The 288,358-nt window shown below is 42.2% G+C and overlaps 7 protein-coding genes, 1 long non-coding RNA gene, 1 other non-coding gene and 1 pseudogene across 12 annotated transcripts; 8 read left to right on the top strand and 2 right to left on the bottom strand.

The window, feature by feature from the left end:
* Positions 1–42,052: 42,052 nt before the first annotated feature.
* Positions 42,053–46,271, top strand: LOC114083616 (SWI/SNF complex subunit SMARCC2-like). Its single transcript, XM_071603028.1, is given in 5 exon segments — positions 42,053–42,181; positions 42,184–42,365; positions 42,367–45,061; positions 45,064–45,156; positions 45,499–46,271. Coding segments are annotated over 5 exon segments (3,153 nt in total). The 5' UTR covers positions 42,053–42,075; the 3' UTR covers positions 45,576–46,271.
* A 31,321-nt stretch (positions 46,272–77,592) lies between these two features.
* Positions 77,593–82,366, top strand: LOC114082950 (axin interactor, dorsalization-associated protein-like). The gene is made up of 4 exons (XM_071603370.1): positions 77,593–77,695; positions 79,379–79,501; positions 80,321–80,438; positions 80,583–82,366. Exons 1-4 carry the CDS (start codon positions 77,608–77,610, stop codon positions 80,677–80,679), a joined length of 426 nt encoding a protein of 141 aa, XP_071459471.1. The 5' UTR covers positions 77,593–77,607; the 3' UTR covers positions 80,680–82,366.
* Positions 82,367–84,465: 2,099 nt separating this feature from the next.
* On the bottom strand, positions 84,466–160,523 carry LOC114082949 (transport and Golgi organization protein 1 homolog). Of its 4 annotated transcripts, none has more exons than XM_071603735.1 (25): positions 160,254–160,523; positions 159,581–159,796; positions 157,786–157,835; positions 144,202–144,330; positions 130,338–130,471; positions 127,368–127,454; positions 124,587–125,535; positions 120,997–121,148; positions 104,270–104,401; positions 101,931–102,002; positions 101,647–101,751; positions 100,881–101,003; positions 100,713–100,782; positions 99,633–99,688; positions 99,457–99,544; positions 99,147–99,285; positions 90,858–90,959; positions 89,950–90,010; positions 89,799–89,834; positions 89,655–89,722; positions 89,440–89,540; positions 89,122–89,259; positions 88,071–88,147; positions 86,301–86,463; positions 84,466–85,286 (listed from the first exon to the last, which is right to left on the bottom strand). In XM_071603735.1, the coding sequence occupies exons 5-25, from the start codon at positions 130,464–130,466 to the stop codon at positions 84,973–84,975; spliced, it is 3,162 nt and encodes a 1,053-aa protein (XP_071459836.1). In that variant the 5' UTR covers positions 130,467–130,471; positions 144,202–144,330; positions 157,786–157,835; positions 159,581–159,796; positions 160,254–160,523; the 3' UTR covers positions 84,466–84,972. The 4 variants fall into 4 exon arrangements, with proteins under 4 accessions (XP_071459836.1, XP_071459837.1, XP_071459835.1 ...); XM_071603736.1 differs by having other exon boundaries at positions 160,352–160,523; XM_071603734.1 differs by lacking the exon at positions 160,254–160,523 and adding an exon at positions 160,003–160,132.
* LOC139702565 (U6 spliceosomal RNA) lies at positions 117,856–117,963 on the top strand. The gene has a single exon (XR_011705182.1). It is a non-coding gene; the product is annotated as a U6 spliceosomal RNA (small nuclear RNA).
* A 58-nt stretch (positions 160,524–160,581) lies between the features above and the next one.
* Positions 160,582–167,503, top strand: LOC139702424 (proline-rich protein 36-like). Its single transcript, XM_071603514.1, has 7 exons — positions 160,582–161,057; positions 161,157–162,302; positions 162,357–163,481; positions 163,556–164,236; positions 164,590–165,363; positions 165,571–166,241; positions 166,794–167,503. Exons 1-7 carry the CDS (start codon positions 160,582–160,584, stop codon positions 167,501–167,503), a joined length of 5,583 nt encoding a protein of 1,860 aa, XP_071459615.1.
* Positions 167,504–169,883: 2,380 nt separating this feature from the next.
* On the top strand, positions 169,884–186,571 carry LOC139702423 (serine/threonine-protein kinase Chk2-like). Its single transcript, XM_071603513.1, has 9 exons — positions 169,884–170,243; positions 171,933–171,994; positions 174,043–174,142; positions 177,002–177,088; positions 177,816–177,979; positions 178,203–178,318; positions 179,470–179,555; positions 183,619–183,699; positions 185,996–186,571. Exons 1-9 carry the CDS (start codon positions 169,884–169,886, stop codon positions 186,083–186,085), a joined length of 1,146 nt encoding a protein of 381 aa, XP_071459614.1. The 3' UTR covers positions 186,086–186,571.
* A 4,732-nt stretch (positions 186,572–191,303) lies between these two features.
* On the top strand, positions 191,304–207,831 carry LOC139702373 (uncharacterized). Its single transcript, XR_011705006.1, has 2 exons — positions 191,304–191,521; positions 207,446–207,831. It is a non-coding gene; the product is annotated as an uncharacterized lncRNA (long non-coding RNA).
* A 30,464-nt stretch (positions 207,832–238,295) lies between these two features.
* On the top strand, positions 238,296–255,785 carry LOC139702372 (complex I assembly factor ACAD9, mitochondrial-like). Its single transcript, XM_071603378.1, has 11 exons — positions 238,296–238,369; positions 241,676–241,754; positions 245,435–245,508; positions 249,450–249,567; positions 250,593–250,721; positions 251,896–251,975; positions 252,572–252,669; positions 252,881–252,960; positions 253,572–253,697; positions 254,345–254,417; positions 255,272–255,785. The coding sequence occupies exons 2-11, from the start codon at positions 241,710–241,712 to the stop codon at positions 255,370–255,372; spliced, it is 924 nt and encodes a 307-aa protein (XP_071459479.1). The 5' UTR covers positions 238,296–238,369; positions 241,676–241,709; the 3' UTR covers positions 255,373–255,785.
* A 9,797-nt stretch (positions 255,786–265,582) lies between these two features.
* Positions 265,583–266,486, bottom strand: LOC114079712 (uncharacterized protein FLJ43738-like). The gene is given in 2 exon segments (XM_027921060.2): positions 265,583–265,982; positions 265,984–266,486. Coding segments are annotated over 2 exon segments (903 nt in total).
* On the top strand, positions 265,901–272,811 carry LOC117794596 (EF-hand and coiled-coil domain-containing protein 1-like; annotated as a pseudogene).
* Positions 272,812–288,358: the final 15,547 nt, after the last annotated feature.

Below are 288,358 nucleotides of genomic sequence, written 5' to 3'. Positions count from 1 at the left end.
CAATTAGAAATTATTTTGAAACCCTATATTCCAATAAAATAGAAGATAGTGAAGACATCAATAAATTTCTTAAGTCATATGATTTGCCCAGACTGAATCAGAAGGATACACACAATTTGAACAGACCAATATCAATGGATGAAATAGAAGAAGCAATCAAAGAACTACCAACCAAGAAAAGCCCAGGACCGGATGGGTATAGAGCAGAGTTTTACAAAACCTTTAAAGAAGAATTAAAACCAATACTTTTCAAGTTATTTCAGGAAATAGAAAAAGAGGGAGCCCTTCCAAATTCATTCTATGAGGCCAACATCACCCTGATTCCGAAACCAGACAAATACATCTCAAAGAAAGAAAACTACAGACCATTATCTCTAATGAACCTAGATGCAAAAATCCTCAATAAAATTCTGGCGAATCCGATACAAAAACACATCAAAAAAATTGTGCACCATGATCAAGAGGATTCATCCCTGGGATGCAAGGCTGGTTCAATATACAGAAATCAATAAATGTTATTCACCACATCAATAGACTCAAAGATAGGAACCATAAGATCATCTCGATAGACACAGAAAAAGCATTCGACAAAGTACAGCATCCCTTTATGTTCAAAACACTAGAAAAACTAGGGATAACAGGAACTTACCTCAACATTGTAAAAGCTATCTATGCTAAGCCTCAGGCTAGCATCATTCTGAATGGAGAAAAATTGAAGGCATTCCCTCTAAAATCTGGACCAAGACAGGGATGCACTCTATCACCACTTCTATTCAATATAGTTCTCGAAACACTGTCCAGAGCAATTAGACAGACGAAAGAAATTAAAGGCATACAAATAGGAAAAGAAGAACTTAAATTATCACTATTTGCGAATGACATGATTCTATACCTAGAAGACCCAAAAGGGTCTACAAAGAAACTACTAGAATTAATAAATGAATTCAGCAAAGTGGCAGGATATAAAATCAACACGCATAAATCAAAGGCATTCCTGTATATCAGCAACAAAACTTCTGAAATGGAAATGAGGAAAAACACCCCATTCACAATATCCTCAAAAAAATAAAATAAAATACTTGGGAATCAACCTAACAAAAGAGGTGAAAGACTTATACAATGAAAACTACAAAACCCTAAAGAGAGAAATAGAAGAAGATCTTAGAAGATGGAAAAATATACCCTGTTCATGGATAGGCAGAACTAACATCATCAAAATGGCGATATTACCAAAAGTTCTCTATAGGTTCATTGCAATGCCAATCAAAATCCCAATGACATTTCTTGTAGAAATAGATAAAGCAATCATGAAATTCATATGGAAAAATAAAAGACCCAGAATAGCAAAAGCAACTCTAAGCAGGAAGTGTGAATCAGGCAGTATAGCGATACCAGATTTTAAATTATACTACAGAGCAATAGTAACAAAAATAGCATGGTACTGGTACCAAAACAGGCGGGTAGACCAATGGTACAGAATAGAGGACACAGAGATTAATCCACAAAGTTACAACTATCTTATATTTGATAAAGGGGCTAAAAGCATGCAATGGAGGAAGGATAGCATCTTCACAAATGGTGCTGGGAAAACTGGAAATCCATACACAACAAAATGAAACTGAATCCCTTTCTCTCGCCATGCACAAAAGTGAATTCAAAATGGATCAAGGAGCTTGATATCAAATCAGAGACACGCCGTCTGATAGAAGAAAAAGTTGGCTCCGATCTACATACTGTGGGGTCAGGCTCCAAATTTCTTAATAGGACACCCATAGCACAAGAGTTAATAACAAGAATCAACAAATGGGACTTACTTAAACTAAAAAGTTTTTTCTCAGCAAGAGAAAGAATAAGAGAGGTAAATAGGGAGCCTACATCCTGGGAACAAATCTTTACTCCTCACACTTCAGATAGAGCCCTAATATCCAGAGTATACAAAGAACTCAAAAAATTAAACAATAAGATAACAAATAACTCAATCAAAAAATGGGCCAAGGACCTGAACAGACACTTCTCAGAGGAGGACATACAATCAATCAACAAATACATGAAAAAATGCTCACCATCTCTAGCAGTTACAGAAATGCAAATCAAAACCACCCTAAGATACCATCTCACTCCAGTGAGATTGGCAGCCATTATGAAGTCAAACAACAACAAGTGCTGGCGAGGATGTGGGGAAAAGGGTACACTTGTACATTGCTGGTGGGACTGCAAATTGGTGCGGCCAATTTGGAAAGCAGTATGGAGATTCCTTGGAAAGCTGGGAATGGATCCACCATTTGACCCAGCTATTCCCCTTCTTGGACTATTCCCTAAAGACCTTAAAAGAGTGTGCTATAGTGACACAGCTACAACAATGTTCATAGCAGCACAATTCACAATAGCTAGACTGTGGAACCAACCTAGATGCCCTTCAATAGATGAATGGATAAAAAAAAAATGTGGCATTTATACACAATGGAGTATTACTCTGCACTAAAAAATGACAAAATCATGGAATTTGCAGGGAATTGGATGGCACTAGAGCAGATTATGCTAAGTGAAGTTAGCCAATCCCTAAAAAATAAATGTCAAATGTCTTCTTTGATATAAGGAGAGCAACTAAGAACAGAATAGAGAGGAAGAGCATGAGAAGATCACCACTAAACAGGGAGGAGAGGGGGGAGGGAAAGAGAGAGAGAAGGGAAATTGCATGGTAAAGGAAGGAGACCCTCATTGTTACACAAAATTACATATAAGAGGAAGTGAGTGGAAAGGGGAGAAAAACAAGAGAGAGAAATGAATTACAGTAGATGGGGTAGGGAGAGAAGATGGGAAGGGAGGGGAGGGGAGGGGGGATAGTAGAGGTTAGGAAAGGCAGCAGAATAAAACATACACTAGTTTGGCAGTAGGTAAAAACGTGGATTGTAACCGATGTGAATCTGCATTATGTATATAGGGTAAAAATGGGAGTTCATAATCCGCTTGAATCAAATGTATGAAATATGACATGTCACGAACTTTGTAATGTTTTGAACAACTAATAAAAAACATATTTACAAAATAAAAAAAGAAACACTTTGAGAACTTTATATCATAGCATGCTATAGATGTTAGACCTTCTTCAACTGTGCATTTGCTTGTAAACATAGTCAAAAGTCAAACAGCCGCTCACCTGTTACTTAGTCAGAGCTATAGCTATAATAGTTTTAGAAAATTTAATAATTTTAGAAAATAGGCTGCAAGCTAGGAACTGGATTTGGAACACTGTGGCCTGCATATGTTTGGGTGAACCCAACTCTCTACAACATTTCCTCTAAAACATTTGGGAACAGGAATACCACTGATTGAAGCAAAATTTATATGGACTTACAGTTTCTAGATGAATGCTAGAAAATGGAATGGGAGCCTCTTCAATAATAAGTGAATTAATTGTTTTTAATGGCTGCAAATATTGAAAATGCCATATGTTCAAAATCCAAACTAATCTCAACAATTGGTCAAAGAAAAATGATTAGGAGATTTTAAAATAACAATCCATCTAAGTTTTAAAATATCTGTTTTTCAGAATATAGAGGAAATCACAGATCTGGACCTTTTCATAGTCTCACTTTAAACTCTGCCATTGGACTTTGGTAATTCTAACTCCTTTAAGTCCTTGACAAATTCTGCTTACCCGTATGACCCAGCTCTAAAATGTCCTCATTTGTGAATCTCCCCAGCTTACCCACTGTTCTCTCTTTCCCCGTTAGAGTTAACTCTTCCCTGCTGTCCCCTGAGTTTCTTTCCTGCTGGGATGTGAGCACCTAGGGAGGAGCCGCTGGCTTTTAAATCTCAGAATCCTCAGGATGTACAGTCCCTGGCATTTAAGAGACACTCGATATTTGCTAAACAATAAACAACAGCATAGGACAAGCATGCTCATGCCAGTGACAATCAGGTCAAAGGGGGAACTCCAAGGAGAGAGGCCGAAACTCATTCATGTTTCTAAAAGGAAACATGGCGACTCTTCACTGTCTCACACATTCTTTTTAGAATGAAGCTTTATTAGAACTCAAAGCTTCTTGTTAGTGTTTTCCCCCATTGTCTGAGAGGCAGATATTTTCTCTTTCTTGTTATGACTTTGGATAAATCCTGAAGGATGTTCTGTCCTTTCCAGCCTTCTACAGGTCACAATGCAGACCAAGGGGCAGCCATTACCAAGACCACTCCTCCGTGTCTCCACCTAGCTCTCTCTCTACCACTTTCGTCCTTTGAGTCTCTGTGTCTCAAGGATAACATTTCCCTCTCCTGATGTCACCCTCCAACTTTTCTTGGGGGCCCTTGAGTCCTGCCGGTCAGCCAGTTAGATTTCTAAATGCTCTTTTCTTGCTTTACCATTTTTCCTTAATCTCTGGGCGTCCTCTGAGAGAAGGAGATGAAGGGCACATTGTACATTTCCTTCAATATTTTTTTTAAATGAAAATTTCTATTTTTTTTATTTGTGAGCCTTAATCAGTGGTATTTAATTGATGCATTAAGAAGAGGGATAAGATCAAAGGAAAAGAATTTCTAACATACCATTGGCAAATGATTCAAAGCCATCAAATTATCAAAACAATAATTAAATACAAACCAAATTTCATCTTCATTATATGAACACCCAGGCAAATGACAGACTGTGTAGCCATCGGGGCTAACACTCATGATCCAGAGATCTGCAGCTGTGGCAGCTTCACGCAGGCTCTTCTCTGCCCAGTTGCCTCCAGCTGTGGCCCAAATTCCTTCCTGAGCTATCGAGCAAACAGTATGAAAAGTTTGGAATAGAAGATAACAGATCCTTGCAGCTTACGAAGAGAAATTAAAATCGTATAGAAACCCTAGCAATGCAAATTTATGGGTAGAAGAAAGAAATTTTTCACATATATGGCAGTTCTTTTGCCAGAAGCAGGGAATTAAAAGAACTGGTTTATTCCCAATTCAGTCACCAAGTGGCCATAATAATCTTGTCCAAGTCTCTTAACCTGTGATATCTTCAGTGATCATAAAAGTCCCTAGTAGCCTAGAATTCAACACTTCTGTTATCCTTTCAGAAGAGTGTACAGAATGTGCAATGCAGAGATGAATGTAGCTTCTGGTTTCTCCCCAGTGGCCACAAGTGAGGAGAAAAATGCTTGTAACTATGTGAAAGCAAAGCAAAAGCAAATGAGGAATGAAAAGAGAAGGGAAACAGAAAATAATAAGCCTAAAGGGAGATTTAACAGTTGATTGAGGGAGTAGCAGGAAAAAAAAATAGAATAGCAAATAGTCAAAATAAGATGTGTGACCATGCTGGGTATCATCACTAAGAGCATAACGGACTGATTGTCAGCAAATAATCACAAGAAAGATTCCAGTTAGCCTGGAGTAACCATCTCTGCCTCATGTTCATAAATATGAACCAGCAGACTATTGCACCAGTATTTTATTTTCCTCTGCTACCATTTACATCTACTTGTATTACCTCTGGTTACTTTGTGATTCTGAGGTTTACCTTAAAAAATATTATTTTTTAATGATAAAAAACCAAGAATTGATATGGGTTAATATTTTTCAAATAGCATTAAGAAGACTTCGGGTGAGTTCAGTGCCTAAATATACAGTGTTTTTGTATTTGTTCATGAAAAGACTAGTTTCTATTTTTAGATTATTAATGTTTAGTTGTTTTACATATTTTCTAATTTTTTATTATGAGAAAATACACATAAAATAACATTTACTATATTAAGCATTGTAAAATGTATAGCAATGGCATTAAGTATATTCACATTGTCACCCTTCCCTCATGACCACCCATCCACAGAACTCTTCTATCCTGCAATCCTGGACTTCTATCCCCATTAAATAATAATATTACATTTCCCTATTCCATACCATTCTACTTTTGGTTTTTATGCTTTTGACTACTCTGAGTACTTCATTTAAATGGAATCAGACAGTATTTTTCCTCTTCTGACTGGCTTATTTCATATAACATAGTATCTTCAAGGTTCACCTATGTTATAGCACATATCAGAATTTCCTTCTAAGACTGAGCATTTTTCTATGGTAGATATACACTATATTTTGTGTATCCATTCATCTGTCAATGGGGACACTTGGGTGTGTTTTAGCTTTTGTGAATAATGCTACCATTTACCTGAATTTATAAATTTCTCTTAAGAGAGCCTATTTTTAATTTGGGGGTTATATTTCCAGATAGATTTTTCTGAATTACATGATAATTTTACTTTTAATTTTTTGAGGGATTTCCATACTGTTTTCCACAGTGGCTGTACTATTTTATATTCCCATAAACAAAGCATAAGGATTCCAACTTGCTTATCTCCTTGCCAACACTATTTCTTGTTGTTTTTTTTTTAACTTTGTGCCAATAATAAAAAGAAGAATGACAGTAGGGGGAAATTAGGTAGCAACATTGGGGGATGAGAAAGAAGTGAATCAAAAGGTTAATAGTAAGAGCAATAAGTGTCTGCATATGCTTATGTTGAGATAGTTTGCCAGTAGATTTAAAAAAAAAAGTTCTGAGAGTTTAACAAGTATGCACTTTTGAGGTAATCTAATCCCAAATCCAGTCATTAAAGCCTAAAGGGTGATGTTTTTAAAATGTAACCGAGCAAGTCATTTAAGTCATGCTTTCTTGTAATGTGTGGTAGTGCCAGATATTATAAACACTAGATAGAAAAATATTTTCCTTTTTTCCTCTTTTCTTTTTCTCTCTTACCCTTTTCTTTTTCTTCCCTTTGCCCCTCCAAAGGCATGCATTAAACATCAGAATTAAAAGCATTTCCCTGCTATACTACCTGATGTTTGCTACTTTTAAATTTCTTAGTCTCATCAGGGTTACTCAGTAACTTTAATTTTTTTCAAATTATCACAGTAGGGGAGAATTTGAAGGTGACTTGCAAAAGAGAATATGGCTAATAAGAAGGAAGACAGTAAAGTTTCTTAATTAGCAATGATTTCTGCATTCTACTATAGTAGAGTTGAGTGAACTAATAAATGGAGAATCATATATTCTGAAAGAAAACTAGGTATGTTCCCAGGAGATTTTTTATGGCTTCTAAATCAAGAATAATTTCATGCCCTTTAGCTGTCACTAGTGGTGTGGTTGAATGAATATGGGAAATATTGACTTTTATCTTTTTAATAGTAAATAATAGCTTTTATTAATGTCAATGGTCTTGATATCAGAATAGTTAGTAGTTGGACCAAACTTGACATCACATGACTTCATTTTCTTCACAGCAAAGAGCAATCATTTATTTTCCAACCCTAATATTAACTGGAAGTTCATTCAATAAACATTTGGGTTCACAGAAGTCATTTGACCCTAGAGTTGCTGTTGTCACCATGTGCTCAAGTTAACCCTGGAAACACCTCATTCTTTTTTTTCACCTCCACTGAGTCATTCATCCAGCAAACATTCATCCAGGATTTATCCTGTGCAGGAGAGATACAGGTTTGTCTAAGAACCTGTGGATTATCTGGGAGCCACAAGAACATTCAGGGTACAATGGGAGCACAGAAAAGCAGCGAGTAATTAGAATAAGCACAGGGGAAAGGGACAGGAGGGTCACAAACAGGATCCAAAAAGTGGTGGGAAAAGAGGGCTGTCAGAACAATGGGGGAAGACTTTGAACCACTGTGTGGTGCCTCCTGAGAATTATAGCCAATGATGGTAAGAGATAGGACCAGAGAGGACTGAGCTAGGGTTTGCTCTGAAATCTTTGGGGGTGACCAAAGGATTTGGAGCAGGAGAGTAATCTGAGTAGGTTTGCATGTAGATATCTGTGTGGAAAAATTTTTGGAGGTGGTCTGTTCTGGAAGAAGGATATTGACACTGCTGTATGCAGTATTCCAGATGAGAAATACTGAACTCCAACTAAAGAAACAGAGATAAGGAGAATATATTTAGATTCTACTAGAAAAGAACTATTAGAGGGAAGATAACTCTGAGTAAGGAAGAAGAAAGAGGCTGAGACACTCAAGTTGGGCAGTTGGGAGGTGCCGTTGATTGGTGATGCTTTTGGACTGGGATGGATTTTAGTGCCCTTCTTCCCTCTGTAGTTTCACATGTATGCTTAAGAAAAAAGGGTAAATGATATATAAGCCATGCTTTAGTAATAATAAGGTAAGCATCCTATACCCCAAAGCAAGCCCAGAGCACAAGACTTAAGCCCAGAAATGTAAGCAGGACTGACCCATAAGAAAAGATGGCTGAATCTGAGAGGAAGGTGCTGGGTTTCTGAACTCAAAGAGACCAGGAGGAATAGGCTGGCTGGCTGTCCCCTTGGCTGAACTCTGCTTAAATGTCCTTTTCCTAGAAGAGCAAGACCTGGGAATAAACAAAATGGCAGGGGTGGAGGGGGGTGGGGGAGTGCCATTCTGTTGCTGTCGAACATTGATCCCACCTATTCTTCAAATTCAACCCAATGAATGTTTCAAGAGCTGATTAGTAAGATTTGTAACTTTTCCTTTGGGGAATAAATCGTGAGGTGGGGTGTGAACTGTGGGGCAGTGACATTATCTCTAATATGCTCATAGGTAGAAGGATAGGGTAGCAAGATTAGTGTGCTCCTTACTGGATAATCACCACCAACACGGCACACAGTGACTCCGATGCGCTGAAACAACCACCAAGAAACAGAAGCAGAGATGCTTGAACTGGAGAGGAAAAACTATTTGGGATTCATCAGAATGTTGGTCGTAGCTAAATGTGTTGGAAGGTGGAGGATATCTTGGAAGAACATTTTGTGAAAGAGAAAAGAAGTGCATTGAACATGGAATATGGGAGACCAATATTTCAGAGACAAACAGAAAAAAAAGAGTTGTCTAGAGAGGGAAGAAAAAAAATCAAGAAAAATATGTGTCCCTAAATCCAAGAGAGGAGAAAAATTGTCAAATAGGAGGGAGCCGCTGACAGGACAAAATGCTACATATACATCAAGCAATTTGTTTCAAAATTGGCCATTGACTTTTTGAAGCCGGGGCCACAGGTAGCTGGTTCAGCATCAGTGGAAGTTGTAGGAAGAGGACAGGTGTATGCACAGAAGGAAAGGCTGAGGGAGAGGTGGAAAATGCAGGAGTCATTGGAGGTGAAGCATGAGCATACTCGAGAAACTGGGAACCAGAGCTCTAGGTGAACCTTCACCTCCAGTACACCAGCATCTTTCCTGTTCAGGGACTATACATTTCTGCTGCTTGGCACTTCCAACTCTTTACCCACCAACCCCTGCTCTGTTGATATGTTACTTTCTTAAGAAACATTCCCCAGAATTCTCAATCCAAATACAGTCTTTCGATTCTATTCTTTCATCATATACTAAACCTATTCTTGCATTTCAGAGCATTAAGTGTATATTTATCTCCATGATTTATTTATCATTTTCTCTTCTATTAGACTGAAAGTCACAGGAGAGCAGGGATCTTGTCTTGTTTTGCTCATTTATCACCAACTACTCACTAGTAGGTAAAGTTCATGAGCTCAGCGGCAATGAGAGAAGGGGAAAAAGCAGGAGTTGCTGACACACCACTTCAAAAACAGTTATCAAAATGTCACTACATTGGCCCCGCACAAAGGGTTGGGGGTCCTTAGATGACTAGTGCACAGCCCCCATTCTCACAAATCTGGTAGGACTTAGGGTTATGGAAACCAAGTAGATGACACAAAAAGATGTCTTTTATCAAAGGAGTAGGACTAATTGCTACTACATCATTCTTTCACTTCAACTTTCTCAAAGATTTTGCCTCAATTACCTGAAAGTCTAAGAAACTCTACTCAGAACACATTTGATTTGGCTTTGACATGTGAAATCAGTACAAATCTTGGAATTTGGTTTCTTGCTTAATAAGAAATTAACTATAGGCATTTATATTTCAGAAACCAAAATGAAAAATCAAACCTAATTAATTGGTAACCAATCAATGCTTTTCTTCTTCCTTCTCTCCATGTATAATGGCAAGTCCATGAAGATACTCTTATTCTGAACAGACTAGAGACCCTTTGGAGACTAGAGGGAACCATTCTAACATTGCACATGGGGAATATGATGTGCACCTTATACTTTGTTAATAATTATGGGAGCTATAGGGCTATCTTTCTCACTGTGCTCCAAATCCTTCTCTACTTGGTGGGTTTCATGTCTTCTGTGTCAGGTACTGGTCTAAAATGTGCAGATCCCTTTTCTTAAGTGGTTGTACACTGGATGGGTTATGATTCTTGCTATCCCTGTTGTTTAAGCTTTAGTTGTTTCAAACATTATGATTACTTAAAATATCCTTTCCACCTACACTCAGTTTTCACCTACTACTCACTGGTAGGTAAAATTCATGAGCTCAGTGGCAATGAAAGAAGGGGAAAAAGCAGGAGTTGGTGACACACCACTTCAAATAGAGTATCAAATGTCACTATGTTGAGCCCCAAGAGTGGAAGAGACCTCAGATAATATAACTGTATTGTATTATCAAGCTAAAAAGGTAGTTTCTGATGGTCTTTGTGAGAGGTGATAATAGTTTTCCTCTAAATCACCACTGTTTCTAGCATCTCCATGATGTGTAAGTCTTCCCAATTTTCTCGAGGAAATGGGAGTAGATTCTATGTGTAGATTGACATTTGGTTTCCTGTGGTTCCCAGGGGCATATCTGTTTGCCTATTACCATGGAATTATTAATGATGGAATTAAGAATACAAGTCACCTTGTGTGGCTGCCCATAACAGTACTACTTATAATAGTACTTCTAGTCAAGTTCAAGGTACCCCCTTAACATGACATCATAAATTAGCATATCATCAACCCAGCACCCCTTTTGGTGATTAACACTTCTCTCCTTTCAACACTTTGATAGAACCACACAAGTTCTTGGAAGTTGTGAAGAAGTGTACTTTGCAAGGGCTAAAGTACTTTTGCAATGAGCTACCAGGAGTGGTCATGATATGATTCCTAAGTCATTGTTAGATCTGCTTCAGGCATGTTTCCAATGGCACATCTTTGCCTCTAGCATGTATTTCAGGTTGAAGAAACTCTCTCCTGATCTAAATTGCCCAAGTTGTAGAGCTTCCTCAGTAAGTATTAGAACCTAGTTTTTATTTCTTCTCATATAGCACACCTTTGCACCACTTCATTATCCCACAGGTTTTGATTTAGGAAAAGCGAGTAAACTTTCAATATTAGCGTGAGTAAAATAGAATTGGAAAAAAAAATGCTCTTGCTGCCAAACACTCCAAAGCCTATTACTTCAATATAAGCCATTAATTTGTGCATAAAGTGTAGTGATGCTTCCTGATGAGATCTTGTGTGTATATTAGATAAGGTAACCTGGCCACTGTACAACAGATATGAGCTGTATATCAACTTGAAAATCTTTAGGACAAAGCACAATAAGAATCAGTTTCTCAATCATATAATGTGTATTCCTGATTAGTGGGTGGCATGAACTAATGATAACTAATCATCCAAATAATGATTAGGAAAGCCAGCTTTCTTTGATCTTGTGACGTTGTCATTTTTGATACAAGGCTTTCACCATTACCATGGAAAGGGAAAGGACATGAAAAGTTGCACATGTTCAAGGGCCAGTCTTAGAAGTGGCACGCATCACTTATGACTTGGCCAGTCACATGCAAGGAAACTGAGACTGGTGTCCAGCTATGTGCTCATGGGGAAGAGGATACAGCTGTGGTCAGTAATTATTCTATCACTGCCAAAATTGTGTTCTTTCTTCCTTTACACCCTCTCTGTGCCTTTCTATTTTTTTTATTTCTATAATGAAATGTTTGGCAGTATAACCTAAGTGTTGAGAATTTAAGAAAGAATCTGAAAATATACAATCTCATCATATTTTATGAATTTTAAGTTATATGAATTTAAAAAGTGTGACTTAAATGTTAGTAACTATTAGTAGAATCTCATTTGATGTGTAAAATTTGAAAAACTGAAATATAAATATGTCTAATTTTAAAATAATCTATATAACTTCAAAGCTGGCAAGCAAAGCAAAATGTAAAGCAGTTATGATTTTGATACTTGGAGCCTTTATTTCAGATGACAACAGAAATATTCACTACTCTTTATGGTTATAACATGAATCATCAAATTCGTTACATGCATCATAATCTTTGGTGAGGATTTTAACGATTGGCGTGCTATCATCTTAATGTTCATGGTTATTCCAATTTAAAGTCTTTTTTATAACCTGAAACAATGCTATATAAGAACTCATGAAGTATGGTGTAAGTGCCAGTGTTGAAAGTGCACCTTCAAAAGTTTGTAATAATAATCAGGAAATAGAGGAGGATGGGAAGAAAAAATAGAATAACATAAAGAAAATAAGGTAAGCTATATTTAGGAGTACCAGACATTGTTCTAAACACTGGATGGTATTGACCCTTTTGTATTGCATGATGTTTTAGATTGTTCTAAGTGTTTGGATTACATTGACTAAGAAGGTTCCTCTATCACTTCTCTTGTATAAATTCAGAAATGTAATACTCTGGGTTGATGGCCATATACCTCCAAATTCTGCCATGCCATGCTATGCCATTCATTTAGGAATGAATACTTTGTATACTCTTAGGGATGTTGAAAAATTAAAAGAAGATTTAAGCAATCTTTTTACTTGGCCCTATTCTAGAATTAATCCTATGGGAGAATTAAGAAGTATGTGTTATGATAATATGATATTATGATTCTACAGGAATAAGTCTCATTCTTGTGATTTCTTCATAGTGCTGTCTTTAGAGCCCTAACTTATTGTCTCTGTTTTCTTACCCCTCCATTGCCTAACAGGTGGGAGAGCCTGTTACCCTCCCACCAATGGAGAAGGATTTAACTTTATTTTTCCTTCCTAAAACCCTTGTTAGATTAGACATTGAGTAATGAGAACAGAAACTGAGAAAGAGAAGAATGAGTGGGATGTACATAGGGAAATGATTGACAAATTCACTAATTAATCTCTTCATTTATCAGACTGTTATCAAGAGACACCAGGCATTTTTATAGGCAAGGGGGGTTCACAAAAGAGGAATCAAGGTCCACTAAGGAAGCCAAGGGTTAAAGAAACAAAAATAAACAAGGAAACAAATGAAGTAGACGACAATGATGTGTCTAAGTTTCCTTGTGAAAAACTTTACAACAGAAGAAATGATGTGGTGTTCTATGTTTCTGGTGTGTTGTCTGTGCTGGAGACGACTACTGCCTTAGCCTTGGGTGATAGGAACTCCTGTCTTGAGTCCAGCTCTTTAGGGGGTGTCACTCTGGTAAGAGGATTATGGGACCAAGGACCTGCCAACCTGAATTCCATGTTCTAGGTCTCCTGGAACATTGTGCTTGGATGACACCCTGGCTCTCTGCTGGCAGTTCTCTTGGCATTTTCCTCGTTACAGTTTCCTGCAGGGTGGAAATGCACAGAGAACAGAAGCATCTTCAATCCCTAAGTGGGGTCAGAGGCCCTTTGCAGGATGTTGTGACTGAGCTCTGATATCAGACAGGGGTGTCCACAGTATTGCCTATAAGACTGGTCACATAGGGAATTCAGGGGTGGAACAAGAGGTGGGTAGGGTGCAGACCCAGAGCACTGAGCCTTCCTTCCCTGTGTCTCTATTTCCCATGTGGGACTCTGGGAATTCTAAGAATCGTAAATTCACTCCTGATCTCCAATTACTTTAAGCAGTTTTGTTTGCTAGGACAGAAAACTGGAGCATACTTAATGCTTTATAAGTTTTATTTGTCAATTTTCATCTTCCTACATAGGATCCATTTCTACTATGGCCCAGGCCACACAACTGTAAAGTGTGGGCTTCATGCAGAAGATGAAGCTAAGGAGATAGGTTGGGTCAAATGATGCAGATCTTGGTGTCTCCTGCCAGTTAGCAACAGGGAGCTCACAGACATATTTTTTTTATTTTTAATTTTTTTATTGTGGGTTGTTCAAAACATTACAAATTTCTTGACATATCATATTCCACAGACATATTTAATTCATGATCAAATGAATTTTTATAAAAGACAACTTCAGGCACTTAGCTGGTTGGAAGCTGTTGCCCTTGATTAGCTCACTGATGATCAGGAACTGACCTAAGTCCGTGGAAGAGATAGGGAAAGTGAAGTTGAGAAGCTGAGGGGGGCCTGGGTTCGAGGGACGTTTATGCACTTTCTTGATTGATTAATAGGTCAGTTAATATGTGCAATGACAGAATGGAAGTTGGGGGAGTTAAAGGAACAGGACTCATCAGAGCAATTGAGAAGGGCTTATTTCATTGTTGGCTGGGAAACTGTAAGAGGTAAATGGCATTGATTGAGATTGGAAGGCAGAGTTTGAAGAGATAATGCCTTCAGTTTCAGGCTCCCTGAGTTGGAGGGAGGTGTCTCTAAGACATCTGCAGTTGTGTAGCTGACCTGGAAAAAAAAGAAGTCAGAGATAGACCCAGATTTTCCCACCTTTGCATCCCAAAGCCACATGCCTGTGTTGTAGCATGCAAGAGTTGATCAACACTGTATACAAAAATGAATGGCCAACAGTAATTATTCCTTGGACTAAATGGACTAATGCTTGAGTCAATTCAATATTTGAAACTTAGATTGTGATAGACTCTACCTTTTAGGTCATTCTTGTATCTCATGTCGCACGAGGCTTCAGGGTGATTAGATTTGCTGCCCAGAAGTATTGCATTAAATATGGAATAAATCTGCATGTTCTTCCTTTGATGTAGCTGATTTGTAATAAAAGACATTTCTATCACAGACTTTTTGCCCTGGTCAATGTCTTCACTCTATATTTTATATATTCTTGATTTAAATCATTTTATGTTGGAGCTGTGTTAGCTTCTATAACTTCTAAAACCATAAAACATAATTATCTCACAGACAGATAATGTTATGAAAGTAACACTGAATCAAAATGACTTTCACTGAGTCATATAAAGAACTCTCATGATTTCTTTCTTCTAATGACTTAAAAAATTATAGGGCAGGTCATGTTCAGAAAAGAATCAAATTATAGGTAAGGGAATTACATTGGATCTGTGCCAAAATTCTTAAGATAGACCATTGCCGACGATCAGAAGGTTTCCACTGGACTTGGAAACATGTCTCCACAATGCAGTGGTTACTCATGCTAAGCCTGAGAATGATTCTGATCCCTTAAGATTCTTCTCTAAGGAACACTGGTATCATGGTAATTTGTAACAATTCCTTCTTAAGGAATTTTGTCAAAAATTCTTATGATAAATAGATGAGCTTTAGAGAGCTAATGGGAAAAAATATCTATTTATTATACTTTAATTATCAATGATGATATAGATAATGATATTCCTATGCTTCCTCATTGCTCTATTGACATATTTTATTCATGTATTTATTCCTAATATTCTCCTATGTTAAGTTATTCTTCCAGGTAACAATTATAGATACTCTAAGGGCCATATTTGGCTATAGAAATTATGTGAGGCTGGCATCTCTTTAAAATAGTAATGAAATCTAAAGTCATGGTATTATTTTTTAAATGTACTATATAAATACAATTACTAGAAAAATACATTAGAATTACTAATATGTTTATTGAATGGTATGACTGTAAAGTCTGTCTTTCTTTATAGATATAGTATCTTCAAAAATATATTATATCTATAAAGAAATATAGAAATTAACCATGATACCAGTGTTTCTTAGAGAAGAATCTTAAAGGGTCAGATTCATTCTCAGGTTCATTTCTCCAATGAACATACCACTCTTTTATTTGGGAAAAAATTAACCTATATATTTTTTTTAAAGAATAAAAATATGCATGAAGAAAATATATGGATGAGGAAGAGGGGTGGTAATGTCCCAAGGGATCATAGGAAGACATGCATGCATGCACACTCACATTCACAGCATGGAAAGAGTAAAGCCAAGAAAAGGGGAGCAGTTATCAATATCTTGCCTCCCTTGTTGCATAGAAAGTAAGTCAAATCACAAAAAGTATTTGTTTTCTGTTGATCTCTGAAAAGTCACCAACTACCAATCAAAACTACAGATGTTTTTCTGGCAAGTAGAGATGACAATTTCTGCATAAGGAATATTTTTATTTTATAGCTGGGTGCAGTCACCCAGGCCTATAATCCCAGTGACTGGGGAGGCTGAGGCAGGAGGAGCACGAGTTCAAAGCCAGCCTCAGCTAAAGGGAGGCACCAAGCAGCTCAGTGAGATCCTGTCTCTAAAAATACAAAATAGGGCTGGGGATGTGGCTCAGTGGTCAAATACCCCTGAGTTCAATCCCCAGTAACCAGTGCCCCCCGCCAAAAAAGAAGGAAATATTTTTATCTTATAATTTGTATAGCTACTATTATCATCTCTTTTTCATATTATTAGAGATTTGAGTACATAGGAAATTAAGGAGAAAAATAAAATAGCCATGTGCCCACAATCCAGCTTTGTCAAACTTTGCACTTCTAGGTGTGCTTCACATATTGTGGTAGTGCTGTTGAGTATAACATTGCTACTTTTGGGGCTGGGGAAGTGGCTCAAGCAGTCGTGCGCTCGCCTGGCATGCGCAGGGTACTGGGTTCGATCCTCAGCACCACATAAAAGTAAAATAAAAGATGTTGTGTCCACTGAAAACTACAAAATAAATATATAAAAAAAAAAACATTGCTACTTTATAGTAGATTAAAAGGGAGAGTCCTGGGGAAGCAGGAAAGGCTAACTATCAGTGGGGCAGTTTATATAATTAGTTAGGGAGGCATATTTGACTTTCCTTGGTTCTAAATTGAGAGTGAGGACAAAAATTAAGGAAGCTGGGAGGTAATAATCAAGTGTTGGCTATTTGGAGCTGATTGTTTGGGGAGGTTTTTTGTTGAGCTTCCTCACCGTCATTGGTGATAGAAATCTGACTTCCTGCAGATTTGAATTCAAGCAGACTGGCTTCCTGAGCTGTTTATTGGAGATAAAGGGGTTGGTTTCCTGGGCAGGTTGCTGCAGGTCCTGGGTCAAAGTACTATTTTTATATATGGTCTGGCTGTTGTTCATTTGTACATTCAGTCTCTCCTGATACCTCAGGTTATTTATGTTAACCCGTTGAATGTTTCATTGTACAACTATACAACATTTTATCCCTTCTCCAATTGATAAACTTGGATCTCAGCTTCTTACCATTAGGAGCAATGCTTCATTGATCTTCACGTCTATTTGTAGAAGATATTTTTATTCAGTACTTCATATCATAAATTTCTTGCCATATGTCAGCTTTTTTTTTTTTTTTTTTTTAATCAGAGAGATGAGTTTTTATAAGTTTTGTCTTTCATTTTGGTCAAACCTAATGTACTATAACTTAAAAGCAGAATTAAATTATCTCTGGACTTAGTACACATTGCCCATGATTTGAAGAATCTGATAGGTCTTATGACAAAAAGGAAAAGAAAAATCATTATTTCTCCTCCTTCTGCAAAAATACAAGTTCATTTTTCTGTGCCTCCTCTGTCTCCTGAAGTTAGTCAGGAATGGAAACTTCATCAATTCAGCAGGATGGGGACCTCTTTAAGCTAGCTATTATAAATAGCCTCCAGCTTTGCTTATTCAGGACATTGTCACATAAAGCTCACTCGGTGTGAATGTTTTTGGTCAAGGCCAGGTGACTTATAGATACTTAACTAGAAGTTAAATTGACCGCAAGTTCTAACATGAACCTTTGGTATTGAATAATTGTCAACATGGTTATTTTATGTTTATCCTCTCCTTTAAAAGTTCTGTGTACTGAATATTAATGTGGTACTCTATCCTGTATATGCTTTCTAGGATTTTCAATGGCTTTTCTCCTTACTCCAGCTAATTATTTACTGCATGTTAACAGAAATACTATTTAGTTTTTTCAAGAAATAATTAAAAATATATATATGGTAGAAAAATGTGAAGTTGTGATCCTTATGTAACCAATGTTTTGTTTTTATTGTATTTATTTAAGGGGTATAATTTATTTTGATGTATTCATGCATAGTGAAATGTAACTCAGAATCCTTCATTTCACAAAGTTACCTTTGTGTGTGTGTGTGTGTGTGTGTGTGTGTGTGTGTGTGTGTGTGGTAACAGCCCCTAAAATATAGTCTCTTAGCAAAATTCCAGTATTTGATACAATATTATTTACTATATTCTTCCTGCTATACATTAGATATCTGGACTTATTCATCTTACATAGCTGCAACTATACACCCTTTGACCAACGGATCCCCATTTCTATGCTGCCCTCACCCTACTTGCCCCTGGAAATCCCACTTTTTTTTTTTTTTTTGCTTCTGTATAACAGCCTTTTTTACATTCTATATTTAAATGAGAACATGTAATATTTTTCTTTCCATATTTGGCTTATATCACTTAGCATAATAGCATTCTCCAGGTTCATCCATGATATCACAAATGGCAGGATTTCATTCTTTTTAAGGCTGAATAATATTCCATTATATTTATATTTCACATTTTCTTAAGTATTTATCCATAAACACTGGTTATTTCTATATCTTGGCTATTGTAGATAATGCTGCAATGAGCCTGGGAGTCTTTTCAATACCAGCCATTCTAACAGGTATGAGGTGATGAATTATTGTAGTTTTGATTTGCATCTCTCTGGTGACTAGTGACTTTGAGCATCATTTCATGTATGTTGGCCATTTTTTGTCATCTTTGGGGAAGAATCTACTGAGGTCCTTCACCCATTTTTAAATAATGCCAGTCGTTTTTTTTTCTTTCCCTTGTGTGTGTTTATTGAGTCATGTGTTTCTTAAAGATATGTTTTGGCTATTAACCCTTTGTAAACATGTGATTCTCTAACACCATCTCCCTAGTGTAAGCTCCCTTTTCGTTTTGCTATTCCCTTGGCTGTGCAGAAGCTTTTTAGTTTAACCTAATCCCACTGGCTTGTTTTGCCTTTCATGTCAGTGTTGAGGTACTTTTGTCCCTGTGCTTTCTTTTGGGAATTTTATGGTTTCAGGCTTGACATTGAGGTATTTGATCCATTTTGAGTTATGTTTTGTAGACAGTGTAAGATGAGTCCATCTTCATTCCTCTCCTGGTGCCTATGTGGTGCCCATGGGGTGCCCTTGCCAAAAGCTGGTTGATCACACATGTATAGGTTGATTTCTAGGTTCTCTCTTCTGTTCCATTGGTCTCAATATCTGTTTTTCTGCAAGTAACATGCTATTTTGATTACTATAGCTTTTAAGTTTAATGTTAAATTAGGAAGTATAATGTCTTCAGCTTTGTTTTTCTTTGTTAAGACTGGAAGTATTTCCTCTACTTTTGTTTTTTGGGAAGAGTTTAAGAAGGTTTAGTATTAATTCTTTGGATATTTGGTAGAATTAATCAATGAAGGTGTCCAGTCCGTTTCCTTTGTCAGGAAGTTTCATTACTTCTGACTCTTCATTTGTTATGGTCTGCTTGGGTTTTCTGTTTCCACCTGTCTCAATCTTGGTGGGTTGCATATTTCTAGGAATTTGCACATTTCCTCTAGGTTATCCAATTCATTGGTGTATAATTATTCATACTATTTACTGAGGGTCCTTTTAATTTTTGAAGAATTGTTTTTGTGTTTCCTCTTTCATTTCCACATTTCATTGTTTGAATCTGCTCATTTTTAAAAAATCTAGCTAAGAGTTTGCTGAGTTTTGTTCATTTTTTTTCTGTTCTTTTCTATCACTGAGCCACATCCCCAGCCCTTTTTATTTTTAATTTTGAGACAGAGTCTCCCTAAATTGCTGAGGGTCTCTCTAAGTTGCCCAGGCAGACCTTGAACTTGCAATTCTCCAGCCTCAGCCTCCCGAGTGGTTGGGATTATTAGTATGTTCCGCCACCCCAGTACTTTTTTCCTGTAGGTTTTCTAGGTTCTGTTCCATTTATTTCCACTCTGGTCTTCATTATTTCTTGACTTCTGCTAAATTGGTTCACATCCTTCTTCTTTTTCTGCTTACGTGAGTTATAATGTTAGAGTGTTTGAGATCTTTCTTCTTTCTACATTAAGGTTTTTATCACCCTAAAATATGCCCTTTAGAACAGCTTGTTCTGCAACCTTTAGCTTTTGATGTGTTGTGTTTTCATTTTCCTTTACCTCAAGGGTAGTTTTTTTTTTTTTTTTGGTTTTTGGTTTTTTGTTTGTTTGTTTGTTTTGTTTTTAAGAGAGAGAGAGGAGAGAGAATTTTTTAGTTTTCGACGGACACAACATCTTTGTATGTGGTGCTGAGGGTCGAACCCGGGCTGCATGCATGCCAGGCGAGCACGCTACCGCTTGAGCCACATCCCCAGCCCAGGGTAGTTTTTCCTTTTTATTTCTTCTTTGACTCATTGGTTCAGAAGCATGTTGCTTAGTTTGCATGTATTTATGAATTTTCCTCCTGTTATTGATTTATAGGTTCATATTATTGTAGTTGAAAAAGATACTTGCTGTGATTAAATCTAAAATTTTTTCAGACTTTCTTTGTGGCCAAACATATGGTCTATCTTGAAGTATGTTCTATGTGTGCTTGAGAAGAATGTATATTACACTGTTCTCTAAATATCTGTTAGGTCTATTTGGTCTAATGTGTCCACTAAGTCCCATGTTTCCCTCTATCCAACGGGATGATCTATCCATTGTTGAAAGTGGGGTATTGAAGCCCCCTATTATTGCATCGCTTACCATCTGCATGGAATATTCTATTACTTCACTTTCTACCTATGGATGCCCTTAAAGGTAAGATGGCTCACTTGCAGGCAACATGTAGTTAGATCTTGTTTATTTAGTCATTCAGCAACTCTATATTTTGTAATTGGAGAATTTAACTCATTTACATTCAAGGTAGTCACAGATGGTAAAGAGTTACTACTGCTATTTTATTCATTGCTTTCTCTTTGTTTGTAAACAAGGAAGAAATTCCTTTCTTCCTCTCTGCTCTCTTCTTTTTGTGAGTAGATGGTTTTCTGTAGGAAGATGCTTTGACTTTCTCTTCCTCTTTTGTGTGTGTATTCCTGGTATTGTTCTGTAATTACCGTAATGCTTATGTGGATAGTTTTTTATTAATCTACTTTAAGCTGATAATTTCTATCACATATTTAAAAATGACTCTACAATTCCTCTTCACCCCCACATTTTGTCTGTGATGTCATAATGCATACCTTTTGATATTGTATATCTCAACAAATTTTTTGTAGTTATAGTTATTTTTCAGTAATTTTGCTGTGGCCATGTTTTAAAAAAAAACAATCTTCTCACTCATGAACCTGGTTCTTTTCGTATATTTAACTGTTTCCACTATTTCTTGCCTGAGTGTTGTTTGTCATTGTTGTTGTTTTAAGACAAATCAAAAAACACCTTTCTAACAAATCTTACTATCTTTGGGCTTACCCTGCCTCGGGGGCTATTCTTCCAATGGTTATCAGAAAAATATTCTAAAATTAAAATCTAATTATTCCCCTGGTTAAAACCCATTAAGACTTTTTACCATCTTTAGGATAAGGTAACGCCTACTTAGACTGACATGAGAAACACGTTGTGACCTGAACACCACCACTCCAAGCTCCTCCTTTGCCACTCTGCAGCACAGACATCTACCAGGCAGCCCAGCCCTGTTCTCCGGCTACACCCAGAGGTTGCCAGATCTGCACAGGGCTCCAGACCATTGGCCTGAAGTACTCCTCCTTCCCTTTCTTGTCTTTCCAACTCATCCTTTAGGATTCAACTATAGAATAATCTGCTCTATAACTCTGTTTCAGAGCTTACTCCCTCACCTACAGAGTCAGGGACGCCCCCTCCTCTCTATGCCCCAGCCCATACATTCCTCCATTCCTCCAACAAGGTGCTTGACATGAGGTTTGTAATTAAGAATCTGTTTGCCTCCTCCCACAAGAGTTCGCAGAGGGACTGTGTCAAATTTTTCATTTTTATAGATTTTAATTTAAATTAAAATATATTTACACACATATATGTGCAAGCACACATACATAAGTACACCTTTCTTTTAGCTCTGTCCTGGCACTTGCTTTCTGAAAGTTGACATGTCAGTTAATCCCAAGCCTTCAATTTCCTTATAAAGAGGTGAGTTTGGGTTTTGGAGGACTCATTAGAAATCTCAACCTAAGATCCGTCAAGAATAAGGCTGTTTGTTCGGGTTCCTTTTTCTATCATCACATCCAGGAAAATGTTTTGTCATTTTGTTGAATAAATTGAAGGAGGAAAGAAATGAATGAGGAGGAATAGTGGGGAGGGAGGGAGAGAAGGAAGACAGGAGAAGGAGAGATCAAAGGAAGGGGCAGAAAGGGATTGTGTAACTCCATGAGGCATTGTTGAAATCGACACAGTGGAGGAGACACCTAAACTATATTAGAATCTGATGGAAAAGAGGAAAAACAATGAAACTAATACTAACAATATTCCTACCAAAAATATTTGGTGATGCTCAAAAAAAAAAAAAAAAAAAAAAAAAACAGACATGAAAACTGCCCTCAAAAGCTGTCTGTCTGATAAAGGAGATTAAAACATGTGTCTATATAAAAGTATGAAGCAAGCAATAAGAATTGGTGCATTAAGCCTTCTGTAAAGATCTATTAAATTAATAAATAAGTGAGCAAACAGAAATATAGATGAAGTTTTTAGGGGGCCATGGAGCAGAAATAAATTCCATCTAACTGAGGGATTATGAGAAGGGAAAAATAATCCTTGACCTAGGACTTGAGGACAGGGAGAATTTGTATAATAAGGATAAGGGGACAGAGATGGAGTTGAGGGGAGGATGGAGAAGGGACATTCCAGATGGACTGAAGAGTGAAGAGGGGTGAAGGGAACCTGAGATTCATGGTTTGACCAAACAGTTCTGTTTCAATGGCTCACAATTAAGATGGCCACGTCTTCATTACTACCTATGCTGACACTTACACACACATTATTTTATTTCTTGGCATTTCCACTATTATGGTAACCCACAAAATACCATTTCTACTTCTCCAAAAGCTTTAAAATCTACTCAGAAGTATCCAAAAGAGCATTAGTTAAAACAGTGATGTGTAACTCTTGTGACCCCAGCCTTGTTCCAGGGCTTAAACATGGAGACTGGGAGGTGAGCTCCTGTGAGCATTGGGGGTGGGTAGTAGCAGAGTTTTCATAGCCTTGTTTCCTAATGAAGGATTGGAAAATCTTTAACCAGAGTAAACCAAAGGCTAAACGAGATGCCAAAGTCCTCAGGGTCAGGAAACCCGAATAGTACAGAGAAATGATAGTGCCTTTGACCACAGAGAATTGCATTTATGCAGTGCTGCTCAGGAACCTAAACTCCTGTAGTGAAAGAGTATTTTTCCAATCATCAAAGGGTAACCTTTAGCGATTGTGACAGCTATCTTCATGTGCTTCTCACAGGTGCTCCATTGAGAAGGTTGAGTGTGACAATAAGAAAGGGAAATCGTGTTTTCTGTTTTACAGACATTTAAAAAATGTTAAAGTTTAATGGCATGATCTTTTTCTTCTAGTAACATTTTAAATTTTAAAATAGATCTTTGAAACTTCTCTTTTTTTGTATTATAAGCAACCCTACAAAAGTAGGAAAAGTGAAAGTTTAATGTATTTTTAAGTATCATAGAAAAAAAAAACAATTTCCTTATCTTTATGAATTATTTCCTGCTTCCAAGCGCTTACCAATCACATTGATTCTCTGAGGTAATTTAAATGCATATACTCCTCAACTTATAGTGGGAATACATCCTGATGAACCTATTAAAAAATGCAAATATTGGGCTGGGGATTTGGCTTAGTGGTAGAGCATTAGCCTGGCATGCATGAGGCTTGGGTTAAAACACACACACACACACACACACACACACACATACACACACAATAAAAGTTGGAAAAATCATAAGTCTAATATGCATCAAATGTGCCTAACCTATCAAGCACCATATCTTACACTCACCTACTTTAATTGTGCTCAAAACATTTACAGTAGAATACAATGGGCATCACAATGGAGTATCATACAGCATGTTGCTAGTCTGGAAAAAGTTCAAAATTCAGAATTTGAAGCATATTTCAAAAGAGGAAGTATAGTTCTAAAAATCGAAGTACAGTTTCTCCTGAGGGCATATTGCTTTTGCACCATTGTAAAGATCAAAATTTGTAAGTTGAACAGTCGTTAAGTTGGGGATCATTTGTCCAGTTTGACAAGTGAAAAAAATCTTTCTGTTTGATTATAGAATGAGAGTCTATGAGATCCTAAGAGACGGTTGTCATTCAACGTTCAATAAATAATGTTCACCTGCTATGTCTGGTACTCGGCTTGGTATTAGGGATAGAAGAGCACAGATATACCCCTGAGAAACAGGAGGAGCAAGCAGGGCCTAGCAATTGTGGGCCTCACACGTGAACACAGAGGCAAGCATGGGGATCTTCTGGGGCTTGAAGGAAGGCTCTTCACCCAGTTTTAAAGGTTAAGAGAAGATCCTAGAAGATAGGGCATAAAGGTAGAATAGGCTTTAAGTCAAAGATAGAGACTTAAACAGAAGAATCAGTATGCTTAGAGGATCAGAGAGAAAAAAAAGCATCACACTCAAGAGATGTTGCAAGAAACGGTGAGAAAACAAAACAAAAATCCAACACGCTACCCAAGCTTCAAATTCAGTGTGCACAGGCATACTGTATGGTAAATGGCCTTTCCTGTCTGATATTTATTCTCTAAATTGATTGGTGAAACAAATAATTGTAAAATCCCCTTATTTCATAGTATATTCTTTAGGACTGACTCATTATTATGCATTATTACTCATTTGTGAAATGGCTGTCATCTTGCATTTAGTGTTTTCATAACTGGTAAACCCTCTTTTACACACAATTAGTTATTGGAGAAACATGAAAATCCATTTCCTTGCAGTTTGTAGATAGCCCCATGAGAGAAACATGGAGTTTCTATACAGGAAGACTTCACAGAATCCACAGGCCTTGGTTCACCAAAGAGGCTATGACATTCCTGATGGCCATTGCCCAAGGTCGCAGAGCTTATTGAGAGTTGAGTTAGATCTCTGGCTCAGGGTTTAAATTCCCATCCACACCAGACACTCAGTCCTGAATTTTGCAACAAAGGCTGCAAAGGGATCCTCTAGTGCTTTTGTCAAGTGTCCACCCTGATATTATTCTTTGCTTTCACTTCCCTCCTCCCCATGTGGAGATTTCAATTAATTTATGAAAGGTCAGGTTGACAAATGATTCACGTTCTGATGGGATTTTGATACGCCTTGTTGAGAGTGATTATGTGTGCACATTTTAGGAAAAAGTAGCTGCCTGACAGTGTTCATTTACATGTCTAATTGCTGTGGGCAGCACATGTCAGCCAGCCCTATTGAGTAGGGGCAAGCCAGGGACAGGGAGAAACCCAAAAGGACATAAGACAAAATATCCACATTATGCTCTTTCATGATTCAAATGCTCAGTGGCACATTTTAGATAAAGCCAAGTGACTCATTATTACTGTTCTCAAGGTCCTTTTACTTGAGGCTTCAGATGGTCATAGAACTCAGTGACCTTGAAAGATGAGCTGCAGGTCATAATGGACAATTTTTGATAAATTTCTTTGCAGCATAAGAGGGTCAATGAACTCTCAAATACCAATAAAAGGCAAAGGTCTCTATAATTCTTAACAAAACTTACTGAGACCACATGTGAAACCTTATTTCCTTTTCTCTGATTGTCAAACACATTTATACGATTTTTTATTTTATTGACTTTTTTCTTGTCTTTTTATTATAATGAACTTAGTTAAGTTATGAATATTAGAGCCTTGTGATTCTTGCCAGCATTGGTGACCTTTGTTTTTAATCTTTGGTGATTCAATTTTTGTATCTTGATTTCTGAAACTGATCACTGGATGCGTAGTCTGGTGTTGTACACAGCACACTAATTATCTGAAAACAGAAACCTGCCATTTCTAAGCTCTTCCTTTTTTTCTGTAGACATAGAGTTCAAAACCTACTATGGATGCAGGCTCTATAATCACACATTCTTGGACTCCTCTCCTAGCTTATACTCCTCTCATCACTTGCCCAGGGTAAGTTTACCTCAACTTTCTAAAACAGATTTCTCACCTGCCCAAAGGGATGATCATGGTATCCACGTTACAGGACATTAATGAAGGTTAAGTGAAAGTAGGTAAAGCCTTTGGCAAGGTGCTTGCCCATCCCAAGAGCTCAGTAAATGCTATTAAAATATAATGTGACTGGTCATGTAGAGTGTTTTCAACTTTCCACATTGTACTTGGTATCTCAGACTTTCATAACTGTGCTGACCCTGAGTTCCATCATGGAGAAATGTCCAACTAGTGTTCTAAGTGCAGAAGCATCTATTTCTTTTCTTTTCTTTTTTTAAAAAAAATTATTTGTTTTAAATGACAGTAGAATGTACTCATATACTTTGATATATCATACAGAGCATGTATTTCTTTATTATTCACTAAGTTGTCAGTAAATGGCCACAAAGTGGTATTTGTAGTGAATGCTATGCAGGAATTTGATTTTGGTGAAAAAAGATCACTTTGAAAGAATAACTGATTTTTCCCCATTGTATTACCAAGTAAAATGAGGGGGAAAGGGCTATTTAGGAGATTCAAAATAGTTTTCTTTCAAGAATTGTGTTAATTTGGTTCATTGATATAGACATTCATAAGCTAATAATAATAAGATTCTTATCACAAATAAGAGTTAAATTTTTAATGCTTCTTTTAAAAACTTCGAATCATGAAAAATTTCAAGACTATACAAAAATAGAAGAATATAATAAGCCTATCACTCAGTCTCAACAATTTACAATAAATTTATGGCCAGTCTTGACATTCCTACTCCCTCCCCTCCTGCCCCATTATACTGGGTTATGTTGAAACAATACCAGACATCATATCATTTCATTCCTAAATAGTTGGAAATGTATCAAAAGAAAATAAGCATCTGTTCATTTTAATAAAACCACAATATCATTATTACCCCTTTAAAAAAATTAAACTCCTTACCAACATCCAATACCCAGTCAGTTCTCCAGCTTCTCCAATTATTTTGTGAACATTTTTTAGAGTTTGAGTATTACTTTTGAATAAAAGAAAATGGAAACATAAATAAGTAGAAAGTAATTTGACTGTGAATTTGGGTCATGTGATATAATAGAACTTTTAGAAATTGCCTCTCAGGGAGTAAATTGATACCACCTGAAATATTGAAAAATATGTCTTTAGTGGTTAAATTTTAAAAGGCAACTGCTGGATGTATCTAGATACCAATGATATTATCAAAGGTTAACATCACATTGGGGATTAGAATTATAGTGGCCAGCTTCTGCAGTACTGTATTATACTTCTGCCGGATAAGAACTGAATCCACACCCCCCTCCCATTATCTAAACACTGGCCTAATGCAGGATAATTTATGTTTTCAATTTTATATTTAGGAAGCCTAATGCAAGACTTTCCTTTGATTTGCAATTTGAGCTACATCTAAACCACATTGTGTCTGGGGAAAATATCAATATCTAGGGAAGGTCAGAGCCACATTACTGTGTCCTATAGTTATGAAGGAAGGCCCTAGCAAAGAGGTAGCTATCAGCAAGAGCAGCCATATATAGTATCTGCAACAAGGAGGGTCATAGAGTGGAGAGGGATCGGGGAAGCCACCAGGTATGGCAGGAGTACTGATCTGTGTAGTACAGGAGGAACATCTTAGGGAAGATATCAGTGACTTACATTTTCTTAGGGTAATGGATAGCAGAGAAACATTCTCACTTATCACTCTAGTTGAACATTATTTTTAAGCTAGAGTAGCCTAGGAAACATGGGTTGTACAATGAACAAACTCCCTAGAATTATTTTTGGAGGCCTTTAAGGATCAACGGATACATAATAATGAAAATGGTAGTGGAGGCTTCTGATTTTCTCCATGACAAAATTTCAGGGAAGACTTTTCTGTTATACATGCATGGATTTATGACAAAAGTTCACTGTCTGTTCAGTTGGCAAATTTTCACACAAAAACAACAGACTCAAATGCAACATTCTTTACCTAAAGAGCAGTTTAAGCTGTCTACTGAGTCAGAAACATCATGACAGAGGGGAGATGCAGCTGCCTGTAGGTGATGGGATATCTTGCCAGCCAAAGGTTTCTCTTGGTATGCATCACCTCTGTGTTCAGCAATATCATACTTTCTTCTTTGATGGGGTCTTCTTATACATTTCATCTTACTTTTTTTCCCTTTTTTAATGAAAGCAGAATGGACTGTCAGAACTGGAATTGCTTCAGGGATACTGTACTCAATTTTCTAATCCCATTTTTGTCTTTTGTTTTACTCATTGAAAAAAGCAAAGATGGGTGAAGTCACAGAGAGAAAATACCAACATAAGCAGGCATGATAAACTGTGCAGAAATAGTACCTTCCCACACTTCCAGATTAGACATTAACTCAAGTGAACAGATCTCTCAAATGCAGGCAGCTCTGGAATGTTTACTCCTCTGTAGGGTATTACATTTTTGTTTTTCCAATTGATCACTTAAGCATCACATGCCTCCTTGGCAGATGTCAGTTTTCTCCATCTTGGGATCAATACCCCTGTTGAATGATCCAAAAATCCCATGGGGTGAAAAGGGGAGGTAGGTGAGGCCTTCCTGATCACCAGCCTCAGAGACCACAGGAGCCCATAAACACAATGATTGATCATTGCCAACCTGTACAATAGAGGGGAGCTGCTGGGGTCTCCAAAACAGGTTGATTCTAGCTGGCCATAGGAATTCACTAGGGATACTTGGGTGAGGATGGGGAACGCTTGTGTTTATACTTTCCAATGACAACTTTTTCTAGGCCTGGACAGCTTTTTCAGGGCTTGTTTCCAGGACACATACTTGATCCTGGGAACCAAAGAAGAGGGTGGGGAAAAGAAACCAGGCCACTAGAATCAAAAACTAAAAAAGGAGAAGCAGTCATATCAAGAATTTGCCAACCTACTATGTGAGTCAGCTTTCCATTACTCTGACAAAATAGTTGAGAGATCCTTAAACTTTTAAGGAAAAAAAAAAGATTGATTTTAGTCATGATTTCAGAGATTTCGGGTCATGGTTGGTTGGCCCTGTTGCTTTGAGCATGGTGGAGAACTCTTCCCCTTATGGTAACTGGGAAGCAGAGTCAAAAAGGGCCCAGAGTCTCAATATCCACTTCAGGGGCATTCCCCCAGTGACCTAACTTCCTCTCGCTAGGCTTCACCTCTTAAAAACATTCTACCACCTCCCAGTATAATTACAGACTGGGGAAAAAGCCTTCAACACACGGGCCTTTGGGGGGCATTTTAGATCCCAACTATAGCACTTACTCTATTTGTACTTTTGTTCATTATCAGAGAGTAGCAGCAGCACCCATTTGAAGGTACCCTTTGTTCTCTTGTCCTCTTTAGTTCTTGGTTCAACTCTAAGAAAGCCTCCAGTATGCCCACCCTAAAATCCAGTGCAAAGTGTAAATATAGTGCCCTTTGCCCAAACATCAAGATGGAAATATAGTGCCCTTTGCCCTTCCAGATACTAAAACACATAGCCTTTTCCTTTTATTCCATGCTTTCTCTCAACTTGTCATGGTGTTTTCCACTTGCTATTTACTGTCTTTCTAAGTTAAAAAAAAGAAAAAAAAAAAAACTAAAAAATTTCAAATCCTTGGCATGAATTTTACTGTTCATCTTTTTATTGTGTAGTGCTGGTTTTAAATGCAAATTGTAAGATAATTTAACCTATCTGTGGAATTACTGAAATGACACAGTTTGTATTTTTCAGCTCATACGTGCCTATGTATTTTATTCATACCACAGAGTAGAAGTGCTTCATAAAACAAAACAAATTCAACTATGCTTACTTCATTTCTGCCAACTGGTGAATAAGGAAAGATTGAATGAAAAGAAACTATGTAACTATGCCTTATCTTTTTCCTTCTATGTCATTATTTTCAGCACTAAATGGCTGGATAATAAATACATAAGTACCCCAGCAAAGGTAAATCAGCAGATGTTTCAGAAAAGAGATGAAATTCATGGTTTTTCTACTTGCCAGGAGGGTTTGCTCTTTGGAATCATCAACACAGATACCTGTTAGCAAGGAAGAGAGAGAGTTTGTGTGTGTGTGTGTGTGTGTGTGTGTATGTGTGTGTTTATGTGTATTGCTCCCATCAAACTCACTCAGAACATTGAAGAGAAGAAATAGTTCTGAATTTATTTAATGAGGCTAGAGTTGCCCTGATACTAAAACCAGAGAAAGCTATTAATAAAGAGTGGGTATTATAAACAATGCCCCTTGTGAATATAGATATAAAAAGTCTATATTAGTCAGGGTTCTCCAGAAGAACAGAGTCAATAGGATGTATTTAGAAATAATAAATACATAACGAGAAATTGGCTCCCATGATTATGGAGGTCAAGGAAACCCACAATTCATCATCTGTAAACTGGCATCCAGAAAAAGCTGGTGGTATACACTAATCCCCAAAGCCAGAGAGCCAGGGGCATTGATGGTATATGTCCTGATCTGAGTCTGAAAGCCTAAGAACTAGAAATCAATGTCCAAGAGCAGAAGAAAATGGACATCCCAGCAAAAACAGAGATAATTCATGCATTCACCACCTTTTTGTTCTGTGTAGGCACTGAATGGATTGGATACCGTCCATCCATATTGGTGACAGCAATCTTCTTTACTCTGTCCACTCATTCAAATGCTTACCTCTTCCCCAAATACTCTCATAGATGCATCTGAAAAACATCTTTACCAGCTATTGGGCAGCCCTTAGCCCAGTCAAGTTGACACATAAAATTAACCACCCCAATTCCACCCCTTCTCAACTTGACATTGGATCATATTTCCTTAAGCCAGACTAAATCTCCAAAGACTATAGGAAGGTCAGAATTCCACCAAACACAATACTATCTTGTATACAACCCCAAATGAACTTAATCCCTTTCCCAGAAGTGGAGGTGAAGTCCTTGAGTAACATTTACTCTTCTCCTGATATAATATAACCTTGATACTATGATGTTAAATTGACAGTGCTTAAATATTGACTCATATAAAGCCAATACCTTTTATACTACATGTTAAAGGAATAAAGCAAATGTATTTGCTTTAATATATGTACATATACACACAAACACATTCATAATAAAATAAGGAGGATGTAGATATTCATGACAATTGGAGTCCTCATTTCTATAACCAGTCACATGGTCATAGCTGGTGCTTAATAATTACTTTGAACTATACCCATTCTATATTCTCTCTGGAAACACATCAGTGGGTTGTGATTTTTTACCTGGAAACTTGAGATGACTTATTTACCTGGGAACTCAGGGTGACTCAGAGCTTCATTCCTGAAGAGGAATTAGTAGTCTTGCCTGGATTGGGTTGTTATAGTTTTCCAATGATCTTTATCACAGAGCATGGTCTGAGAGATGCCCTAAGGGATCACCCATGTTCCAGACATACTGTTCCTCACCCCTATATAGAGTAGTAGTTCAATTCTCCCTTGGCAGTCTAGATAGATCATACATGCCTGTAGATTCATTTCCTTCCTGGCCTGTTGTAGCCATGTGCAGCCAAAAGTAGCCAGGAGGCAGCCTTAATTTCTATTTCAATGGAATAATTGTCATGTTTCCTGATGGAATAATTTTCCCATCTGGAACTAGGAACTTTAGACCAGCAGAGAATAAGGTTGGTAGAAACAAGACACAAAGATTATGTTAATGGGTTACTTAATTCCTAGAGCCTGAATCATGTCTAGGGGAGAAATAGCACTGTATAATCAGCACCAATTCAGAATGTTTACAGCTTCCTAGAAAACCAGGCCCAGCCCTGCAAGGTACTGACACCTACCTGGTGCTGTCACTGAGTCTTTAAAAGGCCATTCCACCATTCTTTTAAACTAGCTTCTTCAGGCTAGTGGAGAACATTAGAACAGTGAATTCCATGAGCATTGGCTCATTGCTACACTTCTTTGACTATGAAATGAACTTCTTGATCAGAAGCAATGCTATATGGAATAATTGGTGGAATATTGGTGGACATGGCATTCTCCAAGTCCGTGGCTGGTAGATTTGGAGGAAGCATTGTATGAGGAGAAGTCAAATCTTACCTACAATTTAAGAAATACAATCAACTTAGTTGATTAGTCCAGTGTAATCAACCTGACACCAGTAACTAACTGGCTAATCACCTCAGGGAATAGTTCCATAATAGGATATCAGTGTTGGTCTCTGCTGCTAGTAGATTTGGCATGCAGCAGTGATCATAAGGTTAGTCTTGGTAAGTGGAAATCACCTCCACTCCTACCACCTTAGCTACTTTATTCAAGGATGGATGGGAGAGGCTTATTTGTGTCCATAGAATGGTTTATCTTATCCACTTCATTATTAAAATCTTGCTTGGGTGAAGTCATCATTTATTGAGCATTTACTAGGGACACAAATATCTTCATGTCCTTTGCCCATTTAGAAAAGACCTAGTAGTAGACCAGGAACTTTCTCCCCAAAAGAAAGTGGCTGTCTGAAGATGATGGCATGCTTTGCTTAAAAATCCTGGGGTCCTATGCTATAATTCAGTCATAAGGACCTGATGAAGGCCCCGAACAGCATCCCTATCTGCTACTGATATTTTGAGACCAATGAATTTGCAGGCATCATATGACCCAAATGGCAGAGCAACTTATATAAATAATAGATACTTTTCTTACTCTAGGCCCCACTCAAAACTAGCAGCTTGGGGCTGGGGTTGTGGTTGAAGTGGTACAATGCTCACCTAGCACATGTGAGGCCCTGGGTTCAATCCTCAGCACCACATAAAGATATTATGTCCATCTAAAACTTAAATAAATAAATAAATAAATAAAAACTAGCAGCTTGGGCCTGGGGTTGTGGCTCAGAGGTAGAGTGCTCACCTACCATGAGTGAGGCATTGGGTTCAATCCTCAGCACCACATAAAAATAAAATAAAGCTATTGTGTCCACTTATAACTAAAAAGTGAATATTTTAAAATAAAAAAAAACTAGCAGCTTTTAGGGTCATTTGGTAAATGAACTAGAGTAATACACCCAAATGGGGACATGTTGCCTTCAAAATCCTAAGAGGGCCACTAAATACTGTACTTCTTTCTTGGTTGTAGAAGGAGCTAGAGGCAAAAATCTTACCCTTCACCTTAGAAGGGATATCTTGTCATGCCATATACCACTGGAACCCAAGAAATGTCATGAGGTAAAAGATACTTGAATTTTAATCAGATTTGTTTCCAACCCCCTGACACATATATGTCTTACCGATAAACCCAGAGTAGGTGACACTTCTTGCCTATTAGATCCATACACCACAGTGTCATCAAGTTAATGGACCATGTTGATCTTGTAGAGAGGAAAGACAATAAAAATCCCCGAAAACTAAATTATGGCAAAGGGTGGAAGTGTTGAGTAGGACAAAGAAAGCGTATTTCTGGCCTTGTCAGCTCAAAGTGAACTGTTTCTGGGTGTCTTTAACAATGTATGGAGGAGGAAAAAAGCATTTGCTAGATCAGTAACTGCATACCAGGGGATGTGTCAAAGCAATAATTGCTTTTATCGCCAAAACAATAAAAACACATCTGGTATGGCAGCTGCAATTAGAGTCAACACTTTGTTAAGTTTATGATGATCCAGTTCTTCTCCCAGATTCATCTGTCTTCTGAACAAACTAAATAAGAAAGTTGAATGGAGATATATTAGGAATCACCATCTCTGTATCTTTCAGGTCTTAGATGGTGGCACTAATCTGTAATCCTTCTGGAATGTGGTTTTGCTTTTGATTTTCTAGTTTTCCAAGTAGAGGCAGTTCTAGTGATTTCTATTTGTCCTTATCTACCATTATAGCCCCTGTTTCATATATGAGGGAACTAGCTTGTGTATTGTGCTAATTGTTGGTATATCTAGACCAATTATTCATTCTGGAACTAAAGAAATGACCACAAGTTGGGTTTGAGAGTTCACTGGACACACTGAGAAAAGGAACTAGATTAAAACTATACTGATCACCTGACCTCCATAAGCCCTTAGTCTGAGTGGTGGGCCCCAGTGATGTTTTAGTGTCAGATCAGAATGAGTGTTACATAGTCCCTGAAACCTCTGATTGCTTCCTCTTCCTCAGTGTGTGGGTACACTGGTAGAATATTGCAGGTCTTTTGGGGGAGGGATAGGAGAAAGATTAATGGTATATATTCTCAGCATTGTTTGAAGATTCTTCCTCAAGAGAACATGGGCTCCTCTCCATTCAAGGAGATTTGGGTATAAAAACTGGACCAATTCTGAGAGTTGATTGAATAGCTCCACATTTATCTAAGGAAAGAAAAGAAATGAATTAAATATTGATTTTATATTCAAAAATCAATCCGTGCATTTCATCATATGAAAATATAAAAAATAAAAATCACACAATTATCCCGATGCACTGAAAGCATGTGATAAGATTTGAATGTACATTTCTGAGATTATGAGTACTCCACTAAAGTAGTAAAAGGACATAAAATGTATTCAGATTGTAAATGAAAAAATAAAACTGTCTACATTCACATATATGATATACATGGTTATTTATATAAAAATATGATGGATTCTTCAAGAAAAGCTATTAGAAATAATAAAATAGTTTTTTCAAAGGTTGTAGTAAAAAAAATTAACATAAACATTTAAACCTACTTAGATATTATAACAGCATACAGTAGAAAACTGAAATTAGTAAAGCAATACTACTTAAATTAGCATAAAACATGAAATATATAGAAGTAACCTTCACAAACTATGTATGAGACCTGAAAATTATAAAACACATGTCAAGAAAAATGAAAGAATAACTAAATAAATGAAGCCCCACACTATTCTCAAGGCTCATAAGACTAATACTGTTAAGATGTCAAGTTTCCCCTAATTTACCCATAGATTTAATGGAATCCTAATAAAAATGTCAACAATTTCTATAAGAAATTGAAAAGTTAATACTAAAATTTGTGTGGAAATGTTTAAATGCCTGCTACAGCCAAAAGTGTTTTGAAAGTTTGGAAAATTAACAATATCTTATTTTTAGGTTTATCACAGAGCTATAATTATTAAGATTTTATGGTTAGCATATCTCATGAAACATAATTAGCATAATTCTAGACAAGTAGATCAATATAACAATATAAAGAATCCAGACACAAAACTACACACGTGGATAAATGATCTTCAACAAAAGATAATTCAATAGGGAAAGGATATAGTTTTCAACAAATGATGATAGAACAAGGAGCTATTCATATTTAATAAGATTGACTTTGATTCTAATTTATACACTCTCAAAAATTTAATTCAAAACTGTATATAGACCTAAATTTATAAAGAAAAATTTTGTGGCTGTGGGCTAGGTGAAGATTTGTTAGATATAATGGCAGAAAGACATTCCATAAAAGAAAAATGTACTTTATTAAAATTAAAATTCAGCTCAGCAGAAGACAAAAACAAAAACAAAAAAAAAAAAAAAAACCAACCACCCAAACAAACAGACAAACAAAACCACAAACCAAACTACAGTCTGAGAGAAAACATTGGTAACAGCCATATCTGATAAAAGGTATATATGCAAACTCACGTACCTATATACATATGTAAACTTAAGACAAATTAATAAGCCCCTCCCAAAAGAAAAACCAATCAAAGTAGACAAACAATTCAAGGAGACATTTCACAAATTAAAATAGATCAACTGACAATAAGCAATGAAAAGAGATACTTAAAATCTCGGTTGGCCATCAGGGTGATGAAAATTCAAATCAGTGAAATGCCATATCTATTAAAAGAACAAAAAACTAGGGGGGCTGACAGTGTTGGAGAGATTGTGAATGAACCAGAACTCTCATCTACTTCTTATAGTGATGTGAAATGATGCCAACTAGAAGACAGTCTGGAGGTTATTTAAATGTTAAGCTACATCTACCATATCTTCTAGCCATTCTACTCCTAGGAATTTACCCAAGAGAAATGAAAGCATATATTTATACAATGACTTATAGACCAAAATTCTAAGCATTTTTATTTATAATTGCTTCAAACTGAAAATAACCCAAGTGTACAGAAATGAAAAAACTAATTATAGTATCTCTAAACAATGGAGTATTATGATCAAGTAAGAAGAAATAACTATTGATAGTATATGCAACAACATGGAAGAATCTCAGAACAGTTCTCCTGAGTGAAGAACACATCCTGGGTGATCCCATTTATATAAAACTTTAAAAAACGCAAATTAATCTCAAGTACCAAAAGCAAATGAATAGTTTTCTGGACATAGCAGGTAGAGAAAGGATTGGTAGTAAGGATAAAGTAAGGGAGCAAATAAAAAGGGGTGACAGGGCCTGGGGATATAACTCAGTGGTGGAATGGTAGATCAGATATTAAAATTTACCCAAGTATACATTTTAATACATGCAGTTTATTGTATGTCAATTACACTTCAATAAACTGTTTCAAAAAACAATCTAGGACCTAAACAAACATACCTACAAGCCAAATATAACCCAGGCTGCCAAGTTTCAATTTCTGACAACAGAATGCTTGAGAAAAAAAAAGACACTTTACAGGTTATTATTCCCCTCACTGTAAGTCAAACCATATGTCCCCAAATGAAAGAAGATGCAGGAAGACTGAATCTAACCAAGGCACACTTTTCCACTCAGTCTGACTTCTTGTCATGTTCTTGGACTTGTTAAACAATGATCCCCTATAAAGTACTCAAACCCTGCTAAATATAAATATTATGTTTAAACTACTTCTAAAAAATTTTTACTGCTTCTTGAGGAAGGAGAAGGAAGGTTCTTATCAATGTGCAGACAGCCCTGCTTGGTCCTCACATGTCCTGAGTTTCCATTCGTTATCTCAGTTTGCACGAGCTCATGCTTCCTTTGGTTTTTCATGTATACTTTGCTTGGTATTTATCATGATATTCTTTTCACACTGTTTCCTAAGAACAGCTAGGTCTGGTATTAGAACTGATTCTTAGTGGCCCTGTACCCCAGCCTCCTCCAGTATAAGGTGATGACAAATTCCTGAGTTGCATACAAAAATGCAATGTGTGAGAGAAGAGCCCCAGTAGTAGAGTAGTGTTGTTTAGTCATTACTTGGATGAGTGAAATACCTGCTGGTTTTCAAATACTGATGTTTAAATTTTTTCATACAAATTTAGAGGGAAAAATAATGAGAACCAGCTTCATCTTAGGAAGACATCAACTGAGTGGTTTCAGATTAGTGAAACTCCTAGGTGAACCATGCACTAAATCCTGACCCATGTTTCTCATCTGACTTGCCAGCAATGCTTGTTCGGTTTGTCTTAGCAACTCCTACCCCAGAGTTCCTGCTCTTTGTTTGGATGGGGCTCTGCTTCATCTTATGAGGATGTGAACCCATTCCCAGCAGAGTGCCAGGGCCTGACACATAGCACATACTTCAAAGCCACTTGCACATAAGCCAGTGAGTGGAGGAGATGCTGATCTTCTCAGGTGGCTCCTTGTTAGCTGCTGCCCTGGTGACCTCTTCCTGCATGCATCCTAGCAGGTAGTTCAGGAACCATGGCAATGAGAGGCAGGCAGGCAGCATGGGTCCACATACTCTCAGAGGCAAAGCTTTTTAGGTTTCCTTTGTACGAGTTTTTAGGATGTGGCTTTGTCTGGTCTCACAGTGGTGCTTCTGCTGATGATATTCATGTCTGAAAGGCCCCTTTGATGTCTCTTACCATGTTCTCATGACTGGCATACAGCCCTGAGTTTGTCATAGATGACACTCTCACCAGAGGGGTATGTTGGTGCTCTTCCCTTTTTTCCTCAAAATGTAGATGAAGAAAGCATAGGAGATCACTGACATGTCATGGGGACACAGACAGTATATCAGGGAGGAGAGGTACAAAGTTCTGCAGCCACGGGATGGGTGGTGTGTGCTTTTTGCACAGGATGCTGTTGCCCCTAACTATTATCTGGCTCTGTGCCATATAGCATCCATTGCAAGTGTCTCTAGAGAGAATGATTTAAGAAACTGAAAAAGGGAGAAGAGTTTTGAGGTGCATACTTGGTTAATTGTGGCAGGAGCCTGATGACTCAATTCATACCTGGAACTCAAAGAATTGACTATGGTAGAAACACAGATACTGGAGGAACCAAACAAAAGCAAACGCTGAGAACAAAAGAAGTGACCCAGAGCAACAATGTTATTGGTTGCCCCAAAGAAGGTATGAGCTATTGGTACCTTTCCATAAGAAAGGAAGGAACCATGAGCTCAGGGTACCAGAGATGATTCTGGCCAGGGACATAAATAAATGGTCATTTTCTTTGCCTTATATTTGCCATTGTCTGATGGATTCAGAGAAAGAAGAGTATACCTGGGGGAAAATATTCCAACTATAACTCATTATACTCAATTACTCTTTATTATCATCTCTTAAATATACATCTCACTTTTGGTGATTCTTCACTCCTTCTTTGCAGGTCCTTCAGGTTCTGATTTGGCTGTAGCTGCTGAGATATTCCATGTCCACTTTTCTCCAATTTGTCCAAGCTAGCAAATCTATCCCCTGGCCTAATGTTAATGTGATGAACTCTTTTCTAGCACATTTTCCATTCTTTGAATAAAAATGTATCCACACCGAGTATGGTGGCACACGCTTGTAATCCCAGTGGCTCAGAAGGCTGAGGCAGGAGGATCATGAGTTCAAAGCCAGCCTCAGCAGTTTAGCAAGGCCCTAAGTAACTCAATGAGATGCTGTCTCTAAATAAAATACAAAAAGGGCTGGGGATGTGGCTCAGTGGTTAAGTGCCCCTGGGTGCAATCTTAGGAATGAAAAATAATATTAATAAAATTAAAAATGTATCCACAAATGTTGATTTTGGGTTGGGGATTGTGGTAAGTGAGGGAGATGAAGATGAATTGGAAACTATCTCTAACCTTGCTGGAGTAAAGTGAAGAAAGGTCTAATGGATATTTAGGGTTATAGACCAACTGTTATGGTTTAGATATATGGTGTTTCCCCCAAAGCTCATGTGTTAGATAATACAAGAATTTTCAGAGGCAGAATGATTGGATTATAAAAACCTTGACCTGATTAGTGGATTAATTCCCTGATATGGATTAAATGGATAGTAAGTAGGCAGGTAGGGTGTGATTGGAAGAGGTAGATCACTGGGGGCATGCTTTTGGGTCTATATTTTATCTCTGGTGAGCAGAGTTCTCTTCTCTGCCTGAATGTCATGTCCTGAGCTGCTTTCCTCCTCAGGAAAGCATCAGGGCTGCTTTGCCTGCCCTGATGCTCTGCCTCATCTTGGGCAAGCTCAGTCCCTGTTTATCTGTGATAGAAAGCAGACAGTTGGGGATGAGGGTGTGGTGTATCATCCTGAATGTCTGACTCCCAGGAACTATGAATGGAGACAAGAGCCGGTTCTAGAAGCAAGTTGCTAAAGAGAATAAGGTCCTCATCATGTCAAGCATTTTGAATATGGATTTGCAAAGCTAAGTGTAGCTGAGGAGAATCAAAATGCAAAATATGCTGTAGCTAGAAATCCAGTACTTCAGGGCAGAAACAAATGACCAACATCATGAATAAGAAGAGTAGAAACCTAATTAATGGGAAGGCAGAATTGGTGGGCCACCCAGCTATTCCATCTTTGTCTTGGAATCAAGACCCAAACCCAGTGCAAACTACCATACTCCTTAAAAATGAGATGGGTTGAGACTTTTTGGATGTCTACATGTAGATTCTCCCTTGCAAATCCTAGGCACATACCCTCTTCCCTCATCCTTCCCTCCCACTATCACTACCATTAGGAAAACAAATACTATATGATATCACTTATATATGAAAACTCCAAAATTTGATCTCAAAGAAGTAGAAAGTAGAGTAGTGATTACCAGAGCCTGGGAAAGGTAAGAGCAAGAAGGGAATGGAGAAAAGATGGTACAGAAGAGCAGTTGGGTAGTTTCGAATATTCTATAGCATAGTAGGCTAACTATGGTCAACAACAACTAATTCTACTACACATCAAAATAGCTAATAGAGGGTTTTGAATGTTTCCAATACAAAGAAAAATAAAATGTTGACAGTGGTGAGTATGCCAGTTACCATAATCTGGTTATTACACATGGTATACATGTGTTAAAATATCACATTATATGCCCAAAGTATATACATGTATTTTGAATCAATCAAAAAAGTAAATTTTAAACAGAATTAGAAAACAAAACATTTTTTTTTAAAATCCAGCGCATATATGATTCCATAAATATTTGTTAAAGGTGTATTTATATATTTTGAATGCTTACAATAGGATATGGAAGGATACATGCTTATGCATCAAACCATTACTAGTTTAAAACATCAGTTATTTAAAAAAAAGAAAAATACAGATCCTCTTAACGCCTGGGATGAGTCATTCATTCTTACCTATTTTGCCTATTCTGAGATTCCACAGATTATAGGATATACAATCTAATTAATAAAGGCATTCGGGAGTGGAATAAGGGCAGGAAGAGAACAGTACACTAAGTATCTGCAACTCAAACAAACAAACTGAAAGTAACATAGTTCCTCTTTTTCTGAGTTTCCTTCTTTTGTCCCACTGGGTTCTCTTCAGTCACCATTATGTACATGAGAATTATTCCTAGGTACACACCCTTTTCCATCACCCTTCCCTCCCACTATCACTACCATTAAGACCCTGGCTCAAAGTCTTTTCTGTTCAAAAAACGGAATGCAGTTGGAGAAAAACAGACCACAAGGGAGAAAGAATTTATTTAAATTTAGGAACACTCACCTCAAGGGAACCCTGGATACTGATCATGACCTTAGTGGGCTCACTGGCTCATCCTCCCTGAAACCATTCTACATAGTTTTGAATCTCCCAAGAACCCCTCCAAACACCTCTGTTCCTCACTCTTCATTTGTATGATGGTTAATTGTATGGGTCAACTAAGGAATCCCCAGATACCAGGCAAAACAGAATTTCAGATTGTGTTTATAAGGGTGCTTCTTGAAGAAGTTAGCATTTGAATTAGTAGAATGAGTAAAGAAGACATACTCTCACCATTATGGGTGCACATCAACCAGTCCATTAAGGGTCTGAATACAACAAAACAACAACAACAAAAGTGGAGGAAGGGCAAATACTTTCTCTATTTAACTGGGTCTTCCATCTTCTTCTATCATTGTACATCAGCATTTCTGGGTCTTGGTCTGTTGCTTTTCTTTTTCAAGTCTTTGGACTGCTACAGAATTATACCATCAGCTTTCCAGTTTGCAAAAGGCAGATCATGGGATTTTTCAGCCTCTATAAATATATGAGTCAATTCCCATGATAAATCAATCTGTGTCTAATCCCCTTCCCCAAAACATAAACATACATAGTCATTCCTCAGTGTTTGAAAGGGGTTGGTTCTCAGACCCCCAAGGATATCATAATCTGTAAACACTTAAGTCCTTGGTGTAGTACTTGCATAGGGCGTAATGCTTTAAATCATCACTAGATTATTTATAATATCTAATACAATGTAAATGACACATAAATGGTTGTTATGCAATTAAATCATTTAGGAAATAATGGGGGGGAGAGAAGTCATATGTTCAGTGAAAACTTGCCTTTTTTTAATCCACAGTTCTTTGAAACCATGAATGTGGAACTCAACGTTAAGAGGTACAACTGGACTCTGTGTGTGTGTGTGTGTGTTGTGTGTGTGTGTGTGTGTATTACTCTGTTCTGTTTCTCTGGAGAACAATGACTAATGTTCCCAATATATTATCTTATTTTTTATCATCATTTTTGTGGAGATTTAAGTATAGGTGCTCTTTAACTAAGGTTGGAGTTATTTCACAATCAATCCATTGTGGCTGGGCCACCGCCGCCGCCGCGCCGGGACTGCCGGCAGGGGGCGCTACGCGGGCCGGGGCCGGCCCAGGCGGCGGGAGGCGGCGGCCGCGGCGGGGAGGCGGCGGGAGGCGGCGGGAGGCGGGCGGAGGAGGAGGCGGAGGAGGCGGGAGCTGAGCGGGGCGGGCGGCGGCGGCGGGGCCCGAGCCCGAGAAGATGGCGGTGCGGAAGAAGGACGGCGGCCCCAACGTGAAGTACTACGAGGCCGCGGACACGGTGACCCAGTTCGACAACGTGCGGCTCTGGCTCGGCAAGAACTACAAGAAGATTTCAAAGCAGGAGGCTCCTTATGCCACATACTTGCAGCTGCCTACAAATTCAAGAGTGACAAGGGATGGCGGCGTTATGATTTCCAGAATCCATCACGCATGGACCGCAATGTAGAAATGTTCATGACCATTGAGAAGTCTTTGGTACAGAATAATTGCCTGTCTCGACCTAACATTTTTTCTGTGCCCAGAAATTGAGCCTAAATTGCTGGGGAAATTAAAGGACATTATCAAGAGACACCAGGGAACAGTCACTGAGGATAAGAACAATGCCTCCCATGTTGTGTATCCCGTCCCAGGGAACCTAGAAGAAGAGGAATGGGTACGACCAGTCATGAAGAGGGATAAGCAGGTTCTTCTGCATTGGGGCTACTATCCTGACAGTTATGACACATGGATCCCAGCCAGTGAAATTGAAGCATCTGTGGAAGATGCCCCAACTCCCGAGAAACCTAGGAAGGTTCATGCTAAATGGATCCTAGACACAGACTCCTTCAATGAATGGATGAATGAGGAAGATTATGAAGTAAATGATGACAAAAACCCTGTCTCTCGCCGGAAGAAAATTTCAGCTAAGACATTGACAGATGAGGTGAATAGCCCAGATTCAGATCGAAGGGACAAGAAAGGAGGGAATTATAAGAAGAGAAAGCGCTCCCCCTCTCCTTCATCAACCCCAGAAGCTAAGAAGAAAAATGCTAAGAAAGGTCCCTCAACACCTTACACTAAGTCAAAGCGTGGCCACAGAGAGGAAGAGCAAGAAGACCTGACAAAGGACATGGATGAGCCCTCTCCAGTCCCCAATGTAGAAGAAGTGACCCTGCCCAAAACAGTCAATACTAAGAAGGACTCGGAGTCAGCCCCAGTCAAAGGAGGCACCATGACTGACCTAGATGAGCAGGAGGATGAAGGCATGGAGACCCCGGGCAAGGATGAGGATGAAAGCAGTACGGGGAACAAGGGGGAGCAGACCAAGAATCCAGACCTGCATGCGGACAATGTGACTGAGCAGACCCACCACATCATCATTCCTAGCTGTGCTGCCTGGTTTGATTACAACAGTGTTCATGCCATTGAGCGGAGGGCTCTCCCTGAGTTCTTTAACGGCAAGAATAAGTCCAAGACTCCAGAGATCTACCTGGCCTATCAAAACTTCATGATTGACACTTACCGACTGAACCCTCAGGAATATCTCACCTCGACTGCCTGCCGTCGGAACTTGGCAGGTGACGTCTGTGCCATCATGAGGGTCCATGCCTTCCTAGAACAATGGGGTCTTATTAACTACCAGGTGGATGCTGAGAGTCGCCCAACCCCAATGGGGCCTCCACCCACTTCTCACTTCCATGTCTTGGCTGACACGCCATCAGGGCTGGTACCTCTGCAGCCCAAAACCCCACAGAGCTCTGCTTCCCAACAAATGCTCAACTTTCCTGACAAAGGCAAAGAGAAACCAACAGACATTCAGAACTTTGGACTGCGCACAGACATGTACACAAAGAAGAATGTTCCCTCCAAGAGCAAAGCTGCAGCCAGTGCTACTCGAGAGTGGACAGAACAGGAAACCCTGCTACTCCTGGAGGCCCTGGAAATGTACAAGGATGACTGGAACAAAGTATCCGAGCATGTGGGAAGCCGTACGCAGGACGAATGTATCTTGCATTTTCTTCGCCTTCCCATTGAAGACCCCTACCTGGAAGACTCAGAGGCCTCCCTGGGCTCCCTGGCCTACCAGCCCATCCCCTTCAGTCAGTCGGGCAACCCTGTTATGAGCACGGTTGCCTTTCTGGCCTCTGTCGTCGATCCCCGAGTCGCTTCTGCAGCTGCAAAGTCAGCCCTAGAAGAGTTTTCCAAAATGAAGGAAGAGGTGCCCACAGCCTTGGTGGAGGCCCATGTTCGGAAAGTGGAAGAAGCAGCCAAAGTGACAGGCAAGGCTGACCCAGCTTTTGGTCTGGAAAGCAGTGGCATTGCAGGAACCACCTCCGATGAGCCTGAGCGCATTGAGGAGAGCGGGACCGATGAGGCACGGGCAGAGGGCCAGGCCACAGATGAAAAGAAGGAGCCCAAGGAACCCCGAGAAGGAGGGGTTGTAGAGGAGGAAGCAAAGGAGAAAACAAGTGAGGCTCCCAAGAAGGATGAAGAGAAAGGAAAAGAAGGCGACAGTGAGAAGGAGTCAGAGAAGAGTGATGGGGACCCGATAGTTGACTCTGAGAAGGAGAAGGAACCAAAGGAAGGACAGGAGGAAATATTAAAGGAAGTGGTGGAGTCAGAGGGGGAAAGGAAGACAAAGGTGGAACGGGATATTGGTGAGGGTAACCTCTCCACTGCTGCCGCTGCTGCTCTGGCTGCCGCTGCAGTGAAGGCCAAGCACTTGGCTGCTGTTGAGGAAAGAAAGATCAAATCTTTGGTGGCCCTGCTGGTGGAGACCCAGATGAAAAAACTGGAGATCAAACTTCGACACTTTGAGGAGCTGGAGACAATAATGGACCGGGAGCGGGAAGCACTGGAGTATCAGAGGCAGCAGCTCCTAGCAGACCGACAAGCCTTCCACATGGAGCAGCTGAAGTATGCGGAGATGAGGGCACGGCAGCAGCACTTCCAGCAGATGCACCAACAGCAGCAGCAGCCACCACCAACCCTGCCTCCAGGCTCCCAGCCCATACCCCCCTCAGGGGCTGCTGGGCCACCCACAATTCATGGCCTAGCTGTGGCTTCAGCCTCTGTGGCCCCTGCTCCTGCTGGCAGTGGGGCCCCTCCTGGAAGCTTGGGCCCTTCTGAACAGATTGGGCAGGCAGGACCAACAGCAGGGCCACAGCAGCCACAACCAACTGGAGCCCCCCAGCCTGGGGCAGTCCCACCAGGGGTACCCCCCCCGGACCCCATGGCCCCTCACCGTTCCCCAACCAACAAACTCCTCCCTCAATGATGCCAGGGGCAGTGCCAGGCAGCGGGCACCCAGGCGTGGCGGGTAATGCTCCTTTGGGTTTGCCTTTTGGCATGCCGCCTCCTCCTCCTCCTGCTCCATCCATCATCCCATTTGGCAGTCTAGCTGACTCCATCAGTATTAACCTTCCCCCTCCTCCTAACCTGCATGGGCATCATCACCATCTCCCGTTCGCCCCGGGCACACTCCCCCCACCTAACCTGCCTGTGTCCATGGCGAACCCTCTACATCCTAACCTGCCGGCGACCACCACCATGCCATCTTCCTTGCCTCTCGGGCCGGGGCTCGGATCCGCCGCAGCCCAGAGCCCTGCCATTGTGGCAGCTGTTCAGGGAAACCTCCTGCCCAGTGCCAGCCCACTGCCAGACCCAGGCACTCCCCTGCCTCCAGACCCCACGGCCCCAAGTCCAGGGACAGTCACCCCTGTACCACCTCCACAGTGAGGATCCAGCCAGACATCTCTCCCCCTTGCCCCCCACGGAGATCACAGTTCCAGGAACAGCCCTTCCCCACTGGGACCCTTCCCCAGCTGGAGAGTTCATCACTACGTAAGGAAAGCTCCTCCTGCCCCTCCACAGCCCCTTCCATGCCCAGCAGAGGCATGTACTTTTATATTGGATTATTCAAGGACTTCTGTTTAAAAGATGTTTCTAATGTCTGGGAGAGAGGATGGGATGGGATTGCTGCCCTCAAAGGAAGGAAGGGCCGGGGAAGGGTGTTTATACAAGGTTCTACTTAACCACTTCTAAGGGTGCACCCCCCTCAAAACTACTGCATTTTTTTACAGATAAAAAAAAAATTAAGCCCTTCAAAAGGAAGATTTTAAAAAGCCACATTGGAGCTCCCTTTAGCTCACTAAAAAACAACCAACTTTTACACTTTTTTGAGGGGGGAGGGTAAGTTTTAAGAAAGGGAAATTATGGTTCTAAGGGGAGCTCTGGGGACGGAGTAAGGTTCCAAACCTTTCGCCCCAAGCCCCTTGGGAATAACTGAGTCAGCTCCCCTCACCCACTGCCTGATCATTCGTACCCATTCTCTCCTGCTTCCTCAGTGTGGCTGATTAGGCCGCCCTAACTCAGCCACTGATCCCTTTCCCTCTGAATGTCAGTTTCGTGTTTGTTTTAAAAGTCACCTGCTTAGTTGAAAAAAAAAAAATCAATCCATTGTAAGTTAAAAATATGATAAGGAAAAAATGTATTTACTATACCTAGTCCCCTGAACTTCCTAGATTAGCACCACAGTGCTCTGTAGCTTTGATTGTTTTCCACATGATCACAGGGCCAACTGGAGCTGCAGCTGCTGCACTATTCAGCATTCTGATAGAGTCTTGTATGGCACATTACTAGTCTGGGAAAAGGTCAAAATTCAAAATTCAGAGTACAGTTTCTACCGCATAGATGTTGCTTTTACACCATCATAAAGTTCAAAAATCATGTCAAATCAGCATAAAGTTCAGGACCATTCATAACTAAAAAGCCTTTTCATCATCTCTCCCATCCTCTCAGCTGACTATCTGTGTGCCTATAAGCCTGCCTTTCACCTTGTTAAAGAGGAACTGGGGCTGGCATTGTGGCTCAGTGGCAGAGCGCTTGCTTACCATGTGTGAAGCACTGGGTTCAATTCTTAGCACCACATACAAATAAATAAATAAATAAGCACATAAATAAATAAAGGTCTATCAACAACTAATAGAATATTTTAAAAAAAAAAAAAAAGGAGGATTAGAGCTCCCTGCTTCTAAGGCCCACCTCTCTCCAACCCAGGGCTTTATTCCTGCAGCTCCCTCTGCTCCACCTCCATCATCACATTTTTCTCTTGTATTAGATTATTATAATGAACAAACCAATATGCTGGAACAGATTTCATCTCCAAGGCCCTCTCAGGTCCCCATTGTCACTGATGTCTTGGTCCTTTCCTCCTTCTTTTCAGAGCCATCCTCCCTGAAAGCACTGCACATGCCTGCTTCCTCCATCCATGTGTCCCCTTCTCCACAGAGCCCTTTCCAGGTAGGCTTCTGACCCCAATACAGCTGCCTTGCCAAGATCAACAGTGTCGTGAACATGGGCAAAGCCAACAGCCATACTTGGTTTCCTCTTTCCACAAAGCCCCTTTTATGACATCAGTTTACAATGATAAAAATATAAAAGATGGCCCCAAGAACAATAGGAGGTAAAAGAAATTATACTAAAAATGTGCAGATTTTATAAAGAGCAAAATAGAATTTTAAGATTTTTTTACATTAAAAATAACATTTTGAAATGTTTAAAAATGATTTAGACATACAGATAAGTTGCAAAAATAGCACAGAAGATTTTTGAGTATGCCTTACCCAGCTTCCTCTAATGTTAATATCTCATATAACAATGGCATCATTATCTAAACCAGGAAATTAACATCAGTACAATGCTATTAATTTAACTGCAGTGTTTATTCACTAATATTGTTTTTCTCTTCTAGGATCCAATCCAGGCTCCACACTGCATTTAGTTATTATGTCAGTATATTCTCCTATACTGGGACAGCTCCTGAGTTCTTTTTAAAACAAAATATCCCTCCATTCAGATATATCTAATGTTTTCTCATAAGTAGAAGAAAGTATTTTGTGCAAGAATATAATACAGTTTCAGCATTCCTAACCTGAAAGTCTGAATTTTTGAGAGCAAAATGACCTCACAAGTGGTAAATTTCACACCATGAAACTGTTTAATGGACAAAATTATTAAAAGTAATATCTAAAGTTACCTTTGTTTCAAGTTTATAAGTGTATATGAAATCTAAATGAGTTTCATGTTTAGACATGGGTCTTGTTCTCAAGATATCTCATTTGGAATATGCAAATGTTCCAATACTGGAAAAAAATTGAAATCTGAAATGCTTCTGGTCCTAATCATTTTGGATAAAGGATATTCAAGCTGTAGAAACTCAACCTTGTAAAGTTTTTTAATCTGTTTACCATGAGACAGATAAGATTCAGGTATTTCTAAAAATATATTGGTTTAACAAACCTTTTAAATCCCTCCAAAAAGTAATACATATTTTTCATTTTACAGATGAAGAAACTGATAAACTAATTAGCTGTCCAACTTCTCACAATTATAAAGGACAAGGTTGAGATGAGAGCCACAGCTCTGACTCAGCAGCCCACATAATTTTTGCGGTGGTGAATATGGGTGCAGTTTGGGTGGGTAAAGGAAGGATGAAGGAAGGAGAAACTTCTGACAAAGCTCTTTAAAGAGGAGCCAAGTTATACTTAGTGTTTGTGATAGTCACAGGGGTAGGGGGTCTTCAAGAACAGGTAAAATACCTCTAGGCAGCTTTCATTTGACCATGTTTGTCAATCATAAAATAAAACTAAAATCCTAAATGACACTGTTTATGCCATCCATCCCTGTTCTTAGGACCCAAATCTCTTTTTTATTTAACCTTGGGTTTCTTTTGTGTTTAATTTTATTTTAAGGTGGGGTGTCAACCTAGAAAGACTCCATTGCATCAGAATTACAAGCTACTAGATAGAAAGTAATGTTAAATAACAAAAACAGGCATGAGAAAAATGAAGAGTCTGTTGTGAAAGTCATTGATTCTGTACTATCCTCAAAAGTGAATCATAATGTGCATGTTATAAATATCTCGTTAGTAAGCCTTAGAACTTTTTAATAAGTAGAGTGCAAAGATTGAGCTATTCAACATTGCTCCCCTGTACAATAATTAATTGCCTCATTTTCTCTTACATGCAAGACATATTAAGGAACCCTCATGGTCCTTTTATTTTACCTAGCAAATGATTTAACATTCTATTAAATATTAATCTATCATTATAACTGTGCTTGTATCTTGGTCATGAAACACCTTTGAACAAGCAACTGTTTCCAGATAGATACATGAAGTCACCAGGGGGGGAACCCATTGTAGGCATCACAGGGGAATTGGCTGGAGGTCTGTACCGAGAGTGGCTATCAGTGATCAGTGATACCTGGAGTAAAAGAACAGGTGTTTCCCCAGTGCCTGGGCCCTGGCCTATTATTGTTTAACAGCTTTATCAATGTACCTGGGTGAGATGGGATGGAAAGCATGCTTCGTGCATTTGCAGCTGAGACAGTCACGTGGGGACAGATAGGGCCCTGGAATAGAGGACTGAAATTCAAATTGACCTTGGTGAACATGGCTCCCATAATTCAGCAACATGCATTGACTAGGTTCTGAGGATAGGGAACAATCTTAATGAAAAGAGAGAATTAAAAAGAAAGTAGAAAATGTTTTCTGTTTTTCATCAGTTTGCCAAATGATGGGAAGAAAAGGCTCAGCTCATAGGTAATGATGTAGCCCCAAAGAACTAGGAATATGTGTGTATGCACAGTGAACAATGAGCTTGACAGTACTCAGAGATCCCTGAAGAAATGGATTGGGTGGAGGGAGATGAAACCAGGTGTGGGTGACCTGACAGTGGGAACCAAGTATCTCAAAGTGAACCTGGGGGAGTTTTGCTTATGTAGCAAGATGATCTGCAACAAGAGGCTTTATCAATACTATGGAAAATAAGTAACAGAATCAAGCAAAAATAAATAAATTGATTCTTTAAGGTCATGGAAAGTACATGCCAATAGAAACAAAAGGCAAATTGTATGGGAAATGTCAAGCTAAATATAAGAAGTAAAAGCTGTGGATAGGAATTATGATTGGAGAGAATCAAGGGTTCTACATTTGGAGATGGAAGAGAAGCAAAAGTGTTGCCATTGCTGGGAGATGTTCTTTATATTACTTGCACTGTATTTCCTTTGAAAGCTGAACAAACAAGAACACACAGAAGTAAATGCATGCATGCCTACATACTTAGGTAAATAAAGTGTGTGTATGTAATGGGATGCTCTTTGTCACTTTTTAAATTGAAATGTAATTCACATGTAAAATTCACCCCCATAAAGTCCTTTGTAACCTATGCAAGAGGTAGCAGAAAACCACCAAAAATAATAAAATAAACTGTTTATCAGTGCTTTAGAAGTGCTTTGATCCAGTACCTGGTGGATAATGTATAATTTTCGAAGTGGAGCAATCGATTTCCTAATGGAACTATGGTTGCTAAAGGAGGTTATGAAGTTTCCCCCCCATAAAAACCTTTGAAATCAAGATCCATTCTGATATTTCTGGCGGTCTGAGCAACATTAAGATCAGCTCTTAAGACTTCAGGGCCATGTGTGTGTCATTCACTTCTGGTGTTCATCAGTTCTCTGTGTTGTGTTGAGATGTGTAAACTAATAGAGATGAACAGTTGAAAAGTGCTAAAACAAACAGTCATTAGCCATTTGGGCCAGTGTGAAATGTAAATGTCTTCTCAGATTCTGACAAAATAACCAAATAAGCAGCTGTGTGTTCTCTACTATTCTTATTGAACAGTGATGCTCCACGTTGGGAGTTTTAAATCAGCCACCATGATGAAACCAGATGGCATAAAATAGTGAAATGTCAATAAAATGTGAAATGTCAATTCTTCTGCCAGTAGGGCCAGAATCAAACAGCTGTCAATCTCAAATAAATAAGATGGATGAAAGAAACTTTGATGATCTCCCTTGCCCACTGTCACAGAGCTTGCAGCCCTGGTGACCCATCCTGCCATCTCTGACTAGGGATATCCTGCCATCCTGCCTTGAAAAGAAAGACCTGTCACTCAGTTGCATGATAACCATCTGAGTATCCCCCTTTTCTCCTACTTTCTATAGAGGGGAAAAGCAAAATGTGGACCGCAGCTGTGAGGAGTATTTCACAGATGGTGCCAACTGATCCACAAAAGCCTTTTGTTTTCAGGTACTCTGCCATCTGACAGGTGTTGATCCAGTGGACTCAGTGATCTGCATGCCGTTGACCATCCTCTGAAAGACATTGCTCATTTGATGGAGGGCTGGGCTCCAACCAGGGGAATTAAGCAGCTGTTCAATTTCCACCTAAGGTAATGGGAGAGGATGTTTCTCCTTTTATCTATTTCACATGTGCAGTTTCTTCCTAATAAGCTCTATCTATTTAGATGGACATACAAAAAGGTGTCAACATGCATTAGACTGACACATGAGCCTTTCAAAACATGCAATTCTCTCGCTATATTTGCAATCATCAACCCTTAAGGTCTCTTCCTCCTGTTTGCTTTTGTGCACCTAGTGAATAGAATGGATACAAGCATCCACCTAGCAGAAATGTGTAAAATTCCCTGTCTAGTGTAGATGCTACTGAAATTACCAAAGGTTAACAAAAATAAAAACAGTTGTTCCCTCACCCCCAGTTAAATGAGAGAACTATTAGAAGAGAGAATCGGGAGGCATTACTCTAGGATTTAGCCTGCTTGTAAAAGAAAGCTGTCTCTAAAATATCAACACTGAGCTTTGGGGCCTGGTGTAGACCTTTCTTCCACAGCTAATATGCTGATATGTTTAACTCACTAAAAAAGTCAATTGTGCTTATTTGGAAATTTCCAAAGAATATTAGTTTATTCCTTTTCAACTTAATATCAGCACTTTAATATACCTTTAATATTTAATATAATGTCTAACCAAATTCTAATAACTGCAGATTGGAAATGGTTGTGTTGTTATTATGACCTCAGCAATAAATTCTCATTAGAGAATTTGCATATGACATTGGGATCCAAGCTGAAATATAATATGATGAAAATATAATCACTGCTCAGTTATCTTGGCCATTTAATATGCTTTTTGCATGTAAAATTCTTTCACTGAATTATTTTAATGACATTGTAATCATTATACCTTTCTTTTAACTTGGAAGGGCATGATCTTATATGTGAGCTTATATACATAGTGTGACTTTAAATAGTTCAAACAAATGTTGAGAATGCTTGCTTCTGATATTGGGGTTTGTGGTGATTTTAATCTTTTAAAAATTTTTGCATTATTTCATTTATATTTCTGGTTTCATATATATTTCTTGTTTTCAAGTACCCTGCCATCTGACAGGTGTGGATCCAGTGGATCAACATAGTGTATATGAAATTAAATTTTTTAATAAAATTAAAGTTATTTTTGAAATTGCTTGAAAATATCAACTAAGATTCAGTCTTCTTCATTTTTCAGTGATGAAAATAAGGTAGCAAATGTGTTACAGGGACATTAGTAAGTTATTAAATTGAGGAAACAAGCAGTTTTCATTCATCTGTTCTTTGGAAGTTTATTTGGTCATTCATGGCATGCCTACTACATGTAGAAAAATAGAATTGTTAGTGGGTATAGTTAGTCAATAATCCAGAACCCCCACATTCAAGATTGTCTGTTAAAATATTAATCTTAAAACAATTGTACAATTGCATATAACTTCCAGAGGGAAACTATTGCTCTGCAAACTAGCCCCTCATCACAAGTAGTGGTTTGTGAATCAGAGGTCTCCACAGAAGCCCCAGTTTCCATCTATAAAATGGGATGATAAAAATGCCAGTGAGGCTGAGGATGTAGCTCAGTGGTGGAGCACTTACCCAGCAGGTGCAAATCCTTGGGTTTAATCCCCTGAGTTGCAAAAATTAAAAAGGACAAGGCAGTCATATGGAATCATTCTAAGCATAATGTTAGTTGTTCATATTAACAATTATGTTGGCATATGAAAGAATCAGCAATTAATACATGCAAAATTCCTTTTAAATATTTGCTTTATGCTAAATGTATCTGCAACAGATATTTTGATTTAGTTCTTATAGCCCGCCAATCAGATGAAACTTTAAATGGCCAGGATAATTTGAAAAATAAAATTGTAATTAAAACTTGGTTATAATGTGCTTTATATGCCTTTACCTGAATTAGTCTATCATATGAATAAGATATTTTCCTGAGAATATTAAGCCCTGAAAAAGCAGGGAATTTAATTCTTTACTATGACAGCAAATGGAAAAATAGAAAAGAAATAATGCAAGTGATTGTCCTTGATCTCCACTAATTTCTGCACCTTCCCTCCTCAGCTCTGGCAATAGATGGAAAGATTTTCCCATCTCAGACCTCACTGATATCTGGACATTTAACTTTTATTTTACATGTGTATTTCTGAATGGGCACAGGTTACAAATTATCTCTCTCTTCCCTTCGATGGGAGGAAATTGGAGAAGATAACAGGACATGGGATCTCTGACTTCTCTGGCCCAAGATATAGTAATTAAACTCCATTCCTCTTTCTCATGTGCAATTTAGGCCCATTTCCAAAGAAAGAGAAATAGATTTGATTGAAGAGAAGTAGTTATTAATTGACTAATAAGTTTACATTGATGAGATAAAACAAGGAGAAAAGATATTCACTATCCTGCTTTTTGCTTCAGCAGTAACTGCTGGGCAACACTTCCTGGTTAGCTGTCTTATAGTCATCAGTGCGCACAGTGAAGCATATTCAGACAGTGGTCTCAAAGTTAGAGATTCCCAAATTGAACTTTCTAGAATACGGAGCACAGAGGCACCCAGAGTGTCTGTGGTCTCTGGATCTGATGTTACCAGGAAACACAATACAGCCTGTCCAGCCGCAGGGCTGATCAGGTTTCAAGTCCACACTGTGATAGCACCTTCCAAATAAGGAAAAGGATAGGCCTGCTGTGCATTGTGAAGGCAGGTGTTGAGTTTCAGTCCACGAGGAAGAACGTATGGGATCCCTGGTGTCGAGTTTGGTTGGCATCCTTCCCTTCCGGAACTCCAGATACTCAGGGGCCTGTACAGCAATTTCTTGTTGCATTAGCGAATCTTTCCCAAGTGTGGAGCAGCCCCATGTCTGGGTGACATGTGTGGAATGTACACTGAGCTCTATTTTATGACTTTATAAATTTAAATCTTGTTTTCTGTATATACTGACTGTACTGATTTAAAGCCAAATGATACAAAAACAAATTGGGCCGCAACTGCCTATAAATTGTGAAAAGGCAAACACAACAGAACGGCATATCCTTTGCTTACCGGCAAAAACACCGGATTTGAAGCTGGAATTCTCCAGATCTGACCCACATCTTGTAATTATCAGGGCTAGAAACTTGGACACATCATTTAAAACTTCTGATGTGACCTTTTGTAATCTGTAAAATAGGGATGATGATAATGAATACCTTACATAATTGCTATGAAGCAGCAATGTTTTGTAGGCTGGAAATTTCCAAACTGATCTAAGGAATCATTGTATGACAAGAAGTGAATTACCTCATGTGCAGTTTAACTGGTAGAGAGAGTCTGAACAGAAAATTCACAGGAATTGTTCCAAGAAGAAATGGAGTACAACTCCAGTGGTATCTGTGCAAATCCTGTATTGTAGGAATATGCAAGTATTTCTCCTTAAGATCATTGACCTTTAGCTATTTTGTCTAAATTCTAAACTGTATGCTAAAATTTCATAGATTACATAGCTTTGGTCTCCAAGGTAAATTGACTTGACCCAATCCCAGAGCTACTTAGTATTGGATTGAAGAGGAAATTGTGGACAATTTATAGTGTATGATTACTATGAGTTGCTCCTAAGTCACACCTTGAGAATTCAGCAAATAAAATCAATAAAAAATGTGAGCCCAAGGGCCTACAGAAGTTGTCCTGAAGGATAGACATGTCTGCATGTACAAAACTCTGGGTCCTGTTAACATCTGTGCAGGAAGATTTAATAGCAGAAGCAGTTCCATGCATGCCCTGTATGGGGGCCTCAGGGTCAGACTTGGTCAAATCTCTCCGGCTTTGTGCAGAGGAGATGGTGTCTGACCTGTAGGCTCGGTGTCAACAGGGGGAAATGGTGGCCTTAAGCTGTGTGAACTCTAACACCTTTGCCTTCAAACTGACTCTGGCTCCGTTTTTCTGGTTATGATATAGGCTTTCATCATAGGACCAAGGAAACTTCCTATTGGATGTGACTAATATCACTTCTTGATATCGATACATCTTGCCATTATTTATTAAGTTGGTACCTGATTTTTGTATCAACCTCTTGTAGTTTTTGGTTAATGGGACTTCTTTAAACAGATCAGTATTGGGCTCACACATACAAGAAAATTTCCCCTTGAAGACTGGTGACAAAGACCCCTGAATCGAGAAGACTTGGCAAGGACAAAAAGAATCTTGAGAGGTCATACACAATTGGCCATATACTCCTCCCTCACAGTCTTCTTTCTAGAACTTCTTTAGAATCATGTCACCTGTTTTCAGTCTTGTCCTTGTGGCAGTACCAGGGAGTACCAGAGGTGGCATCCATTCTCACCCAGCTGTCCCATTGCTCTTGCAGGTTTCATTAATTCATCAAGCCTCACTTTTCTCCTGAGCCTGGAAGTGGCCCACTTCAGCAGCCACTGCTATGAGATGCTCGTGCTTCTCAGTGAGAGTCCCATGGGTTGAGACTGTTTGCCAACCCTACCTCCCTGCTATATATGACCGTGGCCCTGACGGTTCTGAGCTGATTGTGTAGGTGTGGTCACTGAGATTGTACAATTTACACACTGGAGCCCGAAAAGATAGAAAACCAAATAAACATAATATTTACAAGTGGCTTTTCCGTATGACAATGCGATAGTTCCGGTCATTAAGCAGCTTTTCACAGACAATTGGATGACACTGTGTCATTGGATGAGATGTTATTTCTCCAAGTTGTAGCATGTGGGAAACATTAATTGGGATTATTCCACCTGTACTGTGTTAAATAACCATTTTCTGTAATAGATGGAAACTGGCAACATGGGAGGATTTTCTGTCCAAGTTTCCACACTCTCCCTGCTAAGCAGGTTTTACTAAGTTGGAGAAGTTTGACAAAGGCGGCCTTTATCCATCCCTTACTGTAGTTTCAGTATACTGTTGTTCATTTTGGTATCATTGATTTTTGGCCCAAATCCAGTATTTCCGGATTGAATTAAAACTTAGTTTACAAGGTTTCCCAAATGTATCAGATTTATAAAAATTGAGTCAAGTTGTATTGGAGCCACGAATATGAGCCTCAATTTTACTACAAAGAATAAACTCATTAAAAGAAAAACTAATTCATATGAAGAGAGAGGGAGCGAGCAAGCTACCAAAGCACTATTTTTGCTTGTTGTTTCTCCTACTGGTTTGAACTAACTTCTTAATCTCAAAACACTACTGCTTTGTGTTACTTAATTAGATCTCTTTTGGTTTATTAACCCTGTTTATTAATTACTATATATTTAATGAGGCCCTACTATGTTTCAGAAACTTGTCTATGCATTGGGTGCATCATGCTACATTAGAAATGGCTTCTGGGGGCTGGGTTGTGGCTCAGTGGTAGAGTGCTTACCTAGCATATGTGAGGCACTGGGTTCAATTCTCAGCAGCACATAAATAAATAAATAAATAAATAAAGGTCCAGACAACTTAAAAAAATTTAAAAAATAAAAATAAATGGCTTCTGCCTGGTAGAGGCTTCTGATCTCATGACATTTCATGGTTCATCTCTTCAGGGTTCTGTTTTCAATGGAACAGGTCTTGTTCTTCTAATAAAATCTTGGTTTCATTCTATAACTCCCACTGATCATCTAATTAAGCTTTTTTACTTTTTATTTTTATTTTTGTTAGATGTCACACATATTATCAAGTGCACAGTTCTTATAGAGTTTCCTGAGTCTTAAGAAATGTATGTACCTGTGTTCGTACACTGTAAACCCAGATATAGAACAGAGAGCATTTCTAATACTCTGAATGGTTCCTTTGTACCCCTTCCCTATCTGTTCACCAGAGGAACCTATGTATTCCTTTGCGTGTAGTTTCCTCTTGCTGTGGCTTTGTCCATGTAGTTATAGTTCTTTGTACTCTGTACTGCTCTGCAATATTCCATTGTATAAATATATTCCAAATTACTTATCTAGCCTAGTCTTGGTTTGCTTTTGGGTTGACTCTAGTTGTTGACTGTTATAAGTAAAGATGCTAGCCCCATTCTAGTTTGTGTGCTTCAGTGGACATGTACGATTGTTCCCCTTTGTGGTATATCTAGGAATAATAGAGTAGGCATATGTTTAACTTTAGAAACTACTGGTAACTTTCTATAGTGGATGTGTTCCACCAGCAGAGTAGGAGAGATCCAATTGACCCATATTCTTGTCAACACTTGATTTTGTCAGCTGTTTTAATTTTAACCATTATGACTTGTTTTTAGAGGAATCTCTTGGTAGTTTTCATTGCATTTCCTTGATGACTCGTTTTCACCATAAAGGAATAATTGGACATTTTGTTTTCTACATGTGGCTTTGGTAAATTTAGTGAATGTGCATCATTGTCCTTGATCAAATCTGTGGTGGGCTCATAGAAAAAGTGGTGTTTTTATTTGAACTGAGACAATGATAAGAAAATCTCCAGAGACCGCATCACAATTTTTTATTTGTACCAGCACTGTGCTTGGTCAATTGGATATCCACCCTCTCAGCTTACTCCTTTTGTTGTCCAATTTTTTTCAACCCATGTCATCTAGATACTGACCTGTCTTCTGTGTATCCCTATCTCCTCAAAACCTTATCACATAGGCCCCTCTCCTCTATTAAAATTTCTTCATGTAAGAAAAAAAAACATTAAAATATCCTTTGTGAACATTTTCAATGCCCTCTGCCTCTCTTTAATGACACTCTATGCTCCACTAATGGAAACACACTCCTCATGAAGCCAGGCTTTCCTTACCTTCCCCTTGCTGACCTCTCTACTTTGTCCTTTGATGGTGTTTGGTTCAGTAACAGATCCTTACATGGAACCCCCAAATCTCTTTGGCCCTGTTTCCCTCTACATACCTACCCTTACAGGAAAATATCACCTTAGTTCTAGTTTCCATATTTATACTGAAGACTGTTAAATCTGTACCTCCATCTGAAATCCAGGGCTGGTTTTGAATCAGCTTAATTATACAGGATTTAATGTTTTTCCTAAAGCAATTGTGTAAAGTAAGCACATTGTCTCTCCTCAACTGTGATTTCACTTTCTGTACTTGGAGTTTCCTATGGTCAACTGCAGTCTAAAATTATTAAATAGAAAGTTTCAGTAATAAACAATAAGGTATAAATATCTTGTTTTCTAGTGTATTGTTATACTTTTTAAAATATTTTATTAGTAGTTATTTTGGTTAATATTTTACTATGCCTAATTTATAAATTAAACTTTATAATAGGTATGTAAATACAGTTGGCCCTCCATATCTGTGGGTTTTGTAGCCACAAATTCAATCAACCATAGATTGAAAATATTAAATAAAAAATTGCAGGGCTCAGTGGGAGAGCTCTTGCCTAGCACGTGTGAGGTCCTTTCCAACCACCACATACACACATACACAAAATTGTATTGAATACACAATCTTTTTCCTTCTCATTTTTTCCTAAAAATTTAGTTCAACAGCTATTTACATAGTGTTTATATTGCATCAGGTATTATAAGTAATCTAAAGAGGAATTAAGGTATACATGAGGATGTGCTTAGGTTACATGCAAATACTATACAATTTATATGAGGGACTTGAGGATTTATGGATTTTGGTGTCTGAAGGAGTTACTGAAGACAGTCCCCCATGGAAACGAAGGAATGATTGCATAGAAAAAAAACAATACAGAGATAATTTGGTACTCTGAGCTTTCATGCATCTCCTGAGGATTTTGGAACATATTCCCTCCAAATAAAGAGACATTGCTGTATTTTGTGTACTGCATGTCTCTGCCTTGCAGCATGCTGAAACTTTATATTGGGTAAAAGGGACACTTTAGAGATGGTTTCATCAACACCATAGGATTTCAATTTGGTCTGGACATAGTGGAAGTTTGTGGGAAAGTTGGTAAGAAAGGAGAATCTGAGGCTGAGAACAACATGTATACAGTTATGGAGGAATGGTGGCTCGGCTGTGCTTAGAAAACCACATCTCACAGGTGCATGAGGACAGCTCACATTCTTTTTGTGCTTGACACAGAAGCACAGGCCCCTTGACACAGCCCCTTGCAGTCTCTTTTAATGCATTTCAACACATGGAGTGTCTTAGGTCTCCTGACATGGTTCCTTGGGGACTGTGGCTCTCCCATAGTGACTGGGTTCCACTTAGGTCTCTAGTTTCTATTCTTAGAAGTGAGCTGCCACATACTCTTAGAGGTGCAGGCTCAGTCTTAAGCCTCTCCCTTTTGAGGGCTCTTCCCTTACCATGTCCCACCTGCCCCTGTCTCTCCTGTTTCTGACTTCCTTCCTCCTTCTCTTTCTGTCGCTGGTCCTTGGATCTGGCCTGTTGTGTTCTCTTTCCATCAGAAACTTTAGCCTCCTACAGAATGGTTTAGCCATTCAATTCATGTTCTATCCCCAGATGGCTGGGGCAATCCTTTTTCTGGCTCAGTGCAGCCTCAGGTTTACCTAGTCTAGCTTAGTCCCCATAGATGGACTTTCCATCCATGCTGCCTTGACTACACGGGCAGTAAGGGTGCTTAGCAGGATGGTCGGGACCTTACTTGGGGAAGGCAGAAAGTGCTGAAGATGGCTGAGCAGAGTGTTGTCATGATATAGATGGTTTCAGAATCAGTAATAAAGCTTAGTTATCTTATGTGGGATTAGAACAAGACAGATTGATGCTAGTGGGAAGTGAATGGGTTGCAGACATTGGGAAAGAAAAATGAGTTGCCTGTTTATAATCTTGGTGACTGCTACAGAGAACAGCCATGAGGAATCCACAAGGAATTCTGGGATTTACTTTTAAGTACAAGTTTGCGAATATATTGGTTGAGCCATGGCTATGAAATAGAAACTCTGAATTCTTATCTTCATACAGAAAGGGGAACACTTTCTTACTCACTCCCAGCCCCTGATGGTTTGGATTAAGAAATCATGTGTGTTTTTCAAGATTAAAAAATTTTTTAAATTACTTTCATTATCTAGTGGACTTTGTTCTTAGCCATACATCTTATGGACAAAAAAAAAAAAAAACAGTTTGCAAGATGGCACCTTGATGACAGTCACATGGAATACCTGGTGGGGACTTGTGTGGGCTCAGCTCCTTCTTTTTTTTTTTTTTTTTTTTTTTTTTTTTTTTGATTCAGTCTAAGCAGCATTCACCTTTATGGGTTTGTAACTGGGGTTACAGGAAAGATTTTACTTGAATGCAATTTTTTTTCTACTACTAAAAGAAGCTTAAAACAATTAGGCTTGTTTGTTATTACATATACCAAATTTTAAACTCTAGAATGATGATCCTGATGGTTTTAAATTTCCTCTATTTGTTGTCTGATTGACATAGCTACTATAGCACTATTTTTAAACATTTTACTTTATTTGCTGCAATCTTTTTTTTTTGTACCAGAGATTGAACTCAGGGGTGTTTAACCATTGAGCCATATCCTCAACCCTATTTGCTACAAGTTTACCTTTTTCTATACCAAGAAAAAAATACCCAACCACATATTGAAGTGTTTGGGTCTCCTCACCCTGACCCCAGAACTCATGGGAAGTGTCAGTCTCTTTGATTCTTCAAGGGAAAAGCAAACCAATGAAAACTGTTTTTGTCTTATAATATTGCTAGGAACCTTTCAAGGATTTCAGAAAAAGAAGCATTTCTGCCAGTAGAGACTTTGCTTCTATCACTCTGTAGGTGTAAGCACAGGCATTGTGTGCTGAGCACAGAGCCATGTGTTGGATAAAATACATCCTTGATCCATTGCCTGGTTCTCTTCCTTGTTCATGCAGATGCATTCCCACAACCTCATGTCCAAGGTCACTGAGGGAAGAATTGGTATCCAACCAGGATCTGAGACTACTTTTGCCCTCTCCCCCTTTATTACAACCGTAAGGACAGGTGCTTGTAGTTCAGAGGCTGCTTTGGGACATTTTAATTACTACAGAGGCAGGTGAGCAGAGCTGAGCTCTTTGCTACTTGTAGCTTATGGGCAGCATGTCAGGAGCCAAGCAGTCTGGCTGCCAGCAGTTCCCTTCTCAAGGCATTGCTCCTGGCCAGAGATCTTGTATAAATCAACCACTCCCTTATTCTTTTATTTATTTTTTTATGGATAATAAATCACCCTGTAATTGTGAGACTTCCTCCCTCATTTCTCCTGTTCCTCCTTCATGTTTAACCTTTTAATGTATCACACATGGTTAATCATTCCTTCGATGTGGCCTCTGAGGTAAAAATTCTCTTGGACATTTGTTACCTCTGATCATCCTACACGTCCTTTCTAGGAAACTGTAACTAGGTGAAGAGAGTGCCAAGGGTATCAAGGGCCCTTAGTCACACTGTGACTGTGCTCTGCTGTTTCCTGAAGATAAAAGAGCCATGGGTGACCACGATCCTCTAGTATTAACTGATACGTACCTTAACTCATGTAGAAACAGTACAGAACATTTTGCCTACCACTTGAATAAACATAGTAAGTAAATGTTGGGTTGAACTTCAGCAAAGAATGACATTTCTGCTCATTCTGAACATGTCAGCCTTCAAATCTTCCTATTTGGTATGGCCTGACATAAATGTTTTCCACATTGAAGAATGCCAACATCATCAAATGTAGTGTCTTGTACATTCCGTTCTGGGTTAGAACACCTGGCTTTTTGGCCTAACAATCTTCATCATTTTATCAGATTTGTTTAATCCCTTCTTTCAAGACTGTAAAACAGGAGAAAATTAGTTTATATTGCCCTCTAGTGATTAATGATGGCAAACCATCATTAGAGGATGTATAGTATTGTTTCATTCTGCATCTGAAGACCATGCATATTTGTGTTCGAGATATAAGATGTATCTGGGTCTCTCTTCTAAAACTCAAGTGTATTTATCCAAATACCTACTGTGTGATTCCATCTGGGGGTCTTTGTGACTCATCTCAAGCTTGAGTGACTCCAGCAAACTTCTCTGCATAGAGTACTCCTTTCTTCTCTTGTTGTGGCTCAAGACAAAATCCCCAAAGTCATCCTCCACTCCTCCCAGTCTCACACATTCTCCAATTTGTGCTGGTGTCCCTATTTATAAAATAAACGATCCAGAATTGAATCCTTGTCAGACAACACCAGTTCTTTCCTGCTGAGTAGAGAAGCTGTTCTTTCTTGCCTGAATTCTAGCCACAGCCTTTTTTTCTGTTCTCCCTGCTTCCAGACATATGCATTGTGAGTCTATTTCCCCTATGTACTGCATTGAGATCTATTTAAAACACACATGCAATAATGTGCCCTTTCTCTTCAAGTCCTCCTAAAGACTTTTCCTTAGGAAAGGGCCCATGTCCTTGCAATGGCTTTCCAGCCCACAGGATCTGTCCTGGCCTTTTCTCTGAACTCACCTCCTGAAACTCTCCCCCTGGCTCTCTGGTGCACTGTAAATGTTTAACAACTGGGTCCCCTGGTGAGAACACACTATGATTTGTAGTGTTTGCCAATTTCCGAGGTGTAAATACTTCAATAATAGCCAATTTCAAGCTACTGATATGTTGTCAACTTGCACACAGATTTCTTTAAACATTTAATTGCCTGCTCCTGTGAGTCAGGCAAGTAGCCCCTAGCATATGACCAATGTCCATGCCAATAACTAGCATCATCCTCACTGCTCCCCTGGCTCCTCCTGGAACATAGCTGGTAGCTTTCTTTTCAGTGTCTTTGCATTGGATGGTCTACTGCTTGAAATACTTTTTCTTTTTTTCTTTTCTGATAATTCTGTAGCTTATTCCTCTTCTTTCTTCCAGTCACTTTATCAGAGACATTTCTTGCTAGTGTATTTAAAGTTACATTTCCTAATCTAACTTCCTGCCATATTTTTCCTTGATATTCAACATAATTTATTTAACACATTTATTTATTGTTATGGGCTGATTGTGTCTTCACATCCTGACCTCATATGTTGGAAATCCTAATTCACAGTACCTCATAATGTGACTGTATTTGGAGACAGAATTTTTAAAGAGTGAATTAAGTTAAAATTAAGTTGATCACAAGGGTAGGCCCTAATCCAGTATGACTTATGTTCTCCTAAGAAGAAAAAAGAATTGACCCAACAACTACATTTTCAGAATTTGTCTTAAGAAAAAAATAACTAAAATATACAAAAAGTTGCATGTGCAAATACATTCATTATAGTATTATGTACAATAAAAGTTGGAAATAAAGCCAGTGTGAATGTCCAAAATATGAAGGAAATGGTTAAATTGACTTATAATGCTTATAGCATATTTTTATGGTGCAGTTTAAAAACAAAGTTTTTGGAAAACTTTATTGGGAAAAAATGCATGTTAAAAGAATAGATATGTCAAGCACAATATCAAAGAGGTATATAAAAGTAGAAAAAAAACTTTGAAATGAGAAAATTAGGTTATATAAATTAGTTGATATTGGTAAAAATACAGGCAAAATGGATACTTTCATATATTTCTGACAGAAGTAAATAATTGTAAAGTTACTCTGGACATACTTTTAGAAAAATAAACAAAATAAGAAAAGTGAAAAGCAAAAAGAAGAAATCAGGATACAGAGGGATCACTTTGTGAGGACAAAGGAGGAAAGATACCATCTGCAAACCAAGTGGAGTGGCATCATAGAAACAAATCCTACCCCCACCTTGATCTTGGATCTGGGACAACGAAAGAATAAATTTCTCCTGTCAAAGCTACTCAGCATGCGGTACTTTTTCATGGTAGTAACAAACTAAAGGAAAGATCTATGCTTCTCTTTCCCCTACTGAAGATTAGCTACATGAGCCCAAGGGCTTAGTTGATTCAGAATAGTGCTGTGTCCCCAGTACCTAGAACTGATTGACATAGTCACATACTATCCATCAATATTGGTTGAATAAATAATTCGACTGCAACATAAAAGCTAAATATTCCCTATAATACCCACAACCACCACTTGTAGTGTTATTAAAAAGTTACTTATGTTTGTAATTACTATCAAACTGAGACCATAATATATGTCATGATTTTTTTATACTATGTGAAATATCATGTGAAAACTGAGGAAAAAAAACCCACATATTTACAATCCCTCTTTAGTGCCATCTCAAAAAAAAAAAAAAAAAAAAAAAAAAAAAATCACCAGAGATGAAATTACAGGGTCAAAGACTTTTAAAAAACTTAAACCTTTAAAAAATAATGCTTCTTTTTCTGTTGCTAAAAGTAATATCTGACCACACCATTAAAAACTTTATAAAGTATAGACAGGTAAAATACAAAGATGATGTGAAATGAAAACTAACTAAAATATCATTAAGCAGGGTTATTATGGGTCAAGAATCATGAACTTTTTTCTAAAACTGGGGAAAGTAGTTGTCACATGGTTTCTTAAAGGATAGAAGCAGCCAACTATTTCCCTAACTGATTTAAGGTAATTTATGCAGTACCGGTACTGCTATTAAAGAAAAAAAGTTTTGTATTGATATATTAGGATACATTATCCTTACATCATTCTTTGACAACTGGAGAGGGCTTATATTTTTTCTTATGCTTTTATTTAGCATTTTTTGAGCTATTTATGCTACAGGGATCACATCCCACTTGCTGCATGTGTTCAGTCTCCCTAGGAAACTAAAGAGGAAGAGACTGAGAAAGGGAAATTCCTTGTATTCCTTAAATGGGGTGCAACCTTGCACCTGTGGGCTGGGCAACCCTGATTCTTGCTAGAGAACGAATGTGTTTCCTCTCTGAGCAAGTCTAGCTTTTGAGCAGAACAGACATGCAGATGGTGAAGGAGTGCTGTGGCATTATAGGAGGGCCAGAGGAGCAGACTCTAGGCCCAGTAGGCCTCCAGTAGAGCTGGGGGATGTGAGGTGGGGTGGTTATTTGCTATAGAGCCACAGACTCCGTATGGTCAGGAAGATGGGGAGTCCTGCCAGGATTGTGGAGATGAAAAGCTCATTGGTCTGTTTGTCCTCCAAAGCACAACACTGGAGTGGAGACAGAAGGACACTGAGCCTGGGCCTTGTCACTGCAGCTGCTGTGCAGTGTTCATGAAGCCATGAAGCTTCTGACAAGATCCTGACTCCAGGACCCCAAAGGAAGGAGGCAATGTGGACAGCCCCATCCTCAGTTTTGCCTTGCTCATTGCATAAAAGTGCATCAGATTGGAGGAACCTGATTTCCACTCGGAAATCACACTGAAAGAGAGATCTAGAAGTATAGGGCTTGACCATTCCAGCCTCTTCAGTAAGGAAAGGTATTGCTATGCTCAGCAGGTTTGTGCCGCTCTGAAATCAAGATGCTGAAACCTAACATCCAGTGTGAGGGTACTAGGAGGGGGTCCTTTGGGAGGCAATTGGATCATGAAGGTGGAGCTCTCATGAATGGGCTTGGTGCTCTTATAAGAGGACCCTAGAGACATTCCCTAGCTCCTTCCACCATGTGAGGATATAGTAAGAAGATGAACAGCTTTAAAACAGAATATGGGTCCTTATCAGATGCTGAATCCGCTGTTATCTTGATCTTGGATTTCCCAGACTCTAGAATTATGGCACATTTTTGTTGTTTCTAGGCTACTCAGTCTGTGTTTTTTTGTTCATTTTTTAATAATAGCCCAAATAGACTAATGCAGGCATGCTGGAGGACTTGGGGGATGGGCTCTGGAATAGGGCCAAGGTCTGAGGCAAAGACACCAATTGACTCTTAGTGGACATCCCATCCATCCAGCACAGAGGAATTCTTCTGATGAAGAATGTCTAATGTTGCCAGATTATAAAAACCTCCAGTTTGTGTTCACCATCTGAGGCTAGGCTGACCCCTAAATTCCTGCACCATCTCCTTAGTGTGTATGCATGTACAAAATTAAACTTTCAAAGTTCCTCCAACCCCATCTGTCTATGAGGCAATGATGAATACAGGAGGTGACTTCTATACAGGGTCTACTCAACATCTGTCTGTTCTAGCTTCCCGGTCATGTGGTTTCAGAGTCATCTCTAGCACTTGATTAACTAACAATTGTATAATCCCCTTAGCCAAGAACCTAGAAACCTCTTGGACATTATCCCAAATGTTTATGTGTCCCTTTCTGGTGAGACTCCAGAATAACCTAGAGATGCCTTGATTTTTTTTTTTTTTTTTACAATAACCATCTTGAAAACTAACCTCCCAAACATGAGAAAATAATTTATTAGTTCCAAGAGACTTTCCCTGGAGCATTGTGTCAACTGATCAATGAATTCATACTGCCAGTGCTTTTTTGTGGTGAACCTCTGCAACTCACTAGTGAGTGCTGCTGTCTGAGTAGGGTCCTCCACTTTGGTGCCTATTTCTTGGGTCTCCACTGCAGAAATCAATTGAACTTCCTTGTTGGAAATACAATTTTCCCATCATCAGAGGCTATATTATGTTGACAGGTTACTCTGACCCTGACCCAGGGCAGCTGTGGAAAACCCTGAAGCTCATTTCCTGTTGATCAGGTAAGAGCTAATTTTGGAACTTAAGTCTTTCCATTCACTGTTCAGAGTTGGGAGATAGCCAACACTTAGATAATGCTGTGTTCATTTAGTTCCACTCTAGCTGCTTGGTGATTGCTTGTGGGCATCAAGCACCCTCAGCTATTGCAAAGTGTCTGAGGGACTTTGGAGCAAGGAGGCCCACTGGGACCTGCTGTATGAAAAGTGGGCAGCTGTGAGTCTGCTAAACAACTGTGCATGGCTCACTTGCTCATGTGACCCTAGAGTATTCATCTGTTGCTCTAGGGTTCTGAATGCCCTTAGGTTTCATTCCTATTCCCTTTCTCTCTCCATTACAGGCACTATAATAAAATGGTGCTTTTCTTTCTCTCTCTCTCTCTCTCTCTCTCTCTCTCTCTCTCTCTCTCTCTCTCTCTTTATTTCTTTTTTAATTTTGGTACTGGGGATTGAACTTGGGGTCACTTAGCCACAGCCCTCTTTTAATTTTTATTTTGAGAGAGGGTCTTGCTGAATTCTTAAGGCCTCACTAAGTTGCTGAGATTGGTCTTGAATATGCGATCCTCCTGCCTTAGCCTCCCAAGTTGCTGGGATTACAGGTGTGCACCACTGAGCCCTGCAAAAATGGTGCCCTTTGACCATTGTTCAGCCTATTGTTTTCCCAACATCCCCCGATCATTGCATCCTTATACAACAATGTTGCCCTTCATGTGCATGGACTACATAGCCTGTGGATCACTAGTCATCTTTCTGGTATATTTCTGCATTGGATGTGATCCCAACACTCATTATATATTATATAGGGGATGGGCTGTATTGTTGTAATAAAGGAGATAGGATTTTTTTCTAGGCTTAGCGCTCAAGATATGAATTCCTTACTTTATACTATGTGAGTTATTTTAACCTCAATGTTTAGTGCAAATACAAGCAACTATTCTAACTTGCTTTTCAAGGAGAAATGACTTATGAGATCAAATGAGATGGTAAGACATGAAAGTGATGTTGAGAGTGTATTTTAGGCAGGGCTTCTCTCCCCAACTGGGAAGTTGGACTGACAGGAGAGGCTGGCAGAGTGAATATATCTGCATCAGTATAGGTGCTTACAGAAATGCATACTGTCCTGAGAAAGTCATGCTGACTGTTTAGTGACAAAGTTTAACAACACAACAAACTTTCCTGAACCCTTCCATGTATGTGTGGCCCTCCATGAGTCTCTTCATCATCAAGGCTCGTGATGGAGGCTTTCTGAATTCCTGTTTACTTGTCCACCAGATACTAGATGTGGGCAAAATACTGAATTGAGGCTGTCCGCTAGGTACTTGCAAATCAACTACATCTCTGTACTGTGATTCATGACAATATGGTCAGACCACCTCACTTAGTGCTACCATGTTCTTGTATAAGTAGTTTTAACAATTAGTTGTAATAAATTCTATAGGAACAATAGCTTCAACATCCCTGTCATTTTCCTGTATTTCCTGATTTTGATTGGGGTCCTGCTGTGATGAATGAGTCCATGATAACTCTTCTAGGACACTCACTGGGCTCCAAGGGACAGCTGAGAAGTTACTTATTGTAAAGGTTAACTGATTTAAACATTTAAAGCTATTAAAATAGTGTCTTATATATGGTAATGGCTCAATGGATATCATTACTCACCATCATCACTACCATCATAATAACTATTACCATCATGATTGCCACTATCATATCATCACCATCATAATTTTCATCACCATAATCACCACCATCATCATTACCACCCACCATTATTATCACTATCACCAAAACCATCTCCATTGCCAAAACCATATCCATCCCCATCACCATCATGACTATTACTATCATCACCATCATCATCATCATAACTACCATCATCACCATCACCATTATAGATATATTTTATTTATTAGTTGTTCAAAACATTACATAGTTCTTGACATATCATATTTCATACATTTGATTCAAGTGGGTTATGAACTCCCATTTTTACCCCGTATACAGATTGCAGAATCACATTGGTTACACATCCACGTTTTTACATACTGTCATACTAGTGTCTGTTGTATTCTGCTGCCCTTCCTATCCTCTACTATCCCCCTCCCCTCCCCTCCCCTCCAATCTTCTCTCTCTACCCCATCTACTGTAATTCATTTCTCTCTCTTGTTTTTTTTTCCCTTTCCCCTCACTTCCTCTTATGTGTAATTTTGTATAACAATGAGGGTCTCCTTCCATTTCCATGCAATTTCCCTTCTCTCTCCCTTTCCCTCCCACCACTCGCCCTGTTTAATGGTAATCTTCTTCTCATGCTCTTCCTCCCTGCTATGTTCTGAGTTGCCCTCCTTATATCAAAGAAGACATTTGGCATTTATTTTTTAGGGATTGGCTAGCTTCACTTAGCATAATCTGCTCTAATGCCATCCATTTCCCTGCAAATGCCATGATTTTGTCATTTTTTAGTGCAGAGTAATACTCCATTGTGTATAAATGCCACATTTTTTTTATCCATTCATCTATTGAAGGGCATCTAGGTTGGTTCCACAGTCTAGCTATTGTGAATTGTGCTGCTATGAACATCGATGTAGCTGTATCCCTATAGTATGCTCTCTTAAAGTCTTTGGGGAATAATTCAAGAAGGGGAATAGCTGGGTCAAATGGTGGTTCCATTCCCAGATTCCCAGGAATCTCCATACTGCTTTCAAAATGGGCTATACCAATTTGCAGTCCCACCAGCAATGTACAAGTGTATAGGTTTTTTTTTTTATTATTATTGGTTGTTCAAAACATTACAAAGCTCATGATATATCATCTTTCATACATTTGACTCAATTGGGTTATGAACTCCCATTTTTACCCCAAATACAAATTGCAGAATCACATTGATTACACACTCATATTTTTACATAATGGCATATTAGTGACTGTTGTATTCTGCTACTTTTACTATCCCCTACTATCCACCCTCCCCTCCCCTCCCATCTTCGCTCTCTACCTCATCTGATGTTGTTCAATTCTCTCCCTTGTTCCCTCCCCTTTCCCCTCACAACCTCTTATATGTAATTTTGTGTAACATTGAGGGTCTCCTACCATTTCCATATGCTTTCCCTTCTCTCTCCCTTTCTCTCCCCCCACTCATCTTTGTTTAATGTCAATCTTTACCTCATGCTCTTCCTCCCTGTTCTGTTCTTAGTTGCTCTCTTTATATCAAAGAAGACATTTGGCATTTGTTTTTTAAGGATTGGCTAGCTTCACTTAGCATAATCTGCTCTAATGCCATCCATTTCCCTGCAAATTCTATGATTTTGTCATTTTTTAGTGCTGCGTAATACTCCATTGTGTATAGATGCCACATTTTTTTTATCCATTCATCTATTGAAGGGCATCTAGGTTGGTTCCACAGTCTAGCTATTGTGAATTGTGCCGCTATGATCACTGATGTGGCAGTATCCCTATAGTATGCTCTTTTAAGATCCTCAGGGAGTAGTCCGAGAAGGGCGATAGCTGGGTCAAATGGTGGATCCATTCCCAGCTTTCCCAGGAATCTCCATACTGCTTTACAAATTGGACTCACCAATTTGCAGTTCCACCAACAGTGTACAAGTGTACCCCTTTCCCCACATCCTCGCCAGCACTTGTTGTTGTTTGACTTCATAATGGCTGCCAATCTTACTGGAGTGAGATGGTATCTTAGGGTGGTTTTGATTTGCATTTCTCTGACTGCTAGAGATGGTGAGCATTTTTTCATGTACTTGTTGATTGATTGTATGTCCTCCTCTGTGAAGTGTCTGTTCAGGTCCTTGGCCCATTTGTTGATTGGGTTATTTGTTATCTTATTGTTTAATTTTTTGAGTTCTTTGTATATTCTGGATATTAGGGCTCTATCTGAAGTGAGGGGTAAAAATTTGTTCCCAGGATGTAGGCTCTCTATTTACCTCTCTTATTGTTTCTCTTGCTGAGAAAAAAACTTTTTAGTTTAAGTAAGTCCCATTTGTTTATTCTTGTTATTAACTCTTGGGCTATGGGCATCCTCTTAAGGAATTTGGAGCCCAACCCCACAGTATGTAGACCGTAGCCAACTTTTTCTTCTATCAGACGCAGTGTCTCTGATTTGATATCTATCTCCTTGATCCATTTTGAGTTAACTTTTGTGCATGGCGAGAGAAAGGGATTCAGTTTCATTTTGTTGCATATAGATTTCCAATTTTCCCAGCACCATTTGTTGAAGATGCTACCCTTCCTCCATTGCATGTTTTTGGCCCCTTTATCAAATATAAGAAAGTTGTAATTTTGTGGATTGGTTTCTGTGTCCTCTATTCTGTACCATTGGTCCACCCGCCTGTTTTGGTACCATTACCATGCTGTTTTTGTTACTATTGCTTTGTAGTATAGTTTGAACTCTGGTATCGCTATACCTCCAGATTCACACTTCCTGCTTAGAATTGCTTTTGCTATTCTGGGTCTTTTGTTTTTCCATATGAATTTCATGATTGCTTTCTCTATTTCTACAAGAAATGCTTTTGGGATTTTGATTGGCATTGCATTAAACCTATAGAGAACTTTGGGTAATATCGCCATTTTGATGATGTTAGTTCTGCCTATCCATGAACAGGGTACATTTTTCCATCTTCTAAGATCTTCTTCTATCTCTCTCTTTAGGGTTCTGTAGTTTTCATTATATAAATCTTTCACCTCTTTTGTTAGGTTGATTCCCAAGTATCTTATTTTCTTTGAGGATATTGTGAATGGAGTGGTTTTCCTCATTTCCATTTCAGAAGTTTTGTTGCTGATATACAGGAATGCCTTTGATTTATGCGTGTTGATTTTATATTCTGCCACTTTGCTGAATTCATTTATTAACTCCAGCAGTTTCTTTGTAGACCCTTTTGGGTCTGTTAAATATATTATCATGTCATCCGCAAATAGCGATAATTTAAGTTCTTCTTTTCCTATTTTTATGCCTTTAATTTCTTTTGTCTGTCTAATTTCTCTGGCTAGTATTTCAAGAACTAAATTGAATAGAAGTGGTGATAGAGGGCATCCCTGTCTTGTTCCAGATTTTAGAGGGAATGCCTTCAGTTTTTCTCCATTTAGGATGATGCTAGCCTGAGGTTTAGCATATATAGCTTTTACAATGTTGAGGTAAGTTCCTGCTATCCCTAATTTTTCTAGTGTTTTGAACATAAAGGGATGCTGTACTTTGTCGAATGCTTTTTCTGCATCTATCGAGATGATCATATGGTTCTTGTCTTTAAGTCTATTGATGTGGTGAATAGCATTTATTGATTTCCGTATATTGAACCAGCCTTGCATCCCAGGGATGAATCCTACTTGATCATGGTGCACAATTTTTTTAATATGCTTTTGTATTCGATTCACCAGGATTTTATTGAGAATTTTTGCATCCAAGTTCATTAGAGATATTGGTATGTAGTTTTATTTCTTTGAAGTGTCTTTGTCTGGTTTCGGGATCAGGGTGACATTGGCCTCATAGAATGAATTTGGAAGAGCTCCTTCTTTTTCTATTTCTTGAAATAGCTTGAAAAGTATTGGTATTAATTCTTCTTTGAAGGTTTTGTAGAACTCCGCTGTATACCCATCCGGTCCAGGGTTTTTTTAGTTGATAGTCTTTTGATGTCTTCTTCTATTTATTCCTTTGTTATTGGTCTGTTTAAATTGTGTGTGTCTTCCTGACTCAATCTGGGCAGATCGTATGACTTAAGAAATTTATTGATATCTTCACTATCTTGTATTTTATTGGAATATAGGGTTTCAAAATACTTTCTAATTATCTTCTGTATTTCTGTAGTGTCTGTTGTGATATTGCCTTTTTCATCCCATATGTTAGTAATTTGAGTTCTCTCTCTTCTTCTCTTCATTAGCATGGCTAAGGGCCTGTCGATCTTATTTATTTTTTCAAAGAACCAACTTTTAGTTTTATCAATGTTTTTTTTTTGTTTCAATTTTGTTGATTTCTGCTCTAATTTTAATTATTTTTTGTCTTCTACTACATTTGCTGTTGTTTTGCTCTTCCTTTTCTAGGTTTTTGAGGTGTAGTGTGAGTTCATTTATTTGTTGGTTTTTTTCTTTTTTTTGAGGAAAGAACTCCAAGAAATGAATATCCCTCTTAAAACTGCTTTCATTGTGTCCCATAGATTCCGGTATGTTGTGTCTGTATTGTCATTTGTCTCTAAGAATTTTTTTATCTCCTCCTTTATGTCTTCTGTAACCCATTGATCATTCAGTAGCATATTGTTCATTTTCCATGTGATGTAGGATTTTTCCTTCCTTCTTTTATCATTGATTTCCAGTTTCATTCCATTATGATCAGATATGGTGCATGATATTATCTCCACACCTTTATATTTACTGAGAGTAACCCTATGGCATAATATATGGTCTATCTTTGAGTAGGATCCATGTGCTGCTGAGAAGAATGTGTATCCACTTGATGATGGTTGATATATTCTATATATGTCGGTTAAGTCTAGGTTATTGATTGCGTTATTGAGTTTTATAGTTTCTTTGTTCCGCTTTTGTCTAGAGGATCTGTCCAATGGAGAGAGCGGTGTGTTGAAGACCCCCATAATTATTGTGTTGTGGTCTATTTGACTCTTGAACTTGAGGAGAGTTTGTTTTATGAACGTTGCAGCACCATTGTTTGGTGCATACAAATTGATAATTGTTATGTCTTGATGGTGGATGGTTCCTTTTAACAGTATATAGTGTCCTTCTTTATCCCTTTTGATTAACTTGGTTTGAAGTTGATTTTATTCGATATGAGTATGGCCACTCCTGCTTGCTTCCGAGGGCCATGTGAGTGGTATGATTTTTCCCAACCTTTCACCTTCAGCCTGTGTATGTCTTTTCCTATCATATGAGTCTCCTGAAGGCAGCATATTGTTGGATTTGTTTTTTTAATCCAGGTTACTAGCCTATGTCTCTTGATTGGTGAATTTAAGCCATTAACATTTAAGGTTACAATTGAAATATGGTTTGTACTTCCAGTCATGTTTATTTATTTATTTATTTATTTATTTATTTATTTATTTATTTATTTATTTTAGTTTGGCTAGTTTTTCCTCTTTGGTTATTTTTCTCCCCCTTTACTGAGATACCTCCCACTGTTAGTTTTGGGCACTATTTTTCAATTCCTCTTCTTGTAGTATTTTGCTCAAAATGCTTTGCAGTGCTGGTTTTCTGGCTGCGAATTGTATTAGTTTTTGTTTATCGTGAAAGATTTTAATTTCATTGTCAAATCTGAAGCTTAATTTTTCTGGATACAGTATTCTTGGTTGGAATCCATTATTTTTCAGCGTTTGAAATACATTGTTCCAGGATCTTCTCGCTTTCAAAGTCTGTAATGAAAAATCAGTCGTTAACCTAATTGTTTTACCCCTGAATGTAATCTGCCTCCTTTTTCTCGTAGCTTTTAATATTCTCTCTTTGTTCTGTATGTTGGCTATCTTCACAATTATATGTCTTGGAGTTGGTCTATTACGGTTTTGAATGTTTGGGGTCCTGTAGGCTTCCAGGATTTGGCAATCCATTCCATCTTTCATCTCTGGGAAGTTTTCTAGAATTATTTCATTTAATATGTTGTCCATTCCTTTGGTTTGAATCTCTATGCCTTCTTCTATCCCGATGACTCTCAAATTTGGTTTTTTTATGACATCCCATATCTCTTGAATAGATTGCTCGTGGGATTTAAGCATCTTTTCTGTGTTGACTATATTCTTTTCAAGTTGATAAACTTTGTCTTCATTATCTGATGTTCTGACTTCTACTTGATCTAGTCTATTTGTAATATTCTCATTTGAGTTTTTAATTTGGTTTATAGTTTCCTGCATTTCTAGGATTACTGTTTGATTTTTTTAAAGATCTCTATCTCCTGGTAAAGCTCGTTCTTTGCCATTTGAATTTGTTTGTTTAATTCATTTTCAAAATATACTTTTATTGCTTGGACTTGCTGCCTCATGTCTTCTCTAATATTCCTTTCCATCTGAGTTAGGTATGCCTTGAGTTCTTTCCCTATCCCTGTTTCTGATGCTTCTAGGTCCTCCTGTAGAATTAAGTTGTTCTGCATTGTTTGTACTCCTTTTTTCCCTTGTTTTTTCATGATGTTTACGTTACTTTCCAGCTCTATTTGATTGCTGTGTTTCTGCTCTCTTCTATAGATTTGTTTTGGTTTTGTATATCTCTGTTGTCTCTCCTTTGTGTTGGTAGACTATGCCTGCTAAAGTGGAATCCGCTGGAAAGGAATTCCAATCGCCAAGCTCCAGTGATGTCACCTCTCTGCTATGGCTGGCCCCAGGCTCCTTGCCGGGGTGTTTGAATGGGGGAGTGGGACTGGACTGTCTCTGGTTGGTTTCAGCTCCCGGTCGCTGGCGGGCGTGCGGTCTCCAGCCGCCCAGTCGCGAGGGCCTGGCCTCTAGTTCCCTGGTTTCTCCTGAGAGTCCTGGTTTCTCCTGCTAGACCAGATTTCCCCTGAGTGATGCCTCTCGGCAGTCAAACTGTACTCTGGGCCTGCCGTTTGTTGGGTGTGGAGGGTGTCTATTGGGAACCCCAGCACTCTATTGTTTTGATTTTTTCCACTTGCCCCTCCCCCAGCGCTGGCTAGACAGGTTTCGTTTTCACCACTAATGGGAGGGGGAGTTGAAGGTCAGGTGTCTCTAGTTTTCCCTGAGTCTTTATGCAGGCTTGCTCTGATAATCCCACCCCCAGAAAGCCTAGGAGAGATTTTATGCGAATTCACCGCTGTATGGGAGCTGAGCTGAGTAACACACACCTGTTTTATTGTTACAATCTGTCAGAGAGTGGCGGTGGTTACTTCAGCTCTCCAACATGGTGGCTGCTGGTTTCCTTGGTGGAGTTTCCGTTGTGGGGGATTGAACTGTACCGCTTCCTTCCCCGTCTGAAATCCCGAACTCAGCCCGGGGCTTAGTGGGGGCTCAGCCGGCAGGATTCCACAGAATCTGCAGCAACGTTTCTCCCTGCTTGCTGGTCACTTCTTGGTGGTGTCCCGCCGTCTGTAGCCGTGTGGCGGGCTGCACGGATCAGTCAGCCCGGATCTCCAATTTGTACATTTTAAAATGTATATGCTCTACTTCAACAAAAAGTCTTTATAAAGGAAAACTGCTAAGAAGCTACTTGTAAAACATTTGTCCAGCAAAATAATAGAGACCTCCTACAGCTCAATAAGATAGACATCTCAATAAAAAATCGAGCAAAATAATTGAACACACTTCAGAAAAGAGGAAATCATATATTTGATTTATTCGAAAAGGTGCTCAACCTTATTAATCTTCAGAGGAATGCAGATTAAAATGATTGATCTCTTTATACCAAAATTGGCTAACATGAAGAATCTGAGAAAACAGTACCTAGTGAGGATGTGGAGCAATTGGAACACTACTGCACTTGGGCTAGGAATAAAAATTGGCACAACCACCTTGGGAAATGGATTGTCGTTACATAGTAGGTATGGAGGTAACATGCCAGGTGACTTAGTGATTCCTCTGTTTCAGAAATGGGTGCTTATGGGCACCAGAAGATGTTCAGAAGAGTATTTATAATAGCCTTGTTAACTATATCCAAACACTTGAAGTAATTCAAATATCTATCAACATAAGAATGTGTACATAAACTGTAGCATATTTATACAGCCATGTACTACATAATAGAATGAACTTTTCTGCAGAAAAATTCATATATGATATACATACATGTGAATATGTATGTATATAAATATAAATGTATACATATTCACATTTTTCATAAAATTTCAGAGGTGTTTCTTAACTCTCTGAAGTTCATCCCAGATGTCCAGGTACAAGCCCCTCTTCTAAAAGTACCCTAATTTGTCAATCAAAGAAGATGCATAAAAGGTATTATGTATATATTTAATGATATCAGCCTGAGCCCATTTAGGTTTGTTAATGCAACAGTGGAATGCAGCCTCCAGGCCTTCCCATTCTTGCATTTGTCTGTATTGTCTTCATATTTGTTTAAATTAAAAGTAATATATTTTTAACAGCACTGTTGAGGTATAATTTGCATATCATAACATTTCCCTTCTGTAAGTATAAAATTCATTGATTTTTGACACCTCTATAGAGTTTTGCATCTGTCATCCCTATACAAGTTCAGAACATTCCCATCACCTCCCAAAATTTCCTCAAGCCACATTTGCCATCAATCAATCAAATGTGTATTTTCAAATGTAGTGTGTTGATTGCTTCATGTATTTCAAATAACTCATCATTAAAAGTAGCATAACACATTGTTGAATAGAAACTTGAAAAACATCAACCAAAATCTTTTGTTAAGTGTATTTTGAGGTTCTGTATACATACTTGATTAAAATCAGCTTATTTGCATCTGTTCTCTATTGGTAGTTTCAAAAAAGGGAACATACTGAACAATTGATTTCTTCCTTCATATGTTCTTGGTGGGTGAATGTTGTCATGTTGTTCTGGGTGGGTTTTTAGTTTTAAAATTTTTATTTGGTTTTGGGGAAAATTTTCAGTTATACAAATGGCCTTTTATATGGCAGTCTGTGTAGTACTAATTTCTGAGAGAATAAATCATACAAAATAGAATGAAGAATAGAAGTTAGACTATATAGTTAAATTGAAACATAAATATAGAATTGTAAATTATTTTCTTTATTAGGAGTAACTAAAGGAAAGAATGTATTGATCAACTCTGATATTAAATGTCTCAGATTTAGGACAGTATAACAAGTATTTTAAAAGCTTTTCTTGTCTTTGTTCTACCACTTCATATTAAGATGCTGAGTATAATATAGAAGTACATATGGAATATAAATATTATGTGAGCATATTATACTATTATGTATAATTGGGCTTCCTCAAGTGATGTTTTAACAAACTTTTATTATACATACTATACACTATTATTATAGAAATTATTATTTTCTGCTTAAAGGTGATTGTATGCTTGGGAAATGCAGATATATTATGTGTAAAATTAAATATTTTTCTAAAAAAGTATAACATCAGATGTTCATGAATTTTGGAAATAAAAATACATAATGCCTAGCTAGTTCTTAAGAGGTAGGCTATATCTTCTGTTTGTCAAAGTATTTACTCTGAATTATTGGTGGAGCTAACTTTTATTGAGGTTTCTCTGTTGCCAGGTACTTTATTACCAAAGTTGCCATCAGAACCGGGAATGACATTACTCACTATCAGGATTGAGAAAATTGGTCTGAAAGATGCTGGACAGTGCATCGATCCCTATATTACAGTTAGTGTAAAGGGTAAATAACTGGCAAATTGCATTATGTTTTTTCTCATATGGGACAAAGTTTTTGACAGGGGATGGTCTTGTATATGTGACAACTTACTTTAATGCATTCTATAATGAGGCAAAATCCTAGAAGAGATCATAACAGAACATAGTTCTGAAAGACTTACAAAAAATATTTCCTACTTATACACTCACTTTTGCTTTTGAGTTTGTATAGATTTTTGCTCTTCAGATTCCATTTAACGTGCGGACTAAACATACACATTGTCCTTAACAGCAGCTACAGCCTTCAGGATGTAGATTAACAATAGCACCCCTCACCTTCCATGGGTGTGTAGTTTTCTACACAAAGCCCCATATCCTGTTTTCCCATCTCTCCTGCTTCAGCCCCTCTTCTTCCTGTGCTACTGAGGTATCTACATAGGTGAGTCCTACAGAGGCAGATGAAAATCAGGGGACAGGGAAGTAGGGGGCGTCCATAACATCCATGCCCTGAATGCAATCCCGTGGGATGATGATGTGATTAAGGAATAAATTATACCATTTTATAGAAATAACTATAGTTAGTACAAATGGGTTATTTTAATCTGTAGTTTTGCATGAAAGGAACAGATTGGTGCTGAAATTAAATGGAGGAACTTTTATCAATTGCAGAAATAAAGTCAGATCCATGGGTTCATTAGTGCTAATTAAAAGAAAAATATGACCACAAAGAAAAACATTTATTTAAAGAACATAATCCACAGCACTAATACAGGTACACTTTTAAATGCCGATGTTACCAGTTATCAAATATATAGTGTACTGGGAAATATTTATATTATTTGATAGGCCATTTGTAAAACTGCATACTCATTCAGAAAGTATATTTAAAACACAAAAATATTTAATGATGTTGTAAATGTTAAATTACCTTTGCATATGTTAAACTGAAATATTTTTATGTAAATATTTTTTAATTATTAAATGTACTAAATTGTTTTTGAGCTTTTTGAGATACATAAATGAATAACATGTAAACACTGAGGAGTTATTAAATGAGTCCATGTTGAATTTGATTAAACTGAATTTTAAAACCCTGAAAATTAAAACTATATATAATGTACCATCTGGTTGTTGTAAATTCAGGGTATGTTGTAAACAGTATAACCAGAATTTAGATAATATATATGAAAAATTATTCATTAACAAAAGGGTTTTTGTTGGCTGTTCTCATCCATTTTTGGTTCTTAACAGGGAAATTATGATAAGGTTAGGTTTAAAGGCTTTTCTAAATAAGCCATATACTTGATCAAAGTTAGAAATTGGTGGCAGAGCTCCATTGTGGCAAATTATATACTCCAGATTTTTTTTTTTTTGCATAAAAAAATATAGTGGGCTATTTCCTAAGGAAAACATGTTTGTTCTTTTTACCACTTCACTATGAAGATCAAGTTTTGTCCACTTGGCCATGTTAAGGCTTCCTTGTCCCCTTCATGAGGTCTCCTCTCCAGTCTATATTCATTTCTCTCCACATACCCCATGAACTTCAACAACTCTCACATACTTGCTCACACCAAATAGGAATCTCTTAGCCTGAGAATCTCCTCTCAGCTCCTTCCATGCCTCTTTAGGAACTGTAACCTTTGCAGTTTCTAGATTTTCCGTCTGTATATGTGAATGCTCATAAGCAGAAACTTATTTGTTTCTCCAGATCTGAATGGCATAGATTTAACTCCTGTGCAAGATACTCCTGTGGCTTCAAGAAAAGAAGATACATATGTTCATTTTAATGTGGACATTGAGCTCCAGAAGCATATTGAAAAATTAACCAAAGGTTTGTAATTATCAGTTACTGACTTCTTAAGGACACAGTACTTATCTGGGTTTGTGTTCATAGTATACTTAACACAAGATCTTACGTCACATAGTTATGAATATTGACTTAAAGAAAGTCAAATCAACATTTTTTTTTAAATATGAGAATTAGCAGTTGCATTATCTAGTTGTGTAATAATGTGGTTAAATATTATTTGATAGGGAATTTTTTCTCATAATACAGAGTTAAGGAAGCAGGGTCCCTAATAATTACCTTAAGTCCTTTTAGGAACCTAATGATTACTTTCTAACAGTTAAAGAATTATTTTTTTTCTTTCAATAAGATGCATTGGGTAAAAAGATACTATAACTGGCAGTTAGTTTGTAAGAATATGGAAAGGGCAATCTGGGCTTGGTGGTTTCAGGAGGGAGAGAAATGATGTAAGCTAGAATTTTTTTTTTAAAGGAACTCTTTTAAATTTCTATTCTATCTAATATAGGTGCTTATTGAAACCATTTCTATAGGTACTGCTGATACTTAAGTAACTTCTGTTTTTCTTGTGGTATTTAATATTTTATATTTTGGTAGCTTATGATTCTACCTGTGTACATAACTTACATTCTTGCTATACAATTTTGTTGTACTTTGTAGAATTAAATGATATGGAGAAATGTCACTCAGACATGGTAGAAGAGCTTGGAGTGACAGCCACAGTGAGTTATCAACAGTTGTGTCATCAGACTGTTTGACACATGTTAATTTGTAAAATCATAGGCTTCTGGTGACACGTAAGAAATGTGTGGTCTCTGGCTTATGTGGTTTGTTTTAATTCCTTAGGTGCAGCTATCTTCTTTGAATTCAAACACTACAAGCCTAAAAAAAGGTTTACCAGCACCAAGTGTTTTGCTTTCATGGAGATGGATGAGATTAAACCTGGGCCAATTGTAATAGAACTGTAAGTGATATACATATAGGATTCTTACTGTTTTAATGGTTACTAGTTCATGTTTCTTCTTAGTCCCTCTTATCTAGAATGTAACATTGGAGTAGATCAATCATCAAAGTATTTTAAACAATGATCTTTCTATTGTGGTTACAGATACAAGAAACCCACTGACTTTAAAAGAAAGAAATTGCAGTTATTGACCAAGAAACCACTTTATCTTCATCTACATCAAACTTTGCACAAGGAATGATTCTGACATGAGTAATGTGGAATTTCTGTGAATTTTACCACTCAGTAGAAATCATCATAGCTCTGTGTAGCATATTCATCCTTCAGGAGGCAGGAAGTGAGCCGTACCTATAGGCCAGTGAGTCCATTGCAAAGCTGTACCACAGAACTAAAGTCCAGCACCTCATTGTTATGACTCCTTTGGATACAGGTTTATTGTAGATTTTGAAACATGTTTTTACTTTTCAATTAATTGTGCAATTAATAGTCTGTTTCCTAATTTACCACTGTTCCTACCCTGCTTCCTGGAACAATACTGCTGTGGTAGGTATTCTCATCTTCAAACTTTAAATAGAGCAATAAGAATGTTCTAGAGTTTACACATTTGCTCACTTTTGCTCCAATATGGTCTTTTGATTTGAATTAACTTCAAACTTTTGAATTGAAGTGGGTAGGATAGTACCAGATTGCTTTGAAAGGAAATTGGATCAGTTATGGTCTGTCTTATAGGCTGTTCCTTAGAGCTGGCCTAAATTCACCCTCATCTGATAGTTCTACTTAGAAATAGTGTGCCTTGACCAGATCAATATCTTATATGGGAGTGTTCTCCAGGTTGTAGCTGTGACTTTTTTCCAGATGACCAGATTGTTTTTCTAAAAGTGAGAATATTTTTAGTCATGTCAATTAGTTGTTCTACATCACATTGCTATTGTTTCTAGGGTTAACATTAAAACCATCTCTCTCAGAATAATTACAAATTTTGGGGTGGGTTTACGTCTTCTAAATCATGTCATCTAAAAATAATTGAGTCAGATGCTAATGAGATACTGAAGGAACAACTGCTGTTTTTCTGACAACTGATTGTGAAACCTTAAAACCTGCATACCTTGTCTTTATAAAGTAATGAGTATGCAAAATCTGGAAAGATATTCTATTTTTTATAATATAGGTAGATACAACTGACATTTATTTCCTATTTAGATATATTGATAATCATATGAAAATATGCAGGTCATTAGCCTATTATAATTTCACTATTTACATTACTTTTAACTTAATGATGAGACATAAATAAAACTTTCATAGTACACGAGGTGGATATTTGATACACAGAACAAAGATTTGTGAGGAGCTTTTTTGTGGGTTACATGTAGAACCCATGTATTTTAATATTCACTGTTTTAAATGAACAATGCATGAAGGGAATGCAATACTTGGCCTATTTTTAAACTAGTGTAAACCCTAGTGATACCATCCGTTTGCTTTTTAAAATGAATAACAGTTGTTTTAGCCCTTGCACTTCAAGAGATCTAGTCTTTAATTTTTCAGTTGTCTGTTAGGTCAATTTTGTTTACTAGATGAATATTAATAAAACTATATGAGCCTGAAAGAATTCTCGGCCAAAATTAGTCTTTCATCTGGATTGGGTTAATTTCACAAATGCAAAAATAGTTCAGTCTACAGTAGTTCTAGGAAATGAAGAATTTGCCTTAATAAAATATTCACTCAACTGAAACTCTGAGTAGTCAAAATTTCCAGACTGTAAACTTCTCAAGAGAAGGGCCTCATCTTCTCCATGTCATGTAAACTTTCCAAGGTGCTTGGGCAGCACTCTGTACCCTGTGGAGTACTCAGTACCTTTTTGTTTGATGTTATTGATGTTTGATGTTGCTCCCTTAAAATCTACTATTAAAATGTAGCAAAATTGATACATTGTTCTTTCTGTTTTCTCATAGACTATAAAACATGTATATCAAAGTGATAATTTAAAAAAGAACAAAAACCTTTTTTTTTTGGTTGTAGATGGACACAGTACCTTTATATTTATATGTGGTGCTGAGGATCAAACCCAGTGCCTCACACGCAACCCCAGCCCCTCAAAGTGAAAATTTATATGAAGAAACATTTAGCATCCTTCACATAAGAATGCTTTATTTTTTTTAACCTCTATTTATTTATGTGGTGCTGAGGATTAAACCCAGGGCCTTGCCTGTGCTAGGCAAGTACTCTACCACTGAGCCACAACCCCAGCTGCCACCAAAGAATGGGGTTATATGAAAAAAAAAAAAGAGGATGCTTTGTATGAATGTCTTTCATCAGCATTAAACGAACTTGAATTGAACATTGTCATCAGCTTAGCTTTAATTCAGACCTGAATGACCAAACCTCCCCCCCCCAAAAAAGGTGATTTTATATTGAAGCAATTAACACAAAACAATCTGTATCTCACAAATTAGTTGTTTAAATTTACTTTCTAGTGTGGGAGGGGATGAGTCACTGGACATTACTTACAACTATAGCAGTAATACTTTCAGGTTGAAACACTACTGCTTCACAAATGAAATGATTTTAGTAACTAAACTCAAACACAATTTGCTGGAGAGGACTTCTAAAACTTTTGAGATACAAAAGTATAATTGAATCAAGGGACAGTATTCTCTACACAACCTGTATATGGGCAGCTACCTTGGGCTTTGCTACAGAAGTGGTACAATCACATGGATGTAAGGAGAGGCAACTATGGGTGGGTTCAGAACTGCTCAGATAAACTACGTAGAACACATTATAGCTTACTAATAGAATAAATACAAAAAAGGCTTTAGAGGGAAAACTACTGTTGCTTTGAATAAAAAAATAAATCTGCCTTTCCTTGAAAATCTATCTTCCTAACTGACATCACCTTTATTTAAATGCTATTTTAAAATTAGAAGTTATAGTAACTTCAGCATTGCCTTGTGTCCTGTAGAGGTTGAAAGATACGTTCAAAATTGGTATTTGTGACTTAAATTTTATTTTACATGGTTAAAAATGGCATAAGCTATTATATGGTTTTCCTCTTACACACAGCTGCTGCTTCTGATATTAAATGGAGGTTATGTAGATTGAATTCTTCAGTAGTTTAGAGATTTTGTTTCACAGAGATTTTGTTTCAAACTGAAGCTTTTGCCCCTATTTTCAGAATACTTAGGGGACATAAAAAGAACAATGATATGTTATGTTGTAGGTTTCAACAATCCTATTACTTTCTAGAACTTAAAAGAATGGAAGAATATGGTCTAGCAGTAAACAAAAGTACCAGGCTTTTATAATTTTATTTAAATCTTAAACCTCTTAAAATGTACTGTTAAAATTGCCGTAATTAAAATTACAGCTCTGGAGAGCTAGTTCTTAGAAACATTGTTTTAAAGACAGTAGTTACAGGTTCAGGACTTGCTTTAATTGATTTTTAAATAAAATATATTTGAGTATCTATCAAAAAAAAAGAATTTAATTCAGCCCATATTTGCTAATTAAAGACATTATAAGCCTTAAGAGTTTCATTCATTCTTTCTCAGAGGATTATACTTTTCTAATTTTTTTTATCATATTCCTTGAAAATCAGTGGCAAGGTATGGGAAAGAGAAGAGTGTGTGTGTACATTTTTAAAAAGAAATTTCCTTATTTTTTATAGACACAACATACCACCTTATATTTTACTGTTATAATGCAATAATGGCAAAAGCAGTAGAACTTCAGGTCAAACAACTCTTGCTAATAATGTAAACTCATTCTCAGAAAAACATTCTCACATGGACAATGGTTAGAAAAAAGTACATGAATGTGCTACAAAAATAGAGCCAAGACTTCTCACAAGTAAAAGAAATCCTCTGTAGAAGTCCACAGTTGACCAAGGTCCAGCCTCCTTAACAGTGAGCAACAGGGAATATGCTGCCAAGTCACCATCTACAGTTCTGAGAGTGAGTTTACATGCTTCCCCAATGGCACAAAGTCTCATGACGATCCAATGAATCAACAGACACTTGGGAAATATTAATAAACAATTTTTTATGAACTATTACAACAAAGAACTTCAGCAAGAAGGAAAATGAAGTTTATGATCTTTGAGTAAACATTTTTAGCGTAACAGTCTCTGTGACCAGATATTGGAAGAGAAAAAATCAAGCTTATAAAACACCATTTCTCTATCAACTGGAATACACTAAAAATAGGATAATGGAAATACATGTTCTTAAAGCATTTCCACAGGAAATGTCCATAATTATGACATTCTAAATCATTTAGCAATTGTATATGCTACATTAACTAAAACAAAGGTATTCCTTATTGCACGTTTTAAAGTTGGAAGGATACTCTAGCTTAAGTGGGGGATATTTAGGGGGAAAATATTTTGGCTCAAAATGTGTACTGCGCCAAGGCAGCTTCATTCTAAAAACACAAACCATTTAAAATAAACTTTTATATTTTGAAGCCAATAATCCTTTAACACAATGAATAGTTCATAATCCACTTTCTGACTAAGTGTCAGAGGTTAATTTTATGGGCCCAGTTTTAAGGCCTGTGAACAGCCCTCACTACTCTGAGAATCAGGTGCAGCTGGAGGTTCATCTTTAAAGCCTGAAGGCATTAAGTCTTTTGCAGCAGGTGGTGGCCCATAGTCTTGGGGACCATGAGTTGGAGGTGGTAATGGGGCACCAGGAATGAAGTACTCTCTTGGGCCAAATGAGCCTAAAGGTCTAAATGGTGCGGGTCCTGGAAAAAAAACACGAGGGTCAAAAGGCAAATCCCGTTTTCCAGGTGGAACACCTGGTGCATATTCGCTGAAGCCTATTGGTGGACGCATACCAGGACCTGGAAAATAAAAAGGAAGTTATGTAAATACCCAGAAATTTCTGAACTAGGGTGATTTCAAGTATGTTAATATAGTCTTTAATTTCTCCCAAGCCTAGAACATCAACTGGTGAACATCCTGACTTGCCAGATGAGGCAAACTGAGATGGAACAAGTTTAGGTTATAGCCTTTGGCCAACCAGCCATGAAGCAACATATTAAGGATTTAAACATGGCTCTACCTAGCTCCATGCTTGTCTTTTTTCTTTCCCTACTATATAATTGCAGAATTATTTCTATCTCACAAGAGCTCCATTTATATTTGGAAGTACTAATTTACCATGACAAGATGATAGATTATGAAATAAGAACTTTACTACATCAAAGAAATTTTGATAAAAGGAAATCCCACTATTTATTACTGTATCCATTAAAAATTCATGAAGTATTTCAGCATGGACTTTACACATGCCATCAGAATCAAGGTGCATGCCCTCCTGGAAAAGGCCTTCCACAGCCACCTAATTAAATCAGCAACATTTATTAGGTCACTGTTAAATCCTCCTCTTTAACACTTCCCTCTGACTTTTCTCAAGGTAAGGAGGGTTTGACTTTTCCTTTTCTATATTCTATAACCTACTGCTTATGCTTCCATTATGGGTGATTACAAACTTTATGTTATAGGATTTTCATATCTGTGACAAAATTTTAAGTTATGGCATGTGTCTCATCCACCTTTCCATCCATTGCAGTGCATATCAACAGATTTTCAACAAACATCTGCAGAAGTAATATTTCTTGCTTTTCTGTATATAGCCCCTTATCCTTATCTATGAGAGATAGCTATTGCCTATCTCAGTATAAGATTATATAGTGTCCCATATGTCCCAGAAAACTGGAGGAAAAGTTAAAATGTACTCAGCTTCATCCTTTCATTGTTAAGACCTGAGATAGCAACCAACTGTTTTAGCAAGCAATAGAAATGAAAGATGAATGTGATTTATAAGTCAATCACTACTGTTCAGATCATCATACCAAATGGTGGAGGAATTGGCCGAGGCCCAAAAGGCCCATCGAACTGAAGTGGCGGTCCATACCAAATGGGAGGTGGTGGAGGCCGTCCCATAGGGGGTCCCATCGGGGGGCCCATGAAGGGTACCCCTGAGAAAGGAGGGGGCCCTTTCATAGCCATATTAACCTGCAATTTAAGATTTGAAAGCAGTTAAAAGTTTTAAAATTCCTATGTATTAAGACAAAGTACCAACACCGATAAAAGCTAAAACCCAAAACAAGCATCTGTCCAGAGAACACCATCAGTGCAACAAAACTCTCCCCACCCCTCCTGTGTATTCCCACTGACAGCTTACAGAAGTTAGAAGGATGCCACAAGAGGGAGCAGTTTGTTACTGATTATATCTGCACAGGAAATGGAAAGGCAAGAGGACTGGCAGAGGTTATTAACAGAGGTGATTTCTGACCAGTATGTCATGCTGTATTCACTACAATCTATATCAAAGGGAGTCCCCCCTCCCCATCACTTCCCTTTCATCACAATAGCTCATTACTTCCATATTAAGAATGAACAGAATAAAATGAAACATGCATTCTCTACCCATCTAATAATAGCTACTATTCAGAGTATCGTCAGTAATCTTTCATATATTATTCAACCTCTGAGATCTTTAAGTAGACTGTCTTGTTTTAAGTAAGAGGGAACAAAAGCAAATGGAATATCGTAATTTGTTGAAGGCCACACTGCATATTAAAGGAACTCAATCCCAAGGTTTGCCTCCAAGCCATGCTTTTCCCACCTCTACTCCTAACAACGGGTCTTTGCTCTCTTTTAAATCTTCTACTACAAAGGGGTTTGGGATCTTATCTAAGCTGCCCTTAGATTTCTCCAGAGATGTATATTCCTGGAATATATATATATACACTGGCACTTGAGAAGTATTTTCCAACACAGTGCTATATACACAAATTTCCAAGGAAGACAAGGCTTTAATATTTACTTTCATTTACTGTACACCATTTGAGATATTGATTTATCATGTCCTATGAGTAGTGGGTTTGAAACTGAACAATTAAAAATGTATTTTATTATAGAGCTGCAGAAGACCTACCAGATATAATAGCAACACAGTTACAAGAGAATGTACTTATGTGAACAAATGAGACCATTGTTTGGGACTGGCTCAAGAGGTCATTTCAGATTATCATTGTTTCACTGAAACAGTATGTCACTTTCAGAAAATCTGATACCAATCTAATTCAAATCACTCAAAATAGGGTTTGCACAATGGAGGAATTCTTAAATAGCATTCTTCCAAACAAAAATAAAAATGATGAATTATATAATTTTTATAATGAATTTACTTCGCCTTAGAACATTCAACACAAAACACCATATAGAGTGATAACTTTTCACATTCTGTAGTTCATTATAGTTGTACACACTTAAGCAACATTCCCAAGTTAAGGAGAAAAGTAAGCTCAATATTGCATGCAGTTTTAAAGCAAACAAGATCAGTGTCATGCTCTGAATATCCTTCCCAGAAATGCACAGAATAAAACCCAATTCAGTTCTCAACCTCTAAGTACTTACTCCAACTGGATGCTCAGTCAAAGAAGTACTGGTGGAAACTGGGGGGGGGGTCTCAGGTTCTTGGGGAACAGTTTGCTTTTTAAAAAACAAATGGGATAGTACAAATAGAACACAAAGAAGGATAAAGCAAAGAGCAAGTACTGTAGGAAAGCTACATGTTCCTGCACGACCACATGATTCACAGTAACTACAGAACTTACCTTGCCCTCATCTGTCACCTTAGCTGGAGAAGAACTTCTGGAGCTGCTGTTCATGTGAGCTGGACCACATCCTGGGTCTGTTAGAGATCAAAGAATGGATTCAGACTTATTCTAACATGAAAAGAATAAAAATCCTGCATCCACAATTACAGATTCTTTGAAATTACTTGGTCCCTTTACCAGAGGCAACGGGTTTCCCAGATGCCTCAGAAGACCATTGAGTACGAGGTAAAGGTCCATCCATTGACCCTTGGGAAAGAAAGATCAGAGCACTTGTATGTATTTTTCAGAAGAAATAAACCACTGGTGGACAGGTCAGGGTTCAACAATAACTAGAAAGCAACATTAAAAATGGGTTGCCCAGGGGTTGGGGTCGTAGCTCAGTTGTAGAGTGTTTGCCTAGCATGTGTGAGGCACTGGGTTTGATTCTCAGCACCACATTTAAAAAATAAAGATATCATGTCCATCTACAATTAAAAATATTTTTAAAAATGGGTTGCCCAATAGTAAATCACAATTTATGAAGAGACTTAAATAAAATAAAGAACTGCCTTGGGTTGATAGAACAGCAGATTAATAAGTACTGGTCCTAAACTTTAAGCTATAGACTTGAAGTATGTGTAGGCTGGTTTTTCTTTAATCTGTATAACCTGAATTCCAATCTTACCAAGACTACAGTCCTATTTAGAATTGGAAATAAGACTCAGTATTTCATATTGGAAATATGTATGATACATAAAGTTTAAGGCTACTTTTATAATATTTGGGAAAGGAACATCATAGAGATTTAATTTAAATATAAAGGTTTACACTTCACAGTGTAAAATTTAAAAGAAAAAAAAAAAAACAATACAGGGACCTCCAGGAAAAAAAAAAAAAAATGTTTTCTATTCTAGAACAGATTTTACAGAAAACATTCACTAAGATAAAGTAAGAAATTATCTTCTATATATTGTACAGGCCCAAATTCGATGTTTTCATTAGAATATTCAAAAGGGAAAAAAAACCAAAACCGAAGCAGTTTACTATAAAGCAACATGTGAATGCTCACCAAATCCATTTATAGGCATATCTCTTCGATTAAGGGTAGCAGAAGGAGGTCTCCCAGTTGGCTCTGCTGTCAGTGGAGGGGAACATTCTCCACCACTCAAGGGGGATGGACCGAAAGAGCCATTCTGGCTCAGGGGACCTAAAGACAACAATGCCGTGTTACTACTTTAAGGCAGCCTTCTCCCTGACACCAACCCCCACCTCCCGCTTTAGCAAATCATTCAGATTATTTCATAACCATTACACACAGAAATAAAAAGTAATTTACATAATTCTGCACCAAGAAATAAAATAGCTCCTTTTACAAAGTGCCCCCTACCTCTCCGAGGAGGATTTTGTAAATTTGGTCTTCCTGGCATTGGTTTTACAATCACAGCTTCTTCTTGCCGCATTGCCATCTTTTGGGTCATTTCCAATAGTCTTAAATATTGAGAAAGAATGGGCTAAATTATGAAACAGCAATCTATCATAGATAATATCTAGCATAACCTTAAAACACTATAAAACATATAGTAAGATACCAAAATCACATACTTCTGTCTCAAATTAGCAACTTCCCTTTTCTCTTCAGCTATAGCTCTTTCTGCAGAACGAGCTTTGAGCTATCAAAGAGAAAATATTCAAATTCAGTTGTGGTAGGCTATGCACAAAATAAAGAAAAGGGGGAAAAAATCTTACCCAATTATCATGAGCTTTCTTCTCTTGCATAGCAATCTGAAAAAGACAACACATTAAAAAAAATGTTTTTAGGGACTCATTATAATAGCCTATAATTGTCTGTATTAGATATCAAAGAATTCTGCAACTACAGGACAGTATTAATTACTACCTGGTTTTTAAGTGAGCGCTCGGTTTTCTGTAATTCTTCTTCCATCTCTTCAATTCTCCGCCTAAGAATTACAACAATTGAATAAAATTTGAAACATTCTGACCATTTTCCCTTTATTCCATCAGCTATACTTTTAAAGACTTTATCATACATAAGAAAAACATTTCTATAGTTATATGAATCCAGTGTGAACAAAACTAATACTACAGGCCAGGTGCAATGCCACATGCCAGTAATCCCAATGATTGGGAAGCTGAGGCAGGAGGATCACAAGTTTGAGGTCAGTCTCAGCAATTAAGTGGGAACCTATGCAACTGAGACCCTTTCTCAAAGTAAAAAAAAGGTCTAAGGATGTAGCTTAGTAGTAAAGCACCAAAAATAAATAAATAAATGAAATAAAAACCTAATACTAATAACTTCTTTATCATTTAATTGCTAGAGATTCTGAATTGATAAATTATAATTTCCTTAACTGTTCATCAGTGTGTTCTCAAGTAATTCAGCTAGAAATATCTTCCTCCTTAAAACTTTTTTTTTCTTTTTTTTCAAATTATATCCATAGAAGATTTCCAAGGACTATCAATTGCCACACTTTTGTGGGTCTTGATACATCACACAGCAAACTGATTTCTTAAAGAATTACTACAACATACAAAACCCCCAGAACTGTTTGCATTGACCAAGTTCCCTATGGTCTTGCCCACTGGGTATAAGTAAATTTTTGTTAACATTTTTCATTTGTTAAGTTGGAATTTATTTTTTCTCCTGTGTGAATTGAATGTATTCATATTCTCTCGTTATTTATACTTCCATGCTATTTTCTTCTATCTACATGTAAAAAAAGATTAAAAAGAAAGCTAACACTAGTTCATTAGACATTGACACCCTCCTTTAGAAACTGAACTCACTTGTAATTTTTAACTTCCTCTACAGCGGAAACCACCTTTTCTTCTGCAGCTGACAGCCGCTGCTCTTTTTCTAGTCTCTTATATTCTTCTTGAATCAGTTTCCTAAAATAAAGCCAGTTATCAAATCAAAAGTTTCTCTTTGTGAATATCACTTCCCACAATTCTATAAAATGCTTAGGCACATAAAATAGGAATTCAAACCTGCAATTTCGTAAATCAAACTCTGGCAAATCACTTACATTTTCTAACTTCTCTTAATTCTCTACTTACCACTAAATAAAATAAATGTGAAAACAACATGTGCCCCAAGGGCAAGTCTCCTGTGTGTAAGATAACAAAAACTCACTTTACTTCAATGTGGAAGATCAGGACTGATCAACCTAACATAATTAAACATATTAGGATAAAGCAGGGGATAATTCTTTTCTCGTTTCTGCCATGGGTAGGACACTAAGTATATCTTTGTCATGGAGGAACTCTTTTCTCAATCCAAGACTGGCACCAGAATAAAGGTATAGTCAGTCAAAGAAAAAATCTTCTAGAATATGTCTTTTAGCTATGCAATTAACCACAGAACATTTTTCACACTTTAGATATCTATTTCAAAAGAATTGTAATTAAGCAAAAAGACAAATCTGAGTTTTGATAATGTCTGTCAACCAGAAAAAGAAGCCAAACTGACCCACGATCAGAGTATTATCTACTGACAAATTTTAACTCTGATCATGAAACTCAAGATGTTCATCTACTGAGACAAAGGTAGCCACATTTAATGATTTAAAAAATACTATTTTCTGCTATCCTTGTACTACTTTAGCCATAGTTCCAATTCAAAAGATATTTTCCATAAATCAGAAGAACTATAGTAAAAAAGGATTATTGATACCAAATAGAAAAAGGGGATTATATATTCTTATATAGCTTCTCATTTAATTCTTCAGCAAGTATTTTATGAGTGGCTATAATATACTAGTTACCTTGTAAGATGCTAAAGAATAAAAGAGCTCACTGTTTCAGGTATAAATGATGCCTAAAGGAATATAATAATTTTCCCCACTGGCTTAAGAAGGAATATGGAGAAAACTGAATCTTGAAGGACAGAGAGAATTTTGTTTCCAATTATCAAAGAGTTAGTCTGAGAGCACTAAGAACAATCAAAACATCTTTATAAGAATATAAAATTGTGTTTGAAGGGATCCAAGCTAAAAAGGCAGTGAAGATATATGTATGTGGCCAAGATCCATTAGAAAAAGGAATCTCAGAATTACAAGTAAGGCTGGCACTTTAAGGTACTTTTCTCCTAGGTTCACCCACATATTGAAGATAACACAAAGATATAATGAGTCTGAACTAAGCCTTCATCAAATTCCTGGGCTTAGAGGAAAAAAAGAAGTGTTTGGGGCTACAAATAAAGGGACCCTTAATAAAAGCCCTAGCCTTTGAGTTTAGATTAGAAAGTACTGCACACTTAAGTGATGAACAGGCAAAAAATCCAAAAGGAACAATAATGAAACATTGAAAAGACAAGTCATTTTTGAATTATCTTAATTGCTGACTAAGTTTAAAGTAACAATCTTACTCAAGTAACCTCAACACTTTTCTATAAGAAGATAACTTCATCTTAGTCCTCAAATTTCATCTATAATTATCACAACAATGTTGGCCAATCAAAACTGACCAGGCACTCCATAAGACAAAATTCTGTGAGAAAAAATCCCACAGAAAAGGAAACCACCTAATGGGGTTATCCGCACATGTTTTAAAATCACTGTGCTTTTTATATAGTCAAAAAAGTAAAGTCAAGATTATGAATTTCAGTGCTGGGAATATAGTTTAGTTGGTACAGTGTTGCCTCGCATGCACAAGGCTCTGGGTTCAAACCCCAGCACCACAAAAGAGGAAAAAAAAAGATTATGAATTTTGTCAAAGGATTAGAAACTATAAAACCAAGAAATAGTTGTATGTGGTGACCTACCTACAGTGGAAGATACTCAGGAGGCAGAGGCAGAATGATGAGATTAAAGATAGCTTGGAAAGCAGTAAGACCCTAGTCCCTTATGCGAAAGAGCAAGGAGTCTGGGGAGGTAGCTCAGTAGTAGAGCACATGGCTCAAGGTCCTGGGTTTGAGCTGTAGTACTGAAATAGGACTGGGGTTGTGGCTCAGGGGTGAAGCACGTGCCCCGCATGTGTGGGGCACTGGGATCAGTCCTCAACACCACATAAAATAAATAAAATATTGTGTCGGGCTGGGGATGTGGCTCAAGCGGTAGCGCGCTCGCCTGGCATGCATGCGGCCCAGGTTCAATCCTCGGCACCACATACAAAGATGTTGTGTCCGCATTGAAAGCAGTTCTAAGAGGAAAATTCATTGCTTGGAGTTCATTCCTTAAAAAAAGAAAAAACCAACAAATAAATGATCTCATACTTCATCTCAAAATCCTAGAAAAAGAAGAGCAAAACAACAGCAAAAGAAGTAGAAGGCAAGAAATAATTAAAATCAGAGCTGAAATCAATGAAATCGAAACAAAAGAAACAATTGAAAAAATTGACAAAACTAAAAGTTGGTTCTTTGAAAAAATAAACAAAATCGACAGACCCTTAGCCATGCTAGCGAAGAGAAGAAGAGAGAGAACTCAAATCACTAACATACGGGATGAAAGAGGCAATATCACAACAGACACTTCAGAAATACAGAAGATAATCAAAAATTATTTTGAATCCTTATACTCCAATAAATTAGAAGATAGTGAAGGCATAGATAAATTTCTTAAGTCATATGATCTGCCCAGATTGAGTCAGGAGGATATAGACAACCTAAACAGACCAATATCAATTGAGGAAATAGAAGAAACCATCAAAAGACTACCAACTAAGAAAAGCCCAGGACCGGATGGGTATACAGCAGAGTTTTACAAAACCTTTAAAGAGGAACTAATACCAATACTTTTCAAGCTACTTCGGGAAATAGAAAAAGAGGGAGAACTTCCAAATTCATTCTACGAGGCCAACATCACCCTGATATCTAAACCAGACAAAGACACTTCAAAGAAAGAAAACTACAGACCAATATCTCTAATGAACCTAGATGCAAAAATCCTCAATAAAATTCTGGCCACTCGGATACAAAGGCACATCAAAAAAATTGTGCACCATGATCAAGTAGGATTCATTCCTGGGATGCAAGGCTGGTTCAATATAAGGAAATCAATAAATGTTATTCACCACATCAATAGACTTAAAAATAAGAACCATATGATCATCTCGATAGATGCGGAAAAAGCATTCGACAAAGTACAGCATCCCTTTATGTTCAAAACTCTAGAAAAACTAGGGATAACAGGAACATACCTCAATATTGTAAAAGCAATCTATGCTAAGCCTCAGGCTAGCATCATTCTGAATGGAGAAAAATTGAAGGCATTCCCTCTAAAATCTGGAACAAGACAGGGATGCCCTCTCTCACCACTTCTGTTCAACATAGTTCTCGAAACACTGGCCAGAGCAATTAGACAGACGAAAGAAATTAAAGGCATCAAAATAGGAAAAGAAGAACTTAAATTATCACTATTTGCAGATGACATGATTCTATACCTAGCAGACCCAAAAGGGTCTACAAAGAAACTATTAGAGCTAATAAATGAATTCAGCAAAGTGGCAGGATATAAAATCAACACGCATAAATCAAAGGCATTCCTGTATATCAGCGACAAATCCTCTGAAATGGAAATGAGGACAACCACTCCATTCACAATATCTTCAAAAAAAATAAAATACTTGGGAATCAACCTAACAAAAGAGGTGAAAGACTTATACAATGAAAACTACAGAACCCTAAAGAGAGAAATAGAAGAAGATCTTAGAAGATGGAAAAATATACCCTGTTCATGGATAGGCAGAACTAACATCATCAAAATGGCGATATTACCAAAAGTTCTCTATAGGTTTAATGCAATGCCAATCAAAATCCCAACGGCATTTCTTGTAGAAATAGAGAAAGCAATCATGAAATTCATATGGAAAAATAAAAGACCCAGAATAGCAAAAACAATGCTAAGCAGGAAGTGTGAATCAGGCGGTATAGCGATACCAGACTTCAAACTATATTACAGAGCAATAGTAACAAAAACAGCATGGTACTGGTACCAAAACAGGCGGGTGGACCAATGGTACAGAATAGAGGACACAGAAACCAATCCACAAAACTACAACTATCTTATATTTGATAAAGGGTCTAAAAGCATGCATTGGAGGAAGGATAGCATCTTCAACAAATGGTGCTGGGAAAACTGGAAATCCATATGCAACAAAATGAAACTGAATCCCTTTCTCTCGCCATGCACAAAAGTTAATTCAAAATGGATCAAGGAGCTTGATATCAAATCAGAGACACTGCGTCTGATAGAAGAAAAAGTTGGCTACGATCTACAGTCGGTGGGGTCGGGCTCCAAATTCCTCAATAGGACACCCATAGCACAAAAGTTAATAACTAGAATCAACAAATGGGACTTACTCAAACTAAAAAGTTTTTTCTCAGCAAAAGATACAATAAGAGAGGTAAATAGAGAGCCTACATCCTGGGAACAAATCTTTACTCCTCACACTTCAGATAGAGCCCTAATATCCAGAGTATACAAAGAGCTCAAAAAATTAGACAATAAGAGAACAAACAACCCAATCAACAAATGGGCCAAGGACCTGAACAGACACTTCTCAGAGGAGGACATACAGTCAATCAACAAGTACATGAAAAAATGCTCACCATCTCTAGCAGTCAGAGAAATGCAAATCAAAACCACCCTAAGATACCATCTCACTCCAGTTAGATTGGCAGCCATTATGAAGTCAAACAACAACAAGTGCTGGCGAGGATGTGGGGAAAAGGGTACACTTGTACATTGCTGGTGGGACTGCAAATTGGTGCAGCCAATTTGGAAAGCAGTATGGAGATTTCTTGGAAAGCTGGGAATGGAGCCACCATTTGACCCAGCTATTCCCCTTCTCGGTCTATTCCCTAAAGACCTAAAAAGAGCATGCTACAGGGACACTGCTACATCGATGTTCATAGCAGCACAATTCACAATAGCTAGACTGTGGAACCAACCTAGATGCCCTTCAATGGATGAATGGATAAAAAAAATGTGGCATTTATACACAATGGAGTATTACTCTGCATTAAAAAATGACAAAATCATAGAATTTACAGGGAAATGGATGGCATTAGAGCAGATTATGCTAAGTGAAGCTAGCCAATCCCTAAAAAACAAATGTCAAATGTCTTCTTTGATATAAGGAGAGTAGCTAAGAACAGAGTAGGGTCGAAGAGCATGAGAAGAAGATTAACATTAAACAGGGATGAGAGGTGGGAGGGAAAGGGAGAGAGAAGGGAAAATGCATGGAAATGGAAGGAGACCCTCAGAGGTATACAAAAGTACATACAAGAGGAAGTGAGGGGAAGGGGAAAAATAATACAAGGGGGACAAACGAATGTCAGTAAAGGGGGCAGAGAGAGAAGAGGGGAGGGGAGGGGAGGGGAGGGGAGGGGAGGGGGGATAGTAGAGGAGAGGAAAGACAGCAGAATACAACAGACACTAGTATGGCAATATGTAAATCAATGGATGTGTAACTGATGTGATTCTGCAATCTGTATATGGGGTAAAAATGGGAGCTCATAACCCACTTGAATCAAATTGTGAAATATGATATATCAAGAACTATGTAATGTTTTGAACAGCCAACAATAAAAAATTAAAAAAAAAAAAAAAAAAAAAAAAAAAACAAAGATGTTGTGTCCGCCAAAAACTAAAAAATAAATATTAAAATTCTCTCTCTCTTAAAAAAAAATCCTATTAAAATAAAATACTGTGTCCATCTACAACTAAAATAATATTTTAAACCCTGAATTTTTTAAAATCCTAAACTCAATGAATGATTTTAGCAGCAGATTTGGGAAGTAAAATAAATCCTAGCGCTTTTAAGACAGGTCAGAAGAAAATATCCAGAAGAAGTAAATCCAGAATGTAGGAGGCAGGGGAAATCAAATTCTAATATGCATTATTATAATCAGAAGAGAGAATGAGGTAAAATCAACATTTAGAAAAAGACTTGAAAATTCAAGAAATGTTTAATGGTCCCAAGCAACATAACTGCAAGAGGAAAAAGTGGGTGGGGTGGGGAAAACTACACCTAGGCACTTCCCAATACAACAGTTAAAAAAACAGAGAAATGACTACAGGAACTAGGGGAGGGATAAGACCAAACAACAATGATAATGGACTCCTTAAAGAAAAAATTTAAAACAGATGGTAATTAATTGGATATTTTTAAATTGCTAAAACTAAGTAACAGTCAAAATTCAGTAGCCAAAAGAAAGATCCTTTAAAAATGGAAACTGGTTTTAACTCTAATCATGAAGTTCATGTCAACCTAATACAGATTATAAAGGTAGCAATATTTAGTGGATAAAATACTATTCTCTGTTTATCCTTGTACTACTTTGATACACTAATCAAATCTATCATTAAAGGACAATGTTCAAATAGAATGAAAATAATTTCAAATAAGAAACAAACAGTGTAGAATGCAGAACTACAGAAACTTTAAATATGTGTATAAATTGAATGAATGTCTTGTGGAGTTCACAGTGTATGAAGTACTAACATACAATGCCACAACAGTTATCTGATTCAGGAGCTACTTAAAGCCCATAAAAAAAAATAACAAACCTATTAATCTATGTCAGGTTTTTATTAAATCCAGAATATATACCATGGCCTTTAAATTATGAGAAGATGAATAAAATTATAATTATATAATTATAATTCCATTATAATTTATGATTACATCAAGCTTATACAGAGGGGATGAGGAAAATAATTAAAAATATTTAAACTATTAAAAAGATACAAGGAAGAAAAAAAGAACAGGTCATCAAATAGAAAGCAAATTCTTCATAAACCACAGGCACATATTGACATGGACAGACTTACATTTTAGAAAGTCCACTCAAGCGGCTATAGAGAAAACTACTAAGAATTTGAAATAAGTTATATAAAAAATATAAAAAATGGAGAATGAAGACAGATGATCTAGGTTAGGAACAGAAAAGATGACACAGGCATGAACTAACATAGTACCCGGGGATGAGTTTTTAAAAAGAGTACAAACCACAGATGATGACAATGAATTTCGGAGGAGTTGAGGAAAATAGTGCTACAATTTAATGGCATTACAAAGAAAATTAATTGCCATTTAGGTCATTCATATTACTAGTAGGGACACAGAAAACAAGTGTTCTTTAAAAAAAAAAAGTGATAAAATGAGAAATGTTTCTTTGAAACAGGCCAGGCATTTAGAACTGGCCTGAACAAATATTTGAGATTCTAAAAAGGTCGCTTGGAGATCACAGAATTTTAGAAAAGTTAATGGAAAGGTTTCAATATTTAATGCATTAATTAGGCAACAGAAGTCAAAATACCTAAAAATAGTTAGGTCTGTAAGAAGGTCTGTCTTTGCTTTACAAGAAAATATATATATATATATATATATATATATATATATATATACCGAAGAGTAAAATCAGGTGCAAATAAAATCTGACACAAAAAAACTATTTTTAGAGAATTCAAGTATTTTTGTGGATTAAAAACTTCAAATGAACTTTCAAAAAATAACTAGCCCCACACTGAGAAGATTAATATATAAATATATACTACAAACAAGTACTTCTGTAATCATAACTCCTAAGGTCCTTGCCAGAGTTCAATTTTTAGTGTGAACATCTGAGATATTCAAGTCCAAAACTTGTACCATCAATAAGTAAATATTATTCCTTTTTGAAGTTTTTATTCTACTAAAACATGTCATTCCAAATCACTCAGTATTTTTAAAGGTCCAGAGTTAGAGATACAAGTTCAAAACATTAGAATTACATAACTGATCACAATGAAAGGTAATTAAAATAAATAGTGGGATCATAGAAAGGGTCTAGATCTTTGAGAGGTGTTTCCACATCAGTGACTGTTAATACCAGTTTACCACTTCCTGCCTTCATATGAATTTGACAATTGATTACGATGTCCTCACAGCCTTAGTTTATGGTTCCAACTACCTCAGGACTCTTAAGACTGATGATGGAAAGAAAAATGCAACTTATAGGAAACAAAACACAAAGGAAAAAAGACAAATCTCTACTTATTACAAACTAGAAGAAATTGTAAATAATCTTAAGAAAAGATAAAATTATCTATTAGTTCACACAGTGATAACAATAACAAACAATGAAAATCTTACTTTTGTAGTGCCATCTCATTTTGCTGGTGGAGTTCATTTAAAATCTCCACTTTCTGCCTTAGAGTTTTACATTCCTCTTCCAGTCCAACTTTAGAAGACTGTAGTGAACTGCAGTTACTTTCTAATTTCTTTATTTGGTCTGTAAAGGATAAAAAAGCTTATCTCTATATGTGTACAAGGACTTAAGAACTTGTTTGAGGGAGTAGTGCCAAGAAAAGTAAGAAGCATGAAAGCAAGAAGCCATTCTTTATCTTTCCAATAAAATTTTAAGTCTTTCCAACATGGCAATTTCTTCTCAAGAAGAACCCACCTTCTAGATTACAGTTTGTGGACATCGAGGCTCTTAGCTTAAGTTTTAAAAGTTTTAGATCCTCTTCAACTACTGATGTAGTTTGTGTCTAAAAATTGCAGAAAAGAGAGGTATTCTTAAAAGTGAGGCACAGGAAGAATTCACAGGCACTATGGGACTCTTACAAAGAACTATACCCGAGAGACATCCATCATCTGCTTAATTTGATCTTTGATCTTCTTATTCGGATCACCTAAAAAACAAAAGAATTTAGCTTTTTCTTTCCTTACTTTTAACTCTATATTCTCCTCACTTCCCCAAACTAAATAATGATTGTGTTCAAACAAAACAAAAAAATCAATTAAATAACTAAACTGATTAGACTAATGACTTTTAAGAGAATTGCAAGCTTAGATTTAAAAAAAGAGAGAGAGAGAGAGAGGTGAATTTCAGGCTGGGGTTGTGGCTCAGTGGTAGAGTGCTCACCTAGCATGTGTGAGGCACTGAGTTTGATCCTCAGCATAAAAATAAATAAAAGTACTGTGTCTGTCTTAAAAACAAACAAAAAAAAAGGTGAATTTCTAGTTTGCACAACTGAAATGTCATCTATGTTATTCTTGTAAGATAAAAGCTTTTCTTCTCTCTCAGATCTATCTTCACCTGGGCAAGTAAGTGTCTTATTTAGAAAGATTCAATCCTCTATTTTCTCCCTGAATCTACTACCAGGTGTGGTTTGAAATACTTGCTATGTAAGCAATATCCAACTTGGGAGAAAACATCTGGAAATATTTTCCTCATCAGTAAACACTGTTACACTCCCTCTCTAGCTTTCTGATAGTCTCTAGCCTCTGTTCTCACAGCCTTAGTTTATGGTTCCAACTACCTCCGGACTCTTAAGACTGACTGTGGACCTTAAAACCACAGAGCCATAGAGATGATGAGTATCAAAATCAAGTATCATCTGAATAAAGAAATAAATTTCTCTTACTGTACAATGTTCAATACTTAGAGGTATAGGATGTGACTATTGTAGCTGCAGTGTACTTACTAGTTTTCAATGGGATAGAAAAAGTCAGTGTTCTTCACATGCCTATTGCTACATTATACCCCAGCAACCCACCTCTGCCAATGCAACAGACATATCTATAGATCCAATGATATGTGTCTACAACCCTGAAGCTTAAGAAGAAATTCAGCCAGCTGAAAAGTGGCATCTGTATACTTAATTAAAGACAGGAAAGCAAAAAAGGATTCAACCTCCCTGAGACTGATCTTACCTGCTACCTCTCCATTGGTTAATTCATCTGACTCCTCTTCTCTATTTTGATCCTCAGATTCAGTCAAAGCCTAGAAAAGAAGCAAAAGGTTGGAAGACTCTCGATTTTAATTCAGAAGATTTCAGGAGAATTCATGAGATGAAACATGTATTTGGAGTATAAACTTACATTAATAGTATCTTCTTTGTGACTAAGAGCTACTTGTAAATCTTTCTGGGACTTCTCAAATGATTTGATTTGTTCACTGAGCTCAGCATGTGATGTACTCCAGTCTTTGACTTCCTGCTGCAACTGAAAAGTCAAAACATATGAATTCCTATGGGTTAGGGAGAGGTTTCTGCACTGGATACATCAGGACTACAAGACTTAGACAAAGAAATAGAGAGCCATACTCCTTGGTGGCCTGCCTCAACCGAGGGGGTTGAGACCTTGGTTAAGGAAGAGGGCAGAGTGGCCCCAACTCTCATAGCTGCAGTAAGAACATCAGAGCTATCAGGAAGTTGACCCTGTTTATTGCATTCCCCAGAAAATTGCTGCCAATTCAAATAATTTACCTCCAGCAGGAATGGCTGGGCACATATGACTGTCTCCTAAATTTAGACTCCTTATCATGTAATCTTCCCTTGGCCGGTGAATCAGTAACTACTCAAAAGAGGATCATAAAATACTTAATTTTCTGGTTTAAAAAGTTTCTTTGAGGCTATGCAAGTTAATAACTGATTGATATTTGATAAGAAAAGCAATAATCCAAAAATCCAAAACAGATGGAGAACAAATATATGCACTCAATTTGGGGAGCACTGTTTAAACTTTGCATATCTAGAAAAGGTCCTACATGAATATTCCTTACCTCAGGAACAGATCCAAGAAAGATACAAGATAATGATATTCACTTCTCTAGTTTACATTATGTATGACATCAAATTTTCTTTACCTGCTCTTTCTTCTTCTTAAGCATGGTATTTTCTTTCTGAAGCCGACAGCATTCCAACTTCACCTTCTCTTCACGAAGCTCAGCTTCATTAAGGACAATTTGAAGCTAATGCAAAACACTACAGTTAGTGAATTAATTCCAAAGAAAAAACAAAGTTATACTTTCCCAAACCAGACATCATATAGTTCTCATTTTTTGCACATTTTAGCACACCTCAAATTTTTGGTCCGCAAAAAAACTAAGATGTAGTATTAATATCCATTAGCAAGAGTTGGCAGCTTTACCTCTGAACGTTCAGAAGTATTCACTGAAATGACCTCTTTAAGCTTCTCTATCAATTTCTTATTTTCCATTATCTGCCAAGTGAAAACAGAACACAAAATATGCATTAGGATTTCAGTAGAAATACTGATATATATATATATATATATATGTGTGTGTGTGTGTGTGTGTGTACACACACACACACACACACACACACATATACTAAAAAAGATAAACACAACAAAATATTTGTCAAGCCATCCCATTACATTTCAGGTAAATGCAGGGGATCCAGCTTTGGACTAAGCAAAAAATCAAGAACTGAAAGAGATGAGGGAAAATGAAGTCATAAATATTTCATGGCATCCACAACCTTACGGTTTATGAGATAACCAGAAAAAAAGGTCAAAGTATAGAAAAACACAATGCAATAAGTAAATAAAATGTTTTAAAGCATAGAAAATTAACTAATTAATTACTGTTTCAAGTAAACCAGTTCAAATTAGTAGATTTTTTTCTAGTGATAGAGAAAAAAATTTCCCAAGATCATTTTTAAAATTTTCTTATCTGAAGTAAAAAATGATAAAATTTAAGGGAGAATAGACTAATCTCACATACAGAAGAATTCCAAAAAATTTATAAAGATACTCGCTCCTTAAGGAAGTGGACATAACTGCATATTCTGGAAAGGACAAAAACAATCATTTCCTAAAGACAGCAATAAACTGCCTGATAATAAAACCTAAGCAGAAATTTTTTAAAAACATCACTAAATTTCTTTGTAACTTAGCATATACTTGTCCTTTCTAATGTTATAAATGGTGATGGGATACTCAGATGTGTCCAAAGATCATCCATGGGATCTTCGTAATAGGAAATTGCATTCAGAAAACCCCAACACAGAAAGAAATGAACATTTGTTTAATGTCATAGCCTTGCTAACCTTTTACTCAAAATGACAACAGAGGAAAATGGGAAGTAGCATAAAAGCAGTCATCTAAGGAAGGGACTAAAGCTCCAAAGTCAAATGCTGAAACTGAGGAGCAACAGCTAGGAACCAGATCCCACATAACCTAGTAAAAAGAGAAACAGGTACCGGGGTTCTTGAAATGAAAGAAACAAGAGAGAGAAATATAAAATGTTTTAATGTTTTTCCCCTCTCTTTATCCTTCTATTTCCTTTTTTCTTTTAGCTGAGAAAAAATTCAATGAGATTAGAAAATTCCTCACAGGAATCCAGGCAAATGATTCTTCTATTTAAGAAGGGAATACTTTTTAAGAGATTTTACACTCAATTGTACAAGGAGAGGAAACTTATCTTAACAATGATATATCTGATATAATTAAGAAATCAGAAAAAGAACACTCAGATTTGAAAATATTTGTATCCAATGCTTTTGGCCTCTTTAACTGTGAGGCTTTTCATATGCAAAGCCCATTTACCTAAAATAATTTTCTTCCAATTATGTTAAATAACTATGAAACAGAATGACCTACAGTACAAACATAAGTATGTATAAGCATAAATATATATACATATATATATATATACACACACACACACACACTTATACATATATGTACACACATACACAGAGATGGACTAATTCTGCTCAGAACAAAAAAAAAGACTTAATGAACAAAACATTTAATGGATTTTTGGACAACACATAATCTATACTTCCAAATAAAAAGGTATTTTCTGAACATATGATCAAATCATAAAATCTGGGAAAAATATATATAAAAGACTGGAAAAATTATCTCATCTCCTTTTTCTCATTTTACTGTATTTCTTTGCAGCATTTCCCCCTGTTCATATGTGTTTATATTAACATACAGTTCATCAACATTTAAATCTTAGTTTCTGCTTTTTTTTCCACTTCACATTTAATTGTGAGCATTTTCTGTACCTCAAAGCTTTGAAATAGATAAATCTGCCTACTATTACATTAAGCGAACATACAATAACCCTTAAATGAATTATGTTGTGCTAAGTCTTCAATCTAATACACTGTTCCACTGAAAAACATTACCAAAATCTTCAAAGTATGGTTATTTCTTTAATATAGATTACTAGACATATATGCTACATAAAAGGATATTTATCTAACCTATTCCATCTTTTATCCCACTTTTAAAACTTCTGATACATATGAAACTACTGGTCAGGATGGCTGTAAGAATTACCAGTTCTACCAACTGCACCCACACTAAATTATTTTATAAGGTTAGTTTGACTTAAACCACTAATTTGTGTTTTAGCAACTGAAAAAGAAAAAAAAAAGGTGGGGGCCAGTGACTATATAAAATAATCCTTGTGCTTATGTGCTAAGGTATAAGTAAGTTAATTTACTCACAACAAGAATAGTTTTCCAAAAGAAAACGACAAAGGATACAAATCCAAACAAAACAGTGAAAACTACAGGCTTCCATGGTAGTCCATAAAAATCAGGCCCAGGTTGAGTATCATCAGGCAATGTAGTAAACAGCTGAAACAGACAAATTAGGAGAAATGGGAAACCTTAAATTTATAACAAAACAGTCACAAAGAATCATGGCAATTCTAAACCAACCTCCTCATCAGAAATCCACCTCCTCAATATTTTCCAATAGCTTCTTCAAGAGAGGATACTGGTAGTCTCATATTTTTTGTTCACTTGCAGTGTTTTCAAGTATAATGAATCTAAATACTTTTTAAAAAAATATTTATTTATGTATCTTTAGTTTTAGGTGGACACATTATTTTGTTTTCATATGGTGCTGAGGATTGAACCCCTAACCCTAACCCTAACCCTAACCCTGTGCCTCATGCATGCTAGGCAAGCGCTCTACCACTGAACCACAACCCCAGCCCTAATCTAAATACTTTAAATTGAGCATACATTTCCAGTTTGTAACAGGCCCTATATCATCACATTGTCTAACACCTGGCTAGAATCCCTCTGGATCATTCTTTTCTCTTAGATAACCTGGTTTTTATCATTTAAAAATTAATTTAAGACAAAAACTTAAATATATGAAAGAACTAATTAATTTTATGGCAACAAATAAAAACAATGATGATATACGTATAAGATTTTAAATCTTACTTCCATTCCACTCTTATATAAACAGATAAGTGACATGTAATTTCAGACAACTCTTGAAAACTGGCTTAGATAAACTTCTCTGAATTTAACATCCTTCTATAAAATTCAAAGCCTAATTTTAAATGGTTGCTCAAAGGCAGTGCATTAAACACCTGCCTACTCTTCCCTATTTTCACCGCCCTCTACACGTAATACGAGATAACTGTCATTTGGGCCCAATTCCCCAGCAGTCTCCGTAGGGAAAAGACCTGTAGTAACGTTAGCTGTTTCGATTGCTGGCTGCATTTCAGAACATAACATGAGGTTGTCACCCCTATTCCGTCAAAAAAAAAAAAAGTGCAAGTGGGGAAAGCTCAAGTACACCTTCACCGGCCTCGCTTAACAATACAGTCACCTCCTGCCTGCCTTGGGCCTGACACACTCCATTTCTCCGTCGCCGCGACAGTCAGTGCACCCACTCCGCCAGAACTCAGCCACCCGCCTGCCAGAGCTGGGGTCCCTCGCTGGGAATGGGACCGTCACCTCCAGTAGCTTGGCTATGAGGGCTGCGTAGAGCACCTACAGGGGTCCCAGGAGCTCCGGGTTCCCCGGGGAAGCAGTGACAGAAGGCACAGTGGCAGGTACTGAGTCCATGGTGTAGGGACAGCTGAGCGGAAGCGACGCTTCCCTGCAGAACAGCACAGGACCCTCTCTTTCACTGTTTCCTACTTCGGGAGGACCCAGCGCAGGGGGCGGGTACTGGGAGTGAACTTTGCCTACCTCCACGCAGGCGCTTTCCGCCCAACGCGCGTAAAACGTGTCAAGACGAAGCCACTGGGCGGACTGCAGAGAGCAGATGGAGGATGCCAAGGGGCAGGGCGGGAGCGGGAAGAACCAACTGCGGAGCACGGAGGGGACAGCGTGAGGAGAGCGCAGCGGAAGAGTCCAAATGAAAGGACTCCAGGAGGAAAGAGGCTCACCTGACCCTGGAACTGGGAGAGGACCTGCGATTTAGAAGGCCCTGGAGGAAGCCAGGGAACTAGCAGAAGGGGATTATAGGCAGAGACTAGGAAAAAGGAGAAGTCAGGCCTCCCAGCCCCTCCCAGAGCAAAACCCTTTTGTCAATGTGTTGAGACACCAGGTACCTGCCCCAAAAGTGCAGACACAAGAGGAGATGCTTCTCCTGCTCCCTTCTAAAGGACTACTGCTGGGACTGGGCTTTCCTTCCCTGCTCACTCCAGTCCTATGTTACTTTCTCCACTTGTGGATGATACTCTTTTTAAAAAGCCTTACCCTAAGGAATCATGTCATTATCACCCCACGCCGGTGGCTTCATTTCTGGATGCCACATTTTAAGGTTGCATGACTTGTGGAAAAGAACAGAATCATGAATAGCCCGAAAAGTACGTGCTAAAAATTGAAGAAACTGGGGACGTTTAACTTGGGGAGGGAATGAACATATGTGGATCTTTAAAAATCTGTCGTCAAGTTGAATATAGTCAATTCAAAAGAACAAGAATAAGCAGGAAAGCACTGAAAAAGAAGAGCAATGAAGGGTACAGGGAGGGCAGACTATATAATCAAATCATGTACCCTCGTCCAAGCCCAAGAATACATAGAGTTTGTGGGACAGAATAGAGAATACAGAAACAGAAACGACTGCACTGGACATTTGGGGTACAATAAAAGTGAGTTTGGGGAAAATAGACTTTCTAATAAGTAGCGTTTGCAAATACCACATGGAAAATTATAAAATTGGATTTTTCTCTACTTATTCAAAAGATAAACTACAAATGGATAAGAAACATGAATGTAAAAATAGAAAATAAACAAGTACTAGAAAATATTGGGTGAAATTTTCTATGTATTATGAGTGGGCAAAACCTGCCTCAATGAAAAAATCTTTCCTGGCTGTATCTAAACCTGCTACACACACACACACACACACACACACACCCATGCAGTTTAACAATGACAACCTGAGAAAAAATATTTGCAACATATTATTGTCCAAAGAATCATGTTCCTGAAATATAAAGAATATTATAAATGAAATGGCCAGCAAACCTATACAAAAATGGGCTGAAGAAATAAACAGATCTCAGGAAAAGAAATGCAAATAGCTATAAAATATGGAAACATGCTCTGCTTAGCTCATAATGAACAAAATACAAATTAAACCACACCAAGATACCATTTCTCACTTGCATTGGCAAGATCCAAACGTTTGACAACATACTCAGTAGGTGAGAGAATGTGGGGGAATACAAATTCTCAGACACTGCTGATAAGTATAAAAAATGATACAACCCTTATGAATGAGATTTGGCAACATCTCCCAAAACTGCTTATATATTTACCTATTAACTCCACAATCCCACTTTTTTTTTTTTTTTTTAACTTTTTCAGTGCTGGGGAAGGGTACCTAGGGCAAGTGCTCTACTGCTGAGCTATAGTCCCCCAGCCCTAACTTCTAAATATACTGGGAATACAACAAATGTTTAAAACTTGTATTTACAAAACTATGTTATTCAAGCATTAATTATAATAACACAAGATGGTCACAAAAGGCTGAAACAACTGTCATCAATAAAAGTTGTTGAATAAACCAAAGAAGAAAGAAAATAATTTTAAATACTGCTAAGAGCTGATTTCCAGAATACATTTTTTAAAAATGAAGTAGAGAAAAGTATTTATAGAATACTATTTGTATCTTAGAAAGTGAAAAAAGATGAATATATTTCTTATAGCTTTGAGGTAAAATTGGCATGCAATAAATTACATGTATTTAAAGTGTGCAATTTGATAAATTTTAACATGAAATTATGAAATCACCATTATAATCAAGATAATATACACATCCTTTACTTCCAAAAATATTCTCATTCTCTAGGTAATTCTGCCCTTTGTCACCCTTCCTTCTTGCCCCCCACTTTCCCACTCCTCCAGCAAAATGTCTATCTTAATAGATTGCTTTGTATTCCTCAAGTTTTATGTGTATGGGATAATATATTGTATTTTCTACGGCTTTTCTCATTCAGCATAATTTGAGATTCATCTACATCAGTTTTATCTATCATCTATTTTTATTGCTGAGTAGCATTTCATTATATGTACGTACCACAATTTGTCTATCATCTATTGATAGACATTTGGATTTTTTTCCAGTTTGGGGCTTTTACAAATAAAATAGCCAAGAACACTGATATAAAATTCCTTCTATTGCTATCTAACTTATCTTTTCTTGGAAAAGAATGGTTGGATATGACTGGTGTATGCTTACCTTTTTAAGAAGGTGATTCTACCACTTTATATCCCCACCAGCTGTGCACCCATCCAGTTCCTCCATCTCTTCTCCAACCACTCAGCACAATTGTCTTTAATATTAGCTATTTAATAAGTGTGTAGTGGTAACTCTTATGCTTTAAAATTGCATTTCCCTGATAATTATGTCAAGCATTTTTAATGTCTTTATTTACTATCTGTTTATCTTCTTTGATGAAGTGTTATTTTACAGGACTATATTTTTTCTTTCTAATGAGTTCTAAGAGTTCTTCATATATTCTTGATGCAAGTCTTTTATCAGATAAATGTTTTACAGTAATTTCCTCCCAGCTTGTGTTTTGTCTATTTCATTCACTTCGAAGTGTATTTTGAATTACAGAGGTTTTAGTTTGATGAATCCCACATTGTCAAATCCTTTTTAATGCTTTTGTTGTCAAATTTAAGAAATCTTTGCCAAACCTAAGTTCAACAAAAAATTTTCTCTTATTTTTTTCCTAGAGGTTTTGTAGTTTTGAGTTTAATATTTAAGTCTGTGAGTTAACTCAGGTGTCTATGCAAGGCATGGATCAATATTTGGCATATAAATATGCAGTAATTTCAGTACCATTTTCTGAAAAACTTTCCATTCTCTACGTGTCTTTCCATCTTTGTCAATGACTGTTGCCATATATATGTGTATCTATCTCTGAATTCTTGGCTCTGTTCCAATGTTTTGTCTGCGATCCTAATTACTGTAGCTTTAGAATATTTTTTTTTCTTTTTTTCCTCTTCGTATGGTACTAGGGATTGAACACAGGACCTTGCATATGCTAGGCAAGTGCTCTACCACTGAGCTACATCCCCAGCCCTAGCTTAAGTCTTGAAGCCACGTATTCTAGGTCTGTTGCAATCAGCTTGTCATTTTCTACAAAACTCTGCAGGGATTTTGATTGGAATAATGTTGACTCTGGTGATTAAACTGGGATGAATGGACACCTTAGTCTTCTGACTCATAAATTAGGTATATCTCTCCATTTAGGTTCTCTTTAATTTCCATCAGCAATATTTTATAGTTTTTAATATATACATTTTAGGTTTTGCCACGTTTATGTTTAAATACTTCATATTTTTATTCTATTGTACATGGAAATCTTTAAAATTTCAATTTCTAATTATTCATTGTTAATATATAGAAAATATAATTGCTTTTAAATATAAATTTTATCCGTCAACCTTACAATAGCTTTTTTCTAGATCATACCAGATTTTATCTATATATGTTCATGTTATCTGAAAATAAAGAGAATTTTAGTTCTTCCTTTCCAATCTGAGTGCATTTTATTTCTTTTTCTTGCCTTAGTATACTAGCTATTTCCTTACTGTACCCCAGGACAATGCTGAATAGATGTAATGAGAGTGGACATCTCTGTTTGGTTTCTGATCTTGGGGAAAAGTATTCAATTATCAACCATTAAGTATGAGGTTAGCTGCATTTTTTCAGAGGATGTTTTAAGCTCCCTTTTTCTATTCCTAGTTTGTTGTTTGTTTTTCTACATCAATAATCAATGCTGAGGGGCTGGGGTTGATACTCAGTGGTAGAGCACTTGCCTAGCATGTGTGAGGCAATGGGTTCGATTCTCAGCACTGCATATAAATAAGTGAATAAAATAAAAGTCAATCAACATCTAAAAAAAAAATTTAAATAATAATCAGGGCTGATTTTTTTTTACATGTCGATGGGATTTATTGTCACCTACTTGTACATGCACACAAAATAACAATATAATTTGGCCAATATTACTCCCCAATATTTCCCACCTCTGCTATATTTTTTAAATGCTTGTTTTGTATCTCTTGAGCTTTTACATATTATTGTATTTGACTTAAATTTTTGTTTAGAATTTCTGTACAGGTTCATTGGAGATCCCATGAGAGGTCTGTGGTTTTCTTGTTATATCTTTGTCTTGGTTTAGTGTAGTGATAACATTGGCTTCATAGGAGAAATATTTCCTTGCTTTAATATTCTACAAGGGTTTAGTATTACTATTAGGAATTAGTATCATTTCTTCCTTACAGGTTTAATTGGATCACCAATAAAGATATCTGGGTCTTATATTTTTTTCTTTGTAGAAAGGTTTTTATCTATACCTTCAATTTCTTTAATAGTCAACAAGGTTTATGAAGATGTCTGTTTTTCTTGAGTGAACTTTTGCAATTTGTGGCTTAAATGGAATTTCTTCATTTCAACTAAATTGTCAAGTTAATTAACATAAACTGTTCATAATATCCCCATTATCAGTCTAGTATCTGTGGAATCTGTAGTTATATCCCTTCTCTAATTGCAGGATATTGATAATCTGTGTCTCCTCTTTTATTTCCCTCGCTAGATGTTGATCAATTTTATTCATCTTAAAGAACTAGCTTTGGGTTTCATTGATTTTCTCTTATTTTCCTTTTTTAAAATTTCACTGACTTATGGTCTTTATTATATCTTTTTTTCTTGCTTACTTGGAGATTAACTTATTTTTCCTTTTCTAGTTTCTCATAGTAGGAACTAAAGTCAATGACTGGAGACTTCTTTTATAATAAAGCTATCTGGGCCTGGTAGTGCTATAAATTTTCCAGTAACGCTTTAGTGACATTGCACAAATGGATATGTTGTTTTCAGTTTTATTCAACTCAAAATATGAATTTCTTCTCTGATTTATTTGACTCAAAAATCATTTAGCAGTGGGGGCTAAGGTTGTAGCTCAGTGGTAAAGTGCTTGCCTCACATGTGTGAGGCACTGGGTTCGATCCCCAGCACCACATAAAAATAAATGTACTGTGTGTTCATGTACCAAAAATGAAAAAAAGAAAAAATGTATATATATAGCAGCCTGGCACTTACGTTTCCAAATATTTGGGAATTTTCCAGATTTTTCCATTATTGATTTCTCATTTTATTGTGTTCAGAGAATAAGCTTTGCCTGTCTTTGAATACTTTTATATTTACTGATAATTTTTTTTAAGATCCAGAATATGGTTTATCTTGGTAAATGTTCCACGTGCACTAAGAAGAATAGGTATTCAGCTCTTTGGGGGTTTTCTATAAATGTCAACTAATTTCAAATGGATGGATTGATTATGTCATTCATACTTTCTACAACCTTACTTTTATTTTTTGTTTTCTGCCAATTGCTGAGGAGAGGATATTGAAATCTCTAAATGTAATCCTATATTCATCATTTTCCTCATAATTCTATCAATTTTTATACTTCATGTATTTTGAAGGTCTAATATTAAAAGTACAAGCATTTAGATTTATTATATAATCTTGACTAACTGACTCCTTTATCATTAGGAAATGACTTTCTTTAGTCCTGATGATATATTTTGCCCCACAACCTCTTTTGGTTTAATGTAGCTACTCCAGATTTCCTTTGACTAGTGTTTAACATGAGATACCTTTTTCAATCATTTTAATTTTGACTTCTTTGTGTCTTGCTATTTACAGTGTTATTCCCATATACATCTATTTGGGTCTTGCTTCTTTAGGCAATATGACAAACTCTGTTTTTAACTGATGTATTTAGATACTTTCCACTTAATAGGATTACTGCTGTGCATAGGTGTAAGCTTAATATAATCTTCTATTTGTTCCTTCTGTTCTTTGTTCTTTTTCTTTTCTGTCTTCTTTTGCAGAAATACCACTATCGGTATTTTTAGTGATTCCTCTATTGGCTTATTAAGCTATAACTCTGTTTTCTAATCTTAGTGCTTCAGGGTTTAGAATATACATCTTTAATTTGTCACAATCTACCTTCAGATGATACTATAGTACTTCACATATTCAATAAGAACGTTACAATAGTTACTACCCTTCTGAGATTTATACTGTTGTCATGTATTTTACTTTACATGTTTTCTAAGTCCCATACTACACTGATATTTGTCTTTAAACAGTCAATGACAGCAGGAAGAAAAGATTAACATTAAACAGATACATGAGGTGGGAGGGAAAGGGAGAGAAAAGGGAAATTGTATGGTAATGGAGGGAGATCCTCATTGTTATACAAAATTACATATAAGAGGTTGTGAGGGGAATGGGAAAATAAACAAGGAGAGAAATGAATTACAGTAGATGGGGTAGAGAGAGAAGATGGGAGGGGAGGGGAGGGGAGGGGAGATAGTAGAGGATAGGAAAGGTAGCAGAATACAACAGTTACTAATAGGGCATTATGTAAAAATGTAGATGTGTAACCGACGTGATTCTGCAATCTGTATTTGGGGTAAAATTGGGAGTTCAAAACCCACCTGAATCAAATGTATGAAATATGATATGTCAAGAGCTTTGTAATGTTTTGAACAACCAATAAAAAAAAATAAAAAAATAAACAGTCAATGACTTTTTAAAATATTCAAATAAGAAAAATTATTTTAAATATTTATGCACAGAGTCACCATTTTCAGTGTTCTTTACTCCTTTATTCCATTATTTCCATCTGCTGTCTTGGTGCAAGTGTAGGGTGAATTCTTTCAGCTTGTATGTCAGTACAAGTCTTCATTTTATAGAAAGATATTTCACTGGGCATGATATTATCAGCCAACATTATCGCTCTTCAAATATATTAAAGGTATCACTCCACTATATTCTCTTATGCCTAATTTCTGACAAGAAATCTGATGTCATCCTTAGTTCTTCTCTACATAAATGTCTTCTCTAACTGCTAAGATTGCCCTTTATCACTGGTTTTGAGCAATTTATTTATGGTATAATATACCTTGATATAGCTTTATTCATGCTTTTTGTACTCTAGTTCCATTTAATATCTTGGATCTGCAGATGTACAGTTTTCACAAATTTTTGGCCATCATTTCTTAAAATATTTTTCTGAATACCTCTTATCGCTCAACTTGAAACGGTCCCACAGCTCACTGATGCTCTGGACACTTTTCTTTAACAGAAGAAATTTTCCCTGTGTTTCATTTGGGGTATTTCTCCTGCTATGTCTTCAAGTTCACTAACAATTTCATCACAATGCTTATTCTGGCATTAATCCCATCCACTGTATTTATCATATATTTTCAACTCTAGAAGTCTGATTCTTAAAAATATATCTTCTTTATCTCTATTTACCTTTTAACACACGAAATATCGTAGTAATAACTTTTAATGCCATTACCTCATTCTAACATCTCTGCCAGTTCTCAGTTGGCTTTGATTGGATGATTCTTCTCCTCATCATTGTGGATTCTATTTTTCTTGTTTCTTTGCATGCCTGGTAAGCTTTGACTGGATGCCATACATTACGAATTACTATTCTTAATATTTTGTATACAGTTAAGTTACTGGTAACAATTTGATTCTCTTGGGTCTGAATATTTGTTAGGTATGATATAAATTGTAATAGTCAGTCTGAGGTAACACCCTTCTGATTATTCTACCCAACTTCCTTAGATAGTTTCTTCCAGGTGCTTTTCTGGTCCCTGTGTTAGGACCTGTTCCTTCTAATCACTTAAGATTGTTTCTCTGACTTGCTAAGCAGTTTCATCACACTTATGTGCTGATCAGTACCCTGCTGAACACTCAGAGAGCCTTTCACAGATTTCCAGAATTGTCTCTCAATGTAGCAACCTTCTTTTGGTACTCCACCCTGTGAATTCTAGTCACTTTGGTTTTCCTGGAATTTCAGCACCATCTCTCAATTCATGGTATCCTCTGGTTCTGCCTGACTTCCCCTTCTTTGTCATGGCTTGGGAATCTCTTAACATAGTAAAAGCTGGGACAACTAAAGAGATCATAGCATTTGTTCCTTATGTTTCCAGAATTATTCTTTGTTGCTTGATCTTCAATGTTGCTTGATCTTCAAATTTTATCTGTTTGTGGGGTTTTTTTTTTTCATATTTATTTTAGTTGTTTCAGTTGGGAAGGTGAAGCCAGTGCCTATATAAAGCTATCATAGCTAGATGTAAAAATCATTTGCTTTCCTTTTTCTTTTTATGGTGCTGGGGATTGAACACATGGCCTCATGTATGGTAGGCAAGTGCTCTACCACTGAGCTACATATCCCTTTTCTCATTTGCTTATTTTTTAATAGCAGAATACATAATGAAATAAATTTTAAAAGTTAACTATAAAAGAGAGTAACAACATCAGGATAGACAGAACTGGGACAAAAGCTAGAGTTCTTTCAAAATCAGGCAGGAGAATCACAAGTTCAAAGCTAGCCTCAGCAACTTGGCAAGTCCCTACGCAACTCAGTGAGAACTATCTCTAAATAAAAAATAAAGAGGCTAGGTATGTTGCTCAGTGGATAGGAGCCCTGGGTTCAATCACCAGTACCAAAAAACAGAAACAACTTATTTTTACAAATTAACTTTGGCTCTTCTAAATATTTAAATAATTGTAAAATAAACAAAAAAATCTTAAAAAGTAACACCTAAATATTGAAAGCAAAAATGAAACAACCTGTTATATCAAGTTGGTGACAAACCACAGAAATGAATTATTTCAAACACATCTTAGTGGGATATAGCTTAAAGACAAGAGAATTTCATTTCATTTCAGGAATACATTCCTGAAAGTATTTTAAATAACATAAATATAGTCGTGTGTTGCTTAATGATGGGAATAAATTCTGAGAAACACATCTTAGGCAATTTCAGTGTGCAAACATCATTGAGTATACTTATACAAACCTAGAAAATATAGCCATTTCCACATGTAGGTATTCATATATGGTGGTATATCATCGCTTTGGGGATAAAGACCTATAAGACATTATTATACTGAATACTGTAGACAATTGTAACATTGTAAATGTTTATATATCTAAACATATCAAAACACAGAAAAGATACTAAAAATACTAGGTGACAAGAGTTTTTTAGCTCCATTATTATGCACTAATGACCAAAATGTCATTAAGTGGCACAAGACTGTAAACAATTATATTGATGTCATTTAAAACTGGAATTCCAACATCAGAGAAAGAAAACACAAATCTAAGATAGATGAAGTGAAGTAAAATCTCTCTAGCATCCTGAATTTTCATGGGAATTATCTAAATGACATGATGAAAAATCCCCACATATTTCTGAGCTTTGTTCACTAAAAAGGCCTACAAATGACAGTCAATTTGAGCAATAAGCAATCCTAGTACTTGGAATGTAGCCTCTAAATATCATTTCCTATTGAAAGGAACCAAAGTTCTTTTAGAGAAATAATTCCCTCAAGGTCTGGACAGGAAATGTTTAAGATGAACTTGGAACATCTCATACTTCAAAAGCAAGGGAAATAGGCAACAATGACCACTAGATGGTGGCAAAGGGTCCCAGGAGCCAAGATAAAGAGGCTTCTACAAGGCAAAAGGGGGAGAAATGGAGCATCAGGTAAGAACAATTACTATTCCTAATTGAATTAAACACACCAAATATTTTTAAATGCATGACATCATATTGACTCTTAAATAAAAGTTAAAAAGATTTCAAGCCCCTTTGGGTATCATTTGATAATGCTAGAAGAATATCTTACTATTCTGAAAAGTGTTTAAATGAAGAAAAGGAATCAAATGTTTATCTCCTGCCTTAACTATACAAACCAAATATCTGTGTAAAGAATAATCAATCATAGCCAGGCGCCGTGGCACACACTTGTAAGCCCAGTAGCTCGGGAGGCTGAGGAGGGAGGATAGCAAGTTCAAAGTCAGCCTCAGCAAAAGCGAATTGCTAAGCAACTCAGTGAGACCCTGTATATAAATAAAATACAAAATAGGGCTGGGGATATGGCTCACTAGCCAAGTGCTCCTGAGTTTAATCCCCAGTACCAAAAAAAAAAAAAAGAAAGAATAATCAATCATAAATTTTTATTTGTGTAGGCATCCCAACCTTTAAATGAAGAAAGAAAAATCCCAGCAACTCAGACCACTGCTATTTTGCAACCTGTAATATATTAGCAAATCTCACCAACGTCACTGTTGACTAGTAGTCAACATCAAAGGAGAGGACATGCAGATGTCAATGCAATATTTCCTATTAAGTGTTCATAAGAAACAGAATTGAACCTAAACCTGACTACCAATTTCCAAGAAATATAAAGCAACAGAGAGAGGCTGAGGTTGTCAGCTCAGCACTTGCCTAGAATGCATGGAGCCTGAGGTTCAATCCCCACCACCACCAAAAAAAAAAAAAAAAGCAATAGAGAAAACAGGTTAAATTGTTGTACCAGGGGGATGTCATTTATTCACCAAAACTACAATATATCCTAGAAGTCCCACAAACATATTTTTTTTCAATTATTGCAAAAAGTTACAACAAAAGGAGAAATCAATAGATAGTAACTTATATGAGACTTGTTCTCCCACTGAAAGCAACCAGAAAGTTGGAAAATATATATTATATATACACACACACACACACACACCAGGGATTGAACTCAGGAGCACTTGATCACTGAGCTACATCCCCAGTCTCAGCCCCATTTTGCATTTTATTTAGAGACAGGGTCTCACTGAGTTACTTAGCACCTCACTTTTGCTAAGGCTGGCTTTGAACTCGTGATCCTCCTGTCTCAGCCTCCCGAGCCACTAGGATTAAGGCATGTGCCACCATGCCCAGTCAAAATATATTTTTAAAGAGCTATTTTTCAGATAGAAAGCCACAAGGGATATGCAACTGTCACCCCTAAGAGCAGGAGAACAAATAGGTGAGCATTCTACCTGGAGGCACCCTCTAGACCTCAGTTTGGGAAGGGGAACCCAAATGGGGCATAACAGTCTCACTGAGGAGAGACCAGAGTTCCAGGAGATTAAGCAGCCAAAAATATGTAGAGAAAACTACCAGAAAGATGGGAGACACAAGAAAAAGAGTTCCAGAAATCTGCATGGAGGTGGTCTTCAGTTTGGGGCTACATTCTAAGCAGTACCTGCAAGGGCCAAGAACAACTATAAGCTAACCAATCCCACAGTTGGCACTGAGCTGGGAGAAGTCTGGATTCCAGCTAGCCAGAGAGAGCTGACATACAAAAACAGTATGGTCAACAAGCTCATGAAGAACTATTTGATCCAGGCATGATGGCACATGTCTGTAATCCCAGCAACTCAGAAGGCTGAGGCAGGAGGATCCCAAGTTTGAGGCTGGCAACTTATCAAGGGCCTAAGCAAGTTAGTGAGACCCTATCTCAAAAGAAAAAAAAAGTTCACTCAATATCATTAATTGTCAGGAAATAAACTCACAAAGACATACCCACTAGAATGGCCCAAGTGCTAGTGAAGATGAAGTCAAGTGGAAGTCTCCTAAATTGCTGGTGGAAGTATAAAATGATTGTGATCATTTTTTAGCATGGCTTGACAGTATCACATAAGATAAAAACATACATTAAACGTAGGAGGCAATTGCACTCCTAGATATGAGTCCACTTATAGTGGCATATATATGAAATAGTACTGTAGGAAAAATGAATCTATAGTTTTAAAAAAAAAAAAAAGTTATCAGTGGTTGCCTGGAACAGGTGGTGAAGGAACTCACTGGGAAGGATCCCAAGGAAACCCCTTTTTCTAGTGAAAAAACGGCTCTATATCTTGATTATGGTAGTTTTTACATGGGTATCTACATTTGTTAAAACTCAGAGTGTGCTTGCTTTGGCAGCACATATACTAAAATTGGGACAATACAGAAAAAAATTAGCATGGTCCCTGAGCAAGGATGACACCCACATTTGTGAATCATTCCATAGTTTTGTGGAACCAACCCTTCAACAGATGAATGGATAAAGAAACTGTGGTACATATACAAAATGGAATATTGCTTATAGCATTAAAAGAGAAAAAAATTATGGCATCTGCGGGTGAATGGGAATATCAGGCTAAGGGAAGTAAGCCAATCCCAAAAACCAAAAGCTGTATGTTCTCTCTGAAAGTGGATGCTGACCCATAAAGGGGGTGAGGTGGGTGGCAAAGAATGGAGGTACTTTGATTGGGCAAAGGGGAGGTAGGACAGGCGAGGGGGCATAGGGATAGGAAAGATGGTGGAAGGAGATGAACCTCATTACCCGAGGTACATGTAGGACTACACATGTGTTGTGTACAACTAGGAAAAGTTTTGTTCCATTTATGTACAATGAATCGAAATGCATTCTGCTATCATGTATAACCAATTAGAACAAATTTTAAAAAAAAACTCACTGATATTGGCTATCAAGGAATTACTGTTAAGTTGGGTGATGGCCCGTGGGTTCATTATACTATTCTTTATGCTTTTCTTTAAAGCTTTTCTAATTAAATTTATTTTTTTAATTAGTACATAGAAATAAACATTATAATTATTGAAGTAGGTAACATGACATTTTGATGCATGTATACACTATGTAATGTTTAAATCAGGTTAAACATATCTACCTCCTCAAACATCATTTCTCTATGGTAAAACTTTCACAATCTTTTCTTCTAGTATTCTGAAATGTACAGTATGTTATGGTTACCTATAGTCCCCTACTATTCTCTCTGCTCTTATTTGAAAGTTTCCGTGATAAAAATACTAAAAATAATTTTTAAATTAAGATATAACTTCAAATATTTAAAGGATTTCTATGTAGAAAAGAATTCAATTTTATAGAGGAAATCATGTGGAGGAAAATTTGGAGTCAATACAAGGATGAACTAGACAACAGAAGAACATATAGCCTTGTAAGAGAGTGACTCATGCTAGGAAATACTGGTGTACAGGCCTCATAACTACTCATCAGGGCCACAGTAAAGAAAATGACAGCAATGAGTGAGAAACTAGACTAACAGCCTTCCAAGGTTTCTTCTAACACTAAGATTCTACTAAGATTCCATTGATCAATGAATCTGATTGGTGCACATCTCCCAAACACATCAGAACCTATTACTCTCCAGTCCTATCAGATATCATACTACTTGTTTAAGATTTTACATTGACTTGTTCATAATTTTTGCATATATTTGTTAAGTCCTTTTCTTAAGGCTTTCAAAAATCACAATCATGCCTTACACCTGTTAGACTCTTTTAGTCCTCGCACAATGTCCTATACATACTGGGCCATCAAAATGCCTTTTTGAAGGCTCCTTTCAAATCAGTCTCGTAACATTGTGCCTCTTCTTTGCCACTCACGTCTATGTCTTACCTATCACCGTACAATCACTGACCATACCTGCACCACATTCGTGTCCCCCGACCTAGACCTAGAGGAGGGCTCTGTGCATACCTAAAAATATGAATAAAGAAATCCTTCCCATATCGTGAGGCTGTAAACTTTCCAAGTGATGTTGATTCATTCTGATAATCAAATTATGACTGTGGAAGACTGCTTTAATCACTGGAAATATCATTATTCTAACTGCCTGGTTTGTACATACCCCTTACCCAGATGGCTGCCACCACCATGAACAAACATGGAGCCAACTGAAAAATGATTTGTTTCTCCCCACCACATCTTTTCCACCCTGGTGGTCTTTCCTCCCCAGGTATTCATTGTCTTTATACCACCTCTGACTGCCTACATGAGAATTAGGGGGTGCGTGGGGGTAAAACGCTACAAAATGCCAGACACCTCACCAGACACTTTACCTTGTCAAATCATTTAATTCTTATGATTGGAGTAAGCATTATCTACATTTTTCAGATGGGGAATCTGATATTCAAAAGTTTAGTTATTTGCCCAAACTTCTAAATGATAACCTTGGGATTTGAAACCAGATCTACCTGGCTTCAAAATCTATACATTTTACAAGGAAAACAACAACATCATCTTTCTTACACAAGCCTTGAAATAACACAACCTATAGGAAACAACTTCAGTTGAGAAGGATTACTGTCACAATGGCCCTAGGACCATCTTATCCTCCAATCTCTAAAAGCTTTCTCATTCCTATAATTAAACTCTAAAAGTCCAATATCAACAAATACCATGAGGGGGAGGTAAGTCCTAAAATGCTTAGATAAGCTTCTAGACATATTAAATGTCTTGTTTGGATCATGATTTTCTTTAGAAAGATCAGCCTTAAGTGACTCTTTCTAAGAAACAGATATAACCTAATTCCTTTCATTCTTAAAACTTTCTAAGGATCCCCACTATTAATGGTCTAATGCTACTTTGGCTCATGACTTCCTTTAAGATTTGCTGGCCTCTCCAACAGACCATCCCCCTCCAACTTTACACTTTACAATACCAACTATTCACATTCTCCTGGCCTCCCCAAATACCCTTTTCTTCATGTTTCCATTTCTCTGAACACATTTCTTCTGACTGCCAGCTTCCCCCACCGTCCTCCACCCCAGCCTGTCTAATCAACAACAAACCACATGTCAGACTCCTGTTTGCCCTTTGCCTGTGCTTCAAACACATCTCAACTACTTTCTGACCTTATTGATCACCCTTCCAACCAGAATAAATGCATTTATGGACAATAATGTTCTACCATCAAATAAATACCTCTCTTTCTGCCATTATCTTACTGTGTTTCAAGTGAATGCTGTTATCTCCCTGCCAGAATGAAAGGTTCTGAGGGGAAGAACCAAGTTTTTACAGGTGTACAAATGTCCAGCCTTGGTAGACAGCAAATCTTCCTCATATGCTAAACTAAGTAGCCATTAAGCCACACCCCTATGGCTTTTGTTTCAGGAGCTATCTACTCAAAGGGTCAGGAGTCATTTTCATAAAGACATTTTAAGTTCTTCACTTCATGACCAGAAGCCACTTAAAAACTAATAAATAATCAACATTCTAATTGAAGAAACTATATCAAACTTACCATCTTAGAGAAATAAAGCAAGAATGAATATAATAAGAAAAGTATGTTGTCCAAAAGGGTGGCATCTGCTGGCTCTTCCACCTTTATCTCTAGATGGTCTTCTGTATCAGCAGCATCAACAGAAGTATCTTCTGTTATAAGTAGCTCTAAAACTGAAAGGGGGAATGGCTGTTTTATTTTATGCTATAGAATAAGAATTGTCTCTCTTCAGTTTCAATATTCACCGAGTGTTTCACTAAATATATGAGTCACAGTGCCTGGAATATGTGGCTCTCCTAAAGACAATTAACACAGAGAAGAAAACTTCAAAATCCTAATTAGAGCTGTCAGACCCTTCAATTATAAAATGAACAATCTCCAGTCTATTCTCCAATACTTCCATGACCATACAACTGCTATCAGAACAATATTTACTCAAGGAAAATTTTTAAAACCAGAGATATATAGACAGGGTCACATTCAACAAACATGGATTTAGTGCTGGTGAAACTTTGTGTTAAAAATTTTAGGAAAGCTGAAAGAGAGGGAGTCTTGGTTTGCAGATTTGCAGGTGGAATGAGCCAAGGCTTAACACAGCATCTGGCACCTGGCAGAGATACTCAACAACTATTTATTGAACGGACAGATGACAGCTATTTAAAAAGAACACAGTAATACCAAGAGAGACTAAAGGGAATTGGGTACAGACCTGCATTGAGGCTCTGTGAATGAAGTAGAATTCCAGTCAGACCTGAGAGCTTGTAGGGGTGGAATTTCAGTATGAGTTACATGAGCCTGGGGTACGTTTGATTAAACAGCTAGGAGTCCAACATGCAGTTATTAAGAAGTTGGACCAGTTGGGCTGGGGATGTGGCTCAAGCGGTAGGGCGCTCGTCTGGCGTGCCTGTGGCCAGGGTTCAATCCTCAGCACCACATACAAAAAAAAAAAAGATGTTGTGTCCGCCGATAACTAAAAAATAAATATTAAAATTCTCTCTCTCTCTCTCTCTCCCCCCTCCCTCCCTCCCTCCCTCTAAAAAAAGATGTTGGACCAGTAGTTGCCTCTAAGGTCTTTCTCAACCCTGAGATTCCATTCACTACTATTTTTTTAAGCTTTTGCCTAATTTTTTAAAATTTCTTTTTAGTTTTTGATGGACCTTTGTTTTATTTATTTGTTGGACCTTTATTTTATTTATTTGTATGCAGTGCTGAGAATCAAACCCAGTGCCTCACATGTTAGACAAGCGCTCTACCACTGAGCTACAACCCCAGGCCCTCCATTCACTATTGGTCTATGAATTTGACTGCTGGTGAAGTCTGCCCCATTGGGTCAGCATCTCAGCACCTGAGACACATTAAATGACATTTGGGAAGATTTTACCCATAAAGGTCATTGACATCATTTTGTGGTGGAACCTAAAAGGCCAGGGAAATAATTCATTCTTAATTTTGTAAGCCAAGTTTTCCCTAATCTTGAAAGTTTTGGAGCATGAAAATAACAAATCTTAATGGTGCAATGATTCATTTTCAGAACCTTATGGAGTTAAAGACAGTTCAGAAGTCAGTAGTGTTCATATATGGATGCAATGTCTTCTGGAAAATGGGAGAACTGATATGTTATTCCTTCTCAAATTAACTGAATCCCCCCTGCTATGAGTTCTCCTACACTCTGTTTGTGCAGATGGGGCGGGGGGGCGGGGGTCAGATCAGTGCTGCCAAGCCCTGCACTGGTGCAGGATAATGCTATAGCTATGCTTACAGACCAGAACCTTTAAAAACACAAAATACAGTAATTATGGCTTCATAGCACCATACTGGATGGATAAAATGAAACATTTAATCATCATCTAATTTACTGATAAAATGAGAGCAACACAAAAGTAGAATGCTGTTGATGCCATTATTGGGGATTTTTTTGAAAAATTGTTTCTCATCTCCCACTGGCTGCCAATCTTACTGGAGTGAGATGGTATCTTAGGTTGGTTTTGATTTGCATTTCTCTGACTGCTAGAGATGGTGAGCAATTTTTCATGTACTTGTTGATTGATTGTATGTCCTCCTCTGAGAAGTGTCTGTTCAGGTCCTTGGCCCATTTGTTGATTGGGTTATTTGTTATCTTATTGTCCAATTTTTTGAGTTCTTTGTATACTCTGGATATTAGGGCTCTATCTGAAGTGTGAGGAGTAAAGATTTGTTCCCAGGATGTAGGCTCCCTATTACCTCTCTTATTGTTTCTTTTGCTGAGAAAAAACTTTTTAGTTTGAGTAAGTCCCATTTGTTGATTCTAGTTATTAACTTTTGTGCTATGGGTGTCCTATTATGATAGAGGCTTCAATAACTTACCTTCCCTTGGCAAACCAACATACACCCACATGAATAAATGTGCAGAAGAGAATTCTGGTCCAGAACAAAAATGTGAAATGTCTATTCTGCTCAGAAATAACAGGAACTCTTTCATCTACAAGTGTGCTGGTCTCACTGAGCCAGTATAGACAAGGGAATTCCGTAAGTCTAGCTTGCTAATGTGCCTTTCAAATATATTCAAAGTAACCTAGGAGCCAAATGGTGAACCTGTCTCCTTCCTGAGCTCAGGACATAGACCAATAGGATCCAGAGCAAAGATTATCTCTTTACAGCTTCATACTCTACCCTGAACATTCACTTGTACTTTGCATTCTTATCCAAAATATATCTGCTTTGATTAAATGTACAACTGTTTTCTTCCCCCAATTATCAGGTAAAATTAGCACTCTTGGGAAGTAAATTTTCCAATGGCTTTATGTCCTTCTGGAATTCTTATCATATACTCTCAGTTGAAATATTTCATTTTGAAAAACAATGGATAGAGATGATCAAATATGAAACCAGGAAAGAGAAAACTTTTATCAGGATATTGGCTCATTGTCAGTTTGACAAATATTTAATTGAAAGACAGTTCTATGTGTCAAGCACTACATTACAAGGCTTGTCATCCTGGTTCCATCCTTGATTAATATGAATGCAAGGACCTCAGAACCCCAAGAGACTGGAAATAGCATGGTATCCACAAAAGATGAATGCTGGGGAGGGGAATTCAGGCAAGCTATCCATTAAAAGTTATTCTAGGGCTAGGGTTGAGTGATAGAGCACTTGCCTAGTGCAGGTGAGGCACTGGGTTCGATCCTCAGCACCACATAAAAAGAGATTAAATTCTAAAAAAAAAAAAAAAGTTATGCTAGTCACTCCACACCCACATGATCTAGTACAGGTATTTTATGATTAAGAAATTATGTTTAATAAAGCCCTTTTATAATTTTAACATAAAATCTGTACTGTTAACAGGTCTACTTTTGTGCATTAGTTTCTCATTTATATCTTTCTCTTTAGCTTTTTATAAAATTTCTTTTTGAACATGCTAACCAATCCCAACTGTCCTAAAGGAAAAAAAGAATAAGCAATGTCCTTTCATGCTCTAGCCCAAAAGAATGAATAAAGGAACATATGGGGCCCCTGAGTCAGCCTCCTTTCTTCTTTAGGCACATGGAAACTGAACAGAACTTTACAATAATACACGAAAACACCTGGATGGAACAACTCCTTTTCTCCAGCTCAAGCCGAAGGCAGGTATTTACCTTTAGCTTTAGCCCAGATTTCCTCTAGAGGATTCGCTGTTATCAATGGAGCAGTCTCCTTCACTGTGGAGTGCTTGTACCTCACAAAATAGATCGAGTCTTGGATATCATCAAGCACTGCAGCCTCTTCAAATATGTTACTTTCCTTTATTCCTATGTCTCTATTATCATTCACACGATTATCAAGCATTTGCTCTGCTACGCTCAAAATGTGTGACTCAACCTTATCTTCTTCATTTGAATTCTGCTCTTCACCTATTAAATATTTCTCCACTCCAAACTCCACTGGGAATTTCATGTCTTCTTCATTTATAAAGATTGATAACAGGAGCTCCCCAAAGCTTTCCTCATTCTCCTCTTCTTCCTTATCAAATGCATAACAATCAGCATCCAATTCCTCATCATCAAAATCATCTTCTAATGAAGTCACCATTCTGGACGTCTCATCATCAGACACAAGTGTATCAGCAGTAGAGCCAAATTTGGTTTTCAAGTCTAATGTCATTTCTTTTTTCAAAAGTTTATAAGCATCAGTCTTCTCCTGTTCGTTTGAGACCTGAGAACTGTTGCTGGTTTTGTTGTTTTCACTTTCTGGCACTTTCAATTTATCTGGTAGTATTTCTTCAAAAGGTTCAAATGAAGTTTGTTCACCCTGAGCATTATCTGTTTGACTATCCGAATGAGGATGGTTCTTCTGAGCCAAAAATTGTTCCTCAAGATCCATAGTGTTTTCTGAGAATGCACTTTCAATTTGCTCTGAGTTTGCTACTACTGGTTTAGGTTCAGGTTCAACGTCCTGGGAGACTTCAGGAAATTGTTCCACTTTTTCTATAGCTTTCTCAGAATCTTCATTTGCAGAATCATACAATTTCAAAAATCCTAGAAGTTCTTCTACATTATAATTATCAAAATCATCTCTTCCACCATCAAAACGGACAAAATCTGTCTCCTGTAAGGAAAAGAAAAACATTAGTGTGTCAATAACAAAGAGTCACAAAAGCAAACTCATCCACGCTCCCAAATACAGGATTGGTTCTAAAGAATCTTTGGGGTCAACCAGATTACCCTCCTCCAACCCCCATTGGCTCACTCCATCTATGGCTGAGTAAATCTGTCTTTTTCTAGACTACAGTGTTAGAAAGTCTATTATTTCTTTCTTTCTTTCTCTCTCTCTCTCTTTCTTTCACATGGGTCATATTCTTTAAAAAGCATAATGAGTAAAAATGGTGACAATTTGGTCTCCAACTGCCTGACTCTTGGGTCTCTCTCAATTTGCTCTGAGCATAAGTAGGGAAAGGCAAGGTATCACTTATAGGATCCTCCAGCTCTTAATATCTACACCTATGTTTCAGAAATTTAACTCTTAATCATTTGCTCAGGAAAAGCTGGAAGATCCTGCAGCACTGAGAAAGATGAATCAGTTTTAAAGTATCTTACTGAGATACAAGTACATTTGGTGGAATAAAGAATGATATTAAGGATATTATTACCACAAGAACAAACTGAAAACAAGATTCAACAAGGTATACACCTTCCTCTTCATCAGGGTTTCACAGTCACTAAGATCTCTCTCAGGACTATCTATATATTTATCTAGTCTTCCTTCTTGCCACTAGTAAGCAAATTGATATAAAAGGAGCCATAGTATGAATGGAAATTAAAAAAAAATTCCATCTCCTAATTAAATCTTCATAATATTCTGCGGGGGTTCCGGGGGTGGGGGAGGCAGTTCAATGTAGGAGGGATGAGTGATTTCCTCTCCCCATCACATGCATTTCTAAGCCATGAGGGATGCATGTAATGGGAAATATAATGAGAAGGCAGAGTTCAAAACAAATGAGTTCTCTGTAATCAGTGAACTGCTGTCACAGCTTAAATCCCAAGAACTCTCTTTACCAACAATGAAGTCCAACAAGCAACAGAAGTGATTTTATGGCCCGAGATTATGAAGAAATTTTAGGAACAACAGCAACAAACAGGATGACTTTATCCATTCAGCCCATCTAATCTAAGAACTGTCCTAGCCTAGCAGCTTGCATATTCTACAGCCACGACAAAGAGCTGCCCAAAGATGTTTCAATGTTGGTGGGCATCAATTACTATACAATTTAAAACTTTAGAATATAATCAGCTGAAGTGAGAATTCTAGAACACGAAATCCTTTCAGTCACAAAATCAATTTAAGTCAGAGCACCATACAGGAATGCTGTATAAAGGAAGCAGTTGGGGCCTTAAAAGATCTGAGACTGAACATCACCTGAAACGCTCAGGTCCCCTTTTCCAAATCTATAACATGACTATGATCCCATATATGACTAAGAATAAGAAAACCTTTGTAAGTACATAGTTCTAGCCTAGTATAAAAGTTAGAGTTTATTAATTTAACCTAAATATACTTAAAATGTCTAATAACTATCCAATGAGTTTTGCCTGTAAAATGAAATTATTTACCTCTTAAATTTAATAGCCAAGTACAAATATATTAAATTATTTTTCACATATAAAACAGAAGAGAAAAGCCCCATAGTTGAGTAAACAGCCTTCTACAAGAATATCTGTTTCAACATATTAGACAACTTTCAGATTATAATATAATCACCCTTGAATGCCTTTCAAACTTTTTTTTTACAGGTAGTCTGATTTCAAATGAAAATCTGATACACAAATGTTAGATTGCCCCCCAAACACATTATAAAACTTTCAGAAGCAGTTAACTGAATATAGCTGGTGGATTTATAAGCCAGTTTACAATTGAGAACAAAAAAGAAATCCATAACTTACATCTGTTGGAATTTGTAGCTCTTCTTTAGTATATTCACGAACTACCTTGATGAAATCTTTTGGAAAGTATCCAAAAATATGGCCAACCTATAGTGCAAAAGAGACAAATATCAAATAAATTCTGTACAAGGAATATAAACAAGAGATTTCTCAGAAGTGGCAGGAAATATACACATAATAGATAGGTATATGGTATAACCAAGAAAGAAAGTTGCTATAACAATTACACTGAGATTATTATTCCAAATAAAAATTAAGTACAGAACTGTTAAAACAACATTTCCAACCACTGAAGTTTTCTTTTTTACATTTAGCTTAATTCTCAACACAGAGCACATAAAGTTAAGACTTCTGAAGTAAATAAAAGATCTGCATAGGAGATTACTGTATATTATATGGTTAAAACTATGTAAATCAAAGCTGGTTATAAATGCAATTCCAAATAACCTCTAGCAAGAATTTACCTGTACATTTTGTAGCATTGCTCATAAACCAATATTTATGTCTTTCTTAACCAATACACAGCAGTCATGAAAATTAATAAGTAAAAACAATACAAAATCTCTAAAATGTATTACCACTATAGCAAATGTATTGATAGTATATGCTTTCCTAGCTTTTTCCAAATCTACTTTTACAAGTACTTGGGGAGAAAATAAAATTACAATATAATGCATACGAAACCACATATCAAGCTTCAGTTTCACCGAAAATAAATCCTCTGCAGAAAAGAACGCCATTTATTTTCAGCACCAACAGCTAAATTATATGAAGTTACATAAAGTGTACAAAAGGTATATAAAGTTCCCCTTGAGAAAGACACTCTTATTACTAACTACTGACTAAAAGGAACAGAAGATTCTTGCCAATAATTAAAGGAAACTGATAGGCAAATCAAATGCCCAAAAAAGAAAATTAAAAAAGGCATCTTATCACTACCTCTAAAATATCCCCATTCATGAATGTTCTTGTTATATCTAGAAACCATCTGAGAGCCAGTATTAGTGGTAGAATACTGCCATGAAGATTAGATAAGACAGAGCAATTAAAAGCTTCATCACTGCAGATAAAGTCTGAGACTCTAGAAAACCAACAACATTGCAGAATGAAAACTAAAAACTCGAAAGGAGAAATCATTTTGAAAACTAAATAAAGAGTTTTTAATTTCCTAAGTATAACACTCATGACATGAGAGGCGAGTCTGAGGGGAAATACAATTTTCCCTTCTGTTGAAAATTCTATTAAGGTTAAATTTGGAAAAGGGAAAGAAACCAGAGATGTATGGAGAAAGGAAACACATTTATCTCTTCTTAATCTGTGTCAATTGAGACCATAGATTATATAAAGCTCCATAATTACACACTGGGTGGTATCCCATTTCTTGTGATATGAAAAAGAAATGATGCAGAATCATGGAAGCTCATGACTGGAAATAATTTTTATATCTAATTTTGCTTCCATACATCATCCCTGCCAAGGTGCTGTTGATTTGATTTGTGGGTGGGGAGCAAAGAACTGCCACAAGAGAACAAATTCTGCATAAGCTACTATCAGAACAAATGTACTTAAGTGCCACTACCCTGAAAGGAAATATTCAAAAGGAAGATGGATTAGACAGGGGTCCTTTCCTAACTGAGGTTTTTACTTTATAGGGAGCTAAGATAAAACACAACCTGACTGAAGGCAAAGAAGACAAATGAATGCCACAGGAGCAATGCAAACAAAGTGCCACCCAAATACTCATCAGTCGGCAAAGATCCTTTCTGGTCAGGGCTCCTCAGGAAGACAAGATGAGTGCTGCCACCCAGAATGGCAAGAGTCCTAGGGATGAACATAGTTAACAGGCTACAATGTGACAGAAGAAAATGTAAATCAAGCCATTTATCCAAAAGCTCAAAGAAGGGGAGAAAGATGACTACTATATGAAAAATGCCACTTAGGTACATGGAAAAACAGTTCCAAGTTTAAAGATTACCAATCCTATTTGGTATACTTGAAAGAAACAATAGATGGTTCTTTATATGGAGTACTGCAACTGGGACTCTGTCTATAATATAAAGTTTGTACCTAGAGCCACCATGTTTCAAGATCATTCCCTAAGAATCAGAAATGGCAACAAAATGAAACTAGTTTTCCCATAGGGATTACTCTTATTTTCTGCTGTGTGGTGTTTTATTTAGGGTGAGAACTTTCAGGGATGCAACCCGGAATGTCTCTAAACTGGAACATTCCTACAGTCATCAAAGACCCTTGCTACTATTTTAAGTAAACAATCCACATATCACATTTTTTTAAATGAAAAGGACAATACTCATAAGTCTCTCAATGAGGTCACTCCTAGTGAATCTCCCCATTTAAAATATCAAAGAATGATATAAACAATGTCATGTCTTTCATCAGAAGATCCATACAACTGGCTGGAAGTAGAACCCCTGGGGGAACCTTCAGGCATAGAATATAGGAAAAGCAGGAAATGGATGGCCCAGAAGTTGCAAAAAAGAAAAAAAAGGGGAGGAAAAAAAAGCACATAATGAACATAATACTCTGCTTTTTTAGAGTAAAAACAGCACAAATGATTAGGTAAAATACACAAAAAATCAACTTTAAATATGCATGCCTGAGTTACTATCTCAGACTTAATTTACAGGATTAACTCTAATGTCCATGAATCCTTCCCTTTTGAAGCAGTAAAACTAAAAATTGTCAGGTTTTCACCATGACAACCTTTATGATGTGTAGAGCCTTCTGGAACTTGATGTGAGGGATAGCAACCACAACCAGTTCAGTTCTGTTTCAGAAAGTCTCCTGACTTTCTATGCTGTGCCAGGTCCAAGGCGTGTTAGGAGCACAGGGCCTGGCAGAGAGGTCAGGTTAACTCTACAAAGACCCCAAGAAATCAGTCATTTAAATCTACACTGCTGAAAAACCCATCAAAAGTAAGAATATAACACCTGTCAAACTTTTACTTACGCTTCTGGCCCAACATTCTGGTGATACCTCTGCAAGTTTACAGTAGACATATACAGGGTCACCTTTTTTAAAATTCACAAAAAGACAATCTGGGCCTCTGAAATCTTCAAGAGCTTCACCTCGATACATTAACACTGTATATGAACATTTAAAAAAGAAAAACAAACATTAGGATTTGATTTTTCACAGTCCATATTGACTCATCAGGAAATATGAATCCCACTATGAACAAAAATCAAGTTTTTCCAGTACTCTCTGGAATCACTTTTAATTCACCTGCTCAAAGTATCTAAAATCCTTAGAGATTTTATTGCTATAAAATACAATATTCCCTGCAATTAGACAAGGGAAAAGGAAGCTTCTCTATTTTTCTCTGTGCTGAGAAATAAAAACCAAAGTGGCTACCACCAACCATGGCTGGTTTCAGTGAAACTCTTGGTTCTTGCAGGCCTCAATTTTTTTCTGTTTCATAATCATAAAAAGCTTCATTTTGCAAATATGTAAATCCAAGTGTAGACACGGACAGGCTTAAGTATGGCTTCATGCAGAGGTAATAGGGAAGAGGGAAGAATATTCAGGAACCGCCAAGGGGTTAATTAACTTGAACTAACCACTAAAAGACATTACCTTTAAGTGGCTGCAAGTGCTACCATGCAGCCGTAAACACTGTAAATTTCATTTGCAGCAGAGTTGCTGTCTCTGTGTTCAGGATCTGGGTAAATTACCAGGAAATGTATTTTCTCTGAGCAAATATTGTTGACTATATTCAACATTGTTTCAAAACATTCTCATTCGTATTTTTTTTAATAAACAAAATCAAAAGTGGGTATCCTATCTGACAAGGAACAAGTTTAACCATGAGAAAAGGTCAGGCAATACCTTCATGCTTAAAATGCAGGACTAGAATCACAATTGATCTAGAAACTGGTAGAAGCAACATTTTTCTTTTGGTTGACCAAATACACAGTTTCTGATTTAAGATGAAATGGACAATAGATGTATGTAAAAATCACAAAGAATAAATGGAAATAACACTTTTTCTAAAAGCCAATTAGCAGTAAAATACACAAGAATGTGTGTTTTATAAAAATATATGTCTGAGGAACAAACACAGATTTGGAGAGGGTAACTTGTTTTTTTTTTTTTTTTTTTGAAGCTAAAATAGGACTATTTTCAGAACTGTCAGCATCCTAATTCATATATAATTAAGAGGCCAAGTTGAAGGTGAGAGACACTTTAAGGTGGGGAATTCTCATCACAAGTGGAAATGGCAATGTTTCTCTTGTTCCCCCTTAGGTCATAGAGGATTTACGAATCAGTAATATATTAGGTGACAACATAATGCATACTATGGAGCACCTATTTAGTTTTTTTTTTTTTTTTTTTTTTTGGAGCACTTATTTGGAAGGCACACAAAAGGACACCTGACATCCACACCTCACTACTTCCTACAACACAACACAGACCCACCTGTTGTGTTTGGTCACATCTGTTTGGACACAGGCCATTTCTCAAGTTATGTTACCCCACTGAACCTTACCAACACCATGTCTTAGTACTGAGGAAGCATCAGTGATGAGATTGTCCAGGTAGCCCATGTAGGATAGCGCTTGATAGCAAAGAATAGCAAACATTTTACCATGCTGGAAGCCTGATTTTGTTCACCCAAAACTGAAAGGAAATATCATGGCAGCTGCTTTGCTTTTCTGAGTGTTTATTTACTCCAGCCTTAGGGTTACCTCTAGGAACTGCTTAACATATATTGGAGACATCTTTTTTCTTTATTGGAGTGGAACAAACAATTCAAATTATAAAATTTGTTTTTGGTAACACCAATTTAGGCATAAAGAGCTCAATGGTAAACTTCTTGGCCTTTTTAGCATGAATATTTTAAAATATGTACTGCTTACAATTTATGGACAACAGGGTCATCAAGTTACAAGGTTACTAGAAACCAAGCGGGAGGCCATAAGAAGTATTCTGGGCCAGTAAATATACAGAGGAAAGAGGTTCCAACAACACTAGCGACTGAGTCTAAAACTGAATTGGCTTATAAAAATCTTGGAGTATTTATTATTGTTATTGCAACAAACCTCTTCATCTGAATCTGAATGGCTACATCCTCCCCACCGCCCACCTCCAATCCAGGACTGGGAAGCAATTCTGTCCGCTTCCTGTGCACAGAAGAGGCTGCAGTTCCCAGGTGGCTGGTGCAGATCCTTGGCCTCTTTCAAAAGCAAAAGATTATTGGCCCACCTGCTACCCTACCTCAAATATGAAGGGAGGTTTCTATGCACAGAAATGACAGGACTGAAGCAGAGTCGGGGCCGAGACCTCGGAACACATTGCGTGCCTGGACTCGGTGCTCTTCCCAAGCCTAAACTCTAGTCCCTGTTAAAAGGCAAAACCAGCCCAATCCCCAGTGCAGCAAAAGGACGAAGGGGCCAGTGAGCCTTTCCCAAGGAGCCCCACCATCAACCTGCCGCTGGGATTAGGGCCACCAAGCCCTGGAGAGCATCTGCCCTGATACCTCACCGGCCCAGGTCCCTGTGGCGGGGGCAGAAAAGCGCTCTGCTACAGCGTGGGGAGCCCCCCGGCACGCGGCACGCAACCCCATCACCCACTGAGATCCTAGGCGAATCCTGGAAGGGAATAAACTGAGAGCTGTCCCTGGGGAATCGTGTTTCCCAACCCCCGCCTCACTCAGTAGAGAAAAATAAAACGCTGGCAACAAGTGGGAGTCCAGTGGCCGGGGCGCCGGCAGAGCCGGAGGGGACACACGCAGGGTCCCGAGGCTCTGTCACTCCTGCGCCCCACCCGTCTTCCAGCGACCCCCTAGCCCAGCCCGCGGGGCTGGGGACCACGGGATTGGAGCCCCATGCAGCCCCGAAGAGCCACCGCGGAGACCCCGGGCCGCCCGCCCGCCTGTGCACTCACTGCTGCATTGGTCGTCTGCACAGAGTTTGTGCTTCGAGAAGCGCCGGCCGGTGCTCGGGTCCGGTTGGCCCGGCACTCGCCAGGTCGGACAGAGCACGAACAGCCAGAAGAGCAGCCCTGGCGCCTCAGCCATGTTGTGGTCACCTCGGGGAGCCGGTGACGCTCCCAGAGGTGAGGGTGGGCCTCAGGGGGCGGGTGGGTATAGAGGTGCGGAGGGGTGGCACCTGGGAAGGCTTAAGCCTTTCCCAGGTGACTCGTCAGCAGGGATATCTGGGGGTCGATGCACAGACTCTACTGGAGAATGCAGGGAGCCGGAGCTCCGTCCTTCTCTAGTGGAGACCTTCTCCTCAACTGAAGACCTTCTCCTCCAGTCGTTGCCGGGGCAACTAGGACTCTCTTTCTCCTCCAATCACCTGCCTTTGCTTCTGTGACCTCACAAGCGACCCTCCGCATGATTCCAGTCATCACCCACCCATCCCCCCCCACTCCGCCAACCAGTCCTTTCTGGCTTTCCTCAAAGTCTCATTTCTGGTCCATCCTGAACTAGCCTACTCCACTTCACCATCACTCCCATCCCCCATTCCTGGTCGGGTACCTCCTTTTCTGAACTACCAAATCCCACCCATGACTTGTCACAGCTAGTCTATGGTTCCAGGCTCCCTCCCCTTCAAACTCCTAGAGGTTCCTTGAAGCCCCACCCCAAGATCCCTCTGATTAGGAAAGGGGAAGGTGAATGGAACTGTAAGTGAGGGTGTAAACTGGAGACAATGAATGGCCTGCTTTTTTTTAAGGCGGGGACAGGTGAGGGCAGAGAGATGGACAGTAGTCTTGGGGCTAAGATCTTGAGATTCTTATCTTTATCCATAAGGGAAGAAATCATTTAATTCAACAGCATATTTTTAACTTTCATTTTGTGCTACCATTCATGCCAGACGCTGGACAAAGCCCTAGCGTGGTGTGGGAGTAGATGAAAATCAAAAGACAAGATATCTGGTCCTGGTCCGAAAAAGTCCACAACTTAGTGGGAACCAACTGACAAAACCGATTGTCAGAGAAGAAAGCTAATAGCTAACATTTCTTGAACGCTTTATGTCCAGTTGTTATTCTGAAGGTTTTATACATATCAATTCATTTGATCTTCATAACAATAGTACCTTACAGTAGTAGTAGGTCCTATTCCAATCCTTATTTTAGAGTAAATTGAGGCAGTCACACATCCAGTGAGTAACGGAGCTAAGTTTCAAACCCAAGGAGTAGACTCCTTTTCATCACAACCTATCAACTAACAAGCAAATGTTGTACTTTCTGACAAGAGGAGCAAAATCTGATTTAAATCATAATATAGCTGAATTACTGATATGTACAGTTAAGGGGGGGAAGGCACAAGCTAGCCAGCCCAAGGAAGAGTGTCTGCAATGCTCGCATCCTTGGTGGAGCCATTCTCATTTGTCTGTGACCAAGGGCTTGTTACTATAGTCTCTGCTAAAGTTATTCATCAACCTCCAACAATGAACCCATCAGTTGTTTCCCCAAATTAACTCAATCTTTAAAACTTAGAGAAAAGAATGTAGTCCACCATGTTCATAATGTTAAATAAATAAAACGTTGGAAAAAAGGTGTGCACAAACATTTGTCTACAGGGGCCATGAGAGGTCCCCTTTGGTCCAGTGTACTTCTGCGCTTTCTGGAGAACCAGTGGATCATAGAGAGAAACTGTCTGAGTCATTCTTCATTTCTTTTCTACCATGTATTTATTATGTTATAAAATGTATCTAGTAGGCATCTCTAATAACATGTTGAAAACTGAATTCATTTTTCTCCCAAAATCTGCTCCTTTCAGTCTTCCCTATCTCAGAAATAAGAACGACAATTTAATTCCCATTACCCAGGTGCTCAAAGCCCAAAACTTACAAACCATCTTTGATCTCTTTTCTCTCACATTCCAACTCCAGTCCATTAGACAATATTATGTCTTTATTTTTATAATTTTATTGAGATATAGTTGACCTACAATAAATTGCACATGTTTAAGGTGTACAATTTGATAAGTTTTGACATGAATATACCCATGAGACTATCACCAAAATCAAAAGAGTCTTTCATCCTTCTTTGTAATCCCTCCCCCTCTCCTTTTCTGTCTCCAAACATCTCCTGTCATTATAGATTGTTTTGCATTTTCTAGAATTTGATATAAATTATACAGCATTTTATTTATTTATTTTTCTGACTTCCTTCTTTCCAAATAAGCATTTGAAACATGCCCAGAATCTGACCACTCCTCTGCATCTGCTAAGCCAATATACAGGCCAAACCCACATCATAAGTCACCTGAATGATTCCCATAGCCTTCTTCTGTCCTTGCTTCTGCCCTCATTTTCCCCAGTATCTATTGTCCTGATGGCAACTAGAGTGATATTTTTAAATATAAATTTGATTGTGTCTCTCTGCTGAAAATCTTCCTATAGCTTCCCATTTCCAAATAAAAGGCAATGACTTTAGCCAGGCCTGGTCGTACTCATCTGTAATCCCAGCAGCTCAGGAGGCTCTCAGGAGGATCCTGAGTTCAAAGCCAGCCTCAGAAATGTAGCGAGTCCCTAAGCAACTCAGTGAGACCCTATCTCTAAATAAAATATTTTAAAAAGGACTGTGGGTGTTGCTCAGTGTTTAAGTGCCCCTGGGGGTTCAATCTCTGGTATCAGGAAAAAAAAAAGGAAAAAAAGCCATGACTTTATTATGGACTGCCCTGCCTTATTATGGACTGCTCTTATTCAATGTGACTCCCCTCATCCTTTTCTCCCCATTTCCTAACATTCTTCAATTGCTCTGTTAGTTCCATTTAAATACACCAAGCCCACCCCTGCGCTTCAGAGCATTTACACTTGCAACTGTGCCTCAACCTTAACTCCCCAAATCATCTGACTAGCTAACTACCCCCTCACTTTATCATGTCTCTGTAACAGTGGCATTTCATGTGATAAAGGCCTTCCCTGGCCACCCTACACAAAATAGAGCCTCTTGCCATGACTATCAAGCCCATCACCTTGCCTTTCTTTCTCTTCAGACTTGCCTTACCACTTTAGACTCTCTTACTACTTGCCTTACATTTGTTTATCTACTCGACTGCTCCAACCCAACCTCAAACACAATTTCCAACACGAGCAGGAAATTAGTTGTTTTGTTCACTACTGTTACATCAGTGACTAGGGAAATGCCTAGAATGTATGAGAGAGTTAACAAATGATTTGTTGGATAAACTCATGGTTCCAATGATATTATAAATATACTACACTATTAACCTAAACACATATATTAACTATTAAGCCCCCGTATATAAATAGTACTGAGAGGAAATAAGCTATGAGAACAAGGCATTTAAGGTCCACCTCTCAGCAGCATGCATCCTCAACTCCAGGAATGTACCCCTGAATGTGTTTGTTGTTGAATAAAAACATAGTTGTTGTGGAGAGTAGTTGTTTGGTTACATGATACTGGAATATTTAAGCAGATCTTTAAAAACTAGTTTTAATTTTTTTTTATTTTTCTTATTATAGAATATGGTATGTTGTAGAATTTTTCTTATTATAGAATAGAAATTAATGACAATTCATTGGTGGAAAAATCAGAATAGCAAAATGATCTAATTGCATATTATCTTCTTGATATTTACTTTGACTCATAATCAGATATAATTTTATATGCATAGTCAGTGCTTCCAGTTACTGAAGAACTAGCTGCTTAGTTTGTAGAGTTTTCAATATTTTGATTTATCAGCATTATTTTTTAAACTTATTGCCTTAAAGACATATTAACTAGTCTGGTGGATAATGAGAAGAAAATTTCTCAACTGGCCAGAATAAGGTAGTGGTAGTTCTTTCTACCAGGATACATACAATTAGTGGATGAATCAGCATTCACTTTTACTTATAGCATTTAAATATGTGGCACTGATGTTTAATATAAGGTTATGTTAAAAACCTTCAGAAAAGTAACAGGATAGAATGTGGTGGTGATTGTTGGCATGGAGATAAATAATCTCAAGTGCATTATTTTTTAATACCTCAAAGGGAATTCTTACGGGGTAAGAGTTGAGTAATTGTTAAAGGTAAATGTATCCAGTTTGGGTGGAGGGGACATAAAATTCTAAGATATGAAGGGTTCCTAATGTCGGAGTACAATCTAAATGAGACAAGAAAAACATATCTGAAACAAATAATTGGCAGCATAATAACATACACCATTGGAAACTTGTGAAGGCACTTGCCTAGGAGCATTCAGAAGGCCTAACGCTGCTGTTACCAGGAAGAACCTCATCTATTGTAAATGGTGTGCCAGAGAATAGTGTTAAACATTTATGGAGGACTAAATCTCTCCGAGAGGGGCAACATATTTACCCTTGCATATGAAACATTGGGAAAAAAGTGGACAAAATACAAACAACAACAGTTCTCAGATATTAGATAATAAGCAGCATAAGCGTGACCTCTAAGATAAAGTTAAGCACGAGAGATGAGTGCTAGGATTATCCCAATTTACTCCCTGGAAAGAATTTTTCAGGTCACATCCAGAGAAGGGAAATTCAAATAGAAAATCTCCTGAGTTGAAGAGATGGATTTCAAAGTCTGAAGAGACCAATGCAGCTAGAAGTCACAGAGCAGAATAAAGGAGAAAGTAGAGAACTGCAGAGGGAGGGAGAGTGTGTACATGCACTAGCTCTCTAGACATCCATGGAGGGTTCCCCTGAAGTCTGTGGTTAAGTAACAATGGGTGCACATATAAGGCCAGAGAAAGAACCTTCAGAAAGGAACAGGATAGAAGGTGGTGGTGCTTGTTGGCATGGAGATCAATTTTTGTAATCACCAGCTGGAATGGAAAATCTGTAATAAAAGGGCATCAAGTAACACATTCAGTAAAAGGCAAAAATTAGCCCAAGATTGAAGGTAACTCCTGTCTAGCAGAATCTTAAAAAGACAAAAATGTTTCCAAGATAGTGCAGAAAAAAGCTGTACACAGCTCAAGAATATTTAAAAGAATACAAAATATGTTTCCAAGATAGTTCAGCAAAAAGCTGTACACAGCTCAAGAATATTTAAAAGAATACAAAATATCCAATACTCAACAAGGTAAATTCACAATATTTGGAATCCAATAAAAATGTATGAGGCATGCAGAGAGGTAGGAAAATATAACCCATGTGGAAAAGAAAATTAATAGAAATGATCATTAATTACACTGTGATAGAGTTATTATACAAGGACATTAATACAGTTGTATACCATATGTTCAAGATGCTATGGAAAAGCATAAGCATTTAAAGGAGAAAAAAGAAGATATAAAAATGTCTAATTCAAGCTCAGATAAAACAATGGCTAAGGTGAAAATTACACTGAATGAGATTAACAGCAGATTCGACATTGAAGAAGTCAATATCAGCAAACTGAATATGCAGTGATAAAGACTCTCCAAAATCAAACACGGAGAAAGAGACTGAACTGAACAGAGCATCAGTATGCACAGCTTCAACCAGTCCAATATATGTGTTATGCTAGTTCCAAAAAGAGGTGAGAAAAACACATTTGAAGAAATAATAAATAAAAATGTTCTATATCTGATGAACACTCAGATTCAAAAAGCTCAATAAATAAGAAAAATGATAAAGATAACACAAATATACACTAATGCTTAAAACCAGTGCTAAGAAAAAAATTGAAAAGCATCTACAGAAATCAGATAGCATTATGTACAAAGGAGTGAAAGTAAAATGTCAAAATTCATTCAAGAACCATGCATACCAGAAAACAGTACATCAGCATTTTCAAGTTCTGAAAGAAAAAAACACTGACATCCTAGAATTGCATTCCAAATGAAAATATATTTCAAAATGATGTAGTCTTTAATGCAAAAGAATTAAGTTAAACGCTACCCCACATAAAAATTACCTCAAAATGGACCACAGACATAAATGTAAGAACTCAAAATGGACAACACATATATATGTAAGAACCAAAACTAAATGTAAGAAAGCATAGGTAAATCTTGGAGTAGACAATGACTTTGTAGTTAAGACACCAAAGGCCCAAGCACCAAAAGAAAAAATAATAAAGTAATGAACTTCATCAAATTTAAAACTTTTAAAGGCTACCATCGAAGAAAGTGAAAACACAATCATAGAAGAAAATATTTACAATTCATGTAGTTAGAATATAACTACCTAGAATATATAAGCAATTCTTATTGTTCAATATGAAAAGACAAATGGCAAGAAATTAGAATAGACATTTCTCCAAAAAAAATAGGCAAAAGCCAATAAGCAAATGAAAGGATACCCAGCACCATTAGGGAAATGTACAACCTCAGTGAGATACTACTTCACATCTATTAAGATGGTTATAATAAAAAAGATAATAATAAGTTGGCAAGGATGTGACTCAATGGGATCCCTCACACACTACTGGTAGGAATAGACTACAGACCTAAATGTAGCAGCTAAACCTATACAACTTCTGGAAGAAAATATAAAAAGCTGTTTGGCAGAGACTTTTAAAACTAACTAGCTCTCTCAGTGGTGGTATGCCCCTGAGTTCAATCCCCAGTACCAAAAACAACAACAACAACAAACTTTGTCTATTCTATATTCATTGTTATGGAAATGGAAAGATAAGCTGACAGACTAGGACAAAGTATTGGCAAAACATATATCTCTCAAGAGAATGATATCTAGGATATACAAATGATTTTTGCATCTTATTAATAAGAAAAATGACCCAATTTGAAAAGATGGGCAGAAGATTTTTTTCTTCACCAAAGTAGATACAAATATGGTGAATGTGCACATGAAAGGATATCCAACATAAGTTGAAATGTAAATCAAAACTGCAATGTTATTACACATACAGTAAGATGGACAAAATTTAAGACTGATCATAACAAATGTTGACAAAGATGAAGACTATGGTATCTCTCTTAGAACTGCAGAGTATAACATGTAGTACAAACAATGGCACAAACTGTTAGAAAACTGTTTGGCAGTTGCTTTAAAAATTAAATCACATCTGTCGAGATATTTACTCCAGAGAAATAAAAGCATACATCCACACTGAGACTTGTGCACAAGTATTCATGGTGGTTTTATTTGTAATAGTCAAAAAATCCCCAATGTTGGACTGTGGGAACATGTCTGTCTTACATGCCTCAGAACCCTTATACTCATATTAAACATATAGTAGGCATTTGATTACTAACTATTCCATGAATGTAGAGATTGATTTTTTTTACTGTTAATAGAGCTTCTCTTTTATTAAATATAACAGACAAAAGAAAATCACGTATAGCACAATGAATTATCACAAAGTAAACATATCCACTAAACCCTAACCCAGGTCAAGAGATTGGACATCAAATGCACCTTCATGAGCCCTCTCTCATTGCTCCCCTAATTATTCCCTCCGCTCCCCCAGAGTTAGGCAGTATTTTAACTTCTAATAACAAGGATTAGTTTTGCCTGTTTTGTTACTTTATACAGTGCAATCATACACATGTGTTCTTCGGTGTGTGGCTTTTTTAGCTCCATATGTATTTTTATAAGATTTATCGAAGTTGTTGAATGTGAATGTACTTCTTATTTTCATTGCTTAATAATTTTCCACTGTATAAATATAACCTGGTTTACTTTAAAAAAATCCCCAATGTATATCAATAGGAAAATAGATAATAAATTTTGGAAACATACTTAGCAAGAATAAAGAACTATTGATAATAGCAAAAACAGGGAGATTCTGAATGAAATAAACTAGACAAAAAGTAATATGCATTGAAAATTCTTTTTTTTTGTACTCCCTAGTACAAATATCCAGGGGTGCTCTACTGCTGAGCTACATCCCCAGCCCTTTTATTTTATTTATTCATTATTAATTTTTTTTTTTTTTGCTATCAGAGATGGAACTCTTGGGAACTCAACCACTGAGCCACAGCCCCAGCCCTCTTTTGTATTTTATTTAGAGATAGGTCCCACTGAGTTACTCAGGGCCTCGTTAAATTACTAAGGTTGGCTTTGAACTCCCAATTCTCCCGTTTCACCATTCTGAGCCGCTGGGATTACAGGTGTGTGCCACCATGCCCAGTTTAGTTTTTATTTTGAAACAGAGTCTGGCTCAGTTCCCCAAGTTTACCTCAAACTTGCGATCCTCCAGCCTCAGCCTCCTGAATATCTGGGATTACAGACTCTGACACCACCTCCCAGCAGATTCAGTTATATTTAAAGGTAGAAAGTTATAAACCAGGTGAATCCTAGTAAAGGTCTTAATAAAAAAATAATAAAAATAAAAGCACTATGCTTGGTCACAATATGGTAAGTCAGAAAATGACAACAAATATCCATTTTCTGTCAGGTTGACCAGAACAGTATCATTTCTCAATGGATTTCAAAGGGTCTCCTTCCTTCTTTCCCTGCCGTCCCTCCCTCCCTCCCTCCCTCCCTTCCTTCCTTCTTCTCTGAGTTTTGGCGTGTGTGTGTGTGTGTGTGTGTGTGTGTGTACATCATCTTCTGTGCCAGTGTAAGAGGTTTAGGCAATGGATCAACCTTTACACCTGTGCCTAAGGACCCCAATCTTGGATCTATCTCCAAGGGTGGAGGTGATTCTAGCTCCTCATTATAATCTCGAGAGTGGGAACTCCTAAAAAAATAAATAGGTCTTTCTTGGTAACACCAGTTTCCTCCTTGGTAAGAGTTAGTGTAATGGGAGGGTGGCAAGGGCCCTACCCTGCCACAAAATAAATGCTAAAATGTATTTTGGTACAAATTGTAAACATTAAAGAGTTAAAAGTAAGAGATGAGTCTTGGGATTTGACCTAGACCTGGGTAAGTACATAGGATTCAGATTCTAAAAAGAGAATAAAAGGCAAGTGAATTAAACAGCAGAAGAAAGACTCAGCAGAAAGAAGTATGTTTAAAGGACAGTAAGGACACCTCATTTTGCTAAGAGGAAAGGATTCTATAAAGGAAGACATATTTGTGTGCTTAGGTCAGATTATGAAATTCCTTGAAAATCAAGCATAAGGATTTAGACTTAATTGAATAAAAATGCAGAAAGTATTAGACTTTAAGTAAACGGATCATATAACTTAAGTGGAATTTAAACAAGTATCTTGTCCTTAAATCCAGGGAAGATGGAGGTTTAGGCTGGGCATGACCAGTAGGGCTGAGGCATTCCCCACAATTAAAAAGTCATGTCGAAGTGTACTGCACTAATGGAAGTGAGTCATATACAAGGCAAGGTCTTCTGCCAGCATCTACTGTTTGTCTAGCCCTGACAAATATTATTCCACTTTCAACTGTACAAAGAAAGAAACTCAAACATCTGAAATTGCCACTAATATATGGCATGTATATGAGTTCCTGTTTCTGGTTCTGCCTAATTTACCTTGGCATTCTTTCTATGGAGGTCAAATATTTGGTGTGTTGAAATAAATGCAGAACAGATATTGGGGACATGTGGCCTGTACATCTCAGTTTCCACAGTGCACTGTTGGGCTTTATCCATTTAGTTTTCAGAAATATAAATTACTTCCTTACCGGAACAACAGCAGAAGTAAGGAATATAGCCAAAAGGATTGTAGTAAGAGTCAAAAGTCTAATTGTGTGACTATAGGCAAATCATTAAATTTTCTGAGTCTCAGATATTTCATCTATACAAATATGGGTCAAAGTTAAAAATTTTATAGTTCATTTTTTAAGAAGAAAATGAGATAATATATGAAAGATTGCCCATTTATGTGGTTTAAATAATTATACAGCAAAATCCTGGCTGTTACAGCCAATATAGACAATTGACAAAGCAACAAAAGTCTTGGCAATAAATGCTTTCATCACTAAGGAGACATTTTTAGATAGTGCCTACTACTCTGGAAACTGTTCTCTTCTCACTGAAACAAAGTAAGGCTGATAACATCCTCCCAAAGTGTGCTTGGAAGATCACAAGCACCTCTTGGAGGAGACAGGGAGAGTGGAGGAGAAAATATGTTCTTCGGGATAACATATAGTCTACCAGAGCATACATTGAAGCAAAGCAAGCCCTCCTGAATCTTCAGCATTTTAATTGATGCATGCAGTATAAAATTAGAAACAGGGGCTGGGGATGTGGCTCAAGTGGTAGTGTGCTCGCCTGGCATGCGTGCGGCCCGGGTTCGATCCTCAACATCACATACAAACAAAGATGTTGTGTCGGCCTAAAAAACTAAACAATAAATATTAAAATTTCTCTCTCTCTTTCTCTCTCCTCTATCTCTCTCTCTCTCTTTAAAAAAATAAAATAAAATTAGAAACAGGACCATAATCACTATTATGAAGACTATACTCAGTGGGGGACACTGAACAAACATACATGGGAAAGTAAGTTCTCTGCGATTAGTATGAAAGCTCAGCCTTACCCAAATGCACATGAAATTTGAAATGGTTTGGAATACATAAGAGGACCAGTGAATGACATCAAACCCAAATGATGAAATAGAGAATCTGAACATGATCTTTCTCTTATTTCTCACTGATCCCTTAGAACCACCAATAGAAATATAATATTAACTCTACATGTAAATTAAATTTTCTAGAAGTCATATTTTAAAAAGACAGACGAGCTTCATTTAATAATGCATTTTACATAATTCAATATATTCAAAATGTTATTCTTTTAACTTGTAATCAAAATAAAAATATAACTGTTATTTTACATTCTTCACAATAAGTCTTTGACATCTGACTTATGGCACATCTCAGTTCAAACTGGGCACATTTAAAGACAGTCACAGCATAAGAAAGTAGGGATTGTAAATTAACACTAGGCCATACCATATACTTGCACTTATTTTTAAAAAAGTCAAGTTTAAAAGTATGTGTTAGGTTTTAAAATATTTTGGGCCAACCTCTCTTGGTACTTACGCAGAAGTGAGAAAAGATGATTGAAGGTATCTCAACATCCCTCTTTTTTTTTTTTTTTTTTCACTGAGAGGTTAAGATTTCTGTTGCAATAGCTAGGGATTGCATTGTCATTTCAGATGAATCTCAAGTCTGTAATCAAAAAGTGTAAGTCATCATTAGGTTCCTATACTTGTCATTCTTTTATTATTTTTCATTGTTATCTTAAATATATTTACTTCTTGACAAACATAAAGAAATAAAGAATTATATTTAAATGGATAATAAAACAATTTGATCACATAAAATCCCTTTTCGTTTTAGGTAGACCTACTGGTACAAACAAGTCACCTGGGTGGTCTATTTTTCTTTGGTAACAGGGATTAAACTCAAGGGCTCTAGACCACTGAGCCACATCTCCAGCCCTACATTGTATTTTATTTAGAGATAGGGTCTCACTGAATTGTTTAGGGCCTTACTTTTGCTGAGGCTGGCTTTGAACTCACGATCCTCCTGCCTCAGCCTCCAGAGCCACTGGGATTACAGGCATGCAGCACTGCACCAGGCATCTGCTCTGTTCTCTTACTTAACTGCAACTGTGTTTTCCTTGCAGTTAAGTAAGAGACCTTGGTAGATTGCTTCTTTGCACCAGGGTTTCTTGATAGAACTCTATTGGTACTTTGGTTTGGACTGTTCCTACTAGCTGAAGGTTATATACTATCCATGGGCCTGGCCAAAAAATGTTAGTAGTTTCCTCAGTCATGGTGAAACAACAACAAAATGCCCCCAGGCATTTCTAAACTTCTCTTGATAAGACTAGAATCACTCTCCCAGTTTGAGAGTCACTGCTTGAAACTTTAGTTAAACTCTGATCATTTAACAAAGCACCTTTAGTTGTAAGTATCCTATATTTTGTAGTTTGCAAGTATTCTGTATTTTGTAATTTCTCTTATCAGCTAAAAAGAAAGGATTATAAAATCAACATTTAAGGCCCGGTTTCATGATGCACACTGTAATCCCAGTGGCTCTGGAGGCTGAGGCAGGAGGATCTTGAGTTCAAAGTCACCCTCAGCAATTTAGCAAGGCCTTAAGTAATTTATGGATTCCCTATCTCAAAAAAAAAAAAATGTAAAAAAGGGCTGGTGATGTGGATCAGTGGTTAAGCACCTAGATTCAATCCCCTGTGCCCATCCTCCACAAATCAACATTTTAAAAACCAGAAGCACTAAAACATCAAAAAAACCCAAAGGCCCTTGTAAACACAACTGACTTTGCTTCAAAGGTTTTTTGCTTTTTGTTTTCCACTTCAAGTTAACACTACCTTTTAAAAAAATCACATTTTTGAATTTATTTTTTCTGACCTCTAAGAAGGATCTTACATTTTTCTACTTCCCTTTCCAAGACTATTTCCTCTTTTGCACTGTGTAATCTTAAATTTAAATCTGAATTAGTTGCATTGATTTTCCTTTGTGTTAATAGTCAAATTATGATACAATTTGAATTATTGAAATGCATATGGAGGGGTTTCTTTTCTTATTTTTAATGAAAACTCATGTTTTTAAAATTAGCACCTAGGGGACTATAGGTGGAGACTTAATATGTAGAGTCATCAGCATGATAATTGTAATTAAATAAACACAAATCAGTTCATGCTAGCTGATTTCATTTACCATTATAATCAGCTTTCTCCTCTATAAAACAGCACAATTAGTCCTAAATTGACATTCACTAATTGTATATTAGAGTTTCAAGGAAAACAATGAAGAGTTAGTGACTATCATAATGATTGAGATGTGTTTTGACATCAGTAATTATTATTATTTTTAAGATGGGGGTCTTGGTATGTTGCCTAACCTGATCTCCAACTCCTGGACTCAAGCAATCCTCCTGGCTTGGTCTTCTGAGTAGTTAGGACTACAAGTCACCAAACCAGCCTAGTAATTATTGTTTAGTAGATCTCTTTTTGGACACTAAAATCACTACTAATATGATTGTATATGTTTGAAATTGATTTTATGAGCAACATAAAGATTTGATGCAATTCCCATCAAAATACCCATGAATTGGTGTGAATATAATTTGTATACAACCAGAGATATGAAAAATTGTGCTCTATATATGTAATATGAATTGTAATGCATTCTATTGTCATATAAATTTAAAATAATACTAATAATAATAATAAATTTCATTTTTCCAGAACTAGAAAAAACAGTCCTGAAACCCATTTGGAAGAATAAAATATTCAAAATAGCCAAAGCAATTATAAGTCAATAAAGCAAGCTGGAGGCATCATCAAAATACCTGACTTCAAATTATACTACAAAGCTATTGAAATAACCACTGCAAGTCTATGTCATAAAACCAGATACACAGACCAATGGGAAAGAAGAGAAGACACAGAAAAAGATCCAACACAGTTAACAGTCATCTGATCCTTGACAAAGGTGCCAAAAACATATTGGGAGAAAAGACAGGCTTTTAAACAAATGGTGCCAGGAAAATTGGTTATCCATATGTAGACAAATAAGACTAGACCCTGTACAAACTTGAAAGACATCAAAAGCCCAGGAATTAGACCAGAAACTATGCAAATCCTTGGAAGAAAATATAGGTTTGAGACTCCAGCATATAGGTACAGGCAATGACTTTCTTATTAGAATTCCTAAAGCTCAGAAAATAATGACAAGAGTTAATAAACAGAATGGCATCAAATTAAAAAGCTTCTGCACAGCAAAGGAAACAAATAGTAACATGAAGAAAGAACCTACGGAATGGGAGAAAATATTTGCTAACTACTCTTTTTTTTTTAAAGAGAGAGAGAGAATTTTTTTAATATTTATTTTTTAGTTTTCGGTGGACACAACATCTTTGTTTGTACGTGGTGCTGAGGATCGAACCTGGACTGCATGCATGCCAGGCGAGCGCGCTACTGCTTGAGCCACATCCCCAGCCCTGCCAACTGCTCTTTTGACACAGGATTAATATCCAGACTATATAAGAAACTTTAAAAAACTTAACATCAAAACCTCAAATAACCTAGCTTAATTGGGCAAATGAATTAAACAGACACTTCTCAAAAGAAGAAATAAAAATGGACAACAAATCTATGAAAATGTTCAACATCATTAGCAATTAGGGAGATGCAAATCAAAACTACAGTGAGCTTTTATCTCTAGTCAGAATAGCAGGCATCAAGAATATGAACGATATGGGGCTGGGGTTGTGGCTCAGCAGCAGATCGCTTGTCTAGTACGTGCAAGGCCCTGGGTTCGATCCTCAGCACCACATTAAAATAAATAAATAAAAATAAAGGTATTGTGTCCAACTACTTAAAAAAATATGAAAAATAATAAATGCTAGAAGAATGTGGAAAAGAAGGGACACTTTTTTCTCTGTTGATAGGATTGTAAATGAATATAACCACTATTGAAATCAGTATGGAGGTTCCTCAAAAGACTAGGCAGGAAACCACCATATAACCCAGCTATACAACTACTCAATGTTTATCTTAAAGAATTAAAGTCATAATACTAGAGTAGTACATGCATACCCATGTTTATAGCAGCACAATTCACAGTTGCCAAACTATGGAACCAAACTAGGTGCTTATCAAGGATGAATAAATAAAGAAAATGTGGCATATACACAGAATGGAGCTTTATTCAGCCATAAAGGTGAATTATGTCATTTGCTGGAAAACGGATGAAACTTGAGAACACTCTTGTTACACAAAATAAGCTAAACTCATAAGGTCAAGGGAGCATATGTTTTCTCTCGTATGTGGAAGCAAGAGAGGAAAAAGGAAAAGAAAAGTGAAAATCAAAAGATCAGTAGAGTGTAGGAAAGGGACCAGGAGAGGGAGGAGTGAAGGGAAAATACTGGGGAATGATATTGGCCAAACTGTAGTGTTATATTGTGCATGTGGAAATATGTAACGACAAATACTGCCATGATTTACGACTGTAATGTATCAACAAAGAAATGGAAAAAATAAAAGAAAGCAAACAAAAAGAACAAAATTGCCTTCATGTATGTATGTATATATACAGCCTAGCCAAACATCTGTTGTGAGCATAAACATTAATTAATACTCGGGAACAGTGATGAGCAAATCATAGCTGTCAGCCTGACACTGTTTTTTTTTTTTTTTTCATTATTCTCTTTATTGCTTTTTTCTCTTTCTTTCCTCCCTCCCTCCCTCCCTCCCTTGCTTCCTTCCTTCCTTAAGTAATCTTCCTGCCTCAGCTTTCTGAGTAGTTGCAAGGACACCAAGGTGCCCAACAATAACACTTGCTTTTGTAAACAAAGTTTTATTAGAACACAGAAGCTTATATTATTTACCCACAGTCTAGGCTGTTTTTGTGCTACACTGGCACTTGAGTAGCAATGAAGACTTGCCTACAAAGTCTAATATATTTATTATCAGTCTCTTTTCAGGAAAAGTTTGTTGATCCCTGATTAGATTATAGATTAAAGTCAGCAGAATAAATACATAAACATTTCTTTTCTTACAACTAAAATTGGCTGTATGAAATGAGATAAATGATCTGTTAGTTGCCAAGATAAATGTCTCTTCCCTATAGAAAGTGTGTATTCAGGACTAGAAATCTTGGCACTGTGTCATGTCAAATGTAGGAAAAAACCTGGCAGCTCATTTTGATGAGACTTAAGAAATTTATTTTCCAGGGCATTTTGAGGTCTAAACTTTGTAGATAATACAGGGAAGAACATTTTCATCTGCAAATAGATTATGTTCATTATTAGTTTGTAATCATTTCACAACTATCATATAATATTAAAGCATCATAACAGACTGCCTATTGGATTGTAATAGAAACTTTTATGACTCTAGCCATTAACTTGTATTTTTCTAGTTATTTTAGACCCATACTTTTAAGCTAGTGCTATTGGTAAAATATATGATTATTTAAGTCTGATTGCCTTACTGATTTTGACCAGTTTATTTTTCAGATATCCATTTTGGGGTTTACTCTTTCAATTAATTTTGGGTCCCATGGGCAATGAAATTGTTGTTGAGTATGTAAGATGTTGCAGTTTCTATGTAAGTTCACCTAAGTGTCTCTACCACTATTGATGGGCAAGGATATAAGTAATTTAGTACTTTTACTTGAAACTATTATAGATCTACTGTACTGGATTTGTTTTCCTGACACAAAAGAGTATAAAACTAGAAACACATTTTCAGGTATTAATTTCAGACATGACTGTAGGCCTGGTGCACAAAACACACTTAATTAGGGGGATGAAGCTCAAGTAAGATGGTGGTCATACTGAGTTAAGGAGAAAATTATCAAAGTGCAAGATTATCATAGTGGTTGGAATTTTGTGGACAAGAATGTCTGAGCTATGTATGGTGTGTGCAATGTGATTATATGTGTGTGTGTGTTAGAGAGAGAATACTAAAAGCCTGGAGGAAATTCATTTTTGATATGAATGTACCAGATGAGACTCTTTAAGGCTTAGCAGAGTTTGACTGCTATAAAGGAGACTGAAGATGATGCTAAATGGCAATGTTGGAAGAAATTAGGTTTCCAGCAGAGTCAGGTTGCAGCAGCTTCACTAGTATATCAGGTACTTAATTGAGAGTTCAGAAATAAGCCTTAGCAAAAAGAACCACACACAAAAGAGTAAAGGGAAAATGGTAGACCTAAATTTGAAACCAAAATTGATTCATGCTAAAAATGTATGTGGCAGCCAGAAAGGAAAAAGGAAAAGAAAGGTGTGTGTGTGTGAAAGGAATCTCACGACAATCAAAGGGAGATCAGTAGAATAGAGGAAAGGGATCAGGGGAGAGAGGAAAGCAGGTAGAAGAGAAATACTCAAGAAAGATATTGGCTAAGTTTTATCACTATATTGTACATATGTATGAAAACATAACAACAAATCCCACCATTATGTACAAGTATAATGCACCATGAAATATGGAAAAAAAGAAAAATACCAAACCTAGCCAGGCGCGGTGGAATATGCCTATAATCCCAGTGACTGGGGTGGATGAAGCAAGAGGATCACGAGCTCAAAGCCAGCCTTAGTATATCGAGGTGCTAAAGCAGCTCAGCAAGACCCTGTCTCTCAGTAAAATACAAAATAGGTCTGGGGATGTGGCTCAGTAATTGAGTACCCTGAGTTCAATCTCTGGTACCAAATAATAATAATAATAATAATAATAATAATAATAATAATACCAAATCTAATATGATCAAAACAATTTACCAGTAATTAGCCTGTATGACACATAAAACAGAATATCCTTTATAGGAAGACAACATAATCCAGACTTCCTATGATGTGTCATCTATAAATGACCAGAATATAATTAAAAATTTTTTTTTTTGGTACCAGGGATTGAACCCAGGGGTGCTTAACCATTGAGCCACAACCTCAGCCCTTTTTTTGCATTTTATTTAGATACAGGGTCTCATTGAGTTGCTAAGTGCATCCCTTAGTTGCGGAGGCTAGCTTTGAACTCTTGATCCTCCTGCCTTAGCCTCCTGAGTCGCCGGGATTACAGGCATGTAGAATATCATTAAATTTTGCCAGAATGCAAAGAAGATAGAAAAATGAGAACAACAAGAGAAAATATCACATATAAAAAAAGTTCCGTGAGCTGACCCAGATGTTAGGATTAGCAGAAAAAAAATTTAAATAGTTTTTATAACTAGTTTCAAGGAGTTAAAGAAAAGCTTAATCATAATGAATAAGTAGATATGGGTGTCACTATATAAATGAAAAATTTCTTTTAAAAGAAATAAAAAGTATAGTATTTGAAATGAAAAATTCATGAAACAAATCTATCATCAGATTGTATAGTGCAAAAACAACAAAAAGTTAACTTGGAGATAGACCAATAAAAATTATCTGGTCTAAAAATCAGAAAGAAAAAAATAGAGATGTGGTTACTATCAGTACAAAGTGACCTAACATACATATAATTAGATTTCTAAAAGAATAGAGGCATAAGTTGTACAGAAAAAAATATTTAAGATAATGATGGCTAAAATTATCCCAAATTAACAAAAAAGATGTTAACAGATTTAGGAAACTCAGTGGATACTAAGGTTAGTTACAAAGCAAATCACATCTAGATGCATCAGAGTCAACTGTAAATAATCAATTAGGAGGAAAAAGGTCTTGAAGGCAATTAGAAAAAAGTGGTGTGTTATGCATTGGTAAAAATGACTAAAATAATAGCTGACTTCTTATCAGAAATGAGAAGTTAAAGTTAATGGAAAGGTTTAAGGTGCTAGAAGACAAAAACTGCAAATCCAGGATAAATACTCTTCAAAACTGAAAGCAGAATAGACATTTTCAAATAAATAAAAAGTAAGAAAATTCAATACCAATAGATCTCTACTATGAACAATGCTAAAAGAACCTCTTCAGGATAAAAGGAGATGATCCACCAGCTAGAAACAGATGCACTGTGTGTTTTAGTTCACTGTGTAATAAACTTAATGATTTAAAATAAAAATTCTTTGTTATTTCTCCTTATTCTATAATTTGGCATTACATAACCTGATGGGTCCTTTGCTGTAGGTTATTTATTACTGCTTATGTGGTTTCCTTTAGCAGGGATTGTTTAACCAAAGGTAGAACTGACAAAATAGCTTCGTTTACATGTCTGCTAGCTCAACTGGTTGGGTCAGGCTTTTCTCCTCAAATGCTTTTAGTCATTCAGTCATTCTAAAATTTTTTATTTGTTGATTGGATTCCTAGAGGATAAAAGTAGAAGGTATACACCTTCCCAAGGATCTCTAGGATTGACATGGTATCACTTTCACCAAAAATATATTTTGTTCATTAAAACAAGACAAAATACCAGCCCAGACTCAGCAGGTAGGAAAATAGATATTACTTCATAATGAGAGAAGCAACATGATACAGGAATGTGAAGAATTTGGGGTAGATATTTTTAAAGACAATGCACCATAAACAGAAATGAAAAGTACTAGAAATAGTAAAATGTAGGTAAATATAAAAGGCAATATGTATACATATTTATTCTTTTAATTTCTTGGAAACATGACTAAGGTAAAAAATGTATACAGCTGTAATATGTATGACGACAAAGCACAAAAGACTTGGGGAGATGTGAGAAAGTATCACAATTTAAACTATGAAAACTGTGATAAATTAAAGAATGCATTTCATAATTCCTGGAAACATTGCTAAAACAATAATGTAAAGCAATACAGCTAAAAGCAAATGGATAAATTAAATAAAATTTAATTTTTATTTAATGTAATTTTATTTAATTAAATAAAAATATGAATAGAACGAAAACAAGAAATAGATAATAGATAAAAATACATCATGAATAGTAAGCCAATAAGAATGCAGAGGCTATACTAACATCAGATGAATTTAAATTCAAGATAAAGAGTTTTATAAGAAATAAGAAAGACATTTCATAATACCATAATGTGTTTTTTAAGAACACAGAAACATGACACCATACAACCAAACATTTATATGCCCCAAATATATGAAAGCTGACAAAACTGAAGAGACAAATCCATACTTTGAATTTTTAACACCCTTTTAATAACTGATAGTAACACTATAAAAAAATCACTAATGATACACAAGAGTCTGAACAAAACTATCAACCATCTTAACCTTATTGACATTGACAGACAATACCCAACAACTCCAGAATATATATTCTTTTCTAGTCCTCATGGAAATTTGCAAGATAGGTTATATTCTTGGCAAAATAATCAGTTTCAAAAAATTTTAAATATTGAATTTCAGTTTGTTTTCTGATCACAGTAGAAATAAATGGGGTATTCTTTAATAAAACTGGTCATTAAATAAAAGCCCTGCAAATCATCAATAAACAGTATTTTAGTTATCTATTGCTATATTTTTAAAAATTCCAAAATTTAGTAGCTTTAAAAAAATAACCATTTGCCGGGAGTGGTGGTGCACACCTGTAATTCCAGTGGCTCAGGAGGCTGAGGTAGGAGGATCGCAAGTTCAAAGCCAGCCTCAGTAATGGCGAGGCACTAAGCAACTCAGTGACACACTGTCTCTAAATAAAATACAAAATAGGGCTAGGGATGTGGCTCAGTGGTCGAGAGCCTCTGAATTCAATCCCCACTACCAAACAAACAACCATTTTATTTCTCATAATTTTGTAAGTCAAGACTTTAACCAAGGTTCTGCTCTAGTGTCACCTAGGCTCACTCATACAGCGAACGCCTGATTTAGACTACAAGATCTGAAATGGCTTTTTATGTCCCGAACTAAGGTGCTGACTGTTGGCTTCATGTAGTCTCCCTTTCCATGTGGTCTTTCATATGTCAGGGGCTTTCTTCATATGGACTCTCCCTCCAGCAAGATAGCCTGGGCTTCTTTACAGTGTGGCACAGGGTACCAAAGAGAAGAAAAAATGAGTTTGTGCCTTTAAAGGATACAGTCAGTCCTTCCTCAAGTCTCAATCTTGGGTAGGATCTTGGTCCATGCATTTTGGGGGAATTTATAGTTGGATGACATTTTAATCTACATTACTATGTGAAATGTCTTTGTTTTTATGATTTCATTTTTGCTACATTGTTTCTTTTCCATACAATTAACTACAATATAGGATAACCTATTAATGATAACGTCTCTTCAATTGGTTGTGAAGCTTGCTCTATAGTAATTTATACAGAAAGGACTCATGGGAATAATATTCTCTAAATGACAATTTCCTGATTTAAAAACATAATTTGTAGCCAGTACAATAGTGCATGCCTATAATCCTATCTACTTAGCAGGTTGAGGTAGGAGAATGGTAAGTTTGAGGAGAGCCTGGGCAACTTGGTGAGACTCTGTCTCAAGAAAAACAAAAACAAAACAAACATTAAATGAAACTGCAGATGTAGCTCAGTGGTAGAGCACTTCTCAGTTCAATCCTCAGTGCTGGGGGAGAGGGGGAAGGTCATTCATCACCATACTAAGATACTCCTTAGAGAAAAGTAATTGCAAGAACATTGTTCTCCTCCCTTGGGATATGTTTTTTTTTTTTTCTAGATTGGAATCTAGAAAAACTTTTGTGTGCTTTGTGCTCTCATTATGGTTATGTGGCTCTTTAAATCTTCTTCATGCAATTGGATGTAATATCATAGATTTTTTTTTTTTTTTGGTGGTGCTGGGGATTGAACCCAGAGCCTTGTGCGTAGGAGGCAAGTACTCTTCCAACTGAGCTATATCCCCAACCCCAGTGGATTTTTTTTTTCCTTTGGAGGGGAATCTCTTCTCAACACATTTTGTGCCAGATTGTACTTGAGAAAGGGAAGTGATATGTACAGCATGGAACGATATTAGTTTCTAATTTTCCCATTTTTTTAAAAATTTATTTATTTTTAATTCTAATTTGTTATATATGACAGCAGAATGCATTACAATTCATATTACACATATGGAACACAATTTTTCATATCTCTGGTTGTACACAAAGTATAGTCACATCAGTTGTGCCTTTTTTTATTAAGAGAGAGAGAATTTTTTAATATTTATTTTTTAGTTCTCCGCGGACACAACATCTTTGTTTTTGTATGTGGTGCTGAGGATATAAACTGGGGCCCCAGGTATGCCAGGCGAGTGTGCTACCGCTTGAGCCACATCCCCAGCCCCTAGTTGTGTCTTTACATGTGTACTTAGGGTAATGATGGTAATCTCATTCCACTGTCTTTTCTATCTACTATTTAGATGTGTTTGAGAACTTCAAGAAAAATCAGAAAAACTCTTCCCTATTTTCATGAGAGCATGAATTTTTAGCCATATAAAATGTGTCCTGATGGGTTTTGGTTATATTTTTATACCTCATGAAAAGGGAAGAAATTAAATTAATTAATTAAAACAAAAGACGAGATTTAAGACAAATCTCCCTAGTACAAGTAATTCTGGTTTTCCTATATCTCATTCAACATTTTCCTGAATGTACCCAGATACACTTAACATTTCTTCCCTGAGGGATAATTAACACTGTCACATACTTTGACAAGTTTATACATACACACACACACACACACACACACACACACACACACACCGTACCAAAAGCCATAATTAAATAATTGCACCTGGAAGTAGCAAGCATAAGGTTTCAAAGGTCTCATGCAATATTAACCCACAAATTCTAAATGTACTTATGATTGTGGAATCCCATTTTTAATTACAACATAAATTAACAAATCTAAATAATACAACTACCATAAAGCTAAAATTCTCATTTATGCAGCTATGAGTTAAATGAAATATAATACCACAATCTATTGCATTTTCTGGCATGAAAGCAAAAACACAATACAAATTTAGGCTTTTCTATCAAAATTACAAGAACTAACCTTCTACCCAGAAGAATCCAAAGACACACAAAAGCATCTGCATTATTTTACATATGAGGTATATGGAAAAAAGTCTCTCCCCAAAGTAGTAAGAAACAACTTCTGATTTCCTAAGAAACTTGTATTTTACATTTGTTTTTTTTTTCCTGAATCACTTACGCAGCCACAAAGAAACTCAGATATTAAAGAACTAGAGAAGTTAACAGATGTCCTTTTCAATAGCCAACAGTCACCAAAGACTGTGACAAAAGAAAATAGACATAAGTATTCCATGTTACTATGCACAAGCAAGCCCAAAGTTTTACTGCTTCACTAGTTAAATCACTAAATGTTAAGCATTATTTCATGAACTTAAATGAAATCTGGTATGTAAAGAGAAAAAATACGCGATAAGTGAAACTTACTATTTCACAGAAATATTAGTATTATTTTAGATTATTTTACTCCATCTAAAATAATCCTGTGACCTTGTGGAAACAGTCCTGGGTTAAACACTTAAAGTACATTCCTTTACCAAATGTACCAGTACATTACTGCTCTGAAAGCATTCAATATGTCTACTATGTTCTCTAGATGTGTATTCATACACTGGTTTAAGCCATTTGCAGAAAATCAACAGAAACCCTTAAAAACGTTTGACCTGACATGCAACTTTAAGACATGTGAGTTTTAAATTAACAGATCTTTACATCTTTCGTAATGGAAATTATCAGAATATACTCTGAAAGTTAAGTGATTCTTCCACAGAACAAATTTAACTTGACCTCCTAAATGGTACAGATTTGACACACCATTTAGAAGGCTAAAAGAAATACTGATTTACTTCTTCTCTAAAGAAATACTGTTCAACGAAATTATAATGCAAGTTACACACGTAATTTTGAATTTTCTAATATCTATGCTAAAATGATAAAAAATACAATTTTTAAAACACTTACTAAACATGCCAAATATTATTTCAAGATGTAATAAATATCTTCAAAATATTTATTCTTTTACAAATTGTACTAAGTTTTCAAATTCCAGTATGCATTTCACACTTCCAGCATATCACATTTTCAACTAACCACAACAACCTGGTCCATAGTCAGAATATGGCTAGTGGCTACACTATTGAACAGTATACTTTTTAAGTAATATTTTGAGATCTGACATACCACTCTGTTTATAATTAGTTCACATTCATGTCTCCTTTTTAAACTGAAATGGCTGCAACTACAAATATAAGGAAAACTGTTAATTCACTGGATAAATCAGGATCAGATCCCCCTTATCTGGGGATGTGGTTAACACACACAATAAGTAGCAAATGGATTATTCCTTATTATGTCTCAAGTAGACTTCAGAGATGGTGCTGATTAACATGAGCAAACACAATTTGTAGCAAAAACACAGGTTAAACACCAAAACATTTTTATATCAAATCATAGCACTGCCTTAATTCTAGCATCCCTTCCCCTCTCATTCTTGAGCACATACTTCTATGCAATTTATTTATAATATTGCTCTCTAAATTTGATAAATTTTGTCAACCATACAGTCACCATTCAAAAATAAACAGAACACTATATAAGACACAAATGAAAAAAATCAACCAGCTACTTTTAATACAATTTGTCAACCAATCTTAAATTCTGAGTTCCACTGAATTTGATTCTTCTCACAATTCCAATTAATTTACTGCTAAGAATTTTCCCAAGTCATTAGGATATTTGCTTAAAATGTAAATAATTCCAACTACGTGTTTTCTAGAAAATAACAACTACAACCATAGCTTAGCACATAAAATTTGTCCTTTAGGCAAGTTACTTAATAAATCAAACAGAAACAACTATACTCCTGTTTAATGCTTTTACATTTTGTAACACCATATTCAACAATTTCTAAATTTGGAAAATCAGTTCAGATTGCACACAAGCACTAACTTAAAAACTTAAAACCGTACAGGTTTCTACAAAATACTTGTGAATAAATGTATTCCACAGAAAAATCAACACCACTCAAATCTCAGCAAGAAGCACAAGATCAGTATATTCATAAGTACAGAATATATGATACATGCTAAAGAGTATTTTCTCCTAATTTAACTTAATTCACCTAGGCAATTTTTGTTTAAAGAACTTGCAAAGCTTTAAGGAAGCAAACATAGCTAGCTAGCCTCTTCTGCTGCACCTACATACAAGGATAATACATTAATCTCCTGATATCGTTCCACAATTTAGAAATCAAAATAACAAAATTTGTTTCTTACCTGCAGTTAGGAGAGGATTAAGGGTTATTTCAGCTAGCTCCTTCTGAATTCTGTTAGTGAAATAGGAACAGACAAAAAGGATTTGAGACAGTCTACAGAATAACCAGAAAATCAGAATGCCCTCTACCATCATGCAGGTAAATGCAAGGCTGGTTTTGCCTTCAGTAATGCTAACATGGCTGCTTCCTCTTTGTTCTCAGAGGCATAATCCAAACTCCTTAACAGAAAATTTCAGCTTTTTTCTCACTTGCTACTGTAAATAGGTAAGTCATTTACATCTGATTTGAGAAAGTCCTCCACTACTACTCAACAAAAGGATATAAAATCTACTTTAAAACTCTTTTTACCAAAGAAATTCTCTTTTCAAGCTTATATACAAACGAGACAAAACAGAAGGAGGAAAAGCACTAGAATATTTTTGACAATGACTTCAAATCCACTTTTAGTGTGGTAAAAATTACAAAGCTATTGCAAGAGCACATTAATAGTTTTGTCAATATTTTATCTGTTTTAAAAAAAGTTTAAAATTTACAAATACCTTTACCAATGAAAAACTTCCAAGGACTATTTTAGCAATCTTACTTAACCATTTCTTTTCTCTGATCTTAGGTACAGCCCGTAAATGTAAATTTCATACTCTTGGAGGAAAGAGGGCCTTGAGGTAAGGGGAAAAAGAGCATTTCTCTGATTTTCTTGAAACTTAAAATGTTTCCAAAAGTTGTTTATTGTTCTCTCCACAAGATTACAACACACCGAGAAGAATTTTAAAGTATTTCAAAGACTGCTGCTATTCAATATAATATTCTCAAGTTCATTAATGTTTGATTAATGGTGCAATGACGGTGAAAATGTATAGAAAAATAAGAACATGAATAAAATGCAATAATTGATCAGTTTTTATATTTTCTTTTTCTTTTAGTTGTGATCAATGAAAAACAACAAAACATCAACATTAGGTAATGCTATAGGTACATTTTATGTTTGATACAAGAGTTCTACTCAATACAACCACTATCACTAATGGAGTCCCATTGATGGATTTTTTTGCCATCATAGAAAATAAAAGTCAGCAGGAAACAAATAATCTTTCACTTACAACCAACAAAGTGTTTTTTCCTGCTGTTGTTTTTCACTACTATGTCAAGAACATCCACGAGTTTTAAAGATGTGCAAAGTTTTAATAGCAAAGTGACTCCTGAGATTGTTAATGGCTACTTTTCAGTTTTATTTGTTCTCACAAGAACAAGGAGGGATAACTATAACTACAAAAAAATTATACCTATTATGAAGGATTTAAAGACTTGTTTGTAAAACTAAGCAAATTTAAAATCTGCTTTCAAAAAAAGCCAAGGCCTGACATTCAACATTTTTAGCAAATATAAACTTTTTTGATCATTTCCTTTCATGAAAAGTGACACATTTCCTTTTATGAAGCTGCCACCACAGATGCCTGGACTGACACCCACGTGGACATGTGCTAATTTCACTCAAGAGTATAACTCACAAAAGGAAACATCCCCAATGTACCATCTAATTCAGTTTCACAAATTTTCCTGGCCAACTCCTTAAAATGTCAGGATGAGAATTCAGTCTCTAGGACTCTTCCTGAAATTACCAAAGTACAGAATAGGTTTGCTTAGAAGCATAATTTTAGTGAGGACGTTTTCATGTCCCCCTAAAGGATGACAATTCATTCAAGTACAAATAAAATTGGTCATGAAGTATTTCTGGAGTATTGTTCTTGATGTAAAAATAAAAGCATCCAATTGCTTGGAAGACAACCTGACAATGTTACCTTTTAGCACTAGTGGATAACTTAGCAGTGGTTTTGCTAGAGAGTTTGGTGCTCTTCTTCTGCTGGGTGGCAGAAGGTTCTTTCTTCATGATCTTCAGGCTCTGGAGCAGCAGGGTCTTCCTGGTCCGAATTTGAACTGCCACTGCTGGTGCTGGGGCTGTCATCATCGGACATTTGCTTACCACTGGCCATTTGATGAAGTTATCACTTGGAAAACTTTTTTAAAGAGAAAAGAGAAGAGGGAAGAAATGTTAATCTAAGAAATCAATCAACAGCTTTTCCTTATCTTAATATCATTCCCAAATTGTATCTCTATAAAAAGTCTTCAAAAGTGTTCACATTTATTGTATGAATATATTACTGGGGATAGGATGAATCTTACAATGCCAGCTCTCAGGGATTGTCCGAAATCACCCACTCACATTTTTCTCCATTCCTTGGATAATCTATCAATTGTCTACTTTCTCAGAAGGCATGAAAAAGATTTGCCGGGGAACTGAAGGCAAGGAGTATTAACAACATAACTGTAAATAACAGTTTCATAAATAACATTTATGAAATGTTTCATAAATAACATTTATGAAAAAATGTTAAAAAGTCACTACACGTCTAAATATTCACAGACTGACATGGGTCAGAGCTACCAAATTCCCTTTCCCAAAGAAAAACATACCCTGTTAATCGCTCATATGCTTATTTAAGGTGAACATTCCTCTTCTATGCACGTAAAACCTTTAAAAACAACAATGGAAAATTTAAAACTCAACTAACAAGCTGCTCTAGCCTTTTCCACGGCCAGCAGTGAAGATTCATCCAGCCGCCATCATAGGAAAAGCAGAATCCAACCTGCACTTTCGGCAAAGCTCCCCACATCACGAAGGTTCCTTGCTCAATCTTTACATCACGGGGGACATATATATCCAAAATTAACGAAAAAAAGGGGGAATAACGAAGCGGCCGCGGCCGGGAACGAGGCCAAGGCCGCCACCCTGGCTGCCAATATGGCTGCCACCCTCACTCCGACACCGACGCCGACGCCGACCCACCCCGCCCCCCGCCGACACCCCCCCAACCGATGCCAACACCCACACCGACCACCACCCCCCCAACCCGAACCCCGCCCCGCCGACCCCCCTCCCCCCGCCGCTGCCTTACCTCGGGGGAATAACGAAGCGGCCTCGGCCGGGAATGAGGCCGAGGCCACCACCCTGGCCACCACCCCCACTCCGAAGCCGACTCCGAAGCCCAAGCACCACGCCGACCCCGCCCCCCGCCGACCCCCGCCACGGATGCCGACACCGACCGCCACACCCCCCAATCCAAACCACCCCCCTGCCGCTGCCTTACCTCGGGAGAATAACAAAGGGGCCGCGGCCGGGAACGAGGCCAAGGCCGCCACCCTGGCTGCCACCACCACTCCGGCGCCGACGCCCACCCACCCCGCCGACCCCGCCCCCCGCGGACCCCCCCCACCGATGCCGACAACGACACCGACCACCCCCCCCCAACCCGACCCCCCCGCCGCCCCCCCCGCCCCCCCCCCCCCCCGCCGCCTTACCTCGGGGGAATAACGAAGCGCAGGCGGCCGGGAACGAGGCCGAGGCCACCACCCTGGCCGCCACCCCCACTCCGACGCGGACGCCCACCCACCCCGCCGAACCCGCCCCCCGCTGACCCCCACCACCGATGCTGACACCGACCGCCACCCCCCCAATCCAAACCACCCCCCCGCCGCTGCCTTACCTCGGGAGAATAACAAAGGGGCCGCGGCCGGGAACGAGGCCAAGGCCGCCACCCTGGCTGCCACCCCCACTCCGAAGCCGACGCACACCCACCCCGCCGACCCCGCCGACCCCCCACACGGATGCCGACACCGACACCGACCACCACCCCCGAACCCGAACCCCGCCCCGCCGACCCCCCTCCCCCCGCCGCTGCCTTACCTCGGGGGAATAACGAAGCGGCCGCGGCCGGGAACGAGGCCGAGGCCGCCACCCTGGCCGCCACCCCCACTCCGAAGCCGACGCCGACCCCGCCCCCCGCCGACCCCCGCCACGGATGCCGACACCGACCGCCACCCCCCCAATCCGAACCACCCCCCCGCCGCTGCCTTACCTCCGGAGAATAACAAAGGGGCCGCGGCCCGGAACGAGGCCAAGGCCGCCACCCTGGCTGCCACCACCACTCCGGCGCCGACGCACACCCACCCCCGGCCGACCCCCCACCACCGATGCCGACACCGACACCGACCACCACCCCCCCAACCCGACCCCCCCCCCCCCGCCGCCTTACCTCGGGGGAATAACGAAGCGCAGGCGCCGGGAACGAGGCCGAGGCCACCACCCTGGCCGCCACCCCCACTCCGACGCGGACGCCCACCCACCCCGCCGACCCCGCCCCCCCCCCACCGATGCCCGCCGACCCCCCCCACCGATGCCGACACCGACACCGACCACCACCCCCCGAACCCGAACCCCGCCCCGCCGACCCCCCTCCCCCCCTCCCCCCCTCCCCCCCTCCTGCCGCTGCCTTACCTCGGGGGAATAACGAAGCGGCCGCGGCCGGAAACGAGGCCGAGGCCGCCACGCTGGCTGCCAATATGGCTGCCACCACCACACCGACGCCCACGCCCACCCACCCCGCCGACCCGGCCCCCCGCTGACCCCCACCACCGATGCCGACACCGACACCGACCACCACACCCGAACCCGAACCCCGCCCCGCCGACCCCCCTCCCCCCCTCCTGCCGCTGCCTTACCTCGGGGGAATAACGAAGCGGCCGCGGCCGGAAACGAGGCCGAGGCCGCCACGCTGGCTGCCAATATGGCTGCCACCACCACACCGACGACGCCGACGCCCACCCACCCCGCCGACCCGGCCCCCCGCTGACCCCCACCACCGATGCCGACATCGACACCGACCACCACCCCCGAACCCGAACCCCGCCCCGCCGACCCCCCCTCCCCCTCCCCCCGCCGCTGCCTTACCTCGGGGGAATAACGAAGCGGCCGCGGCCGGAAACGAGGCCGAGGCCGCCACCCTGGCCGCCACCCCCACTCCGAAGCAGACGCCGACCCCGCCCCCCGCCGACCCCCGCCACGGATGCCGACACCGACCGCCACCCCCCCAATCCGAACCACCCCCCCGCCGCTGCCTTACCTCGGGAGAATAACAAAGGGGCCGCGGCCGGGAACGAGGCCAAGGCCGCCACCCTGGCTGCCACCACCACTCCGGCGCCGACGCTGACGCCCGCCCCCCGCCGACCCCCCACCACCGATGCCGACACCGACACCGACCACCACCCCCCCGCCCCGACCCCCCCCCCCCCCCCCCCGCCGCCTTACCTCGGGGGAATAACGAAGCGCAGGCGCCGGGAACGAGGCCGAGGCCACCACCCTGGCCGCCACCCCCACTCCGAAGCCGACGCCCACCCACCCCGCCGACCCCCCCCACGGATGCCGACACCGACACCGACCACCACCCCCCCAACCCGAACCCTCCCCACGCCGACCCGCGGCCGGGAACGAGGCCGAGGCGGCCACCCTTGGTGCCACCCCCACTCCGACGCCGATGCCCACCCACCCCGCCGACCCCGCCCCCCGCGGACGCCCCCCACCGATGCTGACAACGACACCGACCACCACCCCCCCCAAACCGAACCCCGCCCCGCCGACCCCCCTGCCCCCCTGCCCCCCTCCCCCCCTCCCGCCGCTGCCTTACCTCGGGGAATAACGAAGCGGCCGCGGCCGGAAACGAGGCCGAGGCCGCCACGCTGGCTGCCAATATGGCTGCCACCACCACACCGACGCCGACGCCCACCCACCCCGCCGACCCGGCCCCCCGCTGACCCCCACCACGATGCCGACACCGACACCGACCACCACCCCCGAACCCGAACCCCGCCCCGCCGACCCCCTTCCCCCCTCCCCCCGCCGCTGCCTTACCTCGGGGGAATAACGAAGTGGCCGCGGCCAGGAACGAGGCCGAGGCCGCCACCCTGGCTGCCACCCCCACTCCCACACCGACGCCCACCCACCCCGCCGACCCCGCCCCCCACCGATGCCAACACCGACACCGAACACCACCCCCCAACCCGACCCCCCCCGCCGACACCCCCCCCCCCGCCGCTGCCTTACCTCGGGGGAATAAGGAAGCGGCCGCCGCCGGGAACGAGGCAGAGGCCGCCACCCTGGCTCCCACCCCCACTCCGACGCCGACACCGCCCCCCGCCGACCCCCCCCCCACCCCGCCGCCTTACCTCGGGGGAATAACGAAGCGCAGGCGGCCAGGAACGAGGCCGAGGCCGCCACCCTGGCTCCCACCCCCACTCCGACGCCGACACCGCCCCCCGCCGACCCCCCCCCCCCCCCCGCCGCCTTACCTCCGGGGAATAACGAAGCGCAGGCGGCCGGGAACGAGGCCGAGGCCGCCACCCTGGCTGCCACCACCACTCCGGCGCCGACGCCCACCCACCCCGCCGACCCCGCCCCCCGCGGACCCCCCCCACCGATGCCGACAACGACACCGACCACCCCCCCCAACCCGGCCCCCCCCGCCCCCCCCCGCCGCCTTACCTCGGGGGAATAACGAAGCGCAGGCGGCCGGGAACGAGGCCGAGGCCACCACCCTGGCTGCCACCCCCACTCCGACGCGGACGCCCACCCACCCCGCCGAACCCGCCCCCCGCCGACCCCCCCCACCGATGCCGACACCGACACCGAACACCACCCCCCCAACCCGACCCCCCCCCCCGCCGACCCCCCCCGCCGCTGCCTTACCTGGGGGAATAAGGAAGCGGCTGAAGCCGGGAACCAGGCCGAGGCCGCCACCCTGGCTGCCACCCTGGGTGCCTCCCCCACTCTGACCCCGACGCCCGCCCACCCACCCCGCCGACCCCCCCCCCACCGATGCCGACGCCGACACCGACCACCACCCCCGAACCCGAACCCCGCCCCGCCGACCCCCCTCCCCCCCTCCCGCCGCTGCCTTACCTCGGGGGAATAACGAAGCGGCCGCGGCCGGAAACGAGGCCGAGGCCGCCACGCTGGCTACCAATATGGCTGCCACCACCACACCGACACCGACACCGACGCCCACCCACCCCGCCGACCCGGCCCCCCGCTGACCCCCACCACCGATGCTGACACCGACCGCCACCCCCCCAATCCAAACCACCCCCCCGCCGCTGCCTTACCTCGGGAGAATAACAAAGGGGCCGCGGCCGGGAACGAGGCCAAGGCCGCCACCCTGGCTGCCACCCCCACTCCGAAGCCGACGCACACCCACCCCGCCGACCCCGCCGACCCCCCACACGGATGCCGACACCGACACCGACCACCACCCCCGAACCCGAACCCCGCCCCGCCGACCCCCCTCCCCCCTCCCCCCGCCGCTGCCTTACCTCGGGGGAATAACGAAGCGGCCGCGGCCGGGAACGAGGCCGAGGCCGCCACCCTGGCCGCCACCCCCACTCCGAAGCCGACGCCGACCCCGCCCCCGCCGACCCCCGCCACGGATGCCGACACCGACCGCCACCCCCCCAATCCGAACCACCCCCCCGCCGCTGCCTTACCTCGGGAGAATAACAAAGGGGCCGCGGCCGGGAACGAGGCCAAGGCCGCCACCCTGGCTGCCACCACCACTCCGAAGCCGACGCACACCCACCCCCGCCGACCCCCCACCACCGATGCCGACACCGACACCGACCACCACCCCCCCAACCCGACCCCCCCCCCCGCCGCCTTACCTCGGGGGAATAACGAAGCGCAGGCGCCGGGAACGAGGCCGAGGCCACCACCCTGGCCGCCACCCCCACTCCGACGCGGACGCCCACCCACCCCGCCGACCCCGCCCCCCCCCCACCGATGCCCGCCGACCCCCCCCACCGATGCCGACACCGACACCGACCACCACCCCCCGAACCCGAACCCCGCCCCGCCGACCCCCCTCCCCCCCTCCTGCCGCTGCCTTACCTCGGGGGAATAACGAAGCGGCCGCGGCCGGAAACGAGGCCGAGGCCGCCACGCTGGCTGCCAATATGGCTGCCACCACCACACCGACGCCGACGCCCACCCACCCCGCCGACCCGGCCCCCCGCTGACCCCCACCACCGATGCCGACACCGACACCGACCACCACCCCCGAACCCGAACCCCGCCCCGCCGACCCCCCTCCCCCCTCCCCCCGCCGCTGCCTTACCTCGGGGGAATAACGAAGCGGCCGCGGCCGGAAACGAGGCCGAGGCCGCCACCCTGGCCGCCACCCCCACTCCGAAGCAGACGCCGACCCCGCCCCCCGCCGACCCCCGCCACGGATGCCGACACCGACCGCCACCCCCCCAATCCGAACCACCCCCCCGCCGCTGCCTTACCTCGGGAGAATAACAAAGGGGCCCCGGCCGGGAACGAGGCCAAGGCCGCCACCCTGGCTGCCACCACCACTCCGGCGCCGACGCCCACCCACCCCGCCGACCCCGCCCCCCGCGGACCCCCCCCACCGATGCCGACAACGACACCGACCACCTCCCCCCAACCCGACCCCCCCCCGCCGCCCCCCCCGCCCCCCCCCCCGCCGCCTTACCTCGGGGGAATAACGAAGCGCAGGCGGCCGGGAACGAGGCCGAGGCCACCACCCTGGCTGCCACCCCCACTCCGACGCGGACGCCCACCCACCCCGCCGAACCCGCCCCCCGCCGACCCCCCCCACCGATGCCGACACCGACACCGAACACCACCCCCCCAACCCGACCCCCCCCCGCCGACCCCCCCCCCCCGCCGCTGCCTTACCTGGGGGAATAAGGAAGCGGCTGAAGCCGGGAACGAGGCCGAGGCCGCCACCCTGGCTGCCACCCTGGGTGCCTCCCCCACTCTGACCCCGACGCCCGCCCACCCACCCCGCCGACCCCCCCCCCCACCGATGCCGACACCGACACCGACCACCACCCCCGAACCCGAACCCCGCCCCGCCGACCCCCCTCCCCCCCTCCCGCCGCTGCCTTACCTCGGGGGAATAACGAAGCGGCCGCGACCGGAAACGAGGCCGAGGCCGCCACGCTGGCTACCAATATGGCTGCCACCACCACACCGACACCGACGCCCACCCACCCCGCCGACCCGGCCCCCCGCTGACCCCCACCACCGATGCTGACACCGACCGCCACCCCCCCAATCCAAACCACCCCCCGCCGCTGCCTTACCTCGGGAGAATAACAAAGGGGCCGCGGCCGGGAACGAGGCCAAGGCCGCCACCCTGGCTGCCACCCCCACTCCGAAGCCGACGCACACCCACCCCGCCGACCCCGCCGACCCCCCACACGGATGCCGACACCGACACCGACCACCACCCCCGAACCCGAACCCCGCCCCGCCGACCCCCCTCCCCCCGCCGCTGCCTTACCTCGGGGGAATAACGAAGCGGCCGCGGCCGGGAACGAGGCCGAGGCCGCCACCCTGGCCGCCACCCCCACTCCGAAGCCGACGCACACCCACCCCCGGCCGACCCCCCACCACCGATGCCGACACCGACACCGACCACCACCCCCCCAACCCGACCCCCCCCCCCGCCGCCTTACCTCGGGGGAATAACGAAGCGCAGGCGCCGGGAACGAGGCCGAGGCCACCACCCTGGCCGCCACCCCCACTCCGACGCGGACGCCCACCCACCCCGCCGACCCCGCCCCCCCCCACCGATGCCCGCCGACCCCCCCCACCGATGCCGACACCGACACCGACCACCACCCCCCGAACCCGAACCCCGCCCCGCCGACCCCCCTCCCCCCCTCCTGCCGCTGCCTTACCTCGGGGGAATAACGAAGCGGCCGCGGCCGGAAACGAGGCCGAGGCCGCCACGCTGGCTGCCAATATGGCTGCCACCACCACACCGACGCCGACGCCCACCCACCCCGCCGACCCGGCCCCCCGCTGACCCCCACCACCGATGCCGACACCGACCACCACACCCGAACCCGAACCCCGCCCCGCCGACCCCCCTCCCCCCCTCCTGCCGCTGCCTTACCTCGGGGGAATAACGAAGCGGCCGCGGCCGGAAACGAGGCCGAGGCCGCCACGCTGGCTGCCAATATGGCTGCCACCACCACACCGACGCCGACGCCCACCCACCCCGCCGACCCGGCCCCCCGCTGACCCCCACCACCGATGCCGACATCGACACCGACCACCACCCCCGAACCCGAACCCCGCCCCGCCGACCCCCCTCCCCCCTCCCCCCGCCGCTGCCTTACCTCGGGGGAATAACGAAGCGGCCGCGGCCGGAAACGAGGCCGAGGCCGCCACCCTGGCCGCCACCCCCACTCCGAAGCAGACGCCGACCCCGCCCCCCGCCGACCCCCGCCACGGATGCCGACACCGACCGCCACCCCCCCAATCCGAACCACCCCCCCGCCGCTGCCTTACCTCGGGAGAATAACAAAGGGGCCGCGGCCGGGAACGAGGCCAAGGCCGCCACCCTGGCTGCCACCACCACTCCGGCGCCGACGCCCACCCACCCCGCCGACCCCGCCCCCCGCGGACCCCCCCCACCGATGCCGACACCGAACACCACCCCCCCAACCCGACCCCCCCCCCGCCGACCCCCCCCCCGCCGCTGCCTTACCTGGGGGAATAAGGAAGCGGCTGAAGCCGGGAACGAGGCCGAGGCCGCCACCCTGGCTGCCACCCTGGGTGCCTCCCCCACTCTGACCCCGACGCCCGCCCACCCACCCCGCCGACCCCCCCCCACCGATGCCGACACCGACACCGACCACCACCCCCCGAACCCGAACCCCGCCCCGCCGACCCCCCTCCCCCCCTCCCGCCGCTGCCTTACCTCGGGGGAATAACGAAGCGGCCGCGGCCGGAAACGAGGCCGAGGCCGCCACGCTGGCTACCAATATGGCTGCCACCACCACACCGACACCGACGCCCACCCACCCCGCCGACCCGGCCCCCCGCTGACCCCCACCACCGATGCTGACACCGACCGCCACCCCCCCAATCCAAACCACCCCCCCGCCGCTGCCTTACCTCGGGAGAATAACAAAGGGGCCGCGGCCGGGAACGAGGCCAAGGCCGCCACCCTGGCTGCCACCCCCACTCCGAAGCCGACGCACACCCACCCCGCCGACCCCGCCGACCCCCCACACGGATGCCGACACCGACACCGACCACCACCCCCGAACCCGAAAACCGCCCCGCCGACCCCCCTCCCCCCTCCCCCCGCCGCTGCCTTACCTCGGGGGAATAACGAAGCGGCCGCGGCCGGGAACGAGGCCGAGGCCGCCACCCTGGCCGCCACCCCCACTCCGAAGCCGACGCCGACCCCGCCCCCCGCCGACCCCCGCCACGGATGCCGACACCGACCGCCACCCCCCCAATCCGAACCACCCCCCCGCCGCTGCCTTACCTCGGGAGAATAACAAAGGGGCCGCGGCCGGGAACGAGGCCAAGGCCGCCACCCTGGCTGCCACCACCACTCCGGCGCCGACGCTGACGCCCGCCCCCCGCCGACCCCCCACCACCGATGCCGACACCGACACCGACCACCACCCCCCCGCCCCGACCCCCCCCCCCCCCCCCCCGCCGCCTTACCTCGGGGGAATAACGAAGCGCAGGCGCCGGGAACGAGGCCGAGGCCACCACCCTGGCCGCCACCCCCACTCCGAAGCCGACGCCCACCCACCCCGCCGACCCCCCCCACGGATGCCGACACCGACACCGACCACCACCCCCCCAACCCAAACCCTCCCCACGCCGACCCGCGGCCGGGAACGAGGCCGAGGCGGCCACCCTTGGTGCCACCCCCACTCCGACGCCGATGCCCACCCACCCCGCCGACCCCGCCCCCCGCGGACGCCCCCCACCGATGCTGACAACGACACCGACCACCACCCCCCCCAAACCGAACCCCGCCCCGCCGACCCCCCTGCCCCCCTGCCCCCCTCCCCCCCTCCCGCCGCTGCCTTACCTCGGGGGAATAACGAAGCGGCCGCGGCCGGAAACGAGGCCGAGGCCGCCACGCTGGCTGCCAATATGGCTGCCACCACCACACCGACGCCGACGCCCACCCACCCCGCCGACCCGGCCCCCCGCTGACCCCCACCACGATGCCGACACCGACACCGACCACCACCACCGAACCCGAACCCCGCCCCGCCGACCCCCTTCCCCCCTCCCCCCGCCGCCGCTGCCTTACCTCGGGGGAATAACGAAGTGGCCGCGGCCAGGAACGAGGCCGAGGCCGCCACCCTGGCTGCCACCCCCACTCCCACACCGACGCCCACCCACCCCGCCGACCCCGCCCCCCACCGATGCCAACACCGACACCGAACACCACCCCCCCAACCCGACCCCCCCCCGCCGACACCCCCCCCCCCCCCGCTGCTGCCTTACCTCGGGGGAATAAGGAAGCGGCCGCCGCCGGGAACGAGGCAGAGGCCGCCACCCTGGCTCCCACCCCCACTCCGACGCCGACACCGCCCCCCGCCGACCCCCCCCCCACCCCGCCGCCTTACCTCGGGGGAATAACGAAGCGCAGGCGGCCAGGAACGAGGCCGAGGCCGCCACCCTGGCTCCCACCCCCACTCCGACGCCGACACCGCCCCCCGCCGACCCCCCCCCCACCGATGCCGACACCAACACCGACCACCACCCCCCCAAGCCCATTATTTGTTTATTTATTTAGTTGTAGATGGACACAATACCTTTATTTTATTTACTTTTTTATTCATGTTTATGGGGTGCTGAGGATTAAACCCAGGGCCTCATATGTGCCAGGCAAGCACTCCACCACTGAGCTACAACCTTAGCCCGCTGCACTGCACATTTTGATGCCAAGAGGAACCAAGCAGTTCCCATTTTCCCTTCTAATCTAGTCATCTTCTCCATTTATGAGTTTTCTTCTGCTTCTCCTTTAAAAAATAATTTGGCCAACACATCACAAGTTCATAATCTAAAGAGTCAAATAGTATTAATAATTTTGCACAAACCAGCAACTTCTCATTCCTCTAATCCGCCTCTCTATAAATATTTAAAAACTCTTTCTTGGCTTTTTGCTAGAATTTTCCTCCATGTTTCTACATAATATGTATAAACCATTGTCTCTTGGTTTATCCACTTTAAATAGCCTGTTGGCTTCCTGTTATGGGATATGAAGATTTTAGCTGTTCTTTCTTTTCTTACAAGGAGTAGTCAGTATTTTATTTAAAAAAATTTTTTTTGTTGTTGTTGATGGACCTTTATTTTATTGGTTTGTTTATGTGGTGCCAAGAATTGAACCCAGTGCTTCACACATGTGAGGCAAATGCTCTACCACTGAGCCACAACCCCAGCCTTGAGTGTTTTCATTATTGTGTAATAAAATTGCTCATGTAGAGTCAAGTAGTGTACAGGAGTGGGGAACTGTTTTGTTTCGAACTTGGCTCAGGATTACGACCGCCACCTCCCCATTAGCTGGGAATACAGGCATGTGTTGACAGCCACCTGAAGTTGGCTATGTACTGTGAAACAAAAGCTCTGCTAAGTATGAAGTCATAATATTAAATATGGACTTTTAAAAACGTACAGTACTGCTCCCTTGCCCTCAGTGTTCTGTGCTCTCTGCCGTGGTCAGAGGTCACAGCTCTCATCCACTGCGTCTCTGTCCCCTACCTCCAAGTGTGCTTAAAAATTCTTAGGAAATTACGGGGCTGCGATTGTGGCTCAGTGGTGGAGCGCTTGCCTGGCATGTGTGAGGCCCTGGGTTCCATCCTCAGCACCCCATAAAAATAAATAAATAAAGTAAAGGTATTGTGTCCATCTACAACTAAAATATAATGGAAAAAATAATTTAACTTATAAAATTATTATGAAACTAGAATTTTCCTCTTTCTTTGGCACAATAGGAGGCTCTTGTCACATGGGGTCACACTCCCTTTGTTTCTAGAACTGGAGCTGGGTGATCTCTGTCTAGCAGCATGGCCTGGCTCTGCACCTGGCCTGCTTTTTCATTCATATTGCTCTTCAGAGTGTCACCCGGTTCCTTCAGTGCCTCTGTTTTAGGGCTGGAGGAGGAAGGCTGGGAAGAGACTGGCCTTTGTTCCTCGGTAGGACATCCTCATGTGAAACATGAACCCGCTCCTCACTGACATGGCAGGGTGTGGACTGTTTATTCCATTTTCTCACGGAGGAGTCGTCTGTCAGATTCCACACCCCCACCCCCAACTTCAAAGCTACCAGAATCAGTGGGCCCAAAGCCTGGGCCTGGGCTCCCCGACTCCCTGGGCAGATGTCTCAAATTCTGTGGCTTTTGTGGTTTCCTTCTTGGGAGTTTCTCACTTGTTTTCATTCTTTCCTTTCTCTCTCTCTCTTTTTTTTTTCAGCCTTGCATCATCAAGATTAAAAACTTTTTTGATGCAGAAGATTATTACATTGTTTTGGAATTGTAAGTAGTACATGTTTTAAACTTGACATTTTCATTTAAATGCTCAAAAGCCAACATAGACTTGAATGTAGACTTGCCTTGTTCATGCTGGGGACCCTCCCTAAGTATGTGGTGGTGGGATCCACAGTGTGTTTGCATGTCTAGGTAGTGTTAATTCTAGAAGTCGTGCAGTATTTCCACAGGCAGGTAGCAGGGGATTCTAGTCCCTGCATCTGAGTCCTGGGTTTAAACACTACTCTGCAGGTGACTAGTTGACCACCCATGGGTGAGTTTCTTTCATCCCTCTGAGTTTCATCTTCTTAGTGTTAAATGCAGATAATAGTACAGAGTCTTGGAGAAGTTTACATGCTATGAGGGATGGAAAGCCCTGCAGAGTACCTGGCACATGTGGGCGCTTGACATGGGGTCCCTGTTTTTTGGTCTGGGGATTGAACCCAGAGCATTGAGCTGCATTCCCAGCCCCTCTTTTTTGGGGGGAGGGTGGGAACCAGGGATTGAACTCAGGGGCACTCAACCACTGAGCCACACCCCTAGCCCTTTTTTTGTATTTTTATTTAGAGACAGGGTCTCACTGAGTTGCTTAGCACCTTGCTATTGCCGACGCTGGCTTTGAACTTACTATCTTCCTGCCTTAGCCTCCTGAGCTGCTGGAATTGTAGGGATGCACTACCGTGCCCAGCCCCAGCCATTTTTATTTTTCATTTTGAGACAGGTTCTCACTGAGTTGCTTAGGGCCTTGCCTAATTGCTGAGGCTGGCTTCCAACTTGTGATCCTCCTGCTTCAGCCTCCTGAGATGCTGGGATTACAAGTTGTGTGCCACTGTGCCCAGCTTCCACGTGTGTTGATGTTATTACTTTAAAAATATCTGCTTTCGGTGGTCCTTTCTACTTAAGGTGATGGGATCTGGTGGCATGGTGGTGCCTAAGTATCTTTCATTATCTTGCTGCTTTACTTCGTGGTTAGAATGTCCTATCTTCTTTGGTATAACCAAAATAATTTCCTGTGTCATTCCTGGAAGAGGCCTGTCTTATGTCTATTCCTGCATAAATTCACATTTTTTAAGCAGCTGTTGTGACAGGCATGGAATGCTTTGTTCTTGGCTGAAAAATGGAGGCTATGCAGATTGAGTGGCAAGAGCAACTTAGCGAGACCCTGACTCAAAATAAAAAAATGAAACCGACTGGGGTGGTAGCTCTGTGGTAGAGTGCTCTTGGGTTCAATGCCCAGTGCTGCAAAAAATAAAATAAACAGTAATCCTGATTATAACCCTGGGAGAGATGAATGTCCTAGGGTTCTTCAGGGAATATTTGCTGTTACCAAATAGGAGATTGTTATCTGACTGGATCTGGTTGACCCAGTGAATAATGGTCATAATAGTACAGTATAGTAGCTGGTGTTTATTAAGCCCTTACCTGCAAGCTAGGTTAGCACTTCCTGTGGACTTCATAATAATCTTACAGGTTACTTACATGTCATAGGTGGGTTTCTATTTTTAGACCCACTTTAAAGAAAAGGAAACTGAATCAGAGAATTCGAATAACATTGCTGAGCCCTGTGCCAGGTGCCTTACCTATGTCAATCATTTATTTTATACCAACCATCACAGCAGGTGGTGTTACTCCCACTTTTTAAGCTTAGAGAGATTAAATAGCCCAAAGTCCCACAGCTAGGAAGAAGTGGAGTTGGGGTTTAGACCCGAGTTGACTTGATTGTAAGTTCTGGCTTGCTCTTCCTCATCACCTCCGAATCACGCAGGGTACGTGATAAGCGTGCAGGCTCCTGGGCCCACCTCCGGTAGTGAATCAGATCTTAAAGTATCCCAAGTATTACCAATTCCCACTGCACGTTCCTTCTTTCATATTCCTTACTTCTGGTGGGGACATCAGATTGTAGATGAACCTTATTAGCTCATTAGCTCTAATAATGTGAGTCAAAGGTGAATAAAAATGGCAACTCTGTGCTAGTCTGAATGAGTTTGCTCTGTCTTTTATACCATGCAAGTGAGTTTTCCTCTAGGAATGAACACCTTCCTTTGTCTGTGTTTCAGGATGGAAGGAGGAGAGCTCTTTGACAGGGTGGTGGGGAATAAATGGCTGAAAGAAGCTACCTGCAAACTCTATTTTTACCAGATGCTCTTGGCTGTACAGGTGAGAAAAGTCCTCAGTTATTGTGCCAACCTACTTTCTGTGCGGTGCAATTACTACCTGGGTTAGGGAGAAACTGAGGGACTGAGAATTAAAACTCTGAAGCGATCCTGTGTTTGTTCTGTTCTTGGAAAAAACATCCTACCCCTTTGACTCAGATGACAAAGCTCTTGCTGTGAAGTTAAGAGACAGTAAGGAAGGGAACTAGAAAACCAACACCCCCCAAGTCTCCTCTCTTTAGCCTGGAGGTCTTCCTGGAGGGAAATTGATTTCTACCTGTTTTAGTCAGCTTTTTTACCCTGTGACTAAAAGACCTGACAAGAACAAGTTTAGAGGATGAAAAGTTGATTTGGGACTCACAATTTCGGAGGTCAAAGTTCATAGAACACAGGCTCAATTACTCTTGGCCCAAAGTGAGGCAAAACATCATGGCGAGGGCTGGGTTCGAGGCTTGGTGGTAGAGCACTTGCCTATCATGTGTGAGGCACTGGGTTCGATTCTCAGCACCACAAGTAAATAAATAAAGATCCATCAACAAGTAAAAAATATATATTAAAAAAAAACCCACAAGCCATCATGGTGAAAAGGTGTGAAGGAGGCAAACAGCTCAAGACGTGGAAGCCAAGAGAGCTGTGCTCACCAGGGACAAAACACATACCCAGGGCATGCCTGCAGCGATTTACCTGCTCTAGCCACACCCTGTCTGCCTGCTGGTACTGCCCAGTAAACCCCTACCAGTGGATTAATGGTTGATTATTAGGTTAAGGCTCTCATAACCCAATCTTCTCACCTTTGAACTTTTTGTGTTGTCTCACACATAACACTTCATATCTAAACCATAGAACTACGGCTACCTTATCTTTGTAGAAAACCTCCTGTAAACTGGGACTGGGCACAGTTGAGGGGCTGGTGGGCAAGCTGGGGCGAGGGGGACGGGCGTGCTCTTCCTGGCTCATTTACTCAGTTCCCTCCAGATGCAGCATCTTGGTCATGGGAGTGGACAGGTGGGTGAGGCATGTGCCTGGCCTTCTCTATTCAGTGAAAGTGTTGATAGAGAAGCTGTTGGTGGCACTTTGCCTTGAGGGATACCACCATTTTCCAAGCAGAATTGGTTATGGTGATTCCCCACCAAGATTCCTATTCATTGCAGTAAATGCAGTGGAGGGAGCAGATTTCTTATGGGGGAGGGAGACTGGAAATTTAACTCAGGGGCACTTAACCACTGAGCCACATCCCCAACCCTTTTTTTCAGTTGGAACACACTACCTTTATTTTATTTATTTATTTTTATGTGGTGCTGAGGATCCAACCCAGGGCCTCACATGTGCTATGCGGGTGCTCTACTGCTAAGCCGCACAACCCCAGCACCCCCAGCCCTTTCTATGTTTTATTTAGAGACAGGGTCTCTGAGTTGCTTAGGGCTTCGCTTTTGCTGAGGCTGGCTTTGAACTTGTGATCCTCCTGCCTCAGCCTCCTGAGTCCCTGGGATTATAGGTGTGTGCCACTGTGTCTGGCTGGGAGCTGTTCTTGTATTGGGTGAGGATTGAGGGAGATTTTTCTGGGAGAGGTCCACCTGGGTTTGGCCTTGAAGGTTTCATCAGGTTAATTTCCCACTGAAAGTGCCCAGAGGGACATCCAGGGCAGGCTGAAGTTCATGATCATAAGCCCCCCACCCCTCTGTCCAACCCCCTTTTTTTTGTTTTGTTTTGTTTTTCTGTTCTGGGAACAAGTGCTCTACCCCTGAGTTACACACCAGTCCTCAAAGTCTTTTTAATGGTGGCTGTCACCTACCTAGTGCTTATCTCCCTTATTGGTTTTTCCCTTTCTTATATTTACTGATCAAGAATATTACAGTGAGGGGCTGCGGCTGTGGCTCAGTGGCAGAGCTCTTGCCTGGCATGTGATCCTCAGTGCTGCATACAAAAAAAATAAGCAAATAAAATAAAGGCATGCTGTCCATCTACAACTACCAAAAATTTTTTTAAAAAAAGAATATTACAGTGGATTGAGTATATGGAGCAATTGCTATGAGACATTTTTAGTATATATGTAAATATATCATTTTGATGGAATTTTTATGTTTATTTTGGTATGTTCTCAAAATATTTTATATCACTCACTTAAGTTTTATTGAATTAAATACCTTATATTTCTGCCAATGTGAAAGGATATGTGTTTTCTTGAATTGTGAAATGCAAGCTTTATTGTCTCAGTTGCTGTTTTTGTTTTTTTAGAGAATTGTGAAAGTTTACTGAATGCTGTGATTAACTTCTTAATATTCTCCCTCCACCATAAAAAAGAGCAGTGTAGTTTTTGCAGTTGACCTCACGTTAAAGATAGAGTCTGATTTCCTGAGGGAAGTATTATTCCTTTTTTCAATAATTCTTCTAGGATAGGCTTGGTCCCATTTCAGAGGCGAGAATAATTAGAGTTTTCTGGAAAAATTCTGTATTGTCCCTTAAAGAGAGATGGGATACCATTCTTTCTCTTCCTAAATGAGATAGAAAGTGTTCTTTTCTGGTAGTCATCTTTCATAGGTAAGAACATTCTTAAGACAAATCTACACACACACAAACACGCATGCACACACATACACACACACACACACGATAATGTAGTAGAAAAGAGAGAAAAGGAACCAGGTCCTTGACTAAATTGTGACTAGTGTTGACCCCACTGTACTTTTGAAATTCCACTTATAAGTCACTGAAGTCTATCTTCTTCTTAAGTCTATCTTCTTTATCTTCTTCAATGTGGGCAGGTTTTAAATGACCAACAAAATTGATTTCACATTTAGAAAAAAAAAAAAAAGGACTTCCTAGAAAATATAAATCTAAGGGCTATGCCTTCCTTTCTGTGTAGTACCTTCACGAAAATGGCATTATACATCGGGATTTAAAGCCAGAGAATGTTCTACTGTCATCTCAAGAAGAGGACTGTCTTATAAAGGTAAAAGTTATGTTCTGTATGTGAGCATTCTGGTAGAAACTGTCTTTTAATTCCTCGTGTGAAAAATGGGAGCAAAATAAAAAAAAAGACTGAGAATCTGATTTTTGCACTCAGCATTTGTTGTAGAGATCAGGTGATATCCTGTCTCTCTGGAGTCTAATGAGCATTTATCAGCTCCATTGTATACAATCCACCTTTGTGCAGAGGGGTCTAAACAGATGAATGAATTACATATCCTGCCTGGACCTCTTTTTCAAGCTTCCTTTTAGAATCTTCTGTTAGAATTTAAAAATAAATAAGAAAATAAACTATATCTCAAAAGACCCAGGCTGCATCTCTGAATCTGAGGGTGGCACCCAGGTGCAAGAATTTTTTTCAACCTCCCCAGATATTCCACAGTTAATCAAATTTGAGAGCCTAGGGTCTAAGAAGAATAGTGTAACTAACTAGAATCCTCGGGTGTTTGTCATAGGGATCACAAACTTTCTATAAGGTTACAAAGAACATAGGTAAACTGGAAAACCTAATTCTTGAAGTTCTTAAGTTAGGGATTTTAAGCAAAATTTAGTACTGGAACTTGCAAGCCATGAGTTTGCAGACTTCAGATGAACCTCAGGTATGAAGCACACAATGAAAGCTGATGTAGCTGATGTGGGACCAGCAGACTATGATACTCTTTTTATTTTAGGACATTGTTAAAAATTATTCCTTTTGTCCTTAATTTTAGATTACTGATTTTGGGCAGTCCAAGATTTTGGGGGAGACCTCTCTCATGAGAACTTTATGTGGTACCCCCACTTACTTGGCTCCCGAGGTTCTTCTTTCCATTGGAACTGCCGGGTATAACCGTGCTGTGGACTGCTGGAGTTTAGGAGTTATTCTTTTTATCTGGTAAGAAAAGTTTTCATTGCTACACAATCTGGTTGGAGGTAATTAGATGAAAGCATAACCATATTCAGGTAGCAAGGTCATGTTTCATTTAGGTCACTTTTCGACCACTGATTTAAAGAAAAACCTGCTTTTTCATGATTCTGAAACCAAGAAATCTGTATATCTGAATGCCTCTGAGAATGCCATTTGATTTCTTTCCCTTTTTCTCTCTACCAATATAAAGCCTTAGTGGGTATCCACCTTTCTCTGAGCATAAGACTCAAGTGTCACTGAAGGATCAGATCACCAGTGGAAAATACAACTTCATTCCCGAAGTCTGGGCAGATGTTTCAGAGAAGGGTATGGATACGAAAAGGGTTAAGAATATGTGGTTTACTACGATGTGGGTATGCTCTTGGTGGGAGTGTCTTTTCAAACTCTGTGGTGTTTTCTCCTATTAGTCTGTTCTAGTTTTGATTAGTTTTTACAGAATTTGAAAATTAGAACAAATGATCAAATTGTTCATTCAGCACATTGAGCTCAAGTTCCTAGTCTACTGTTTCCTAGCTGTGTGACCTTCAGCAAGTTATTGAACTTCTGAGTTTCTATTTTCTTTATTTGTAAAGATCCTCCTCTGATAGTCCTCACCTTAAATTAAATGGTTTTTCTGAGTGCTAAGTGTAATGTACACAAGTGACTGGTACCTATTTTAGTGTGCAAAAGAATAAGTAACTTTTTAGTTACAAACTTTCCTTTGAGTTAGCCCCGTATAAAAAGCTCAATGTAAGTTACTTCGTATATTTTTAAATTTTTTTTAGTTGTTGATGGACCTTTATTTTATCCATTTATTTATATGCGTTGCTGAGAATCGAACCCAGTGTCTCACACATGCTAGGCTAGTGCTCTACCACTGAGCCACCACCCCAGCCCCTTACTTTTTTGTATTTTTATAATTTAAAAATGTAACCTTATAATTTTCAGAAGAAAAAGTGGAAACTTAAAACTAAATATCCAGTAGTGTAACATAGGTGATCGTGCTAAGCATGGGTGCTCTTTAAGGAATAATATTATTGCAGTATACAAGCCAGCCTTCATTGCTTGCTGGAGTAGTCAGGCTTTATTTCTGACAAGCCAGATTTTCACAGAGCCCCTCTTTGGTTGAGGGACTCTCATTACCAGTCCTGGGGTGTCAGGGAGAGTTGGCTGTAGCATTTTGAATATCTCAGAACTGGGTAGAAGGTCAGTTTAATTAGTTTGAGTCCAGCAACAAGAGAGGGAGCAGGGAGCTAAGAAGCTGTGTCCCAGAGGGGGAGATGGGGAGCATCATCATCATTCCTGGTGTTTAGAGTCCTCTGCACACAGGGAGGAGGACCTGGGGTCCTGCCCACTGTCTGCTGACTCCATAATGATCTCTTTCTGGATGGTGGCCTGTCATTCTGCATACCTTAATATTGCTGATTGGATGTGTTTATCCTTTTCACTATAGTTTGCCAATTCTCTTGTTACCTTAGCTCTGGATCTCGTCAAGAAGTTGTTGGTCGTGGATCCAAAGGCGCGGTTTACGACAGAAGAAGCCTTAAGTCACCCATGGCTTCAGGTGGGTGTGGGGCAGTACCCACTTGCATGAAATGCACAGGGAGCCCTGAGCTAGGCGAGGAAGAGGATGGAAACATAACCTTTGCAATGTTGGGTCTGTTTTAGGTTGAACTGTAGGTTCACCCAACAGGTGAGCTAGGCTGGCCTTCATTCCAGCCATCTTTCACCTTAAATAAGGGAGGATGGCAGCCTCCCTGGGAAGAATCCAGCCATTTCTCAGTTCCATGTGATTGGGTGTGAAGGGTCTCACTTCTTATTCCTGGTGAGTAGGCTTGCTGTATTGCAGGCTGACACCTGCGTCTTTCAAGTCTGCATTACTTCTCTGTTCTTGCTGGGAACTGTGGCTGCCATTAGATCGTGCATGGACCTCATTCAGAGTTGCCAGAGTTGGAAGTCTTTAGTGGATTTGTCAGATTCATGTTTGGTGTTAGAATTAGCTACAGCAGTGGGGAGGTTTTTTTTTTTTTTTTTCTTTTTGTACCGGGGATTGAACTCAGGTGCACTTGACCACTAAGCCACATCACCAGCCCTGTTTTGTATTTTATTTAGAGACAGGGTCTCACTGAGTTGTTTAGCACCTTGCTTTTTTCTGAGTTTGGCTTTGAACTTGCGATCCTCCTGCCTCAGCCTCCCTAGCTGCTGGGATGACAGGTTTGCACCCCTGTGCCCAGCCAGGCAGGCTTTTGATGGACGTCTGATCTTCCATTTCCTGTGTCGTCATTCAGCACAGCCATGCCTCTTTCTATTAATTTTCTTTTGATCTGTTTTCTGTGGGGATTAGGCACTTACTAATCAGGTAGTTCGAGCAATAGACTGTTACTCTTGGGGATTACTGGTCCACAAACTCCTTGGGCAGTCTGGCCTCAGCTCTATATTTAAGGCTCTCAGGGAAGGCTGTTCCCCATTCTGTTTTCCAACCCTCTACACCTAACAGTTTTGCTCAGGCCAGCTCAGGTTGAGAACAACAAATCCTTAATGGAGGGAAAAAAAAAGCCCAGATATATGTGTTTGGGATGTTGCCATGGAAACAGCAATCTCCCCAGAAGAAATCTGTCAGATGATTTAGCATTTAATAGACCACACAGATTTGAGACAGCAGGACTTTGGAGAAAAGGAGTTTGGAAACAAAGGGTGCCTATGGATGAAGGGATTTAATTTTGATGAAAAAGAGAAACACGCCTCTTGGCTCTTTTCATGTATCCTAGTAAGGAAACTCTTGGGGTCCCCATGTGGAGAGGTTGGAGGAGCTGTGTTGGGCTTGGAAAAAAAATAGAGAGCTGGCCAGCAAGTCCTAGGGACAGGATTTGCATCTGCCTGAAATTTATGAGGCAGCACAGCCTATTTTTCTTGTACTTTTTGTCTCAAAAGAAAACTTACAACTAAGAAGGTGAAGTTCAACTCTGCCACAGGGGTCTCCTGTCAATACTCTTTTATCCACATTTTGTTTTTGCAGCCAAAGGTGGAGAGGACAAGGCTGCAGATGGGTTATCTAAAACATCAGTTAGTGATGGTTAGGTTTTTATTTTGGGAAAGTTCTGTTTTTCAGAAGCCAAATGGTTTTATGGGTTTGGCACTGGGCTGAACACTGGGAATGTGAATCGTGGTCTCTGTGTTGTCATTAGCAGTGTCTGGTTTGGGGAGCATCTCTCATTTCTCCTTCTTCTTTAATACATTTTTAGTTGTAGAGGGATACAATATCTTTGTTTATTAATTTATTTTTTATGTGGTGCTGAGGATCAAACCAGTGCCTCACACATGCTGGGCAAGCGCTCTGCCACTGAGCCCCAGCCCTCCTCACATCCTCTTCTTGCCTCATGTTGAGTGCCTGAGAGGATTCCTTCCTGCTTGACTTCAAGGGATAATTTAATACTTTTGAATAGGTTGTGGACATCTCAAAGGAAGGACATTTACAGATAAACTCTGCCACCAGGGGGCTGAGGATGTAGAGCCCTTGCTTAGCATAAGTGAAGCATTAGTTTCAATCCCCAGCATTGCAAAAAACAAAACTAAACAAAATGAAATAATAATAAAAAACTTTACAGTTTGCGTCAACAATGAGGTTCTTTTTTATGTAAGCTAATTGATGACTTGTAAATATACTTAATAGACTTGGGTCACTGAAGGTCTAAAGGAGAAGGGCATTTGTGTTAGCAGCCTCTTACTATGACATACCTGAGATAAATTGACTTAAAAAGAGGAAAAGTCCATTTTGGCTCACAGTTTTGGTGATTTTAGACCATGACCAAAGGGGCCCCATTGCTTTGAGCATGTGGTGAGGCAGCATATCATAGCAGGAGTGTATGGTGGTGACCTGTTTGTCTCATGGCTGGTGTGAAAAATATGAGAGAGGAAGAGGAAGAAACTGGATTTCCACAGTCTTCTTTGGGGAATGCCCCCAATGACCTAACCTCCTCCCACTAGGCACCACCTCTCTGAGGCTCCGCCCTCTCACAGTAGTGCTGAGACACACAATCCTACCATTATTCCATTGTAATTTCATTGGTTCATGCATTTATTCCTTCAGAATAGTCAATGAGCTCTTGTGTCAAATACTCTTAGGCAGCATGGATATAAAGAGGAATAAGATAAGTCCTTGCCTAGGGAGCTGACGTCTGCATCACAGTTGCTGACTGCAGTCCTACAGTGTGGTGTGATGTATCTGTTGGCGGGGTGGGGGTGGGGGTAGGTGCAGAATACAGTGCTAATCAGGAGGAGGCAGGGCCACTGCCCACAGGGCTCTGGTGTGAACAGGACTGAAGCCTGCATGATCTGGCAACAGTGTCGGGGGTGAGTGTCAGCATTCTCAAATGTTTACTGGGTCCCTCTGCCAGGAAGGCCCCTGTGCCTGTGAGAGTGACTGGTATCTAGGGGATGCTCAGGAAGAATTTGTTCACTGATTGGAACAAGGAAGGTGGGCTATGAAGGTTGCAGGGAGGTAAGGAGGGCATTCCTGGGGGAGCTGTGGTGTGAACTCAGTATGGGGGGAAAGAATGGATGGGCTTTGGCAAGTGACAGTACGTAAGAAGTGACATCCTCTAGCCATGGGAGAGTCTAGAGGGGAATCCAGGTGAGCATGACCCTACCAAGATAGGCTGAGGGACTAGGCAGAGTGATGGAAGCAGGTGGTAGTTCCAGTTGCTAGATAGAGAAGAGATGAAGCAGTTGGTAGTCCTCTAGCATCATGCAGCTGCTGAGCGGTGGAGACCCCGTTGTCCTCTCCCTCTGGTGGCTTACGGGGAAGAGTAGGGAGAAGGTGGGTTGCTTGGTAAAGTATGTGGGGCTTTGGAATCGAACTGCTTGAGGTCTATATACTGCACACTTCACTGGTGAGTGGCTGAGCTTAGCCCACATTCTTTGACATATTTTGCATTTTCGAAGATGGGGAGAACCGGACCAGGCCACCCATCAAGACTCTCGAATGCAAATCCTTGAACCCTATAGAACTTAGCATCTGGAGAGGTAGAGCTACCCTCACACCTCACACATCTGGGCAGTTGTTCTCTTTGCCCACTCCTTCTCTGCCCCACCTTTTCCTCCTGCAGCATGAAGCACCTGTAATGCTATGTCGTGTTCATTGTTGTCCTTTCTCATTAGAGCTGAGCTTGGGATACTGTGGGCTTCAAGACCATGTGGCACTTTGTATAGCACCTGCTGGGTAATTTTCTTAGGGTGCTGAGTCCGTCGTTCGATTGGTATCTGGGTAAATGGCCTTGCTGATGGCAGGGCAAGGGGGCGATGTGGAAGGATTCAGGGAGCTGCATGGAGTCAGCCCCAGCCTTTGGCTCTCAGGATCTGCTGGTTATCTGGAGTCTGTGGTTCTCTTACCCACTGAGCTCTTAGGACCATGGGTTTGATTCAGTCAGTGTTGACTGAGCTGTCACTGCTCATGAGACTACTCAGAAGGCAGAGGTGAGCACCCATGGGCCCTTCACTTCGGGAACTTGAGCAAGGGGGTGATTCTTAGCAGACACTTGCCATCCTTGCAGGGGTGCCTTGCCCTGTCCTTCTAAAGGAGTTTTCTTTTCCCCAGACACAGCCTACTTATGTTTTTCATTTCTTCACAGGATGAGGACATGAAGAGAAAGTTTCAGGAGCTACTGGCCGAGGAAAATAAATCAATCGCTCTATCCCAGATCCCAACCCAGGTATCCCTACTAATGATTAATAAATCTAGACTAGGTTTAAAGAGCTGATGAGTGAGCCTAATGAGTCTAAAGATTCTCTTTTATTTATTTTTTAAATATTTTATTTTTAGTTGTAGATGGACACAGTATCTTTATTTATTTTTATGTGGTGCTGAAATTCACACCCAGTGCCTCACGCGTGCAAGGCAAATGATCTACCACTGAGCTACAACCCCAGTCCCAGGTCTGAAGAGTCTTGAGGGTGACAGTTGCTTCACATTCTTAAAGATCTGTGTAGTAGGTGTTACGTTTCAACTTGATCTGCTCTAGCGTCCTTATAAGATTGCTTAATATGTTAGTGAAGCACACGTAGGGCCTGTCACTTGAAAGTTCTCCTCAGGGCAAGACTAAACCATCTGTTAGAGGCTCGATTTTAAATTCGTTGGAAAACTTAAAATTTGGACAAATGATGATTTCTTGGTTATAATTTTATTCTTCTAAAATTCTTTGTAAGTATAAATAAATATCACTTCATTCCTGTCTAGCTTTCTTTTGGTTAATGATAGTTCTGCCTTTTTTTTTTTTTTTAAGGTACTGGGGGTTGAACTCAGGGGCACTTGTCCACTGAGCCAAACCCCTAGCCCTATTTTGTATTTTATTTAGAGACAGGGTCTCACTGAGTTGCTTAGCACCTTACTTTTTTTTTTTTTTTTTTTTTTTTGCTGAGGCTGGCTTTAAATTCATGATCCTCCTGCCTCAGCCTCCTGAGCCGCTGGGATTATAGACGGGCACCACTGGTTGCACTATTGCAAGCACTGCAAAAGTTCTGCTTTTTTCCCACTCTCCCTCCCAGTTTTATAAATGGTGAAGCAAGCAAGGCAAGATTGCCTTTTCCATAAAAGAGTAAAAGTTGGGGCTCTAAGTGAGAGGTTTTAGTCTTTCTCACTTTTTGTGATATCGACCATTGAACCCAGGGCCCCACACATGCTAAGCAAGTACTCTACCACTGAGCTATACCCCCTAGCCCTTTTTATTTTATTTTGAGACAGAGTCATACTAAGTTGTCCTGAAGGCCTCAAGCTGTCTGTCTTTTCTGCTTTAGCCTCCCAAGTAGCTCTCTGTTTTGGTGCTAGGGAGTAAATGCAGGGCCTTAGTGTAGGCTAAGCACATACTTTACCACTAAGCTGTAAGCCCAGTTCCATTTAATACTCCAAATCTACTGAGCTTGGCAACAGTTGCACACTAGTGTATAGGATTCTGTTTGTGATCTTGCTGACCAGGAGCTATAGTTGCCTCACATCAAGAGAGAATATTGCTAGCCTACAAAAAGATGTTCAGAGTCTGCACCTGAGGTTGTGGTGGCCCTGTGGCAGAGCGCTTGCCTGGCATGTGTGAGGCACTGAATTCAATCCTCAGTGCCACATAAAAATAAATAAAATAAAGGTATTGTATCCACCTACAACTGAAAAAAAAAAGATATCTAGATTTAGATTCAAAGTTTACTTTCTACTGTTTGCATTTGCTTATGCACCATTGTAAAATATAAAAATTGTAGTTGAAAAAAAATTGTAATTGAGTTGAGTATGGTGGTGCACATCTGTAAATCCCAGTGGTTTGGGAGTCTGAGGCAGGAGGATTGAAGTTCAAAGCCAGCCTCAGCAACTTAGTGAGGCTCTGTCTCTAAATAAAATACAAAAAGTGTTCGGTAGTTAAGTGTCTCTGGGTTCAATTCCCAATATCAACAAAAAGGGTGGTGGGTGTTCCTGGGGTTGTGGCTCAGTGGTAGAGCACTTTCCTAGCATGTGTGAGGCATTGGGTTCGATCATCAGACCACATAAAAGTAAATAAATAAACATCTTAAAAAATACAATACCCTTAAAAATTTCTTTCTTTCTTTCTTTTTTTTTTTGTAATGGGAATTGAACCCGGGGCGCTCAACCACTGAACCACATCGCCTTTTTAAAAAAATATATTTTATTTAGAGACAGAGTCTCTCTGAGTTGCCGAGGCAACTGATCCTCCTTCCTCAGCCTCCTGAGCTTCTGGGATTACAGGTGCGCTCCACTACGCCTGGCAAGATTTCTTATAAAAACAAAATTGCAGTTGAACTGTCCTTACATCATTAAGTGGTTGGAAGCCACAAGAAGAGAAATGTTAGATAAGTGTATTGGAGTCCAGTGGGGATTCAGTGACCACCAGTTATTCTTGGTACCACGCTTTACATGAAGTGACCCTGGTTGACTGATAGCTAATTGGGGAACTTTAATAGAAGCTGGTGATTTTCTTCTAAACATTCTCCCTTTTTCTTTATTTGCAGCCTTCCACTAGTCAAAAGCGGCCCCTGGAAGGGGAAGCCGAAGACACAGAGTCCTCGAAGCGCCGGGCTGTGTGTGCGGCTATGCTGTGAACACTGGAGTGAACCTGAAGAAATGTACTTCTTTCACTCTGCTGTCATCTTCCTTTTCTTTAAATCTTTTTTTTTAATCATTTGTATTTTGATTATGGGAATAATTGCTTTTCCACAATCACTGTTAATCCAATTAAAAACCTGATGGAATGTGGGCTTTGTACTTATGCTTCAACCAACTTTTTGGTTGAATGCCTTTTATTTTAAAAAAAAAATTTTTTTTTCTTAAAAAAAAGAAAAAGTTGGGGGGGATGCTGGGGCTCAGTGGTAGGGCACCTGCCGTGCACGTGTGAGGCCCTGGGTTCGATCCTCAGCACCACATAAAAATAAATAAAGATATTGTGTCCATCTACAACTAAAAAAATGTTAAAAGAAAAAAAAAATGTTAGGGGTGGGATATGTTTCAGTGACTGGATTCTTACATTGCAAATGTAAGGCCCTGCGTTTGATTCCCAACACCAAAATAAAGAAAGAAATAAAATGAAAAAAAAAAAAAAGTTATGTGTGCTTTTTCATCTAGAGCCCTACTTGGGTTGTTGTTACCAGGCAGTTTCTCTGGATGTCACCTGGTTTCAGCCAGGGACAGCTAAATACAAATTCTGAAGGCCCCTTAGAAAGTTACAGGGAAAGGGGCACAGGGAGGTTGGGGGTGGCATTTGTAGTGACTCACACTCAGAAATTTCAAGAGATGGTAGGTACATTGGTGTATGTATCATGTGCCAGTTTTAAATTCTCATCCTTTGTGTTAAAGATACATGTCTTCACAGTCTGAAACCTTGGGACTAGATAAGTTGTGAAATTCAAATTTTTCCAAGGTTAGGCAGCTGATTCACTTCTCTTGTATATTATGTGTAATACCCCAGGGGGGGTCCCATAACCATACTCATTGATATTTCTGCAGCAAATATTCACAGCAAAAGGGGAAGAGAAAGAGGAAGGTTGTCCCATGTTAATGCATGTCAAACTTTTCTCCCAAATGAATTAGGGATGACTTATTTTAGAAGTGGAGTTTAGGCATGTGGGCATGTTACATTGACCCAGTAATGATTAGGAAGGCCCTGTGCAAAAAGCCCTATTCTTGGCTGATCTTGTCTTCACAGTGATCATATAAGCTAAGTCACCCAGCCACCTTCATGTTACAGGTAAGGAATCCAGGCTTAGAGAAGTAAGGTAACTTTTCCAAAATCACACAGCTGATAAGCGGCAGAGTTGGGACCCAACCTAGGTTTTTCTGAATCCAGAACTAATGTCTATCTTCCTAGTTTCATGTTCAGACTCATGGATGGTGACTTGCTGACAAAATGCACAAGCAACTGATGTCTAAACTCAAATGTCAGCATGTTCAGTGAACTGCCCAAAGGAGCATATATCCTTGTTTACCATCAAGTGCGATCAGTCCCTCCAGGCTGGCTTCAGGGACAGCCCTATGATCTGTAGAAGTTGGAACATCTTTGGCAGAAAACAGACCACTCACATCATTTCATGGAGGGGATGTGTATCGAGGTCACAGATGCCTGGATCTGGAGCCATCAGGAATGCAGGCATTTCTAATGCCTGCTTCCTCTCTGATTCTGCTTTTTCTTTCTTTCTTTCTTTTTTTTTTTTAGAGAAAGAGAAGAGAGAGAGAATTTTTTAATATTTATTTTTCAGTTTTCGGTGGACACAACATCATTATTTTTTTAATGTGGTGCTGAGGATCAAACCCAGCACCCCGCGCATGCCAGGCAAGCGTGTTGCCACTTGAGCCACATCCCCAGCCCTACTTTTTATTTTTTTTAAAAAAATATTTATTTAGTTGTGGATGAACACACAGTATCTTTATTTATTTTTATATGGTGCTGAGGATTGAACCCAGTGCTTCACCCAGGTGAGGCAAGCGCTTGACCACTGAGCCCCAGCCCTAACTCCTCTGCTGCTTTTTCAATTTTGCCTGGTTGACACTAGATCATATTGTAATTCACTGGCCATACCATGGTTCGAATGCTACTTACCAGCTAGGACAGTGTCAAGGGCACACAGCTGTTGCCCCTGGCACTAGGGATGGGAGTGGGGTTGGCAATTTCTATTAGAAAGGTATGCACGTATTCTGAGGTTTGGCTAGCCTGGTGCAGGGGGCTGATGGGATTTAGGTGGTTTGAATATTGAAAGGAATGAGGTTGAGATTGCCAAGTTAGATGGGTTTTAGTTCATTTGAATAATGTGGAGGTTGAGGTTTCTTAGGGCATTTTCCCTCTTGGGCACAGTTAGCCAGCCCTTCCCTGTTTCCGGGGCACATTGTGGCTCCCTCTGATGATACCTGCCATGATAGGCTAAATAATGACCCTCAATAGGTGTCCTCATTCTAATCCCCAGAATCTGTGAATGTTACTTTACATTGCAAAAAGGACTTCATGGACATGATTAAGGATCTTGAGGTGGGGAGATTATCCTGTCTTATCCTGTGGGCCCAATGTCATCACAAGGATCCTTTTAAGAGGGACCCAAGAGAAGCCAGAATCAGATGAATGATGTGATAACTGAACGTAGATTGGATTGATGTGCTTTGAAAATGGAAGGAGGGGTCTAAAGACTATAAACAACCATGGAAACTGAAAAAGGAAGCCAATGGATTCTCCCTTCAGTGCTCTTTGAAGGAACTGGTCCTTTACAACTTGACTTGAACCAACTGAAACTGATTTCAGGCTTCTGACTTACAGAACTATAAGTAATTTTGTCTTGCTTTGAGCTGTGCAGTTTGTGATAACTTGTTACAGCAGCCATAGGAGACTAATACATTTACTAAAGGGGAGACACTGACTGCTGATGAGGGCCACTTGACACTGATTTTCTCTTCCTAGCCTCACTGTAATTTCCTTTTAGGAGAATTTTTTCCTCTATTACATGAAATCATGGCATGGGGCTTCAAGGTGAGGTGGGGAGACAACTGTGGAAGCTGAATAAGTCCTAGAAGTTCCTTCTGCTATGGAACTGATAGCTGGTCATCTAGCTGGAGATGGGTACAGGACTTCGAAATATGAGCAAAAGGAGCTGGGATGGCAACATTCATGATGGGCACAATATTGTGCTTACAGAACATTGGCTTTTGGGTAAGTTATTTGCTGGAATTTTGGTTAAGTTTCTTGATAAGCTTTGGCTTCCTTATCTTTAAAATGGGTTCAGTAAGAATAACCATCTCTGATGCTGTTTGTGAGGATTCAGTGGAATAAGGTCCATAAAGTGCCCAGTTATGTGGTAAGGGTTGTCTTCCATCATGAGGTAGGATAGCCATGTAAGTAGTCAGTTCTTGAAAGCATCATCATCTTTCAGTTCTTGCTTGGGCACTTGTGGGGTCATTGGGATACCTTTGACTAAGTAGACTTGGCAAATGCTGGGCCTGGGATTGGCAGTTGGAGGAGAGGTGGAGAGTCGTTTCTCATTGGCGGAGGAAGTAACTGCCACTCCCTTTTGCAGAACAGGCAGTTGGTTCTATGGTGGACCTACTGCATGCCTACTTGATGGTGTCCTGGATATCTCTTGTTTGTGCTGGCCCTGTGCCCAATGCCTCTTCTGTTCAGGTGGAAGCATCCTTTTTCCCAATTACCCTTCCTGTTTATATCCTTCTGGAGGGTCTGACTTCAATCCCTTCCCATACATCCAGCTCTAGCCAATATGGATTGGCTCAGGAAGGGCATGTAGCTCAAATGGGTCCAATGATGAGTTAACCTTGGGACTCTGGCTGGGTCTACAGGTTGAAGCATCCCTAGTCTGAAAATTCAAAATGCTCCAAAATCCAAAACTTTTTGAGCAGTGATATGATGGATTATGAAAAATTCCATACATGAAATTTGGTTTCATGCACAATACTACTAAAAATATTGTATAATGTTAACTTCAGGCTCTGTGTTTAACGTATGTATGACGCATAAACAAATTTCATATTTAGGTTTGGGTCCCATCTCCAATATATCTCATTATATGTACACAAATATTCCAAAATCCAAGATCTGAGACACCTCTGAGCATTTAGAATTACGGATACTCGACCTGTACTGGGAAACAGCCCCTGCTTTCTTGGTAGATGAAGCTACTTAAGTGAAAGAAACTGTATAGAAATGAAGTTATTAGAGAGCAAATGAAACCTGCAACAGGTCAGAGAGGCTGAGTTTGGTTTGAGGTACTGGATTCCGCTATGCCAGAAGTGAGGCTCCAGCCAGAATTTTCCAATTATGGGAGGAGGTAAATTTCTCTCTTTTTTCCCCCCTCCAGGTTGTTTGTGTCACTTGTGTCTGAAAAATGCCAAGAGAAATAAGCACAACCATTTACAAATTCCAAGAGACTCTTGAAAACTTCTTTTTCTAGTAGGGAAAATGTTCTCTGCTATTGTTTTGGTGCCAGCTTTAGGGTTTTGAGGCAGAGTATGGAAAGTGAAGACGTGGGAAGTAAGAGTCTCTTGCAGCCCCAAGGTTGGGTGAACTCCCAGCTAATTATACCGCAGAGTTTGGGACAGAACCCCTTTCATTAAACTTTTAGGAGTCTTGGACGGATAGGGCAGGAGCTACAATACGGAGCCTTCGAAGGCTGCTTGTGCGCCAGGCAGAGTGCTGAGGGGTGTGGATGCCTTGTCAACCCTGGGAAATCCGCTGCACACGTAGAAATCGAGGTTCTCTGGGTCGGTCAGGTGACGTGCCCAGTCTCCCAGTTTGGGAGATGGAGGTGGCACTTGAACCCTTTAAGGAGAGCCCACCTCTTAAGCACTTGGGGTGGTGCTGGATTTTGAGCCTGATGTCCGAGGTCAGTGAAGAGGCGGGACTTGAACTCAGGTTTCCAGAGTCTGGCTCTCCCCAGGATACTGGAGTTCACTGTGCCACCTCCATTCGCGCACGTGCCTGCACACCTCCAGGAGTGGGGTCTCAGCAACCGAAGGGCGTCCTTCGTCTGGCACTTCTTGGGCGCACCCTCGCCCCAGGCCCCGCGATGCGGGTGACACATTGGAGGCAGTGGAGAAATGGGCTTGGCTGGGGTGGTCCGCAGTGCGGCAGGCGGCGGCGCAGAGCCGGGAACGGCGCGCTCTCCCTCCCGGGCGGGACAGGCACGGCGGGGGTAAACGCGACGCCGGGAACAGCGACCGGCTTCTCCAGGCTCCAGGCGGGGCGCGAGGGAGGGGGGGCGCGGCGAGCGCGCGCGTGCGCGGTGTGTGCGAGGGAGCCGCGGGGGCGCGCGTGCGCGGTCCGGGGGGGCGTTGTGGGTTGCCTCGGCGGCGCGCGGCACGGCGGGAACATGGCGCGCGGGAGCGGTGCGCGCGCCTAGCTGGCGGGACCGTTAGCTCGAGGCGGACGCGGCCCGGGTCCCGTGCGGATGGAGCAGCAGCTGCCGCCAGCGTCCGAACCGACCCCAGCGTCGACCCCGGCCCGGAGCCGCAGGCGGCGGGAGCCCGAGTCTCCGCCGGCGCCAGCGCCGGTGAGTGCGTGAGGGGCGCGGGCCGGGAGACTTTCTTTGTGAAACTCCGTCGGTGCAAGCCGGGCCGGGCCTCCGCGGCTGACGAGTGCCCGCGAGGCGGAAGCCACCTCGTCGTCGGGGTTCCAGCCCCTTCGCGAGTCGCTGTGCAGCGGGATCCGGTCCGCCGCCTGCCTCAGTTTCCGCGGGAGTGTTCTGAGTGTGTGCGGGAGCGGGGCCGGCGGTATGCAGTCGGCGCTTAACTCCCGCGCGCCGCCTCCTTGACCCCTCCCCGGGGGGCGGAACCTTGGGACCACGGTCCACTTAAGTGGCAGACTGCATCCTCCTGGAGACAGGTGTCTGCCGCTGGGGAGGCTCAGGTGCTGCCAGCTTCAGATGAGGTTGGGAGGGAGTGAGCTCTCCGACCCGGGAGGGCAACAAGCTGCTGGTGGCTCACCAGAGTGATACCAGAAAGCCTTCCGTCCGTCTTGTCCTCGAGGTGTGTTTGGGGTGCCTGTCAAGGTGAAGGCTGCTGAGCGGACTTTGAATGTGGGGCTCCTGCAGGATGGGTGGGATGGTCCAGTGGAGGAATAATTGGGAGCACTTTGTAAAAATACAGCTTGCATGCTCCACCGCAGGCCCACGAGCCCTGGCTCCTCAATGTAGGGGACAAGACTGAATTTTTAGCAGGCTCTTGAAGTTGAAATCAGAAAGGTTTGTCAGGCTGTAGAGAACAAGCTTCCTGCAACCAGGGACCTGCTCTGTTTATACCTCACTGTGGCATCCTGGTACCTTGCACCGTGCCTGGCAAATGGTATATGTTCGGTAAATAGTTATAGAAAGACTAAATGACTAAGGAGTTTGCAACATTGGAACTCTTGAGGCATTTTCAGGAGCTTCTTGAGAGTAGTTATTTTTATTGTGTACTGTGATTTTTCTCAGCTCCCAACTTTTGTCTGGTTATAATGCTGTGTTTTCAGTATGTTCCACTCAAGAGCAGGGTATTTGTTGGTTAGTATAAAGGATCAACTCTGTATACCCTAGCTAGGTTAAAATTGATTCTAAAACAAAGTTCTGAATTAAAAAATACGTATTTCTTTCACTTGGGAACACTAGGCTTACAAGATTTTGTTCCTTTGAGGCAGGTAAACATTTATATTTGCATCAAAGGAAATCTGAATTACTGTTTATCTTTTCTGGAAAGTTGGCAATTTGCTTAAACTCTGAGTATGTCTAGTTTTTATGTGACGCATCAAAATTCAGATTTATGTTTAGTTCAGAGTCGATGCTAAAATAAAGGTGTTCTATATTTCAGAGGCATTTTTTTCCATCAAGTTGAATTTCAGTTAGTTGGTTTCACTAAGGTAGGGTTTTTGTTGTTGTTCACTGAACAAAGTATGCAAATGTAGGAAGACTTGACTTTCAGATTTGAGAATGCATCTGAAGGAGAAAATTGAAAAATTTGGTGCTGTAGTCTCCCAGTGTATTGTTTTTGTAGCTTATTTGGATGTCTTTTTAAAGTGTCTTTAAAAAATCTTTTAAAAAGCTTTTATTGAGATATAATTTACCTCCCATAAAATTAACCGTGGTAGTGTGTAATTTTGTGGTTCTAATATTTTCATAGTTGTGTAACCATCACCATTATCTACTTTTAAAACATTTTGTCACCCTACAAAAAATTCTTTACCCATTAGCAGTCCTTTCCTTATTGCCCATTCCACCAGACTATGCCATTTACTAATGTTACTGTCTCTGAAATTAGCTATTCTGGAAATTTTATATAATGGGTTATTATAGTCTTCTGTGATTGACTCTTTTTTCATGTAGCACAGAGTGTTTGAGGTTCAACCATGATGTAGCATGTATAGAACTTTATTCCTTTTTATTACTGAATAATATTCTTTCGAATGGATATACCAGATATCGTTTGTACATTCGTCTGTGGATATATATTTTCCCCCTATTTTGGGCTCTTTAAATAATGCAGCAATAAACGTGTACAAGTCTTAGTGTGGACATATTTTGTAATTTCTCTTGGTGTATCTCTAGGAGTAGAATTACTAGGTCACATAACTCTGTTAAGCATTTTGAGCAACTGTCAAACTGTTTTCTGAGGCTTTACTGCATATTACATCCCATCGCTAGTAATGCACCAGGGTTGCTGTTTCTCTACCGCTGACCAATACCTGTTACTGTCTGTATTTTTAACTTTAGCCATCCTTATAGGTATGAAATGGTATTTTATTGTGGTAGTAATTGTTTTTTTATACTGTGGATTGAACCTAAGGGTGCTTTACCACTGAGCCACATCTCCAAACCTTTTTAATTCTTTATTTTGAGACAGGGTCTCAATTAGTTGCTGAAGCTGGCTTTGAACTTGCCTCAGCCTCCTTCCTCAGCCTCCTCAGTCAGTGGAATTACAGGTGTGCACCACCACACATGACTCAATTTTTTTTTAATATTTATTTTTTAGTTTTAGGTGAACACAATATCTTTATTTTATTTTTATGTGGTGCCAAGGATTGAACCCAGTGCTTCACACATGCTAGGCGAATGCTTCACCACTGAGCCACAGCCCTGGCCCCGACTCAATTTTTTAAATAATGTTCTTTGATGTAAAAATGTATTTAATTTCAACCAAGTCCAGTTTTTTCTTTTATTGCTCATGCTTTTGCTGTCATATCTGAATCCATTGTCAAATACAAGGTCATGAAATATATATTCCTATGTTTTCTTCTAAGAGTTTATGCCTTTAACCAATATTTAGGTTGTTGATCCATTTTGAGTTAATTTTTGTGTATAGTATGAGTTAGTGGTCAAAATTCATTTTTTTCACCTATGGATATTCAGTTTTCCCAGCACCATATATTGAAAAGACTGTTCTCTTCCTCATTTAATGGTCTTTATACCCCTTATTGAAAATCAGTTGACCATATGTGAGTTTTTTTTTTCCTGAATTCGGAATTCTATTCTGTTGATCTATATATCTGTCCTTATGCCAGCACCTCACGATTTCATTACTGTAGCTTTGTGATGGATTTTGAAATTAATTGTAACTCCTCCAACATTTTTTTTCCAAGACTGTTAAGCCATTCTATGTCCTTTATGTTTTTATATGAGTTTTAGGTTCATTTTATCAATTTCTGCAAAAAAGACAGTTTGGATTTTTTATAGTGATGTGTTATTTCAGTGTGCAAGTATTGCACTTAACAATATTTTCAAAAATATTTTGTTCTGTTTGATGTGGATTGTACATGAACTTTTTTGGGGAGTAGAGAGATGCTGGGAGTGGAATCTAGGACCTTATACATACTAGGCAAGCACTCTACAACCAAATTAAATCTGCAACCCGCCATGAAACTATTTTTAAAATTTTATATTGCACATTGCTAAAAATACAGTTGACTTTGGATTCACTGTGTTTTTTTTTTTTTGTAGATGGACACAACATCTCTTTTATTTATTCATTTTTGTGTGGTGCTGAGGTTCGAACCCAGTGCCTCATACATAGGCAAGTGCTCTACCACTGAACCCCAGCCCCAGCCCTGGATATACCTTTTAACTTCATCATTTAGTTGTTGTTTATTCTAGTTTTCTTTTTAAAATCTTTCCCCTAAAATTCACAAGAAGAATGGTCTGAATACAGATCTAGATTCATATGTCTTTGTTTGCCTGTGTTCCTAACTAGTTGTATGAGTATTCACAAGGCTGAACTGTTGTGCATTTCAGTGTTCTCCGTACATACAATGAGACAGTGATATCCATCTCAAAGACTTGTTAAATAAAAGAATGTAGGTAGTTGTTTAGAACCTTGCCTGGCATGTGGCAGGGATCTGATGTTTGTTGTTTCCCTTCTGGTAATTAACTCCAGTTAAGGATACCCCCCCCCCCCACACACACACACACAAAGGTAAAAACAAAGCTGAAAATAACCCAAACAAACAAACAGAAAACCTCCCAAACCACAGGACCCCTTCCACCACACAAAACCCAGAAAAAAATAAAACCACAAACAAAACCCACAAACTGGGCTGGGGATGTGGCTCAAGCGGTAGCATGTGTGCGGCCGGGTTGGATCCTCAGCACCACATACAAACAAAGATGTTGTGTCCGCCAAAAACTGAAAAATAAAAATAAATATTTAAAAAAAACCCCACAAACCTCTTCCTATCCCCATCACTTTCCTGTAACCCAAGAAATCCTGGTGAGTGCTTGAGGGATGGAGATAGATAGAAGACAAAGTCTCACACACACCACATAGTTGTGTTATAAAAGCATGATAAATCCAGGCTGCTATATAGGATATTTGATACTGTATTTTCAAATATTATTAACAATAATAAAAGTGTGATTCAAAGCTATTCATTTTTACTCCACAGTTCTTATTTAGTGTGCTTTTTTTCATCACTTTTCTCTTAAAAGCTGAAGTAGCATTTTTAAAATTAGATTTGATGGTTACAATTCTTGTTTCATTTGACTTTTTGCTAAATTTTATTTTATTTTATTTATTTAATTTAAAAATTAAGTCTAGCTATGTTAACAGCTCAAGCTGATTTTGAACTCATGGACTCAAGTGATTCTCTTCCCTCAGCCTCTGGAGTAGCTGAGATGACAGGCTTGAGCCACCATACTTATTGCTAATGCTTAAAAATGCTGATGTTTGGCCTGGGGCTGTAGCTCAGTGGTAGAGCACTTACCTAGCACAAGTGAAGCCCTGGGTTCAATTCTCAGCACCACATAAAAACAAATAAATAGAATAAAGGTATTGTGAAAAAAATTCTTAAAAAAATGCTGATGTTATTGTGAAGTTAAATTTAGAAGTAATTTTATTTTGGGTTGGGTGTAGTGGTTCAAACCTGTAATTTCAGCTACTGGGGAGGCTGAGGCAGGACGATCACAAGTTCAGGCCAGCTTGGTCAACTTAATGAGATTCTGACTCAAAATAAAAATGGCTGGGGGTGTAACTCATTGGTAGAGCATGGGGAGAGGGAGCAAGTATTTTTAATTGGTATCAGTATAGTAGCTGAGGTAGAATGTTAATTTTTAAGGGAAGAAACCAGAGATATAATATGATTCAAATATGATGCTTGGAACAAATTGTGTTCATTGAATGTGTATTCACTATGACCAAAGAGAATAATATTTACTCTGTAAATATGGTGATTTTGGAGGTAAATTTTTATTGCTAAAATAATATTTACTTTTGCTAAAATATCTATTTTGTAAATATTACTTTAGCAATAAAAATTTACCTCCAAAACTACCATTGTAAGTATATTGATAACCTACAAATCCACAAATTGATAGTCCATGGATGTTAATATAAGAAAACTTTAAGTTTAAAAATCAAAGCTGATAGTTATTTTTTTAAAAAGTCTCTTACTATTATAAAAACTACATTGCATAAGACTCTAAAGTGGAAGAAGCAAAATGCTCCCATTAGAACTCATAACTTGCCAATACCCAGTGATTACTGCCATCAGTACCTTAATACATACCGCGCTGGAACTCTCTCCGTGCATCTTTCTTTTCTTTTTTCTTTTTTTAAAAAATATTTATTTAGTTGTGGATGAACACACAGTATCTTTATTTATTTTCATGTGTGCTGAGGATTGAACCCAGTGCCTCACACATGCGAGGCAAGCGCTCTACCACTGAGCTATAGCCTCAGCTCCTCTCTGTGCATCTTTCTATCAATATTTTTTAACTTTATTTTATTTGTATATTTATTTTTATGTAGTGCTGAGGATTGAACCCAGGGCCTTGTACATGCGAGGCAAGCACTCTACTGCTGAGCCATAACCCCAGCCCTCTATCAATATTTTTATACATACGAGAGTACATACAATTGTAACCATCAAATCTGGCATTTTAGGGGCTGGGATATAGCTCAGTTGGTAGAGGGCTTGCCTCATATGCATAAGGCCCTGGGTTCAGTCCCCAGCAACACACATACAGAAGAGTACATTGGCATTTTAAATAAAATAAGAAAACTACAAAGTATGTTCAATTTTTTTAAGAATCAGCTGTATTTAGGTAGAGTTTATGTGCCACAGAGGTTACCAATTTAAAGTATGTGGTTCTACAAATTCAGACATATATACAGTTGTATAGTTACTACCACAGTCAATAGAAATGATAGATCATTCCATTTCATTACTCAGTATTACTCTATTATATGTGTATACTACAGTTCATGAGCCATCTACCCATGAATTGATGGACATTTGGGTTGTTTTCCATTTTTTGGAGCTGTGACTAGAGGTGCTATGAACATTTACTTACCAGTCTTTGTTTTGTGTTTCTTTTTTGGGGGAGGGGGTGAATACTTAAAAGTGGCATTGCTGGTTTGCGTCACATATGGATACTCTTTTGAAACTGAGATTTTTATTTAAAAAATGTTTATTTTAATTTTTTAAATTGTTTTTAGATATACATGATAGTAGGGTGTATTTTGACATACATACACGGGGTGTAACCCATTATAATTTTTATCCCATTCTCGAGGTTTAACGTGATACGGAGTTACACTGGTCGTGTATCCATACATGAGCATAGGAAAGTTATGTCCAGTTCATTCTACTGTTTCCTGTTCCCATCCCCCTTTGTTCCCTTCATTCCCCTTTGCCTAATCTTATGAATATGTAACAACTAATCCCAACATTATATATAATTATAATATACCAATGCAAATATAGAAAGAAACTTGAGTCTTTTTTTTTTTTTCAGTCAGTGATTTGTCCTACTTCCCTGTTATTAAATGTGCAGACAATATTCAGAATTTCTGGTCAACCCCAAAATGTTCTTTAAAGCTGTTGGGTCTGTCTAAATCATAGACCATGCCTTAATTAATGTACAAGTCTCTTAATCTGGCATGGTCCCCTTTTTCACAACACATTGCATGAGACTCAATGGAAAGACCAAAACAGTTGTCCTGCAGAGTATCTTTCCTTCTGGGCTTCTCTAGTAACTGCCCTGTGGTGTCATTTATCGTGTTCTTCTGTTGCCTATGAACTGAAAGCTGTATAAGGGTTGATGGGGCCTGTGGTGGTGATGCCTATAAACCCAGCTACTTGGAGACTGAGGCAGAAGGATCACAAATTTGAGGTCATCCTGGGCACTTATTCAGACCCTGTCTCAAAGTAAAAATAAAAAAGGGTTGGGGTTGTAGGTTGGTAGTAGATCACCCCAGGGTTTAAACCCCAGTATGAAAAAAGGAAAAAAGACTTGATGAATTCAAGATAAATATTCTTTGGTTAGATTCCAGTATTGGTGATATCTACTAAATGGTTCAATATAAGGCTTTGTTACTTTATTACTTAAAGCCTTATCAATACAACATAAAGTTTTTTTTTTTTTATCACAAAGATGAAAATAGAAATAAGGCTTTTATCACTAAGAACGTTTTAATCATTGCAAATCATTAGCAATTTCTTATTTTTGAGAAAGTATTCTTTAATTCTTTGACTACTGACCAAAGACAAGTCCCTTTTACTAGAGCAAAAGTAGTAATGGGAGGATTGAATAGGTAGTAATAGTATCTAGTTGGTAGGACAGAAGAAATAGGGGAGTAGTTGTCATAGAATGGTTTCACTGTGACCTCTACTAAAACCCTCTTTTTTGTCTCATAGTTACACTGCTTTTAGGAGCAAGCATCTTAGTCTGAAACACATGCCTTATGGTATTTTAAATGATTAATAGTATGAAGTTAATGTATAATAATCTACATTGTGACTTTTTGAGATTCCATTTGACAAATAGTCGATAATTTATTATTAGATATGATTTATTTTGTGGGTAAATATTTAGGATTACTTAGAAATTGCAGTTGAAAACTGGTCTAAATAATACAACAAACATGACCTTAACTTCTTAGGAGTAAAAAGAAAAAAAAAGTGAGCTCTGAATGTTACTAAGGGAAGGCACCATTATGTACACATTGTGTACTTGTAATTTCCATACTATCGCCAGCTAAGTTTGACCTAGGGGTAGTTAAAAAATTGCTGTGGTATTATTTCAGCTAACTATGGACCTAGTTCAGAAATTTGTTGGTCACTTGTATATCTTTGATAAATTATTCAAATTCATGTCCATTTTAACTGAGTTGTTCACCTTTTCATCATTGAGTTGTAAGAGTTTTTTAAATATATTCTTGCAAATATTTTCTTCCATTCAATATCAATATTCTTCCAAATTTGGTACCAATAATTTTTGCAATTACAGAATAGCATGAATAATATTACTTTAATAAAGATGAAATTACTGGGGCTAGGGTTGTGGCTCAGTGGTAGAGTACTTGCCTGGCATGTGCGAGGCCCTGAGTTCAATCCTCAGCACCACATAAAAACAAATAAATAAAATAAAGATATTAAAAAAGATGAAATTACTAAGATTAATGTTGTCAATCTACATAAAAGGAAAATAGAATTAGCACTACTTATATTTTGCCAAATTGTACATATGGAAAACAGATTAGTTCTTATTTTTAGAAGATTATAGACTAGAAGAAAATAGTTTTGTAGATGAGAAGGGGAAAAATGATATAGTAAGTGAAAAGAAAAAGATGTTGGAAAATAATCAAATAAGTAGAAAGCAGAAGCAAATGGAGATGGGAGAAGAAAAGAGGATGATAATTAGATTTACATATTTAGTTTTATTAGTTTTTTTAAAATTATTATTTTTGTGGTGCTGAGGATTGAACCCAGATCGTGGAACATGCTAGTCAAATACTTTATAATTGAGCCACATTCCCAGCCCACTTTTTTTGTGAAATGGATCTCTTTGTTTTGTCCAGGAGAACCCCAACTTCTAGTCTCAAGCACTCCTCCTGCCTGAGCCTCCTGAGTAGCTGGGACTGCATGCATGTACCACTGCACCAGGCTTGGTTATATTAAAGGAGAGATTCTAACAAAATATTTGAATCTCTTTTTAATTGGGCTACTCTTTTGTGATTGAACTCTGTGGCATTAAATGAAGCTGGGATGCATTCAGTTCCTTAGGTTTCAGGGTGTTTGATTATTTTGTTTTTAGCAATTGGGCTGACTGAGTTGTTTAAAGAATGTAGTTTTTGTCTTTTGTCTTTATTTTTGTTTTTGTAGTGCTGGGTATTGAACCCAGCGCTTTTAACATGCCAGGCAAATGCTTTAATCACAGATATGTACACAGCTCACGAATTTAGTTTTTTTAAAAATTTTATTTATTTTTTAGGTGTGGGTGGACACAACACAATGCCTTTATTTTTATGTAGTGCTGAGGATCTAACCTGGGTCCCTCCCGTGCTAGGCAAGTGCTCTACTGCTGAGCCACAATCCCAGCCCACGAATTTAGTTTTAAAACAGAAATACATTTTACTCCACTGCCCATGTTCATGGGCAAGAATTAATATTAAGATGGAATGATTTGTAGATTAAATACAATCCCTATCAAACTCACATCTGCCTTTTGTTTTTTGGCAGAAACTGACAAGCTGATTCTAATATCCATATAAAAATTCATGCTCTCCAGAATAGCCAAACTAGTCCTGAAAAAGAACATAGTTAGAGGACACATACTTTCCAATATCAAAATCTACTGCAAATTTTCATTAATCAAGATGGTGTGCTAATGGCATAAGGATAATACATAGATTAATAGAACTGAGAGTCAGTTGACACCCCCTACCCGCAAGTAATGGGAATTGAACCTAGGGGCATTCTACCATGAGTATATCCCCAATCCTTTTTATTTTATTTTTTAAATTTTGAGATTGAGTTTTGCTAAGTTGCCTAGGTTGTTCTCAAACTTGCAATTCTCCTGCCTCAGCCTCCTGAGTAGCTGAGATTACAGGTATTTGCCAACACACCTGGCTGGATTTTGAAATTTTTGCATATACATAATGAGATGTCTTAGGGATAGGATACAAGTCTAAACATGTAATTCAGGTTTCATATATAGCTTATACACGTTGACAGAAGGGTTTTATACAGTATTTTTAGTATGCCTGTGTTGTGCTGCGAGGTCAAGTGTCAAATTTACCACTTGTGTGTGTTGTCATGATGGTGCTCAGAAGGGTTTAGATCTTGGAGTGTCAGATTAAGGGTGTTCATCCTGTAGTGCAGAAATCATTCAATTGGGGAACAAATGATTCTGTACGGTTTGATATCCACCTGCAAAAGAATGAATTTGAACCCTTCCTTCATACAGGCACAAATATTAACTCAAGCCAGTCACAGTGGTGCATGTTTGTAATCAGCTACTCAGGAGGCTGAGGCAGGAGGGTCACAAGTTTTGAGGTCAGCCTGGGCTGACCTGTCTCAAAATAAAATCTAGGAAAGGGTGGGGATGTACTTGGTGGTAGAAGGCTTGCCTAGCATGCTTGGGGCCCTGTGTTCATTCTGTAGCACCATCCCAACCCTCCCTGCAAATTAACTTAAAAGAAATAACAAAGAGCAAAATCAATACAACTCTTGGAAGGAAACACTGTAATAATTTTTATGGAATAAATTTTGAGTTAGGCATCGATTTTTTAGATTTACCAAAAGTACAGACAAAGAAAAAAGTGGTTAATTTGGATTTAATCAAAATTAAAAGGAGAGGGCTGAGATTGTAGCTCAGTGGTGGAGTAGTTGCTTGCATAGGTGAGGCACTGGGTTTGATCCTCAGCACCACATAAAAATAAACAAATAAAGGTTAAATTCTTAGAAAAAAATGTAAAAGGGTACAATCAAGAAAATTAAAAGAAAACTAAGAAAATGGGGAAGATATTTGTAAGAATATATAAAGGATACAACTTAGTGATAGGAAGATGAACAACTCAGTTAAGATGGACAAAGAATTTGAATAGACATTTGTCAGAGAAGATATATTAATGACCAAAAAGCAAATAAAACAGTGTGCAGCATCGTTAGTCATAGGGAAATTAAAATGTGAAATAGTGAGATACCACTTCACTTCTATTAGGGTGGTTTAAATGAAAAAGACAGTAGCAAGTGTTGGTGAGGATGTGGAGAAATTGGACCCCCTTATACATTGCTGGAATGAGAAATGATGCAGCTACTTTGGAAAACAATTTGACGGTTGCTCAAAATGTTAAGCATGAACTTACCATGTGACCCAGTAATTCTAATCTTAATTAATTATTTTTTTAAATAGTTTTTTGTAGTTGTAGATGGACAGAATGCCTTTATTTTATTTTTTTGTGTGTGGTGCTGAGGATCGAACCCAGTGCCTCATGCATGTTAGACATGCGCTCTGCCACTGAGCCTCAGCCCCAGCCCAATTAATTAATTCTTAATCTTAGGTATGTATCTGAGGATAATGAAGATATTTGTTCACACAAACACTTGTACCTGAATGTTCATTGCTTTGTTATTCATAATAACCCCCATATGGAAGCAGCCCACAGCTGTTAGTGAATAAACAAAATGTAGCATACCTAAATAGTGGAATATTATTTTTGCCATAAAAGGAAGAAGTACTGATTGAGACATGACACATCAAAGGTGAACTTTGTAACCATTCTGAGTAAAAAAAAAATCACAAAAGATCACATATTGTGTTTGTGTGAGATAATTCAACATATGCCTATACATATGCCTCTATGCTCTCTACAGAGAGTGGATCAGTGTTTGCCTTAAGCTGGCTGGGAGTACAGCTAACTTGCATGGGATGATAAATGTATTCTAAAACTAGATTGTGACACTGGTTGCAAAACAACGAAAACCACTGAACTGACCAGGTTAAATGGGTGAATTTTATGATGTGTGATATATATGTCAGTAGTGGTATACAAAGAATTAGAAAATGAAAGGAATACGTCTTATTCTTAAAACATCATGAAAGGTATTCTCATAAAATCTTTGTTTGCCTTACCCTCTTCAGTTTTGTTTTCACTAATAAGTGATAAAATGAACAATTTCTTGATCCTGTTATCTATGGCTGTATTATGAAGTTAAAATCTAAATTTCACTAATAAGTGATAAAATGAACAATTTCTTGATCCTGTTATCTATGGCTGTATTATGAAGTTAAAATCTAAATTCAACTGTGGTAGTTTATTTAGAGTATATACATATAAAAAATTTCAAGCACATGGAAAAATAAGAGTAAATCCAACAATAAACCTTTATATTTTCTCATCACTTCAGTTTGATAAAATTATTAACATTTTGCCAATAAATGGGCACAGTGTATTTAAGAAATAGTGGAATAAAGATTTGTCTCTAGAAAACAAATATCCACCATTTATTTAGAAAATACCTGATATTAAAATGGATAAGTTTCTGTGAATTTGAAAAAAATGTCATGTGAACACATTAGGATGTCTGAGCTTTCCTTGCAACAGGCCTATAAATGAACATTTTTTTGTACAAGCATGTTAACTCTTGTGCTTATGAGATTATTGTACATTCTCGTAGAACAGAGGAAACTGTCAATTTCACAAGGCTTTCCCTGTGACTTGCCCTCTGTAGGAGCTGAGTTTTCTGATTTTTTTATTAATGTAGTGTGATATTAGAGAGTATGTATTTAATAAGGCCAAGCACTTAGGTGGGATTGTAACTTATATTTTGGAATTAACCGGTCAAACATCTAGGAATACTTTTCTTTTACTTCAGGAATTTGCATGTTACCAGTGTGAATTCAGGCACTTGTGTTAGACATTTGATCTTGTGTGTAGTTTCTTATCATGAGGAAAATTATGTTGCAGAAGGTTGAACAGTTTGCTGAGAAGGCACTAAAAACACAGCCATAGTTACTTCCATTCAGTTTGTATGTTTTTGCATTGACTTTTGTCTTAGATCCATGTGGTTTTAGCTTATGTAGAAACTGAATTTTTGATTGTTGCTCCACTGCCAAATAATGTTTTGTTAAATTCATTGTTTCCAATTTCCATAGAGATTTATGAAAATTATTTAAACATTGTTCCAGAATGAGCATGGTGGTGCAAATATGTGATCTCAGCAGCTTAGGAGGCTGAAACAGGAGGATTGCAAGTTCAAGACTAGCCTCAGTAACTTAGTAGTGAGGCCCTAAGCAACTTAGTGAGACCCTGTCTCAAAATAAGAAATAAAAAGGACTAGGGATGTGGCTCCATCCATGGTAAATTGCCCCTTGGTTAAATTCCCAGTACCAAACAACAACAACAACAACAACAAACTTTTCCATATATTAACTACAAAATCTAAATATATTTTATGAAAAATGAAAATTTTTATTAGACATATTTGGAAGAACATGTAAATTACAAAGTATTGTGTAGAACAGCTTACTTTCATAAGTGTGTTTCAGATTTTTATTGCTAACATACTCTGTCAGGTTCTGTTGGTACTTCATATTATCAACTAATTTAATACTCACAACAACCTTATGAAGTAAATACTATTATTATCCCCTTTTTACACACAAGGAAACTGAGCTACAGAAAAGTTAACTTGCTCAAGATCACTCAGCTAAGAAGATGAGTTGCCCCAGATCTTGATTTGGCAGTCTGACTCTGGAGTCTGTGCTCTTAACCATTGTACTAGATAGTCTTTGATTTGTATGATCACTAACAATAGTGATCAATTATAAATGCCTACTGCTGGAAAATGACACAGCCAGTTCCCGTGGGGATTTTGTTAATACCTAGTTTTTGTGAGTTTTAAGATTATGTTGGTATGGTATTCTAGAATTTGAATCTAGGATGATTCAAGAGTATTTGAAACAAGGGCTCAGCGGTAGAGCGCTCGCCCAGCTCGCACGAGACCCTGGGTTTGATCCTCAGCACCACATAAAAAAAAATAAAGGTATTGTGTCCAACTAAAGTTAAAAAAATATTATAAAAAGAGTATTTGAAACAAATTAGAAGATAAAATTTTAAAAAGAATGGGTATTGATACTGTTTCTTATTATTGTTGTTTTTGCAGTGATGGGGATCAAACTCAGAGCCTTATACATACTAAGCAAGCATTCTACCATTGAGCCATATCCACAGTCCTCATGGACTATTAAATAAATTTTTTTTTTCAGTACTGGGTATTGAACCCAGGACTTCTTGCAAGTGCTCTACTACTATATCCTCAGCCCCCCTTTTTTTGTAGTTCTTTGTATTGAATCCAGGCCTCCAGACACTTATTTTTATAGTTGAGACAGGGTCTTATTAAATTGCCAAGGCTGGCTTGGGGCTTGCAGTCCTTCTGCCTCAGCCTCGTGAGTAGCTGGGATTATAGGCTTGTGCCACCACATCTGGTTAATATATTTATTTATTTAAAATTATTTTTAAAAATTTTAAAAATCTTTTTGGGAACTGGGATTGAACCCAGGGGTGCTTACAACTGGACTACATCTCCAGCTGAGTTGTTGACTTGATAAATTGCCTAGGGTCTTGCTAAATTGCTGAGGCTAGCCTTGAACTTGTGATCCTCCTGCCTCAGCCTCCTGGGTTGCTGGCATTATAGGTGTGTGCCACCATGCCCAGTTTATTTATTTATTTATTTTTAAAAATATTGTTTTAGTTGTAGTTGGACACAATACCTTTATTTTATTTATTTTTATATGGTGCTGAGGATCAAACCCAGCACCTTGCATGTGCTAGGTGAGCACTCTACTGCTGAGCCACAAGCCCAGCCCCAGTTTATTTTTTTAAGACACAGGGTGTCATTATTTTGCTCAGACTGGCCCCAAACTTCTGGGCTTCAGTGATCCCCCTGTGCAGCCTCCCCAGCAGTTGGGACTATAGGTATACACCACCATACCTAGCTGCTGCTTCTTTTTTTCCCTCTTGCCTAGCTATTTTTAGTTTTAGATTCTCAACCCAGCATGTTTTTGAGCTTCAGTCAATAGAAATAATGGTTTTTCAAAATAAACTGCATACATCTACCATGAATAGATTTACTTCTGATTTCTGAGTGAGATAGTAGTGAAGGTAGTAGTTTCATTTTGTAAGTGGAAGATTATTTCATTGCCTTTCGCCTGTTCATTTTCTCCTTTATTGTTTAGGGCATGAGAAGTATATTGCAGATTCTTTGCAAAGTCTTGAAAAATGTCTGTGTGTGACAATATGATATTCCATAGGGCTACAAATACAGATGTAACTTTTTTTTTTCATACTGAAAATTGAAGTCAGCGTTTCTCTACCACTCAGCTACACCCCCATCATTTTCTTAAAATTAAAAAAAAATTTTTGAGTTAGATTTTTGCCAACTTGCTGAGGCTGTATTCAAACTTGCAATCTTCCTGTCTCTGTCTCCCAAATTGCTGGAATTACAGGCAGGTGTCACTGCACCTCATCAGATATGAACTTTTAAAAACATGTAAGAAAATTTTGTTCAACTGAAGTTGCATTTCAAAGGCTTCTTTAGATTTAGAGAGCATTGCCTATTGTGGCATTGTAACACATGTCGTGATCTTACTAAGCATGAGCACTGGAGTGTGATTGCCTGGGTTTAGTCTAAAATCTTTCACAACTTTGCAATATTGGATAAGGTATTTAATTTTTCTTCACCTTATTGCTGTCTATAAAGTGGAAATATTGCTATGGCCTACTTCACAGTGTTGCTGTGAGGATTGGATCAATTCATACATGTATACTGTTTTAAACAGTTCCAGGCATGAAGTAAGTACTAAGCAAGTGTTAGATGTGGTGGTTGTTTTACTCTTCAGAGTAGGAGGAGGTGATTAAATGTTAGATAGGGATTGATGTCATTGATTGTGATCCTTTACACAGAGTGTTAGATTATTAAACAGTTTGTCTGACCTTAGAATAGAGAATGTTTTGCTAGTTAAATTATTGTTCTTTTAGCTCCAGATCCATTTATTTATTCTGCCTTGTGATCCTGAGGCCCAGACTCCACAAGTCACATTTCTGCTTGGCTACCTGCTCCCTGTTGCAACGGCATTGACTGCCTAGAAGAGGAGGGAGGGACTTGCTTTTTCTGCTCTGCTTGCCATTCCTGTGACTGCTGCCCTAACAACACTTCTTCATCCCTGCAGCAGCAGTACCTTCCTGTAGCAGTTGCTGGATCCAGTTTGCAGTTTTTCCAAGGACCAGTTTCATCAAGCTTTCTTCAGAGACCACTAGCGCCAACCAGCACCGCTCTTTAGAGGCCTGGGTCACAGGCACATTGGTCCCCTACTTGGAAATCTGAGACATCAGCACCAGCTGAGCAGTGCCTTCCCAGAAGTCTGAGTTTGAGTTCCTGAGTTCTTCCTCTAAGCATTTGTTAGCCCTGCGCTAGGGGTGGTAGTTGCTTCCTGCAGTTGTCAAGACTATGATTGCTAAGAGTTCTTTTTTTTTTTTTTTCCCCCTTTAGCCGTGTACTGAAAAACTTGAAATTCAGTTAACAAAATCTTGTATTAAATTCTCTTTGTTCAAATAACTGGTGTGGTTTCTGTCCTCTGACTGCATTCTGGCTGATAGATGGTAATAAGTAGGAGTCCATGTGGGTTCACTTAAACACTTGTGATTACTTTTTTTTTTTTTTTTGAAGGAGTAATTCTAAGATGATAGTTTATTTTTTCTAAGTAATTTGATATATTATCTCATGATAATCTTATGGAAAATATGAATCTTTTGGATTTAATGATAGTAAAGCTGAATTACATAATCATAAATTATGATATGTGATAGAAACTTGTAGGAAGTCTGCACCAAGATGCAGGACTCTATTTTTAAAAAATCGAATCTTATGTAATAGTATACTGTTTCCTGGATGAAGGCATGTTTGTTGAATTTATAGTTTTCACAAATATGAGATAGATATTACACCGAAAGAATTAGGATTCAAAGTAGTACTGACATACTAGAATGATATGATGAAACCACCAAAATATTCTATGATCTGGAAGACAGGAACCATGTCTATTTTCTTTTTTTATGTCCAGTCTTTTTTTTTTTTCCCTTGGTACCAGGATTGAATCTAGGGTGTTTTACCACTGAGCTATATCTCCAACCCTTTTTAATTTTTGTTTTGAGACAGGATCTTGCTAGTTGCTTAGGGCCTCGCTAAATTGCTGAGGCTGGCTTTGAACTTATGATCCTCTTGTCTCAGCCTCCTGAGATGCTGGGATTACAGGTATGTACCACCACACCCACTTACATCCAGTCTCTATTAAATGCCTGGTACAGAAGTATGTGCTCTGTAGTTGAATATATTGACAAATCAATGGGCTGGGTATGTGGCTCAAGCAGTAGCGTGCTCGCTTGGCATGTGTGAGGCCTGGGTTCGATCCTCAGCACCACATACAAACAAAGATGTTGTGTCCGCCGAAAAACTAAAAAATAAATATTAAAATTCTCTCTCTCTCTTAAAAAATATATTGACAAATTAAGGCAAAATTCATCAATCATAAATGAGGTTCTGCATTTGGGTTCTAATCCAGGGGACCCCTTCCAACTAAGGACGAGAACCCTTAAACCCAGGTGTTTGGGGGAGATAAGTTAAGGTCAGACCCAGGGTACAAGAGCTCGCCCCTCTAGGGGAGAGATGCCTCAAATCAGGTACTGTGGAAGATCAGGTATGGCTACATCCAGGGACTAGGGGACCGCCCCCTCTGGGGGCGAGATCCCTGGAACCCAGATGCGGGGAAGATCAGAGACGGCCGAACCCAGAGTCCAGGGAACTCACCCCTCTAGGGGGGAAACCCCTCAAACCTGGGTCCCTGAGGGAGATCAGGTACGGTATGGCTGCACCCAGGATCCAGAGGACTTCCCCCTCTATGGACCAGACCCCTCCAACTCAGGTGTCTGTGTTAGATTAGGTACGGCCACACCCAAGGTCCAAGGGATGCCCCTCTCTAGGGTTGTGACCCATAGAATTCAGGTGCCAAGAAAGATCAGGTAGGGCCCCACCCAGGTTCCAGGGGTCCCCCACTGTATGAGCAAGAACCCTTGTACCCAGGTGAAGGTGGGGAAATCAGGTACAGCTGCACCCAGGGTCCAGGGAACTCCCCCCTCTGGTGGCGAGACCACTCGAACGTTGTGCCCGAGGAGAGGAGGTTCAGCTGCACCCAGGGTCCAGGGGACGTCTCATTCAAGGGGCGTACCCCTCAAACCCAGGGGAGATCAGGTACCACCACACACAAGGTCGAGGGGACTCCCCATTCCAGGAGCAAAACCCCTCAACCTGGGTGCAGGGGGGAGACAAGGTATGGTATGGCCGCACCCAGGTTCCAGGGGTACCCCTCTTTAGGGTCGAGATCCCTTGTACCTGGGTGAAGGGGGGACATCATTTAAGGCCGCATTCAGGGTCCAGAAAACACCTTCCTCTAGGTACGAGTCCCTTCCAACATGGTGCTGGGGGATATCAGGTACGGCTGCACCCAGAGTCCAGGGGATTCCCCTGTCTAGTGGGGTGAAACCTCTAACTCGTGGAGATATCAGGTACCACTGAACACAAGGACGAGGGGACTTCCCCACCTAGGGGTGAGACCACTCGAACCCAGGTGACAGGGCGAAATTAGGTTTGGCCGCACCCAGGATCCAGGAGACTCCCCCCTATAGGGAGGAGACCCCTTGAATCCGGGTGTCACCCTGAAACCAGGTGCCAGGGGTAGATCAGGTACAGCCACACCCAGGATCCAGGGGACTCCCGCCACTAGAAGGGAAACCTCTGGTACCAGGTGCCGGGAGGAGATCAGGGAAGGCCGCACCCATGGTCCAGGGGATGCCCCACTCTAAGGATGAGACCCCTGGAAGCCGGGAGCTGGGAGAGATCAGTTACTGCCGCACCCAGGGTCCAGGAGAATCCCCCCTCTAGGGATGAGACCCCTTGAACATGGGTGTCAGGGGAAGATCAGGTACGAATGAACCCAGATTCCAGGGGATGCCCCCCTCTAGGGGCCAGATCCCTCTAACCCTGGCGCCAGGGGAAGATCAGGTACGGCCTGATCTTTAGCTTTGAGACCCCTCGAATCCGGGTGCCAAGGGGAGATCAGGTACGGCCACCACAAAGGTCCAGGGTCTCCCCCCTCTAGGTGCCAGATCCCTCGACCCTGGGGGGAGACCAAGTAGCGCCGCACACAGATCGAAGGGACTCCCCCCTCTAGGGGAGAGAACCTCGAACCCAGATGCTGGGGGAGATAATGTATGGCTTCACCGAGCGTCCAGGGGACTCCCCCCGCTACGGGAGAGAAGCCTCGAACCCGTGTGTCGCGGGAGCTCCCACCGCAGCCAGGGTCGAGGGGACTCCCCACTCCAGGGGCGAGACCTCTCCAACCCGGAAGCAGGGGGAGATCAGGTAAGGCAGCACCCAGGGTCCAGGGACGCCCCCCTCTAGCTGCGAGACTCCTCCAAACTAGATGGCGGTGGGAGACCAGGTACAGCCGCCCCAGGGTCCAGGGGACTCCCCCGTCTAGGGGCAAAACCTCTGGAACACAGGTGCCAGGGGATCAGGTTCGGCTGCTCCCAGGATCCAGGGGACTCCCCACTAGGGATGAGACCCCTTGAACCCGGTTGTCGGAGAGACATAAGGTATGGCTGCACCCAGGGTTTAGTGGACTACCCCTTTTAGGGGTGAGACTCCTCGAACCAGGTGCCATGGGGACATCAGCTAAGGCCGCATCCAAGGTCCAGGAGACTGCATCCTCTAGGGACAAAACCCCTCAAACATGGGTGGCAGGGGGAGCTCTCACCACAGCCAGGGTCGAGGGGATTCCTCACACGAGGGATGGGACCCCTCTAATACGGGTACTGAGGAGATCAGGTACGGCAGCACCCAGGTCCAGGGATGCCCCCCTCTGGGGGAAAGCAGAAGTCAGCTTGGCAATTTCCCTTAGAGAGTATTTTGGGTTTGGTTAGAGAGTTGGGCTTGGGTGAAGGGTCGTGTTAGGGTAGGATTAGGTGATAATGCAGTTTGCAGTTATTGGGATCATATCTAGGGATTCTGTTTTATGGTGTAGGGTTAGGTTTTTCTATTGGGTTTCAGGGATTCAGGTTGGTGTTGTTTTTAGGAATAACAATTTTTATCTTTCAGTTTGAGTGAGATGGTGAGTGTCTATAGTTTTTTTTATTAGTGTTTTTTTTTTTTTTTTTTTTGGTTGGGTGGTTTTGGTTTGGTTTGTTTTGGTTTTAGGTTTGGTTTGTTTTGGTTTTAGGTTGGTTTTAGGTTTGGTTTTGGACTTGGTACTTTGTGTGAAGGGTTCATCTATAGAATGTAGTATAAGAATTCTTTTTAAGATTTTTGGCCTTATGGGTTGGGTGGGGGGGTGAGTGGTAAGAATTTAGGGGATACTAAAGGGGGATTAGTGTGGTGATGAGTGTTCATTTGTGGGGTGGGTGAGGTTCGGGTTGGATATGGGACAATGTGTGAATGGTTATTGTCCATTGTATATGGAATCATGTCATGGTTAGTCTTAGCTTCTAAGGATTAGGTGTGGTGCCATGTGTATGGGTTAGGAAAATGGGTTCAGGTTTAGGATGGAGTAAGATGATGGTGTTTGATAGTAAGGTATTATTTTTAGTTGCAGATAAGCACAATACCTTTATTTTATTTACTTACTTTTATGTGGTACTGACTATCAAACCCAGGGCCTCACAACGTGCTGGGCAAGCACTCTACCCCTGAGCCCCAGCCCTGGCCCCTCTTAACTTATTTTTGTGTGTTGAACTGTTCTAGAATTCTACACATAGGTTCTACACAGTCTTATTTAATTTTGTAAATAATAAAGGGGTAGCAAGGGTCAGGTGCCAGGGGGTCAGTAGATGAGGATCTTGCACACATTCTGAGGCCCATTCTATGTGCCAACCACCAGGGACGGTCAGCACCCACTTCCTGTGGGAAAACTCACCGGGTCCATTGGGGAGGTCATTCTCCTGACTCTACAGAGCTTGAAGAAAGGCCACCCACCTATCACCCCCGCTCCCCAACTCCAACAGACCCCAAGCCCCTGCGATCGTCTGGTCAAACCTCGAAATTTCACCCTAATCTCTACCACATTCCAGAGGTGTCCTTCGATGTGTCCCAGGACACAATATAATGACCAGGACAAAATGGAAGCCATCACAATGGGTGATGTTCAGAGAGCACAGCACCTGCTGCTATCATGGGAGTGACCCAGGTTGGTCCCCCCAGCTTAGGGATTCTGGGGCTCCTGAATGTGCTGATCTGTCCACCCAGAAAGGCCCTAAAAGTCTCAGGCCGGATGACAGGGACTGGGGATGGTCACTGTTTCCTTGCTGGGCATTGGTGAACAGAGGAAAGGAATGTGGGTCAAGCCACTCACAGCCTTGGAGGGAGGAGGAAGGGTTCAATGGTGGCTCCTGGAAAGTTTCACTCCACCTGGTCTTGGGAGAAAGGTCTTCCCAACTCCAGGCCTCCCCAGGGGACCAACCCCAGCACCCACCAGAGGGCCATGGAGTGCTGGATGCTATGTTGCTGGTCTGCTGGCCCAAGCCTGTCCACTTCAGGTGGACCCCCAAAGGTTCAGTCTCCCAGGAACACCTGAGTCACCCCGCGCTGTGGCAGGACTTGGTTGGTTCCTCCTCACCCCAGAGTCCTCCTAGGGCTCTGCTCCAGGGCTCCAGACCCACATCCCAACTCTCCCCAGATCCCTGAGAACAAGGAAAATACATTGGAGCAACTTCCTGTTGGAATGGACCTGAGAGAAGACACCCTGGCCCCTAGGAAGTCACATCTGTGTATGCAGTAGGAGTCAACTCAGTGTACCCCAGATCCCACCCCACAGTCCACCTAACTCACTGGATGTGGTGGTGCATGCCATGATCCCAGTGGCTTGGGAGGCTGAGACGGGAGGGTCACAAAGTCGAGGCCAGCCTCCACATTTTAGCAATGCCCTCAGCAACTCAATGAGACCCTGTCTCAAAATAAAAAAATAATAAGGGCTGGGGATGGGGCTCAGTGGTTAAGCACCCCTGGGTTCAATCACTAGTACAAAAAAAAAAGAAAATAGACCCAGGATCCCCAACTAAGCTGGGAACATCCTTGGAAACAGGTGAGTTTTATCTACAAATAAGCTTACAAGGGGTTCTTACCGATGAACCTGTTTTAGCTCAGCCTCTTGTCATGCTGCATGCAATCAATCCATCGTCACTTGCTCTTTAATATTATTTTTAATATTTTTAAAATGTAATAATATGCTTTTTAATATTATTTTAATATTATTTGGTATTTTTGGGGGGTGCTGGGGATTGAACTCAGGGGCCTTCAATCGCTGAGCCCCATCCCCAGCCTTTTTAAAATTTTTTTTATTTATAGACAGGGTCTCGCTAAGTTTCTCAGGACCTTGCTAAATGGCTGAGGCTGGCCTCCAACTTGTGATCCTCCTGCTTCAGCCTCCTCAGCTGCCAGGCCTTGTGAGTTCTTGACCCGGGGCTGGGGATGTGGCTCAGTGGTAGAGCGCTTGCCTAGCATGCATGAGGCACTGAATTCAATCCTCAGCACCACATAAATGTAAAATAAAGATATTGCATCCACCTAAAAATTTAAGAATAAATATTTTTTAAGAAAAGATCTATCAACAACTCAATAATATTTTTAAAAACTTTGTTTTAGGAGGAAATGACTTACTCCAGGGTAAGTAACACCTTAAGATAACACCTTGATAAAGAGACACTAATTCTTTTTCACTCTTCAAATGGAAATTGAGTAAACTTTGCCAAATACTCCTAATCTGCCAATTAAAATTCCTCACAATGATGAGTACTAATTTGTGCAACACTTGAGCTATAAAATATTTATTAATGTATGATATCCTTTGCTTTTAGAACTTTTTTTCCTTTGTTGGAGACACCAATGACTTAGAATTTTGACCAGGCTTGATTTTCAGAAATAATCTAAATATACATGACTAGAGATACGTATACATCTGGAACTAAATATTATTTGTTGGAGTCTTATCTAAATGTTCCATAAATATTTATAAAATGATAGCACTTATTGATTAAATCTATATAAACTATCTTTCATACATTGGATTGGGCATAAAGGGCTACACTGCCATTTGAAAAAAAATGATTTTTTAAAAATATTTATTTTTTTTAGTTGTAGTTGGACACAATAATCTTTATTTTATTTTTATTGGGTGCTGAGGATCGAACCCAGGGCCCTGCTCATACTAGGTGAGCGCTCCACGGCTGAACCACAATCCCAGCCCCCCAAAATTTATTTTTTAATACTTATTTTTTAGTTGTAGTTGGACACAATACCAGTTATTGTGCCACTAGAGTCATAGATCAATAGAGGCTGATAGGTTAAAATAGATACAGACAAGGTTAAATCAATATAGTGTGATAAATTGTAGTAGCTTGATCATGTAGACATAAGGCTCATAGATATCAGTAGTAAAATAATGAGTAAATGAGATCCCTTCAAGCATTAAATTAGTTACTAGTACTGGGGTAGCAGGAATGGAGTCACTGTGGCTATATGAACAAAACATGTAGACATAGGACCCCATCCTAGCTGTTCTAGATGACTCTGTCTTAATCTTATGGCTCCTGTGGAGACAGAGCTGCAGGACCCACTTCTGGAAACAGAAATGAAAGCTGTCTTCTCTTTAAAAAAAAAACAAACTGTCTTTCTGTACTTGGTACCCCACCGAATGTCCCCGAATGTCCTGGTGACCTACATCCTGGGTTTGAGGACATTCATGGGTCCACATCAAGATACGGTTGTCTAACACTTGCTTGGGCCCAAGATGCCATGAAGCTTACTTGCTAAATTGGTGAGGTGGCCTCCAACTTGTGATCCTCCTGCCTCAGCCTCCTCAGCTTCCAAGCCCAGTGAGTTCTCGACCCACAGGCCTGTTGAGATCCTGCTAGGACTGCTGTCCACTCTGCTCAGTAAGGAAGTGGTCACCTCTGCCTCCTTCCTGGAAGCTAACTGCTCTTTTTAGCTTCTGTAACTGGCTTGCTTGCAGGACACTGAGAAGAGCTCCCTGAGTTGTGGGTTGATTATTTGTTTTTTGGATTTTTCTTGTTGTTGTTGTTTTGTTTTTTGAAGGTTTTTTTTTTACAGGCAAAATTTTATTTTATTTTATTTTTTTTTTGGCTTAAACAACAGAAATTTATTTTCTCACAGTCTGGAAGTCTGAGATCAGGGTGTCAGCTGCATTGGTGTCTCCTGAGGCCTCTTTCCTTGGCTAGCAGATGCTGCCTCTTCGTTGTGTCCTCACATGGTCTTTCGTCTGCATGTGTATCCCTGGTGTCTGTGTGTGTCCAAATTTCCTTCTTTTTTTTTTTTTTTCATCCTTAAATTCTCAAGACACAGGCCCGGAAGTTGCTGTTCTCCCACAGCAGGTGGGTGACAGTCCCTGGCCAGGTAAATAAAGTGGACTGTGGGGCTCAGGGTGTCACAGGTCCCAGTCCACAGATGGTGGCCCCACTCCTGGGCCGAGGGGAGGCAGGACATCATGGAGGAAGAGTGTGGGGAGGGAGCAGCTCCCATGGGGACCAGGGAGCAGGGACTCCACTCTCCAGGGACAAAGAGAGACCCCAAGCCTCTGCCCCAGGGCCACCTCCTGCTTCACACCCCACCTGCCTCCAGGGGCCACCAGGGGACCCCCAGGGAGCCATTCAGTGCTGAGGTTCAGGCCTCACACCCCCTCACTCCTCCTCTGGACCTTCCTGCATTGACCCCACGGGGTCTCTGGGGACACTCATAGCCACACCAGGACACTATACCTCTGAATGAAAGCCATGGTCTGTGCAAAGCCTCCTTCTGTCCCCTCCTTCTCAGGGACTCATTCCCTGGGCCACCATGGCTGAGGCATTTGCCAGGGAGAAGCACTGGGACCCCCTTCTCCTGGGACCAAGTGGAGTAGCCACAGCAAATGGGCCAAGGGCAGAGGCCGTGGGGTGGGTATCTCCTAGGTGACCATCTGGCCCGGTCAAGCTCTATTGGCAGGTCCATCTGTAGCCCCTCAGCTCTCCCTACCACAACGGAAGGCTGAGGCAGGAGGATCTCTTTCCTTCCTGACTCCATCTCTCCTGTCTGCCCCTCCCCCAAGCCCCATGTCTCCCCCCATGTCTCCCCCCCTCCAGATGGCCCAGATCACCTTCTGCTGGTGTGACCTGCATGTTTTGTTTTTTGGAGTACCAGGGATTGAACTCAGGGGCCCTCGACCCCTGAGCCCCATCCCCAGCCCTGTTTGGGATTTTATTGAGAGACAGGGTCTCCCTGAGTTGCTTAGGGCCTCGCTTTGGCTGAGGCCGGCCTCCAACTTGTAATCCTCCTGCCTCAGCCTCCTAAGCCACCACGCCTGGTAGATTTTTTTGTTGTTGTTTACTTTCTTTTATGCACCAACACCTCCAGTCTCATCCCACAAATAAACAGAGTCATCCTTTTTTCAAGGTCCCCAGACCATCTCTACCATGTCTCAAAATCAGGGTTGGCTTTACCCTGCATTTTGAATAAACTCCATCTTCATTTCCATGGCCCACCATGGAGTGCAGGTTCTAGAACAGCCTCAGGACAATCTGGAAGCTTTATAAAAACACAGACTGTGGGCTGGGGTTGTGGCTCAGCAGGAGAGTGCTCGCCTCACACATATGAGACCCTGGGTTTGATACTCAGCACCACATCAAAATAAATAAACAAAATGAAGATATTGTGCCCATGTACAACTAAAAAAAAATTAAAAAAAAAATAAATAAAAAACACAGATTGTGGCCTGGCCGGGCACAGTGGTGCATGCCTGTGACCCCAGGGGCTTGGGAGGCTGAGGCAGGAGGATCACAAGTTGGAGGCCAGCCTCAGCAACTTAGCGAGGCCCTAAGCAACTCAGCGAGACCCTGTCTCTAAATAAAATCCAAAAGAGGGCTGGGGCTGGGCCTCAGCGGTTAAGTGGTTACCCTGGGTTCAATTCCCAGTACCAAAAAAATTAAAAAAATAAAAATGTAAATGGGGTCATTTGCTCCCTTCTCTTCTGCAGGGTTCAAGGACAGAATAGAACCCACTCATCACCCACCCTCCACTTGAAAGTGGCTTTTAAGAGCATACAAACCTAGGGCTGGGGTTGTGGCTCAGTGGTAGAGCACTTGCCTATCCTGTGGGCCCTGGGTTCGATCCTCAGCACCACATAAAAATAAATAGGTAAAATAAAGGTATTGTGTCCACAAAAAGAAAAATCCAACCTGAAATCTGTAGGGATTGCTGAAGTTTTAGCAAATAATAATTATATTACTATTAATAATGATCACGAATAAACAAATAAAATAAAGGCATTCTGTCCATCTGGGACTAAAAAATTTAAAAAAAAAAATGCTTTTTCGGGTTCCCAAGTGTGCTATGCTAGGTAACTATTAATGGGGACAGAGGCAGGGATTTCCCAGCAGAGAAGCATTTCTTACATGATATGGAGTCTCAGGGGAAAATGGTGTCTGTTTGGTCATTGCCCATAGAGCCTGACTCATAGATCCTATGTAACAGGAGTCCATGGTACTTGCTGGGTTTTGGGGTTTTATTTCTTTTTTATTTTTATTTTTATTTTTTTGGTACTGGGGATTGAACTCAGGGGCACTTGAGCACTGAGCCACATCCCCAGCCCTATTTTGAATTTTATTGACAGGGTCTCACTGAGTTGCTTAGCACTTTGCTGTTGCTGAGGCTGGCCTCCAACTTACCATCCTCCTCCCTCAGCCTCCCGAGCCACTGGGATGACAGGCGTGCGCCACTAGAGCCCCCGGCCCCTTGCTGCTTATTTTTAAAGGGAATAGCTTTTCCTTTTCCTCTTTTCCTTCCCTCCCCCCCCTAAGCTGGGGGCTGGGAACAAGATTACCTGGAGTTATCTGTCAAATGAACAAGTGAATGTCACCTCAACAGCAGTTTCACAATCCACTGTGTTTCTCCTTTAACAGCAAAAGCAATAAACCTTTTTCCTTTTTCTCTTAAATCACATCCTCATTATTAAATTGGCATGAATTGATATTGGGGACAAAGACTGAGCTGTTGATTACAGTCAGTGACAGGCCACAAGGCATCAAGGGAAGCCCTGTTACACTTTCTCCCAGAGGAAGAAAATGGATGCTGGGGGTGAAGTGAAGCCCATGGGAATTACAGGAAGGAGGATGGAAGGGAGTCCGGATGGGATTCAGGATGCCTTTTTCTTTATTTTTTCCTTCTTTTTTCAAGACCTGGAATTGTACCCAGGGTCGCTCAACCACTGAGCCACATCCAAGCCCTTTCTACTATTTTATTTAGAGACAGGGAGTTGCATTTGATAAATTGCTGAGGCGGGCCTCCAAATCACAATCCTCCTACCTCAGCCTCCCTCACTGCCACGCCCAGCAGGATGCTTTATTCAATACCTATTTTACCCAGGTTTTGCTTCATGCTCAGCTCTATTTCTTCTCACTTAAACAAACCCTACTCTGCTTACTCTTCCCCTTCTGGGTGGGTCCCTGGATTTCTTTTTTCAAAATTTGCAAAACAAGAAATTGGCAAAGTGGGCCATCTAGTCTCATCTCCAAACTCTGGTTTCATTACTATCAAATTCCAGAGGAACTAGAGCCACCATAGCCCTGCACAGAGGGCTGAGGGCCAGCAGCAGCTTATGCTAACCCCTCTGTAAGGTCAGAAGTCCAGATTCCAGAATTTAGTGTCTACCCAGTGAGTTTGCAAAAATTCACTCTTTCCAGGTGCAGTAAAGTTTTTAAAAATAAGCTGTCCCCTTCCCTCAACTGCCTTTCCAAATGCTGCTCCTGGGGAGGTGCTAAGAAACCCCAAGGAGCCAGGCCACAGGGGGTCATAGCTGCTTTACTGTGTTACCAAAAGCTAGGTCCTATTTCCTGATGGAATCCAAGAACAAGGATGTTGTTGTTATTGTTGTTGTTATTATTATTATTATTATTATTATTATTATTATTACTATTATTACTATTATTTGGTCTGTTTTGATACTAGGGATTGAACCCAGGGGTGCTTGACCCCTAAGCCCGTCCCCAGCCCTTTTTATATTTATTTAGAGACAGGGTCTCCCTGAGTTGCGTAGGACCTCACTATGTTGCTGAGGCTGTCCTCCACCTTGCAATCCTCCTGCCTCAGCCTCCCTTAGGATCACAGGCACATGCCACCACACTGCATTGATGGTATTTTAACAAAAAGGGAAAAAAGAAGTTTTATTGCTTTGGTAGTAAAGGGGAAACTCAGGAGTAATGGGGCTTTTAAAGGAATTCCTCAAGAGATGCATTCCAGGTGAGTTCTGAAGGTGTGTTGGATGCACTTGTTAATATGGGAGATCGTCACTTCCCAGATCTCCTTTCCATGCAACACAAAGAAGTCAAGGAACACTTGTTCTCCACCCCCAGGCTAGGGAGGGAGAGAGAGAGAGAAGAGAAAAAGAAAAAAAAGTCCCTTTTTTAAGAAAGCAGCAAGGGTTATGTGCTACAGGTGACAGGTAACATGGACAGCTGTTACAGTCCTGTCACCTGCTGCTTAGGAGGTGTTAGCTCAAAAAGACTCAGAGGAATATAAACTTCACAAATCAGCTCAGCGGTTCATTCAGGAACAAAGTCTCACCCAGGGACCAAATGATGCCCTGGTGGGACCCACTTTCCTGGTAGAAAATGAGCCCCCCAAAACAAAGAAAGGGCCTGGGCATATCTAGGTTATCCTGAGAGGGGGTCTAGTGAGCATATCGGATTTCTTTGAGCACCCAGGAATTTGGAGTTCATTTATCCACCAATGAAGGGGTCAGTTTTGTGCTTAGGAATTTGGGGTCTGTTTTATGGAGCAAAATGGGAGGGAGCCTGGGGTCAGAGGTCAGTCTCTGGGATTGACCACACTGAACCTGATGGAGGCCTGGGGTCTCCATCAGTCGTTGGTATCTGGAAAGGATTTGTTTACAGAAGGATTAATGCCTTTCCAGGTTTGATGAACACTGAATCTTTATTTTATTCATTTATTTATAGGCAATGCTGAGACTCGAACCCAGGGCCTCCCACATGCTAGGCAAGCACTCAACCCTGAGCCCCAGACCCAGACCCAGCCCTGCACAGAGGGCTGAGGGCCAGCAGCAGCTTATGCTAACCCCTCTGTAAGGTCAGAAGTCCAGATTCCAGAATTTTGTGTCTACCCAGTGAGTTTGCAAAAATTCACTCTTTCGAGGTGCAGCAAAGTTTTTAAAAATAAGCTGTCCCCTTCCCTCCACTGCCTTTCCGAATGCTGCTCCCAGGGAGGTGTTAAGAAACCCCAGGAGCCAGGACACAGGGGGTCATAGCTGCTTTCCTGTGTTACCAAAAGCTAGGTCCTTGCTCCTAATGCCAATCCAATTATTATTATTATTATTCTGTCTATTTTGGTACCAGGGATTGAGTCCAGGGGTGCTTAACCCCTGAGCCCCATCTCCAGCCCTTTTCATATTTTATTTAGAGACAGGGTCTCTATGAGTTGCTTAGGGCCTCACTAAGTTGCGGAGGCTGGCCTCCAACTTGTGATCCTCCTGCCTCAGCCTCCCAAGAGACAAATGCTCTATACTAACTGAACTATATTCTCAGCCCCCCAAAATTCTTTTTTGGGAGGTTACTAGGGAGTTGAACTCAGGGGCACTCAACCACTGACCACATCCCCTGCTTGTACTCTTGGGAATCGTCTAGGCCCTTTTATCATAGCTGGGGATGGGATGCTCAGGCCACACCCACAGGCCTAGGCCACGCCCACAGGCTGAGCCCCGCCCCCACAGCCGAGGCCACTCCCCCACTGGCCCGGGCGGAGACCTGTGTGGAGGGCTGTTGGAGCCAGGCTCGTGGATGGTCCAGCCCACCCCTTGCCCTATTGGACCTCAGGCCTGCACTGGCCACGCCCCCTCGCAAGCCACGCCCCCGCCCTGCAGTGGCTCCCAACTGACAGGCACCGGGAACCCATAGAGGCTGCGCCTTGCTACCCCGAGCTCTGGATGGCGGCTGGGTCCTGGTGGCAGGGCGGGAGCGGGTCCCTGCTGCTCCTGTTCCTGGCCCCTGCTGACCCAGCCTGTGGAGCTGCTCTGCTCTCCAAGGCACCGGTGAGGGCCGCCTGAGGATGCCATGGCCACCAGCCTTCACCCAGTGCCATCGGGGGCCGCAGTGGGACAGGATGAAGAGCAAGAAGAGTTAGGGAAGGCTCCAGGGTGAGCCTTAGGGGACCCTGGCATGGGTGCTAACCCCGAGACCAGAGTGGGACTCGACTGCCCCCACCCCATCTCTGCCAGAGCAGCTGCAGGAGTCAGGGGCGCCTGCTGCCCCATGGTCACCTCCCTTCTTCAAGGCCACCAAGGGCTGGGTAGGGTGGGTCATCCGTGTTGCTGCCTAAGATAGGCATCCTGAGGAGGGCAGGGTGGACAGAGTTCCCACCATTGCCATTGATTGTCATTGCCATTGCCATTAATCCTGTCTGTCTCTGGCTCAAGGTCAGAGGTTTGGGGTTTTTTTTTTTGGGGGGGGGGGACAGGGGAGGGTACTGGGGATTGAATTGAGGGACACTCAACCCCTGAGCCACCTCCCCAGCCCTATTTTGCATTTTATTTAGAGCCAGGGTCTCGCTGAGTTGCTCAGAACCTTACTAAGTTGCCGAGGCTGGCCTCCAACTTGCGATCCTCCTGCCTCAGCCTCCCGAGCAGCTGGGAGCAGCTGGGATGACAGGCAGACGCTACCCCCTGCCGGGCTCTTGGTCAGTTTTGTCAAAGCAAGAGCCTGGATTTGGGAAGGTGGACAGGAGTGTGTAAAGTGGCACTTTCTGGAGCCACCCAGAGGAACGGATCGCAAGTTCCAGGTTCCCAGGTCCCATCTGAGGTGTTGGATGGTGTGAAAACCCTACCCGGGAGCTTCCTCCTGGGTCCTAAGGAATGGAACCAGGGATAGCACGCTGGCTGGCTGGGCCACCATCTGTGTCCCCCGCCCCTCTCCAGCCCAAGCTTAATGGCCCAGGAATGGCTCTGAGCTTTGTTCTCAGGAGCAGGGGATCTGCCTGGAGGACCCAGCAGGAAAGAAGGGATCCCCTTGAATTCCAGGGCTGGCTAGCTCAGCCACTTAGCAAGGCCCTGAGCAACTCATCCCATTTCAAGCCTGGTGCGATGGCTCACGCCTGTGATCCCAGCAGCTCAGGAGGCTGAGTCTGGAGGATTGCAAGGTGGAGACCAGCCTCAGCCACTTAGAATACATTTCTAATTCTAGCTTGTAAAATCGAACTCTAGCTTGTCAAATTGTCATGCATTTGCCTTTGCAGAGACCTTTCCATCTTTATTGAGTTCCGAGTTACCGTCTGATATTTTTTTTCAATTCAGTGTGAAGGACCCTTCTCATAAAAGGTAGGTCCAGAGGTGACCCAAGTCTCTTGGAGGTCTTTTCCCAGTGCTGTGGATAGAATGTGTGTGTCCCTCCAAAATTCCTGTGGAAAGTTCTATCCCAGGAGCAACAGTTTTGAGAGGTAGGGCCTTCAGTAGGGGGGGTCAGGCAAGAGGTGCTGACTTCCTGGATGGGACGTGCCTTCCCCAAAAGTCGCCAAGGCCCAGGATGCATGCTCAGTACCTGTCCCTGCCCCCCCCCCACACACACACAAGTCCATTTATTACGCTTAGCATGGCCATAAATGCTTATACTCCTTGCTACTGGGAGCCTGAGGCAGGGGGATGACAAGTTCAAGGCCAGCCTAGGCCACTTGGTGAGTCCCTGGGTCAGAACCTAATAAAAAGGGCGAGGTGTGTGGCTCAGTGGTAGAATGTGTGCCCAAAATTTGCATGAGGCCTTGGTTTCAATAACTGCTGTCACAGGAGACAGAATGGAAGGCAGAATGGAAAGATCTAGAAGGAGTGAGCCCTATCCTCTGCCCCTTCTGCAGTGCGGGACCCCACAACCAGGTATTATGTTAGAAGGCAAAGCCAGCTCCATCTAGATACCCAGTCTCCCGGTGCCTTGACCTTGGACTTGGATTTCAGAACTGGGAGAAGTCCATTTCAGTCCTTGCAAAGGACCCCGCTGAGGTATTTTGGTGCAGCAGCCCTAAAGAGGGACCAAGGCATCTGGGATGCCTCCATTACTGTGTCCTATGAGAAGGACCCTTTTGCTGGCCATAGGATACTTGATTGACAGGTTTGTCCTGCATCCCTTTGAATCACTCCACCCAGAGGTTTTAAGGTTCCAGGGTTCCTGATGAGAAATGGGATGAGGAAGCCGGGCGCGGTGGCGCATGCCTGACATCCCAGCAGCTCGGGAGGCTGAGGCAGGAGGATCGCAAGGTGGAGGCCGGCCTCAACAACAGAAAGGCCCTGAGCAACTCAGCGAGACCCTGTCTCTAAATAAAATATAAAAAGGGCTGGGGACGGGGCTCAGGGGTGAAGCACCCCTCCTGGGGTGTCGGTGGCTGGGAAAACAGAGCATTCTTGTTACAGTGTCATGATGTGAGTGAAGTGCTACCAACCTTTGGACACCAGTCGTTCCAAGTGGAAGAGACAAGAGAATGAGTGTCCCCCTGACGACATATGGACAAGGCCGGACACAGTCACAGATTTGTGGACTGGCTGTGGTGGCACCCTACAGGTTTTCATTCCTGAACAAATCTCCACGACCCATGGAAGCTTCCAGAATCCTCTCACTGCTCCAGTGGCCAAGGTCATAGAGACCAATGAGTGAGACCACCTGGTGGTTTCTGCTGAGCTGGGACAAGGCCGCTTCCGCCTTGACGTCACCCAGAGCCACTGTGAGGGAATTTCAAACAGCAGGTATATAAATAAGGCAGTGGTGACAGCTGGGTTTTTCTGTCCCCAAGGTCCAGGGAGTGGTTGGATGGTGACCCTGGAGACTAATGGAGAGTTAGCTCGTTTGGTGGCTGGGTGGTTGTGGTCTGGCTTGGTTCTTTGATTTGGGGTTGTTTTGTTGAGGTTTTGGGGGGTTTGGATTTGGGGTTCTGGGGTCCTGAGCTGTCCCCGTGGGTCGATGTCCCTGCTCAGGATGTGTAGTCAGAGTAGTATATAGTCATGACCATGGGACAGGGTCTCTCGGCCACCTCCTCCTTGGACGATACCCTCACCAGCCACTACGAAGTTCTGAGGGACATCGGCCAGGGCACCTTTGCCAACCGTGAAACTGGCCCAACAATATCCTCACAGGGACACACGTGGCCATGAAAGTTCTGCCCAAGATAGAGCAGGACTTACCCTTCATTTGCTCACAAGTGGACATCATGAAGGCCCTCCAGCACCCCAACCTGGTCCAGATGTTTGAGGTCATTGAGACCTTGGGGGCTGTCTACATTGTGATGGAGGATGCAGGTGGAGGACCGCTGAGCCACCACGTCCCCAAGACTGTGGGCATGAAGGACACAGAGGCCCAGAGAGTGTTCAGGCAGATGGTGAGTGCCGTGGGCCACTGCGACCCAAAGGGCATCGGGCACAGAGACCTGAAGTTGGGGAATGTCCTCCTCAACACTGGGGGACACTGTCAAGCTCTGTGACTTGAACCTGAGCCACAGGTTCAAGGCTGGACAGAAGTTCCACAAGATTTGGGGCACCCCTTCCTGTTGGGCCCCCGAGCAGCTGAGAAAGCAGGTCCTGCATTAAAGGTACGACGTCCCCTCCCACCGGTCCCCAGAGGTGCAGAGCCTCATCCTGCAGATGCTGACCATGGACCCCATGCAGAGGCCCACGATCCACCAGGTCATGGGGCACCCGTGGCTGAGCCCAGGGGAGGACCAGGAGCCACCATGTTCATGCACAGAACCTCCCCTGGACCCCGCGATCATGAAGGTCATGCTGGAGCTGAGTGACACCTGGATGTCCCTGAAAGCTAGAAAGTTCGACGCAGCGATGGCCACGTACCTCATGCTTCAGTACCAGAAAACTCAGGGCCAGCTGCTTGGTCCCACTAAAGCCGGTGAGGCCGGAGGTTGGGCCTCAACCCTGCCCCTCGGTCCCTTCCAGTGTCCCCATGCACCCCAAGAGGTCTGTCAGAGTGCCAGCCCTTTGCTCCACCATCATCCTGCCCGATGGGCAGCCCCTGCTCATGGGGGACAAGCCACTCAGAAAGAAGGGGCACAGAGCCAGCGAGCCGGTCCTTCCCGAGTCTAGCCTGCAGTCGGGCACCCCCATGGCCAGCCTAGCTGCCCAGCTCCCCGGCTCCTGGTCGAGCAGCAACATGTGGGAGGTGACCAGCAGCAAGCCTTCCCAGGGGTCCCCAGAAAAGAGCTTGGTCTCAGTCCAGCCACCCTGTGGTGACATGCTGGGCCCTGCCAGCCACAGCGGCAAGGGCTGTGGGGGACTGTCCAGGAGGATCGCTGCCTGCATGGTCCACGTGCGCTGCTGAGTGGCAGTCCCCAAGGCGGGCCACAGGCTCCAAAACCAAGTGGCGCGAACGCACAAGAGACCAGGCTGGTAGAAGGTTCCAGAACAAAGTGTCTCTGAGGGACTCCGACAGCTGAGACCCCGCAAGGCCAGGTGGGTGTGGCGCAGTGGACCTCTCATCTCCCAGACTCCTTCCTGGATGTCGCTTTCCCATGGCTGGTCACCCCTGGGGACACGGAGGGCCCGGGAGGTCTAGGGACAGTGGGTTTGATGAACTCTGCTGCTCATTGTCATTCCTGTCTCCTCAGGTGACACAGGATCTCACAGACCTGGAGGGAGGTGCAGCAGCCTCCTGCCCCCACCTGGAGGAGACACCAGGGACCTTCCCCTGGGTCCCCTGTCCCCGCCCTGCTCTGCCCCCATGCAGGGTCCCTCACCCATTTCTGTTTCCTAAATCTCTTATAAATGGATGCTCCCAAGATGGTCAGCGCTCCCTTCTGTTCCTGGGTCACCGCAGAGTCACACTTTGGTTGGAGCAGCACGTGGTGATGTCACACTGGGGGTGCGGGAGGGAGGAGGGACTTTACCCGGGTCTCCCAGCAGCCACGAGGAGTCTTCTGTGTGTGGCTGAGGGGACAGAGGGCTGAGCAGCCCCACGCCAGACCCTTTGGCATGACCTCCTGCTGCCGATGGGCCTGGTGATCACTTTCTAGGGTCCCCTTGACAGAAGAACTGTCTCCCCAGCCCTATTTTGTATTTTATTTAGAGACAGGGTCTCCCTGAGTTGCTCAGGGCCTCAGGAAGTTGCTGAGACTGGCCTCCACCTGGCGATCCTCCTGCCTCAGCCTCCTGAGCTGCTGGGATGACAGACAGGTGTGCACCACCGTGCCAGGACCATGGTGACATTTTACCCTGTCTAAAACAGTGGCAGGGAAAGTCCCTGGGAGAGACCAGACGCAGGATGGCCCTTCGGTCATCCTGAGTTTCCAAATGGTGCTGAGCAGTGAGCCAGGCATCCTGGGGGCTGGAGGGAGGACCTTTGACCAGGGACAGCAGCCCAGGGGAACACAGGGGTGGCCGGGAGGAGGTGCTTCTAAGTCCCATCTGGGGCACTGAACGTGTGGGGTGAAAACCCCACCAGTGGTCCCCGGAGGGGGGTGGGAGTGCTGGGAATCTCTGGAAATTCTTTAAACTTTAGACTCAGTGGAGGGGGTTACATGTCAGTGGATAGGGACATAACAGTCACTCTTTGTCCCTATTTTTAGGCTAGACAGAGGCTTCACAAGTTTTTACCAAAAGCAGATGGAAAAATATTTTGCATTTTATTTAGAGACAGGGTCTCACTGAGTTGCTTAGGGCCTCACTTTGGATGAGGCTGGCCTCCAACTCACGATCCTCCTGCCTCAGCCTCCTGAGCCGCTGGGATGACAGGCATGTGCCACCGCGCTCGGCTTCATTTTCTTTCTTTTTAAATTCACTTTAAAAAAAAAAATTTGTTCTTTTTAGCTCTCCATGATGACAGAATACATTCTGCCATATCACACCTACACGGGGTGTGACTTCCCATTCCTGTGGCTGGACCTGCTGTGGGGTGTCCCTTGTCGTGTGTTCTTATGTGAACATGGAAAGTGACGTCCATCCATTCCCCTGTCTCTCCCAGTCCCCTCCCTTCCCTTCCCTCCATTCCCCTGGGTCTCATCCAAGGAACTGCTGTGCCCCCTCCTCCTTATTGTGGGTCAGCGTCCCCATATCAGAGAGAACATTCTGCCTTTGGTTTTGGGGGACTGGCTTATTTCACTCAGCATGATCGTCTCCAGCTCCATCCATTTACCAGCAAATGCCATCATTTCATTCTTTAAGGCTGCGTAATATTCCACTGTGTATATGGACCACGTTTTCTTTGTCCATCCACCTGTTGAAGGCCACCTAGGTTGGCTCCCTAGCTTGGCTATCATGAGTTGAGCTGCCATAAACATAGATGTGGCTGCATCCCTGTCGTGTGCGGATTTTAAGTCCTTTGGGTATAAACCAAGGAGTGGAACAGCTGGGTCCCATGGTGGCTCCATTCCAAGTCTTCTGAGGAATCTCCAACCTGCTTCCAATTTTGCATTTCAATCACAAGTTAAACCCTGGAACTTCCACTTTAGAAGTCATGAACCCACAGTAACCAGCTGATCCATAACTTAGAGAAAAGTTTGGAGTCCCACTAGTGCCCGGATGACTGTGATCCACCAGAGAATAAAGCAGAATCACGATCGTTTTGGGGGGATTTTTTTTTTTTTTTGGTACCAGGGATTGAACCCAAGGGCGCTTAACCACTGAGCCCCATCCCCAGTCCCAGAGACAAGGACCCTTACATCACCTTTGGGTTGATCCAGGGAAACAAACTTCTGCAGGACTGAGTTTTCCAGTAAAGACAGCTTGGGGTCTGAGATGACGCTCCTCCAGGACTTCCTGTTTCTTTCTTTCTTTTTTAAAAAAATTTTAAAATCATTTTTAAAATTTTTTACTGATTCATTTATTTCTTGGTAACAGGGATTGAACTCAGGGGCTCTCGACCACTGAGCCCCATCCCCAGCCCTATTGTGTATTTTATTTAGAGACAGGGTCTCGCTGAATTGCTTAGCACCTCACTTTTGCTGAGGCTGGCCTCCAACTTGCGATCCTCCTGCCTCAGCCTCCCAAGCCGCTGGAATGACAGGCATGGGCCACCGTGCCTGACAACTCTACGTTTTTGAAGGTATCCTCCTTCAAATTCAGGTATTGCCAATCTGAAAGTATTAGGAGTATTATGTTCTGTATCAAAATGTCCACCATGGCCCATATGCAAAAGACTTGACCACTAGCCTATAGCACTATTGGGAGGCTGCAGAATCTTAAGGAAGTAGGAACTGGTGGGGAGCTTTTGGGTCACTGTGGGTGTCATCTTGAGGGGGATGCTAAGTCCTGGCCTCTTCGTCTCTGTTTTCTGGCTGCCATAAAGTGAGCACCTTGCTCCACCATGGGCTCCCCACAGGTCCAAATCAAACAGGGCTGCAGGACACAGTGTCACACATCTCTAATCCCAGCGTCTTGGGAGGCTGAGGCAGGAGGATCACAAGTTGGAGGCCAGCCTCAGCCAACTCCCCTGAACAACTCCAATGTGACAAGGGAATCTAACAACACCTTTTCCTGTCCTAAGCCCTTCCCTTTCTGCCTAAGCCCCATAAAAAATCCCAGTCCAGTCGAGCTCCCATGCTTAGAAACTTAAGAGGTCCTAAGCAACTCAGTGAGACCCTGTCTCTAAATAAAATATATAAAGGGCTGGGGATGGGGTTCAGAGGTTAAGCACCCCTGGGTTCAATCCCTGGTACCAAAAAAAGGGTCATAACTGAGCTCTCCTGACTAGGAAGAATTCCCTTTTCCATAGAATTCCCATGTCCAAGTCCTTCTAGCAAGAAATAGAATATTGGCTGGCCTGTGTTGAACTCCACGGCCCCAGGGACATGTATAAATTGCTCCATTTTCTTGGCCTGGCAGAGCAGGGGATCATCTGACATTTGACACCAGTGGTTCATGTCCACACCCACCTCCTGGAAGAGGGGTGGCCTTCTATGGCCTAAGGCCAAGCACAGGTTAATGGGAACACACCCTGTGAAGGTGTACACTGGGCTTTTTTTTTTTTTTGGTACCAGGGATTGAACTCAGGCGCCCTCGACCACTAAGCCCCATTCCCAGCCGTATTCTGTATTTTGTTTAGAGACAGGGTCTCCCTGAGTTGCTTAGGGCCTCGCTTTTACTGAGGCTGGCCTCCAACTTGCGATCCTCCTGCCTCAGCCTCCTGAGCCACTGGGATGACAGGCCTGGGGCATCATGCCTGGCTTGGCCTTGCATCTTGCTCCCCTGTACCTCTGCCTCAGGCTATACTGTCCCATCTAAGGGAATTTGTCTGGGAAAGGTCCCATCATTGAGGAGACGATTGGACAGCTGGAATACTAAATCCGTGGCTCTTAGGACATTGTCCCAATACTATGTCACTATGAGGGCCTCTTCATTTCTGAGATCACAGAGTGCCAAGAATCACGATATCCCATGTGGGGTCCCCAAGACAACACACCCCGGAATGAGCAGCTTCAGCCATTGGTCTTCTCAGTTCTGGAGGCTGGAACTAATCAAGGGCTCAGCAGGGGAGGTCCCTTCTGGGGGATGTGAAAGTTTGTTGCAAGCCCCTCTCCTCCCTTCTCCTCGTGATCCTCACCATCCCCAGGCTTGTGGAAGCAAGCGCTCTACCACAGAGCTCCAAACCCAGCCCATCATTTCTTCATAAATGTAGATTTAATCCCTGCTGCTCCGAGGCTGAGGCAGGAGGGTCGAGGCTGAGGCAGGAGGGTCTCGAGTTCAAAGCCAGCCTCAACAAGGGTGAGGCCCTAAGCAACTCAGGGAGATCCTGTCTCTAAATAAAATACAAAAAGGGCTGGGGAAGGGCTCAGTTGATCGAGGGCCTCTGAGTTCAATCCCCAGTACCAAAAAGAAAAGAAAAGAAAAATTCGCTGAGGACCTTCCTAACACTGAATATGGAAGCCTCTCATGTTCAAAAACAAACTGTTTAACACAACTTCATGTTTCTCAGAGGCTGATTTTGCAAGTATGAGATGGAAGTCATTGAGAAACCATTTTTTTTTATACTTTTATAGGAGAAACACTGACCATTTATGGGCTGGGGGCTTTCATGTGGATTATTTAATTCGTTCTCACAGAAGTCCTATACTCATTTTTTTTTTTCTTTTGGGTACGGGGGATTGAACTCAGGGGCCCTCGACCCCTGAGCCCCATCCGCATCCCTATTTTGTATTTTCTTTAGAGACAGGGTCTCCCTGAGTCACCTAGCGCCTCGCTTTTGCTGAGCTTGGCCTTGAATTTGAGATCCTCCTGTCTCAGCCTCCAGAGCTGCTGGGATGACAAGCATGTGCCACGGCACCCAGCCCTACACTCATTTTTCACAGATAAGTAAACTGAACAACAACAACAACAAAATGGTAAATTAGTGGCACTCTATTACAGTACTTAGAAACTATGCCCTGGCCAGGCACGGAGGAACATGACTATCTATAGTCCCAGTGACGTGAGAGGCTGAGGCAGGAGGATCGCAAGGTGGAGGCCAGCCTCAGCAACTTAGTGAGGCCCTGAGCAACTCAGTGAGACCCTGTCTCTAAATAGAAAATAACGGGGCTGGGGATGGGGCTTGGTGGTTGAAGGCCCCTGGGCTCAATCCCCGGTAAAAAAATAAAATAAAATAAAAAGTTACATATTATGATATATTAAAATATATAACAATTATATATATTTTTTTCTTTGGCAGGGATAAAAAAGAAAACGCCCATCTGCCTGCTGCAGGGCACCATAGGCTGCCCGGGGCGCTGTGGGGACGCTGGGCCTGTCACCTGGTCACCTACCATAAACAGAAAAGTGCACACACGTGGAACCCACGTGCAAGCTCCAGGCAAAACCAACATTTCCACAGCTGAGCTCCCTCCAGACCCAGCTAGGCCGTTAATTTTCCCTGCTTCCTTGCTCTTTTTTTCCTTTTCCCCAGGCCTGGTCCTGGAGGTGACAGGTGAGAGGCAGGTGGCCTGCTGCTCTCATCCCCAGGAACCAGGGATCCACCAGGGCGCGCCCTGCGGCGTTTGACTGAAGGGAACCTCCTGGCGCCCCGCCCCTGTGTGGCCCCGCCCCTCTTTCAACGCAGGGCGTGGCCAGCAAGCACAGTGGCTCTTGCGGGAGGCGTGGCCACGCAAGGGCAGGGGCGCAGGCGGGCCAACGCGGGCCGTGGCGTCATCAGGCGGCGCGGGCCCGTGGCGTCATCAGGCGGCGCGGAGCTGGAGTTGATAGAACACCCGGAGCGGACGCGGGCGGCCTGAGCGGATGCGCGCTCTTCCTGCGCCGGGCGGCGACGGCGGCGCGAGCCTGCCGGGCTTTGGTGGCCTTCAGCGCGAGCCGGCGCCCGCTGCGTACCAGTCCGCCGAGCCGGGCCTTCGCCAAGGAGCTCTTCCTGGGCAAAATCGAGAAGGTAAGGGAGCCCGGGCGGCCTCTGCGCGCTCGGCCGCTGGCTCCGGCGGCGTCCTGCACCTGCCCGACGGGCATCCCCGGTGGGGGGGGGGGGACGGCGCCCAGACTCCAGGTCCCCGAGGCCCGGGAGGGGGACCGCGCAGGGAGAGCATGGCCTTGCCAATCCTCGGCCGGGGCCTGTGCGGAGCCGCCTCTGGGCTCCTGGGCTCCGTTCCGCGGCTCAGTCCCGGCGCTCCCCCGGGCCCTTGGGCTTCCTCCGGAATTTGACGCCCATCAGGTGCCTGTCCCACGCCGTCTCTGTCCGAGATCCCAGAGCCACAGCTGGGTCAGAGAGCCCTGGGTTTTTTGTTTTCCACCTTTTTCTGCGGCTTTAAAGTCAAGTCCTTTGACCCCCCCCAACTGGAGCGGGCAGTGTGCATGAGCCCCCGTGAGACGGGAAATGCAGAGTCCCCTGCTCCCTGCGACACTGAAGGGACACGGCTGAGCCCCCGGCTGTGATCCCACAGGGTGAGCGAGCACGAGGATCACGAGGTCCAAGCCAGCCTCAGCAGCTCGGCGAGACCCTGTCACTAAATAAAATACTCAAAAAAGGACTGGGGATGGGGGCTCAGGAGTCGAGGGCCCCCTGGGCTCAGTCCCCGGGACCCAAAAGGGAAAAAAAGAAAAAGAAAAAGTGGTGACTTCAAGGCGAATTACTTTTGCTCCCTTGGACTGATGACTTCACTTCTCTGTCCCTTGGCGCTTTACAAAGTAGGCATGGCCACAGGGGTCACCCCCTACTTCTTTGGGCGTAGTTAAAATGTGATCTGATCCTGTGCCACGCAAAAATGTTATTTCCTGCCTCTAGATAGTTCTGCCCAGGTTGCCAGGACAAGCCCTTAGGTAGATGGCATTACAGAGGCAGAAGGTGGGCCTGGGACCAGGAGTGACCCGCCCTGCTCGAAAGTGCAGAGAGAGCAGCTTTAAAATGAGGGAAACCATCTTCCCCCAAAACCTGGGTGTGTGGGTGCTTTGTCCTGGGGCTGTCTGACTCCCAATTGTGCAATGAAGAGAAATTGGAATCTCTTAGTCGTCTTTCAGTCACTAAGCTGCTGGCACCTTGTCCCCACCCTCACTTCATATCCATGGTGCTTCCCAAAGAAGAGCAGACAGATTGGAGGACACACTGATACAGAACAGTAGCTAGAGGAGAACTTTGACCCCTGCAGGTTACCCACCCGCCTGTCATGTGTGCCCACTACTCCTGACAACGCCCAGTTCAGTCATCAGACACCAGCCTTCTCATCCACTCAAGGGCATTTATTTCCTTTCTCTTCCATACCAATTACTTTCTCTATTGAACCATTCAAGTTTTGTCCCTGACTGTCATCAAAGTCAGCAGTGACCTCCATGATGTCACATCTAAAAGGATCTATTCTTAGTCCTCCTCCTACTAAGCCCATGGGTGGCCCCTGACACGGTTCAGTGCTCTGTCCCCTTGGCTGCACTCCATCTATCTACCTTCTGGAAAACACTCTCAGTGTTTTCTCCCAGTGTCCTGTGCTGGTTTCTTCTTGGCTCCTTCACCTCTAGACGATCGCCCGTGGTTCCCACCAGCCTGATTGCAGTTGGGATTTTCTAAGGAGCAGCATAGGACCATCTCTTTATATCTATAATTACCCTCTTGATGGCCTAGCTTAGTGTCCTGGCTTTAAATGCCATCTATGTCCTCATGACTCAAACTTGCTTCTCCAGCCTATATTTCTTTCCTCAGTTCTAGACCTTTTTTTGCCTACCTTTCTGCTCAGAAGCTCCATTTCGGTGCTGTAATGGGCATCTGTAATTAGCATGTCTGCTGGGGTTTATTTATTTAGGTTTTGCCATTAGGAATTGAACTTACTTAGTCAGTGCTTACTCACTGAGCCCCATCCCCAGCCCTTTTTATATTTTATTTAGAGACAGGGTCTCACTGAGTTGCTTAGGGCCTCACTAAGTTGCTGAGGCTGGCCTCCAACTTGCGATCCTCCTGCCTCAGCCTCCTGAGCTGCTGGGATGACACACATGCGCCACTGCGTTGGGCTGTATCTGGAAGTTTATTCCTGGACCCCATCCAGTCCTGCACCTCCCACTAGCCTAATTTTCCACAGCTAATGAAAGGGCTTTGCCAGTCTCCTGGCGTCACCTTTGATTTCTCTTATTCTCAGAGTTCACGAGTTTTCTGTACCTTCAGGTCCTCTTTAAACCCGACCAGTGTTAGATACCTTCCCTTCATCGACCCTGAATCAGGCTGCCACCATCTGCACAGCATTCTGGGTCTTGAGCAGGTCTGTGGCAGTGATACTTAAAACCTCAGAACAGGGACAGATCTTCCAGACCCTCAAGCCAGGGGTTACCATACTGCCCTCAGTTGTCCCGCTGTCCCTGGGGGGACCACTGGGATAAGTGGGAGGTCGCATGCTGAGGGCAGCCTTGGCTTCCTGAGTCTTAAAAGTCTTTGGCTTTTGTCTTAGGTGGCTGACGGGCAGGGCTTGCTGCTCTCTAAACTTGCAAACTCCCTCTGGGATGTGCCCCATTCCCTTCTGGTCTGATGGTGTCAACGTTTGCTCTTTCCCACCTGGGGTCCTCCCTCCTGCAGCAGTGATCCTTTGCTGGTGGCTTTCAGGTGCCAGCCTGCCTCTTGTCCCCATCCCGAATCGATTCCCCCTCAGGACACGCAAGGCCCAGACGACCAAAGAGACCTTGAACACAAATGTGACGGGGGCAGTTGTGGCCTCTGTGTCCTCGTAGAAAGGGACATCTTTGTGCTAAGGCTGCCCGGTGAGAGTCACCTGTGTGTTTTCTCTCTAGACCCCTGGATGACAGTGTCATGAGGGGAGATTAGGGGTTCCCACCACTCAGCTGTCACTTTGGTTAGGGCCAAAACCCTGCAGTCCTGGGGCCAGAGAGGAGCAGACAGATTGGAGGACACCCTGACACAGTTCAGTCAGGTGACTGATTCGAGGTGCAGGGTGCAGGGAGGTGGAGGACTCGTCCGAAGTACTTCCTGGGTCACCTGGTGACCCAGGAGGTGACCTGGGTCCCAAGAGGAAAGGCAGAGCTCCTGGCCCTGACTTATGGTTCCTCTTATTCTCATCATTCACGTGTTTTCTGTCCCTTCTGGTGATCCATCCGTGCTAGGCCTCTCTGTGTCCAAAGCCACATCCTCATGTCATGGCATCAGCTGAAGGGGGATTGGAACCCAGAAGGCCCGTGGTTCAGGTCACTTCCAGATGAATTCAAAAGCCAGCAGGGCGTCCTGGCCTCGTTGGCCGTTCACGGTGACAAATCAGAGCCTGGAAGCTAAGTCACTCTGTAGGCCACAGCTGTGGACAGGAGCAGAGCCAGAATCAGACACTGAGATTTAGTTCCTGCATCTTGCAGCACACATGACCTGTTTTGAATGTCCCAGGTGCTTTTGAAATGATCAGGATCATGTGAGATTAAAGTGAAATTGGCTCAGAGAGAGGCCTTGGAGTGGCCCAGTCCCCACATCTAAGGAGCAGCCACGCCCAGGCTGAGTTCAGGTTGATGTGTTGCACAACCAGGCCTCGCCCCGTGACTGCACCCTGCACACCCTCAGCACAGGGAGCCTTGATCAGTCGCAAGAGGAATAGTGGGATCCTCCTCTCTGGCACAGTAAGCTCAGGGAGTCACTGGCAGTGGCAGGAGGGACAGCAGCTCTGGGGAGTCAGGCCTGGCAACCGCAGTGTGTTCTCCAGTAGCAGCCTTTTTTTGAGGGGAGGGCTGCTAGAGATTGAACCCAGAGGCCCTCGACCACTGAGCCCCGTCCCCAGCCCTATTTTGTGTTTTATTTAGAGACAGGGTCTCACTGAGTTGCTTAGTGCCTCGCTTTTGCTGAGGCTGGCTTTGAACTTGTGATCCTCCTGCCTCAGCCTCCCGAGCTGCTGGAATTCCAGGTGTGTGCCACCAGGAATCCCAGCAGCTTGGGAGGCTGAGGCAGGAGGATCACAAGTTGGAGGCCAGCCTCAGCAATTTAGTGAGGCCCTTAGCAACTCAGTGAGACCCTGTCTCTAAATAAAACACAAAATAGGGCTGGGGATGGGGCTCAGGGGTTAAGTGCCCCTAGGTTCAATTGCCAATACTAAGTAATAATAATAATAATAATAATAATAATAATAATAATAATAATAAGTAAATGTTTGTCATTTTTAGAAAGGAGTCTTCCCATTTCTAGAGGTTAGCCAAGATGAACTTAACGAAATCAATCAGTTTGTGGGACCCGTGGAAAAATTCTTCAATGAAGAAGGTAGGTGTGGTTTCTTCATCATCTCTCATTTTCCTTGTAAGAGTGATTGCATCAATAGTTTTTCAAATATATATTTTAGTTGTTGGTGGGTTTTATTTTATTTATGTGTGGTGCTGAGAATCTAACCCAGTGCCCCACACATGCTAGGCAAGTGCTCTACCACTGAGCCACTGCCCCATCCCACATCGATATTTATATTAGGAGCAGTATCAGTATAAAGGAGGTCCTCTTGAGTGTCATTAATTCATAATACTTTGCTTTAGAGACCATACAAATTGCTGCTTTATTAAAAGCTACCAAGATTAAGGCTCAGTGCTGCACGCCTATAATCCCGTGGCTCAAGAGGCTGAGGCAGGAGAATCCCAAGTTGGAGGCCAGCCTCAGCAACTTAGCAAGGCCTTAACCAACTCAGTGAGATCCTGTCTCAAAATGAAATATATTAAAAAGGGCTGGGGATGTGGCTCAGTGGTTAAGTGCCCCTGGATTCAATCCCTGGTACCAAAAAAAAAAAAAAAAAAAAAAAAACAATAAAAATTTAAAAAAAGTTTTTAATGTGGATAAAGTGCAAGTTTTTTTCTTTGCTAGTTTGCGCTTTTTGCATCGTATATGGGAAAAACACCAGGTCCATAACAATTTTCATCTGTCTTTTCTTTTCAAGTTCCATAGTTAGATAGCTCTTACATTTAGATCTGTGATGTGACCCAGGTTAATGTGGTCTGTGGCGTGGGGTAGAAGTTTGAGGGTGACTTTTTGGGGGTTTTGAAACAATGGGACAATATCCAACTGTTCAGCTGCGCTTACTGTAAAGAATATTCTTTCCCCATTGAATTAACCAGACACCTCCATCAAAACTAGATGGACCATTTAGGTGTGGGTCTGTTTTGAATCCTACATTCTCTCCTGTTCCCACAAACATCCCCTTGACCTATTTACTGGGCCTTCTAATAAGCTCAGAACTGGGCAGTGCTGGCCCTTCAGCTTGGCTGTCTTCTGAAGTCATGTGGACTCCAGGCCCTTTGGACTCCCAGGGAGTTTTAGAATCAGCCTTCTGTTCTCAGCAGGCCTGTGGCATTGGCTGGGGTTTCATAAAGTTCATGAATCAGCGTGATGAGGAACTGAGAGTACGGCATCTTGGCCTATCTTCCCCCTTATTTAGGTCATTTTATTTTCTCTTAGTGTTTTATGCGTGGGGTTTTTAGTATGTAGGCCTTGAATAATTTGTGCCAAAAATTCTGGATGGGGGGCTGGGGCTGGGGCTCAGTGGTAGAACATTGCCTAGCATGTGTGAGGCACTGGGTTCGATTCTCAGCACCACATAAAACTAAAGTTCATTGACAACTAAAAAATTTTTAAAAAAGGGTTCTTGATAGGCCAGGTATTGTGACACATGCCTGTCATCCTAGTGGCTGGGGAGGCTGAGGCAGGAAAAAGCCAGCCTCAGCAATAGGAAGGTCCTAAGCAGCTCAGTGAGACCCTGTCTCTAAGTTAAATGCAAAATAGGCTGGGGACGGGGCTCAGGGTTTGAGTGTCCGTGAGGTCAATCCCCAGTAACCCTCCGACACACATACAGAAAAGCATTACTGTAACACATAGGAAGGACACACTTTCTAATCCCGTGCTAGAGACTGTTCCCTTTTGCCCTCATGGGTGTGCATGTTGATGGATGAATCGATGCTGATCAGACTGGAGGCTGAGGCAGGAGGATTGCTAATTGGAGGCCAACCTCAGCTTACCCTAAGCAATTCAGTGAGACCCTGTCTCTAAATAAAATATAAAAAGGGCTGGGGCTGGGGCTCAGCCTGCAGACTGTGGTGACACCGTGGAGGCTTTTGGACAGTGGGGTGAAGGGAGCCCCGGTCACTGCCTGGGTGGGGGGATTGGCCTAGTGTTGCAGCCATACACCAGGAGTTGTGTGCCTCCCCATCTCCTGGACAGTCGAGTCAAGCATGTGCAGGCATCTGCATCTCATAAGCATGGAGTTGACCACCATCTCACATGGCTAAGGCACCAGGCGACCAGTGACCAGGTCAGCAGACAGCCACCTAGCCCTGATGGCTTTAAACCACAATTCTACAAACTACATCAAATCAAGTCAGTGATTCGATGTGACCATCACTAGACAGTTTTGAGAATTTTCAAGAATCCTTCTAGAAGTTTCGAGCAGTTTTGAGAAACTGCTAGCACTGGGGTTAGATGCTCTGCCAAAAACATTCTGAGTCCCTTTCTCTGCATGAAGATGGCTTGCTCATATTTTGTTTCATCAAGATGTTTTCTTTTCTCAGTGGATTCTCAGAAAATTGACCGGGAGGGGAAAATCCCAGACGACACCCTGGAAAAGTTGAAAAGCCTGGGTCTCTTTGGAATGCAGGTCCCCGAAGAATATGGTAAGTGGAGGAGCCTCCCTGGTTGGTGTGGCTCATGAGGGTCACTCTGCATTTCCCTGAGAGGCTGCTGTTCTGAAGGTACACCACCTAGACCAAATGGTGGCCCTGGTCCTTCGTCCTGCCTGTCCCCGGGCCTTGCTGGGGCGGCCTCCACCAGCCATTAATGGAGGCTCTGCAGGTGTGGGCGAGACAGGGCTCGGTGGTGCTTTAAGGGTCAGGCACATTTCCAGGCTGCAGCGGGTCCTTTGGAGATGCACTGTTGAGTGTGTTTCACGAGTTAGACTTTCCACAGTAATCCACGGAAGTGTCTCTTTCTGTTCTCTTCCCTGCCTGGTCTCTAGGGAGACCTTACTTCCTGCAGCAGAGGACAGGGGCTGTCAAATCTGTACCATAATTTCCTCTTGGTCCCTAACCTAGAGCTGGTCCATGCTAAGACTAACCAAGGTGAAAGTTGAGGCCAGATCAGCATTCAGCGGTATAACTTGATTTTATTTATTTATTTTTACCTGGTGCTAAGGATTGAATCCAGTGCCTCATACCTGCTAGGCAAGTGCCCTCCCACGGAGCCCCAGCCCCAGCCTTTTTTATATTTTATTTAGAGACAGGGTCTCGCTGAGTCTCTTAGGGCCTCACTAAGTTGCTGAGGCTGGCCTCCACCTTGTGATCCTCCTGCCTCAGCCTCCCGGGCCTCTGGAATTGCAGAAATGTGCCCTCGTACCCATTTTTTAATGGTGATCCAGTTTTACTTACGTAATTCAAAAGAAGTAAAAGGCAGTGAAACCTTTTGCCTTAATGGGAGGAGGTGGGCTGAACTGTGACTAACATGGTTCCCTCCCTCCTAGGTGCCCTGGGCCTTTCCAACACCATGTACGCTCGTCTAGGACCTAGAGATCATCAGCCTAGACAGCTCCATCACTGTGACAATAGCAGCACACCAAGCCATAGGCCTCAAGGTCAGATGCTGGGGTTTCTCCCTGGGGCTCTCTGAAGGGGACAGGGTACAGGGTCATGGTTGCCCCTGTGAGCAGGGCATCGGGCCTGATACATCGAGGTCCTGGAGGGTGAGTCCACCTCCACACCACTCGCTCTAGCCACTCTCGGGACTCGTGGTCACCATACGTGTGGCCTCTCCTTGGCCCATGTATCAGTGGCCCTTTGCTCATGTCATCCCTTCATACTAAACCCTTGTCCTGCCTGCCCAGCTCTGACCCCTTCTTTGAGAATGAGGTGGAATGTTCTGTGGGCCAGGAGCGGGCTCCCTGGGCTGTCCCCCGCTGTGTGTGCATCTGACTTCTTACCCCACTGGGCCAGGCCCAGGGACACACAAGTCTCAGTGGCAGTCCCATGAGGGTTCCCTGTGCTCCGTGTAGACATGTAGGGGAAGAGATGCAGGCCCAGCAGCCCTCCCCAGAGAGCAGGGGACCCTGGGGACACTGGCTGCACATGGTCCCAGCCCTCCCACGTCTTCACCTCCCATTATCCAGAGCACCAGCTAGGAGGGGCAGCCCCCACTTGGAGATCACAAAGTGGGGACTCAGAGGAGGACAGGCCAGGCCCTGGGCGCCCTGCCATGCAGAGGAAGGGTCTGGATGAAGATCCCAGAGTCTAAGCCCAAAACACTGCCCTGGGGCAGGTGCAGGAGGGGCCTCTCGGCAGCCGGCCCCCACCTACGGCCGTCAGCTCTGGATGCCTGCTGTCCTTTCTGGCAGGACGTCAGCATCGTCCTCACGAGGGACATCAGGACTCGCTCTCGGCTCTTCACAGCCAAGACAAGCCTGTGGATGGCGATTGTCAGGAAAACAAGTGATATAATGTTAGCAAAGATATGGGGGAAAGGTTCATGCACACAGTGCTGGGAGTGCCAGTGGTGTCACCACTATGGAAAGCAGTCTGGAGACTTCGGGACCAGCCGAGGTGTCCTTCAGCAGTTGAATGGATAAAGAAACTGTGGTCTATATACCCAGAGGAATATCACGCAGCCTTAAAGAAGGATGAAATGATGGCATTTGCTGGTAAATGGATGGAGCTGGAGACGATCATGCTGAGTGAAATAAGCCAGTCCCAAAAACCAAAGGCTGAGTGTCCTCTCTGATATGGGGACGCTGACCCACAATAAGAGGGTGGACAGCAGTTCACTAGATGAGATGCAGGGGAGTAGAGGGAAGGGAGGGGAGGGGACTGGGAGAGACAGGGGAATGAATGGACGTCACTTTCCCATGTTCACATAGGATCACACGACCAGGGGCACCCCACAGCAGGTCCAGCCACAGGAATGGGAAGTCACACCCCCGTGTAGGTGTGGTATGTCCCAGAACACTCTGCCGCCCTTTGTGGCCGAAAGGAACAAATAAAAAATGTCTGTGCGTTTCTTTGAATCATCTTGGTTGGCACCGAAGAACAGAAGGCCAAGTACCTGCCCAGACTGGCGTCGGGGAGCACATTGCCACCTTCTGCCTCACTGAGCCAGCCAGGTCTGCCCTCCCCTGAGCCGACTCCCACAGCCACGGGCCATGTCCAGGGCTCCCTGGGACAGAGGGCTGTTATCAGGAGTGGCTGACCTCATTCTGTCCCCACCTGAGGCCTCACAGAGACTTGAAGCTGCTCTCTGGCCACTTCTCTTATCTCTGCCTAATTTCTGTTTCCCAACGAGATAAGTACCCGCCAGCCTCTGTCACCCTGGTGTTTGTTACTGACAGCCCCCTTGGCCCTCGGGACACATACGGGCATCCAGGCACCTTTCAGAACACGCGGGGCGTGCACGGTGGGTCTCCATCTTCAGATTAGGAGCTGGAGGCTCCGTGGGGGGCATCACATAGCTAGATGGGGACAGGGCTGGGTAGGACTCAAGTTGAGGTCTTGTGATCAGGCTATGCCTAATGCTGCCTCCCTTCACAGGGGAACCTGGAATGGTCATCCAGAGACAGGATCTTGCTGAGTTGCTCAGGGCCTGTCTGACTTGCTGATGCTGGCCTCCACCTTGCGATCCTCCTGCCTCAGCCTCCCGAGCTGCTGGGATGACAGGTGTGCACCACAGCACCCAGCTTTAAAGAAAATTTTACTGGAATGTGCCATGTGCTTATAGCCTACATTGAGAGGCACTTTCATGTCGCAGCAGCAGCGTGGGGGTGGGACAAGCTGTACCTTGCCAAGCTGACCCTGTATATCGTCTGACCCTGTGTTTAGAGGCTGTGTCGCCTCCTGTGGACTTAACTCCTAAGACCCTCCATTTCCAGGCTCTCGGCTGACTCTGGTGTATTCCCAGGGTTCTTCTCCCCACGTCTCACCCACGTCTCTCTGTCTCTGCAGCGGGAGTGACACCGCCTCCATCCAGACCAGGGCCATGCTAAGTGAAGACAAGAAACACTACGTCCTCAATGGCTCCAAGGTACAGCCTCACCACCCCGCCCTGTCAGGTCTCGGTGGCCGCCTTCACTGCCACCGCTGGGCCTCTTCCTGTGCCCAGGTCTGTGACCCTCTGGTGACTACCCAGCAGGTGGATGCTCCTCCTTTTTCAGGAGCAGTGCTCAGTCCTCAAGTGGCTTACACAGGTCCTCTGTCCCTCTGGTGACAGCCAGGCCTGGCCACAGTGTCCCTGATGCTGGAGTACCAGCTGCGCCCGGAGCCAGAAGTCTTAGTTGCATAGAATTTCATGCATCCGTAGGTCTGGACGGTGCCCGTCCTTGACTGAGCACAGGCCATCAGGTACCCATTCACAGCTGGCTGGGTCTCTTCCATCAAGATGGCCTCTTGACTGCATCTGTCACAGTTCAAACACGGACCCCTAAGAGACAGAGAGCTGGGATACCGTTATGGCTTTCTTACTATCTAGTTGCCATTCAGATTTCCCAAATTAGCTCATGCCTCTTGAATCAATGTCGAAGTAAAGCACACGCTTGTCATCCCAGCAGCTCAGGAGGCTGAGGCAGGAGGATCGCAAGGTGGAGGCCAGCCTCAGCAACTCAGCGAGAACCTGTCTCTAAATAAAATATAAAAAAGGCTGGGGACAGGGCTCAGGGGTCAAGCACCCCTGGGTTCAATCCCTGGTGCCAAAAAAAAGATGAAAATAAGTGCCTCGGTTGGGGCCTCACAGGTGGTGGTAGAGCCGAGAGGAGTCTCTGAGGACCCCTTGCTCTCTGTCCTCAGGTCTGGATCACCAATGGGGGACTGGCCAACATTTTCACTGTGTTTGCAAGACTGAGGTGGTCAGTTCCGATGGCTCAGTAAAAGACAAGATGACAGCTTTCATAGTGGAAAGGGACTTTGGTGGAGTCACTAATGGGAAACCAGAGGATCAATTAGGCATTCGGGGCTCCAACAGTAAGTCGTGTGGGTGTCTATGTGTGTGTATGAATGTGACAGTGTGTGTCTGGCCCTCTGGTCTGTCCAAATATCCAGGTAAATAAGATTTAAATACTTACGTAGCCAGGCAAGGAGGCACACACCTGAGTTAAGAGGCTGAGGCGGGAGGATCACAACTTTGAGGCCAGCCTCCACATTTAACTCCCAGCAACTTAGCAAGACTCTGTCTCAAAATAAAAAGGACTTTGGGTGCAGCTTGGTCATGAAGTACTCCCTGGGTTCAGTTCCCAGTCACAAATAAATAGTTTGGGCATGAAGTCAACATTGTTGGTAGAAAGGCCATTGAAGACTTCCCTGGTGATAGGTGAGCTCCTGGAAATTACTCATTTATTCTGCAGTCACTGGCTGGGCACCACTCTGTGTGTTAAGCTTTGGTGGCTTCCAGAGGGATAAGGCCATCAGAGGAACAGAAACCACAAAGGCCGACAGCCAGTGTCCTGAGTAAGCCAGTGCGATGGTGCACACCTGTCATCCGAGAGGCTCGGGAGGCTGAGGCAGGAGGATCGCAGGGTGGAGGCCAGCCTCAGCAACAGTGAGGCCCTGAGCAGCTCAGGGAGACCCTGTCTCTAAATAAAATACAAAATGGGGCTGGGGACAGGGCTCAGGGGTCAAGGACCCCTGGGTTCAATCTCTGGTACCAAAAAGAAAAAATGTCGTAGGTAAAATCCTAGGACAAGCCACCCCCTCGTTCCTTGCTGGACCCTCCGTCCTCTCGCATCCCCTCCTGCCCTCCCAAGCCTACCTGTTGGCCCTGCTGAGCGCCGTTCACTGGAGGCAGGGGTCCTTCGCTGGCCTGCATCCATCCACCCATCCTGGGGTCCTCCTGCTCCTTCTAGTTGAGGTCTCGGTGTGCCTCCTGGAGGGGACCGCATGCTCCCACGGCCACTCCTGGGCCCAACTCTGTTGGGACCCTGCCTTCCAGGTGGCAGAATCCCGCACAGCATCTCCCTGCCTGAGGCCCAGGGAGCCTGAGCTCCACCGGAGCCCTCCGCACAGTCGCTGTGGGGCCGGGGACCGGTGGTGCAGAACCGGGCGGTAGAGGAAGGGGCTGCTCTCGGCCTCAGCTCCTCTAGACCTTGGCTTTGGGCTCAGGAAATCGGAGGGTGCAGTTTTGTTCTCCCCTGTGGAAGCTGGAGGGAGATGAAGGGCCCAGTGAGGCTCACCAGGGGAGTTTGACCACAGAGCCCTGTCCCCAGCCCTTTTTAAAACTATTTAGAGACAGGGCCTCGCTAAGTTGCTGAAGCTGGCCTCCACCTTGTGATCCTCCTGCCTCAGCCTCCTGAGCTGCTGGGATGACAGGCGTGGGCCACTGCACCCAGCCTGAGTCCTGCTTTTATGTATGTAATGGATGATGCAGTAACTTAAATAATGATGATAATAATAATAGAAGGGAGATCCATCAAGTAGAGCAAGTGGATCAGGGGAGGGAGGAGGAGGAGGAGAGGGAAGGTCCTAGATGAAGCAAATTATGTCACGCACATGTACAGCTGTGGCACAGGGAGTCCCAGCGTGAAGTATAATTATAAAGCACCAGTTAAGAATTTTTTTTAAAGATCTTTATTAGTTATCGATGGACCTTTATTTATTTGTTTCTGTGTGGTGCTGAGAATCGACCCCAGTGCCTCACACACGCTGGGCAAGTGCTCTGCCCCTGAGCCACCGCCCAGTCCCCTCTGCCACCTTCTCTCTCTAAAGACAGCCTGGCAGGTGCCTGGGAGGAAGGAGGTCGGGCTGCCTGGGGCCAGCTCTGTGGGGACCCCATGTCCACAAAAGTTAGGGTGAGTGGTGCTGCTGCTATTGAACAGGGCCCACGAGAGAAGGCTGGTGGCACAGGTGACGTCAGGGAGTCAGAGTCCTGCCCACAGGGGCCAGCAGTTTCTAGTTTCATCTCCCTGACCAACACCTGAACTCCACCAAGACAGGAGCTCTGCCCCGTCCTGTCCCTGCATGTGCTGAATGGCACAGGGACACCGCTCAGGGGACACCCGAATCCAAAACGAGTTAGAGAGCTTATTGCCCAGCCAGGGACACTTCTGCCACGCACAGTGGCCTCTCCCAGAAGCGTGCCAGGCTGTCTGTGGTCCAGTATGTAAGGAAGAAAACCACATCTTATGGAATCTGCGAATTGCATGGAATTTGTATTTTATTTAGAGACAGGGTCTCACCGAGTAGCTTAGGGCCTTGCTGAGTTGCTGAGGCTGGCCTCCAACTTGGGATCCTCCTGCCTCAGCCTCCTGATCCACTGGGATTGTTGTCCAAGGTCCAGGGTTCAAGGGCTCAGAAAAGCAGTGAGCACAGCAAGTCGGACCCCACATCCTGGGTCCAAGTATGTTTGCAGATGGATGAAGCACAGAAAAACAAAAATTTTTTTAAATGTTTGTTTCTTAGTTTTAGGTGGACACAATAACTTCATTTGACATTTTTGTGGTGCTGAGGATCGAACCCAGTGCCCCCTGCATGTAGGCAAGCTCTCTGGCACTGAGCCACAACTCCAGCCACAAATTTTTAATAATTCTTAAAAACAAAGATGGAGTCACTATGGCTCTACTTACTGTTTTACTAATCCATAGTTTTTAATCTATAATCAATAACTTATCAATTGTGTTGATTGATCCAGACCATAACAGAATGAGTGCACCACATGCCTGGGGTCCGGGGGACAGAGGTTTGTATTTGTCTGCTAAAGTCTTACATTTCATATTTCAGCTTGCGAGGTCCATTTTGAAAACACCAAAGTCCCCGTGGAAAATGTCCTTGGAGAAGTTGGAGGTGGCTTTAAGGTGAGTAGCTGGCTGAGCCCCACGTGGTGGTCCCACTTTCTATCTGTCCCTGCTCCTAGCAGACCGGACTATGCTTGACCTGTGACTGGGTGTGACTATCTGGCATGTCAGCAACATGAATCAACCTGGGCACGGTGGTGCACATCTGTCATCCCAGCAGCTCAGGAGGCTGAGGCAGGAGGATCGCAAGGTGGAGGCCAGCCTCAGCCACTTAGTGAGGCCCTAAGCAACTCAGTGAGACCCTGTCTCTAAATAGAATATAAAAAGGGCTGGGGACGGGGCTCAGGGGTTAAGTGACTCTGGGTTTAATCCCTGGGACCAAAAAAAAAAAATGGGTGACCAGTCAAACCCAGATAAAGGAGTCTTTGCTTAGCCCTGGACTTCCTTCCTCACAAGGCCTCCATTATCCTGAGAAAGGGAAGTGACTCCTGTCCCCACTGAGCTCCAGAGAAGCTAACGCACAGCCCTTAATCTGGAGTCCCAGCCCCGAGTGTTTGGATTTCTTCTTTTATTAAGAAACAATTCCCATGACCTCAAATTGGCCACCGTAAGACACACGTCTGTTGTCTTCAGCGTACTCACAACGCTGCGCAGCCGTCCCCTCTGACTGCAGGACACCAGAGTGATGTCATCCAGAGTGATGCCATGTCTTGGGCCCCACCTTTCCCCTGTGCTCCGGGAACTACCTCTTGACTGTGCGCTTCAGGGCATCTGTCAGTTCTGAACGTTTCCTAGAAGTGGAATCACACAGTAGGGGGTGTTTTTTTGAGGGGTCCCAGGGATTGAATCCAGGGGCCCCTGAGCCCCATCCCAACTCTATTCTGTATTTTATCGAGAGACAGGGTCTCGCTGAGTTGCTCAGGGCCTCGCTTTTGCTGAGGCTGGCCTCCAACTTGGGATCCTCCTGCCTCAGCCTCCTAAGCCGCTGGGATTGTTGTCAAAAGCTGGGTCCTTGTTGCTGATGCCAATCCAATAATGAAGACCCATCCTGTGGGTGTCGAGTGGGATCTCAGTGGGGTTAAGTTTTCATTGTCTTCATGACCAGTTCTGCTCAGCGTCTTTCCGCGGGCTCACAGCCGTCTCTATGTGGTCTTCTCATTTCTGTTCTAAAAATTAGTGACCCGTGACAGCAGGTAAATGGAGCATGATGTCTCATTCCTCTGGGTGTCCATGATGTAGGCTCACATTGGTCATGTAGTCATGTAGCCACAGAAGGTGACGATGTCCAATTCATTCTGCTCTCCTTTCTACCCCCAGATCCCCTCCCCTCCCTTCACTCCCCTCCACCTGACCCAGAACACCTCTCTTCTTCCCTAATGCCCCCCACCTTATTGTGAATCAGCAACCACATATCAAAGGAAACATTCACCCCTGTTTTTTCGGGGATTGGCTTATTTTGCCAAGATAGTCTCCAGGTCCATCCATTTTCCAGCAAATGCCACCATTTCATTCTTCTTTAAGGCTGTGTAATATTCCACTGTGTATCTGGACCACACTTTCTTTATCTGTAGCTAGTCTTTGAAGAAATATCTCTTCAAATCCTTTGCCCTTTTCTTTTCCATTCCACCCAATTCTATTCAAGGTGCTGGGGCCTGAGCCCAGGGCCTCACCTAAGCAGGCTCCACCACTTTGCTCTACCCCAGCCCCCTGCACTCACTGCCTGCTGTTACGAGAATCAGGTTCCTGACAGAGGAGTCTGCTCAGGGATCACAGGACAGAGACGAGAAAGATGGCAGTGCAGGTGGTCACTCACACAGCCTGGGTGAAAGCCTGGGATGCCCACTCCCAGAGTTGCCTGCCTTCACAGTGTCATTGCGTTCTAGATCTTGAAGTCACGCATGTCACTTACGTAGTTTGTGTGTCGCATATTACAGCCTGTGTATTCCACTCATCAGTGAGTCATGACAATCTTTTTTTTGGGTACGTGGATGGGACCCTTGTGCTGCACAGTGTTTTCACACTCTGATGTTGTCACATTCCTGATAAGACTGTCCTTATTTTTATTTTTTTATTTTTGGGGGGAAGGGTACCAGGGATTGAACTCAGGAGCCCTCGACCCCTGAGCCCCGTCCTCAGAACTTTTTATATTTTATTTAGAGATAGGGTCTCGCTGAGTTGCTTAGGGGCTTGTTAAGTCGCTGAGGCTGGCCTCCACCTTGCGATCCTCCTGCCTCAGCCTCCTGAGCTGCTGGTGTGCCCCCGCCCTGGCCTCCTCCTATGTTTACAGCTATGTTCTTCAGTCCGTTTTTGAACAGCCCCTCCCTGTCACTTGGCTGCTGCTTCTATTGATATAACCTTTTGACCACCCAAGAGGAAAGAGCCCTCCCAGCAGCCGCTCACGTCACCTGGCCTTCGGTCACACTGAGACCTCTGGATTCACTGGAGTGTGCCATTCCGTTTCATGTTCAGGCTGAGGGCAGCAAGCACACTAGTAACCCAGAAAAATGTTAGAAGTCTCTTTTCCTCTGCATATTAAAGCAATCGTTTTTCACCAATCACCATGGCAACTTTTGTTTTTAAATCATAGTGCTGGGGCCAGGCGCGGTGGCGCAGCCTGTCATCCCAGCTACTCGGGAGGCTGAGGCAGGAGGATCTCAAGGTGGAGGCCAGCCTCAGCAAAAATGAGACCTTCAGCAACTCAGCGAGACCCTGTCTCTAAATAAAGTACAAAATCGGGCTGGGGACGGGGCACAGGGGTCGAGAGCCCCCCTCGCCATAAAAAGAAGAACCCTGTCCTCCCTCACTGCCTGCTCCTGCCGGGTGGCCATGAACATCCTCAACAGCGGGCGCTTCAGCGTGGGCAGCGTGGTGGCCGGGATGCTCAAGAAACTGATTGGTAGGTAAGTCAGGGCCGGGACCCTTGGTGGCACTGTCTGGTCCTGCTTTCCCCACTCTGGCCTAGGAGCCTCCGCGTTCCCCGTGTCCCTCTTCTTCTGTTGGCCAGCGACCTGCCTGGGCCCGTGAGTCTGTCCCTATGTGGACACCTGGAGACCACCTTGCCCGGGCAGGCCTCCACATACCCCTGGAGCATCAGGGGACTCAAGACAGGGCCTCACTCAGTGGCTGAGGCTGGGCTCAAACCTGCCATCCTCCTGCCTCAGCCTCCTGAGTCACTGGGACACAGATGGGGGCCCTAAGCCCGGCTCAGTGGGAGCTTTCAGAGAACAGGCGGGGCTGTCTGGCTGGGAGCTGGCTTGTCACTCCACTGTCCCTAGAACCCCCCTATTCACAGCCACACCCCTTGGGCCCGGGCCCAGGTTTCAAGCCAGGCTCTCTTGCTTTAGTCCCAAGCACCTGTGGTGGCAGTGGGCCCCTCCCACAGAATGGGGTGCTCAGTGGACCTGGCTTTGGCTGGGCACCCCCTGCCTACCCCCTGGTTACCTCATCACAGCCACTCGGGGGAGGCAGAGTTGGGTGGGGCTTGGCCAGGCTCCCACATGAGCAGTGCCAGGACTAAAACCCATGTCGGTCCCCTGTGCCCACTGTCTACAGACCCAGGAGGAGCAGTCTCCTGTCTCTGACCCAGATGCTGGAAGTGGGGCTCTGACTTTTGGGGCATCTGGTGTCAGCCAATTTGATTCTTTTATTATTTATTTTTTGGTGGGGGGGTGCCAGGGATGGAACCCAGGGTCACTCAACCTCTGAGCCCCATCCCCAGCCTTTTTTATATCTTATTTAGAGCCAGGGTCTTGCTGAGTTGCTCAGGGCCTCACTATGTGGCTGAGGCTGGCCTCCACCTTACGATCCTCCTGCCTCAGCCTCCCAAGCTACTGGGATGACAGGTGCGCGCCAGTGCACCTAGATCAGATGGCATTTTTTTTTTTTTTTTTTTTTTGTGGTGCTGAGGATGGAACCCAGGGCCTCGCACATGCTAGGCCAGCACCCTGCGCCCCAGCCCACCCTCAGATTGCTTCCTGATTGTGTCTTTCTGAACCTTCCAGGAGAATTCGCCCTGATGGCTCAGAAGGCTTACGTCATGGAAAGCATGGCCTACCTCGCGGCGGGCATGCTCGACCAGCCCGAGCGCCTGACTGCTCCGTGGAGGCAGCCATGCTGAAGGTAACCCTGTCACGGCCCAGAGCTGGCACGAGAGCTACCGAGGGCGGCCCCTTTCCTGCACCCCACAGTGTCACCCCCACTTCCGGTCTCTCTGTAGTCTATAGGTCAGATCGTCCTTGGTCCAGCCCTGATGCTGTGGCCCTGTGGGAAGCTCTCCAGGGGTAAGGAGGACGGCCCTAGGGTGCGGCTGGAGCTGCAGTAAACAGTGTCCCAGGGTGCTGACCTCTGCCTGGCCCTTGGTGGCCTGGAGCCACAGGAGCCAGCACAGCCGTCATGACCTCACGTGAGGGTACATAAAACAGCAGCCGGGCTCTCCTGAGAAGGGCGTCTTTTATTTTGAGCTCATGGGCTTCTTGGTGGTATCAGAATGTTTTTTCTGGAATGTTCGATAAGGTAGATCCCAGAGTTTCCCGATGCTTTTGTTTGGAGAGTGTCATTTTTAGCTATAATAAACAAGATGGCAGATGGCAGGCAGGCTGGGTGGGTGGCCCAGCAGGTACAAGGCCCTGGTCTCTGGAATTGATTGAGCTCTTCTTTAGGGTGTGTGTGGGGGGGTGGTCCTGGGGATTAAACCAACTGAGCCCCGTCCCCAGCCCTTTTTCTATTTTATTTAGAGACAGGGTCTCGCTGAGTTGCTTAGGGCCTAAGTGGCTGAGGCTGGCCTCCACCTTGCGATCCTCCTGCCTCAGCCTCCTGAGTGCTGAGATTATAGGCGTGTGACCCAGCACCTAGCCCTGTGTGGTTCTTGAAAGCCCAGGAGGCGACCAGGAGGGGAAGGGGTGGAGGAAGGCTGTAGAGGGATGTGAGGTCCTGGAGGGAGCTGGTCACTGTGTCCCAGGACTTGCCGAAGGCCTTGCCTATGGTCACCTGGTGACTTCTTCCTGGGGTTAGTCTCGTCCTCAAGTCCCAGTTCTGCCAACAGAGCCTCCCAGCCCTCCCCAGCCACAGCTCCCCCAGGCCCACGTCCTCGTGGAGGGACTTGGCCCCAAGAGCCCCTGTGCTGATCTCACCCTGGTCTGTGGCAGGTGTTCAGCTCCGAGAGTGCCTGGCAATGCGTCAGCGAGGTGCTGCAGATCCTGGGGGGCTTGGGGTACATGAAGGACTACCCCTATGAGCGCATGCTGCGTGACACCCGCATCCTCCTCATCTTCGAGGTGAGACCCGTCCAGCTGTGTCCCCGGGAGCCCTGCTTGCACCCCCTCCCCCCTCGCTGCCTCCTTGGACCTGGGAAGTGCTACCGAGGGCACAGCCACAGGGCCCAGGACAGGCCGTGGCCTCCTGTGGAACCTCCTAGCTCCGCGTGGCCCAGGGTAGAGGCTGGGGGAGGCCGAGCAGCCGGCTCAGGCCTGAGCCCAGGGTCCCTTGGGACCTCTTTGTGGGTCTTCGCCAAGCTCCCTCCAACACATGGTGTGGGACAGACACTTTGTGGAGACCTGGGCTCCGGTCCCAGCTCTAGGGTCAGCTTAGTGACCACCAGACAGGGCCAGGCCAGAGTCAACCTTGGTGCCCCCGGATGCCCGAGGAGGGTGCGTGGTCCCCGTGCAGTGCAAGACGTGTCCTCCTGGCGAGCTGGGTCCTGTGAAGCAGGTACCCTTGGCCCTTGGGGACAAGGTGGCCTTATGAGGGTTAGAGAGGGGCAGTTTGGGCCAAGAAACAGGGAAATAGAATGTGCCAGGCCCACCCAGGACCTTTAGGGCGAGCCCGGGTGGTGGAGAGAGCGAGAGAGAGCAAGGAGATCTTTCTAGAAGCACCAGCCACACCTCCCCCCGTGGCCTGGCTCAGATGGTGGCGTTGGGAAAGGGGTCAGGGACGGGGGGCGTGATAACTGAGGTAAAAAAGGAGACCCTTCTGATGACCGAGGTCTGGCGCTGTTGAGGGTCGCGGGTGGGAGGATCCAGGGACTCTCCCAGGGCCAAGGATACCCCAGGCCAGGGCTGTGCCCGCCAGGAGGGACCCTGGCACAAAGGTGGCACCCAGCCGTCAGCAGCCTCCCTGAGGAGTCTGGCCTCAGCCCAGAGCCAGCGGACTTGTGTCCCTTGTGTCCAGTTCTTCCTGTGCCCCCAGCACTGGGGAGAGCTGGGGTATTTTGGTCACGGAGTCTGGTGACCCCGCGAGGCTGGCCAGGGGAGGCGCTGGTCCCCTCGAGAGGTCATGCCAACTGTCTGCCATGGGCACCTCCCTGTGCACCTGCCTCCTGTCCCCTGCTCGGGGTGCCAGCGAGGTGGAAGCCGCTGCTGCGGGCGGTGGGCGCTGCCTGGCCTGCCAACCCCGGAGCCCTGCTGGGCCACCTCCTGGCACAGCTGGTGACCTCCATCCCGCTGACCACAGGGGACCAACGAGATTCTCCGGATGTTCATCGCCCTGACGGGCCTGCAGCACGCTGGCCACATCCTCACCGCGAGGATCCAGTAGGTGACATTCCCATGGTGGCTTCTAGGGCCCTGCCTGGCCAGCAGAGAGCAGAGGGAAGGGCTGCCCGGTTCTGGGACAGCCTTGCGGGACCGAGGAAGCCAGGCCGGGGCCGGTCCTCCAGTCGGGGGACAGAGGCCTGCCCTAGGGTCACACAGCCCTCGGTCCCCAAGCACCATCCGCCTCCAACAGGCAGCCCCGTCACCACCCCGGGGGTGGCCAACATTTCAGAAACTGAGGAGAGAGTCTGTCCTCAAAGCCAGCAAGAGGCCAGTTCCTCTGCTGTCACCTTTCCTGCCCCATCTTGCCCTGGTCCCAGGTGGCAGCCTTTAGAGTCCTATGAAGCCCGAGTCCAGGCTGCAGATAGCACTTGGCAGCCTCCTTCGCTGGGGGACCTCCTCGGGGAAGATGCCACAGGCACAGGCCCCATGAGGGGCCCGGCTGCCCTCTGCAGGCCCAGAGTCACCCTGGGCCCAGGAGCCTTTCATGTCTTGCTGGGGTGGGCGACAGGGCCCTGGGGTGCGTGGGGGGCTCTGTTGGTGCCAGCAGGAGCCTGTGTCAGGGCTCAAGTCCTAGGACCCTGAACTCCCTGCAGTGAACTTAAATGTTGGCCGGAGGATTTAGGACTCTCTGGGCCGAACCGTGGACCTGGGGCTGACTGGCAACCTTGGAGTGGTCCACCCCAGCCTCGGGGTGAGTAGGCCCAGCAAGTGGATCCACTGTGGGGACGCCCAGCCACAGGGTCCCATGCGGAGGGTGCGCTAGGCTCTGGGTTCCTGCAGGGGAGGAGGTTCCTGCTAGTGCCCCGTGGGACCCGGAGCGCTGGGCTGTGTGCTGTCACATGGGACAGGACTGGGCCCAGTGGGGAATGGGCGCCCAGCCTTGCCCTGTCCTGTGGCCACAGGAGAGTGCCAACAAACTCGAGGAGAACGTGTACTACTTTGGCCGCGCCTTGGAGAATCTGCTGCTTCGGTTTGGAAAAAGGTGAGCAGGCCCTGTCGGCCAGGGACACAGCCAGCCTTGTGGCCAGCGGCCACCTTTGGGACTATGCCTGGGACAGACACCTTGGTCACTCTGAACAGGGGCAGTCAGCTGGCTTCGCCTGCACCTGGGAACGCCTGCTGGGTGTGTTTTCTCAGGGTACCTTCTAGATGGAGACAGGCCCCCTGGAATGAGGGGAGGGGACAGGCTGTCTGCCTGGCCTGAGTCCACAGGGTGACCCCCACGTGCTCCTGAAGGTGACCTGAGCACACCGAGCCCTGGGACCTGGGCTTGCCTTACACCTGCCCAAGTGCAGGCAGGACAAAGAGAAGGGAAAACCAGGCCGGGCGGGTGGCCCACGCCTGTCATCCCAGCGTCTCAGGAGGCTGAGGCAGGAGGATCGCAAGGTGGAGGCCAGCTTCAGCAACTTATCGATGCCCTGAGCAACTCAGCGAGACCCTGTGTCTAAATAAAATATAAAAGGGGCTGGGGACAGGGCTCAGGGGTCAAGTGTCCCTGTGTTCAATCCCTGGGACCGAAAAAAAGAGAGGTGTGTCCGGGGGTCAGGGCCAGGGGACCAGGTGGCTGGTCTCCATGCTGAGCCTCGTCCGCAGACTGTCGTGGAGGAGCAGCTGGTGCTGAAGCGGGTGGCCAACGTCCTCAACCTGTACGGCAGGGTGGCCGTGCTGTCCCGGGCCAGCCGCTCCATCCGCATCGGACTCCGGAACCACGACCACGAGGTGAGCCCGCCCTGGCCCCATGCAGCGAGCCAGGCTGGACAGTCCAGCAGCTCGTCTTGGGGACAGAACATGCGCAGGTGGCAGCCGCAGGGAGACGTGGGGCTGGGACTTGTGAGCCAGGCCTTTGGTCCTGCTGCACTTTAATAAAGCTGGTGGCTGGGGAAGCCCAGGCCCGGGGGACACAGCCCCACCAAGGACTTCTGGGACAGGAGGGCCGGGTGAGCTAGGGCCCATGGCGCGTGCAGGCAGTCACTGGAAGAGGCCGAGGTTCTGAGGCGCACCAGGGTGCCACTCGGGAGGCTGGGCAGGTTTGCCATACTGTGGCCACAGGACAGTCCTTGCCGCCCAGGAAACCGGCCATGTGCCGTCTTTGGTCCCCTACCTGAGAGAAGAAAGGGGCGAAGTGACCGGTCCACCTGCGTGCCACGTGTGCGCTGGCCCAGGGCACGGGCAGAATGGTCAGCGGGGTGGCCGTCCACCTCACGGGAGAGGGAGCGCACATCTCAGAGGCTGAGGAGCCCGCGCTAGGGGACAGAGTGGCTAGGGGTCACTGAAGTCCTGAGCCAAGCCTGTGGGCCCGCTGGGCCAAGGGCTGGGTCAGCTCCAGGGCCCTGAGCAGCTGTCCTCTCTGACCCCGGCCCCCACAGATCCTCTTGGCCAACATGTTCTGCACGGAGGCCTACGTCCAGAACCTCTTCAGCCTGTCGCAGCTAGACAAGTGTAAGTGGGGACAGGACGGGTTCCAGGCCTGGTCTGCCCCCATGGCCTCCTGCCATCTAGAGACCGGCTGAGACACACCCGCCACAGTGCCCAGCCCTGTCCTGGCACCTGCCCAGAGGAGGTCACGAGGACATAGCTTTATACAGGCCTCCACCCTCGGAGATGCCCCTTGGTGCCTGCTGCCCTGAGTGCCTGGCCACCTCCCTCCACCTGGGCCACAGCGTGGAATGTGTCACTCAGGGTCTCCTCCGACCCTCATGGTCCTGTTGGCTGCAGGCTCTGGATCGGCATCAGTGCCGATCCCAGGTCTGTTGTCGATGGTGAGGACATTGGCCAGTGACATCTAGTGGTCCCTGGTGCTGGGGTCTGGCCAGGCTCACCATAGGGCTGCCATATGTGACAGAAGGTGGTTGAAACGGTTTCACCTCCATTTGGCCATTTCCTGATCAGGATCCTCTCCCCACTCCTAGCCCCTTACAGTCTGGGCATTTTAAATAGGATAAGCCAAGTACGGTGGCCCACACCTGTCACCCCAGCAGCTCAGGAGGCTGAGGCAGGAGGATTGCAAGGTGGAGGCCAGCCTCAGCCAAAGCAAGGCCCCAAGCAACTCAGGGAGACCCTGTCTCTCAATAAAATAGAAATAGGGCTGTGGAGGTGGCTCAGGGGTCAAGGGCCCCTGGGTTCAGTCCCCAGGACCAAAAAAAGAGACTGGGACGAGCCCTTTTTAATTCAGCAAGAAGCCTCTCCCCCTCCCCTGAGCTGCACAGTGGGGGGTTGAGAACACCGCCCCCCAGCCCTGTTTGTGTCGTCACAGGGCAGAAGGAGGGTCACCCCGTCCCTCTCTTCCCTCCCAGATGCTCCAGAGAACTTGGATGAGCAAATTAAGAAAGTGTCCAGGGAGATTCTCGAGAAGCGGACCTACATCTGCGCCCACCCTCTGGAGAGAGCGTCCTGACGCTAGGACAGTGTCCCTGCCCCCGGGCCTCAGCTGACACTAGACAACCCTCTTTTCAGAAGGTGGAGAACTGCAGGAAGTCACAAGTCCCACCCTCTGTCCCCGTGTGCACCCGCTGGTGTGGACTGCAGGTCCTGCAGGAGGCTACACCGCAGCTCCTGAGCAAAGACGCAGGGAAGAGAGTCGCTGTCACCAGTGTCGCCATTGTGCTGGTGGTTGGGGACATGCTGGTGGCAGGAAGCTCGCGGACATCTGAGGCTCGGGCAGCCATTGCTACCAAGCCACAGGGTCAAGCAACAGCTGGGAAACAGCGCCCTTGTCACCTCCAAGTAGGAGGCAGATGCCCTCACAGCACGTGCTGGGAAGTGTTCAACAGAAAGGAATATAAAATGTCACAGTCTGTGTCCCCTCTGGCCTTGAGTCACCTCGTTCTTCAGAGCCAGCCTTTAAGGGACACCAGCATGATCCTGAGAGCCACCCTTTGGCAGTGGCTTTTTGAGCCCTTTGTCCTCACTCACCCCAATAGAAGAGGGCCCCAAACACCAGAGGTCAGGGCCTGGTCCCTGACCTCAGGGCTCCACAAGTGTCCCTTCTCTTGGGTCCTTCTGGTGGACGCAGCGGGACCTCATGCCCATGCAGGGCTTCTCAGTGTCTTTGCAAGGACCAGCCTCCCTTTCTGAAGAGGGTAAGGGGCGTCTGTAGGTGGCCTCAACAGGCCTCTGTGTTTCTCTCGGCCACCATCTGGTAGCATCTGCAAGCCATGCGGGGTCCCATGCTTCACCTGGTGGGCTTTAAGCTCCTGTCACCCCTGGGTGACGTGGGGCTCCAAGTCCCCCTGTGCTGTGAGGGTGGTTGGTCCCCAAGAAGAGTGGAAATGCAGAGAACCCAGGGCTCCGTGGGCCAAGCTAGTGCGTTCTTCCGGTTTGGGTGACTAAAAGTCTTGTGACTTTGGTACCAGGGATTAAACTCAAGGTCACTTAACCCCTGAGCCCTGTCCCCAGCTGTTTTTCTGTTTTATTTAGAGACAGGGTCTCACTGAGTTGCTCAGGGCCTTGCCAAATTGCTGAGGCTGGCCTTCACCTTGCAACCCTCCTGCCTCAGCCTCCCAAACCACTGGGATTACAAGCGTGCCCCACTGCACTCTGCTGAAACCTAAATTTCTTGTTCAGTTTTGTTTTCCTAGCTTGTGTTTAGTGATGGCAAAGAGACCTTGGGCACAAAACGGAGAGTGCACAGTGCCAGGGACAGGAGGCTGCATGGAGTTCCTTTGAACAGGAGAAACTTGGAAAGAGCCGTAGACACTACCCCACTGCTGGGCCCTGAGGGCTCCTGTTGGTGGCGCCAGTTCTCTGCTCACCCCGTGGGGCTTCAGAGGCGTAGCCACAGTCTAGGTCCCCCATTTCACTTCACAGGTTGTGATGTTTCTTGAACTTGATGCAGCGGAGGACAGGCCACTCCAGCCTCCTTTTCTCAGTCGTCCTTTTTACCTGGGAAGGCTGGCCGTGGAGTCCCGCTGACAGGCCTTGTGTTCCCACACTGGCCGGCTCTCCTCTTCTCCAAACTCCGAAGGCCCAGGGCTTTCCTGGGAGGGAAGGAGCCAAGTCCAGGCACCAGGAGACAGTGGCCTTCCTTCCGAGTCACTGGGACCTGCTCTTCCTGCTCAGAGCTCTTGTGTTGAGCTAGCTCCCCAGAGGAATTTTTTCTGGCCAACTTGTGGCTCGATAAACTCACCTCTCCCTCCTAAAACAAACTTCTGTCTCTGCAAACCAACAAATTTGGGTTCTGTGTTTCAGTGATGCCTTTCAATGATGATGAGGCCACTCTTCCGAAACAGGGAGGCCAGGCATGGGGAGCGCAGGCCTGTCATCCCAGTGGCTCTGGAGGCTGAGGCAGGAGGATCACAAGGTGGAGGCCAGCCTCAGCAAAAGTGAGGCCCTGAACAACTCAGCGAGACCCTTTCTCTAAATAAAACACAAAGTAGGGCTGGGGATGGGGCTCCGTGGTAGAGGGCCTCTGAGCTCAATCCCTGGCACCCCCCCCCCCCCGAAAAAAATCCAGAAACGAGATGAAGGACTTGGGGGGACTGGTGGGGTGATTCCCCTGCTTTTTCCCTCTCTTCCCCACAGAGGGAGGTCCAGCAGCATCTTGGAGCTGGGAGGACACTGGAAAGCAGGGGGGCTTTACCTCACATTTGGCGTCACACCTGGGGCTGGAATCCACAGCTGAGTTCCAGCCCTTGGGACAGCGCAAGACCCTTCTGTACCAGGAGGCCTAGCCTGGGAACTCTAGGTGGACACCTGGAACCAAACAGATGGTGCTCAAGATGCGACCAAGGGCCAGGGTCCCCCCCTACAGCCTACCAGCTGGGCAAGGTCTCCCCAGTTACCTGCAACGGGCTTCCGGGTTGGAGGAGGGGGCACCTCCAGGAAAGGCGGTGGCTTCTTGTACAGCTCAAAGTCCAGGTGGCGCCGGTCCCAGCTCCACCGGCCCCGATGCAACATGGGGTACAGCAGGTGATCGAGCACCTCGTGTTCCTGCCACTCCTGAGTCGGGGGCGGGGACAAGGAGGTTCAGAGGAAGGAGGCCCTCTGGAGATGATGGTAGAAGCCATCTGGAGGCCCACCTACAGCCCTGCTCCTCTCACAAACCTCATGGAACTCTCCGATGGCTGGCAGTGGGAAATCCTGATGGAGGATGTCACCATGGAGACCTGTCACTTGGAACCCAGTGACCGTGAGCCAGGCCTGGCGGGATTTCTCCTGGGCTTTCTTCTCTTCCTGTGAGTCCTGAGGCTCCACAATGGCGGACAGGTAGTTCTGTGAGTACGTGAACCTCCTCCCTGGCTCCTAGGAAAGAGAGGCAGGCAGGCTGGGGAGAAGAGTCACGCCATCTTGGATGTGGCAGAGGCGGGAGGGCTGGAGAGAGGACTCGGGTGCCATCTTGGATGTGGCTGAGTGGCCATTAGGAGTCCCAGTGGGCACTGGAAACAGCTAAGGGTATGACAGCTCCTGACCCCGTAGAGGCCATATTTACTGTCCCCTTTAACATATGAAACTGCTACCTACACGTAGTGGGTGCTGAGACCTGAACCAACGCATTTCCTTCCAGGTGACAACCGCCTTCCATAAGTGGTCACACCAAAGCCCTCACCAGAGCCAAGGAACCTACAGTGGTTCTCAGCCATGGATCGGAGCATGCGCTGAGTATTCACATCTAGTGTGACACCAAATTCTCCCAGCACCTGACCCCATTTCTTGTTCCACTAACTGGCTTTTGTCTGCACACCTAGGTCACCCGCTGACCTGTGGTCAGAAAGGAAAGGGTCAGGGGATTAGCCAACCGCCATTGTTTCACTGGGGACTGTCACACACCTTGGCCAGTCTCTTGATACAGTTCCATCTTGGCAAGCACAGTGGAGTTGAAGGTCATGACACTGTAGTTGTGGACACCCTTGTCCAGGGGAGTTGAGATCCACATCATCTTGGCCTTGGGGACAGGAGGGGAAGAAAAAACACTTTTAAAGAATTTTGGGGGGTAAATCCAGGGGTGCTTAACCCCTGAGGCCCATCCCCAGCCCTTTTTTTATATTTTATTGAGAGACAGGGTCTCACTGAGTTGCTTAGCACCTTGCTCAGTGGCTGAGGCTGGCCTCCACCTTGCGATCCTCCTGCCTCAGCTTCCTGAGCTGCTGGGATGACAGGCGTGCGCCACTGTGCCTGGCTTTAAAGGATTTTATTTTTAAGCCCCACCTAGAGGTGGAGAACTCTAAAAGAAATGGTTTGTTTAGCTGAAAGGAGAAACAAATCAGGAAGGTATTAGACTTCTCCGCAGCCCTTGATTCTAGAAAGCAGTGGAGTTTGGGGTGGAGAGAGGAGTGGGGATGTGCACCCATAAACAGTCTACCTGTGGTCCAAGTGACAGAAAAAAAGGCAGACCTTATACCTGCAAGAAATGGGAGCCATTCTTACCCTTCTGAAAGGAAAATCACAAAGTAAAGCAAAGGATAAAATAGATAAAAAGATAAAATAGACTCCAAAAATCTGGAGCAATAAAGACGGGAATAAAATTCATAGTTGAGCAGGAGAAAGGTAGGACTCATAGGGTGAATGGAATAAGGAGCTCAGAAAATCCATCCTCCTGAGAGCTCAGTCTTTGCACCAAGGATGTGGCTCAATGGCGGATCACTTACCCAGGAAACCCTGGGCTCGATCCCAGCCCTGAAAGAAGAAAAAAGAAAACAATGAAAAAACTGTCAAAAGCAACCACTGGAAACTGAACAAAGACGCACAACAAACTGAGATGTGTTCATTCATAAAGATATACTTAAAAAACAACCAAAAAGGCCAGGTACATTGCACACACCTGAAATTTCAGTGACTCAGGAGGCTGAGACGGGAGGATCACAAGGTGGAGGCCAGCCTCAGTAACTTAGCGAGGCCCTAAGCAACTCAGCAAGACTCTTGTCTCTAAATAAAATATTAACAATAACAAAAACAGGGGCTGGGTATGTGGCTCAGGGGTTAAGATCCTCTGGGTACACTCTCCAGTATCCCCCCCCCCCCAAAAAAAAATCCAATTGAAAAATGGGCAAATGATCTGAATGGATACTTTTTTAAAAGAAGAAATGCAACTGGGCATGTGCCTGTCATCCCAGCAACTCAGGAGGCTCAGGCAGGAGGACTGCAAGTTCAGATCAGCCTGTGAAGCTCAGTGAGACCCTGTCTCAAAATTCTTTTAAAAAATTAAAGTTTGAAGATGTAGTTCAGTGATAAAAGCACCCCTGGGTTCAATCCCAGTACTAAATAATAATAATAAAATAAGAAAGAGGAGGAGGAGGAGGTGGTGAAATGGTCAAGAAATATATTAAAACATGGTCAATATCATTAGCCATCAGGGAAATTCAGATCAAAACTACAATGAGACGATCATTTCACCCCAATTAGAATGGCTGTTATTTAAAAAAAATAACAAATGTTCAGATGTGGAGAGAAAGGAACTTGTTCACTGCTATTAGGCGTGTAAATCAAGAATACAACCATAATTATTAATCTGGTTCCTCAGAAAACTAAAAATAGATTTACCATGTGATCCAGCTACCCCACTTCTGGGTATGTCTCCAGAAGAAATGAAATCAGCTCACCAAAGAAGTACCCCCACACCTCATGTCTGTTATGGACCTATTCACAATTACTAAGATAAAGAATCAACCTAGGAACCCACTGACAGGTGAATGGATAAAGAAAAGTGTGTGTGTGTGTGTGTGTATTTATATTATATTTTATTTAGAAACAGGGTCTCACTGAGTTGCTTAGGGCCTCACTAAGTTGCTGAGGCTGGTCTCCCACTTGAGATCCTCCTGCCTCAGCCTCTTGAGTCACTGGGATGAGAGGTGTGTACACACATACACACATTTTCTTATTTTCTTTATCAATTCATTTGTCAGTGGGTACTTAGGCTGATACACACACACACACACAATGGAATATTACTCAGCCATCAAGAATGAAATCCTGTGATTTGGCAATCAAATTGATGAACCTGGAAGACATCGTGTCAAGTGAAATAAGTGCTAAACATGGACAGACAGGTATAGGGCATGTTCTCCACCATATGTAGAAGTTTAAAAACCAAAATTGACCTGAATGTAAAATAGTGATTGCTAAAGGGGGTGATCAGTGCGTGCCATATGCACATGATGAAATGTCATCACACTGGATCCCATTCTTAGGTACCCCAGTTATATGCCAATCAAATGAATCCTGTCGGGGGGGAGCCGGACAGAACCTCAGGCAAGGACACTGGGGATCACTCCGAAGCCCAGATGTGGCCACACACGAGTTGTTAGAAGGAGATCAAGACTGATCCCTCCCTCCTCTGTGGCTTCCCATCTTGCCATCTGATCCCTCCCTCGTGAAGGTATTACCCCTGTGATACCATCTGCCCTGTGGTGATGCGGCTAAGGAGGCCCTTGGCAGAGGCCAAACTAGTGGGGCCATCCAGATTAGACTTTCCTCCTCCAAAATTAATCTAACTGAACCTATTTTCTTTATATGTTTCCCAGCCTCCGGTGATTTGTTATAGCAACAGAAAACAGATTAATACAGATGACCCAATTTCAAAAGGTTACAGGATACAAGTTGAATAATAAAATTTCATTATATTTCTATATTCTAGTGACACAAAAATTTTTAAAACTCAATATATAACAGTATTATTTTCTCAAAAAGAGGTCTGATACTTATATGCCACAGAAATGGCTGAGGGAGAGAAGACCTAAATCACAGCAGAGATATTCCATATTATCAATGGCAGTCCTCAAACCACTAGGATAGCAATGCTTCCCAAATGGATCTGGAGTCCACACAGTGCCTAGGAAATCCCCATGGACATTTTGTAGAAACTGGCAAGACAATCCTAAAATTTATGTGGAAATCCAAAGGAGCTAAACTAATCAAAGCAGTTGAGAGAGAAGAAAATTGGGTTGGGGATATGGCTCGGTGGTTGAAAACCCAACCTAGTTTCAAAACAGTGGCTCCAGAGGCTGAAGCAGGAGGATCGCAAGTAGGAGGCCAGCCTCAGCCACTTAGCAAAACCCTAAGCAACTCAGGGAGGCCCTGTCTCTAAATAAAATATAAAAAGGGCTGGGGACAGGGCTCAGGGGTTAAGCACCCCTGGGTTCAATCCCCAGAACCAAAAGAAGAATCTCTCCAGCAGGTGGAGACAGCCCTGGTGAGCTGGGAGCCCGGATGTGGAGGGAGGAGGCAGGCCCACCTTGATCAGGTAGTCCTTCTCTCGTCATCAGGGGCATGTTTTTCCGCCACTGCAGGTACTTCTCCTGGTGGGCAAGGATCTTGGAATTGAGGGTGGAGACCTGACTTTGGGATCCTTCAAGATTGGGGGTGGGCTGAGGGGAGATGGTAGGTAGCTTCTGATCCATGAGGTCCTCTTGAGAGATGGGGAGCCCAAACTCTTGGCTCAAGTCTTTGATCATGGTGGACGAAGGTAGCAAGTCTCTGACGATCACCTCCCTGAGCTTGGTACTGTGGTAGCAGATGTTGTAGATTCTGGAATGAAGAACACCCCACTCAGCCTCATGGGCCTTGAGAGACGGGGACAGTCACCCCTATTTTATGGAGGACATAAAACCCAAGAGAGGCTGATTAGCTGGTGCCAGGTCATAAATGAAGTGCTCAGGTCTAGTTTGATCTGCTTGGACTCCTTCCTGGAGAATCCCTTCTTCCCTCTCCATATTTTATATTTTATTTAGAGACAGGGTCTCGCTGAGTTGCTCAGGGCCTCGCTAAGTTGCTGAAGCTGGCCTCCACCTTGCGATCCTCCTGCCTCAGCCTCCTGACTAGCTGGGATGACAGGTTTGCACTGGCGTCCTTCCTCCTTTGACTCCCAAGAATTTACTGGCTACTCGTGCTCTGATATGAATGCTCTTCTTTGATTGTGATCTGTCCTGCTGTGGCTGTGGGGTGTCCCCAGAGCCCCCATGGGAGGCGATGCAGGAAGGTCCAGAGGAGGAGTGAGGGGTTGCGAGGCCTGAACCCTGGCAGGGAATGGCTCCCTGGGGGTCCCCTGGTGGCCCCTGGAGGCAGGTGAAGTGTGGTGGAGGAGGTGGCCCTGGGGCCGTGGCTTGGGGCTCTCTTTGTCCCTGGAGTATGGAGTCCCTGCTCCCTGGTCCCCATGGGAGCTGCTCCCTCCCCACACTCTTCCTCCATGATGTCCTGCCTCCCCTCGGCCCAGGAGTGGGCTGGGACCTGTGACACCCTGAGCCCCACGTCCACTGTCCCCCTCTGCAGTTGTGCTGGGGGGTCCTTGAGTCACAGCACAGAAAAAGCTGACTGAGCCACAGTCTCATCCATGACCCTCAACAGCCCATGGAGAGCATCCCTAGCAAGATGGCCAGTGGTATACTCAGAATCCTCCTCCACCGGGAATGGTAATATGGCCGTAGCCTGATTTCTGAGCAGATCTCAGAAGACTGGGCCACCAGTCATCCTGCCTTCCCAACCCCCAAAACTCCCCTTTGCCAGGCTCAGTGGCTAATATCTGTAATCCTAGCAATTAGGGAGGCTGAGGCAGGAGGATCGCAAGTTGGAGGCCAGCCTCCGCAGTTGAGTAAGGCCCTCAGCAACTTAGCAAGATGCTATCTCTAAATAAAATTCAAAAAGGGGCTGAGGCTGGGGCTCAGGGGCTGGGGCTGAGGCTGGGGCAGAGGCTGAGGCTCAGGGGCTGGGGCTGAGGCTGGGGCAGAGGCTGAGGCTCAGGGGCAGAGCAGGCCCCCACCTGGCCAGCTCCTGGAAGGCCTTGTGCGGTATGGAGTTCCGCAGGTAGAACCCTGGATGCCGCATGAGCAGCGACAGGGGCTTGAAGAGGTGCACGTGGTGCAGGACGGTGTCCAGGTCCGTGTAGAGGCGGTGGCAGAACAGCAGCTGCGAGTTGTAGAGCACTTTGTATTTCCTGAGCTCCAACATGGGGATTCTGAAAGAGGGACACCGGCCAGGGTTTCACTGGGCACACTGCAGGCTCAGGGTAGGGCCTCTAGTCCAACTCCCAGGACCAGAAAACCAAGCAAACAAAAAGATTTTTCCATCACTTTAGGTACAGGTGTCACCCAGTAAAGCAGTGTGGTTATGGAAGATGTCCCCACGGGCCACCGGGAAAGGGATCTAGAAACTCTATTAATTGTTACAACTTGTGAGTCTGTAATTACTTCACAGTTTACAGTTTAGAAGTGTGGACTTAGGTTACACCTGTCATCCCAGTAGCTCCGGAGGCTGAGGCAGGAGGATCGCAAGTGTGAGGCCAGCCTCAGCCACTTAGCGAGGCCCTGAGCAATTCAGATTATTTATTTATGTTTTCATTCATTCACTCATTCACTTTGCAATTCTGAGGGTTGAACCTGGGCCTCCTGCGGGCTAGGCAGCGGCTTTCCCACTGACCTACGACCTCAGTCCTGTTTTATTTTCTATGACATTTTATTTTGTCTTTGCTTGTCGAAAACCCATGACAGAAAGAACCCAGGGTCTCTTAACCCCTGAGCCCCATCCCCAGCCCTTTTTATGTTTTATTTAGAGACAGGGTCTCACTGAGTTTCTGAGGGCCTGGCTAAATTGCTGAGGCTGGCCTCCATCTTGCAATCCTCCTGCCTCAGCCTCCTGAGCCACTGGGATGACAGGCGCACACCACCATGCCCAGCATGCTGAACCTGGTAACGTTTACGCCTACCCTGTATCCCAGTTCAGGGCCCGTAGGTGTGGTCATTGGTAGGAACTTGTTCTGTGAAGAACTTGTTGGAATCATTCTTTCACCCATTCTTCTGGGATGTTTCGATCATTCTTATTGATTCACAGAACTCTTTATATTTTCAGGCTACTACTATGTTCCACACATTGTAAATAAGTTTTGTTCTCACTTTTCTTACTTTTTTTTTTTAGTACTGGGGATTAAACTCAAGGATACTGTGGCTGGCTGTTGCCCTCACCTATAATCTCAGTGATTTGGGGAGGTAGACATTGGATGCCAAGGCAGGAGGATTGCAAATTGGAGGCTAGCCTCAGCCACTTAGCGAGGCCCTGAGCAACTCAGCGAGATCTTGTCTCTAAATAAAATGCAAAAAAGGGCTGGGACGTGGCTCACTGGTGGAGCATCCCTAGGTTCAATCCCTGGTACCAAAAAAAATAGCAATAATAATAAATAATTATCAAATCAGGATACAAGATACACACAAATTAACCATATTTCCATATTACCAGCAATAAACACCTGGCAACTGAAATTTAAAATATGATACCCTCATTGTAGGCTCAAGGGGGTAAAAGGGTCAACTTGTTTGAAAGACTGTGCTATCAGAAGAGAGAGCCAGGGTCCCCTGTTCCCACCAGGCCACACAGGAAGCTGTTCCCCAGACGAGGGTCATTTCACCCTGCTCAGCCATTCAGGCACTCAGAGGTCACTCCAGCTATGGTACAAACAGGCCAGGCTCCTGCCCCTGGGGGCAGCAGATCATGGTGGCAGAATCATGTAACTGGGTTATTTATTTATTGGTCCTGGGGATTGAACCCAGGGGTGCTTCACCACAAAATAAAACCCTTCTTATTTGATTTTGAGACAGCATCCTGCTAAGTTGTTGAGGCTGGCCTCCAATCTGTGATCCTCAGCCTCCCTGGGCCTTGCTGAGGCTCCTTCCTCATTCAGATGCCACCTACTGGCTCTGGTGGTTCTTCCACAGCTGCCGCAGGCCCCCGTCGGCCAAGCCTTCCAGAACAAAGAGGTGGATGTTCCCATCTAGCAGGTGGAAGCCGGTCAGGATGTCCAGATGCTCCTGATGCTGGATGTTGACCCGCATCTTGAAGGCTGGGAGGATCTGCTGGACAGTCCTGGTGGGGTAGGAGTCCAGCTCCAGGGCCTTGGCGTTGATCAGGAACAGCTCTTTGGCACTGAACACAAACATGATGTGGCCAAAGTGGCTGCCCAGGAAATCCACACCCTGGGCTTTGGCCCAGGTCCTCAGAGGCACTGCCACATCCACTCGCAGTTTGAGCAATGAGTTGGCCTCCAAGTAGTTTCCAGCGGGCATCGGGTTGTGCTGGAGGACCTCGGTGGAACCTCAAGACCCTCCTGCATTGGCTGCCCTGGAGGCCGGGGGTGGCCTTGGGCTCACAGCGCTGGATGGGGACCACCAGGTTCAGGTACTTGTGGCCAAGGAGGAGGTCCGTGAAACTGACCCGGGTGACTCCGTGAGAGTCCCAGGTCTTGTTCTGAGACTGGAAGGGGTTGTCCTCCATCTCCTTGGAGGAGATGAAGGACTGGATGTTCCCATGGGAATCCAGGGGGTCCTCCCCAAACAGGGTGGGCCTGCAGGAGGACTCGTCTGACTTACGGTCCCGATCGTGGACTTCCACCACCATGGGGGGACCCTCCAGGTACTCCCGCAGGTCACTGGGGTGTATGGCTCCCAGGCAGATGACATTGATGTCCTCGAAGTAAACATGGGTCCCGTGGGGCCACTCCTCAGTCCTGTGCACCAAGGTCTTGTGGAAGCGGTACCTGCAGTAGAAGGGGGTGCACAGCCTCTGCAACAGAACAGGCCCATGGCCACTCACCATGACTGTCCCTCTGCCACCAGGAAGGAGGCCCACAGCCGCTCACCAGTGACTGTCCCTCTGCCACCAAGAATGGAGTGCCCACCTGGGACCCTCACACCCCAGGGCCATGCCTGCAGCCCAGGGGCCTCAGTTTGCCCTGCTACAAAGTGTCCATGGGTAACCCACTCTGCAAGGTCACTCCAGGACTCTACGGCCCGGTGTCCACAAAAGCACCACCAGGTAAGAAGGTAAAATACAGAAAAAAATTTCGAGAAATAATGACTGGGGATGGGCTGGGGCTCAGTGGCAGAGCGCTTGCCTGGCACGTGTGAGGCCCTGGGTTCCATCCTCAGCACCACAGAGAAATAAATAAATAAAATAAAGGCATCTGTCCATCTACAGCTAAAAATAAAATAAAATAAAATAGTGTCTGAAAATCTCCTGAATTTGTCAAAGGACATTAACTTGTAAGTTCTAGAATCTCAGTAAATCCCAATTAGATGAACTCAGAAATACAGGCCCAGACACATCCTTATGGAACAGATTAAAAGCAGAGATAACATATTAAAAACAGCCAGAACATCATTTCCCATGTGTATATATGATCACAGGACCTCACTCTACATCATGTCCAACCAGGTGAATGACAAGTCATACTCTATTTGTCAGAATTTTTGCATTCTGCTGTCATGTGTAACTAATTAGAACAAATAGAAAAAAATACAGCTCTCCCACTCCTTGGTTTATACCCAGAGGACTTAAAATCAGCATACTATAGTGACACAGCCACTACAGCAGCTCAATTCACAATAGCTAGACTATGGAACCAACCTAGGTGTCCCTCAGTAGATGAATGGATAAAGAAAATGTGGTATGTATACTCAATGGAATATTACACTGCTTGGAAGAGTAAAATTATGGCATTTGCAGTAAATGGTTGGAGTTGGAGACTATCATGCTAAGCGAAATAAGCCAATCCTACAAAACCAAAGGCCGAATGTTTTCTCTTGTATGTGGATGCTAATTCACAAAGGTTGGGGGCCCCTGCAGAAGAACAGTGTTACCTTAGATTCGGTAGAGGAAAGTGATGGGAGGAGAGGGGATGTGGAGATAGGAAGGATGGTAGAATTAAACAGACCTTATTACTGTATGTATCCATGTGACAATGTACAATATGATTCTGCAATATGCACACTCAGAAAATGAGAAATTACATCCCACCTACATATGATTTATCAAAGTTCATATATGCATTCGCCTGCCATGTACAACTAATTTAAACAAATAAAAAATCAAAATAAATTAAAAAGTGGCCAGAGAAAAACAATGAATTACATCCATACAAACAGTCCAGGACATTCAGCATCTAAATAACAGGAGCTCCAAAAAGATGTGGGGAATGAAAAAGAAATAATCAGTGAGATAATACAAGACAACTGCCCAGCACTGAAAGAGCTCCTGAGTCCCCTGGCTGAATGTTTCTGGAGGCAGGAAGCACCCCCAAGAAAAGTCTGCTGTCTCCAGCCAAAGGACCAAGAATGGGGTGGCCTAGCAGAATAGAAAACTGTCAGGAAAATGATCACCCTACCCCAGACAAACACCTTGGAGAAAACACAGCCCACTGCCATCTGCAAAGGCCGAGGGGGTCGTCCACCCGGACGTCCACCTCCCCCAACTCTAACGGGGTGCCCTGGCCACTCCCCGGCTGGGAGCCAGGACTTGGATCAGCATCCATGGGCAATGTAGCTCCCTGTGACTACCGTGATGTCACTGAAGGCCAGGCAGGGAGCAGGCCTCTGTGATCACCCTCTGTCCAAATAAGGTCATATTCTGAGGTGCACAAGACGAAGATCCTACAAGCTTTAAGGGAAATATAAAATGGGACATATATCAAGGCCCAACACAGAACATTAAAAAAAAGTGATGGAATGATTGCCTTCAAAACTCTGAAGGAAAACTAGAATTCTATACCCAAACTATCTACCAAATAGAAGGATAGAATAACCCACGGTGGGTCGGGGGGTATTCCATTGATCTTTTCTCAAGAGGTTACTGAAGGATGTGCCCCAGCAAAACCAAAGGACAAACAAATGAAGAGGAAGACGTGAAGTCCAAAAGACAAGAAGATCCAAACAGCAGAGGGAAGAGGGTAAGTATGCAGCGAGGTGCTGCTGCTGTAACAGGAAAATCCATGGGTTCCTCTTTTTTTAATCCCAGTTATTTTTTTTATTTGTTCTAATTAATTACACATTACAGTAGAATGCATTTGGACGCATCCTACATAAATGGAACCTAACTTCTCATTCTTCTGGTTGTGCATGAGGTAGGACCACACCAGTCATGTATCATATACACACAGAGAGTGATAGCATCCACCTTCCTTCCCACCCCCTGACCCTGTCCCCTCCCCTCACTCCCCTCTGTCTAATCCAGTGTACCCCTATTCTTCCCTATACCCCCCCATTATGAATCAGCATCCTCATATCAGAGAGAATGTCCAGCCTTTGGATCTTTGGGATTGACTGATCTCACTTAGCATAACAGCCTCCAGCTCCACCCCCATGGGTTCCTGAAGAGAGACTGGAGACCTCCATCTGTACAGCACCTGTGACATAGTGAGAGGCCTCAGATTTGGAGGCTCCTAGTTAGGAGAAAATCATAGGATTGAACCCAGAGGCACTCGACCAACCCCTGAGCCCCACCCCCAGCCCTATTTGTATTTTATTTAGAGACAGGGTCTCACTGAGCTGCTTAGAGCCTCACTAAGTGGCTGAGGCTGTCCTCCATCTTGCGATCCTCCTGCCTCGGCCTCCTGAGCTGCTGGGATGACAGGTGTGGCCCATTCTTACCTGTAATTCCTGAATAGGCACAGTTTGTGATGGCAGGCAGAAAAAAACACAGTCGATCCTTATGATCAGGGGGTTTAATTCCAGCTTCTGCTCCTCGGTCATGATAGGCACTTCAGCTTTCAAAGTCAAAACGCAATCCAAAATGTTGGCCGACTTCTCACTGCCCCGGCTCTTGACAGTTTGCAGTCCTGGGGTGAAATTCACACAGTGGTTTAGACCACCCCAGACAGGCACAGAGGGATCAAGCAACCAGAGAAGGGCTAATGACAAAATCATACCAAAAAATAAAATTTATTTTAAAAAAAGAAGAATCAGGAATCACCCACAAGCAGCAGGTTATATGTCAGTTCCTCAAACTGAAGTCCCAATGAGTCTCTAAGAGAATTGAATTTTGTTTTTTTCTTTTTTTGTACCAGGGATTGAACCCAGGAGCACTTAACCTCTGAGCCACGTCCCCAGCCCTTTTTATATTTTATTTAGAGACAGGGTCTCCCTGAGTTGCTCAGAGCCTCACTAAGTGGCTGAGGCTGGCCTCCACCTTGCGATCCTCCTGCCTCAGCCTCCAGAGCCACTGGGATTCTAGGTGTGCACAACTATTGCTACCGTTACACACACATTAACATTGTACATAATATAGTGTTGCTTGCTGTGTTTGCTCATCCCGGTTTTTTCCTGGCTCATGTCCTTAGACGCCAGGTCCTCATTACAAACAATGATGCAGTGACTATCCTGTGTCCCTGCGTTTTTCTAAGGTAGAAGCCAAGGAGTGGAAATGGCACAAAACTTTTTGTCCACTCTCTATTATATATATATATTTTAAATGTAGAAAATGGTTTTGAGGTGAGGCAGCTAACTCCTTTCCAATCAAGGTGCACCTTGGAAAAATTTTCAAGAATGAATGGGAATTTGCTGACCTGGATACTGTGGCAGAGACACAATTTTATTGCTTTCCAAGTGGCAGGATTTTATTTATTTATTTTGGGGCACTAGGGATGAAACCCAGGCGTTCTCAACCACTAAGCCACATTCCCAGCATTATTATTATTATTATTATTATTATTATTATTATTCTGAGAAAGCATGTTGCTAAGTTGCTTAGGGCCTCGAAAATTGTTGAGGCTGGTAGCAAACTTGCAATCCTCCTGCCTCATCTCCCAAACCGCTGGGATGACAGGCCTGCGCCACCACACCCGACAGGATTTGATATTTAAAAACCACAAATGCAAGAGTCTGCCCATCTAGTAGACAAGGATAGTGGAGCCTCTTGCTCCAAAGTGGCTGGATAACTGCTCCCAAAGCAGATAACAGGTGGACACCATCATGCCCATTCAGGAATAGAGACTAGCAGTCACCCAAGAAGTAGGTTTTTCTTTCACCTTCCAGAAAAGTGTTCCAAGACATCAAAGAGACTAAAAAGACTTAAAAGCAACCTTTCAAGTTCATCTCGGCCAGAAATGAAACTCAGGTTCCCAAGGCCAATTTCCGAGGCAGGTGGAACTGCTTTCTGGGGAGTCCAGTCCCCCAGCCTCCAAGGCGCATGTGCGCACACAGCTCTAGGAGATCCCAGATCATCTCAGTGGCTTCCCGCCCCTGGGCTGTCCCTCACCTTGTCCCCTCTCCCGCTAAATCCGTTTCCTCTTCTTTTCTAGTTCCCAGATGGGGCTCTCTGCACCACCAAGGCCGAGGGAGAAGCCTCTTTGGGGAGCTGGTGGCTGAACTGTTGGGGCGCAAACGTCTCCACGCAGAGTGGAGGGTGGGGACCGAGCCACTCCGACCGCCCCAAAGTGGAAGGCAAAGAGCTGAGGCCGGGGAAGGCCCGGAGGGGCTGAGGACACGGGTGCGCCCAGGTCGCAGGGATCCCTTCAAAGTAACTGAGGTCAACCCAGGGTTTCTGGGCATCTGCCGCTGGACACGATCCAACCAGAAGGCCATCGCCAAGCTCCTCCTTTCGGGAAACTCGGGGGCCGCCCCTGGAAGTGGCGGGGCGGAGGAACGGGAGCAAGGGAACCGAGGGCCGCCGCTATGGCGCCGGCCGGCCGGAGCACGGAGGAGGCCAGCGCGGAGCACGCACTGGCTGCTGAGCGCCCTGGCTCACCACTATGGCCTGGATTGAGGCGTGGAGAACAAGATCTTGGTGCTGGCCACCGGCCTGGACCAGTACCTGCAGGAGGTCTTCCACCACCTGGACTGCCAAGGCGCCAGCCGCCTTCCGCGCGCTCTGCGCCGTTTTGGGGCTGCGCGCGAGGGTGCCGCCTCCGGGGAGGCCACCCGGATGCGATCCCTGTTGACTCTGGGGATGGGACCTCCTCCAGGGATGTGGCCGATGATGGAGACTCGGAATCCCAGGAGGAGGCACGTGTGGCGCTGCGCGCGGAGCCCCCGGAGCTCACCTTCCGCCAGTTCCACGCGCGCCTCTGCGGCTACTTTGGCACCCGCGGCGGTCACCAGCTGCCCCGAGGAGCGCTCAGCAAACACATGGAAACGCAGATCCGCCTGCGCCGCCCGCGTCGCCTCCGCCGTCAGCACCCGACCCGGGTGCAGGGTCCCGACGAGGGTGGCCCCGAGGGCCCGGAGGGCGAGCGCGTGGCGAGGCTGGAGGAGGAGAACAGCAGCCTCCAGGAGCTGGTGGAGGACCTGCGCGCCGTGCTGCAGGGCAGTGACGCCCGCTGTCTAGCGTTGCAGGTGTGCACCCGCAGGCTGGTGGTCAAAGTGGTATCCTGGGTGGCATCGGAACTGCAGGCTGGGCCCAGGGTGGGCAGAGGACGAGGGAGGGACAGCCCCACACCATCCCACCCCCTTTCAGCCCACTTGCTTCCTGTGCCAATCCTGCTCCCTGCCACTCCTATCCCACCGCCTCCAAACCTGCCCCAAACAACCATCCCCAGATCTCTGTCCCCATTTCTGTCCATCTTGTCCACAAGTGAGGACTGAATTACACTACTAAAACACTCAGAAGATGGACACATATCAAAATAATTATACTAAATGAAATAAGTCAGACACTAAAAATAGTATCAAGTAGTTTGATTTATATAAGTTCTTGATGATTTGAATTTAATATACAAGGACAGCAGGAGAAGAAGCTTGGTTGCCTGAGAATGTGGAAATGGATCCATTGGATAGAATAAATGTGTGTATATAATTTTAAGTATATCCCAATGATGATATTAGAAAATTTCAGCTATTTAAACAATCTTTCACTTAGTGGACAATGACTACATTACAAATGTAAGAGCTACCATTTAACATTTTTTCACGTTGCCAGCATGTCACACTAGACTTAACTAAATAGAAAGGAGAAAAACACTCTTAAAATAAATTGGACACTCCAAATCTTGTGTTTATGAAACAGCAATGACCACACTGGGAATCTCAATTAGGGACCTGAGCTCTATGCAGAGCTACCTATGAACACCATCTTCACCACTACTTAAAAACCTTAGAGTGTTTTCTTGTGAAAGCAATTGTGGTGAGCAATAAACTGTTAGTGTCTCATACTGGTTTCTCTTATTTATTTATTTACTCCCTTATCATTTTTTGGCAGAAAACCTATTTAGTGTCCTCCATGTTTTGAGATTGTGGAACTGTTATTTTGGTAGGTCTTGGTTTTATTTGGAGGGGATGGGGATATAGAGCTTATATAATGCTCTTTGGAGCAGACAGGGGGAAGAATGGAAAGAGTCTCCCCACCCCGTGTTTTCAGGGATGTGCTCTAGGTGGAACCATCAAATTCCTGGGGGCCATGGTGAAGTTGAAACCTTTTAAAAATAACTTTGAAGAATTGACAATATCCCTATGAAATTTTCCTGTATAATCTGAAAGGCCTTAAAACTTGTCTCTGACATGTGGAGAAACAGGATGAAGCTAAAAAGCCAACATAAAAACCTGAACACTAAAGACATTTTTAAGTGAGAAGATCCAGTTTTACAACTACTAATTTTCAACTGTATTGTCTAGAGCCAAGTTCAGTTGCCAACTGCTAGAGAACCTTTGAAAACAAGCACATGTAGATGATATAGCTAACTGAATATTTGGAAAGCACAGGGTTTGGAGTTCCTGGGCAGAATATGTGTGTGTGTTCAGGCCTCCAGGGATTTGGGGGGAAGAAACATTCTCCAGGAAAACACTTCTTGCTACTCTTCAGTTCCCCATGCTGGCTAATGCCAGTAATGATGCCAGTTTGAGTTTGCTGATGGAATTTTATAATCACTTGGATTAAAGTCAACCTTATGTGCTGAGAAACTTACACATCTGTGTGTTCTGGGATAGTTGATCCAAATCATCAGTTACTTCTTATTACTTTCCTTATTCCTTCATTTTCAGTGGTGATTTTCACACTGTTAGGAATAGAATCCCAATTTCAAATTAAAGTCTAGAACTCTGTTGTCCAGTACAATAACTGCTGGCTCCACGTAGTTATTTCTGTTACAATTAAATTAACATAGATTAAAATCTCAGTGTCTTATTTGCACCATCCATTTCCCATGCTGAACAGCCTCTTGGTGACTAGTGACTCTTGTACTGGGTGATGCAGATACAGGATATTCCATCATTACAGGAAGTTTTATTGAGCATTTCAGATCTTGAATGGAAACTCATAGTGTGACTCAGATAGAAGAGAAACTTCTCAGGCTGAGAGGCTAGGTTCAGTCCCCAGGAATCTATTTCTGTCATCTATCTCTATCTATCTATACATACATATATAAATATACATACATGTATATACGTGTGTGTGTGTGTGTGTGTGTGTGTATCTCCATTCAAGTACCAAACTAACAAAGCACTCTTGAAAAACTCTGGCTTATGTCTTGGGATGCTGAGGCAGGAGGACTGCAAGTTCAAAGACAGCCTCAGAAACTTAGCAAGTCCTAAGCAATTTAGTGAGATTCTGTCTCAAAATAAAAACACAAAAAGGTCTGGGGATTGGCTCAGTAGTTAAACATGCCTGGGTTCAATCCCCAGTACAAAAATAAATAAATAAAACCAAACCAAAAATACCCCCACAAACTTCTGGATTAACACAGAGTAACTACTTACGCTATTCATAATTTTACACACACATTATGTGTGTGTGTGTGAGTGTGTATATAAACATTCAGTATGGCTAAGAATGAAACTTTAAAATTAAATACATCAAGATTTATAAAACATGCTTTTTGTTTGTGGGAGCAGTACTGGAGATTTAACCAAGAGGTACTGGGGATTCAACCCATGGATGCTTTACCACTGAAGCTACATCCCCAGACCCGACTATTTGACTTTTTATTTTAATACAGGGTCTTGCTCAATGGCTGAGGCTAGTTTCAAACTTGGAATCCTCCTGCCTCAGCCTCCCGAGTCACTGGGATCATAGACATGCACAACTGTCAGCAAAAAATGCGTTTTTGTTTATTTCAAAATGGCTTACCTTAGGAAATTATACATTTTCCCCAAGAAATGCTATCATTTAAAACATCTTAAAACAGTTTTTAGACTGTCTGCCAAAGTCAGTTGCAGAGATAAACAGTCCATTTTTACTATATATCAATTTGAATACTATAATGAATTAATGAAAAGAATGCTGGATTACCTGCACATGTGATCTACTGTACTCATATCATAGATATGAGTAACTCTTGGCTGTTGGAAAATTTTACCTCAGAGGATGAGAATATGCTACATTCAAGAATATTTTGTTTTTAACAAAGAGTGCTCTGTCCTCTTGAAGGCATAACCTGAAGAATGCCAAATATTTAGGAGTTTCATAATTTCATAAGCTTGCTAGGGTATCACAAGTTGAGAGGCTTCAGCAACTGAAGTTTAGTGCCTTGTAGTTCTGGAGGTTAAGAGTTCCAGGTCAGTGTGTCAGCAGGGTTGGTTTCTTCTGAGGGTTGGGAGGGAGAACCTGGTGCAGGCCTTTCCCCCAGGGCTGGTGGCTTGCTGGCATCCTTCCCATCTGGTAGAAGCATGCCCCAATTGTGCCTTCATCTTCATATGGTAATCTTCTTGTGTGTGTGTGTCTTCAAACTTGCCCTGGGTGCCCACTTTTCTCCAGTTTGACTTCCTAACTTTATCATATCTTCAACAAACCTATTTCCATTTCACATTGTTTGGTTTGGAGATTAGGACTTAAATATGAGTTTGGGGAGGATGCAATGTAACCCATAACAAGAATTATAGAAATAACTTGTTTATTTTAAAAGAATAATCAAAATACTTTTTTGTCATTCCACACACAACTAAGAAGCATTGTGTTTGGATGCTGTGATTTTGTATGTGTTATGTTTGGCAACATCCGGCTTCTGTGAAAAGGAAGGCATGAGGTGTAGGTTAATTGAACAAACCACTATTGGGTCATAATTTCTAGGTCCCTCTGATTATGCCACATCTTTTGTTCTAGATGTGAACTGAATACCGTGTTGATGTTGGTTAGTGTCTGTCATGGTACAGTCAGTTAACAAATACAACAAAGTCATGATCGGTCCATAAAACAAAATAGTACTTAATTTTTCCAAGATAGTAGTAAGTGCAAACATAACTGTGGATATTCATATACATAATAACTTACTATTAGGCATTTAAAAACAGGTAATTACAGAATAGATATATGTAGGACATGTGAATTGAAACCCATCAATTTCCTTAGTGTGAATTTAATACATTTTTTCTGCTTTTTAGAAGTATTAGGTCAATATTGAAAATTATTGGGTTATAACACTATAGTATAACTTCTACTTTAGTGATTAATATTGAGGATGTGATTATAGCCAACACTGAGCTCATGAGAAAGGCAAAAGATGAACCAGTTTACTGAATCTACCTGAAAAGTCTGAATGTGGATAAATTATCTTTATTTTTACCTTATTAGCTGAAAAATGTTTAAATTAGCATTTAATATACTGTTCTTGTTGTAAAAAAAGTTCATTTTTACATTTGGCTTAGCTTATTTTCACTAATAGTACTTTATAATGGAACACTTTAATTTTAGAATGTCTATAATGGAAAGATGGAAAGAAGCCACACTTGTGCATATGTGAATTGAAAACTCAGATTATTTTGAATATTTTTGTATTTTTAGCAAAAGATTTTACCAGCTAGCTGACATTGTATGTTATAAGATGTTCTTTAGACACAGATTTCTGGCCAAGGAGAAGGTTTATTATATCATAGTAATCTTATTTTGCATCTCACAATTAATAACAGACACTTACATTGGCAATGATATAGTACATAATTATATGCATAGTTGACTTACAAAAGTGGATCAATTAATAACTTTATGGCACAAGTACAATTAAATCCATAATTAAAAATAAAACTTAATTCCACTTTGCCCTGGAGAACATATGTTTCCTAATTGCAGTGTTCCAGAGATCATCCAGTAGGAAGGTGAGTGTGTGTGTGTCTAAAAGAAGAAATAAGTGAATAATTACTGGAGGTATTTAGAATGTTTATTCTGAAGTTTAGAATACTCAGGGGAGATATTTCAGATGTCTTAAAATATTTCAAAGTTCATAATTCAGAACAGGAACTAGACTTATGTATTGTTTCTCCAGGGGCCAGAAGTTACAGGAAGGAAATTTTGAATCAATAGAAGGAAGACCTTGCTCATCAAAATCTGTCCAATTGTGAGACAGGTTATCTTGTAAAACAGTGAGTGTCTCATCACTAAAAATATTAATGTCAAGGTCAGGCAACAGTGTCATTGGTGGTATAGAAAGCGTTTTTAAATTAAGAATGAATCCAGACTAGATGAACTTCAAGGCCCCTTTTATCTTTCATATCCTGTAAACTCAGACAAGAACCAGCTCTCTTTCTATAATCTTTCTTCAGTAGTCTGAAATTAAGGAAATAAATCATCTTCAACCATCTGGTGGCCTGCCTGGTCCCTGACCCAATATTATATGACACATTTTGAAACCTTTGAAAAATGATAAGAGCAGAAATATAGCAACAATTGCACATTTTAGAAAGATTCCCATCATAGGTATTGTTAGGTTTGCCACAGAACTCCTCACTCCTCAAATAGCCATCATAAGCTACACACTTGTATAAAACTATCAGCTTAAAAATCACAGATGAAACTATTGCTGACCCTCAGTTTGGTCCCAGTCATTCATTCATCCAAAATGTCTTGTGATTGTCTCCCGAGTTCCACATGCCTTTCTAAATGCTGGGAAAACCTGAAAATATTGCAGACAGAAATCTCTCATTATAATTTATGTTCCATTTTGCCATAGAGACATTTAACATGGGAAAAATGTAATAGAAAATAATTACATGTGGTAGTATAAAATTGAAGATTCTAAGCAGGGCAGTGGGCAGGACTTTATTGGCAAGGGAGCTATTTGGAATAGACAGGAATAGACTGTCTTAGAAGAGAGTATTTGACCTGTGACCAATTTGTGAGAAGGAGCCAGCCATGAAGAGATTTGAGGAATAGTATTTTTGGCCTAGGGAACTGCAGGTACAAAGGCTCACCATCAGGGCCCAGAGTATTGACTATCTATAACCCTGTTGTTTGGAATTGTCTGTATAACCAGGCTCTCTAAATGCCAAGTGTCAGATTTGGCCTCAGAATAATGTCAGACTCAGAGTTTAAGTTGGTAAATAAGGGATCTACATGAGTTTCCAGCATACCTATTACTAAATATCACATCCACCTTGATCTGGAGAAGAAAAGTGGAGAGATAGAAAGTAAAATAAAGGAGCCAGACAGAAAACAGGTGTTTGTATGGCAGGAATTTCAAGACTCTTTCCCATGGACATGAGCTATTCTTGGATGAACTTCAAGGGACAAGTGACATAGCCCATTTTAGTTTTTAATATTTTATAAGTGTTTTGTCACATCCATTACTTTCACCAACTTCTTTTAGGAACAGTTGCAGTTTTTAATCTCAGATGGAAAAAGAAGAATAAACAGCTCCTCAAAGGACTGAAATGCCATTCTGCTCCTCTCTGTGTCACTTCAAGAAAAATAAATGGAAGTAAACAGGCTAAAACAGCCCTGCTTCCAATGGACCCACTCACAATAAAAGGCAAAGAGGAACAGAGAGTCAAGCAAATGCATCTCCAGAGACACATTTCTTTGTTTTGTAGTTAGAAATAAGACTGCTGCTAATATATTGACAGCTTGTTGTGGTTTAGATCTAGAATGTTCCCCACAGGCTCAGACTAAAAGATGTGTTCCCCAATGCAGCAATTTCCAAAGATTAGGCTTTTACAATGTGATTGGATCATGAGGCGTCTAGCCTTATAGGTGGATTAATCCATTTGATGGATTAATAATTTGGATTATTGGGAGTAAGATTTTATTGGAAGGTGTGGGAAGATGTACAGCCCTGCACTTTCCTCTCTCTTTTTCTCTTCCTCTCTCTGCTTCTTCTTGACTACAAAGAGTTGAGCAGCTTCCCTCCATTACACCCTTCCAGCATGTTGTTTCTCAACCTTGGAGTCAGCCAATTGTGAACTGAAACCTGGAGTCAAAACCATCTTTTCTGAAATAATGAAACAGTGTTCAGAAGTGAAAAGATCAGAATTTGAGACCTTAGGATAATCAGTGGGTTAATCCATTTTGTGGATTAGTAATATTAGAGGACTACTGTACTAGATGGTAACTCTTGGCAGGTGGAGTAAGGTTGGAGGAAGTAGGTCCCTGGGGGCATTTCCTAAAAGGTGCATCTTCCCTCTTTCTCTTCCTTTGCTTCCTGGCTGCCAGGAGCTTAGCATCTTTCCTTCACCACACCCTTCAGCCATGATGTTCTGTCTCACCTCAGGCCAGAGCCATGGAGTAGGCCAACATGGACTACACATCTAAAACTATGAGTCAAAATAAACTTTTTACCCTCTAAGTTGTTTTGGATAGTGATTTTGGTAAAGGCAATCAAAAGCTGTCTAATGCATCATGCCTGCGGCTCATCCTCAAGAAGAATTAACTGCTGTCCCAGTGCTCTCAGGAGGAAGAGCACACTGAGTTATCATATTGATGTCCAGAAGCATTCCTGCGTATCTGGCTGTACTCTCATTCTCCCCGAATCCTTGGATAAATCCTACAGAATAATTCTTGAATTTTAGTAGTGTATGCTATGAATCCCTCCCCATCAACCCCTGATAAATACCACCACTAGAGACATTTCTCCCAAATTTCTTCAGGGCCCAGAAATGAATTCATTTGGGCCTATAAAAAATAAAGAACTTTATGCTTTGAATATACACCTGGGTGCTCTGCCTCTGCAACTGATTTTGAAAACAGACATGTTTCTTTCTCTTCCTCTCTCCCTGTACCTCCCTAATCTCTATCCCTCCCTAATCCCAGGGGAAACAGGATTACCTTTCTTCCCAATTTTGAGCAGAATTTATCTGTCACTGTGTACACACCCACCACAGGAATGAAGTAATCCAGACTTTGGGGATGGCACCCAAGATCTCAGAAATGACTATTTCCCAAATTAACAAGTGAATTACACCTCCAACAGAGAACACCTGGAATGTAGCCTTTGAATCACCTCTTTAGAAGTCTCCTGTTCCGGCTGATGGGCAAAATCACAGACTTATGGAGAGGAATTCCACTGTGTTTCTCCTTTGCTAGCAAAGCAATAAACTTTCATTTTTCTTTTTCTCAAATAAATAAATAAAGCATATGCTCACTTAATAGAAAATCAAACTAGGACATTTTATGTGGAGTATACACTGTATTCTGATGGTGTCTTTTCTTGAGTGTTATTCCTGACACATTTTCTCCCTACCTACCTAAGTCTGTTAAATAGTATTTTAGGTTATTTACACAAACCAGCAAATATAATATGTATTTAACCTCTTTTATAATCCCTCTCATTGGGTTCCAACTGCCATGTAATGGCAAGGAAACTGAGAGCTAGTTTAACCATAATGAATGCTGAATGTTTATATTCTAGAACTTTTAGAATTTCCAGATTCATGGATACATGGATTTGAGCCTTGCTTAATACATGCTTCTTCCCTGAACAACTTATACTAGTTGGATAAACATGTCCATACAACTACACATTTTATTAAATATATTGACCTAAATTGAATGAAAATAACAATAGACTTGGTTACAACAGAAGTTTGCAAAGTTGCTTGATTTACATTAACACAAAAAAAGTCAAGAAGTCTTCCTTTACTTTTTAACAGGTTTAGCTGCATGCAGGTGGTCTGTTCCTCTTTCTCTATAATTCTTCAGGTTTGGTGCTGTATATATTTGTCAAAGTTCTGTCTCGGCATTCCTCTTTTCTCTGTTATAGACAGCTGATGATGAATTGATGTCCATTATCTCCTATTTTGTAGGAAGAGAATCTTTGGATGTTCAGTAAGGGCATGACCAGCATAATAATGCAAACCTGAGTCCCTAACATATTGATTATTACATGAATATATTTTGCAACAGAAAGAAATATTGTGTGTGTTCCTCAAACATCAAGGTGGATGGTAGTAAGTACAAACACAAATGTAGGACACCAGTGAAATGGCTTAATCTCATATATCTCAGTTTCTTACTAGATAGTGGTGATGGAGCAGTTTTAATTCACATGTTTGTGGTGACTATTACACACCAGTTTGCTAATACAAATCCTGGCACAAGATATGCACTCAGTAATTCACTTTATTTTCCATTTTCAGAGAATAATTTGCAAATTTTGAATAAATGATTATATCACTGGTGAAGTTGTGAAACTTCAAGCTATAAAGGTTGTGTTCACATGAATTTCAGGTGGGAATAATGTGTAGACAAGATCAGGAGTCAGACATATAAGTCATGGAGGAGTAGGAAACAGTGAAACTTTTGTTTGAACCCATGGATTAAACAAATGTCAGAAGTCAAGTTTGGGAAACAGATACAACATGGTGAAGGATCATTACAAAAAAATAGAAGTGGGAGAAATTTATTTGTAGATAAGGAAACTAATGCAAGAAAGTCTCCGATACCATTTGTTGACACATATCACATGTTGACATATATCACATGAAAAACACCAACACATAGAGACCAAGGATCTGGGAACCTTTATAATGTTTTCTTTAATTCGTGCAATTTTATATGTATATGAATGTGTGTGTGTGTGTGTGTGTGTGTGTGTGTGTGTGTGTGAATGGACCAGAAGGTACAGTGATTTTTCCACATATCTCCTTCCCAACATGTGCATACCCTCCGTCATTACCAATATTCTCTACCACAGTGGGATATTTACTACAAATGATTAAGTAAAACTGACAGATCATTATTACCCAAAGTGCATGGTTTACGTTAGGATTGACTCTGGGTGTCATATGTTTCTGAGCAAGAATCTGATGACAGGTACACATCTGTAGTGTTGTACTGGGCTCATCCACCATGGAGATCTCACTGTGCTAGAATCCAGCTACATGTCTCCCATGCGTCCTCTCTCCTATCTCTTGGCAACACTGATCTTTTCCCTGTCCCCATGGTTTGACTTTCCCACAGTCATAGCTGGATTCATATGAGATATTCCATTTTAATTGTGGGTACTTTCATTTTATAGTATCAACTTAAGTTTCCTCCCATCTTTTCTTGGCTTGAGAGTTCATTCCTTTTGACATTGAATAACATTCCATTATCTTATTTGTGCAATAACTTACTAAACGGTTGTTTCCAATTAGTGACAATTATTAATAAAGGTTCTATAAGCACCTGTGCTGTGATCTGAATGTGCCTCCTAAGATTAATGTGTCTAAAACATCACCCCCAGTGCCACAGTGCTGGGAGGTGGGCCCTGGTGGGAGGTGTTCCTGTCCTGAGGACAGAGCCCTTAGGAAGAGAACAATGCTAACAATGAAACAACGACACGTAGGGTAGTTATTTGGTTCTTCCTATTCTTGTGCCATATAAAGACGCAGCGTCCCTTTGTCTGTAGGAGTCTGTGTTCAAGATGCCACGTAGGAAGCAGAGACTGGAACTTCCGGAAACAGCAGAAACCTGACAATTTTACTTTTGACTTCTCAGCCTCTAGGACTGTGAGAAAATATACTGTTCTTTATAAATTATCCAGCTTTCGGTTTTCTATTAGAACACACAAAATGAATTAATACAAGCTGTGTGCCAGTTTTTTAGTGGAATATATTTTCTTATCTCTTTGATAAATACCAGTAAATGCAAATGCTGACTCACATGAGGAGACTGACTATAGTATTCTAAGAAACTACCCAGTTACCTCCCCGAGAGACCGCACCATTTTGTATTCCCATCAGCAAGGAATGAGAGTTTCTGTTGCTTCAACTGAATTCAATATTGTCAGAGTCCTGGATTTTAGTCATTCTGATAGGTGTTTAGTGATATCTAATAGTTGTTTTTAATTTTCTTGTTCCTGATGACAAATGGTGTGGAGAATGTTTACATATTACTATTTGCTTTCTCTTTGGTAAGGTGGCTTTTCACATCTTAGGCAAATTGTTTAGTTTCTAGTTTGTTTGTTTGTTCATTTGTTTTGGGGCGGTGGGTGGGGTTGGCTTGAAAGTTTCAGACCCATAAGATCAGTTAAGAATACCAACAAACTTTAACTTAAACTGTTTTTTTAATATTCTTCTTTCATTTATGTAAATCTTTCTTTGTGGTCCATATTCTTTTCCTTTTCCCTAATAGATTGTTTTTAATGTTTCCTGCAAGCCACTTCTACTGGCAACTAATTCCCTGAATTTTTTTGTTTGTCTGAGAAAATATTTCTTTCTTCTTCACTTTTGAAAGAAAATTTTACAAAGTATAGAAATCTAGGTTGGTCTTTTGTTTGTTTTCTCTCAATGCTTTAGTATTTCACTCCACTATCTTGTTTTGCAGGGCTTTCCTTTGTTTCTCTATAGGTGCGGTGGTTTTCTCTTCCGGTTTCTTTGAAGACTTTACCTTTAATTTGCTCTGGTGGAAGTCTGATGTGCTTAGGTGAGATTCCTTGGCACTTATTGCACTTGATGTTCTCGCATATTCATAGATCTGAAGTTTGGTGTTTAATACTAATTTCAGAGGATCATCAGTTATTATTCTGTAAAATCTCTCTTCTGTTTCTTTTTCCTTCTCCTTCTTTTTATTTGTTGTGGCATTTCATGCTTTTTTTTTCTTTTAGTCTTTGTTCTTCTCATTTTTCAGTTTTATCAATGTCTATTGAAACACCCTCAATCCCAGAGATTCTTTTCAGGTCCACTCCTGTTCCACTAAGAAGCCCAATAGAGACATTCTTAATTTCTTATGTTGGTTTTCAATGTAAGATATCTTTTGGCATTTTATTGGGATTTCCACCTTTCTGCATACATTGCCCATATATTCTTTTTTATATTTTATTTTATTTTTTTGCATTACAATCCTTATTACACATATGTAGCACAATTTTTCGTATCTCTGTACATATTCTCATACTGTGTTTAGTTTGTCCATTAGATTGTTCCAAATTTCCATTCTGATAATTCTAACATCCCTGCTATGTCTGATTCTCATTCTCCCCCTGCCTCATCAAACTGTGTTTTTAGATCTTGCATATTTTTTTTTTCTTAGCTGGACATGGTAGGCCAGGTAAAGTAAGTCCTATATAAAGACCTTTATTAATTTATTGGTACTATATGGAGTGTAGGGGGATAGAAAAAGTGTCCTATGATGCTGGTTGGACCTATGACTCTGGACTGTGCTCTGCATGAATGTTTCTCCTTCTGTGCCCTCCCTGAGAGTGTCGGGGTGACTAACTGGGCATACCCTTTCTCCCAGGTCAGCAGGGCTCTGATAATACTTCACCAGGTCATGCTCATCTAAGTAGTTTCTTCTGGAGACAGTCTTTGCTCAGAAGGGCAGATGCTCCAGTGCACCTCAAAAGGTACCTTTGTCCTCTCACACATCAGGCAAAGGGTATTTTTCTCTCCTACTGACTGGGAAACCTGTTGAGCTCCTGTAGGAAGATCTCACAGTAGTATTCTTGACCCTTCCTATGGCTGGTGCTTCTGGGTATTAGAGCTTTCAGACTTATCCAAAGTGAACTCCAGCAACTCTTAAATTGCAATTTAATTTTTCCAACCTTGGCACAGATTCTTGTGTTGTTGTTTCCTCGTGAATCTATGTCTATCTCAGGGAGCTCTTATTCCCTATATTGGCCTTTCTTTCTCCCCCCTCTGAGGAGCAGCACTTTCCCCTTTCTTACTCTTCTTCCACATAACAGAAATGTTGTTGATTTTTAGGATGTTCAGCTACTTATTGGTTGTTATGATTTAGTGATGACTTTCAAGCTCTTTACGTGCAGAACTAGAGATAGAAAGTCCTGGAAGTTCACAAGTTCCAGTATACAGCAGAGGACTTTGGATATGCCTGATCAAGACATCCCTCTGTTGTCTACAGATATGTCAACCACTTTGACAGATCTCCATACTGAGGGATTATTAGTGGAGCACAAATAAAGAAAGGGACGTTTGAATTGTCAATCAGAAGAGCTAAATTAACCAGCATGAACAGAGTCGTAGGAGAATCACAGCCAACATAAATTCACATCAAAATCAATGAAATGGATCTGAATTACATATCATTTAAAATTTTAAATGCAAATTTTCATGCTGAATACTTTTGGAAATAAAAGGTACCAGGCTTAACTTCGCTAAAGCAGTCAAGAAAATTTAAAAAGATGAATTTGATGGATCAAATATAGTGATAGACTCTTTGGCAATTTTTCCCATTGAGAAGTGTGTTTTACTTCCTCTGTCATTGTGATCCTTGAACAAATAAAATAAAAATTAAAAAAAAATTGGCAGCTCTGACTTGGTCTCTTGGACCTAAGCCTCTATTTATAAAACATAACTACTCTGCTGAAGGGACTGTGTTTAAAAAGTGTGAGGCTTTATACAGAGGGAACATGATCTAGAGGACCCAAGTTTCTAGCTGTCCAGCCAAGAAGGCCGGCCACCATCTAAATACTAGTCGGAGACCCTAGTCAGCACCATACACAGCAGAGTGAGTGAGAGAGTGTGTGTGTGTGTGTGTAAAGAATATACTTATAAAGATATAATTAAGGAAAAGGAAAGTAGATTTACAATTTAAGTGTTTCTTCCTTAAGATTCCAGAGTACCCCTAACATGATAAAATATAATACTGTTACTACTAGATCTAATATTATGTTAACAGTGATATAATATTTGTGTAGTAGAAATAAGAATGTAACATTCAACTCAACAAATACTTATATGTTTAATACAGAATGCAATAAGAGGGAAAAAAAGATTCATACACCATAAATGAGCTCATAATCTTATTATTTTATTTTGGTATTATATTTATTTTTGTTTATGGGATTCATTTAAATGGAGTTTAGGTGACTGTCATAAGATCACATAATAACTAATGGAGCTAAATTCATCTCAAAGCTTTCCACTAAAATATCACCACTGTGGAAAATCCCATTGTGTTGGTGAAGACAGGCACAGGAGCTGATACCAAATTGGTGGTGACAGAGGCCCTTGTAGGATAACCTGACACGGACTGGGAGTGTTGAGGAAAGGAGGTTTGGCCATCCACATGCCTGAGGGAGGCTGAGAACAAATGTATTTTTTTGTAGGAGTTACTATGCAGTATCTAGCTTCACAGTTTGCCAGTATACATGGGAATTAAGTGGTGTGTCAATTCCCAGAATTACTTGCAATGATGCAATGATGAAGGGTCAATAAAAGCCTGAATCAGTCCATCAGACCATGGCAAAGAGGAATAGAGATGTGACTAAATCAGAAAACATGAAGGGGATGTTTGTTGCATATAGATCTACCAAAGGCAGTTGGAGGTTCCTGTACTAAAATATTCCAACACTGTCCATGACAACTATCTTCTAAGAAAGTTGAAGACTTTTTGTGTAGTTCTCCATATTTAGGAGTAGCTGTTATTAGGCTCATCCATGTTTTGTATAATCACTCAACACAGAATCTGTGATGATCACAAAACATGAGCCTAAGAACAAAAGAGCAAACATTTTGGCATCATTATTTGAAAATCCAAATTATCCTGATAGCCTGTATTACCATGGAAGTCTCCAAATCCACCTTACTACATACTTGTTTTTTGTGATATTTAAAGTAAGAAAATGTTTTTCCATACCAAATATAATAATCAGAGATATTGTTGCACAATTTTGTCCTTGTACACAGTCATAACAAGTGACAACATAATGTCCACTTTGATGTTTCCTATTTTAAATACTTATAGTTTTATTCATTCAGAAGATTACATTGAATCAAAAAGCACTTACTTGTTAATGAATTTATTCATATGACATAGTGAATGGAAATATTTACATAAAACGTGGTTCTTTACTCACTTGAGTAACATATTATCAAGTAATTTTTGTTTGTTTTGCTCTACTTCACTAAATGATATTTACTAAACATAAAAAGTTAAATGTGGCACTTTAAAATTAACTTCCAATATCTTAAGTCATTTATTAATGTTACTTCTTGAGCTGTTTATTCTCCAGAGGATTAGAAATAATCTTATTTATTACAAATACATCACATATTTCTGGTGTAATGTTGTAGTTTGGGTATTTTAATTTCTCAGTTCTGTGAATGTCAATGATGATTGTGTAACAATTGTTTAAAATTCTTGGATATACAACAAGTCAATAAATAACATTTGTAAAATGGGGAGAAGCTTCCTAATTTGATCTTATTATGTTTTGTCATCTTTAATCAAATATTTATTTTTGCACTTTATCTCTGTAAGGAGTACAAAAGTAAATTGTGAGGAGTCCATACCGTAATTAGCAGATAGTATGTGAGGACAAAACATAATGCAATTTTGAACTTGAGATGATGGATAAATGAAAGTGGTAGTGAAGCCTACAGGACAGAGTGGATAATTCTTGTTGAGCAGTGGATAATTTGTCAAGACTCAGAGAAGGGATGGTCTGAGAAATAAGTTTAATCAATGAAGAACAGGATGTATTGCTTTAAAAGGGACAGGGTAGTAAGCAGAGGCACAGATGTACTTCCACATGAGATTAGTAGGGTAGGAAAAGATACAAAGATGACAAAGTTCTGATATATTCAGACAATGACAAAGCTTACCATTACTGCAAGCTCAGAGTTCCAGTGTTCAGACTTGCTAGGAAGTGCTAAAGTGACAGATGGCACCAGGCACATTTTTACTTTCAACTGAAAATAGTGAGAATTTAAGGAAGAAAATTTCTTCATATTATTTTTATTGTGCAGACCTATGGGGCTTGGTGATAATTTGATACATGCGTATAATAGGTAATGATCAGATCAAGGTACTTAGCATTTCCATTTCTTTAAACATCATATAAAGAATTTTTGTCTGGTGGGAGACTGAAACCAAATCTAATCACCTACTAGGCTAGTGCCCTACCACTGAGTTACATCCCCAACCCTGGTCTAAGGGATTTTAATGAAAGAAATCACATGAGGATGCACATCTTCTAGGAAAATTGGTGGTGGGAACATGAGAATGAAGATTTTTTAAGTTATTTACAGTGTTAAATATTAGAGAAATTTCTTCTTCTTTGAAACTTCCTGTGATCTCCTTGTTTATATTTTCAAAAAATGACATTTCTTGGCACTTTTAACCAAAAGGCATCATTTTTTTTACAAAAAAAGAAAGTTTGCAGTGAATTTAGCATATTAAGAATAATGCTACATTTTAAACCTTTATTTTATTTATTTATTTTTATGTGGTACTGAGGATCAAACACAATTCCTCACATATGCTAGGAAAACATTCAACCACTCAGCCATAACCCAGCCCCAAGAAGAATAATGCTATATTAAAGACATTTTCTGTATTTTTTCTCCATTTTTTTCCCCCAAGACTGAGGACCAAACTCTGAATCTTGCACATGCTAAGCAAGTGCTGTGCCACTGAGATAAACCAGAATATTTTTCTGCCCTTACCATACCTACTAATAAAAATACACTTGGGTGGAGAAAATTATCTTTTATTTATTCTTCTCTCCATAGTTAGGATTCAACATAATTTATATAATTACTTCTACCAAATTTAATATGATTGTAGGAATAACTGAATTTAATATTATTAGTTTTCCTGTTCCCCATGAAAAATCATAA

Source organism: Marmota flaviventris, chromosome 17 (assembly GCF_047511675.1).
Source record: "Marmota flaviventris isolate mMarFla1 chromosome 17, mMarFla1.hap1, whole genome shotgun sequence".
In the NCBI taxonomy this organism is placed as follows: Eukaryota; Metazoa; Chordata; class Mammalia; order Rodentia; family Sciuridae; genus Marmota; species Marmota flaviventris.
Note: the sequence above shows the minus strand (reverse complement) of the source record. Positions and strands in the feature narration are given on the sequence as shown.

What these genes read in the sequence shown, in the direction of transcription:
- LOC139702423 (XM_071603513.1), top strand. Translation starts at nt 169,884, where the DNA reads ATGCCAACACCGACACCGAACACCACCCCCCCAACCCGACCCCCCCCC. An exon ending in AGATGCTCTTGGCTGTACAG is followed by an intron (nt 174,143 to 177,001) that starts GTGAGAAAAGTC and finishes CTTTCTGTGTAG; the next exon opens with TACCTTCACGAAAATGGCAT. An exon ending in TATCCCAGATCCCAACCCAG is followed by an intron (nt 183,700 to 185,995) that starts GTATCCCTACTA and finishes CTTTATTTGCAG; the next exon opens with CCTTCCACTAGTCAAAAGCG.
- LOC114082949 (XM_071603733.1), bottom strand. Translation starts at nt 130,387, where the DNA reads ATGTCTACTGTAAACTTGCAGAGGTATCACCAGAATGTTGGGCCAGAA. An exon ending in ACAAAGAAGATACTATTAAT is followed by an intron (nt 100,783 to 100,880) that starts GTAAGTTTATAC and finishes CTTCTTTTCTAG; the next exon opens with GCTTTGACTGAATCTGAGGA. An exon ending in AACCAATGGAGAGGTAGCAG is followed by an intron (nt 99,689 to 100,712) that starts GTAAGATCAGTC and finishes TTTGTTTTTTAG; the next exon opens with GTGATCCGAATAAGAAGATC.
- LOC114082950 (XM_071603370.1), top strand. Translation starts at nt 77,608, where the DNA reads ATGACATTACTCACTATCAGGATTGAGAAAATTGGTCTGAAAGATGCT. An exon ending in TATTGAAAAATTAACCAAAG is followed by an intron (nt 79,502 to 80,320) that starts GTTTGTAATTAT and finishes TTAATTCCTTAG; the next exon opens with GTGCAGCTATCTTCTTTGAA. An exon ending in GGGCCAATTGTAATAGAACT is followed by an intron (nt 80,439 to 80,582) that starts GTAAGTGATATA and finishes TTGTGGTTACAG; the next exon opens with ATACAAGAAACCCACTGACT.
- LOC139702424 (XM_071603514.1), top strand. Translation starts at nt 160,582, where the DNA reads ATGGCTGCCACCCTCACTCCGACACCGACGCCGACGCCGACCCACCCC. An exon ending in CGCGGACCCCCCCCACCGAT is followed by an intron (nt 161,058 to 161,156) that starts GCCGACAACGAC and finishes GGAATAACGAAG; the next exon opens with CGCAGGCGGCCGGGAACGAG. An exon ending in ACCCCCACTCCGACGCGGAC is followed by an intron (nt 164,237 to 164,589) that starts GCCCACCCACCC and finishes GGAATAACGAAG; the next exon opens with CGGCCGCGGCCGGAAACGAG.
- LOC139702372 (XM_071603378.1), top strand. Translation starts at nt 241,710, where the DNA reads ATGCTAAGTGAAGACAAGAAACACTACGTCCTCAATGGCTCCAAG. An exon ending in GCATCCTCCTCATCTTCGAG is followed by an intron (nt 250,722 to 251,895) that starts GTGAGACCCGTC and finishes CGCTGACCACAG; the next exon opens with GGGACCAACGAGATTCTCCG. An exon ending in TGGTCCACCCCAGCCTCGGG is followed by an intron (nt 252,670 to 252,880) that starts GTGAGTAGGCCC and finishes CTGTGGCCACAG; the next exon opens with GAGAGTGCCAACAAACTCGA.